We start from the raw sequence: 243,793 nt of genomic DNA, 5'->3' as shown, positions 1-243,793 counted from the left end.
CAACAAGGCAGGTACCTTTGGCTCTTCATCAGGTGCCAGGGTGGCAGCAGAGAGAAGATCAGTCCATTGAGAGTCCCAGCGAGGAAATGCTGGGGTGAAATGGCAGCTTGCCGAGTGTGATGGTCTGGGCACGCAGGGCAGCTGCTTCGCCCCAGGCTCTCGCAGAAACGGGAACAAATGCCCCTGCCCGGGGTGGCAGAAATAAGAAGGCAAAGAAGATGTCCAAACATTGATTTTCATATTTATTCTGTGATCGATGTCACAATTCACCGTAATAGTTGTACTATTTGTCATCTGTTTAGATGAAACCGCAATGTAATAAAAATGATAGTTTCGGCAAGTGAGGTTTTGCATATATTAAACCGCAGACTTTTACAACAGCGACGAAAATGTGCAAACCCCTCCCCAAAAGAACGAACAATATCTCCCCGAACCAATAAAAGAAAACCCTGACGCTGAGGTATTTAGTCATGCTCTCAATTGCCACCGAAGCCACCGGGAGTCACAACCTGGCTCCCGCGAGCCTCCGGGACCCTCCACGCCGGCTCCCCAGCATCCCGTTGGACCTCAAACCCCACCGTGGTGGCGATACCCTGGGGTCCGACCCCCTCGCGCCGCCCCCCACCTGGTACTGAGTCCTCCCGCCGGGGCCCGCGGCCAGGCAACCCGCCGAGAGGGCAGGATCTGACCTTCTGCTGCGGTTCGAGCCAGACGCGGTTAGTTTTTTTTCACGTCTTCCTCCGTTCCCGGCCAAACAAAATAAAAAAAATCTCTTTAGACCACCAAAACTGATAGCACATACCAACAAAGAGATGGTGAAATGTCAAGCTTTAAACATTTATTACTCAGATGATGCATTTTATAGCATACAGTGGGTCTGGATGTTCTATAAACAAGACTGAATTGCCACAAAGAGTTATTAGCTCCCTTGTTTTAACAGTCTCTGAAATGCTGAAAATGATGATTTTTTTTGTCTCTAGTATGAATATCTAGTCTTTATTCTCCCCAAAACCGTCTTCCTTTTTTTTTTTAAAGCGCTTAGTTTAACAAATATGATTAAATTAAAAATGTTGCTTTTTTCAAATGCAAATAAATACATTAAAAAAATGAATTGCTAGCGTTAACTCTGTGTTCTGCAGGACACCACAGCTCCCTTGGCTATTGACAGTGGACTTTGAAACCTTTAGTGTCATTCCTCCTGAAAAATGCTAGGAGTATCATCAGGACTGGCTAATAGCTAATACCAAGAAGAGCAAAATTAGTGTAAAGCCATAAAATACCCAGCAGGGAAATAAAAATCATATTTAAGATTTTGAGAGACTTCCAAGTGAGGGATGCTATAAAAATACGCATGAAAATAAATCATAAGTTATTCTGACAAGCTTTCCTTCTAAGCCATCAATCATGCCAAGAATAGATACCAATTAATCTCCTTTGGGAGAAGAGGGGAACCAAGCAGGATTGCTTACTTCACCATTTTTTCCCCCGTTTTCATTTCACCTCCATGCAAATGAGTCTTCTCCAAACAGGGGGTGCAATCCTTCATGGGGAAACGAGTGAGCCACTTTGCGGAAAGGTAAAACCTTCGGTTCAGAAATAATTTTGCTCAGAACAAGGTGAATTGGACACCGTATGGGTTCTGGCAGAGGACTAACCACCGCGCGGCTCAGCATACCATGAAGCTGCTCTTCGTCCGAGCGCTCCCATAAAGGGACACTGATTCACCCGCTCATGTCCAGCCCAACGTTTGGCCTGACACGTATTTGGCCCAAGGAGGATATTGTCCTCCTGGCTGATTTAGCTGTAGGGGGACAATGTCAGAAGCCCCCCAACCAGGTACACTGAGAAGCAAAGAGCGAATCTGGCTAATAACTAACAGGGAGACGTACATGGTGGCTTCATACCTTCAAAAATCCACTTGATGCACCTTACAGAATTACACTCTTTGGCAACCTTTTCTAAAGAATGCCAAAAAACAGAAGAAAGGACTCAATGATTTCTCTAGGTGCTCTCCCCAGGCATCATGAGAACAGCACCCAATTCCCAGACCTGCTCTACAGAGATAAGTGAGGTTCTCCCCATCCCACTGCACCAGAACATCTCTTCCGGGAGGCGCTGCCAACGCAGCATGCCTTCCCCAGCGGGTGATACCGGCACCAGCAAGTCACCAGTGATGTTCTCCCTTTCAGGTACAACCTTCAGACGTGGCCGCTTGATTCTGAAACCTGGAAACCAAACCCAAGGAGAAACCTCAGACCAGAGGCAATACTGGAGGGGAGTCACTTCTTCACTTGTTCGCAATGCTGCAGTGGTTAATGACACCGTACGTACGCTGGCTTGTCACTGATGGACTTAAAAAAGATATGATTGGCAGCACGGACTTTCACGAAAAAATACATTTTTGGTCAACATTTAGATTCTTACGTATTAATGGAGCAACTGAAGTACTCTGTTACGAAGCAGTTAATGTCTGAATGAACATGTGTTAATGAGATGGTGGAGATAAGTCACAGACATTATAAAAGACAGATTTCACATCAGAAGAAGTTCTTAGATGCTGCCCAAAGATTGGGAGAAATCCCAGCATTGAGGCATTACGGCCCAAATCCGGTCAGCTTGGGTTAGAGGACTGCACCTCAACAGCAACCTCTACTAAAGGAAAAAACTGAATAAACCCTCATGCCTGGCAGTGGGGACGCACTTAAGCAGAATTAGTGTCACGAGGCTTGCGCTTTGCCTCTGAATGCCTCCTAACGCAGTGCTGGGTGAAAATTCAGGTTTCAGAAACAAAATCTCCAGCTCTGCTCTGGGCTTTTTTTTTTTTTCTCCTTCTTTCACTACATTCAGAGATCAAATATGGGGGGAAGCGGAAGAGGGAAGCTGCAGAATCTGCAGTCCTGACTGCTCCACTGTTCAGGAAGAGGCGAACTGGGAACTGCCGGCAGATTTACTGCCCCAGCCAGTTGCCGGTAGGCTCTCTGGCACACATACCCATCAGGCTGTGCCCGCGTTACATGAGTTTTCTGCTCTTAAAAAAAAAATCAAGACAAAATTGTTTTTAAGGTCTTCTCCCAGGGTCTGAAAAAGTAGCAGCAGCTCAATAGATACAGCTACCTAATTAATGTTTTGGACTGGCTGTGTCTAATTTCCAGGAAAGCAGGAAAGGCCAAAAGCAAAGGATGCAATCCCGGTCCTTACAATACTGATGGGTTTTGCTGCTTTGATGAAGTTCAGCTTCCCAGAGACATTTACTATCAGCCATTCTTGCCTTTTGATGGCAGAACTAACAGAGCTGACCTAATGCAAGTAGTCGTCTTCACCATGCTAATCTCCCAGGCATCTCTGGTTGATGCTACAACCTAGAAATTAGTCCTTCCAGAGACGTCCAGCACATTAGATTATTTTACTGCTTTCTTGATAGACATCAAAATTGAAGTTTCTGTTCCCTGCAACATTTTCTCTGGCTTCATGTGTGGATTAGAAAAGGTATCAGCAGACAATCAGATGAAAAGTTCAAATAGTATTGAACCATAAAATACAGATTCTCTCCTCCTGCAGCATTTTCTCTGTCGAAGATTTCTGTCCCTCAAATTCTGCCATGTACTGAATGAAAGCTTCCTCCCCATCACAGACAGACCGGTATCTTCAAACAGCACCGTAGAACATACTGAACATTCAGGAAAACCCAGATGAAATCTTTGTTCTCTTCTATAAGCTGGCACAAATGCAACATCTCCGTTGGAAAAATGGGTTTGAGTTGTGGAGTTCAGATCCTGACTGTCTGGGGCTGAGCACCTGGCTCGGGTCTGTGTTCGGCCAAAGCCACGCTCCTCTTCTGCAGGGTGGAGAGAATTCCTTTCTTACCAATGGAAAGGAAAGTACATGGAATAATGGGAAGAAAAGGGAGAAAAAGAATCGGAGTATACTTCTCCAACCACACAGGTATGCGTTTCAAGCACTGATCCAACTACAAACTGCCTTTGCGAGCAGTTTTGTGTGTGTCTTGTAAACTCTGCAATTCCTAAGTGGTTTCCTAGACCTGTGGTGACACTGAAGTCAGGTAGGTGTCACATGTGGATCTTCGCTGCATGACCCCCTGAACCGGTGGTTGCTCAGACGGCAAGATGAGATGGCAGGGTTATGGTTTCCTTGGCTCGCCTTCCACCGCAAAAAAGGGAAACTCCCACCTCCTAGCTCTGCTAGACTTCATCAAAATAAGCACCAGAAGTGATTTAGTAAGTAAAAGCATCGATAAAGAAGCAAATAAGGAAATCACCAAGTCCTGACATTTCCTGGTCACTCTTCAGGAAGTGAAGTCATGGCTTGGCAAACCCCTCTTGACCAACAGAGAGCTGCCGAAACGAGCAACTTCAAAGCACGTCTCAAACACAGGGCTAGAGCGGATCTCCACATCCAGAAATAAACCCAAGTGAGTCAACAGGACTTCGAAATCTGGTTGAAGTTAGTCTGAGTGCAAGTGATAGGTATTGGGCTCTCATCCCTCCTGGAATGTATCGCTTGCCTCATGCTACACAAGAGGACCAGATCCTGCAACCTGCTGAACATCTGCGTCTCCTGTCAACACTCCCAGGATTTTAAGGCATCAGCACACTGTAGGCCTGGAGTCGTGGGAAGGGTTTGGAGGGCAGCTTTGCTCTTCTTGGGCCAGAACAGAGACTTCACAAACCAAACGTGTGGAAGCTGCCACTTTGCTGCCCAACCTGCACGTGCTTCAGGACTAGCGCTCATCTCCCCGGCCTCCTCTAGCCATCGCCCTCGCTCCACGCCATCGGCACTCCCTGCGCATCGCTCCCCTCTTAGCACGTACCCATGCCATGAGACTGGCTCCCTCCAGGACACGCTATCAGTAAGACTATGCAGACAGCTCCATGTTTGAGCTGTTCCCGCACAACGCAAGCCTAGAAACACCGGATAGAAAATTCAGCTAGTTAGTTAGAAGCCAGGCTTGAAACCTGCATTTTTGCCTTTTCTTTTCGCCATACGCTCCTCGTCTTCTCTTTACCGGTTTCCAAAGAAGAACATCAAGTCTTCATTTTTCCCTTGCCCTGTACATTATTCGGCCCAATTATAACAGGCCTGGTTTTAAATGTATAATTACAACCGTGACAGTAATTACAATAAAGCACTCTTTTGACAGAAACAAAAAAATTACAAAAAAATAAACAGATTATAGTTTAGTGGATGAGGGATGCCGCGACTTTAACAGCAAGAGCAAACAGCTGCAGGGCTCCTGTGTTTCTTGGAGTTACCAGCTCAGAGCACACATTTTTCAATTACTCTAATAGGTTACTGGCAAGACAACTGTGGCTACGGTACTTCTACAGTGGCTTTTGGACTTCTTTAAAATTCTCCTTCCACTTTTGCATCTTCATGTAAACCATTTCTGAGCTCACATGATAGTGTTACTTCCATGTTTCCGAGTCGATCGCAACTGTCCGTCCCAAATAAAATAAAATAAAATAAAAACGACCACGAAAAAGAAAACCCAGTGCAAATACAAATCCGTCCTACTCTCAGATCTGGTTTTGGAGGGGTGGAGAACAGAAGGAGCGGAGGTGGGGACAGAAAGTCGAAGACAAGAGCAGGGGAGAAGAAATAATGAGAGGCCCGCTCGACAAAAGCCGTCGATTGCCGGCGTCTGGCACACTGCGTGGCTTGCTTTGTCCGCCCGGGACATCTGCTGCGTGCTGTCTCCCGCCGGCCGGTGAGGGCAAGACGGCAGAACGGCGTGCAAACAATACGAGCCCACACTCCTCCTTGCTTTTCAGCTCCTCCGTGTCCTTTCTACGGCCAGACAATAACACGGCGGGACGCGCCGCTGCTTGAGCAATGATTTCATAAAAGAAACCCGAAGACAAAAACGCGGCAGGGAAGAGGGGTGGCACTCGGCGACACGGCTGAAAAGAAACATGCTTCTCCCTCCCCACCCCACGAACGTATTCTTAAGCATGCTGGGGGTTGTCTCCTTAGGTATGGAAATCGGAAAGGTCCTCACTTCCCGCTCTGCTGCGATCCCGTTGCCTTGTAAGGTGCATGTCTTCTGCTCGCCCCCCCGTCCGCCCGCCCTCGCCCGGCGCCTCAGGCCGTCAGTTTTTGGATGGTCTTGTTGTAGTACTGCGTGATGGTGGGCGTCAGCGGGTTCCAGGTGTTGGCGTGCAGCTCGATGACCTCCAGCAGCAGCGAGCGCGTCAGCATGGACTCCGAGGGGCACAGCATCTTGTCGCGGGTGATGGCCAGCAGCTCTGTCATCATCTCAGGCAGCTGCTCCTCCAGCAGCCGGCCGGTGCTCTGCAGCTGCCGGGAGAGATGGGGCGAGAGCCGCGCGTTAGCGTGCAAGTCGCCGTGCTGGCTTTTATTAGTGCTTAGTTTTACGCCTCTCCCGGGTGCGACTCAGGGTTCGGCTGGGGCTTGCCGTGTTTGGGATGGAGCGGGGGACGGGACAGGGATGGGTGACGGGAGTGGGACCCTTCGCCTCATGGGGACCCTCCTGGGTTATTAAAAGGGGAGGCGAGTGCTGAGCTGCACACGGGCATACGGCCCCGCTGAAAAAGCAACGCTGGCTTGAGAAAAGCGGGAGTGGAGCTACAGATGGTGCGGTGATTGCTGTCGGGTAACAGCTCGCCGGCTTGTGGATACCGCACCGAGCCGACTCCAGCAATAATGGGGAAATATTTACATAGCAGAGCTGTTTTCCCCCCCAAATCAGCCACTTTTTAATAGGGCCTTCAATTCCTCATCCACGTTCAACCTCTGGGACTGCAACGGGAGCGCCGGTGCCACCGGCTCATCCCACCCTGCCTTGCGCCCGCATCTTTAGCCCTGCTGCAGAAGGGTTAAGCGCAGTCGCGTCACGGCGTGACCCACATGTCGGGTCTAAGGGCGAGTGCGGAGAGTCGCCCGGATCGCCCGAGCAATGGCCTCTGTGTTACATTTCTATAACCGGTTCTCAGCAAAGCGCACCGGAGACGCGGCTGGATATGCGGACACGTGCGGGGAAGCGGGCAGGCGGGATCTGCCGCCCTGCCGTGTGCGAGCTCCCGCAGCCTCTGCTTAGCTCAGTTCAGGCGCTATTAAGACGCCGTCATTTCTGCAGAACAGCCTCCGTCGCAGCGTGTTCTCCCATGTATTGCCGAGAGCCGTGCATTAAGGGCGAGGTTTTCAAAAGCATTCACGCTGGGCCTCTCTCCGCTCCCGTAGGAGTGAATGGTTCAGCTCCCACTGACTTCAAAGGCAGCAGCGCTGGATGCTTTTGAAAAATCCCACCTAAAATCAAGCTATTGTCAAAACAAAGTGCAGGCTGTGATGTGGTATTCCTGCCTCTTACCTGTGCCTTCATTTGCTCGCTGATTCACAGCTGTCAGTGACTCCCAGTCATTAATCTGACTAAGCAGGGCTCTCCCGTATGCATAACAAATCCTGCCCTTTGCACAACGGGGCGATTTGCATTTCTACCTGTCGCACCTTTTCTTGGAGGGTAGCCAAGTGTTTTTAAAGCAATTACTCCTCAGAGTGCCTTAGTGGAGCAGGGTAAGGCTTAGACGGCTCCCCGCAGTGCAGGAAATCAAACTTGAGAGTGGACAGCAGTGGGTCCACCATCATATATGGCCTGTGGGGTGGCAGGGATTTGAAGGAAGATCTCCAAAATGTCCTAGCCTTAAAAATGCAAAAGCTTCTTTTCAGCTGCCTGTCATTTTGCTGAAGTTCTACCATTCAGGCTGCAATTTTGCCTCCTACTTCCACCACTCTAAGGAAAGCATCTATATCCCTGTGGGCCAATTGCTTCCAAAAAGCAAAGCTAATGAACCTGAGCAATTGCCTCTGTGTTATATTTCTATAACTGGTTCTCAGCAAAGCTGCTATTGAGCACAGCAAACCCGTCTTTGTGAGCTACTGCAACTGCATGGCAAAGGCAGGGTGACGGGGCGGCCTTTGTTCCAATACAAGTGTTTTTGTGTTTAAAAACCTGCAGGTGACATTTGAAGGAACCAGGATATTATTTTCCCATTTCACAGTCTAATGTCACTTCAGGAGCTGGGAGCCAGAGTTTGCTATGCAGGACGCTTATTCGGTATGGATGTATAAAAGAGTAATTCTAGCTGAACTGTGGGGCTCTTGAGTCTACTCCCTCGTCTTGTGCTCCTCACCCCACAAGAAGTCCTCCATAAACATGTAAGCCACCAGGCTAATTCTGGAATTAGCCTCCTGTACCTAACCTGTTTTGACTGTAGTTAACTTTGTGATGGGATCCCAGCTACCAAATATAGGTTGCATCCATTTAAAACAAGGGAAGAGAGAGGAGCTATGAAGTTAACATTCCTATTTAGAGAAAAAGTAGCCAAAAGAGGCCATAGGATTTTTGATGACCACAGGGAACTCAAGCACTTGGTTTTACAGCTCATCTGGATAAGGATCGGGTGACTTCTGGTGTTGCTATTTGCAATGGATCTATGGGAGAAATTTCATTTTCATTGCCATGTCTTCCAAATAAATGCCTGCTTCCCTACCTCCATGGAGCAGCAAAGGACAGCGTCTTCCTTCACGTCCTGAGATTGCAACAACTGTAAAAGAGAGAAGACAGAGGCGGTGACTGGACTTGTGTGACCTTTCCTCCTCCCTTATGACCCTTCTTCCATCTCTTAACCCAGCTTGACTTTTGTCACTTCCACAAGAAAGGGAAAGAAAATCAGAAAGAAAGGAAGAAAGAGGTTTATAAAAAAAATTTGTGACAAACTGACAAAATGTGGGGTAAGGGGTGTATCACTGACACGTCTGCTGCTGAGAGCGAGCAAGCAGAGCAGAACATCGGTAATTTAGATTAACAGCTTTCAGGGTAAATTTTATTCAGAACAATGTTTTTCTCCTGTGGTAGGCAACGAGCAAATGCACTCATTTCACATATACAGCCACTAATATGCCCTCAGATGACAATATTCAAGCAGTACAGCCTGGAGAAGCAACCGCTTCAAAGTGAGCCCTGGGAGGTGACCCCGCATTCCTGAACCTCTCATTCCCGGTGGGGACCTTCTTCTAACAGCCAGAAAACTACCCGACGGGAAAGCGTTACTTCCAGTGCACTGCAATTAATATGGTTCCTTCTTGACTGATTATATATTGCTGTAAGTGCAATGGTTCCAGTGAAACTATTATACCTTAGGTGCAAATTTTCTCTTGAAGCGTCACTGCATGCTGAAAGCACTGGCATGCGTTTTCCCTGGTCTCTTTCCCACAATTTCATCTTCCCAGTCTGAGGCCTCAATGCAGCAAAGGAGAATCTCTGTTCACACTCTGTCATTTTATTAACCACATTTTAGCCCATTTCCCACTCATACACTGTGAGCACCAACTCCAGGCCCTGCTCTGCTCTCCATAGGCTTATCCCAGAGATGAGCTTTGCTTCATAAGCCCCATGTTTGTAAGTACGAGCAACTTTTAACAGAAATGCAAAACTGCTGCAACTTCAGGCCACCCATGGTGTGGGACGGCGAGGGAAGACGCCTGCATCATTTCCAGGCAGGTTGTTCCACACCATGCTGAAGAGTCTCCTTTGTCAAGGCTGCTAACTCATCACGTTCCAAGTTCACTGTGAGGGGTCAATCGCTCTACTTGCCAATAGCAAAGTCTAGGGTGTCAGTATGTCTCACCCCACAAGCCCCAAAATCATGAATAAGAGTCCTCAAAGCTGGCTCAAAGATGAGCATTTTTTCATAAACTGTGTTTCTTTGTATTCACCTTTGTTTCATGGGTTTGTCATGCACACAAAGATATGCTTTCAAGCTTTTTGCTAAAACCACAAGAGATAAAGCATAGCTGTACTGGTTGTTTTTCTAGAAGATAAAAACGGCGATTCTCACTTAATCAGCCAACACAGTGAGCTGGAACATTATGAAAAACACTGTATCATGAGACCGCTGATAAAAATCACAGGTGCTGGCAACACTAAACACATGAAGTTACAGCCGCTTCCATTCCATCAGTCTTAGAAATTAGTTCAACTTTTGCACGCTCCTGAGCTGGACCTTTATAAAGCCAGTTCTCCATCACCCAGGAGAACGAGGGCTGTGAGACTCTGCGTAATGGGAAAACTATTTCCAAGCATGGGGGTCTGGAGTCTGAGGGCACCTAGGTCCAGAGGGGTTTTTAGAAGAGCCAGTATGTGTCCAGAAGCTGTATCGGCGCTGTCATGTACCACCGCACGCGAGCTGAACAAGCCCTGCTGGACAAGAGCCAATCCATACCTGTACTAGGGAGCTGAGCGTATGCACTAAAAATGGAGAAAACTGACTTCATCAGCATCTGAACTTCATCAGGGAAAGCTAAGCTTTGGAAAGCTGGTTGCACTAATTAAAATGTGGCCACATACAAAACTGCTCAGTGTAACTAAATTTGGTCTGAAGTCATACCTTTTAGTAAAAAAACAGTTCTGGTTCTCAGCCTTATCCTTTCTCGTTCCCACTTTCATTTTTTTCATCTTTCTTTTACTTTTCAAAGAAATGCCTGTTTGTTCACAAGGTCCCTAACTGCTGGGAAAAGCTAGGAAAAAAAAGGTAATTTAAGGAATTATCATTGCCTGCAAAGTTTTGTCTTCACTCTTTTCTGTTTTCAGCACACAGCAGTTTGTTAGCTTTGAAGATCATGTTTATAGCATCTGGAGGAGCATGCGGTCCATGGGTTTTATCTCACGTTAGCCAAAGGTTCAGCCAGGGTTTTGAATACATGCAGCAGTTCCCCCAAGTTTATCTTTCTGCAAGTTGTTTGGAAAATGTTAGCTAAGCCCAAGCTGCATGCTCTGAGATAAGTTCTCACAAACAGTTCACAGATTCTTCACAAAAAACCATGAGATTATTTTCAACCCAACAAAAAAATTTCAATTAAGGGCAAATATAAACAAGTAGTAGCCTAGAAATACACTCCTTGGATATTTAGCAGACTGGCTTGCTAGCATGGAATGAAACAGGGCTGTAAGTTAACATATATTGGTATCTCATATTTTTCCTATTCTTAAGTAAAGAACATAATATGAAATTTAAAGCAAGAAATGTGGGACGAAGGAACATTAACAGTGAAATGACTGCAGAAACTGGTACTCTCCTCCCATTGGTCTATACCAAACATGCTCAGCTAACAAACCGGAGGAAGACCTTGTAATTGCAGAGGCAATTAGGAAGGACCTGGGACATCTGGCTCACAGCTCTTTCTCTGCCACAGTCTCCTTGGGTGACGCTGGTTCTGTGCCTGTGATGTCTGGGCCAGGCTGCGAACTTCCCTTGCCCCTGCTCCCCATCTGTAGAGGCGGGGGGACACCCTTACTGCCTCTCCTCGGAAAGGTGGTGGCGAGGATGAATATGTCAAAGGCTATTTGCGACATGGGACAGCCCAGGAGAACTTTCCTCATGCTCCATGAGCGCATCAAGGCACTAAGAGATACCAGTCCTGCTGGGCCACAGCTGACGCTGTGCCTGTGATAGCTGGGTCAGAAGAAGATTGTGACCTGCTCTCCAAATCTGGGCTCATCCCTGCGCAGTAGACAAGGTCCCAGCTGGCAGATCTGCTGGAACTGAGCAGAGTGTGAGTCCCATGCCCAGAGATGGTTGCCAGCCACTTGCATCCTTGCAAGTGAAAAGATTCACATCCAGGAGGATCACAACTACATTTGCAGCATGATGGAGGGGTGGTCTCATGCTTCTTCATGGTGTAGGCACTAGGCATGTGCTGCTGCTACCCGGTCACTGGGACACGAGAAGAGCAAGAAGCCCATTTGTTCTCTCCAGCATGGCAGGAGCATGCACAAAGCTGGGGCAAGCTGTGCAACCTGTTTCAGCAAGGCTGTCTCTGATCCCTAAAACAGAAATGACCCTATGGAAGGGTGGGAAAGAGGAAGGAGGGTTGGAAAAACTGTCATCGAAGGCAGACAGAGCAAGGATGGCACTGGCCCTGCAATGAAAGGGCTACATGGGGCCCCTACCATCTCCTCAGCACACCAACATCATCTTGCATGCATTTTTCAAATGTTTTGTCTCTGTCCACCCACCCTGCTTAATTGCGCTGTAGCCATGGGAGCTCTGTTGAAAGCTGTTCCTGCCTGCGGCCGGGAGGCTGGCATGGGCAGGCAGGAAGCCACAGTCGTGGGTGGTAGGAGCAGGCAGAGCATGTGGGACTATGCCCAATGCACCAGGGGACTGACCTGCTGGGATGCCACTGCCAAGGTGGCCGAGCACTAGGCTGGGTTATGTGACCAGTGTCCTGCACGGTGGTCCAGCACCCACAGCCTTCACACCATTGTCTCAGGGCTGAAGGAGATCACTGGACCCCCCAGCTCACTATGCCCATGCCATCTTATGTTACAGATGGTCAAACATTTTGTTCCAACAGCTTTGGGATGACAGACTGAGAGCCCAGCACAAGGACAGCTCTTCTCTCCCCTCCTCCAAAGCCCTGGTCCTCAGCTCTGTGAAGACCTCTCCCATACTCACAGCAACCAGGGCAGCGGAGCCAGTTGGGGCTGTACGCACGTACCTTAGTGCGGAAACATCTCATGGCTTGTGAGAACGAGCACTCTTCAGCTAATGTGGAAATTGCAGTGTTGAAGCATCGGCCCTTGTGTGATCAAAATCTGAACCTGAATCAATTGCATTCATCGTTTGCAGGCTAATTTATATTTACTTAAAATATTTTAAAGTAAGCATTTTATACACCTGAAATTAGCACTCCCACATCAGAATTATTATTTATTTAACTATTTATAACTGCTCCTCCCTGCTGCATTTATCTGCAGAAATTCCACCACGGAAATCAGCCCGCCTTTCTCAAACAGGTTTCCACATCATTCAGACCAGCGAGTGAACGTGGACGAGGGAGTTGAAAAGGAGCGCGAGGCAGACGACAGCACAGGTGAGCTGAGACTCACACGCTTCTTGGTTTAACCTGTAATCATCCCCCGGAGGCTCAGGCTGTCTGAGCGAAAACTTCCCTTTGCTCTGGAGTCGGTTCCCTGTATCAAGCGTGGAATGAAAGAAGCAGTTCCTGCTGGAAAGCAGACAAAGAGTCTACTTGATTTCCTAAGAGCAGAGGCTGCATGCCAGAATCTGCCCGGCTGGTCATATAATACCCAAGCTTTGTTGCGAAAGGCTTCTCACTTTTGTTTCTGGTGCTGGACTAACAGCTTTGTAGACTGGCAGGAGACATCAGGAGCTTTCACTTCGATCTCTGCAAGGGAGGGCTCCCTCTTCCAAATTTCCCCGTCCCTCTGACAGATGCTGCACCTGGCAGCCTCCTTTGGAAGGCTGGCACGTCCCTGTTGGTCTCTGGGTGCTAAATGTTTTCATGGACAAACAAAAATAAACTTCAGGGTCTGTTCCTGGAAATGCTCTGGGGAGTGTGGTGGCAGTGTTTCGATGGGAGCTGCAATGCATTTTTCCCAGAATTCATTAATCCTCTAGGCTCCAGAAGGAAGCGGCCCACATCTCCTCCTAGTAGTCCCGGACAAAATGCCTTCCTCCAACACTTGTGAAGGCACTCAAGAATCAAACCCTGACACGTCCCTGAGATGAGCAGATGCGCTCACAACTTTCAACCACCTCCAGCATCACTGCCAATGCTCTTCATGCCCACTTGGGGCCCGAGCACCTTTCTAGCAAAAGCACGTTAAACTCACAGTGCAACTTCTCATCAGAGGAATCAAAAGGGAATTACAATCCAGCTGGAGGTCCACTATGTCCCTGAAAAGCAGGAGGGAAGCACTGGCTCTGCCTACCCCCATTAGCAGCGTCTGCTCCCAGGGGAGATCCCTGAGTCCCTTGGCCTGGGGTGCAGGGCGGCTCATGTCTGCATGCCGAGTGCAACGGGTTTACGTGGCACACCACTGGGCCCCATCTTCTGGGGGCCTCTGTGTCACCCTGGTGGCCCCAAAGATCTAACCTTTCTGTTGCTACCCTGGGGAGGCCAGTACTCAATGGTGTTGGGGGGGAGCAGGTAGCATCCGAGGGGTGTGCAATGGGCAGGGAGCCAAACTGGGCTGTTTCGCCCACACTGCTGCAGTGACTGGTCTCTCACCCCAGAACTGCCGCTGTGCTTCATCACGGAGAGAACCAGCTCATTTCCGCCAAAAGGCAATGGACTGACACATATACAGTGCAGACAGCGAGGGGACCAGGTCTGGGAGCAAACGGGAGAGTTAAGTTGACAGTGTTTTGGGTTTATTATCTGCTTTCTACAGAGAGAAACTGGGACGCAGAGAAGCTAAACTGCTTACTTGGTATTCTCAGGGATGCCAGCACCACCAGCAGTGCTGAAGAACCTGACTTGCAGTCCCTTTGCTTATCACTGCAGGTTTAATTGTCTTCTTTAGCTCCATTCTCACTGGGAAATGGAGTGGGAGCAGTCAAACGCATACATTACCCTTTATGAGTGCAACGATATTATACCTGTAAGGCATAGTACTAATTACTGTGTACGATATCGCTTGCAAAATGAAATAAGCAATGCTTGCCACAAAGTAGCTCTTAGCATGCAGTATTTTCTGATACTTTGGGAGTAAGAACACAGAAAGGTTTTCCACCTCCAGAAATATTCACCCAAATAGGCCCGATCCCATCTACCCCTTCCAGACAGGCATGAAAAGATTGGGACTTCTTTCAGATCAGCTGCACAGCAAAGGCCAAACTGCCTGCAGTCCTTGTGCCTCTTCCCCTGCTTCCCTGCTGGGTGCCCGCGCTTCGATCACAGGTTCTTCATCAAGGTGACAACATGCATGGACTCACAGACAACCTACGGCATGAAGCTCCAGCACTGCAGCTGCCTTGCAGTAACTGCCCACAGGTGCACGCTTAATCTAACTCAAAGGTCAATAAGGTGTCTACTCTTATTCCCCTTGGGGAGCGTAGACCATTACCACAGAAGATCATACATAATTCACTTGTAGTAAACTACTTGGTGGGACTCATTGCCACTGGTGGAAAAAGAGGCAGACAGATTTAGATTAGGAAGAAGGAGCAATGCACTTACTTATGCCATTCTGAGCTTAAACAGAATGAATATAACATACTTCAAAAGCTGCAGGAGAGATTGTGCTTTCCAATCCTGTTTTTAAGCAGAGGAGCCCTTGGGAAGGGCCATGATGGATTTTCTCGTAGCCAGACTGATCTGTTCCAGTTCAGTGGTTGGGACCATCTCATAGAACTGAAGCGCTATTAAGGCGAGGGATGTGCTGTGCTGCTAACATGGCTCTACGGACACTCTCGGTGCTCTAATGAACCCTAATAAATTCATGGAAGTCCCAAGGTCTGCTAGATGGGAAGCAAAAGCCAGTTTTGCTGCTCCTGTGAAGGAGGGGCTGCACTTCACAGGCTCTCTGCAGAAATACATTTACTTCTGCTCTTCCAGAGGCCCCTTATCCACCTACTGTTGCAAGTCTTTAAGGAAGATGCGGGCGATAAGATCCACGTGACTGCTGTGCTGCTTTGCAAAGGGAAAGTCACAGATTTCTCCGAGCTGAAGGTAATTGTTACAACTCCAGTTTTTTTACTGTCACAAGACAAGGGGTGATGAAAACAGCCAAGACTGGGGAAAATGCAAAGTACAAACTAGGGTGTGGGGGATGAGTAATTAGAAAACATTCTACCAGCAAGTCCAGTTTCAGCATTTCTACAATCTGCTCCCATTAGAAATATCAGCTCCCTGATCCAAGGAATCACAGGTCACCTGGGCTGATCCTGCACCCAGCAACAAACTGCACCCAGCAACAAACTGCACCCAGCACCACCTTCTCTAAAGGATATCAATTCCCACACAGGGCATACCCTGGCAGCTAAGGAAGTCAGATGGCTTGGTGAGTTTGAGTTGAGCTTTTTTCTTAAGAAAAAAAAAAAGCACCTGGAAATGGTGGACCTTTCGAAGCTCATAGTCATCCTGCCAAGGGGTATCTTCTCCAGTGTGACTTTCTGCACCAGGGCTGGATGGAGCTACTCCAAGAACCCACTGTTCCGGCAGCATGTGGCCTCCCAGCAAGCCTCATTTTGGTGAGGTCTGCATGAAGATGGGTAACAGGTCCCAGAGCACACTTCAGCGTAGCAGGCAGTGACCACCTTGCCACAGCTCAGGCCCAGGATGTCCACACCAGCCTCGAGGAGCACCAGCCTCAGGTCACCAGCACAGCTGACCTGTTTGTGCTGCACAGACAAGATCCTCTGTGTTACGGTGTGCAGCACACTCTGACCACCCCATCCAGACCGGTGTGAGGTGGTGACTTACATTAACCTTGAGATTTTGCAGTGCAGAGGGTGAGCTGATGTAGACTTGTGGTGGGCTCAAACCCTGCACTCAACTGCCAGTATGGATCTCTCTTTCTGACTATGCTGGGGAGCCTGTAGCATACCTGTAACCAGTGACACCAGCACTGCTTTCCCTGCTCTACACAGGGAACTAATGCAACAAGTCAACGCAGAAGGAGGGGGGGAAATTGGTAAAAGCACAAAAGGTATCTGAACCTTTGAGCAGCTGGTCTGAGACTCATCTCACCCAACCGTAGCCATCTATGATGTCTGCCTGTGAGTTTTCTAGACTCTTTATAGTTGACAGAGAGAGAGCAGCACTTCTAGGGCACAGTTCACTCGTTCTGGTATTGGTATGTACCCTGGGATGAGATGAATTGTGCTGTAACAGTGGGGACCATAATGGGCCTCCACTCCAAAAAGGTACTCCAGATATCCAGGACAGTTGTAGACCTCACAAGGTATGTGAGGTGAATTCCCACCCCTCCTTCAGACCATCAGAAAGACCCCAAATAGTCTTGATTCAGGTCCCTAAGGACAGGCACTTCAACTAGGGCAGTGTGAAATGCCATAGGAGCTCCAAGAGGTCTGCAGGAGGCTGGAAGACATGACACAGGAGCTGCAAGAGACATGTGCCCTTCCAGAGCAGTAGCTGGAGACAGCATGGGATATCAAAACATGTGGGTGACTAAAACAGCACTAGATGCCCCTGGGTGGGCAACTGAATTGAGCCCCGCATTATCATCACTAACAGCATTGTACATGGCCTGATTAATTGTAATTGCTGTGCTAAACCCTTTATCGGAGAGAGCATTTCTATTCAAAAACACATCTCAGCTGAAATGGCTATTGTATTGCTGAGATTTCAAAATTAAAGTAGGTTCACTGAGTGACAAAGCTCACTGCCACTTTGCTGGGCTCCAAAAACCCAACTTACCTGGGAGTCCAGCTGCATTGACACACAGCACCACTAGAAATATTCTTGCTCTGTGCATTGCCTTCTACTCACGCCTTCTGATGGATCTGTCTGGCAATGAAGTTTTCAAGCCCATTGAAAATGCACAAAATGCCTCCAGCCCACTCATGTTTTTAACACTGTCTCAGAAAATATTTGGGGTAAGAAGTAACAGAGCCCCTTCCTCCTGCCACCAAATGTATTACTGTCTCTAAAACTGGCAGAGCGGCCCCCGAGTACAAAGCATAGCATTGTCCTTGTAAGGTCAAAACCCGCACTACGTAAATTCATCTTCCTGTAGCAGGGCTTTAATTAAGATGGGTGAACAAGCCTTTCTGCTGGTAAAAACAGCTGCATGGGGCATGGTGATTCCCACAGCAATGCCTGCATAGGGAGGTCCTGCTCCCCGACTCCCTCTCCCCACACCTCAGCTGTGGTGGCCTGGTCTCAGCCCCCACGCTGAGAACGTGCTGACCACAAGTCAAACTGTCTCCATCAGGAAGAGGCCACCAGTATAAGTCACTGCCTGGCCCCACAAACAGCTGCACAGACGAGGTGGCACGGGGGAGAGAGGAGCTCTGAGCAGGAGCTACAGTGAGAGGCATGCGTGCAGCCATGGCCATAGGAGGTATTTTCCTTAACATATTCAAGATGACTTGAAACAGTTCACTCAGTGGCACCTACTCCTTTTACAGCAACATGCTGCTCTTAGCTGAGGAGGAGACTTCTGTTCTCCTATTACCCAACCAGGACACACTGGGAGGATGGTAAGAAGAGATTAGTTTGTTTACTGCATTGAATAAACCAAAAATGTTGGTTATCCTCCTTGTCAGGCTCCTGAGGAACTCAAATGAAAGACATTTAGAAGTAAATTGAATTAAGGCCAGAGGAACAAAATCCTGTACCCAGTCGTGGGAAACTCCTCCTATTCCTTTCCACTGCAGACAAGGAAAACCATAAAACAAGACTGTCTCCCCCCAGATCTGGAAGAGCAAAAGAGATTCCTGCTAGGATGGAAAACATTAAAAGGCAATTACTGGAGACAATGATGAAGAAAATCTGGTCACTCATCAAGCCAGACAGTGCAATCCACCAGTAGCCTGGTGGTTCCCATTAAGCACCCCAGGAAGAGGTGGAGGTTATCATCCCCATCGGCGGGATGGGAGTCACGATGGCTTTCGGAGAGGGGCTCAAGCGCGTGCACGCGGGGAAGGCAGAGGGAGCGAGCCACCCAGCCTGTGTGTGAGCGACAGAGCCACCCAGCCGGCAGACTTCATCCTGCCTGTCTGAAGACATAATAACCCTGGGAGCGGAGGATGTGATCTCACCCCAAGGGTCCAGGGAAATACAAAACATGGAAAGAAAAAGCAGCGAGACCATCGCGCTTGATTGCAGAGGGCTCCACCCTTGCCCGCCGGACATTCTCCGCTTTCCTGGCTCTTCTAAGAGAGCATGGCGGCAGACGCAAATAGTTATGTTTACATCCAATTGAAAGGGCTTTGGGAGCTAACAATGCCTGGTACGATGGGGCGAAAGGCAAAAACAAAGCCACGCGAGGAGGAGGGACCATCCTGTGAGATGATATCTAGCTCCGTTTCTTATCTGCCCTAATTACTTCCCCTGCCTTCTGAGCAGGTCGCTGAGAGCCGACCACGCTTGCCCAGCTTGCGCGCAGACGTGATGGCAGCCGGCTGCCCTGGTCCTCGCCTGGGCCCAAATCCTGCCGCTGCCACGCCGCTTGGAACTGCTGCACATTGGAGTAACCGCACCGAAAGCTTAGACGAAAGAGGACAAAACTCAGGGCCTCTGGGTCAGCAGCTAAATAAACGGGAGCACGTTTTCTCCTAGGAAACTATCTCTGGCACCAGAGCCCTCCCCTATTTAAAATATGTCATTGCCGTTGTAAAGCTCACTAGCTGGAACTAAACAAGTCCCGTAGCTTTCTAAGAATACGTGTTCCTGAACACAAAATACGAAACACAGCAGCTGGCTTCAAAAGCATCATGCAGCCCTCTCCATTTTGATCCGTTCTCAAATAATATCAGGTTTTCGAGGTGGGATGTTTCACAAGCTTCTGCCTCAAACGTTCTCTGCGGTGCCCCCATCCAAAATTAGGGAGCACACAGTGAATTGAATTGTCATTATCAAATTACGTGCACAGCTCTACACATTTATAAGGCAGAGACTCTTTGCCCTGGAGAGCTTGGGACGTAATGGTTTAAAAGTTGCTGGGGGACCTGTACCGGTAAAACTACACCGGTATCCCCTTCCCTGCAGCGGATATGCAGCTTGCTCTGACAAAAGAGCTCTTTTACCTTAAACCTGCCCTTTGAACAAAACAAACTACGCTGATTAAAGGCAATGTGTTTCGTCCGTACAAGTTGCCCTCGTGGGAGAGTTTTTGCCAACATCGCTCCGTGGGTTAGGCTTGTGTGCAATCTTTTCATAGGGCTAGCGTCATTCTGCTGACAAAATCTGAAGCCTAGGCCAAGCCTAAATAAAGCAACTGCTAAAAACAGGAGCGGGAGATGCTGCAGGAGACGGGCGCTCGCAGGCACCCGCACACCCCCACCAGCTGAGCTCTGAGCGCTGGCGAACGCCCGGGGGCTGTGGGGCAGCCCCACGGGTGATGGCCCTGCTCTCCACCCAGCTCCCCCACATCCACGTGAAGCCCTCAGAGATGTCTGAGCTGCCGGGATCTACCCCTGCAAATGTAATCCAGAGCTCCAGGACAGCTAGGCACCAGAGGAGGGAAGTTTCTGAACTGGGAGGGTTTTTGTCTGTGCTGAATAGGCCTCCTGTGAGCCAAGAAAGCCCTCCTGGGGGAATCTAACCACAGCAGCTACCAGCCATGTTCAGAGGTGTGGCTTGTGGTAGTTATGTCTCCGTAGATTACTATCAGCGTTAAACGCTAAGAAATAGCTCTCGGAGAGGACAGCCGTATAATAACCATGCGTGTGTGGGGAGAGCAGCGCCAGCTCCTCCCGTCTTTTCATCTGCCCGGCTGGGACCGCATGATGCCTCTCCCCTTGCTGCTGCCTGCAGCCTCCCCGGGCTTTCAAAGGCTCCTTTTTACGAGCTCTTTCAGGGAGACGAGGATGAGGCTAAAGGGATCTTCACAGCTTAATGGGATGTGGCATAACAGACGTTAAAATTTGAAGACATCCCTGCTAGGAGCTGGAGGGTGGCTCTCACGCAGAGGAGAAGCAACGGCTGCGCTGCTCCCAGCTCCAGGCGACCGAGTGGCCAACGGGGAACACCGGGGTGTGCGCTGCAAGGGCGACGACAGGGCAGCGGTCAGAGGGGATGCAAAGAGGTTTGGGCAGACAGGGAGGGCAGAGAGCAGAAGTTGCTTTGCTTGCTTGCTTTTTCATTCTGCAGACCAACACCAGCCCTTGGCTGTTCTTTTCAGACCCTTGTACATTCATGCTATCTTCTGCCACATGCCCGAAGGTCCAAGTCACCATGTGGATACATGTACCCTGCTTGCTCCAAGTCCCAACCTTTTCTTCCTGCTTTTCCAGGTCTTATATCCTCCCTCTCTCCTGGACTCCTCTATTGCATTTTCCCACTTGTTTGTTCTCCTCATATTTCTCCCTTCTTCTTCCTTCTCCTGTGTCCCTGACCCACAATCTGCTCTTTCTTTTTGCTTCCCTCGAGATCTCTTCCCTTCTGATCCACCCTCCGTGTAAGCCACCCACACCCACATCCTGTGCCAAGCGCGTTACCGCTTCCCTCTCATTCGTTCGCTGGCTCCTTCCTTTCCCCCAAGAAAGAACCTCCCATTTTGTCCCCCATGCCTTGCCGCCCGCTGTGCTTGCTCCCGGCACGAGGATGCCAGCGGCACCGCTCTGCAGTACCCAAGGGTTTCCCTAGCTCAAGGGCTTGAGCCAAGCACTAGACATGAGTGCAAAGTAGTCTCGGCACTAATGTGTCTCATATGGCATCCTTTGCCTCTTCCCGGTGAAGAGAATCAGGGGATTATACAGGCCTGGAGACAAAAACGCTGTTTTTTGTACAACCAGCTGGGGCGACAGGACTGGCAGACACCAAGGCGCTGACTTTCCCTGCACAAACCCAGTTAAGATCAATGCCCCTGGGAGACACCTCTTCAGGACTCTGGAGCGAGGTTCCTCCTCTTGGAGCTCAGCTCAGGGACTAGCCTACCTCTTGAGGCATGGTGATTAAAAATGTCTTTTTCCCCTTCTCCCCCCCACAATTCTTCTTCATATGAGGCTTATTTTCTCCCCACCGAAAGTCCTGTCTCCAGTGGTCAGTGCGCTAGCATCAGTCAGGTTTGGCCACATGCAATTACCTGGGCCGAAGAGTGGCCCAAGGTCAGAATCTGGCCTTCTCGGTGTCTTCACTTATATGATAAACAGAGGCAAACTCTGTCTCGTTCTCTGACTGGGAGCATCATCTTAAAATCTTAGCATCTTATTATACTGTCAAAGACCCTCTTTTGACTCAAAAGGCTGATGCTTTTTAAAAAGTGAGAACGATTAAAAAAAAAAAAAATCCTGCACGTTAAAAGATACAATTTTCTTTTCCAAACAGCACCACCCTCCAAGCTCCTCTGACTGCAGTTGGAAAGGTTTTTCCTCTCTCTTCCTCTAAAGGAGACAGAGAAAAGGCAGTGCCCTCTTGAAGTTCAGACGTTAATTACCGTGTTAGAATATTTTTCTAAATTACACAGTATGGCCCCAGGAGATAACAGGCACTAAGAGAAGGGAGGGGAGTGGATACCAGTCTACATGCTGCACCACAGACTCAGACGTGGGGGAAAGGCAATTAGACAGGGAGTATTTATCCTCCCTGCACCACCACCCGGAGGCTTTCAGTTAGCAGCATGTACCATAGGCAGGGAAGTGATGGGACCATGCCAGGATTTTAAACGATGCTGAAACGGGACCATCTCTGCCAACAAGACTGGAGGCAGGAGACACTCCTGCAGAGGAGCAACTGTCCTGCCCTCCGCCAGCTTGCCAGAGCTGCTCCCCATTGTCTCTGCGGGGCTGATTCATCCCTCCCGGCATCATTAGTCTCCAGGGTCGTTAATAAGAACATAAGAATGGCTATCTCAGGTCGGGTCAAAGGCCCACCTAGCCCAGTATGCTGGTCCCAGCCATGAGCGGAGCAGGAGACGCACAGTGCCACTCTCCCAAAGTACTCTGCAGCCCCCAGCAGTAATAGCCCTCCACCTCTCCTTCATGAATTAGTCTTGCTGGTTTCTGAGCCCTGGCAAACACTTTGCATCTACAGCCTCCTGCAGGAAGGAGTTTTGCAGTTTAATTATACTCTCTGTGAAGAACTACTTCCTCGTGTTTGCTTTAAGCCTGTGTCCTGACAGTCTTGCTTGGTGCAGCTGAGGGTGCCGAGAGCTGGCCGATGTTGTAGAGAGGCTGCTATCATCTCTGCAAAGTCACAGAGATCAGGGGAGATGTCTCACGACTGGAGAAAGGCAAATGTTATACACATCTTCAGAAGAGGCCATAAGTATGACCTGGGGAACTATATGCCCATAAGCCTCACTTCAGGCCCTGGGAAAAATCATGGAGCAAGTCCTCTTGGAACACGTTTCTGGGCATAAAAAGTAGAAGAAGGTGACTGGGAACAGGCAATATTTACCCAGGGTAAATCATGCCCAAGCAACCTGACCACCTTCTATGGTCTTGTGGATGAGAGGAGAGCAGCGGGTGCCATTCACCTTGACCTTACCAAGGCTTTCAACACTGTCTCCCACGATAGTCTTATATCCAAGCTAGGACATTATGGCAGATGGTGGACAACCAGTTGGTTTAAAAGACTGTTTGGATGGTTGGGCTCAGAGGGTTGTAGTTATTGGGTTGTACTCTCCTGGTACAGTAACAGGACCAGTAACAAGAAGAGAACCCAAGGGGTCTATCCTGGGACCTGTCCTGTTAAACATCCTTATGAACAACATGGAGGAGGTGAGGAGTGCACTCTCATCAAGTTTGCAGATGACATCCAACTGGAGGGAACCAGTCAATATGCTTGAGGACAGGGCTGCCACCCAGAGGAATGAATCAACAGGAACCTTAAGAAATTCAATGAGGACAAATGCCAAGTCCCGCATCTGAGAAGAAAGAACCCCTTGCAACCATCCAGGCTGAGCACTGCCTGGTTGGGGAGTAGCTCTGCTGAAAAGGCCCTGGCAGTCTTGTTGGACACAAACTGGGCTTGACCTAGCCCTGTACCCTGGCAGCAAAGGCAGCTAGCAGCATCATGGACTGTCTAAACAGTATCATATCCAATGGATCAAGGGAAGTGATTATCTCTCTCTTCTCAGGACTTGTTAGACCACATCTAGATACTGTGTCCAGTCTTGGGCCCCCCAGTACAAGAACAGATTCGTTAACTGTAGTGAATTCAGCAGAGGGACACTGAGATGACTGGGAGGATGGAGGACTTGCTCTTCAAGAAGGGGCTGAGGGAATGGGGCTTGTTTGGCCTGGAGAAGAGAAGGCTTCAGGGGGACCTAACAGCAGCCTTTCCATACCTCTGAGGAGGTTACAAAGATGGAGCCAGGCAGTTCACAGTGGTGCAGTATGGGAGGACTAGAGGCAATGGGCATAAACTGAACTGAGCAAGGTTCAGACTGGGTATGAGGAAAACCTTTTTTATCATGAGGAGAGTGAAGCAGATTTCCCAGAGAGGTTGTACCATTATTTCCTTTCCTTAGAGGTTTTCAAGACCCAATCAGATCAAGCCCTGAGCAGCCTGGGATCTGATTCCATAGCGGATCCTGCTTGGAGCAGGAGGTTGGACTAGGGACCTCCTGGGGTCCCTTTCAAGTTGAATCATCCTCTGATCTTATGTCTGCTCATTCTCCTACGAGGAGAAACCATAAAGCACTCCCTCTTCCCCTTCTTCACTCAGTGTTTGGAGAGTAACTAAAAGGTGAAGGACTCTGCAGTGGAGGCAAAAGTGAACTTTGCTGCCCCAAGAGCGAGAACAAAGGGACTTTTGGCAGTGTCAAAAGAGCAGGTCCCCTAGTACCTCCCTCCGGAGCAGCTTCCTGAGTGAACTATGGGAGTCTATTTCAGCCCAGTACGGCAGTGGCTCTAAGCTGGTTACAATTCTTCTTTTCCAGCAGACCTCAGCCATTGCCTGCCGTCACCAAGATCCGTGTCAAGTCCCTCAGGATCTAATGCTCCTCTTCCATGGAGGCTATCCACTAGCGCTGGGGGAATGAAGTGGGACAGATGGTGAGTTGGGCTGACCTACGCCAATACCGTTTATACAAACACAACGCAGGCAGTTGTAGGCAGCACAGAGCTAGTTAAAGAACAGTTAGCTCAAACCAAGCTTAGGGAAGAGCTAGGAAAACCAGGAACAGCGATAATCAGTGAATAATAGATGGCAAATAGTATTATTTATTATCTCTACTTCCATAGTAGCAGTGGGATACCTGTTACACCAGGCACAAGGCACTGGAGTGTACCTGCCCCACTGATGGTTCAACTGACATTTGCTGGTCCTCGATCTTAACCTATTTTCTACTCCTCTATTTGCTGGCTCTGCTGAAGGGCCACAAAAAAGAAGAAATATGGGTGTGCAGGAACAACTGAAGTCCCTTGCTTGCTCTCTTGTTTTCAACTGCTTTTTGAGGACATGCAAACTGAAGTATGTGGGCCAAGGATGAGCACTGATGATGAAAAGTCAGCTGAGTTTTACAGCATGACTGAACGTGGCCCTCAGCATTTGGTCACAGCACAGTGCCTTCAGAGCGGCAAGGATGTCAGCAAGTTAACGCCATTTCATCCCGGAGGGGGCCGGAGGAGATTTACAGGGACAAATTTGGCGTGGCTTTGTGAATTAAAATGAGGCCGCAGTTGAGCATACATGACTGTAGGGCTGGGAGAACACAATGGGACACCCCTCTTGCTTAGGCCATCAAGCAAGGGAGCCAGGACAATTTCCTAAAAACGCTGAAAGCCTTTTCATGGAGCCAGATAATAAGCTCAGAGACGACTGTGGTCCTGGAAGATCTCGCCAGTGGCGTGGACTGCAGTCCTGTGCAAGGGGAACCAGGCTGGAGCAGCTTCCTGGAACTGGACAGCCAAGGGCCAGGCCCGCTGTGCTCAGACTGAAAGGCCACACATCCCCGAGGAAAAGCCTTTCCTGAGGAACAATGCCCTTTTCCATGTCGCCCTGGATTCCCCGAAGCTTAAAGGGATGAATAGGAGGAAAGTTCTTTCTTTTTATTTATATTTAACTTTTCTGCTTTGTTATTCTTTTCCCAAACTCCCCAGATTTGAGGGTTGCAATAGTCCTCTGGTTCTCAACTGCAAAGGGGCTCTCTCCTCTGCTTTTTCAGTGCTGTCACTAAAAAGCTTTCCATATTCTTTCCATACCCCCAGCTGTCAGTAATAACAGTCTTTGAGTTGGGTCTGGGTGTCCCATTTTCCTTATCCAACTTAAACTACATATTCTTCCAAGCATCAAGTGTATTTCAACCCAAAGTGCTACCTAAATTCACTGTGCTGTGTAAAACCATTTTTAACCAGGGCTGAACCCACTTTCTACTTTTCTTGGCAAACCACATCTTTGCCTAAAACCCCACTTTTGACCCCCTTTACCTTTTTGTGAATACATCTCCCCATCCTGCCTACACACCTCACCCCAAAACCTCAGAAAGGTTCTGAAAATTAAATACTTTGACTCTTGGCCTCTGGTTCCCGCAGTTGGGGACTCTGAACTCAGGCCCCCTCCTGTGCCAGGTAGGGGCCACCTTTATGCAATGGGACATAGCCGTTCCCTTGGCTTTTGAAATGCTGCCCAAGCGCCCGAGTGAAGCTACAGTTCTGACCCAAATTTCCTTTGCTATGAGTAAAAATCCACTCCTGTGCCTGACACCAAAGCGCAACGGTCTGTCCGGTTCCCAAAGGATATGCTTCATTCAGCATGTGATGAATTCCCGTTTGGCTAACCAACAAACCTGAGCATTTATCACTCCAGTGTAGCCTGAAATGAACTTCTGTTTTGATTTTTCAGTCCGGCCACTGAGCCACAAAACCAATCCATCCACACCACTCTCTTTCCGAACAATAAATTACACCGGCCTTGCTGCCCAGCACCCCAGTCGCGTTCCCGGCGCCAGTCCCCACCTCGCTTCACCTTTCCCGAGGTCAGCTTCCCCCCTGAGTCCAAGCAAGACAGACAGAGCTGACACGCAGCAAAAACCATGGCTTACTCATCGCCTTCCCTTACACAGCAGCTTCCCTTGCTGCAAGGAAAGCCTCCGTGGTGACCTCCGAGTCCTCACTAGGCAACCGCGCGCCGGGTCCACCCAGCACCAACGGCTTCGTTGCCATCTTCGCTTCCTCCCCGTGGCCCACCCGAGCCCAGCTCTGGCAGTTACAGGAGGTGTTAATAAGCCTTTACAGGGGGAGGAGAGGAAAGGAGCCCGGCAGAGGAAGCCTCACTGGGGGAAGGGAAGAGACATTCCTGCCTCAGTCATCATGCAACTTTCCCCTTCCTCTTGCTCACTCCCTTGCTGACCTTTGGCCAAGTCTGCCAAAGCTATAAAGGAAAAGGAAAAAAAAAAAAAGAGACAGAGAAACTAAAAAGCAAGACAAGCTGAAAGGACAGGCAGAGACAGAGATGTTATCTCGCCTCTAATAATGATTTATTGTCAAAGGATGGGTGGATGGAGGCAGAGAGAGCTAAGCGTGCTCTTGGTAGGCAGCAGAGAGGATTTGCTGTGGGACATTCAAGGAGGAAAAGTTAGGAGAGGCAGAGACAGGCGCACACACACATGCTGAATAGCAGGAAGGAGAAAAAAAACTATGATGAGCGCTGCTAAACTATGCAAACCTGTCCTGAGGCAAGTGGAGGAATTCCCGTGGCTGCCGGTCATTCCCAAACTGGACAGGCCACGAGGACACATAGTCCTGCCCCGGCAGGCAGAGGAGGAGATACCAGCCCACCTCACACATTTCACAAAGCTCATCAAGGGTTTTAAATATGCGATGCGTGTCCAAATACACCAGTCAGCTCTGAAGATATCAGCCACAGTTCCTACAACACTATGCCAGGCTTTAACATCCCTGGAGGAAGAGAGAGAGACCTCGGGAGCTCATCTCATCTACCTCCCTGATCCCAGCAGCATCGTTTAAGCACGCACCACATGTATATTAAAGAGCTGCCTAGGCCCCAAATATGAGGTTTACGCAGCTAAATGAGACAAACGATGGGGATGGAGATGCTGTGCTCTAAATCATGGTGGTGTTCCTTGTCTGGACAGGAACAGTCTAATGGCTAAAAGGGGCAGTCCTGCTTCCCCTGCCTCCTCCCCCTTCTCCCAGCTGCCCGTTCCTCTCTTGCATTGGCTCTGGTACTTGGCCGATCTTCTGGTGAACCAGTCCACTGAAGGAGCAGAGCATTAATCCAGCGAGCTTCCTGTCCCTGCTGATTCAGTGAGGCTGAACAAGTTCCCGCCAGGCTGGAGAGGGGCCAGGAGAGGGGCCGTGCTGGGAGACAGGGAACGAAGGATGCAGAAGTGGGACCATCTCTTTCAACACTGAGTGATTAGAAAGTTTCCACTGTCTCGTGGAGCATCTGGTGGGGCTGAAGTGCAAAAACATCCCTGTCCTCTTGGGCACAGCTGGAAGAGCTCAAGGCCATCTCCTAGACTGTTCCTGCCAGCCACCTTTAACCCCAGAGGATTCAAGCTGTTGCTGCTCCTGATCCACAGGGAACTGTTAGACTCTGCCCCTGAAGACACCAGCCTGCCAGGAGTTCCTGACGTGGTGTGTGAGTTTATTTTGTGTGTAAAGAACCCACTACAGCTTGCACTAACTGTTGAATTTTCAAATATAAATCCAGATTATTGCTATTTTGTTGGCTCAGTTCTGTCAATCATCTTAGAATTTGTCACCTATCACCGATGACAAATAGCTGGTCTCATTCCCGTAGGTTGGCCCTGTGAGACAGGATTAGCTGACTGTAGTAAAAAACAGCACCAGTGCAAAAACCCAATCCAGAGCCATCGAATGGAAACAGCATGAGTCAAGGTCACAACCCTGCAGAGCAGGACAGTCAAGGATCAATCATCTAAGGGCAGAACTGCTGGAAGGGCTTGCCAACATCAGTTAAGCTATAGAGTCTTATTCTCTAAGAAACAAAACAATTTGGACAGAGTTGTCCTGCTTAGGAATGGAGATGTCCTTTTAAGAAGCAAATTCATGCACAACTTCTTGATGTAATTAGTAAAGTTTTTTTATGGGGCTTTCCTGTAGCAAAAAATATCACTGATATGAGAAATTCATTTGCTGCTGTCCACATGTCCTTCCATGTGTCTTCAGATTGCTATGCAGTCCCCATGTCCTAGCATGATGACATGGAAGGAACAGCATGTTGTGGAGGGCAGACAGGAGTGGGCAGAGAAAAACTGTGGGAGAACCAGGCCTGGATTTTGTCATGACTTTGATGGGAAGTCGAGGGGAATGGGGAGCCAAGGTCTTCCCAGTGAGGTGACACATACTGCTGTGGGTAGAGATTTTGGGGAAGTTATGCTATTCTTAGCCTCTCTTTCCTCTCCTGATATTTGTGCCTAGACAAGATTCCCAGAGACTTTTTCATCGTTACAGTCACTGTCTGTGAACTCTACTCACAGTATTACTGTGAAGACAAAATGTTTATAACGTGTTTGCGTTCAGATAAAACTTTCCATGTGCGTAAAAAGTCATTACTGGCAGTTCTTTCCCCTCTCCCTCTCCTTTCTCTGCCCAAGGTCTAGAGCAGAACTTATTTTGCTGCAGGCTATTTATGGCCCGACAGAAGCACTATTGACAATTTGAGATTCACAGCTCCATTCCTGGGCGACAAGACAGATTTTCTAAGAAAGTCTTCTACAGTCAGCAGCAGAAGACAAAATCATCTTTAAGACTGCATGGTGAAAATTTCTCTCTCGTTCTTCTGAACATTAACACTTGAGTTTCATTTTATATTTGTCCCCATCTAGGTTTCTACCACCAGCCTGAACCATGCTTACCATCAGCAGGAGTTCAGTCACTGAAATGCTCCCACCCCACTGCCAGGGCTGGGTTTCTACTGCACTAGGCTGGGAGAAATGCCATCTGGGACCTTTCCCCTTCTCCGTCTCTGAGCCAATGCATTTCATTTATTTCAGTCCGTTTTGTCTATTCAGACTGTAAATTCCTCAGGGTAGGGACCCTCTTTCCTGACAAACCGCACCATGTTAGTAGAGTGCCTAACATAAAAGATATCCATCCTTTTCTTCCTGGGCACCTCTTTCCTCTGCTTCCGGATGTTCAGTTGTCTTGGACAGTTTAGAAGTTCACTTCACCTGCTTTTAAGAATCATGATGCTCCCTCGGTAGGGATTTTTTGCAATGTTGGGATTTGCAAACACAACCTTGAACACAGGGGTCTTGGAACAAGTGTTTTTAACTAGTAGAATCACAACAGGCAGGAAAAGCCAACTTGTCCGTGCAGACATAGGTACTCTTATGGTGAGAAGCTTTCATATCCACAAAGCAAATATCAAGAAACCATTACTATAACTCAACGGCTTGGCCAACAGGTGGATAAGGAAAACCTTTGAAGGCATTACCTCCCTGAGGCAGGTATAAATGGGACAGACAAGGACTCGAAAGGGCTCTCCAGTGCTGCTCCTCATGGTGCCGAAGACTTCGCAGAGGAAGGTGATGAAGCCCAGCCAGCGTTCCACGTCCCGCTGCTGCAACTCCTCCCTCATGGTGAAATCCTTCTGCAAGAGGGACAGAGACAACAGGCTGCATCAGCAAAACCGCATTGCCACAGGAGAAGCAACGGCTGTCTAGAGAGAGACTTAAGAGGAAATTGAAACTCAGGGTGGGGGGAGGAAGAGAGACAGACTGACTCTTCAGTAACAAGCGGGGAGATTACTCAACGCAAGCAGAGTGGCTGGAATTTCAAAACTGCAAAGCCACCATAAAGCAGGTACTGCAGAAATAACATCAACCTCTGCAATAACTGTCACAGCCCGAGATAGAGATGACTTCCCCAGTGTCCCGTCTTCCTCCCCACCTCCTCGAACAGGCTTGAGGGCTCTTTTCCACATGCAAAAATAAAACTGAATAAAACCAACAACAAACAGCTGAAACGCAAGAGGAACACAATGAATGCAAGTGGCACAGCTGGGCTTGGTGGACACCAGCTCAGTCTGCCCGTGCCCTTCACTCCTTTATCTTCAGGAGAGGCAGCGCTGACCATGTGTCAGGCCTGGAGATTCCCAGTGCCCCTGGCTGCTCTCCCTGGGAGTCTCATAAGATTATAGCAGGAGACTGGCTCCCTGCCCAACCAGAAGAGGGTCAGGGGAGCACAGAGTTGGCATTAAAAGGTCACTTTGCTCCTGAGCTGCATGATTGCCATGACCAAGGATTATGAGAATGATGTGATCTATGGAGCAACATCAGGATGAAAAGTGCAGAGATGGTTGCCTCCCCACCAGTCTTCCAATCAGAGGGGAAAACAAAAAGGGGTTCACCCAAAAGCAGGATATAAAAACACGTCTGTATGGCAAAGACCAAGTGGAAACATAGAAAAGCAGATAAGAAGTCTTCTAGAGGGCAACACCACTGACTGTGATGATACAAGGGAGCATGTGCTGCACTCAGAGCTAAGAGCACCTCCCTGACCTCTCAGCGACGCTATAGGAGCTTCTAGCAAGACGCCTCACATGACCTTGCTTGTCTGTCTCCATAGTGACCTTTCCTTGTTGTTAAAAATTAGTAGGTATTATGTAGGGGAAAATTAAAGAACGAGACAAGTTCATGCTCAACAGCGTGTGTTCCCAGTGTGGGTTGCGCAACATGTTAAATCCACCAACTAAATAAATTATCTTGTATCTTTTTCATCTCAGTTTATTCTTACTGCCGGAGACAAAGACATTCCTGCTCCTAATGCCCCAACCTGCAGCTGCACTCTGCAGAGTCAGAGGGAGATAAAAGCCACCACACCAAGGATCGCGCTCATGCCCTGGACAACACACAGCAGATGCTTCTTTTGAAATAAAGGTAGGTAAAGCAGCTACTAAAGAAGGCGAGGCCAAAGCTCAATGATAATTTTCGTGACACAATTGTATGCATGGAAGATCCAAGAAAGAAGTTATTTATGTTTCACTACAAAAGGAAAAAAAGTATTTGCATATGCAGGAAAAAGACTTGTAAAATAACTGAGCCACTTATTAACCAAACAGCGATGACTAATTCCTCCCTACACCCATTTCTGTAAGGCAATTGCCCAACTGTGTCGGCGAATCTGAGACCAACCTGCAGCCAAATACTGCTGGGTCTTTTCACATTTTCTGGGGGAGGTTGCAAAGTTCTTCCTTTCCTTATTGAGCCAGTCCCAGGGTGGTGATGGAGGAGAGAGTGAGTTGCCAGCTCAGATTATCACCCCAGGGTTACTGAATTACCTGTTCTGCACTTTTCACTCAACTTTTAATGCAAAAAACCCAAACCAAACCAGCCAAACAAACAAAAAATGCTTGAAGAAAAATGTCCTTCTGACCATTGAGCAACTAAAAAACCCCAAATATCCAAGTGCTTAGACATGGGAAGGCCATCCTCCCCTTTCCAGCAGGTGAGCCCCAACCTCTTTGGATTTTCCCGCTCTCCATGTCGCAGCTCCATGGACACCGCACTTGCACCCTCCGTGGCCAAACCTCGCGCCCCGACGTCCCTCGCTCCAGGCCCACAATGCCCTGTGCCATCCTCTTCTCCACCTCCAGCGCTGAAGGCTCCCTTACAAACCCCAGTTTCCTGCCTGGAAACGTTTGCTGACGCACTGCTGTTTCCTGCAGGGGACCACATCAATCCACCCTGAAAGCCGTTTAATGTTTCGGGATTGCCGGAGCATGCTGGGAAATTCTTCGCTGCTCAGGATAACCACATGAACTCTGGCACTGTGCGTTACACAGAGAAGCCAAAAACAGCCTTGTGCAAGCAGGGAAGAAAAAAAAAACCCAAAACAACCCCCCCCCCCCCGGTGTATATATACATATCCCCTGTGGATTTGCTTGGAGAGATTCAGCAGGTAGACACACAAACTACGTTCTGTGTTTTTAAACTTCCTTAAGTAGGCAGTCCTTCTATCATCCCTAAAAGCTATCAGAAACCAGCCAGGCTGGAATACCTTGCCGTTTAAATATGAGATTTATGTTTTGATCATGTCCGGAGAGATGGGTTTGTTGCCAGCTCAAACACTTCAAATAGAAAATACACCTTTCCTTATTTACTGCTGGCAGAGTGCTGCCATCTGCAATAAGTAATTCATGGTCAATTACTGGGAAACTCAGGGGAAAAAATAAAAAAATGCAGAAAACTCTTCCTTTACTTTTCTCCTTCCAACACACTGCTCTGCTTCAGTCTTGCAAAGAAAATCCTCTGAAGCGTGTCGGAGAAATAAATACCTGCCCTGCTTTGAGATCCAATCTGCCTGTTGCTGTTCAGGTCTGAACCAAAGTATCTGCAACCATTGGCTAACTGCTTGGAATGGAAAAAAGCTTTTCTTTGTTATCAGGCATGCGCCATTTTTAACTGTGATCAGGGAGACCAAATTATGTGAGTCTTAGGAGAGCTATCCTTGATGGGATAACAGCTGTAAGGCAACAGGGTGGGAGACCTGGACACTGTTCTTCACCAACACTGAGCCTGGACCTCCCTCCCTGCCCGTCATAGCAGGAGAAAAGGCTTGAAAACACTGCAAGATGCCAAAGGCTTCCTCGGGCTGCATCAAGCCCGTCTGACATCTCTCGCCCTCGTTCATCAGCAGGAAAAGCCTTTCCCGGAGGACCCTGCTGCTCTGCAGTGATGGCATTTGATCCTGTCCTGCTGGACCTGCTCCACAACCTACTGGATCTTCTGGCATCAGAGGTGTCCCAAGCTCTTCCACAGGAGCTGGCTGACCTGGCACTAATGTTGAACATTTAGCGAAGCAGGAACTTATCCTAGGTTGCTGCAATCCCCCAGATGGTCCAAACCACTGCCTTTTCCAGTGCTTGTACAATTGTGACCTCTGAGCAGGTCCAGGGACAACCCTCAGGCCCACTTCTGCTGCTGTCTGTAACCAAGCTCTCTCCAGCTCTTTGCACTGTGGTGACTACAGTAGAAGACCACAAAATAACATGGGCTCCCATCCCAACCTTCACATGTCAGAGTGGTCCAAGCATCCCTTGCTGCAAGTGGGACAAGGAAGGGGAGGCCTGGTCTGGGATGGGATGGGCCGTAGATGGGAAGTGAGGCAGCACCTCAAGTCCAGGTTTCACCATACGTCACTGTGTGGGTGATGCTACCCAGCAGAGACCTAAAAAAGTACTCTGCTCCTAACTTCGGTGCTGAAAAAGGGCAAAACTCCAGCGAGGATGTGCTGAGAGAGTTTGGGAAATGGAGACAACCTTCTGGTGTTTGTAAATAGAAGATGGCACACCATGGCAGCTGCGCAGCAGACCGATGACCTGGGCTGAAAGGCAGCCCCATCCCCGGCGAGGCTGGCATCCCAGCCTGTTTTGACCCAGAACGGGAGACTGCTGTGAAAACCATCTTGCTTCATTTGTGGCCTCAGGTTGGGCCAAATTTCACTTGCACCCTTGGAGCAGAAGGAAAGAGTCTGCATTTACTTTTCAGCAACCAAGCCGAACTTGCCCTAGTCTCGCATGGGTGTGTCTGCATGGATGTTCCCACAGTGGTGGCAGCTCCCGTAGATGGATCCCAACCGGCTTTAAAGATGGCCCTCCCGTCTCTTTTTTGCAAGGTTAAAGACAGACACCTGCAACTTTTCCCATTTTGCTGTCCTTTCAGCACACCCCACCCCTTCTCTATCAATAACCAAGCTAGATTAACGGTACGCTAAGACGCATTTGTTACACTAACTGCTCATGCACACGTGCATGCAAGCACATACTTGTGCAATTTGTGAAATTACAGAAAGGAAAAAAGGTGCCCTTTCCTGCTTCAGTCCAGACAGAAATGTGCCCCTTCGTACTGTGCTTTTTGAAAACATCCACGCAACTTTAACATTAGCATTCCTAGCCTAAGAAAACTTTCTTGTTTCTTTTTGGTAATAACCCCTCATGCCCAATTCTGTCCCTTCTCATTTCTTCACAGCAACACAATGAATCCATACAAGAGTCCAGGTTTTGCTGAAGTCACCTTCCAGTTGTAAAAGCGGTATAGTCCTTTAACAGCTAGTTTCTGCTGCATTAAAAGAGGGCCTGGATGTCAGTGCATTGCACCCTTTCATCAGCAGCAGAGCAACAGAAGGTTTCTTGGCTCTGTTTGTGAAAAAAAGCACAGAAGATAGACTGCGACAAGATGTCCCAGCTCTGAGAACCCAGAGTCCTGGGACCTTCCCTGGCCCTGGAGTGAACCTGTTGACCCAGGGCTTTTGCCAAATGCCCTGCTGAGGATTATCTCTGGGTAGCAATGGCCACCCACCACCGGGGAGGAGAAACCTGTCCCAAATTCCATGAGTGCTAATTTACTTGAGTGCATTTATTTGTAGCAAATTATTTACTTGACTCCATCCACTGCCGAAGAAAGCATGCTTAGTATTTTAGTGACATGTCATGTCTGAACAACTTTATTCAATGCAGCAACATGCATCCACCCAGCGTCCCAGAACACTTTCCACCGCTAAATAATAAATAATGCCAGAGATGGAAATCTTGGCAGGGCAGACTGGAAAGCATTCTGCTGGCAGATCTGGGATGAAGGCAATCTCAAGGAGCAGCTACAGTGCAGGAAGACTATTTCAGGCTGCATTAGTACTACTCTCATGCTGCTGCTCTGGGTAAAAGTGGGGAAAAGCCTTGCTGTAAAAGCCATTAGCAGGCAGCCTCCACATCTGGTTAGACAACTGGGCTCTACTCTTGTCTCTGTCTGTATAAAAGTCACTGCACCCTTGTGCATGGTGCCCTGATGTCTCCCTCTGTTAAAGGGAGGTGATACCAGTTTCCTTGACCGAGTAGGAAAAGCACCATACAGCTATTACGTTTTTCGACCATGCTTGCCTACAGTCAAGAAACAACCCCTAGAGACCTGAACCTTGGGGAAAGCCAAACTTGCAGCGCCTGGTGTCTCTCTTCAAAGCATCCCAGAGACCTTCTGCTTCCACCCCACACAGGGTAGCGCTGAGGATGGTTTCATGGCAGGCAGGAGGGAAGTAGCATGGGGAGCTTCGTGCTTAAGTTTGGCCTTAAGGCAGTAGGATTCACTAGTACGACAGCACACAGAAGGGTGAGCCGACACAAACGTCACCCAGATAAGAGGCTGTCTCACCTCCCTTTGCGTGCCCACGTTGCAGACATTTCCGTCTGAGCAGTCTGACAAGACTGCCGTTGTAATCAGTGATCTAGTTGATTTGGTCAACGGAGTTAAGGATGTGATTCATCCGGCCAAACGTAGGCTGTGTGAGTCGAGATGGATTGTACCCTTGACTCTACTGACAGTACTCGCTAGCTCCCCATAGACTATTAAAAGAGTGACAAGGATGAACTGCAAACACCAACAGTTAGCTGGAGAATCCCACCAAGGAGAGAACAGCACTGGGCTAGGGTTTCAAAAACAATGACTCAGGGGGTTGCAGCCTAAACAACTGTATTACTATTATTTGGACTATAAGAACACTTCCAGCAAGAGTGGCGACCCAAAGGACTGGGCACAAAAAAAAGGTGCAGAACAATTCAATTGTTTCCCCAAAGAGTTCACAACCAAAACAAAGCCAAGGGGTAGGAGAGGTGAAGATCTGACAGCAAAGAGCGGGCCAGTGACAGACTGGAGAACAAAATCCCTGCCCTGACTCCCCCGCACAGCCACATCCGATAGAATCACATCCTGTAGGCTGTTGATCCTGTAGCTTGTGAGCCACGCTGGAAGAATGACCTGCAGATCTCTGGACCATGAACGCAAAGTGGAACAGAAGATTTCAAAAGGCTGAAGCACACAAAGAAACAAGATGTCATGGCCGCTGCCCTGCCCAATGAACTTTATTTGCTCTGGAAATGCCTCACGCAGTTATATAAAAATAACCTGTGGATTGGCTTGCCCCATGCTTAGGTTGTGATGTCAGTGCAGTAAGCAAATTATCTTTCATCAGTTTGACTGTATTTTTAAACACAAACTTTATTACTAATTCAGGGGTGCCCTAGCCCATAGATAATCTGAGCATGTTTATTGGATGACCTGCCTCCAGTGCTTGTAGTTTAAAATAAAATTTATTTATACCAGGTAGGAAGGTTGATCTCACTTCACTGCCTGGTTTGGGAGAAGAGTTCATTAGAAAACCATGCAGCAAGTGGTGGGGATGCTGATGGGATCTTCAGAGAGGTCTCAGACAGGACATGACAGGGCATAAACCAGAAGGTAGGATGCCAAGCACTTCTTCAGGCATTCATCATGCAGGGCTTCAGCGTATGGGTGTTCAAGGGGCTGAAAGGTAGAAGCAGAGACACCTCTCTTGCTCTCTAAAGCCTGTGCTAAGAGGTCACCTCAGCTCATGCTCTGGAAGAGAGCACCTTGTGTCTGTGTTAGGGATGGCCCATGCTCCTGTTCCCATGGTATGGATGAAGTCTGGGCACAGCTCAGCCCACCATGTGGCATGCCGAGTTTGACCCTTTCTAAGCTTAGCAAGGTCTTTTTGAGCTCAGGCTAGTGCTGAGCTTCTGCCAGCAACGGGAACAGAAAATGCCAGTGTTTTGAGGCTCTCCAGTCTTGCACTCTACTTGCAAACTCTACTCCTCATCTCCCAGTATAGATGCAACTCATGTAACATTTCTTGGCCCAGGCATGAGGTTTCTTAAACACCAGGATCAAACTATAAGAGCTGAGAGGACTGGCTACTCCACAGGAGAAGAAAAAAAATCCTTCTTTTCCTCTACCATTTTTTTTGGGCAGAGTCAAGCCAGAAGAGAAGGAATATTGCATTTTGACCATAGGATCTAAGTCCTTGCTCCAGCTCAGACAGCTGCAGCTGAAATTCATCCCCTGGGAGTTTGCCACTCTCTTTTTAAGACAACTCCCAAATAACTCTACCCCAGATCTGGGCCCACCAACTCACGGCTGACAGTGTCAGCAGCAAGTTAGAGGGCAAAAGTTTACAATGGCTTAAAAGTGAGGCTAATTTAAGCATCACCACCTTCTGATGGAGGAAAAAAATTACACATTTGAGCTTGTTGCTCTGTAAACACAGGGCTCTTCTGGCAGCTCTGCTGTTTACTCAGTCATTGTCAAGGAGGCAGGAATTACTGAGTCAGAAATACTGTGCAAAAAATATATATATAATGCTTAGATATCACAGAGATAGGCACTACATAAAAAGCTGAGAGAGGCTGTGCTAATTCCTTGATCTTACTGGCAAGTGCTACAAAAGGTTGGAGCCTTAAATGGCTCTTTGGAAAGGGCCTGCAATATATAAAACAGCTTAAGAGAGCTGCCTGGTACCAGCTGGGACAACATAGACCTATGTTGCTCTTCTTTCCTCCCAATTACACTTACAGACAGGCCTTCCAGAGCTTCTGCTCATGAAAACACCCTCCATCTGCTCCCTCACAAAATCCTCCCAGAAATGACTACGATAAATGACACTGTGTACTTAATATCACTGCCTTTACTATAGGGCTTGGATTATTTTTTAAATACTAGCACTTAGGTCCCAGCTTGGGTTGACTTCTGGAGCCAAGCCTTGCTTCATGGTGAATCTAATCCAGTTAGACAACTAGTTTCATGACCACCAGCTTGCAGATGATATTCAGGAGCTGCTTGAGAAACCTGTGGCAGCAGAAGGGATTGGTCAAGTGTCTCCTGAGCAATGGCTTATACTTGGGCAGGGCCTTAGTTAGGCGGATGATAAAGTGGCCATCAGACCACATCAGCTCCAGCCTCAAGGCAGGCCTGCTGCTCCTCACAGCCCCCCTGAGGGTCAAAACATGCTACATGCTGCTGCCCAGTATGCCACTGATCTCTGCAGACCAAGGATAGACTCAAGGTGGATCAAGGTGGTTGAATCCTGCTGGCTTTGGGGAGTTACCATGACCTGCAGAGCTTAGTGACAGATCCCGGTAACACGGCAGGCTGGAAGCTCATGGCATCTTTTGGGGCAAGGTCTACCCTCCTAACAGGAGTCAAGGCAAACGATGCCTTCACAGTGGAAGTACCCTTGCCATGACAGGGATGAGCTTTCAAATCTTGCCTCATTCACAGGGTTTTCTCATTCTCAGGTCAAAAGGAATTGCTGCCTATGTAACTGTGGCCACAAATCAACATGAAGATGGGCAACAGCAACAGTGGACCTCTCAGGTTTCTGGATCAAATCACAGAGCAGCTGAGGTTGGCAGGCACCTCTGGAGATCATCTGGTCCAAACTCATACTCAAGCAGGTTGCCCAGGACCATGTCCAGTTGGGTTTTGAATATCTCCAAGGTTGGAGATATCACAAAAGAGACTTTGGAGGGGACCACATGTAGCAATCCTGTCAGGACTGTTTGCCTGCCTGGGTCTCACTGAGCATCTTCAAAGCAGAGCTACCACCCAAGCTGACAGCTTCCACAGAAATGCCATATTCCACATGGACACAAATATAACAGCTCTTCTACTGTACTAATCTTCTGAATAACTCTGGATGTGGCTAAGGAGTAATAAAGCCTTAGGTTTCTTGTTTCTTTGAAACATCCCTCAAAACTTTCACATACCTGCCAGAAGGAGAGGAGGAAGAGGGAGGTGCCACTTACTTGGATGGGCAAGGACTGTGCTGACAGCCTCCCCACCCTTCACTGTCTGCCCTCACAGATTGTGAAATCCAGACATGGTAAGGGTCATGACATCATTTTGCTTAAGAGCAGGAGGGTTCATCAGGTGGAACCAGCTGTCCTTCCATGGGCCTCTGGCTCCAAGAGGGAACCTTCTGCTCCAAGGACAACCAGGCTCTCTGCCTGAATCTGTTGACACTCCAACTTGTACTCTGTGCGAGGACCACCACATTCCCTGTAGTGATCAGACAGCCTGATGATCGCATACCATGTTCCCCCTCGTGATCACCTCCCTGTGGGAGGTGGCCGTAACCTGCCAGGGAAGAGCGTACCCCCTCAGCTCCACGCTTTGAGTTAGCAAGAGAGAGAAGCTGAGACTGGAACAGTTTATTTGCAGACCCAGCTGTAACTCTTGCAACAGCAGATGGATTTTCTATCCTTAGTCTGGCAGGGGCTAAGAGTGCCCATGATGAGTCATATTGAAATCCCAGGCTCTCGACTCCACCACACCATCCCTTTCCATGCTAGTTCAGCACAGGGACAAAACAAAAAAAAGCAGAGTAAGATGATGATAGCAAAACTTTTTTGGTTAAATGACCAGGGGAGCTAACAGCTTCCAAGCAGAGGGAGCAGGACTAGGCAATACTAATATGGGAGACTGAGGACAGCTCTGGGAAGCAGAGATTTATTTTCAGCTTTGCGTGGGTTCATATCACCTCTGTACCCTGATTTCCCAGCTGGCAAATGGGAACAATTTACTCATCTTCCTTTGCAAAGTGCTTTGGGGTGTGTGACTGAGACATGCAAATCATAACAATTATTATTACTCCAACAAAGGAGCTATTGACATTTAAAACAGATAAGCCTTTTAAATTACAGATGACATTCTGTACGCAGCCTTGCAAAGGTCTGTGCTTCACCCAGCCACGAGGCATTTCACTCCCACAGATTTTCACCACTCTGTTTCCTCTAAGCTGTATCAACACCTATATGAGCATACACTGGCCTCTTTTCAGAGTGTTTTGACCACTTTGGCAAGAGCAGCAAATCCAATCAGTTGCCTTTGAGGTGGACCTTATTTCATCATCCTCACAGCTCTCCAAATCTGCCATGCCTTCCACACCAAGCTCTTCCCAAACATTTATCAGAGGTCTCCAAAGTGTGCTACATGAAGAAGATCTGGGTACAGGCCCTCACCTGACCTGCAGCCACCATCACACAGGCAGCTACCACCCATCAGCTGACAAGAGAAATAAGACCTGTTGTAATAAAAGACGCTGACTGATTCTACAACAACCCAAAGATCCTACAGTTGTCAGACAGAAACCACCTACAAGAAGGAAATATAGGTTTTGCCTGTTCTTACCAAGGAAATAGCGTTTCTTCCTCACAAAAGGATTTTGGCAGGAAGGGGAAATTAAGGTCAAAAAAACTCCTGACTCCTCCAAAGATTTGCTGGGAGATGCCGAGTAAACTGCCTAGGACCAGGAACACCCATGCATTTTAAATTCCTCACTTTTTCTGGCACCTCCTCTGCGGTAGCTGATTATCAGAGACATGCAGACTGGAGCCAACAGCAGCTACTGCTACTTCACATATCTGAAAATACGTTACCCAGGTTCCTCATCAGCTCTCATCTCTCTGACCCTCTCTCTCTGGCTCTAAATTTGGGATCAACAGCAACTACCCACCTGATGTGGGTGTCTGAAGACTCGAGTCTGCAATGCCTCTGAGGTCCTTGGGAGCTTCAGAGGCACTAGCAGTTAATTATTGATTCAGTCAAGTTTTACAACACCTGAATGGGAACAGAATAATGGATTTGCAAATATGAAAGTGTTGCTGTTAATCTAGCAGTTGCTAGAGGTGTTGGAGCTCTGTCTCAGTGGGTGCTCTGAGATGACTGAGAGGATGAAGCAGCATAATCTGGACAGCAAGAACAGCAAATACCATTTAGCAGTTGTTCTGGTGTAAAAACTTGCTTTAATGACCCTCTGAATAGATGTATGGTCTGCATGGAAAACACAGAGCATGGGCAGTCTGGAGTAAATCACACTGTCTCCTTATTGCCTCTTTCTTCTTCTCTCTTTTGGAAGAAAAAAAGAAAGAGAATTCAGATGTGGCCACATCCTAATAAGACAAGATGTCCCAAGGATCAGTAGAGTTTACAGCCAAGTTGTGCACCAGCAGAAAACCTCATTTTGACCAGAGCACAATATCATCTCTATTAAATTAGAGAGGCATATACCAAACTATTGCAGGGGTATTCCTTCAAAGAGTTTAAGTAGGGTAATGGGCAGAGCACAGACACTCTGCAAATAGATGGTTAGTCACCAAGAGGAGAGGGACACTTTCAGGGCTGTCAGGTTGCTTCATCAGACAGCTATTTGCCCACGCTTCCTCCAATACAACTTGGTACCTAGGTGACAGAGTTGTCTTCCTTGTTATTCAGTTTTTACTGTCACCCTTCCTTCCAAGCACCTTTCTGGGTTAATGCTGGAGTCACAAACATATGTGAGGGTGTTAGCCTTTGTCTTAGCTGGATAACAGCTATGCATCACCATCACTTAAAGCCCTTTTTCTCCCACAGGTACATGTTTTATGAAGGAGGACACAGGCTCTGTACAAACACACACAGCAAAGAGACAGCACCTCCCCCAACCAGACCTCGCAGTCTGGAGGACACATGGATATAGGGAATCAACAAAAGGCAGTGGCTGGAGCATGTCTGCATCCAAACCATTGCCACCTTCTTTGCCACCCTCCCTCAAAGAGGGACCTGCACAAAACCCTCCCAGACCACAAATATCCCTTAGACAAGGTAACACATGGAGGACATTAGGCTGGTGTCTTCAAAAGCCAGAAGCCAACCTCTAGATCCCAAGATCTAGATCTAGATGCCAGCTCTCTAGATGAGAGTGCCTGGCAGGGAGACAGGGGCCACCAAGGGCCTCAGGGTGCAGAGAGCACCAGGGGGTGAAAGCCAGCAGAGGGACACAGAGAGAGGCAGAGCATCCCCAAGGCACTGCAGCATGCCTGGTGCAGAGGGGGCAAGGAGGCACACATGAAAGGCAGGGGGAACAGAGCAACAGTAGCCAAGGTGTAAATAAATGCAAAGGTTGGCATGCCTACATGCAAACAAAAAACCAAAGTAAGCAGGGAAGACAAAAAGAGAAAACACCAGACAAGGAGGGACAGAAAAAGCTGGAGCAGAGGGCGAGGGTAAAAGGACCTCAGCTTCACAGCAAAATGCTGACTGCAAGCAAAGATACCATCTCTGGCTGATTCCTGCTGCATACAGGACTTTATAGTCTTTGTCAATGAGAGGGATCGTCTCCAGCAGCCACCTGCTTTCGCCATCATTTCCTTCAGCTGAGAGAAACAGCTGGCGTTACTGGGCATCTGGCTGCTTGTTAGAGTCGCTGCGACTCATATTGATTGTTTGATTTACTTAAAATCTCCTCACAATGCCAGTTCGTTCCTTCTCCGCTTTTGAACTAAAATATTACCAGGAATAAAAAAAAACCACAGTGGCTCTGTTCCACCCCAGAGATAGCTCTTTGCAGCTACAGGCGCAATTACTCAAAGAACACTTTGGCATGAGAAATGTTATTATGAAGGTGAGATATGATTAGCATAGCTGATCTTTCTAAGGAAAGTCTCGGTAAAGCCGAGGAATACAAATGTATACGAATTTCCTGCTCTCTTTCCTATAAGTGTTACTTTTATGGGTGCTCAGGTTAGCTGTGACCTATTTTGCGGTGCAAGGCTTGCAAGAACATGGAAATCACAGCAGCCTCTAGACTTGCATTTTGCAAAGTCCCCATTAAACATACCCCCACCTCTCCAAACCCCTGGTTAATGTGGGTTTGTGCCCAGCGGCACTAGCTGAACATCTCAAAAAGGTGTGTAAGACAAGCATGTGGGACAGCGGGAAAAGTCAGCCTGCTGCCCCCCGAGAAGAGGGAAGGGAAGCCCACCCTAATTATATGAGTCTAGCTCCTGGTGCTGCAAAGTGCCCTTCGACTTTGGAAGCGTGTGTGGGAAACCCTCCAGGTACCTTCGGCACGTTGAGAGACGCTGAGATGACAGATGGGGAGGCGCCGTCCCTTCGTTCCCGCGCACCTGGACTGCCTGCTTCCATCTCACCATTCCTCCTGCCCGTCATTGCTTCCCTCTGCCCGGCGAACCGCACGCTCCGGCAGAGGTGCAACCCCGGGGCCGAGTTCCCCGAAAGCACGAGATCGGCTCCGAACCGGGCTGTTTTGACGGCTACCTCCCATGCAATCACATAGGGATTGCTTTAAATTTGTACTTGGGTGTGGAGGCTTTGACGGTCAGTTTTCCAGCCCTTCTCTGCAGCCGGGAAAAGCCAGGGCTCTGTCCGTGGCAGCGCCGGCAGTGGATGGGTTCACCCCCCGGAGACGCCGCTCCTTGCCCTCCCGCGGCACGCGCACGAGGCTCAGTGCAGCGTGCTCAGCCCTCCCCACGGCTCCCCGGAGCGCACGCAGCTTTCCAAGGCTTATTTTCCCCATTTCCTGCCAGCCCCCCGTCGGAACGGGCTGTGCGACGCTCCCCCGTGCAATCGGAGGTGCCCAGGCGCGCAGACGGGCAGGCAACGCCGGGGACCAGCTGGGCTTTGCCAACAGGCTGCATTCTTATTTTAAGCTTCACACATGCAATGTGTCCTCTTTATAAGGCGGAGGTGCCAAGGAGTCTACGGGGACCGGCCAAGTTTGCAAAGGGAGATATAAGGGGAACGAAAGCCGAGGAGGGGGCAGGTGCGGGTGGGCGGCAGCGGCGGCGGCTCCTGCCCCCGCGCCGCCGCTATGTCTTGAAGGCACCGCGGGCCGAGAAACGCGGCTCGCATTCGAAACGAAGCTGCGCCCATTGAAATGTCAGCCTCCCCGCGCGAATGAATGAAATACGGCAGGGAAAAAAGCAAGCGGCTAATCCCGTTTGCCATCGGGAGTTTTTTCTGCACGAGCGCTCCTGATTTACGCCAGGCCTGGGAGGCGCTTTCGCAGCAAAGGAACACTTTCCGCGTTGAGCTGGTGGTCCTCGTTGTGAAGGACAGGCTGGAAAAAAAAGAAAACCCCCAAAGACGCTTTTTGTTCTGCCCGTTTCATTCCTAACAAATATATTTGTCACCAATGTGATCTCTACCCTGTTTGTGCCGAGACACAGAAGTCGTGATTCAGCCCCTAAAGCTGCCACACTGGACCGAGGTCGAGTAGTACCTGGGAAGGTCACACGCCCCAAAATCCCACGTGTTGCAGTCCCTCTTCTCCAGCCTTGCACCGAGTGGGATGGCCAGACAGCATCTGTCTCATCCTCCCGGCAAGCAAAGACTCCCGAACTGAACCGAACCGGGGGCTCCAGCCCGCTCTGGGCCCTCTGAGCCACCCCTCTGGGGATGAACAGCAGGTGCAGAGCTGGAGAAACCTATAACTATTGGGCTATGGGTGGTTTCGCCTTCTCGCATCTCCTTCTTCCGCTCACAGTGAGGACAAGTTGGCAGTGAAGACGAGCTGCCACAAGCTGCCTCATCAGGCAGCTCTGCTTCCTCCATGCTGGGCCATAACGGTGCCTTCCCTTTGGGGAAGCATCATCCCACCGAGGAAACAAGCACCCCGATCCCCACCACGGCTGGGAACCGACCTGAGGTCTGACCCATGCAGCCCCAGCAAGGGGTACAGCTGGAGGTGGACACGATGTGAGCCTGATGGTATCCACAGGTGAGTTTGCCAAGGAGGATGAAGCATCTGCAGCTCTGGAAAGAGCTGATGTAGGGAAGGGGAGCAGAGAAACCATTCCGTGCCCCTTCCATGCAAAGCAACATCTCGCGGGCTTGCTTTAGGTGAGAAAGATTTGGAAGCTTCTCCTACACGCTCAGGAACTGCTACTGGTTCCCGAAAGGACGTTTCCCTGCAGGCTGCAGGATGCTAAAATGACCCTTTACGACAAGTAAGCACATGGCAGCAGTTTACCGTAGTTGGTGAAAGACTATCCATCTGCCAAGGTGGCTTTGCACAGATGCCCAAAGCAAGAAACTGATGCTTGACCTCTGCTTCTCTGCAGTCCCCAGCCCTGGGACCACGGGGCATGGGGCGTTATGGCCAGAGATCCCGATTTTCTCCTTGAAAAGAGACTGCAAAAGGCTCCCTGGTTTCAGCAGTGAAGCAGAGATGCGAGAAAACAAGGTGCATGCGAGGGCACGACCTTATCTGCTTCTTGGGTTGCTGGCAGGTGAACGGCAGCGCAGGGTGCGAGGGAAGGGGAATCCCACGGCTTACGTTACGTCTTGGACTCTCCACCTCATGCACGTAGCAGAAACCTGAATTGCCCTTGTGGCTTCACCGTTTTGCAGTTATCAACTCAGAAACTGTTTCCGTAGACCTCTCTAAGCAGGTCTGGCCAGTGATCACCCAGCCAGTCTTTAGTCCAGTCTCCCAGTTGGAGATATTCACGGTGCCCAGAGTTGGTGAAACATTTCAGACCGGGGACTCTTCTAAATTCTTCTGGGCAGGGCAGAAAACACCGCAACTGTTGAGTCTGCAGGGAGGTGGTGGCTCTGGCCCAGCACTCGAACGTCGCTGAGCAAACGCGCGGGGAAGCAAGGCGGCTGGCGAGCCTCTTCTCCGCTCCGCGTGCTTTCCCCCCCCCCCCCCGATGCTGGGGCTGCGCATCCGGCCCCCTGACGGGCATCAACGCACGGGCATATTTTGTAATATACTGGTCTACAAATAGCATTTGGTAGAGCAACAAGAGTGTGGTCATGACTTTCTTATAAGATTGCTAGACACCAGTTACTGGAATATTAAAGAGATCTGGGGGGAAACACCTTATTCTTACGAGAGAAGCAAAAATTGAAAGGTTCCGCTTTTCAAGTCTGACATTTTTTCCTTACTCCGTGCACGGCGCCTGCTTGGGCAGGGGAGCCGCTCCACGCGGTTTTGCTCTCTCTGTATGCAGTTTCGCTTCCTGGTTCTCCGGTCCTAGAGGCGATATAGCTCTGTTGGGGTTGCCAGTGCTGCCAGAGAGCATTTTTCCAAATGCTCCTCCCACCTCCTCTTTATTAAAAAAAATATATATGCATAGCAGTAATAATAAAAGAGAAATAGAAGTGGAGCGACTTATCACTGGGAGGGGAAAAGGAAGCGCATGAAAATCTGATTACCCTCATTTCAGCCCGTCTGCGCATAAGAAGAGCGCGGGGGTGATCCCATTAATGGCAGCGTGCTGCACCCATTGATTAAACCGCAGGATGTGTCCTGATGCGGCAGCCTTATCAAGCCATGTTCTCTTTTCCTCTGCTCCCTCTGGAATTTCCCAGGTCCTCAGGATTCGGATGCCGCACGTCCGGCAGCTATCAGGCCTGGTTTGCCGGCCCAGCGCGGCACGGATAAATGAAACGTTTCTGCTGTATCTCATTCCTCACCTGAAGCCTTCCCTCCAGCTCCTCCGTTCCTGGGACTCTTCCTACCAGAGTTGTCCTATGCCGTGATTTTGCAATTGTTCGTTTAAATGTTGACAGCAGAAAAGAGATGAGACGGTGCAAAATTATATCCGCTGTGTGCGTGCAGGGCCCTGCAAGGCTGGCCGGACCCGGGCATCCCTGCATCGCAAGCACCACCTAGAGGGCTGCGAAGCCCTGGGTGCCCCATGGCACCCCGCTCCAACCTTCCCGGAAAGGGAATGGAGCCGCAGGCTGGGGAGGAAGGTAGGAGCACCCATCGCGACAGTGGGGTGAGGAAGGGGCCTCGCAGGGTACCGTTCGCAAGGAGAAGGGTTCGTGAGCTGCCTGGGGTGCTCCCCGGCCGCAAATAGCCCGGCACGCTGCGTCGCTCCCATCGCGAAAAAGGTACCTGCTGCAGCGTCATGGGTGGTGCCTACTGGGAGCTCTGCGACCTCCTCTGGAGGGTCTTATTTTGGGATAGCAATTCCAGGGTGCTGGGGGTTGGCATCAGAGATCCCCCTCCCTCCAGAGCAACCCTTGCCAGTGCCGAGAAAAAGCCCCAAATCTCTGCGGGAACAGCAATTCCCATGCATTGGGTGAAGTGCAATTCAACATAGAGGATGGAGCCCTTCACCTGGACCAGGCTGGAACTGTGTTATAGCTGCTGGCAAACAGCTTATTCGTTTATCTGCGTACCAGGGAGTGCCTAAACAAACCGCTCAGTGAAGCCAGGCCTGGACCAGGCACAAAATAGCCCATTTCATCGCGTCCCCAGAAACGAACGGCCCTCTCCAGCATCCTTCTCCCCAGTGGCTGGGCTGATGTTAGCCCCTACATCTGCTCTGTGCCCTTGGTTCATGAGGGCCTCGGTGATGTCCAAGGCGCCTGCTTTTCCTCCATGTTCACCGGGCCCATCGTTTCCCTACGAAATGGATGGTTCATCCCTGGGGAGGGCGCGAGGGCAAACCGGCTGGGGCAGTCATGGACAAACGCGCTAAGCTAACGCCGGTACCCAAGCAGGCAGTTCCCAGCTCCTCTCCTGCCAGCTCCATCCTTCCTGCCCCGTCCGCCAGCACGGGTGTCTGCACGGCCATGCGGCGCATCAGGGCCAGGCACTGATCTAGCAGCAAAAGAGCAGAAAAAGGGAAAAAAACATGCTGGGCTGGCAGGAAGAAGCGTGAGAGCCTCTTCTCCCGGGGGCAGAGTGGCTTGCACTGATTTAGCTGCGCTGCAGCCCGAGGGTTCGGGGGGGGGGGGTTGTCCCGGGGTCCTCGCTGCGGCCGGCTGTCTCGGGCGTGCTGGCGCAAGCCAGCGGCGAAAGCAACGGGGTGAGAGGGGACGGGCCGGGCTCACTTGGCTGCGGGAGCTGGCACGCCTCGACCGCGCCGTCCCCGCAGGCCGTCTGGGCTCGGCCAGACGTCTGACCTCGCTCGGAGCAAGCCCGTCTGCTTCGAGGCGCCGTCCACCCCGGCGGGGGCTCGCTGGGGCAGCGGGAGCCGAAGCGCTCGCCCGGTCCGGCGGGGATTTCGCGGATAAGCGTGTCATCCGCCGCCTCCGGGCAAAAGAGGCCCCCGCTCTCCGTGGAGAGCCGGCGCGTTTGCGAGCGATCGAACGGGAGCGGGGCCGTGCCGCCGCAGCCAGCCGAGCTCCCGGCTCCCTGCGGCACGGGAACGAAACGCTCCCAAAGCCCTTGGGAGCAGGCCGGCGTGTGCGCGTGGCTCCCCTGCGCCCACGGGCAGCCCTCGAGGGCTGCGGCCGTGCGAGAAATTGGCCCGCGCGTCCCCCGGCGATGCGAAGGCAAGGCGCTCGGGCGAGAGGAGGGCGGCAGCTCTCTCCGGCACGAGCCTGCTGGTGCCAGGAGCGGGGATTTCCCAGCCCTGCAGCCGTCAGCCTCAATAAAACCGCTCGACGCCGAGCGCTTCCAGCAGACCGAGGCGGATTTAAGCCGGAGCGCTCGGGAGCAGATGGCCTGACAGACCGATGCATCAGACGGGCTGAGTCCCTGAGCTGGCGGCGACGCGCTCCCTCGTCCGAGGGCAGGATTTGAGCCTTTCGGGAGAAAACGGATCCTCCGTGCGTCGGCGCCGCCAAAGCGATGCCGACGGTTTAAGACGCCAGCCGGGCTGGTCCGAGGCGTCTCAGCAGTCAAGCAACTGGCCCCGGGTAACGCGAGCAGAGCGATCCTGCGGGATTTCTTCTTCGCCCCTCCGCAAAGGGAAGGGGGACCCGGCATCGGAGCCGTTTCGTTGCCGCCTCGGCTCGCCAAACCCCCGGGGCGGGCAGCCAGCCAGCCGGATGGGGAGACATCGCCCCAAGCAGCGCCGGGGCTGCGTGGCCCAAAGCGACGGCTGGGGACTAGCCGCAGGTAGCGGCGCCGGGGCCAGCGAGCCCCCGCGCCCGGGCACGGCGCCGGCGGGGCGGCCGCTTCGGCGCCGGAGGGCTGCACGCAGTCCGCAGTCTCCACCTAGAGCCCGGCGGAGGGCTCTTCCGCGCCGTCCCTCCGGTCACGGCCGCGCTCCTCTCCCTCCGAGTTAGGCTGGGCTTTCCGGCCAGGCTGGTCTTGGGGGAAGAGGGGAGCCCCGGGGCATCGCTTTGGAGCAAAAAGTCCGGCCGAGGACTTTTTTTGGCAGACTGTCGAGCAGACGTGATGCCCTGCTAATCGAAAGGAAGCGTCTGTACAGCGAGGCAGCGGCCGTGCCCGCATCGGACGGACTCCAACCGCCCCCGGCATCACCTGGGATGCACTCCGGATATGCCTAGGGCCACCTCCGGTTGCTCTTCACCTCCCCACGAGGCAGCGAGCCAAGCAGCCTTATCCGCGTGGGACCCGGCGGGGAGCAGCTCCCGTGACGGTAACGGAGCCGGCGAAGCCGATCGAGCGTTAGCGCTGTCGGTAGATACGCAAAGCCGACGGCGTGGCCGCACCAGTGGGACACGGTGGCACGTTCCCAGCTATCCACCGCTAATTGATGTGCAACTTCACCTGCCGGCCCCGGCAGGCGGCCAGGACCGCTTCCCCGGCTCGCATTCCTCCCCGCTGGAATTCGGGCCGCTGCAGACACTTGGATAGGTTACGTTTGGCCCCCGGCGACTATGCAAAATATAATAAACACCCTGTCACAGAATTGTGACACATCTTCAAAGGCACAGTTAGAGGTACCGACCGTCAGGCCCGGCAGTTTGGGGCAAGCAAGACGGAACATGCCTCCTTCCCGCTCTTCCCTTTCCCGCGCTTTAAATGGGGAAGGATGCGCACAGCTCAGGATGCTCCTCCGAGCCATCCTCTTCCTCCTCCAAGCCCAGCGCCCGGATTCAGCTCTCTCTGCCACGGCTAATGTCACAGGAGCTATTGGTGGCAGAGGGACCAGCATGGTGAAGGCATGATGGACGCTGAGCCTACTGCGACTGTCTGTACAACGCGCACAAAAGTTGTGTGCGCGTGTATACACAGATAAATACAAACGTACATCTAATATGTATACAATACACGTGAATTTACAATTGCCTTCCAATCCCTTAGGTGTAAAGAAAAGAAATCCCATCCGCAAAGCCCTCAACTGCGACGTTCCCAGCAAGGCGTCCCCGCTCTCCGCAGCCCCAGTCCACACGGAAGAGCCGCGGGGATTAGTGTGTGTCTGCCGGAGCTGAGGAAGATTCCCCCCCTGAACCGCCACCGCACCTCGAGCGGAGCTTGTCAGACGCTTATGGAATATAAATTACAAGCCAGCGGAGTTTGGCTGACGCATAAATAGAGGAGAAGGAAGCGGCAGCGCTCCATGAAGCTAAGCTTACAACCCCTCCGTGAGGATGCTGTGATAGTCCATGAGACAGATACATTTCTAGCCTTGTGGTTTCTTCCAGGGACCTTGGGACTGTGACAAGTCCAAGGTCTGGATTTTTTCCCCCCCTTACATGCTATATATCTTTCAGTGAAGTAATCTCTCTCCCGGGCAATGGCTTCTCCTAGGCAAGTGTTACCATTGCGTCTTCTGCATATGAACTGGACAATCTGTAATTAAATCAAATTGAAAACAGCAATGGAAAGACGCCTCATTGGTTTTGCAGCCGGTGCTGGACATTGCTTACAGGTTAGATCCTTTCCAGTATCCCGTTCGGAGCTGCATTTGGACTCTCCTGTCTCCATTTCTGTCAAACCACAAACCATTCCTCGCTGAAGACCCAGACCACTTCCCCTCCAGATCATAATAATGTTAAGGGGGGAAAAAAAATCTGCCTTTCAGCATTAACTGTGTGTATTATTTACATGTCCCATTTACCACAGTATCCACTTACTTCACCATTATTTTCAGTGTCTTTATCCCTACAAACCCTACGGCCCAAAGAAGTGCTCCTATCACCGAGAGACTAAGTCGTTTGCCCAAATAAACAGGAACTCTGCGGGAAAGGAGGGATTTCAACTCATTCCTCCCAAATCCTAGTGCTCAGCAGTGGTCCACACTTCTCTTTGCACCCTGACTTACAGGAGATTGATTAACTCTCCAGTACCTAATGCCACATAATTTATATCCCAAGAAGGGATTAAATTTTACTCTTCTATCCTCTGGACTTGTAACAGCAGATTTAGTTTTACGGGCTTGGTTTATATCCCCCCAGACCGGTTATCTGAATGTTTCAAATCGAACAGAGCCCACTGACATACAAGCGGGACCAGCTACTGCAACCTGTGCAGAAAGCCACAGGATTTGAGTCGGGTTTTTTTAAAACGAGAGTGAAATACAGGACCAAACCGAGGAAGGAATATTTCTGGGGCAGCAAGAGATTCAAGTAAGACAACTATTCTGCGAATAAAGTCTGTGTTTGAAAAGGCATTAGGCTGATGAGCATAAAAGAAACCGTGGCCTCCGCAGAGCGACTGTGCCGTACCGGCAGGGGCAATCACCGTGCACCGCGGGAGCGAGCAAGCTCAAATCCTGACTTCAACCTTCCTCTCTTGGCTTTGTACCAGAGCTTCACCTTGACTCAAGGTGCTCCTAGACATCGATGTGGCTGAGGGCAATTACCACCACCATTCCCAATTTCCAGGAGGGGAAATGATGGCGCAGAAGAGAGAGGATTTACCGAGATTCAAATTACGATTCTTGGTGGAGTTACACCCCGTGTTATCATTAAAATGGTGCAAGAGAGAGGAGAGCCAAAGGTGAACCCAAGTCCACTGGCCCATCTTGCTAGTCTACGTGATGGACCCCAATTTTGGGAGTCAGTGCCACAAAAGGGAGTGGGTAGGGACACATCGGGCTGCCTTTGCCTCCCCACCAGCATCACTCACCTGCAGCCGAGCTGCTGGAAGAGCGGAGCAATAGCCAGACTCAGCCCAGGGGGTGGCAGGGAGAAGACTGAACCTCTCTGGCACCGCACGAGCGTAAATAATGACAAGGGGCCAAAGCAGGGATTAATGCGATCCGAAGCCTGGGGATGGGGTTAGAAGAGCAGCACCCATCTCCCAGGTCATAGTCACACATCCCCAGCGCGGCCCGTCCTTTCCGCCTCGCGGAGCCGAGGAGTTCCCTCCCATCTCCTCGCTCCACGCACCTTCTGCTCACCATGCCTTGCCGATGGACATTTGCTAGGAGCCATTTTAAAAATATCCAGGATATTTCATAAAAAAAAAACCCAAATCCATCTCCCTTCAGCTAACGCCTGCTAAGAGACAGCCTGGGTGCAAACAGTGGTTCAACTGACAAGATTTTGCGCTATGTAATAGAAATAGCCCTGCTGGACCCTGGCACCAATGTATTTCCAAATGCAGGGACATACCAGATTTTGACTCTGCCCGGATTCACGTATGAGCTCCGAAACAGGCCGTCTTGGTCTGTGTGTATAGATGTGCCCCTTTTTTTTTTTAAAAAAAAAGGTATCACCCTTCTGTTTGATGTGTTGTTGGGAACAGTTGCTAAGGGAAGCGGTGTACGGTTACAGCCGCAGTGATGTCCACTCTAAGAATACACTTTGCTATGCATAGTTCGGATGCAGACACATCTCTGCTATAAAGAGCACGGAGATTTCAACAGAGGAGCACTCCAACTTATGTTACACATGAAGGGTTTGTGACACATCGCTTAAAAACACCCCCCTGCCCCCCCCAACAACCCACCACAGGCAGCAGAAGGCAGCGATTAAAACTATGACAAGCAAAAATCTCTCGCAGGAGACTTCCCTTCGATTTATTAATCAAGAGGGTATTTATAGAGGGGCAAAGACACCATATGCGTGCACGCCAAGCCGGTTGTGCGTGAACCCTTCCCCTCAAACACTCCCTGGGCCCAACGCGGATGTGGCCCTCCTGGAGGCTCGTGCTAGGACCAGCCTCAGGCTCTGGACCTGCCCATCCAAGCCCACAACTTCATTCCCTCCTCGACAGCATGTTTAATGTTAATGGGAACGGGCTATAGTTAATGCTTCCTCTGGCCTGGACTCACCATAGTGGAGGAAAAGGAGCTTTTACTATGGAAAAAACAGCTCACTAGCCTGTTAAACTTATCAGTGGTGCTTCTTCTAGGAGAGGAGGATATTTGAACTTGGAAGGATACCTCCTGAGAGTAATAAAGGCAACGGAGGGTGAGCCTGGGCTCTTTCCTCTATGTCCCATTGCAGCCTCAGTGCATTTTAGATGCTAGGAATACCCCGTTCACAGAGAAAAGCCCTGCCCAGCTTCTCCACTGCACGTGCAACCATCCCCTGGGAGCTGAAGCTCACTCTGTGTGCCACTGGCGGTGGTATTAAGGACCTCTTTGGACCTCTGCGCTAAGGAAACACATTTTCTGCGTCGATCTGAGGAAACGGCAAGCGTTGGGAACTGCAGTCTGGGCAGAGAGTAAGGGGAGAAGGGCGGCATTGCCTCCCACCAAGGAGAGAATAAAGGCAACCGGTACCGTTTTGCACCAGTTTGTTGTGACTATCCGGCAAGCTACCGAGGCACTTGGCCGCTGGGCGATGTTGGGCGGCTCTGATCTAACTCGCCTGCATCCCCTCCAAACTGACCCGAATACGGAGGAGATCAGAACCAAACGTATTTCACACGGAGACAGCTGCGACAAGTCTTCTGCACTTCACGCACTGGTTCGTTTCCAGCCCGGGGCTATTAAGCCGGAAAGCGTATACGTCGGCCAAGAGAGACGCTCCTTAGAGGAGCTGTCTGCAGGGAGGGGGTGACACGGCGGCAGTCTCGTGCCACGGAGCTGGCATACGTTGCGGGCCCCCAGCAAGTCTCACGGTGCGAGCACCCCTCCGACGCGCGCGCTTTTGTCAACAGCTGCAAATATAAGAGGAGGCAGGTTAAAAGAGACCAGTTTCTTTGGCGAGCGGCGCTCCGGCGCTCGGTTGCATCGCCCCGGGTCCCCGCCAGGCTTTGGGGACGCGATCGGTACGGCTTTGCCCGGCGCTGGCCGGGCGGCTCAGCGGCTAAGCGCACGAAGCTGTTAGATGCTCCCGGCTCACGTCTGGGTACCGCGGGTCACACTGAGCCCCGGGGACCACGTCGCGCAGCCGGAGAGCAAGGCACAAACAAGTCCCCCCGGGCTCCTGCAAATCAGCAACATCTGCTGGCGGCATATGGGGGGCCGCGGGGGGGAGTGGCGGCGGCCGGCTCTGCCCGGGCTGCCGGCCGGCAGCAGTGCTCCGGGGATGAGCGGATCAGAGGAGAAGGGCATCTTTATCCCTATTTATCACACCCCGGGGATGGTAATTCCCGAGCTTGCCGGTGTCCAGCTAGCAGAGCTCCTTACGTTTTGGGAGGAGATTAGTCGGAAAGGTGCTAGAGAGACACAAATCCAGCTCTCCAGGGCGAGCGTTTTATTCAAGTTTTTAATTAACGGGAAATTATCGCAAAATGGCTGAAAAACATCTGCAAATGCCTGACTGCGGAGAGGTTAGGGCCAGAGCTGGGTAATGTTTTCGGCTGGCAGCCCTTGCCTGATGCTGCCAATGCCCTTACTTCACATCAAGACAGCTGCGACAACTCTTTTGCACTTTACACGCTGGTTCGTTTCCAGCCGGGGCTATCGAGTCTGAACGTGTTGCAAAAACTGCAGTTTTAGGGCTGACCAAAACATTTCATAAATTCGTGTGAATCCATCCAATTATTTTGGTTGGAAAAAGAAACAGCGGGTGTGGAGAAAGTCAAAATACTTTACTATCAGATACGGAATGTTAAATTATTTAATTTCAGATAACACTGTACTTTTGACCCGTACTGATCTGCGACCTTTCGCCATGTCAAGATATTTTTAAAAGAAAGACGAGCATTTTGGGGCTGAACAAATTCCTGTGCATTTTTCTGTGCTCTTGCACATAAAATCTGTTATCTGCACAGTCTGTTCACTCTCTGCAGCTGATTTCCTTGCACCTTTCCAAAACAGGCATCACGTTCCCTGCCTGTGCACGGAGCTCAGTCAGACCTGTTACATGTTTCCGAAGAGCACTATGGGATTCTCTGGAGAAATGATGAGTTATGCATCCTGCACTCATGCCACCACTATTTTCCACAGTGATTGCAACAAACCTTGTCTGCCTGTTTACACTCTGATGGAGCTGGACTCTAGTGAACGTGACCATAATTTATCTCATCCTGCTTTAGAATCGCTTTTAAAATAAACTGAGCAGAAGAAAATCGCTGTTTGGTAAAAGCGACCACCAGATTTGTGTTCTGTCTGGGAACACTCAAGGCTTCTGCATGGGAAAATGGTGAATCAGTGAGAGACGCAGGGAGAGAGGCTGGGTCGGATGCCAGCAGGGCTACAACAGCCCACCACTTCCAAGGCGATGAGAAAAGCAAAAACGGACCAGACGGTTTGCGAGCTTACCTTGGTTTACATTCAACATTGATTCTCATTATCTGATTTTGTGCCTTACTTGCCTCTTCCTCCTGCTGCTAAACACCGCCATTATCCGAGACCAAATAATTACACGGATTCGCCCGAGCCCAGTGGCTGTACCGACCGGCTGAGTGGCTCCTAGCTATGTTCCGACAACAACGAGAGGCAGAAGAAAACATGGAGACACCAATTCTCGCGTCTGCTCTGTGGCTTTTAGCACCTCTCTGTGGTTTTCTGCACCTCTTGGGTACGTATCTCCTTCCAGCCCTGTAGACGGTACGTTCCTTGGGGCAGCAGCGTTTTGGCCTTGTCTGCATACACCCTAGCAGGACAAAGTTCCCTGCTTGGCTGGGATTAATTGCAACGCAAATGCGCGCATCTCTCCTTCGATGCTCTCGACATGTTTTAACGTACAGGGGTAGTTTCTTTGGCCAGTGCATGCAAGTGCACTAAGCCCTATTGCAACGGTCCTGTTTATTCCCGAAGAACGGCTTTCAGACAGTTTTGAATCTTGTTGGATATTCCGTGTTTCCATCAATACATGTTATTCCCACATGAACATCGCAGAGTTTCACTGGATTTGTTACTCACTGCAACCCCAAACCAGTGGTCTCTTCTGCTTTTCTCTTTGTCCCTGCCTAAAACAAACTGGTTAGCGGCTAACCTGAGTTTTCTAGAGCGGTAAAATAAAACTCTGCAATGACAAACAAATTACAGGAAGAATTCACTCTGGTTTGGTAATTTTGCCTTTAGAGAAAACAAAAGCCTGAAAGAGCTTTCCTCTCCTGCCATGCATGTCTTCACTCAGCTGTGGTACAGACACTGGGATATTCCCTGGGAACCTATTTTTTAAAGCCTGTCTTTCCAGCAAAATTGTTTCTGCACCAGGGTGATTATGTGACTTATTCAAAGTTCCCCCCACGGTCAAACCGTCCGAGTCATGCAATCTATATACCAGCAGTGTACTCTTAAAAACCTCTAATCCTAGGAGACAGAAAATAACATAATATTAAACAATATTAATACGTAAAAAATGACAAGTGTATTAGCCAAACGGTTGTGTGGTGCCTAGCCATAAAATTAAACTTAATAACCCCTCCATCATGGTCATGGGAAATAAAAGAGATGGATGGCTTCCTAGAGCTTCTGCAGATCACGGAGTTCCCTTTCCAGAGACGCTCCCGTTGTCAAAGGAGACAGAGTGCGTCTTGCCAAGCTCTGCAAGGGGACACCATCGGGAGGTGTCCCCTCCAGCACCCACTAAAATCCATGGAAAGACTACAATTAATTCATGGGAGTTTGCAAGCCTAACACCAGGAACCCTAACGTCAACTATCTTCTTGTTCCTCTCCTGATGCTGCCCACAGTGATGAATGTCACGTGGAGGCTTCCTGAGTCACTGCCCTCCCCAGAGCACCTCGCTGCCAGATGGGAGACCTTCCATCGCTGCTGGCTGCCTGGGGTCAGCCTGACAGCAGCTCTCCTGGCAGGAGGAGAAGGCTTTCTGTGCTTGTCTTCTTCTCTTTGTGCTGTGGTGGGTCCACACGGTCACAGGAGAACCTGCCTGGAGACAGCTGGTGCCAGCTCCAGTTGCCTCCGACGGCCCTGCTCCAGGATCTTGCTCCCATGGGACTGCAGAGGCTGAGGAAACAAGCTCATGAATCCCACAAGGACTCCTTGTGACCGGAGGGGTGACAATTTAGGTGGTAAATCTGAGGAGTAGCGGGACTGGGAAGGACAGGGATGGGTAGAAGGGAGGCTAACGCTGCTCTCTGCAGTTCAACCCTCGGGGTCGTGCTTTGAAGCGGAGCACCCCTCTCTCCCTTCCTAGACTAACGGGACCTGAAGAAACCAGACACCTATGAAAGCCTGACCCCAAGGGTCAGCTAGTGTCTCAAGGGCTTGGCCACAAAGGACTGTCCAGCTTGCACCTCTGTCCAACAGCAGGAACCCCAAGTCCAAGCCACCTATCTATGGGACTGTTTGGTTTTCACTTTACACCCCAAAGACAGGGACACGGATCTCACAGAGAGGCTGTTTCTGCTCCTGGGGTTTGAACAGATGCAATACAGCAATGACCTGCTTTGTGGCCACCGTGAACTGGGTCAGCCCAAACTCCCACTCCTGCAGCTAAGGTCCAGGTAGGCTGGGAGACTTCACAAGAGGCTTCAGAAATGGTGTTCTTGCTGCCATGGTGATCATGCGGTCCACCAGCCATCAAGAGGAACACTGCCTTGTTCCAGGTCCTTATAGCTGTGTGTGTGAATGGATGGTGGTCGCAGGTTAGGCCTGGGACTAATTCAGTGGGTGCTCTCCTAATTTCTGAGCACAGAACCAACTCTTTGGGAGTAAAACCTATGCCAAGAACAGCATGCCTTGGCTGGATTCTTTCTTGCACCAAAGACTCATTCTTCTCCTTAAAAATAGCTTTCCTCCCCTTAAAAGGAGATAACAGCTTAATTTAAACCTAATGAAAATGGGAGGACCAGCGTGGTGACTTGCCTGCTCCCTCTCTTCCAAGATGCTTTGCAAGACACTTGGGACCAGATCAAAATGCTGTCAATCGAACATGCCAGCAGGGCTGTGCGCATGCTTGCTCTGCGGCAAATATGAGGTCACGCAATTTAGGCATAATTTGGCGAGCAATGTTTCAGCAGCTCTGACGGCCTAAGAAATGACACCACCCAACCCACTCCTCCTACGCTGTGCCAGCACACATGCTTAGGCTGCTGTGATGGGAACCAGACAGGGGAACTAATCCAGCTGGAGAAGAACCCCCCCCTCTCTTTTTTTCTGCTCAGTTATTTTTTAGCTGGATCCGTTCCTCAGTCTGATTCACTTCACAAAAGCCTTGGTCAGACCAGGGCAAAGACATAAGGGCAGGGGTGGAAGAACCAACTGGGGCAGACAGGAACAGCCTAACCTGGCTGATAGAAGAAGTTCTGCTGCCAAATGTCAAACCACAACTTCAGCATAGCTGGCAGGCTGAAGATTTGAATTACATCGGATGGAGAGAACCCCAAAGTATTACTGCTCCTAAGATGCCATGCAGAAATATCATTTTCTCAGCTTAGCCAACAGTAAAATTCCCACCAGCTTTGCAGGGCCAGGATTGCACTCTGGATCTCCCTGACAGCCCTGCAGTAAGCATTCCTCCCTGGACTGCTCGCTGGACATCTCTGCATCTCACTAGTCTTTGCTTCCAGCAGATTTCAGGCAGCATTTTAAATCCTTCCCAATTGCTTAAGATTGAAGAGTGTTCATGGGTGCCTCTCTTTCAGAGAAGCAGAGATTTCCCTCTCTTTCTTAGTCTTACATATAACCACACCTCAGCCCTTGCAAATTTTTGTGGAGAGCCTTGGATTTTGGTCTTTATGCAAAGATACAAGGCAAAGATGCAAGATCCTGTAGTTAAGGCAGTAGTCTGGCATTTGGGAGAATCTGAATTCAGACCTCACCCTGCTACAGATTACACATGTGGCCTTGTCCAAAGTGCTTAATCTCTCCGTGCCTTCACTTGCCTGTTGTAAAATGGAGAGAAAGCTATCAGTGCTTTTGGACTTTAATCTCCTCAGACCTATGCCCTGTGTAGATCTGGGTGGGATTTCTAAACCCTGCTGTTATCTTATGACTACACCCTGGTTTTCTCCAACCTCCGGAGAACTACCTCCCTGCTCTGGTGGCCTGCACAGTCATGCTTGTAGCCCTAGCAAAATGGCATCTTCCTGCTATGGCACCGCATTAAGTCACAGAGCCACTTCTCCTCACCATCACCCCTTCTCTCCTCACCTTCACCCCATCTAGCTGCAAGAGTAGCATAAACAAGAGCACAAACGCAAAAGAAAATATCAGGTGATTCAAGGAGAAACACCAGCTGGCCTCTGCTTCTTTGTTTTCCTAGCCATAGTCAATGGGTGTTAAAGGAAGCAAAACAAAACAATTCAACATGTTGGCCATAGGACCCAGCCAATGTTGAGCCTGCACCGAAGATTATCTAATACTATTCTCTCCAAAGCCTGGACAATGCCTTGTCTTCCATGGAGAGAATGTGGCATGCAGGTCTGAACAGGTCTGCTCATCAGGACTCCCGGGCTCCTTTCTCAGCCCTGCCTCCAGGTGCATCCCATGGAGCTAGACCTGTAACAGCACACGAGTGCTGCAGGCTGTTCCCTTCATCCAGCCTCGCACCGAGCTAGCAAACAAACTCCTTGACCATCACTTGGACACCGCGTATCTGACCTCCGCAATGGAACACATATGCATGCAAGGCAATGAACAACACTGCGGTTTAACACAGCTTGTGGCAGGTGACAGATTGATCTGTCCCCCACTCTTTCAGACTCCATCTCTCCGTGATCCTGTGCATCAGGGAGCCACTCTTAGCCACCGTGTTCGTCAGATGTGCCTGCTCGCTGCTGGGAAAGCAAAGCACTCTTTCAATGCAAACCTAGTGGATCGCGAGATGTGGAGTGTTGAGTAATGGAATTTCCCCATCGCTGCACTCGCTATTTTCCTCCATCTGTTAGCACCATCAGGAAATGAGATCGGAGACTCCTCGCGCAGCAGACCCGGCAGGTTAGCCCCTGCGTGTTTACCGTGTTACCACAAAAGGCATTTGTAACGCTGAGGACAACGGCTGAGGGCTACACGCAGCACACAAATGCTTCTTCTCACCGCTCCTGGGCCAACTACTTCCCTGCTGTAATTTCCTTTCTTCAGAGACACGGCGTATGCGAGATCAGCAAGTCCCTGAGGTCTCCCTGAGCGCAAGATGAACCAGACAGAGCAAAACAATCTAGTAAACACCTAATGTTGTTTTGCCCTTAATACTGCATCTTTTTCTGCATATCTCAGGAGGCTCTGTGTTAGCTCAGTCTCTCAGTAGTGCTTGGGGTATGTAAACAGGAATTAGCTCTTTCAAATAGAAACTGAGGCAGAGGAAGATGAAAAACCTATCCAAGGTCAAAGACTGATCACTAGCGCAGCAAACTTAAGAGCCCTGAATGTGGTAGATACCCAAACCTATCAGACTACTGGCTACTTACCAGCTTCCCTCTCATTTCCACATGAAAGTCCATTGCTGGAAACATTTTTCTTAAAGTATGTATTTCTAGGCCAAGTTTCCATTTGCCATTTTTTGGAAAAAATTCCCCATCCTAATATTCCCAGCAAGTGCTGCTATTCTGGATGCTTCTGGGAGGACAGAGACCTCTAGCAGCACCACAGCCATGTTGGCAGCAGCAGCTGCCAGGACACCAGGGACATCTGTGGCAAGGTCCCCTCCTTCTCTGACTGGTGGCTGCACCAAACTATTGTTCACAAAATGGAGGCAGGGATTGTCCCCAGGGAGCAATGTCTATGCTGGTGGCAGAACAAGGGAGCTTCTTCTCTCCCATGCCTTTAAACGAGTGACAGCTCTAAACACAAGAGAGAAGGTATCCAGCGAGCAGCAATAAACAGCAATCTCATTCCAACATTTCATCCATAGCAGGCTCAGAAGCACTGGTGACCACCATGTGCTGTTTGCCCAAACGAAGACTCAACCCACACAGTGCACACGCATCCAGGCACAACCTGGGAAATGAGTAACCAAAGTGATGAGCTCCAGCAAGAGCAACAGATGTTTCAAAACCGGAGGAGTTCGGGACACCGAACATGTGCACAAAACACATTCAGAGGTGAAATGAGAGCTACTTTATGTATGTGCTGCAGATGACTTTTGTGTGTGAGGGAACAGCCAAATGGAAGTATAAAATAAAGTAACAGGCCAGTGAACAGCATCACTGTTACAGCTCCTGGGCAATATGAGTTCAATCCTTGCTCCCCTGTGCCTGTGTCCAGGGGGCCTCCTTGTCATAACAGCACCAGATTGCTCCCATTTCCCTGGGAATGACCCTCCCCTTCCCTTGAAAGCAGCATGTGGCAGGTAGTGCCAGGAACAGGTGACATACACATCCAGCTCCCAGACCACCAGGGTACTAATGGTCTCGTGTCGGCCAAAGCCTTGCATGCTTTCAACAGCCCCAGGGACCTTGTGTCAACCGAAGTGTCCCAACGTCTGCACAGGACTCACAGGCGCGTGCAGAACAATACAGGCAGAGGGAGGACACTGATCCACTCAACACTAGTACCGACACAGCAGTGGCAGTCCAGATGTTTGAGTGGTTTGATCCTCCCTGCCCTCACAGCTTCCCCATCCAACATCAGCCTGGACTGTCCTAAAAAATTCTGGATCAGCCTCTACTTTAAGAAGCAAGTGAGACATACCATCACTTTCCCAGTGCCTTCTCGACAACCCAGCATGCTATTTCACCCACCATGGGTCTGAGAATGGCCTTGCATAGCCGACAGTATGCTGAACCTGAAACAGTATTAGCAGCTTTAGTCCCTACCAACCTTGACCAGGTTTGGACAGATCATTTCAAGTTGAAAAATAAAGGTACCATCAGTCCCATAAGTCTCCACACACAACTGATAAGCTGAGCTTAAGGACACAAATTCAAGGTTTCAGCTCCACATCTCTTGTCTCCAGGAAAGATGGAGGTGTACGTGCCACCTGCTGCTCCTCTGGAAGGGATCTCACGCCAAGACTCAACCAGAGGGACTGTGCGCCCTGCGCCGTCAGGAAATGAGGCGGATAAGTGAGGGAGGCAGAGAGGGTCTCTGAACCATGAGATACCCTTTCCAGAAAACAAACCCCACCTGCATAGCAGCAGTACAGTAACCATGTTCCCCCAGCAGATCACTGCCACATGAGGACAGCCCGATTTCCCCACCATACACCGTTACTGTGGGCTAGTTACCAGAGCCACTACTTTTTCTCCCCCTGCCTTTGCTGTCTCTGATGGTTTTAGAGCAGCACAACCAGCCGGCGCTGCATATACCAATAAACAAGTCACCCAGAAGAATCAGCAAACACACAAATTATGACTGTCTGGGTTGCAAGTGCAGCTGGTACAGCTGCGAGCCATGTGAGATGACGCCAGCAATTAGAAACCAGGAGCGAGCCATTCGGCCAGGCCATGCGGCCAACAGCCTACCATGAGTCAGGGACCATGACTTAATTTGATATCCCTGGTGTTGAGAGGCGTGGGGAAACAGCAAGAGAGATGGGTCTTAGCTGAGGAGAGCGGCAAGGACCCTCCACTGTAAGTGCTGCATTCTCCTCTCTCAATGCCATAGGGATGTTGCCACAAGGAACCTGCTCACCTTACAGATGGGCCCTCGTGTGAGACACCAGATTTCCACGTACAGCTCAAGAAATGGAAATGAACAGTAACTGGTTGATGCCTACAGTGTTACACTGTCTGTGATAACCATAAAAGATGTGCACAAACAAAACCGCAGAAACACTTCTGTTCTCCTCTAACAAACTGGGCACAAATGGAATTTAGTAAAAGCTCAGCTCTTATAATTTACGGTAAGATGAAGCTGGATGCAGCTGCAGGTATCTAATTAGCTAAATATCTCATTACCTGCAACATGTTGAGGAGCAGGCTCCGGAATTTGGTTCCTTCCACCATGAAGAGAGCCATTTTGTCACAGAGCTTGGCAGCTGTGGAAGCAAAGCTGCGGTCCGTCACTGCTTTCTGATAGATGGTCTTGACAATCTCGCCCAGCATCTCCTCCGAGTTGGTGGAGTTCTGGGCCTCCTCCATGAATGTGGTAAGCTTGGAGTCAACATCGCTGCTGTTGTTCCTCATGCTGTTGAGGATTTCAATTAATTTGTCCATTTTGTTCTTTTGGGGATTGGTGGTTTCCACCGTGACTTCGTCCTGGTCCGTGAAAAGGGAAAGACAAGGCGTCTGTTACACAAGGAAAAAACAGACAGATCAGCCCTTGTTCTTATAGAAACAACAAAAGGGGAAGGGGATTGGGGAGACATATAAACAGACATAGAAAATTCAAGTCATCTTCTAGAGGCATAATGGTCTCATCTCAGAATTGGAAGACAGTTAATGAGTCCTGACCTGGAAATGTTCTCTTCCCCCATTTCTCACAGTAGACAAACCCCTAGTCCTCACCCTCTGCTCAGGGAGAAGACTTGCTTGAGGCACTGAGCTGGGATGCCAAGGCCAGATCACCCCCAAGTGCCTTTGTAACCTCGGACAGGCTTCTGGGGGGTGCCTGCCTGTACCTCAGTTTCCCATCTGTAACATGGTAATAATGGACTTTTTCTTGCCTCCGTTTTGAAAGTAAGTTCATTAATGTCTGTGAAATGCTCAGATAAAAATTCTACAAAATATCTACATTTCAGTGTATATTTAATGATCTAACTTGGGATCAAAGATGTCACAAGATCCAGCCACTAGAAGAACTCTTAACCTTTGCATTTCTTTACTGTTACACGTTTCAGTTCATGCCATTATCATGCAATTTATTGCTTCTTTTTAAAATTTAACTATGCATTTGTCCCTTTCCCCCCCAAAGTAAGGCATGCATTCTGCTTGCTGTGGTCTGCTCTCTTCTCTTCCTCCAGTTCAATCTTAAAAATGTGCCATACAATACAAACCTTTAGCAATTTCTTGCTCAACTCCCATGCCAGTTGGCAGGAGCTATCAGGCCAATTGTGTTCACCACACACACTGAAGAGTGGTGCTTATGTGATGTGTTTCTTATAAGATTATAGATGTGTTTCTTATAAGATTATAAGTTCCCAGAGCATGCAACTATTAAGCCTGATCCTGCAAAACTCTTCTCACTTGGGCAGGCTCACAGAAGCTAAAGTGTAAGAAGCTATGAGTGAGGATGATTTTATGAAGAAGCTTTTGAAGGATCAGGTCCTACATTAGAACATGAGAAACTAATGAAAATGAACACTCTGAAAGTGTCTGATATACTCCCTTTGCTTTAAAGAATATGAAAATAACTAACAAAAGCTCTTCTTCCCCTCAAGTTGCATATAAATAGTAAATGAACATGTATTCAAAGGTATGCATTTCCAACATGCAGTCCCATGGAATTGTATGTGTTCAGGTTATTTTTGTTCATTGGAAATGCCCACACAAATGCATTTTCCAGTCTGAAAAAAGCATCTCGAGAGAAAGAATTCTGAGTGCCACAGGGGGCAAATGGAGATTTTATCTCAGAATTCCTCAGAAATCTGAGGCTGAACATTGTTTCCAGAAAGGATTTCTCCTCCGTCACTTGCATGCAATACTTTTGTTATTGTTGGGTAGTTGGAAGGAAGGGGGAAAGATAAGGGCGTTTCAATTCATTATCTAGATAAATGGATATCAGCTTTAAGTAGCTGACTCCAAATATTCAGCACTCAAAGTCTAAGCTTGGCATTTAGCTCTTTAATTGCCGAGAGACAAATTGCCTTTTTTAGACCTCTTTGGAAAGCAGATGAGCTCTTCAGACTGGGATTCAGTCAGCTGGGATCAGCCATCGGGGAGCGAGCGCCTGCGTCAGGGCTCGCACGTGCACCAGCCTTCTCAGAAGGCCTTCTGCAGGTGTCGGGGGAGGCTTCACAACCTTCTCAGGAAACTCAACCTGATGGCAACCTCAACCAAGGAGCCACGTGCAGGTGAGCTAAGAGCCTCAGCAGTGTGTCAATAAAAGGCCTCCTGGAGAAGCACAAAGACACTTCAAGGCAAGTGTTGACACTGGGAGATTAGAAGAGAAGCTGGGTGCGCTCATGGGAAGGTCCCCGGGAACCCAGCCCTCCCTTCATGTGGAGAATGGCCAATTGTCAGACTCCTGAAAAGGGGAAATGCAAAGGTCTTCTAAGACGTAGTACCTTTTCTTTTAGTCTCCTTCGCAGCCTGTCTTTGGAAGACTGAAGCAAATTGATCTTGGGTCTTTCCCCGATGCGCTCGTGAATACTGTCTTTCCGCTTGGTTTCTGACTCCTGGATGTATTGCTGAGACTGTTTCTCCACAGCCTCCGGGCCCCGGTGCGTCTCTAAAGGAATATGCACTGTGCAGACGGAGGTGTCCTCAATTTTCAAATTCTCAGTCTCTTTGGCGTTTCTGTGCGTTTCTTTGTCGTTGGGCGAGTGCTTCTGGTTGTGGTGCCATCTCCGGTTCTGGCTGTAGCCGTGGTGGCCAGTCCTGCCTGAGGAGTGAGGGGCCTGGCCTCCCTGGTAGAGTTTCTGGTGTTCCCTGTTGTGTTTGGTGCCACCTTGCTGATGATCTGCATGCTGCTGAGATTTGTTCCCACCAGGAAGTCTCTGCTGTCGCCTGGAAAGACAAAGAAAAATGTTAATATGTGCAGGCCCTTTACCTTTTTGCTGCTTGGATCTGTAGCAGAGGAGCAAAGAAGATGAGGAAGACCTTCTCTGAGAGGGTAGACTGAGGCACCATTAACCATATTTACTCACAAAAAAGCCTCATTCACATAGCGCCTGTAGCACCAGAGCCCTGATACCCTACAGCAAAGGCACATAATGGCCAGGTCATGCTTTTGGAGGCGACACTGAAGGAAAAAATTGCAGCCATGAAGCAGAATATATGATTTTTCTCCCTGCTTGTGACCAGCAGAGCCATGTGAGATGGAAACGACTTTAAAAATAATACCTAATGATTTCAGCCCTGCTGTATTCCTATAAATTATCCCAGCAGCCCAGTCTCATACCAGCTCATATGTTCCCAAACCCTGCTGAGCACCTACATCAAATGCAACCTTGATGAATAGAAGGAACCTAACCCCAGGCTCAAATTACATGATACTTGAAAAATCACGTGCTATTGTACGCCGCGTGAGGCTTTGCTCGGCACATCAGCGCTAAACCAGCTCATCCCATTTGGTCAACATATCTTCTGTCTCACCAAGCAGTCTGGCCCTTGGGGGGTAGACGCTGTGGTCCCCCCCACCACAGCAGGAGGGACAACTCCCTGGCATCCAGCATGACATAATATCTGACTCATGCCTCTAAATCTCCCTTCAAAACCAGGCATATTTCAGCCGAGGTTTTCAGGAGTAGTCAGATAACATTACTTTAGTCCCCAGGAATAGCTCTCCCCTGTTTTGGTGTTAGATGAAGCTTTGACACAAAAATGGGGAAGACTTGGCTAGTCCCATCTTGTCAACCGGAAGCCAGGCAGGGAAGAAATATCAGAAGCTATTTTTTCCCAAAGACAAAATAAGTTCCAAACCTTCCTGACCCGTCGTATTGTTCCAGTGACTGGCATCTCTGTTGTATCACCAGGACCTACTGCTGTTAGTTAACTGCTCAGTTTGCAATATGGTTTTAAAAGTGCATCAGGAATTTCTAAGAAAGAAAAATAAGCGAAAAAGCAGGCTACCAAATAACAGAGGTGCCTACACCAAATGTTTTCAGTTGCCCTTTCTCTCTGAGAAAGACACTGACAGCTGCTCCCCGCTACTCTTACAAAATATTCTCCGTTTCTAGGAACCCTTCTCCCCAAATGTCCCCATTTCTGGAAATCTCCTAGAGCCCTGTTTGCACAACAGAGCTTGCCAAACGCTGATGGCTCCCGGCGAGGGCCAGGGAAGGAACAGTCGGTGTTGCATTAAACACAAATGCCGTGGCCAGTATTTCCCTCCCTCCTTATGTGGTTGCAGATCTCAATGGTTCACTCCTCAGGGAAAAAAAGACCGAGGAAGGCATAGCCTGGACGGACAGAAGAGACCAGCTCTTGACTTGCTGCCACCGCTACCACTTGACTGCTACCACCACACCCATGTCGTTCATCATTGCCACGCTTGGAGAGGGAGAAGACGCATACAGAGACGAAGAAACTGAGGACTTGTTTTGGCAACCTGCTTGCAGTGGCTGCCTTTGCTGCCTATATACGGTGCTGCCCTTAAGTCACGTATAGGTGACCGGCTCGGACACCTCTCCCACTGACAGCGCAGGCAGCCAGCACTGGTAGCTCTGGATAGGAGATAGCATGAATATGGCTCTGAGCGAACAACACAGAAATTCAACAGGCACAAAGAGGAGTAATTGCCCACAAATGATTTGCTTGAGAGGATGCATCTACTCAGAAGGGGCGAGCAAACCCACCCGGGCTGGCTCCGAGCCCGTTGCTGCAAGCAGTAGCCTAGATTGCAGGTCCCCTAAAAACCGACAGTCGAATGAAGCAAATGCTTTGGCAGCATCTTTGCTTTTGCATCCAAAGCTTGTATTTTCTCTAGAAATATGTCTGGCGTGGCAGGGTTCCTCAGAAGCAGACACTGTTACACTAAACTGCAAAAAAAAAAAAAAGTTGAAGAGCGAGGAAATTTTCCTCTTGTTTCTTTCTACAGGAAGCCGGAGCTGGAGGAAATTCCTGCCAGCAGATGCAGCCAGAGAGTGTCTTGCATCCTCCAACTGAACTTGGACATTTCGGATTTCCAAATGGGCTGTCAAGATTATCAACGTCTGCAACACACACATACACACGCACAAAAATAACGAAGGAAGTTTAAAGGTCTCCTTCTTGCAGAAGGGCAAGACTTAGGGAATTGGAGGGCCCGCCTGGCTTTGCATTTCTTCAAAGTGAGTTTGCGCTGAGACAATATAGAATATATATGTGGAGTGTTGTGTTCAGCAAACGTCGCATGGTGTCCACCTCCTTCGGAGGTCATGCGCTTTTTATCAGGGTAATTCCTGGGCCCCTCGGAATCGACAGCCGAGTTCCTGGGGATGCAAACAGAAATGCTCTTTCTCTCCCAATGCATTTCCCCCTTTAAACTGGCTTCCCTCATCCAGCTAGGGGGCTGGGACGTGATCACTGGGTCCCCCCCCGGCACTGAAAAGCAAAGTCACCGATTCTGGAGCACAGCTTTACCGGGGGGAGAGAGCAGAGTTGCAGCACCTCTAATGAGGAGATTCTCCCGCGTCCACCGGTTTCGCCTGGGACTGCACAGGGTTAGCAACCAGCCCGGCGGCAGCTCCCTGCCTGCCTGTTGCCTTTTTAACACTTTCTCTTTGCTCCGAGAGCCTGCTGGATGCTTTAACGTTCAGCTCCTTACAAGGCCCTGGGGAACCGTGCTGGAGACTCGCAAGGGAATCTCTCCAGACTCGCGCAAAGTCAGAGACAAACAGGCGGACGCGCAAGAAGTAAAGACATGGAGCAACAAATGGCAGCACGACAGTAACCCCTACGACTTGGTGTCACTACTGGTTTTGTAGCCGCTATAATCCCCTCTCTGTGGCTCGGTCTCATCCCTTAACCCAAATTCCCATCTCTGTCCGGATAAATAGCATGGGGTATTTTAAACATTTCACATAGCAATTAATTTTATTTTCCTAGCAGAGATCTGCACGGCTCTGCTAAGCGTGCTTGGACGAAGGAAGTGGCCATTCACAAATACCCTTCAATGGTCAGCGGCTAAACGGCCTCCAACCTTGCCTGCCAAACCCATCTGCCCATCAAATCTGTATTCTTTGGCATCCGCATGAGTTAAAACCTACTTTCTGAGGCCAACTGGCTCCTAACCATAGAGACTGAGGGCTTATGCTTGGCCAGCTTAGGAAGAACAGGCTTGTTCTTGGTGGCAGTGGAAGGAATTTGTGTTTAGTCTCAGACCATCGAATCCGGGTTTCTGAGATATTCAACATGTTTTTTTGCAAGCTGAATGGCAGAGGAGAGAGAGAGAGAGAAAAAAAAAAAAGGAGACAGGGGAAGCTTTCCTGTTTGCGGGAGCTCACAACCATTTTATGAGCACAGATTCTCCACATAAAGTTTTCCTGGCATTTCTTTGTTTCCTCTCGGTAATGCAATCACACAAACTGCTTTGTAAAACGCAGAAAGAGCAATGCTCATGAAAAGAAGGACGTCAAAATAAAAGTTAGTTAAAACCCTTATCTAGCACTAAGGCGTCACACGCTTAAACTTGCAAGAGTTTGGCTGCTAGAACGTGGCGTTCACCCTCTGAGGTTTTGCTCTTCTCTCGTCTTGAGCATCTAAGTTTAACTGCTCAGCTTCGCTTTCAGTTTTGGGTTCGTACGCCTAGCACGCCGCTACTGCATTTGGGTTGCACGTACTGCACAGGGGTGATAAAAGCTACACATGGACACAGTTTCAAGTTAAGAAGAGGGAAGGCAATATGCGTTTCTGTATTTAGACAAAACCATAAAGCGGCATGGCACCCGAGACGGTTCTTCTTCTTAAAACGTTTCAGATATCTGGAAATCACAGAAATGACCTATGAAGCAATCTAGCCTGTTCCCACTGCCATAAATTGCTTGAAGGGACATTTTTTCTAAAGACACAATGATATTATAAAACAAATATTTTCTGCTTAAGGGCTGTGAAAGAAATGTAACATTAAAGCACTTAAGCGAAAGTGGACTATTAAAGATTACTCATTTGGGGGCTTTTTAATAAAACAGGGACAGGAAAGGCACCTCTGCTCATGGACAGGAGAGCTGAAAAGGCAACATTCACGTGGCAAGTAGCCGAACGAACACAAACGCAAACTGAAGCTCTACAGTCACTGCTCCAGGATGGAAAACACCAAGAGTTAAACTAGTTAGGAAAAAAACCACAAGAGAAAAAAAAGGCAAAGGAAGGAAAATGGCAAACAAGAAGCGATGTCCATGACTTGGCAGCAGGCACGGGTGTGGAAGATAATCCAGCATTCAGGCAAACACTCGTTTTTTGCTTTTATCCTCCCAACACCCCAGTGAAGCAAATGAAGCTCTACTTCATAGAAGAAAAGCCAAAGGAGAGAGAATGGGGCCCGTATTTTAAAACTCTTTAGATGTTTGCCTGTACAGCTCTCGCTGCAGATTAAACTGACAGAAATAATCTCGTGTTTGCTCAAGGGTAGGAGCGCGGACACAGCCCCGATGGCTCAGTTGACTCAGGATAACTCCCTTAGCTAACCTGGCGCCGTGGGAACCTGAAGTCACTTCCAAACCCAGGATTTTAGGCTTGCAATGCCAAATGCAAAAATAGCTTATGCTGTTAAAGATCTGGGCCTGAGTGATGCAGGGTCTCCTAAAACCATCTCTGAGAGGACAGAATTCACTCCTCAAAAGTGCCCGAGCTCCTGGCAGATCCTTCCTCTTTCCCCTTCTGGTCATCACTTAGCGCGAGGACACAGCGCCTTGCGGGGGACGCAGCAGCGTGCGTGGCCGTTGGCTGTTGAATCCATCTGCCGTCCCGTGCCAACCACTCGGCTCCAGCCCCAGGGAAACCATCCCTACCTGGTGTCCCATGCAGGGCTGCATACTCCATGGGAAGCAGCACTGGGAGACTAAGGTGGCTTTGAAAAGGGCCAAGTGAAAGGCAGGAGAAGGCACAACCCCCACCATCATTGCACTTCTGTCAGTTATTTCTGACAGCCGTTTTCAACCCATGATCTGAAGACCTTCGGGATCCACAGGTTATTCTGAAGGGCCCGCAAAAGGTAAAGTGGAAAAGCAACCCTAATGCTCGTGTGCTTCCACGCCTTTCAGGGGTCTCCAGTGGCAGAACTTGGGGAGACGACATACACTAATATCGTCCTTTCTTCTTTACAATAAGCTTGTGTGGGTACCGCACTGGAGAGCACCAGCTGGGTCCTGGAGCCACACTCCCCCTCCATCGCAGGCACCGCTTCATGCCGCCCCCTTCCCATCACGAAGCGCTGTGCAACTGCCAGGGAAGCCGTGATTTCCTAGGCTATGACGGTCCACACATTAATCCCACGCTACCCTCAGGAGAGAGGTTCAGCAATACCACCTTTCTTTCACTCTGTAGCACTGGGATTTGAGTAGTAAAAGCATTTTGCACAAACTGGGCTGAGTAGAGCAGAGTACTAGGTTGTGCGCCGGTGGCTTTGCCCAGGGCACGGGATGGCACCGTTCCACTGGAATGGACCCGGCCAAGGGATCCTCAGCATCTGCACTTTGTGAATCATGTTCAGGGTGCGTGTTCATTCTGCAGTGGCTGCATTGGGATAGACCAGCCTTGGTAGAAAAGTAATGCCCTCTTCCCTCAAGTATAATGTTTCATGGTGATGGGCATGTTCCTCAGCATCAGTCTCTTCCCAAGCAGATGATGATCTCCAAAAAAACCCCCAAAACTCAAAGTATCAGGCCCCAGGGAAAACCCATAAGCATCCAGAGATGCATTCACCCCCTCACTGTGCAAAGCCCCAGCATCTGCAAAATGCTGCTATCCAGAGAAACCACACTGCATTTGTTCTGCGGCACAAAATGGTCTTTTTGTGCCTTCATCAACAGTAATATTCCCTCCACGGCGTCTTCCCAGGGAGCAGGCGTGCCAGAGAAGAGGTTTTCTTTCAAGATAAACCAGCTCAAAGTGAACGCCAAAACCGGCCGCCGTCGCCCCACGCACTCCTGTGCTCTGCTTAAGAAAACACTTCTATTGCGCAAGGAGCAATCCTGCAACTACAGACAGAGCAGCTTGTTACAGTCACTCTAAACATCTAAAATCTCTGGATTTTATGGCACCTTGGAAAGGTAATCAGTGAGTGCAATCAGACTTCTTCAGCTATCTGGAGAAGATATCTGGAGAGTACAACGGTCTCTCTTACCTGTTCCCTTTGATGTTGAATAACTGTTTTCACTTCAAGGGTCAAACTCTGATTCAGCTCAAGCTACCGACAAAACTCCCACCGACTTCAACGGGACCAGGAATTTGGCCATCAGTCAATGCGGAAACTAAAGAGACATTCAGAGCTACAAAGAAACTGCAGAAATACTAAAAAGCAAGGGGAGACAGCCAGGGCTGCCAAGCTGGAAATAGGATGGCATCATTTGTGTTATCATTTCTCCACTGATTTTTTTTTTTTTAATTAACAAAACGAGATACCTTTCAACAGGCTTCGGATATGACAAATGTCTGCTCTGGTGGAGGAGCCTATGCAAACAAATCTAAGACTCCAGCTGTCTCAGTGATTACCAGCCTACGTGTTCGGAAATACGGGATTCCTGTAAGTTTTACTACATCGTTTGCTCCCAAGGAAAGGGGCTGGAAAGCACAAGGCTGGGGAAAATAACTCCAGACACGTGCACAGCTGCGGTCTAAAACACAGTTGCTCTGTCCCGTCAGCCCTGCTCATATCCCTTTAGCTAGACAAGTCTTCCGAAAGCTCGCACCATTTGTCTGGCATGTCGAAAGCCTGAGGACAATGCGGGCTTGCATTCTCCTGGCGGTTGCATGGAGATTTGGTTAGGCAATTCCTGTAAATATGGAGAGTTCAGCAGCTTGATCTCCAACAGCACCCGGAAAATTCACCCCACAATGTGGAGCAGCCTGTGTGCTTTGGGACCAGGTGCTCTGGGCATCCCACTGGAAATGCAGCATCAGATGATTTGCCTCTGGAAAAACTGCCTGAACATCATGCTTTCCCTCAGTTCGAGATAACTCTCCTATGGGACAAACCTTGCTGGACACGCCAAGCTTCTCGCAGGGGGGGACGATGTTTATGTCCTGCTTTTGTGCAGCGCCTAACGGTTGGGGGGCATGACCAGGGCCCCGCAGCAATTAACAATAAATATCTGCTCACAGTCACTTTGGCAAGAAGTTGAGACTTAACACTGGTGCTGTGCCCAAGGTCTAACCTTCTGCTTCCCGTTAATCTTTCTGGTGCTCGAATGAAAACATTCCTCATCACATTTCGCTTGCCGGCTCTCCCGTGCTCTACTGCATTTAGACAACTTCTGCAAGGCACTGGTCTCCAGAGAAAATCAGGTAAAGGTATCCAAACTGGAGAACAGACCACAGGGCACACAGAAAGTTTGTCTTTGTCTTTACTTCTGCACAAGCAATATGTCATCTTCGTACCAGGAGCAGGCCCAGGAACACAATGCTAAATCTTGAGAACATCTCATGACCAGCTTTGCTATTAACATGCCTGCGATTAATGAGGAATTGCCGATACTAGGGATTACGGTCTGGCACTGGAGCGGATTCTGAACCCAAAGGGGGTCCCTCAGGATATTCCACCCCCCAGGAAGATCCCACATATTTGGGGCACCCTCAAGGCTAGAAGAGCACAGCATCCCCAGTGCATAACGTTATTGCAGTTGTGAATGGAGGATTTGCTGGGTTAGATCGATCGGAGGAAAGGCCACCTCCCTCCCTTCCTCACTCCCATCTTCTTTTTGAAAATCCCCCAGTGATTTTCTGTTGAGAGCGAGAGAAATTAAATATAACTATCTGAGTCATCAGTGAAAGAGTTAAAAGTCTCGGAGACTCTGATACCAACGGCGAAAGCTAGTTTCTGCATTGTTTTTCTATTTAGTTGGCTGGATTGACTTAGCTTGAAAAGACAAAAAGGCAGGAAGAAGCAGAGCCCTCTTAAATATCCTCCTGAACAAACCGATTTTTCTGGGTCCAACCTTTCTGAATGAAGTGTTTCACCCAGCGTGAAACATGCAGGAACCCCATCCCTGGCACGGGAGGCAGCCTTGGACACCGGGCACAGCACGGCGTTCTCAGAGGCTGGCCCAACACAGCTCTCCGGAAGGGGAATCACCAGCCTCGCTGTCCCCTCCGCACTCAGGTCACCGCGTCCCTAGCCATGTCCCCTCTCCCCGGGGCTGAGCTTCACCCCGGACCAGGACACCCGCTGTCCCCGGCAGCAGTGGTGATCAAGCGGCGGTCTTGGACCTTGTGATTACCCTGATCCAGGGTGCATCAATCCGCAGGATTAAAGCCCAAATGCCTGGGAGCGCGCGTGGCATTTTAGCACATGCACAGGGATTGGCAGGATTGGTGCTTTGGGCAGTCTCCTCTCCCTCTACACCGTTTCATTTTGATCCATGAGAGGTGTCAATCGCTGTGCTCCCTGCTGATCCCTAAGCGAGCTAGGCACCATCTGAGCACACCCCGAGCCTGGGGGCTCCAGGGTGTCTACGCTGGGTAACACCAGACTTTGGGCAGAAGTTAGCTGCTTACATGCCTGTCCAAGATGTTTCTAGGATCTCATGCTTAGGGTGGAGCTTGATAATAATTTCTTTCAGCCACAGAGCTGATTTAAGGAAGCCACCACCTCTTCTGCTTGTCCCTAGCCTTGAATTCAACCGTCTGCAGGGCAGCGTGGTAAGCCACGCTGGGCAACTCGTCTGAATTAAACAAACTAGGGGAAAAAAAAAAAAGAAATATTCCAGCCAGACCAGCTGCCTAATCTTGTGTGCTGCGCAGCTCCACAAATAGCTGGACTGGCACCACCGAGCAGGCGCTGCTGGGCCAGCCATGGCGAGAGAGCTTTGCGCAAGGCAGCGCTGCTGCTGCTACTGCTGACAAAACCACCTGTTGGCACTGGTGTTAGATACCTAAGGAACATTGTGGCCCAAACTGGAAGGCCTGAAGGACCCTGGTTAAGACCTAGATGGAATTTTACAGCATCTAAAATTGGTCCTGAAGATCTACCCTGAGGGGCTACGGGGAATTTTGCTATTATTTTTATTAGGAAAAAAGCCTGAATTTCCATCCTAGAGGCCTGACTTCTCCCAAGAAGTGCTTTTCACCAAGCCTGCTTCCATCAAAGGCACTCTTGATGTTTTATGTACGTTTATGATGATAACTCAATGTCGTGTCAGTATAGAGAGCACTGTAGCCCAGCCATGGCTGTTTTCTATCTTTGCTGTGATTGAGAGTGGGAAACATTCAAATAAGCTTGACGGTTCCACACAATTTAATCAAAAACCTCAAAACCCCACAGAAAGCAACAACCACCAACTCCAAGCATGAAGAACACAGGACTTCTGTGTGTTTTTCCTTTGGCTTCCTCTCTCAAACTGGTTTCACTTGGCTCCAGTTTCATTTTTGTTTGCATTTTTCTCTGATGAGATAGGAACAAGATGTAACGTTCACTTCTGAAAACAAAAATGAAATTATTCACACTTCTTTTATGCCTTTTTGTCACTAAGGTTAAAATCTATACCAGTCACTAGAACCAGCCTGAGCATCCAAAAGGACATGGCGTTTTGGAAGGGTAGAAAATCCACCTGTCGGAATGGTGGTGATCAAGTTCTAAAATCATCATTGAACATTTGAGACATAACGTGTATTTTACATCTTACATGTATGCATCCTTGAATACATGCAACCAACTCTAGAGGACAAGAACAGCCAACAAAAATGAAATGAGGATAGAGATGTTTTTGATGAGACTCGCGGTGAAAGAATCTGGCCAATAGGAAAAGCATGAGGAAATCTTGAGATGAGTTTCCTGCCTGCAAACAACTCTCTTTATTGCCATGCTCTCTCAGAGTACACCCACAGTGGACAATCCTTCATTGGGCCTGGGCCTTTCTTTGTGTACTAGAAGTGATTTTGTTTGGCTTTTACAAAATAACTAAACTTAAAACAAAAGGCTAGTGTTAAAGGACTTCATGCAGAGACACCCAAAGAGCTCACACGATAGCTAAATACATCACAAAACTGGCGTAAGGCTGTGATGCAAAGCAAGGTCCATCATGGGAGGTGTTATCTTCTGTTATGGGATGCTGATTGTATCCACAACGAGCAAGGGTGTTTCCAAGCACAGAAATGAACCTCATTTCTCCCTCGTGCCTTTCTGCCTCATCTCTTCACACCTTTGAGCCCCAGCACGGCTCCCTTCATGGTGATGGACAGCCCGCTCGTAAAACCAGTACACGGAGCAGAGGAGCACATGGTCTGCAGGCTGGAGTGCACAGAGACGGTGCTGTTGGCTGAAAGGGCACTGCACTAAGTACACTGGAGCAGATTCAGCAAAATGCTGAAGAGCAAACTTGTCTTCCGCTGAAGTCAAATGAAACTCCTCGCATGCTGAAATGCTTGGCTGGATGGGCTGCCTGAGTCAGCTCTTTTCTTGTAAGCTTCATGGAAATGAATCTTCAGGAGGAATTTAAGTAGCTGTTTTGCAACACCAGCTTGGGAAAGACATCCCAAGTACAGATGGCATGCAAGATAGCTCCAAAACAGCTCTTTTAAATGCTTTGCTGGATCTCCCACAAATCATCAGGGATGTCCAGATGGAAGCCCTTGTTGCACAGACCAAGCAACCAGCTAAGAAGACACCCCCCCGGACTTCAAGGCTGATTGCCCAGACTGGTGTAGAAATCGTTGCAGTGATTTCATGTAGAAATTGCTTCAAAATGATTCTCTTCATAAATTACATTACTTGGAACTATGTTTTTGGATTCTTAGCTTACTGTAAATATAACACCAAAATTACATGAAAACCATACAAGAACACAGCGACAAGCAACTATATCCATTTTAGCTGAAATAGTTTCAACCTGAAATACGTAACTACAGTATGCAATGTTTCCCAAAAATCGGCTCAGTGCAAATACACATGGATCCTTGACTACTGGTAAGAATGCAAGTTGAATGAATATAGATTCATCTTTTACTACTTCGCAATAAAAGAGCTTATATCTCAGACTCTAGGCTCCTTCCTTTAAAAATACACCAAGACTGATCAGTTATCACAAGATCAGACAATCCTCCAACAGATATAATAAAATGTAAACCCATGCCAAGATGCACAGACTCCCAGACACAGCCCCGCACCATCCCTCCATGATCCTGTCCCTCACGATACATCCTAAATAGTATGTATAAAAACCCCACCTGCTGCCTTTTTGTTCAGCTGTTTTCATTTAGACCTCTGTGACTCTTTGACCTGCAGCAAGGAGACATCCTCGGTTTTTCCATATCCTATTTATACCAGTGCTTTCTAGTGAACAAATAAATGTCCTTCCTGTAGAAGCTCAAGCAAGATTTGACAGGATCTCCTAACAGCTGTCCAGACACATGAGCCGATCCAAAGTCCATGGCAAGCAGTTACTTCCGACACAGGGATCTGGTAAGACACCAACCCAAAAAGCAGAGATGCTTTGGACTTCTGTGTGGCTAGACCAGCAGCGTCCTGGCGCCGCTGCCCCAACCCCCTAACGCAGGGGGTCAAAGCATCGCTGCTTTGACATGGATCATGTCACGGAGAGGCTCAAAGCAAGGAAGAGCTGCACAGTCCCAGGTGGATTTTCCTACCCAGGGCCCGAAGGTGTTTTTACCGGTGTTACCCCAGTGCCACAATCAGAGAAGCGTGTCCAGATTCTTGCTCTGGGCAGCCCAAAGGCAGCGTTCGTGGTGCCTACCAGGAATGGGCAGAGAGCGATTTGCACCCCTCTGTCCTAACTGCCTTCCTTGCCCAGTGTCCTGCATCAACCCCTCAGCTGTGCATGGTGCTGGATCAGCAAACGGGTCAAGCTTAAAAAAAGAAAGCGTGAGGAGAGCAAAGACAGATTTCTGAAGAATCACCAGCCTGACCCAAATTGCTGCATGACACCACAAACAGCTTTGTCTCCCCAAAAAAGGGACTAGAAGGGAAAAGAGCAGAAAGGGATGGGAACTCCTAAAGAGCCAAAGCTCCCATGTCATCAAGCCATGACTGAACTGGAGTAAATCAGTTCACATCAGCACAGATATTTATGTCAGGCAAAACTTCTGCTGTGGGAGGTCATTCTTGTTTTTGCTTTTACCCTGCAGTGATAAGTAACAACAAAATTAATTAAAATTGGCTAGTTTAAACGAAGGAAAGAAGCCTACTGCCCACTCATATCCTGGAGGATGTCAGGCCAAAGAAAGACATTATCAGAGACAGAGTAGATATTCAACGCCTTCATGCCTGTTAATGACCTCAGAACCTTCCTAATCAATCTAAGGACTATCTTTCCCACAGATGGTCCCTTGGAGACAGACTGCTGAGACTTTAGTAGGAATAAACGGAATCAAAACAGTTAACAAATATCCAAAAATAGAGCATAGTTAACTTTTTTTTTTTTAATATGGAGATGAAAAATCCCTGGGTGATTTACGTGCCAGTAGAGATATTAGCTGCATATAATAGATGCAATATTTTTAATACTAATATTTTGGGCTGAGACAAGAGTGGGAATGGAAAGTATTTCCAGTGCCTTGACTTCTTTATTTTGCAAACATCAGTTGCTAACTGGGGTCAGACAGAAATATTGTTTCTGCAACAAGAGTCCAAACAACTTGAGCTGGCAGCTTCTTCACACACAAACCATGCCAGAAGGCACTGCAGAGATCCTGCACATTGCTGTTCCCAGGTCTCCGGGGCCAAAGTCCCCGCTCCGGCTTGCAAGGAGAAGGAGAGGGTTGTAAATGCTCTCCTCAAGAACGGGAAGCTGCTTTATAGGGTGCTTTGAGCAGGATGCAAATACCTATAACAGATTTTTTACAACCCTAGAGGCTGATATGAAGATCTCATACTGCATTAATAAAACCCATTTCACTATGTGACGCCTTTTCCATCTCGCTGTTAGCTGGAATAGCCTGGAAAAGGCATCATTCTTGTTAATTTGATGGGAATCCTTAGCTCCCTTCTCAGGAACATAACGCGAACCAGGGTTTCCACCACCTCCAGGCACAAACCTACGTTCTGGGGCTTAGTCCGCATTGATCTTACCCCAAGGGATGGTGAGGAGGGTGACAACTCACAATCCCAAATACTTTTTTTGACCTCATCTTCTTCCAGCCCTACATGAGGGAAAGGCACAGAAGGAGCCTGAGAACAGCCTTGATTTAGGGCCTACCCTGGCTGGGATACAAAATTATCAAATAAGCTTTGAGAGCAACCCAGTGATAAAAAACCCTTGACGATAATTACAAGGGATTTCCCGTGAAAGGGTCCAACCTGTTGCCAGGGATCCGCCGCTCTGATTTCATTCTGTGGAAAAGCAGAGGCATTCTCCATCCTTTCTATGGCAGCTTGTTACAGGTTACAAAAAAATCTCTGAGGTTTTATGCAAACCACATCCCCTTATACTACCATAAATTCACATTGCACCGAGCCATATACCTTCCCGAATGACGACCACAAGATTTAACCCAATCGAATGTCTGGGCTGAGAAAAGGAGGGGACGAAGCCACCAGAAAATGGTTCCTGAATCACCAGGATGCCGCACATTTATATTAAAGGATTAAAAGCGGGAAAAAGAAAATAACCGCGTATTCATTCTACTGACAATGCCTGCCATGAACTCACATTGAAAAACAACACGTAGATGGAGAAAACCATTTTCAGTGTTGAGGAGCTGTGCCGGAAACACTCCACCAAAGAGAAAACCATTTCAATAACAGATCGGTTTCCTAGTGGAGAGGAACCTGCTGCTATATTTCCTTCCCTCAATTCTGACAGGCTGAAATAGTAGCACGTAGACGTTTATATTTTGCACTACATGACACTAAAACGGCAGCCTTTAAGCACAGTCTCATGGGTGAAGGGATTAGTGCACAAGAGCAGGAATGCGGAGGCCACGGGTTCACCGCAAGGTCTGAGCTGGATGAACTGTGCAATCACCGTCACTTCACTCCCTTTTTGCCTCAGTTTCCTCACCCCTAAACGGGGGATGCTGACGCCAGCCCTTTGCCGAAAAGCACTTTGAGGTCTGTGAACAAACAACAGCCTCTAGTTATTTCATCTCTGACTGCAAAACGAAGCCCTGTGGCCTGCCCAGAAGCACGGCAGCCGCGTCGTTCTTGGGGACAGCTCTCTTAATTGCTCTCTTGTGACTTCTCCTCTGCCTGACTTTACCCGATCGCAACCTGTGCCGCTCTACGCAAAGCGGATTTTCCTGGTAGACACATACCAGCAAAACGCTCTTGGCAGTGTGAATGCTGTTGTAGCAGCGCAGCTCTGAGGACATCGGTATAGCTGAGTCCAGGTCCCTTGGCTGGTATGGAATATATCTGCCTGAGCACACCGTGACTTTGTTGTTTAAAAATAAATAAATCATAACTTCAACTAACAAAGCAATGCTGAGAGACCCGAACTGCCTGAGAGACACCTTGGGTGATAGAAGGTCCCAGCTCAGGCATTCCTGAGCTCTTCTGTCGATGATCTCTTTCCAAACGGCAAAACCTGTTTTAAAATGCTGACTCCCACTTTGTTGAGTCCAACTCCCTTAAACTGAACAGCAAATGTAAGTGCTCAGTGGGTTACTCCACTGTTGTGGAGATAGGACACATCCCAGTCCTCTGCAGGCCCAGCAGCACCAGCACATTGAAGAGCTAAGTCTCGTGACACCAAAAGGAGGAAGGCTGAGAAGAAGCAAAGGGGATCCAGCTCTCCTTTTGCTCTTACTGACCTCCTTGGGGAGATATCTACCTGCTGTCTTGTCTCCTGACGCTTCCCCCACCATCAGTGAAGGTAGAGAGGCTTTTCAGGAGGTCACCCGAGAAGGAGCCACCTCCTGGAGCCACCCCTCATGGCAATAGTCTGCACCACTGAGGCTGCAGTAGGGCTTCAACACACCACTGAATTAGTGCAGCTAATTGTGAATTATAAATTGCTACCCCTCTGCTGATGCACGCCAGCGTGCACACGCTTCACTCGTGGCAAACATCAGATGAGGCAAGTTATGGCAGACCTCAGCGATGCAGGCTCAGCTTAATGCACTCTGCATTAAAAACCAGCTAGGAGCGCGCGCACGCGGGCAATTACCACGGCCCAACTCATGTGCGGTAATTCATTAAGCCGCAGTAACGCAATCATTTAGCCGAGTCCTTTTAGGAGCAAACCGATGGAATGATATTGTACTCGGGGGAGCTGCAGTTCAGCAAATTAATTTAGTGTAATAACTTCAGCAATGTTGCGGACAACCAAAATGAAAGAAACAACGATCCCTCTCTAAATTGCCTGTAACTAACACTTCAGCTGATACAATATTCATCTGCAACCGCAGAGGCTGCTCTGCCAGGCCGCGCACTGTGAGCAGCCTCCGCGCAGCCTGTGCTTTCCAAGATGTATACGTCCAACAAGTGTCCATTGCTTACTTAGTGGTGTCTTAAGTATGAACACTTAATCCTCAAGAATTCTCATCTTGAAGAAGAAGCACTTCAAGAAGTAGCTCTTCGTTTTGTCCTCTGAGACATCAAGCTCCAGCCAGCACGGCTTGCCCCATGCATGGCACTCATTTCCAAAATGTAGCTTTGATGCAATTGCTGCTGAAAACGTGGCCTGTCCTTCACCAGTGGCTCAACGTTTCTAAGCCTTAAGCAGGTCAGCAACTATTATTTTAACAGCATCTCTGCAGCCAGTGGCTTTCAGTTGTTTAGAAGTGTTTTTACTGTAATTATTTGCACCTTTACACTAGCGAGATGCTGGTACTGCCACTCACTATTATAGCAGGCAAGTGCTTGAACAAAGACTTTTTAGTTAAACTCGACGAAATTTGATTCAAAATGCTACTAAGATGAAAAAGGGTGTTTCAACCTTTTTAATTCCTTCCCTTCCTCTCTTTTTCTTCTGTTTTAATACCATTTGTTGGGTTCAATAAAAATGCTACAAAACATTGTGCTTGAGGTTAGTTTTCAGCAAGTATGCAGTTCATCTGAAAACCTGCATTTTGTTCCAGCTACGAACAGAAACTCTGCACTGAAATAACGTCTTGATATTGTTGCTTTCTTTAATAAACATCCTCTCCACTCACTGCAAACCTCAATAAAGGGCTCTGAAAGAACAAAAGACATTTCTGTATTGTTTTAAGTTCTCTTCCTTTCTGAAAACCTCAATTAAAACGGTGAAAAAGCAAACGTGTCAGTACTACACGCTTTAATTATGAACTCATTTCTATTCACTCTCCCAGCAGGAGAGATTTGCCCTCTTGACCTTTGAGAATGGGTTTCTGAGGCTTTTCCAAAATTTCACAGCATTAAAAATGACACGTTAATGTCAGCTGTAAAACACGTTCACCTTCACATTCACCCAAAATAACTTGCAATCTTAAAATCTATGGTGAGTGACATTCCTATTACTATTTTTATTTGTGAAATGAGCACTAGCGCTGGGCCACGAATAGAATGGTATGGGAGCAGCTCTCGAAATAGTGCAACTTTAAAGACAGCAGGAAAATTGCAGGAATACGGACCTTCACGTCAGCTTATTGTAAAGGGTTTTGAAATAAATATCATGCTTGGCACACTCATAAAAGATGTTCAGGCTTTTCTTACCAATCTGATTAATCTTTCCAACACAAAAACTACCCATCTTGGAGAGGACATGTGTCACTGCAGCCTTAGCCTCGTGATTTGCCAATATGGTGCTTGCTGAAACAAGTTTTCTTTTGGTAAAGTCTACCCGAGAAAACACTTTGCAAGACAAAATGCTAAAATAACCCAGTTACATATGCACCTTTCAGCAGAGAGTGACAGATAAGGAGGGTAAGCAAGAGGAAAAAACATTATTTTTTAACCAAGGGATTTCATGAAATAGTGGATAAGAGGACAACGTATGTGAACTCAGAACCAGATCATAAGGAATGCACAACAGTAGATTCTCACATAAAAATAAATAATATTTTCCTTTAAACACAAGCTAGAAAATGGTTTTAAAATTCACATGCAGGACTACAAGCCACTCCAGTTTATGATCCATTACTAACTCTTCCATGATTTCAAGTGCAAACGACACAGACACCTATGTGTATATATTTGTTTCTATGAATATTTAGGATCCATTCCAAGGGAATATGCATACATCCCCAACACAGCTTCCTAGAACTGAGGATCCTACACCCAACAGAGCAATTCACAAAATCCTGTCTGATCCCATGGGTTTGGGGCGGCTCACATGCTTTGTCCAAAACATACGTGCCAAAAATTTCACTCCAATGCATGTCCCGAGATGCCACCATGTCCCAGATTCTAAATTCAGTCATCTCCTGACTTAGGACTTGCCAGATTCGTGAACTCAGTAGCCACCCCCCAAGATCCCAGCAGTCACAATCCTGTAGGAATGGTCCTTGCACACCGAGCTCACCACCAGGCACCGCAGTCGCACCTGTTCTCCTTAGCTGCTCTCTTTCCAAAAAGCATTGGGTGGCCCTGCAGCCACTTTTAGGAAAATAAATTTAGTAATTAAAAACATTGCTGGGGAAGAAGGGGATCTGCATCTTGGTCCCTCCTTGTCATGAAGAAACTCAGCCTAATATCTTCAGAGTCTCATGTACCTGGTTAAAAGAAAGGTTCAGGCTGGGGCAGCCTGTTGAAGTTGGCTCATTCTGTAGTCAAAAATAAAATGTTCCTGCAGAGGGGGAGTGGGAAGGCAGCTGAGCCCTTTCCTGCTGGTGCAGGCATCCTCCAGGGAAAGGGGACTCCCCACAGCAGATCTGGCTACCAGGCTGTTTACACATGTCTTACTAAAAGGCCCTCTGGAAAAAAACACAGAGCACAGAAAGACAGGCTCAGAGCTCCCCATCTGTGGAAAGAAAACCTCTAGAAAAAGGTGCTAACTGTTAATTGAAGTCAGACCAATCTAGAGGTGACAATGAGTTGCAGTTTTAAGGGGAGCAGGCCATGCATCTCAGTGGCTCAGGGCTCCTCCACTTGTGACACCAGCAGTTTGCTCTGTCAGCCCCTATTTAAAAAGAACTAAGGATGAAAAAGCCAACTATGCTTCATCCAGGCTGCTGAAAAGCCAGCAACTGGTATCAACTTCTGCTCATTAGCACTGCCCAGCTGGCCTTGGTGGTAGACCCAGCTGGAGGAGGACAGTTGATGGTGTAAGAAAGGCTTGTTCTTGCCAGTGAAGCCAGAGAGGAGTCAACAAGCCAGGATAGAGAGGGGTGAGCGAGGGAGCAGGGAGGCTGTGATGTAAACGTAGGTGAGGAATTTCATCAGCCATGTGCACCTTCTATGTGCAGATATATTTTCTTCAGACAACAGAAATATATATGGCAGACAAGCTCTGAAGTGGAGACTGCTGTCCCCAAAGCTTCACGGGAGTGCCAAGAAAGCAGAGGGAACCTGCTCTCTGCGATCATGAAATGACTTGGTGGAAAATCTTGCACATCAGGTTTCAGGTGGCTGAGAAGAAATTTCTCTTCCCTGAGACGAGATGCCCAGTCTGAAGTCTTTGTTCTCTTTGAAGAGAGCACAGAAACAAATCCCTGTCCCAATGCTTCCTCTCGTGTGAGGTGTTTGGGCTTAGCTTCTCCCAAATTTCTTTGTTTTTCATATTTCCTAGGTTCTGGTCAACATGGGAAGGTGAAATAAAGCAAGGAAACCTGTTCTTGCAAGATGGCCAGACTCATTTTTCATATTTAGGGGTTGGAAGATCTCTCAATGTGAAGCTTTTCAGAGTTCCCTGAGCATCTATGAATGCAACCTTTGGAAATTCCTGCTTTGGCCCATGGGAAGAGAAATTCTCCCTCCTCTCAGTGCATTACTGGAGGGTGGGTTACAAAATTCAGTCTTGTACAAGACCTTTATCAGAGTACCATGGTGGAGACCCTCAGGCCCTGCATGTATGTGCCTAGACTATAAAACACCTGCTCCCCCAAGAGCTTACAATGGCCAGAGAAAACGTCATTTAATGCATGGGGAAATAGCGGCACAGAAGAGGGAACTTCCACAGCTTCACACAAAGAGTGGGTTCAAATTGCCTAACTTTAGGTATCTGCAATGACATTGACTAAGTATGAGGTATCTGAATTCCCATTATAACCAGTGGCAGCTCAATCTGTATGGGGAGTGGAGGCTGGAGAGCGATTCACCTGGCCAAACACCTGCTTCAGGATGAGATGAACCATCCTCTGAACTCCACTGACTGTATGGATCACTTGGATCATCCCACTGACTATAATGGGAACTTAGATACCCAGTTCATAAACGGTCATCTTAGCTATAGACACATACGGTGGGATACAGCTGTCTGCATCACTGGAGACTCTCTGAGGCATCTTGCCTGGCCTCCACCCCATCTTGCTTCAGGTTTCACACAGGTCCAGTGTCTGCTAGCTTCATGCAGGTGTTTCACCATATCCTCTGGCATCTAAAATAGCACTAGACACCTGTGATTCTGCAAGTGAATCCCAGCAGTCACTGATAAAGTGAAAACTGAAATGTCCCATGTCCTACCCAGTGCCTTAGCTACAGGGATGAGCTGCTTTGCTAACGTCCATCCTAGCTGTGCAGCTGCGGTGTGCGTCCCTTCCCCTCCATCTGGAAAACAACTCTCACGAGAACAGGTAGCGGTAGAAAAGAAGTGAGGGAAGAACAGTCAGTGTTAACAAAGACGTGCTCCTCCGGCGCAGCCCCTGCTGTCACGCAGTACGGGGGTACCAAACAAATATTGAGTCTTGAGGAAATCAGCTGTCCCTCCACCTCAGACACACACAGTGCAAAAATTTCTCCTAGATGTTTTGCTGGACCAATTATTTTACTTTCTATGAAGTAACATCATAAAACCCTGAGCTTATCCAGCAGGCCATTATTTTTCTATTGAGGTTTCATAACAGTAGAATGTTTTGCCAGTGGTACGTAAGGCTCTCAGTCAGCTGCAGAGATGGAGAAAAACAACCTGCAGAAGCGTCCTGTTGCCATAAAGGCCACTGGCAGCCTGGCAATTCCAGTTAAATTTAGTCTGCAGGACAGGAGTCACTTCAGTCACCAAGATTATAAAAAAATCTAAAGAAAGAGCCCTGTGTTGTACAGTCCTTATGTAATGACAAAGTTGCTCTCAGCAGAGAGGTGGCAACCCTGCAGCTGGGAATGGACCCAGGTCTCTCCTGCCACTGACTCCTGGCATTAAAGAAAAGGGAACAATGAAAGGAAAGGATTAAATTTGCTTAGATGAATAACTTTTAACTCCTTCTGTACCACCCTTTTAGCTAACCATACAGGGAGGATGAACCAGATATGAAGAACAGTGGTGGATATACACGTCCCAAAGTCCTGTTCATGCAGAATACGTCCCCTTGAACTCTCAAAGGGTTTTTTCCTCTTTGCACCAGTCTTGAGTCAATTCTGCCACCACCTAAAGAACCCGAGTTCACAGAGTGCTCCAGTATTCACAGAAGTATATTTTCCTTGCATGAAAGACCAAATTCTGTCAGCTGTTGTTAGCGTCAGGAAAGGAGCTGTAAATATGGCATCTCCTTTCGTGGTGTGTTTTGTCAGCAGGCTTCCAGCCACACCATCTGCCTTTATAGGTGACTCATGGCTGGGCGCATTTGCGCTGACCTCTTCATTACATAAGGGCTTAGTCCTGATCAAAATGGCACAAACAGAGCAGCTGGGTGGAAAACCCCTACTCACCCCATTACTGTGTCACAGATTGAGACACAGGTGACAGTCAAAACAAACTCCCCAATAAATGCTAAATACCAGCTGCTGCACCTTACTATTACTGGCGTTTTAAATGGACCACCTCGGTAATGGCAAAACCCTAAGCACACAGCTTTGGGGACAGTGCCGGGGCATGCAAGTGGCTCTCAGAAGAGCCAGTCCAGAATTGATGCTGGATATAAACCCGGCTGAACTTAAGCTCTAGAGCCAAGAGGAACCGAGACGGCTTTACCAAGCCCTGCAGGATGTTCACCAGCTCAGTGCAGGGCCACATTTGGTTCTGGGAGAGATAAGAAGATGTGGTATAGGGCTGGCTGAGGCCAGTGGGGCTTGCGAGCTTAGATTTGCACTCAAGAGAAGCTGCAGTGCTTCCCAGCCGATGCCAGTCCTGGAGCAGTACAGTTGTATGGCACTGGCCGCTCCACCCATGGCATGAGTCACTTGTAGCCGGATACCCACGGGTCATCACAAGGTGGCTTTTTGATCATTCAGTGTTCCAGAAATGCTCCTTCAATGGGGATCCTGGTCTGGACTCTTTGTTCTCAGTTCCCTTCCCCTGGGAACCGGCTCCCAGTTTGGTGACCCTTGGCAGGAGCTTCCACTTGATGCCTGGAAGGAAGGGCAGCAAGGACTGTGCAGTGCCAGTGTGTCTGGCCAGCAGGGCTGGATAAGTAGGAAAGGACACTTGTTGACCTCTCTGATACCATCTCAGTCCTGGTCCATCACCGCCTTGCCCAAGCAGCAGCAAACATGCTAACCAGTCTGAAATGATGCCAGCTCTCCATATGTTCACAGCTGTATCTACCTGAAAGCCTCCTATGAGGGCAACGTATGGGAGTAACTATGAACACAAGGAGGAGGCTGGAAGGGCCCTTGTGTCACTGAGCGCAGTCCCCTGGCTCTGCACAGAAAACCATCCACAGAGAGCCAAACTATTCCAATTCCTTCCTTCTGTTATTCCCTTGATGGTAATCAAGCTAGACCTTCTAATTTCCAGTCTGCATGAGTGAATGGTCAGTTTTCATCCAGTGGGTTTTCGTGGCGACACTCTTCTTTAGCATAAATAGCCCTTCTTCCTCCATGATGTTTACCCCTGGGGTATTTAGAGAGCATCCACATCCGCTCCTAGCCTTTGCTTGGCAAGGCTGAACAAGCAGAGATGTGCAAAGAAGCATTTCCTTCTCTGTGCTTTTAAGTTTATTTTGTTGTTAACTTCCCTAGGTGACCCTGGATCCTTGTATTAACAGATAGCAAAAAAAAAAAAAAAAACCCACTCCAAAATCCAAAAAACCCTCTTGCTTTATCTCTCATCTCAAATCCCCCTGCCAAAGGCTCCACCTTGCTCCATCATCAAGCAGTTGTGCTACTCCCATCCTTGCTTATCTCCTCTGCTGCTTGCTCCCACTCTTCCTCTCTCCACCTGTCCTCTCTCAGCTTCCCCCTCTTGCCACCGGCTGCGAGCACGTGGAGACTTTGCCCGTGCAGGATCCTGTCGGGTAAAGAGGATTCCTGCAACGTTTATTACAGGGTAAAGTGGTAGGATACCCTTTATGGTGTTTTGAAAGGAAATTGTACAGGAACAATGTCCCGAGCCGGGTGTCTATTGAAAATTCTTCACAAAGGGACTTTGCCACAAGAGGAAAAGCAGCTTAATCAGTGGAGCTAATCACCGAAGGTGGCTGAGTGTCCCCGAGGGTCTGTAAAGTAAAATATAATGGGAAAAGAAATATATCACAGCTCGCCTACGCTCCTTGGCAAATCTTGGACGGTCCCAGCCTGGCCCCGAGCCCGCGGTGGCCGGCCGCCTTGGGCCGCGCCAGGCTGCGGCAGGACAACAGGACAGGCGTGATGGGGCCTTCAAACATGGAAATGGAGCCGTGGAAACTGCCCTGCTTTATTCACCCCAGATAACCTCACTCTCAATGCAGGCATGAGCAGAACGGGCCAGCGGCGCTTACACAACGCTCGGCTCTCAGGAAGAGGAAGCCGTCCCTGACAGGCACCCGAGGCTCTCCAGGGAAGAAGGATATTTCTGCCTCCCCCAGCTCTGAATCTAATTAAAAACAAAAACAACATGGAAAAAAGATCCAGACTGTTTTTTCCTGATCATTTAAGTGTAAAGCCAAGTTAACAGTAGGAAGCAAATTGGGACAGCACAAGAGAAAACTTGGGGACATTTCAGTAATCCTGTTATCAAAAGTAATAGGTATTCGGGGCACGCTGAGAAGAGGCAGGAAAACCACAAGAACCTCTTTGTCCCATGTTTTTACTTCATACAAGAGTGGGAAGGACCTGGGCGGTTTTCTGCTCCATCCCCTTATCCCTACACAAGAGCTTTACGATGGATGGTTTCCCAGTTGCAGAAATGCATCCCCTAAATCCACATCTGACAGGAGAAGGATCTCAACGGCAGCATGCTATGGATGAAAGTCCTTCCCCCATGGCCTGGCTTTGTCTCTGCCAGCGTGGCCGGGGACATACACGACTTGCTGCTCTGGTCACCCCAAACCCCACCAGGGACTCGGACAACACAGCAGCCCCCGCTCCCACGGCTGGAACGGGGCAGAAGCACTGGCCCTGGAGGAGCACAAAGGATCCATGCCTTTATATTGAAAAGAGGAATTTGGAAGACTTTTGGAGAGAGGGGACTGATTTATTCTTTAAACTTCATCCTCTCCTAGCCACAGGGCTGCACTTCCTCCTGTAATTCTCTCCTGCCTTTCCCTGCAGAACTACTACCAAAAGCCCTGTGAGCTACCAGCCCGTATCCACACACACATGAAGACTTCCTTTTGGTAAGAAAATCAATCTGATTTGACTTCTGAATTTAACACGATGCCAAAACAAGCAGAATCTGCATCAGAGAACTGATATTCTCCATTCAATGTCATCATCCCAAACAAAAAGTGTGAATCATTATTTAAACAGATACCACTGAGAGGGACAGCTATAAATATTTAAAAGGTAAAAGAACCCACAGAGGGTTTTACAGAGAGCAGCACAGGAATAAACAGTTAAATTAACTTATTGAGAAAACACATAGGACTACCGACAAAGGAACTAGTGAGATTATGACTGTGCAAACTTTTTAGGAATTCCCCAGCACACTTTTTTTGGTCCCTTAGTAAAACTCTCCCCCTCCCTAAGTGACACAGAACAATTTAAGTACTCCATTAATCAGGAGATCAAGAACTGGTGTAAATGTATCTGTCTTGAGCCTGCTTTGAGAAACCCACTGAAGATCCACCAAAGTCCATGCTTCCCACCTACCCATTTTCAAGCCATTTAAGAGGGGACTCCTTGAAAACCTTTTGTTTAGTCAAACCACTGCAATGATGGGCCAGAAGCGTGTGTGTAGAGGGGGAGAGTTAATGAAAGAGAAATCAAGCTAAATCTGATTCTTGCCATCTTGTGTCCTGGAGTCTAAAAGGGGACTCATGAGCTCGAGAGAGGACACTGCTGAGCTGAAATTCTAGCTACTCCCTTGGTTGCTGAAGAGCCTCTTTTAAAAAGGGAAAGAAAACAGATGCTACATGTTCTTTACACTGTCATCAGTATATGGGAATCACAGAAAATAGCAGGGATGGGAAGCTTGAGAAATCATCTAGTCTGTCTTATAATCTCCAAGACATGGTAACCGAATCTAAATCATGGCTTGTGAAAATCTCTTCTTAAAGACTTCCTGTGATGGAGATTCCATATATTCCCTGTGTATCCTACCTAGACTAGGCAACATTTCCTATCGCTTCCATAAGGCTGTCCAAGCAGCGTAACACAAACTTCTGCCAACAAGCCTTAAGGACATTGGGTTTGGCTGGCTGGATCCTTCGCTTCAGAATGCATCATCCCAGGATGACACAGAAGCCAAGAAACCCTGTGCAGCAACAAGCTGACTTGCATCATTTCAGTAGATACTTAACAAGTGTCATTTTCAGGAATTTTTTTGAAAAGCAATGGGCCAAATTCACAGCGCAGCTCCCCAGGGACACCATGGTTTGTGCTCAGCTAGCAGAGAAAGCTCAGTTAGGAAGGGCTAGAAGACAGCACCTGAGAAATGGATCCGCCGTGCATCTCCCGCACTGTTTCTTTTCTTTCGACTACTTGTGGGAGGGAAGGGCATGAGAGGTACTGCTGCTACCCAGGGATAATCCCTCCTTCCATAGCGGTGGTTGCCTCTGGGAGGTCAAACCAAATTCCCTTTGGTGATATCTAAGTAAGCTGGGTCTTTTGTGGCAGCAGACAGCAGATTAGCATTTGGTATTCAACCATTGCTCACACTGACAACTATGAAAATACTTTCCTCTGCTGTGCTTTTTCCATGATCCCATTAAGCAGCGATGCCCTTCCTCAGTATCATTACATAAAGAAGGCGAACAGTTACCCCTTGTGTGTCCAAACCTACAGACACAACACAGGGCATGGAGATTTCTGCAGTGTGAGGTGGGGAGTGTGATACCTCTCCCTGCTCTGCTTCCCTGATTATAAGCTTGTTGCAACAAGGACCTTGTCATCCCCTTTACAATACCTCACACAATTAAACCCCGAACCAGATGTGCTCTAACACTGACCTATGTTATAGAAAATCTGTCAAACAGACCCCCACTGACCGTTCTTTAAATGGGAAATTCAATGCCTGTTTTAATGTCACCTTTAATCTGCTCCCATGTGCAAGGGGAGAATTATAGTTGCATGTGCACAAACAAGGGCATAAAGACAGCACTTCTGAAGCTTGAATTTGAAAACTTAAAAAAAAAAATCTAATAGAAAAAAATCCCATGTAATCTTGAAACCTTTTTTTCCATTAGAAAATAAGATAGGGAGGTGGTAAAGACACTGAGTCGAAGGCAAGGGAAAAGGGTTCGATTTTTCATCCCACCTTTTGTTCTTCACTGGGAAGACAGGACAAGCTTCAGCAAAGGATGGATCATCCACAAATTTCCAGTGTTCTATCAAGTACTTTGGAACAACAACCATTTTTGAAGGAAACAGATTTGTTCCATGAAAAAAACCACAAGAGCTATCAGAAGCTTTGTTGATAACATGCTTTTGACAGCTGTGGTGCTCAGTTACTGATGCAACAGGCAGGATTCGTCCACATGAACGTAGATGCTGATACCCAGGACCTGCCTGTACCTGTCTCCCTGGGTAGGGTGCTACTGGGTGCCACCGCGACTGCAGGCCATGGAGAGAAAGAGACAGTTGGAGAGTGCAGCTCATGTCCTCGGGAAGGAAACCTCTGAATCACGCCAAGTGACTCAGGGCCTGGAAGGGTTTGCTTCTCCCCATCGCCAATGCAGAGAGTGAAAGGTAGAAATCTAATGCTAGGTGAGATGAATTCAAATGTAACTCAGTGATATCATTTCCAGAGGAAAGCTGACAGGAACAAAGCGGGGACTTCTACTGTTTATAACATGGCTGGACATGAATGTCATTTCACACGAAAAACAAAAGGTGCTTCACTAGACCAAGACTCAGCTTCTTCTGAGCTTCACAACTGTGCAGCAAACCAGGGTGGAAAATATTATAGTTTGTGAGGAGAACCAACATCTTTTAGAAGACCACCTGGAACAAAACAGGCAGACTTTTGGATATAAATTTGCTTTATCAGCTCTTTTATAATGGATATGTTATAAAAACTACCAGTAACCTGAAGGATAAATATAACCTGTTGGGTAAGGTAGGGTGAATCTGCAGATTGATCAAACTTGATTAGAGGTCAGTTTTGGACTTGCCTTCATAACTGCAAGTTGGATGACCATTTCCTACAGGCCATTCATCCACACGGCAGGAGAACTTCCAGCTAGCGCCTTGCAGTCGTGCAGGACGCGTTATTCCCGCACCGAGGAGGCAGGTTGTGGACAAGGAGAGCTGGGTGCACCCACCTTGGTTACACACCAAGGGCAAGGGGTGAACACGGGGCGTCTGCTCATGGTGTCCGTGGTGCTAGTTAGTGCTAAGTGTTCACTGCTTTCAGGAGAAAACTGCATAATTCAGGAAAAAAACCTGCATAATGAAAACCAGAGGCATTTGTGCCAGGGCTTTGGGGCCACACCTGCTTCTAACAAACAAACCAGGAAAACCGCTGGTTTTTGTGCAAGTCTGTTGTGTTTTAACCCTGCTCCCGCCCCTCGGCCAGTGACCCCGCTGCTACCAACCCTTTTCTACGAAACTGGCTCTTCTTCATTTTCATTCAGGCATTTACACTTGCTTCTCAAATACCATCCCAGCCCTCCTAGGCCTCATCCGCAAGGCTCTTAGTTCCTTGGTTTTATTTCTGGCTTTAGCAGCACAGCTCGTATGTCCCGGGGCAAATCCCACCTAATACACGACAGGCCCCAATGCACCCCAGAGACCCTGCTTCAGCGCCGGGGCGAGGAGCTGCCGGGTGTTTTACAGCGCTCTTAAAGTTTCGCTCACATAAAAACAATGGCAGAACGGGCACGACACATTTTTCTCAGCTAATCAGCTAACTTTCTCAAGCTGGATGCCGATGGTTCTGGCAGAGCACCCTGGGCTTGGTTTTGCAATTTTGTGTCTTTCCACATCCAGACGATGTCTAAAACAAAGGCCTATAACTCCCAACTGTTTCACTGGCAATAAAATCTCTCTTCTGCTGGTCCTACAGCAGAGGGATATTTATACCACCTGTGCGGCTCCACCAGCTATGAAATGAATCCTTTCTCCACTAACACAATGCCTGGGATATTAAGATAATAGCACTGCAATAAAGCACGAACAGCTTTGCAACCAGTTTGTGTTCCAGTACAATCTGGCATTTAAACTGCAAAACAGTTTCAGTCGGCGAGACTTTTTCTTCCCCCTATTCCCACTCTGCCACGTTTTTCACATAAAATAACCATTTCGAGACCTCACTTACTGCTAGAAATCAATTTTAAAGAGCGAGAGCTCTCCCGGGACATCTCAAGTGGCACTGGAGCGACAGGCAGCCCAAGTTCCCGTTCCATTCCCAAACACGCTGCGAAGCTGTGGGGATCCCGAGTGGTTGGGCTGCTTAGATTTAGTGCCATCCATCAAACCATATGGTGTGGGGGTTCCTGGGGTCTCCCAGCCGAGGTCTGGGGGATGGGACCGTGCCTTTTCCACGTGAATAATTGTTTAAAAGAATCTATTGTTTCGCTCCAGCTCCCTCTGCCCAGGGTTCTTAACTTTTTGTGGTTAAAGTGTTTTTCTTTCTACATGTTGACAGACAGCATTACCGAGGATGTCCACGTCTATAAAGGACTTGGGCAGGACTGCGCATGTTGGTCCCTCTATCAGGACGATCTCTGTTTTAAGGGGGGAAACTGAGGCAGAGAGCAGGGAAGTCTCCTCCCCGTGGTCACAGAGTAGTGGAGCTGGGCTGCTACCTGGAAAAGCAGAGTCACACTTATCCAAGCAGATTCCTATTATAAAACCTGCCTGACACCCACTGACAATCTCAGGAATCCAGAAGGCTCCTCCCAGTGAAAGGCAGGCATTTGGGTTGGAAATGATCTCCAAAAGATCTGGCTGCTGGCAGTTTATTGTGGTAATCTGAACAGACTGGGAAGAAAAAGAAATACATCTAGCGTGATCCTTACAGCTGTAAAGTGGACTCGTTTCTCAGCCGGGATAAAAGCGCTTATGTGCAATTGCCCACGTTTACATGAGTCGAGGCTCTGGCAAGACACGTGTCAGCACGGCTTGAGGAAGTCTGTGTTTCATGGGTTTCTTAGCACCTTTGTGACCTGCTGCAGCACTGTGTGAGCCTCACCTGGACAGCAGGTCCTCACCTCCACGGAGCCTTCATCACCCGCACCGCCACTACAACACACGGTTGGCAGAGACAGAGACCCGACGCCTGCGAAGGCCTGCGTGTCGGGTTGTACATGCACTACGGCAATGGCTGGGCTCGTGGGGATGGGGCCACCCGCCTGCATGCTGACAACGCATGACCCCATCGCTGACTTGGGTGCGGATGTCTGCGGGTGAAGCACCACGTCTGCATGTTGCAAGTCGGGCTGCAGCCAGTCATGATGGTCCTGCTGGATTTCAGCTTGCTCGGAGCATGAGACAGGAGATCCCACTGCTCTGCCCGCTTCTTCCTCTTGAGCTCAAAGACATACAGCCTTCGGATGGCAAAAAAAGATCCATTTTGAGCAGGGTGAGACAGGGTGGGAAGACTAAGGTCCAATCCACGTTGCAATTCCTGAAGCACTCCAGACTCAAGTACTGCAGCACAGTGCTCTGGTGAACCTAATCCAACCCCAGCTTGCAACACAGACAGAATGAAACTTGCTTTTAATCATGTTTCTGTGATCGCAGGGCTGCAACCCAGCTGAAACAAGAGTTTTGTTTGTTTTTTTCTAAATCACAAGACCAAATTGTGTTTTAAATTGGGTACAGGGAAAAAGAAAGGAGCCCAAAAGAGGAGTGGAAACGGAATTTGTCGCTGACTAACCACAAGGCCACAGACATATGATCAATAGCCAGCACCAGACCCGTCTGATTTTCTTCCTGGCTTGCCATCACCACTTCACAATAGCAGCGTAATAGCACCTTAGCGAGCGTATTCCGGAGGGGTTACTCAAATGCCTTCCATTTTTGGCACTTGGTCCTATTTATCCCCATGAGACTGTTAGACTTAAATCGAAGAAACTGTAAAACCCTCAAGGATGGTGACATGAAAGCAAGTGAAACCAGACAGAGACTTGTGATCAAGTACTACATCATAACCACCCAAATTATAGGAATGACACATTAAACTGAAAAACAGAGTTTTGCTCTAAGCCCGGGGGGAAATTTGCAGCGGGGACCAGCTTGCCATGCCTGGTCTCTGCCCACAGAAGAATGTTTCTTGAACGTCGGAGCAAACTTTTTTCAGCTGTTTTTCAGTTGCTCAGTGAAATTCAGGAAAACCAAACCAGAGTTAACCGTATCGTGGCTTTTTGAAAGCTGTTAGCGATTCAAGAAGTGACGGCTCTGTGACTTTGGGACGCAACCCGACGGTTACTGGGCAGCTCTCTGCAAGACTGCCCTGAAAAATCAGGCCCCAGTGAGGCATCAGAGCTCAGACACACAGTTTTCAGCTTATTCTTGAAGAAAACATTGGCTACTCTTTCTCTGGTTAAATAACATTAGCCCTGCAAGCTCCTGGTCTCAGAAAGGCTTTACTGTCTTGGCTTTGCAGCCTAAGCCGCAGCATAAGAACGTGCACACAGAAGAAAGCTGCATGTGCGATTGCCTCCCTGATTCCTCACTTATTTTCAAATTTAACCACAAGCACAATTCCTATGCAGGACTCTAGATGCCCTCATATAATTAAATACGCAATTTATCCAATTAAATACACAATTTGCACAATTAAATTAACTCAGTAGATTTAAAATCACCCATTCCACAGGAGATCAGCTGGCTGCTTACTTAACATGCGGACTCCTTCCCACGGAAAGGCGTCTGATGCTTACTGCCAACCCCTTGCAACCATACACATTTTGCAGCAGGCCCTGAAAGTCAGCAAATTCCACTTTTTAATCAAAAGAGAGGAAGTAGGTTCCTGGAACTCAAAGCCTTTATGGAAAATATCTTGCCAGCTACCTCTTCTAATGAAAGCAGGGAATCTGGTGTGAGGGCAGCTGAACTTTAGGGTTGCTCCAGGTTCCCCCAAGCTGGTGCGGCCCCAACCTGCACTGAAGGAGGGTCTCAGCTCTCAGGAGCAATATAGGACATTCCCAAGATTTTAAAGACCAACTCGTGGGATGGACAGACACTGCAGTTCCAGAGCGTTAATGTTCAAATAAAGGATTATGCATTTACACAACAGTGCCAGCTGATAAAGGTCAATATTATCCAAAGACATTCCGTGAGACAGATGTGCAGTGAGGAAGAGAAGATAAAAAAAAATACATTCAAGAGAGGTTTCACCTACCTCCGGTCATTTCTCCTCCTTCTGAACAGCTTTTTGGTGTGTGCGATTTCAGCTTCATGAGGCAATGGATGGTAACCCTGCTGTAAAACAGAGGAAAAGGCAATTATCAACTCTGTGCTACAGGAGGCATCACAGTGTAGGTGGTGAGGGTGAGATAGAGCTGGATGGCTAAAGTGTGGACCTGGTAAAAGAAAAATTTCCTGGCTAAGCATCTTTACAATGAACAGGGAATGAAGTTACCTGCAATTGCTGGGTAAGAGAAGCCACGTACAGCAGACAACTTCAACACGCACTGGTGCAACCCAAAGTACATGATTGTCAGGGAATTCACACACATCACACACAGTGCTTCATACCACTACACTTAAACTGCTGCTTCGTCCACTTTTGCTGGGCTGTTTTCCTACTTATTTATAGCAGCATTTCAGCAGCGCTGGAGGATAAGCTTGTAAGAAAGGCAGCATTGCTCAGCTAGCAGAGCATGCATGAGCCACAGCCCACGGGGTCTGTCGTGGCTGCACCGCTCGCCGTTAGCATGGCCAAGTCAATAAATGTGTTGTGGAGCACCTCATGGTGCCTTCCCAGTGCTAGTCATGAACCCCAGCCACCCCTTGGAGAAGGGGATGAGTGGGATCCCACCCCATGGACCAGAAACAACGGAGACAATGAGGACATGAGATGACTTGCCTGAGTCAAGTCAGTGGAAGGGCTGTGTTAACCCAAGCTGCTCTTTCCCTGTCTTGTCCTTGCTCCACTGAAGGTGCTAGGTTACCTCTCCTGAACTTGGTATGCTCAGCTGATAACGGGGATGCTGTATTTACCTTCCTACTATGGGCACTGGGAGACTTCGTTAATGTGAGCAAAGAGCTCAGAGGTTCCTGGATGAAAGGCACTACGTAAGTGCAAAGTATTATTTATTTTCCAGAGACTACAGAGCTGTCATAACCTTAATGATTTTTATTTATGTAGTATTGTACTTCCCAGACTGGCAATAAAAGCCCTATAAAAGTTGCTCCTTTTATTTCCATAACAATCTGTCTTATCCTCTAAGCTGCAGTCACTGCTGGTGAATCACCACGTGAGAGGGGCCATGAGGGAGCAGTGTGGATAAGGGCAAGGGGTGGGCAGGAACGTTTCTCATCAAGCAGCAGCCTTGTCACATCAGCATGACAATGCAACACACTGATGTCAAAAAAATCCCTCTCTTTGTGTGCAAAGATCCTTAAAAATTAGAGTTAACTTTAGTAGCGGTTACTGATATAATAATATTTTGAGTTTCTCTGGTGGAAGATGTAATAGGGTAGAAAGGTCTTTGTGAACGCTAATGAATTTAGGCTGGCAGTCCTCTGGAGTCCCGAGGAAGCCTCCCAGATATTGAGACTAGCAGGGCTTATTCTGACCATCCAGCCTGGCCACCTGCATACTGCGGTCTGGAGGACTGTGCCCATATAGTTACTGCAGCAAGCCTGCAGCTCCTGGGGAAGCTAGCCTCACCATTTAGATGTTCATTCTTTTCAAAGATTTCAAGCAATGAAGAATTCTCCAAGTCCATGGGTAAGTCATCTGCACCTTGCTTTGTTTGCAATCATAAAGAAAGAAGTTTGTTTCCTGGGAAGGCACAGACCACAGACAGTTCCTCTTTTAACTTTCTCCTTCATTTTTATACTTCCCAAGCAAACTGGATGTACAGAGATTGTATGGTTTAGCACGAACATTATAAAGCATGCTCAGGAGTAGAACCCAGCTCTCAGTGACCAAATCATCCCTCTCGCCTTGAAACATCTATTAAAACACCCTTAATACTCAGCAGTATCACTTCAACCACAGCACCCTACATTATCAGTCATAGCAGTGGTATAGAGGTCATCGTTAAATGATGTTGCACGAGCTTTCTCGCAAATCTACTTGTCCACTGAGGACCTGCTCAATGAAGCATGTTGTTCTGCAGTCATTTGCTTACACGCATTCACCCAGCATCAGAAAGAGCACTCTTCATGCTGCTTGGATCTTACCTCACTGGTCAAATATAGCACATCTTTGATTCACGAGAGGTAGTTTGGGAATAGTGAAAGTTGGAAGTTGGCTTTCCTGTTGCTGTGGTTGGGTTATCACTTATTTAGCAGGATTTGACTTGAGCTTTTCCTGCAGCTGAACACCTTATAGTTATTTTTGTGTAGAATCTTTGATGGCTAATAGCTTAAAAAAGCACGCTGAAGCTTTTTCATTACTGGGGGCTGCAACTGGAGTTTTTCTCATCTATTCGATCAACATATTTTCACTGAATGTACAGGCGAAGCTTTGTATCTCTGAGATCTCTAATCCTCTGAATATTTGCCTGAAATTGGCCAATGGGTTCCAAAGCTAATGGGAGAAGGAAGGGAGGGAGCAGCCACAGACAGCCCAATCACATAAGCTCTGCTAGTTTAGGAAACCAGGCTAAAAATAGTATAATACTCAGTGAGACTGTTTCCAAATGTCGTACTACTGCAGCATGCTAAAGCTTGGGGTATTTTTAAGAATTTAAGCTGCGTTGCAGAAACATGTGCAAATACAATTACCCGGAGCTTGAAAAATGAAACCATCTCTGCAGAATATATGGGCCGAAACCACCGATTTCCGTAGGAGCAAAGCCTTCGTTAAGTCCCTCTGGCTCTATTTCTGGTCATCCCAGCTAGGAAGCACATGCACAGCGGTGCATCACTGCATGTCTTCCTACTCGCAGAATGCCACTGCTCTTCCTCAGAGCTCTGCCAGCCAGCAGCAGGCACAAGTTAGCAACTCTTCTGGTTGCAAACATAGGTGTGAGACGTGATTTAATTACAGGGGCATAAACCTCCGAATCCAGAGAGCACATCTGGAAGCCTCACGTGCTGAAACAGAACAGAACTTAGTGTCCCCATTAGGAAAACCAAGACTCTCCCTTCTCCGACCGAGCAGTTCCCTTCCCTAGTCCTAGTCATGAGACAATGTTTTGGAAAAAAACAGTCACTGGTCCCTACTCTTGTCTATTTTGGTGCCTAAGCAGAGCTAAATTTGGAAGGAAGAAAAGTCGACTTTTTTTGTGCAGTACACTGATGTAAAAGGAAATATCAGCCACTTCCAAGAAGGGCGGGGTGCGCGGACAAGTCCGAGGGCGCTGCATGGGCGGGTGCGGGACAGAGTCCCAAGTGCAAGGTAAGTACATTTACGACACGGTTCTTTGATTTAGCTGGTAGCTGCTCCCCACCACAGGTCAGGCAACATGGCAATGAAATGCTTTTAATAAAGCTGACTTGCTGAGGACAATGCAGATCTGGCACGCAGCTCTTCCATTTTTCAGCAAACCAGGGCAGTAGATGATAGATGCTTTATGAAGCTGAAATCACTGAATGAAGCCAAAGGGATGTGTTTTGCAAGGCAGAAGAGAAATAGATGGGTAGATACTCACCACCCTCTGCTCTGCAGTGGGTTTACAAGAAGACCCACCCAAGAGGGTTGTTTCACTTTCCTGCCTGAGCCAGAAGACACTGGCGCGCCAAGGTGCCCAGGGTTTTCAGATGTGGGTTCGCAACTTGTCAGTGGGCAGTAAAATCACATTTGGTCTCTCTCCTACAATGGTTTTATTTTGATATTTATTCCCAGGTGGCTTGAAGAGAATGCAACAAACCCACTTCAAAGCCACTAGCTCTGGAAGCGAGAGGTGCAGGAATAGGAAAGAACAAGGAGCCCATGGTTTTAGGAAGTACCGCTAATAGGGGTCATTTTTAATTTTGGAGCAAAACATTCTGCAGTTTACATGGTGGTAAACTTCAAGCAGAACCTGAGAAGCCCATGGGACTTCTAATGTATTTACATGCATGTCAGCTTTAAATTGTAAACATGTACGCTGTAACTAGAAAGGAGAAGAGCTCTGTAAGAGAAGGGGTGTTGAGCAGCAGTCTGCTTTCTGGGCCAATCCCCTGGAGATCAGGTATGTTGTGATGTGTATATTCTTTTTTAGATGTTCTGGGGACAAAAGTTCTTGGAAAAGAGAGGGTGATGTCTTGCAAGTTTGGGTGGCTGTCATATGGCCGGTTAGCATATGCTAAGGGAAATCTGTAATTTACCTAAACTGGTGAAAACACACAGGGAAAATCAAAGTTTGACGCTGCTCCCAGGAAGATGGTGTGTAAAAATGGCTCGCAGAGAGCAATTCAGAGAAGTCCGAGCCCGATGAAGATTTCTGCAAAGGACGGGATGCTGCGGAAGGTTAGAAAGAGGCAGAAGCCACGCTAAAGGCCTGCTGTGATTTGTCAGCACTGAGCATGGTGGGTTTTTACCGGCACACGCACATACCCACGAACGTACCTGCACACACACGCACACACGCACTCTCATGGGTGCTCTTTCCAGTGTCTGCGCTTTAGCCACCCAAATGAACATGCCTGAACAATTCTTAACCCCGTCCACCCACCCATAAGAATCCAGCAAGACGACAGCTGCCTCGTTGTTGTCACAGCGCCATTTATATAAAAGTTTAATGAAAGAAAAACAACAACAAAAAAGCTTTCAAGATCTCATTGACATTCTTGCAGCAACCCAAGAGCCTCCTTCGCTCCCGCCTTCCCCTTCAACACCCGCCACCTCCTCAGCGAACTCCCTTTCGGGAGCCGTCCTACCACTCTCCTGAAGTCATTAATCTGCGGTTACCAGCCTGGAGAGAGACATGGTGAAGTGAGGCTAGAGACCAGAGGAGAGAAATGGTCACTTTTCAAGCTACCCTGCTCTGGGTTGAGGCTTGCTAGCGTTTTTCTCACACTTCCTTTGCAGTAGAATTAATTTAAGAAGTTGGAGGGAGGTACCAGCTTTCTTGGTTTTACTGATGCTGGTCAATCACAAGGAGATAAATAGAAATAAAGCATTTTTTCTGCTGCTGCTTCCGTGGCCACCCTCACTTAACAATTCCCAGGGATTTATCTGGAATGTCACAGCAATACCCTTGCAACACAAGCGCTGCTACTTCATCTGTACCTGACCGCTAGTCTGCACTCTCCCTCCTTCCCCTCAACTTCTAGAAGGCTCAAGTGCAAATGTAGACAGGGTTGGACAAATTCAATATGTCATGCGTTTCGCCAAGATCTGGCGAAAATCCAAGAGGCCAGGAAAGTTTGGAGTTCATTGTTTTGTCTCTGTGCTGCTCATGTCCGTCTGACTCAGTCTGACTTTCAGATCCGAAACTTCTCCCTACGAAGCAACCGTCTTCACTTTTACCTATTTATGCCCTGCTGTTGACGTTGCCCATGCAGAACAAACGTGTGCAGCCCTCCGACGCTAAGACACTGAAGCACACAGAGACGGCCTGAATTCGAAACAGCAGTTTTGAACAGTGAACAAAAAACATTGAGAGAAGCTACAGGACAGATGGAAAAAACAACACTGGGGTGATGAGACAAGGAAAAGAAATTATCTGGCGATATCAAGGTATCATTCCATATGAGCTTTATCTCGAGAGCCTTTTCTGCCCTCAAGAAACATCTCCGCCCCTGCTTATCTTAAACAAATGGTTTCAGAAGGCTTGAACTGAACAAACAGGTTATTAGGCCTCCAGTAGATGCTGGGAGTTTTGCTCCATTTTATTACACACAAAGTTCAGGGTGGGATGTTTTTTTCTGGGGAGGGGAGGTAGGAAGAGGAGGGTGGGGCTGGGTTTGCAGGAGCTCTGAAGACATTGCATCTGCTAGCACTAAAACAACAATAGAAACGTTGTGGCCAAAGGCAGCGCAGTAAAAAAAAGAAAAAAATTGCAGTTCCACAAATGATCTAAAAAAACCAACCCAGAAGCTTGTAATACACTGTGATAAAGAGGCTTTAATCTGTCTATGTGATGAATTATTCATGGCAGTCCTGGAAAGTCCGGGACAGCACACAGCCATAGACATATTTATTTAAATTTTACTGTGTCAGCACCACACTCTTGGTGCCTTATGGGACTGAATGTGCCAATGTTCAGTACAACCAACCCAAATGGGTAATGTCGTGGTGGGATCGCTGCAGGAAAGCAACTCACTGCGTGGCCTCTCCCTACCCAGCAGGTCCTGCAAACGTCCTGCTACCCCCTTACCCTTCCCTTCCAGAGGCATCAGAATAAGCGGAGAGATAGGAATGGACTGCAGAGCACAAACGCATGCGCTGTGAAATTGGACTACGTTACACTAGACTGCAAATCTCAATCACATGTGCAAAGAGTGACAAATACACTCTGTTGTGTATCACGACCCAGATGGTCCCCCCGCTGTGCACACTCATGCATGAGATCCGCGGAGCGGGCGGAGGTTGTGTGGATAAGGTGTGGACAGACCCTTTACCTCTGCTGCCAACGTGATCCCATGCTATCTTCCCACCTACCCGCTCAAAGCCAGCATTTTACAACACCACGAATAAGTATTGGAGGCATTTCAGGCAAAGCCAGCTCCTTGGAGAATACCTGCTATTCCTTCTCCCCATTCCAGGAATTTTCACAGAAACTGGCCTGCCATTCATTCTCCTGTGTTACATGAGGGGAATTTTCTACCTCATGAAAGAAGACGGCTGTGGCATGAACCAAAGCCTTGACCTGATTTGGAAGCCATGGAAGAATACCAAACAATGTCAGGAAGCGGCCTGTAAATGATTTCCTCTCCATTAAAATTTAAGTGATAAATTTGTTCCTTCAAACTGCAAACTATTCATTTTTCCTGGAAGGTGTTTATAATAATAGCTGCACTTCTGCATAAGGAATCAATCGGTGCTCCTTTTTCATCTGGACTCGATACCAATTGAAGAGAAAGTGCAACAGTTTTACAAGATACTCCTAGCCCAAGGCAGAAGGCAGCTAAATCAGAGCACTTCAGTGCAGTGGCTTTTCCTATCACTCAGCAGTCACAATGCAGGATACATGGCTTAGTCATTTCTTGGGAGATGTCCTGGTTTAGAGGATTTCCCGATCAACTGCATCTTTGTGGAGCATACCATAAACGTGCATTGGCCAGCAAAGGCTGAACGTTGAGCTGAAGTGAGCATGCTTTGGTGGTTAGCACTGAGGAGGAGATTCTTCTTCCAAAGAAGGGCCGGGGGCACAGAAGCGATCAGTGATGGTGGCATGACTGTGACAGCTAAACAACACTCTTTAGCTACTGTTAAAAATACCGGGGCTATTTTGTATATGGCTCTGCCCTCCCAGGTTGCCCCAAAGATGGAAACTCTTGGAATCCCATTTGCTGAGTGTTAATGACAGTTTATATAGCCCCTCTCACAAACTGTAGGCGTTTTAATGAATTACAGACCCTACACATGCCGTCCCAGATCCGAAGAAGCATCTTTTAGACTCTTATCTTCCCACTGCTTTTCCTCGGCATTTGCTCTCGCCTCCTGGCAGAGAGTGGACACTGAGCTAGATGGAAGATAGTGCAGACCTTGGCATCTGAACACTTTGTGGCAGCTAAGCTGCAGCACTTTGCCCCATTGCAGCCAGCTTGGGAATAAAACAAAAGCAGCTGAGAGAACGGTTACAACAGCCCCGTGTGAAACCGGGAGGGAAGGACAAATACATAATTAAAAACGTTAGAACAGTTAGGCTGGCACGCTTAAGTATCTCAAGTCAAAATTTACCTTGAATCTTCCCCAACGCCTGGTGCTGATCACCAACAGCAAGTTTTCTGGGGTCTATTTTTAAACCTCAGCCCCAGAGCTCTTGAATTATACATAATTCTGAGATAATAAAACTTTAAAATCCAGGACAAAGTCTCCTAGGAGGAACTGCCTCTGCAAACACATCCATATCCATAAATACAACGGCTGGCTGCCGCGGTCACCATGCTGGGCAGGGCCGAGCCAGAAACAGTACAATCAGTGCCGCCAAAGCCCGGCTAAGCGACGGAGATACGTACACACCGAAACGCTCCTGGAAATTGTATTGAAACAGGGTGCTCCAGACAGACTGAGACGGACACACTGTGCAATAGGAAGAGTATAAATAACAGACAAAAGAAATCCCCTTTGTTACAAGAATCCGCAAATCCAAAATCCGTTACAATCTGACTTAGGAAATAGAGTTTTTCCCATGTTGTAGCAAAATGGGAACAATACTTCATGAGTGGAAGTAACTCTAATTGTTTTAACTGATGTTATTTTAGTGTTGTTTAGGTTTATTGTTTATTTGTATGTATTTCCTCTAGCCGGGTCACACTTAAAAACAAACCTTGCTGTCAACAGTAGTGTCCCATCCACAAATATAGATACAACCACAGCAGTGCTTGGAGCCCTTAAATTCAGAATCTTTAAAGAATGCACATGAAAATAAATGGTAATGGTGACCTGCATTTGCTTTATGCTGAAAAACAGAGCTTTTTTCAACAACTGTCCTGGAATAAATGCTGCCCCCATCATGGGTGACCAGGAGTCACTACACCTGATATTTGTTTTGTGGTCTGTATTAGATGGAGTTTATGGTCTTTCAGTTCATATCAGGCAAATACAACATCAGCAAATCTGGCACTAGCCAAGGGGCTCAGATGTGAGATGCTGGATTAAGTGGGCCCTGAAGTCTGACCCCATTCCTGTTCCCTTCAAGTCCGGGGGTTTAAGGGAAGCTGTCACAGCAACGGTACTCTCCTCCACTTACCATCACTGCTGTCCTCATTGCTAAGCGGAAAACTCCGTTTTGGGACTTGTGTGAAGAGGAGTGTAAAGCTGCTCTGCTCCAGGATGGAGAGCCTAGGGCAGAGATTTGCTCCCAGGTAGCCTGAGTTTCTCCTGAGAAAGGGCTGCACTTGTCTGAAAAGACTTAGCTAGATTTTGCCTAGCTTGTTCTAATTTGGGGGTGAGGGAGGAATTGCTTTAGTTGGGAGTTATAATGTTACAACGTTGCTATGGGAATATTTGCAACTTAAGCTATTTCAGTCCTCTAGGGACCTAGCAGTTCTTTAAAGTACACTTTTCCTCTCTATTTTTCAAGTTTCTACAATCCACAGCTTACACACATCGATGTGCTACCTGATACTGTTTCCCGAGCTGAGATGAGGGGTGCAGATGAGACAGCAAGAGAGAACTTGCACTGGCCCCATCAACTGCACTGAAGATAGAAGCTCCACCACCCTCCGTCTGGCTCTTCTGACAGTTGCAAAGAAGTGATCAGCACACGCCTGGAAAATCCGCCAGTGCGTGGCTGGCTAACACAAATGCAGATATCATCTCGTTCTGGTTGCTTTAGAATGAAGAAGGAACATTACCCTTCATTCACTTTTCACACTGACACCTCTTCATCATGTATCATGCATTCTGGGTGGATGGTGTCATGGGGAGGAGAAGTTCTTCATCGGACAGGCCTCCCTGATAAAATTTTAAGGTGATCTATTAACAGATCCTATAGGACATCAAAGAGTTTGGGACTAGGGCCCAGGCCATTCTCTAAAATGAAGAAAGTTTATTGAACCCTTGGTAGGATTACCACCTTTGGGAGAGCACCTCCAAAAACAGCGGCTTCTACTGGGCGTGCTCACCTCAAACTTCGGCATTGCTCTCAACAGATGGTAGGGGCTGTATCCGAGTATATTTTCATTTCACCTTATTAATAAAAGATTGCACAAACACACATAAAAAACACCCCATTGCCCAGAAACAGGCCTCTGCAAACCTACTTGTCTCAGGTGGACCAGAGTTTCAGCTCGTAGGAGCTCCAGCTCATGGAAGCTCATAGAAGCTGGAACAGTCCAACAATGATGAAGTCCCTAGCAGACTGGTAACGACATCACCATAAAAACAATAGGTGGCTGCTCTTTCCTTTCAACGTGGGTAGATGCAGTGGCACTACAATAACTTTCTCACCATTCAACCCTTGGCACTGCTATGGCACTTCCCTCTGGAGACTATCCAAATGCATTAAAATTCATAACACCCTAAGAATGCAGACAATAGCTAATAAGTCAATAAGCATTTTTCTGCTCTGCTACCTGGTGGGGAGCCAGCAGGCCTCTACCTAAGAGGCTGGTCTGTGGTAGATCCTGAATTCATTATCCCAGATAGCTCCAGTGGAGAGATCTGCTGCATACTTATCTTGCCACAGAAAATCCATCTCCTCATATCACTATGTCCTACTGAAATCACTATGACTGAAGTCAGGGGGAATTTTGCCACCAGTTTCAATGGGGTCATGATTGGTGGGATCCCTTTTTGATCTACCAATCTCAGTTTTTCTTGCAGAATCAAATATGGCACCTTCATGGCTGATGTAAGCTGTGCAGAATATCACCGTCTTTTTCTTCTCTGGGCCCCTGATATCATGCTTCAAACACTTTCAAACCACAGATATTCCAGTTTTTAGACTCCTGTACTGAAGACACAGCCAACATGTAGCTCCTGGGACTACACCACACACACACACAAAAAAAAGTGTTTTGTCCTTTCTGAAATCTCTGACTAGTCTAGCTCAGTCCAGAGAGAGCAAGTGAGGATCCTGTGTCACAACCACCCTAGCTCAGAAAATAGCCTAATGCAAATGTCAATTTAATTCTAGAAAAAAACCTCATTCTTCCCTTTGAAAAGTCCAATTTCTTTGCAGGAGTATGAGCTGTGTGACACAAGACCCTGACTTTTCTACTTGGCAGAAAACTCCCACTTTGACGTTGGCTGAGAGTACTTATCAAAAACTTGGACAACTTTAGGCTCTCTTCAGAGCCTTCTTAATAAAGTTGTATCAACAGAAGCTGTGGTCACATTACCAGCAGTTTGTACACGGGTAGAAGAAACTGCTTCTTGAATATCTGTCTGTTTCTTCCCAAGATTTTCCTTTTATGCATCAAACACTAAAATTCCTCCTGCTATAATGGATTTTAATGCAGGAACAAGTACATAAAACATTATGCACTTGCCACAGAGTATCAATCATATCACATCATATATTAATTATGCTGGTGGTTTTTAACTTGTGCTTTACAGGCCTCTGGGAACCATGGACTACTTTGAACAGTCAAACAAGTATGAGTAAGAAGAGCAAGTTCCTATCTGCTTTACAGCAATTTCCAAATGTGACATTTCTAATCTCTATCTCTAAATGGATCTGCCACTTCCACAAAAAAACCTTTAACGGTTCACATTCAAAGAAGGCTGAAAAGCACCGAGGTGTACATGGCTTGTTAAAGCACCCCATCAGCAGCTCCAGCAGGTATCTGTGGAACCCCCCAGCTCCGAACCTACTCAGGCCAAGAATCAAACGACAGATCCTGAAAAACTGCTTTTTATCCAAAAGCTGCTACAGGACAGGCAGCAACACAGCAGTATCTGCTTTCCCACATCTTGCAAAAGATGAACGTCAGCCATGACAACTCCAAAGATACAGGGATAGCTCACGTTCTCCAGGCACCACTCAAACATTGGCCTCTGCCACTACAAGCATGCACTGCGATGGCTTTTGTGATGACTGTTGTGAACTGGGTGAAGCTCTTTCCATTCATTTCACACAGGAGAAGCGGAGGAGCCTTCAGGCTGTTCCTCATCAGAACCGAGTGGGAACAAAGAAAAGCCAGTGACCAGAGCAACAAAACATGATAAACAAAACCAACTGCTGGATATTTTCATGTGCCAAGTGACAGCACCACGGGCTTGGCTTATTGGGATTTCTCGGGCCACTTTACGTGTAAACAGTCTGATGAGCATTCACAGCCGTGAAGCCCCGAGAACGTTTATGGGCTGTTAGCAGTACGGAGTACTTGCGAGGATTTGTGATTTGAAAGGCATTTGCACTGCATGCTGTGCTGCCCCTCCTTGCCAGGGCTTTTCCAGCGCTGTCATTCAGTGAATGAGACCTTCTTTCTAGAAGGATCGAGCATGCATGACAGGCTCAACTCCAAAACTCAACTGTTGGGCTGGGAAAGGTCTGAGATAGACCATTACTTTACTGACAGATTCTTTGTTATTATGGCTCTGCTTAAAGCCTGCAGCTGATGTTTGCAGAGCTAGTTGGAGACCAAACCTGCCCATTTTCACCTCTGCTGTTTGAACTGTTCTGACCACCAAATGGGGAGCACAACCCTGCCATGAGGCTGAGCTATCCACCCGCAGAAATGGCTAGCAAATATCCAAAGTAAACATCTTGCACACAACCCACACACTGAAAGCCACGCAAAGAACAGCCTTCTGCTACTACATACTGCATTTATGTTCCCCAAGGCCAACCCTGTAGCAGGGGTCCCCTGGCCTCTAACGAGCCACCGATCACTGATAGATCATTATATATAGCTACACCAGCGCCCAAGAGGCTAAAAACACACACAGTCCTTCCTCCTGCCTGTACCTCCGTTAGGAACGAAGACAACCTGGCAAACCGGGACGGTTAAAGCCTGACCTTCGAGAAATCAATTCATCAGATGTCTGTGCGGGTGCTTGTGTCTCTGCACTTGGCAGCCTCCACCTTTCTCTCCTTATCGACGCCAAAAACATTCATTTAGCATCCATGGCCTTTTGCCAGGAAGAACGCCACACTAGGAGCATAACCGTCTCCTCCACTTCTCAAACAAACTGAAGCAACAAAAGCGAGGCTCTTCCTCAAATGAAAAAAAAAAAAATTGAAAAAAAAATTCCCACCAGCTAAGAAAAGCTGGAGGTTAATATAAATTCCATGGTTTTGAGGGGGAAATGGAGCTGCATTCAAAGACTCAATGGCTAACCACGCTTCCTTCGTCTGGCAACTGCAAGCTCCGTGAGTAGAGTTATTGAGGAAGTTAGATGAGCGCTATATTTGTTCCAGCTGCAGATTTCCCTTAACCCCTGGTAGTGGTGTTTTCAAAAAAACAGATTTTGTTTTCTGATGCTTGCTTTTCATTTTCATGCATGCCACGTTACAGCTATTAGCTTTAATTACTGTCATTCATAGATTAAAAATAATGAAAAAACCCTTGCCATTCTAAGAAATCCAGGCTGGATGAGCAAAGGGGGGATTAAAACAAGGCTTTCAGGAATTAACTTGGAACAGGAAAGAAGAATATAAAGCCATTATAAAAGCTTGTGCTAATACGGGAGTCCTTTTTGTTGTAAGTGTTAATGCAGCCATGCAAATTCTTATGAAGATTTATTAGTCAGGTCATATAATCTGTTCTCCTTCCTCTTATGATGATGAAGTCAAGGCTATTTTTCTCTACTAAAATGTTTTTCTCTCTCGGTTAAGACGAATTTTTTTCCCCAAGACTGTTTGTAGGATACACAAGGCTAACTTTGAAGCTGATCCCTTTATAACAGTGAAATACAGAGACACTGAAATTAAGATAACTGTTTAGAGACTAAACTGTTAGGATTCTCCCTATGAGGAGAGTATATGCAAGAGATTCTCAGTACTGTTCCTCTTCATGAACCCAGTACTGCTATAATATGATTCACTGTCCCAACACAGGTAGAGCATCTTACCTTTCTACTGATTTCCTCAATGGGACTTTAGCTCACTAAAGCGTTCACTTTATGTGAATCTGCTCCTAAGTCTACTATTTGCCTTGGCCCTCAGCCAGCAAAGCACTTAGGCACATGCTTAAAGTTAAGCACAAGAGTAAACAGATTGAAGTCAGTAGGACTTAAAATTAAGCACATATTTCAAGGATTTGCTGGATAAAGGCCTTAACCCTGGTGTGCCACGTTTAACTAGGATGACTCTCAGCTTCTTAGCTCCCCCCTTTCCCCAGCCTCCTCTCAATCAGACCAGGCAACAAACGGTTTCTGTTTTACTGATATGTTTTGCTACCACGCTAAAAGTTGGCTTTAAAGAAACCTTGTCTGGCCTATAGGCAAAGTATGTCTTTCTTTAATTATACCTGCCTGTGAAATACCTTCCAGAAATCTCCACCCAAACAAAGCCTCAGGAAAGGAAATAACGGAAATTCTTGATGGTTTCCATGGGGGAAACAATCCCAACCAGTGAGACAAGGCGCACGTAAGATGAGGCTGATGACTGTTCCTACTGTACATGATTCCCAATCCAGAGAGGTTCCTGAAACAACCAGGAGAAACCCCTAGGTATTACAGGCCTGATCTCTCAAGACAGAAACTTCTCTGAACCTGGCCACTGGATGTGGTTCTTAGCATGTCTCGAGTCCTGCCTTGCCACTCTGGAAGAGTGTCTTGGTGGACACATGGAAGAAGAAGAGACACGTGCCAACATGAAATCCATGAAACCACCATGCTTTTCCCCATTGAGAACTGCAGCACCCAGCAGCCAGTCTTCCAAGAGGCCACAAGGGGTGGAGGTGTCTCCCAACCACCTCCATAACTCTTCTTCGTCTGCCATGCTTCCTTTTGCAACGTGACCTGTAACTTTTCTGAGTTGCAGCTACACATTCCAGGACCTGGGGTCTGTCAGGGCTGCATGCACGTGTGCTCTTCCGGCAGAGTGAAAGCACTCCGGCGCAGAGAGGCAACCATCTAAACAGACAGCACAGGCAAAACACAGAAGAAATGGACAGAACACACAAGCAGAAGACTGGAAACTTAGACACAGAAGATGAAGATTTGCTGTTGATTTCTCCAGAAATAGGACTGCTCTCAGCCAGGACCAGCAACTTGCCCTGACTTGACAGGAGGCTTGTGGAACATCACCAAAGTCCAACTCCCATCCCTTACCCGTTCCCATCCAACTTGCTCTTAACCACCCTCTGCTGCACTTCCATCTGCTCTCAAACAGTCAATCCTTCCCACCAGGGTATGATCATCTGATTTGCCTGTGCACAGTAATGACAATAAATAATCAAGTAACTTTGGAAAAGCACCTGTGAAAGATGCCTGGCTTACTCCATCCAAACTGCAAACTGTTCTAGGTGAGCACTAGATCATTAATTTTCATTGCAGCATATGCAGAAAGATTTTATTGCTAAAACACCTCTTTCTCTTTTGTCCAACCTCATGTCAGGAAGGCTACCTCAGACCTCCCAGAACAGGGGCATGGTTGTCTTCTGCTGCACCGCAGCCTAGCCCTTCCTGAAGCCAACTTATTCTCAGAAATTGAGGACTGTCACAAGAAATTCAAGTATTGTCTTGTATGCAAATCATGGAATGAAAAGACATGGCAAGCACAAAGACAAACAAGCCAATCTGCTTACACTTCAGACAGGAATGGCAGGATGGTCAAGTAGTCAAGGAACTCTTACCTCTAATGCAGTATGTTCCCAGCCGGTTACACTCACAGCCCTACGAGCTACCGGTGATGTGAGGCAGAGCATACTGGTTACCCCCCTCCTTGTGTTTACACCTCCTGTTCACAAATGGACATGCACATCACACCAAGCACAGTTTTCAGGCACTGGCCAGGGGCCTCTGTGGACTATTTATTTCCTCTTCCAGGCAAGGAAGAGCAGCAAAGGAGCTCTGCCTTGGAAGCATGCATTTCTGCAGTGTCACACTTCACTTGCTCTCCACCAAGGTCAACGTAGCCCATGCTATTATCATTTATTATTGGTATTGCTATGCTGTTTGGAAATGCAACAGAAACCTGGGAACTAGATGCTCTACCCAGAGATCAGAAAGCTGCTCCAGGGTGTTTTGCCAAGGAGAAAGCAGTATAATACTGAAGCCCAAAGAACTGGCAGCTTACATTTACCTTCAAAAACAGGCACTTGTAAAAACTAGTTTAAATAAGTCTGTTTGTCTAAGCGTTTATAAATTGAACTAAGAATAGTTTTCCTGTCAAATAAAGGACCCTTGTAGTGTGTGTAGTCCCAACACTGTGGCACTGTAGGACGGGTGTGAGAACCTGAATTTCTCCCCGGCCCTGGGTTTTCCCACTGTGCCCTCAAGATTTCAGTATTCAGGCAAGATGTTGGGCAACTCCCCGTCATTTCCCCTGTCAGGGTTCCTGACCTCTTCCAGTTTTCTGTAGCCAGGTTTGGCTTCGCTTCAGCCCCAAGACACAGAGTTGCCTCTCTCAGCATCTGGAGAAGAAGAGCAGTTTCCAGGCGTGTGCACATAAACACACAGACACCCATCATCACACAGACTTGCAGACGAGGGAAGAGTGGAAAGAGGAGTCACTGTGGTACTCTTCAGATCATGTCAGGTCGCACGTACATTTGAAGTTGGCCACACAGTTCTCAGCAGCAAGGAGCAATCCTGTAACAGCTACTTCCTCCATCACTTGCAGAGCCAATCTTCAGGAAAGCTCTGTAGTGCGAGGAAATCCTGACCATCACCACCAAAGCATTATCGACACAACAAGGAGATAATAACGGCAGGAACTGCCTTGCAACAAAATCACCATCGTGATTCATGCTACTGATTGGTGCCAAAGTCCAACTAGCAGTCTACTCTGTAACAGAGCGAGAGGAGGTCACACATGCTATTAGCTGATGATTCTGCAGGAAAAGAGGTGGGTTACTACAACTTGAGGAGCATCGTACAATCCATTCCACCAGGAGGATGGATCTTCACTGCACAAGACAGTTTACTGTTTTTAACTCACCTTCTCATAGAAGGCCACAGAGCCCACCTTCTCCTCATGGAAGGTAGGTGCTATCTAACCTGGCAGACACCATGGCTGTCTGGTTGTCACCTGGAAAAAGTATCATCACTCAGGTTGGAACAGAACCTGGAGTGGTCTACAAGGGCACTCAGGGCTGTTTCTTGATTGCTCGGGATTCACAAGAAAATCATAGAAACCATAGAAGCACTGTGATCTGTGTATTACCCCCCACAACAAAGAGACGCAGGCTGCTTTGCAGAAAAAAACGGACCTGTGTGCACAGCTGTGGGACATGCCCTGTCAGCACTTCTCTCAAGATCTTTTACTCTAGGGGTTGCTGTCTTGGATCTTCACGGTTTGTGATTCATGTCCTAGGAGTAGCATTCAGGTAGTGAAGGGTGCTACCTTGAAAATTTGGGCACCAGCAGACACTGCTTAATCCCTGGAAGATGCTCAGTGTGGAAAGCAGCTGTGCCTCTTCCAACCCTATCCTTACTAGGGAGCCACACAGCAGCAGCATACAAGATTTGCACATGTCCTACGAGAGCAGAAGATTCCCACACCCTGGATAATCAGAGAAACAGTTCAACAAGAAGCTCCTGGAAGAGGTCAAGAACTGGGGAGACATGAGGGCTCACCTACCCTCTGCAGGGTTTTGGCAGCACACTGAGAAGGCACTGGGAAAGAAGCTGCCATGGAGCCTTGGAGAACCTATGCCAAAGACGGAGCATGGTAGGGCGATACTTGAGTGGTGGGTGCACTAGATCAGCTCTGAGAAATACCCCTCAGTACCTTCTCCAAGTGCTAATGCTGAACCATAAATAGAACACTCCAGAGACTTTGCTTTTTTTTTTTCTTTCTTTTTCCTTTTTTCTTTTTTTTGCAACTCAGGATTACTAAATTCGCAGAACTGTTCAAGAATCTTTCTTTAATGTCACATGTGTGGCTAAACTCCCTTAGGCCCCAGCAGAAGCAGCCTGGGATATTTGCACATACCCCGCACAATGGAAGGAAGAGGGTGTAGGAGGGAGGATCAGACTGCTGACCCCTTTATTGTTCTTGGGCCAGAAGAAAGCTTCCTCCTGGCTTAAGAACCACTGTGCTGAAAAAGTTTTCCAGCCAGACCGAGTCATATGGAGTCACTGGGGGTTTTTTTTTGTCTCTCTCCTTCCCCTGCCTCCCTCTTTGGTCAAGCGACGGGGAGTCACAGGGTTGTGCTCCATTCACAAAATACCTGCTGCACATCACGTAGTCCTTCCCCCCGACGGCGGGGAAAGGCGCTGTAACTCAAGCAAACGAAAATAAACCATTTTTCTCCACAGATTTGAAAAAAAGAAAGGAAGAAAGGACCCTGCTCCCAGACTGACGCCTCCAGCGTGCGCGCACCGGGGAAGGGGTAGGCGGGGGGAAGCGAGACAACGATATGAAAGAAAACAAAAACAGCAAATTCTGCTCAGAAAGGATTAAATGGAGGTTTTCCAAAAAAACACCCCGCCATTATATAATGAGGCTTAACTCAGAGTCACAGGGGTCACACGATGCAGCAGACTGGAAAAACCAAAGTGCAGTGTAGCCTTTTAATTGTTAAGCCAACCATAAAAAAAAAGAAAATAGAAAAATGATACTGTGATTGTACAACAAGGTGGCCACTCACACACTAATGCTCTAATTTTTTCCCCTTTGCTCTTTCTGGCTGGAATGCCCTTCAGCGAGAGTTCAACTTTTCCCCTTTCTGATTTTCTGGTCGGTGACCTATTTTGTCTAGACGCTTCTTGATTGAGCCGCGGCCTCCTCCCGATTTTGGCCGCGGGCAGCTGCGCCCAGGGAGCTCCCCATGCCGAGCACCCGTCAGCGATAGAGGCAAGGGCTGCTGCTGGGTGTTTTGCAGCACTGTTGTTAGAGGAGATGGGGAAGGCTCGGCTCCATTTTGGTAGCACCCAGGACTTGCACTAGTTCCTGAAGACTTAAGGCACACATAGTTGTCTCTCATTCAAGACAAAATAAAGAGGTCTTCTTGCTGGATGACAGCTAGTAAGCAGATGCTTCAAGTACAAATCTGCTCTTGGAAATGGTTCTTTCAACTTTGCACTGGTGATCCAGGTACCAAAATCCATGCTGCACACAGGAGCCCTCTTCCAGATCAAAATCTGTATGCAAGGAGATTATTTTTATCATGCCGGTTACATCCAAAAAACCTCAACTCTTATCAACAGTGGCAAAGCACCCAGCTAGCCCATGGTCCTCTCTGGTTCTCCATAAGCTTTAAAATGAGTCAATCGCCAAACCGCTGGAAACATCTCCTTGAAGTTCCCCCATCCTTGATGTGCCCTAACACCCGCAGAGCTGAGCAGCAGGGCTTCCTCATGGCTTCCTGCTGCACAAGGTTCATGGACTCATCAGTGTGGACGGGAAACGAGAGAAACTGGAAGAAAGCTTTAAAAGGGATGTCCTAGCTCTCTACTTTTTGTAAACAGCATGGGCAGAGTGACTGCAGCTGACCAGACGTCGCTATGAAACACTTGTGACACACCAGTGAGGCACTTGCCAGGGTCGATCCTGTCTCCAGTGCAACTTACAGCCTTCTGGGACTGAGTCCCTCACTCAGCACCTGCAGGGTGCCTGCACAAGACCAGATCTGCAGAACTGTTCAGCCCTAGTCTAGCTCTCTACACAGTCAAGTTCTGGGAGTTTTATTAGGGGAAAAAAATCACCACATTTTTAGTAAGTTTAAATATTCACTCTTCAAATACACCAAAAAAAGGGAGAGCTTAGCGTGATGAGGAACGACAACGTACAAAAACCCATTCCATATCCTCTCTTTCAGGGAGTAAGTTTCTTCTCTCCCATACGAGCTCTGTTTCTCTTGTCCAGCACACGGGCTCTTTCACGCGCCTCCAACTGCAACAGCAGAACTGGCGGGAACCAGCACCCACGAGGAATCCCCATTCCCTAGCAAACCTAGGGCAAAAAGAGACAACACCTTTTTCACACCCTATTGATCAGCAGCTTCCGTCAGGCTGGAAGTCTGGATGCCATCCTGGGCCCGCATTTGCTTTTAAATGGTAACAAATGAAAACCCACATTTCACCTTTGGTTTTTAAAAACTGGCTATCCTTGCCAAATACCCCTTAAATAACAGCAAAGAACATCTCATCTTTAAAGCTGCTGGTTCAAATAATACCCATGTAACTACCGACCACAAATCTTTTCATCCTTATCCAGTAACTATGAAGTAACGCAAACTTGAGGATCTAGATGCTTACGTTTTATTTATTTATTGGTAGCCCCAAGAGGAAGGCTGGCAAAAGTTAAGCATGTGCAGCCCACCAGATTTAATGAATAATGTCATTCATATGAGTGTGATTGAGCGAGTATTGGAGGTTTCTTGCCCAAGACCAGCAAACAGATGCAATCTATGTCTTGTACGATATCTGCTTGTTTTGCTCAGCCGAGCGGAAACAAACTGCTCCTGTAAGCATACATATTTTCTTTCCGTTTGGAGAGGGCGCCTCAAAAGAATATACAATGAGAAATGAAATAATCAAGCGGGCCACAAAAGCAGGAAGAAATGAAGCTTTATCATTCTCTAGTGGTTTCTCTGCTCATACATTACAGGAATAAAAATAAAAAAAAAAACAAAAACAAAACGAAACCCAACAATGAGCAGTTTCTTCGTGGCAGTACCAGCAGGTGAAAGGCCTGGCTGGCGGCTTTAGCCTGAGGCATGAACTAACAACCTTAATGAAGAAGCGCGACATTCCCAGGTCACGCTCAAGAGTAGAGGTACAGAATAAAGCAAGGGCTCCTGTCCTCTGCGGGATCCTTCCTGGCAGGCAGAGCAGGCAGCCGAGAACCTAGATGAACAACTCCAGAGCAAACAGGGATGCCGAAAACCTGGAGCAGAACAACTCTGCTCAGCTGGGGAAGCATCAGCCACGGGGTTCGCCTTGTGCAGCCAAGGGCTGGGAATCCAGAGTGGTCTCTGAGCTTTCCTGCAAACTCTTGGGGAGACCTTGAACACCTCATTTCTGCGCTCCCTGCCTCAGTTTCTCCATGCATACGTACAGAACAGCTACCATTTTGCTGCATTTTGCCACATCACGTGTACATTTGTATCCGTGTCCAAATACGGTCCAGCTAGACACAGGGGGAGCAAGTACACATTCCTTTTGCTATTTATATTAGCCCAGATTAAAGCCTTTAACCCCACAATTCAGTGCAGGAATTTCAAAGATGGCACGGACTTTCCTTTCATTGACTGTCTTACATTCTAACGCTCACATATCCGAGCGGCTGCTGCTTTTAGATCCAGCGGAAAAGTGCACGGGGTAGCTCAAAAAACAAACAAACTCCAAAGGTATTTTTAAAATTGTAATCTATAGACAAAAATTTAGGGACAACATGAACACAGGACTAGGAAGGACCTCTTGGGTACAGAGCTCAGTCCCGTGCTAGCACAGGCAAGTACATCCTATAATTCCCTTAACAAACAATCTTTATTTTCCCCGTGAAAGACACACAGGCGTCATGTGCAGCAATAAATTTCCTAGCTAAGGGGCAATCTTTGACCGAACTACCTTGTCTTGCAATAAACATCTATCTTGCTACTAAATAGCTATATTTACATCTATAGCTATATATATATATATATATATATATATGTGTATGTCTCCAAGCTGCATGGCACGTTCAACTGCAGCACGTAAGTGGATTTACTTACCTGCTGGCTACAAACAGGAAACTTGTGTTTTAAGAACCTCTGGTCTCATTTATTGTATCAGTTGCTATTTCCATAACATCAGAGGAAAGACTTTAGCAAAAGGAGGGAGCATCTTCTAGTTAAGAATTAGTTTTAAATGCTGCAGGAAACATTAACCTATTATTTTGTCAGACAACGGATGTCATATTAGCAGAATTTTTATGAAAAGCTATGTTTTTATGCTATATACGTTCCTCTGCCAATGGGAACATTAGCACGTCTCTATTCTTGGGTCCTTGGAATGTCTACTTTTTAGAAAGAAATTCCTTCCTTCCCTTTATTTTGTTAAAAAATTCAGGCCTTTCATGGTGAAAGGGGGAGCGGATTATGATGTGGAAATAGCCAAGCCATAAGAAGTATTTGACCGACCAAAGCGGTATTGGACTTGCATACGGGATCTTTAGAAACCTGAATTTTTCTCTGCTACTTTTATAACAACTTTTTAACTTAAGCACTACTCCCCAACTGGCTTCATGAAAATAGTCAGCAGAAATTCAATGGAGTGCTGAGAAAGACCTCTCAGATTTCTAATGAATCCTCCGGGAAAACAAAGGAGAAAAAGATATATCACTCTTTAGAAGTTAAAATAAAATTCAAGCAGCTTTGGGGGGGGGGGGAGTCTTTTTTTTTAATATAGTCTATAGAAAGGACAGAAAAGAACAAAATAAAACCTTTCAGGCTTTCTTTAGATATTATATAGGTGCAGAAAAGAAATCAACTTTTTTTTTTTTTTTTTTTTTTTTTTTTTTTTTAAAGTCAGCTACAAGCCTGAGAAAAGCCTGTGTTGTTCTTCAGTAAGTTTAAGCCAGAGTTTGATGCGGTGATATTTTAGAGCCTCAAACATCTACAGGATTGTTATTTATACGCCAATACTAGTCCCCAAATCCAAATCAGCTAATTCCCCAGAAGCCCGTGGTTCTCAGGTCTAAAACTATTTGTGCTCTCCTTAAAAGCAACATAAAGTTCTTCTTCATGCTGCCAGGAACAGTTCTTCCCATCCAGCTCTCAGATCCTCTTCTCTCATCTCCTCGTGGCCCCTGGCCATGAAGCTCCACTCCAGAGAGGGTGCACTCACACTCCCACTTCCCCTCAGCCCCACAACTCGGCTGCTTCACGTCTACCCCTCGGTCAACCAGGCCAAAGCACAAACTGTAAAGCAGCCCAAATTCCATCTATTCATTTTTTTTTTTCCGCAGAATTGGCACAAATTAGTGCCTGGCAAACTACAGCCTAAGGAAGAGAGGTGCTCCAGCACCAAGCACCACTGGGCAGGTATCCATCTCCCTCCTGCTGAGGTCTACACATCCTTCCATGTGGGATGGGGGCAACAGGTTGGATGAGGGACAGATGGAAAAAGTGGGAGCACAGATAAATGGCACTATATTCAATAGGTCAGGTTGTCCCCTGGGGAAGGGGATGGTGACAGTACTTGCAGCACTGGTCCTTGCGGTGAGCAACCTGCTTTGGGACTAAGCCCTGTCGTGGTCCTCCCACAGGACCAGAGTCTAGCATGGGATTTTCTAAAGACTTCCCAGAATGCTGGGGAGACGTGGCAACGCAAGGGAGGAAGGTCTCGGCTGCGTGGGTGTTGGAGAAATGTCCCGCTGGTTGCCTGGGCATCAGGTGCCGTCCGTGAAGGGGGGTGACAGCGCTGTCTCATGAAAGGCCGCGGGGCTCGGACGAGCCAAATGTGGGGGCTGCGCAGCCGCCCCAGGGCCGTCCTCTGCTCCGAGGCGGACATGTCTTTGCACCAAGCACTGATCAAGTTCAGCCCAAATTGCAGAAAAACACCTTTCCCTCTGTAATGCCGGCGCAGGGTCCCGTGTGTGCACCGCGGGCCGGGGGACGGACACGCACACGGGCCCTCGCGCCAGCCCGGGGCAAGCTGCGGAGGTTTCGGAGGGAAGGGAGAGCATGACCCCGGCGCGGGATGGATATAACCGTGGCCGCCGTGCACAGCGCGATTCGCTGCTTGGAAAAAGTGACAGCGGAGCCTGCCGCGCGGCTTCCTCTCCGCAGAGCTTTGTTTCGGGGCCGGAGGCCATGCTGCGAGGCTGGCCGGGGCCTGCACGGAAAGGCCGCAGTGCCCTCTAGCGCTGCACGGCGCCCGTCCCCTCTGCCACCAGTCCCTGTCCCCTCCGCTGCCACACGCCAGCGCCGGGGCCTGCGGCTCCCCGGCCCCTCGGCCATGGGTGCCCACGGCCTGCAGCTCCCCATCTGCCTGAATCTCGACTTCCTACAACCTTCAGGGGCTGCAAATAAGTCCCTCTCGCTCACTCTATCGATCCTTGCTCAGTAACTTCACGACCCCAAGGGCTCCCGTGTTATCGTTGAAACAAACTGCTTTTAGACCATGGCCCAAAAGAGAATTAAAAAAAATAAAAATAAAATCAGCTAGTCAACCCGAAGGAAGGTGATTCTGACTCACAGTGAGTTCATGAAATGCTATAACTCCTTGCAGGACTTTGTAACAGGTCTCCCACTCTTCAAACAGCAGAGTAGGTGTTGGGCCAGGATAACTGCATCGCTATCAGCTCCAGAAACTAGCTATTTCAACTAAAAATTAATTTCCTAGACCATCTGGCTGGGAAGAAACCCCTCCGAATTACGAGCCGAGTATAACTGATACCACTCTGTCTGCTTGCACTGGGTGACAGCCCGAAAAAAACAGCCTGAGAAGTGCAACTATTTCATTTCTTACAGTGTGAAACCAACTCTAAACTCTAATAATAATAATAACGGGAATGGCAAAGGTCTTGCTCACTTCCCTGGTGCTTCCTGAAACGACCATGTTCTGGAGCTCTGAATCCGCACAACCTCCTACACACAACCCTTTGTACAGTGTTATTGGACAGTCTATCATGTAGTATGGAAAACAACCATAATCTGAAACATCCACTGGAAGAGCTACCCCTTTTCTGCACCTCCAGTAAAAACCACTGGTATTATAACCTGATTGAGGCTCACAGAGCAACTGTGCTCTATTATGAGAGCCAGAGCTTGTCCCTTGAAAGAATATCCAAGCGGATGAACTGCATGGAAGACAAGCCAACCCTGGTCATGACTTCTCCTTTCCAACTCTTCGCAGACCATAACAGTCATCTGCCTTGCCCTGTTGATGACCTTAATGCTAACAAGGGAGTGACATTTGCACTGAAGGGGTGACCAAGTCAATCTGCTCACTCAGCCTGATCCTTTTCCCAAGGAGATGGTCATTGTTGGTTGAGTTAAATGCCGCACGAGATGGATCCCAGAAAGATAATACCTCATGGAAAGTCACAGCACGCACGCTTTTTCCCCAGCAGTGGAGATCCGACTTTCAATACATTGTGACCTATACTCAAGTAAACCTTGGCTTTTTGACAGGGACTTTCCACAGCAGTTTTAGTGGTTACAGTACTGGAAAGACCCTTGGGATACGGGAAGCTGGCTTAGTAGACTAAAAGTCTTCTCAAAAAACTGTGCCACGCTTGCATGCAACTGATTAAATTCAGCAGGATATGGGTGGGGAGGGAAGAAATCACTCCAGTTTGGGGCGCTCAGCAAGCTAGCATGACTTGGTCGTACACTACACTACGTGGATGCATAAAAAATGTCACGGTTACACATGATGAGTACAGGACTGGCAGGAGAGACATATTAGAAGAATTAGGGACACAGATGGGGCAAGAGCTCCATGCAGTACTCCCTTATTTCCAGTGGGAGAGGATGCCAGATATTCAGAGGTGAGGAAACCCCAGGTTTTGCAGTTACAGAATAACCTGCTCTGAGACGGCTACATGGTTTAGGCGGAGGAGGGCTTGTTTCAGGGTTTCTCCAGCAGTTGTTCACACTGACCCAGTCCAGCCTTGCCTTTTTCACCCCCCTTTGCAAATAAGGATGGCAATGGAGGCATGTGGACCCTGGCAGAAATGCACTTACAGTGTTTGAATCTTACACCTATGTGTGTCCCATCCCCACTGTTGAACACAACTGTCAGTTTTATGGATGGCGGTCACCTCCTCGCTCCGAGGAGAGCAGATTTGCAGCCCCTTGCCCTGGAAGGAGCGTGCACAGCGTGTGCATGCACAGGACCGGCCGCCCAGCACGGTAGCAGGCTCCCCTCTGCTGGCTGCTTCCAGCAATACCTCTCGGCAGCACGAATTACTCTTCTGGCTCCAGCAGAAAAGCAGAAAAGCTTTCTGATGCTGCCTAGCTCCCAGCCACAGTCCTCGTTTTGGTCTCTCAGATGACATCGGGCTGTGCCACTGGAGCTTGCAACACCTATAGACCCAGGCAGCTCTGGGAGCCAGGTGTGCAGGTCACATTTTGCTGCTGAGAAATAAAACCACCACACTCTGTCCTCCTGGCACCCAGGAAATCTCCGAGGCAATGTTGAGAGGGGTTTCCTATAGCAATTGCTGGCTAAACAGGGCGAAGCGTGTTTGTTAGCTTGCAAGGGAGTGCTGATGAGTGAGAAGTTGCTTAGCAACCTCAGAGAGCCAGGAGACATCATCTGAAAAAATCCAGCTCTGAAAGAGAAGGGATCTGGGCTGGTTAAAGGATTGGCTGCCTGGAGAACAAGGAGGAGGAAAGAACTGCCCAGAGGCATGACTAAGGCATCCTGGAATTCTTATGCTGTAGTAAAAACAGGACCAGGTAGCAAGAGGGGACAGGAAGAGGATGAGTATTGCGCTGAAGGGATTCTGAAGCTGCTGTATAGACGAGGTAGGTAAAACAACCCCACCAATGAACCATCCTGGAGCTCCACAGGGACCAGAGACCACTGTGCCACCCCAGCCATGGTCCACTCTAGGAACGTCAGGAATCTACACGGTCCAGGAGCAATCCCTCACACTAGCGCTGGACATCAAACTCTTCATCTTGAGCAGTAAGTCATGGAGAATGACAGCAGAGGAAATGCTTGCCCAGGATTCACTTTTCTCTCCTCAGATGCCTGGGTCAGCTTTATTGCTGTTTAGACATCTCAATGTCTAAATATGCCTACATCTGAGCTAGTCCCTCTGAGCTCCTTTTAGGGTTGACAGGTGTAGACACAGATATCCTTAGTTAGGAATCATCTGACCTTTTTTAGACACCTACATTAAGATGCAATGAAATGTTCCCAGAAGTGTCTATGTCTTTACTATAGCTGGAACCCAAAGTTACCGGCCCAAATATAGGCTCCTACCTTTACTCACATGAACTCTGCACTAAATTCTAATTTGACTTGAAAGTACTTGCCAATGAGAACAGGATCCCAAGGAGACTAAGCAGAAAAACCTATTAGGTGTCTAAATTTAGGTGGGATCCCAGCACAGTCAGGAATCATGATGCTTCTAAGCCTGCTTGGATGAAGCCTGGAATATAATGGTGACTACAACATTCATAGCATCTTCTCTACATTGCTCCTGCCATTCATTCAACTTCATCCTCCTTAGCAGCCGTAGAAGTTACAGAAAATATGTGAACGTAGACAAGGTCATAGCTGTTTTTTTAAATACCATACTACTGTTTTTATCAAAGCATTTACAACTTTATATCAAATAAGCTGGTCACCTCCGATGGACTGGACTCCAGATCACAATGGTTACCTCAAGCAGCAGTCACAGATTCGCATAATCACACAGCTCTGGAGTTGGCCCCTTCATTCTGCATTTAAGGAGGGCAAAAGTGAAAGAAAACTTTCAAACCTTTCAAAGGTTGTCCTTCTATGATGGTTCATATGTGCTAAAAGGAACACAATAAGCTACAGAGCCTCCCTTTTTCCTAAGAAGTTGCACCATTGCTTCTCATCCAACAAAAAGTTGAATGACAACTAGATCCATTAACTACGCAGAAGTGAAATGACCATTTATTATAACCCCAAATGCATCACAAAAATGGTCAAGAATCAGAAAGGAAACAGAAAGAGATGAGCTGCAAGCCAGCTAAGATGCCAAACCAAATGACATCAAAGCTGTGTCCATGCTTATCATAGAGAAACAAGCAAAGCAAAACACCCCTCTCAAGTGTATCACTTATTTCCTACATCTTAAAACACAAACCAACGAGAAGCTAGTCAATAAAGGCATGTCTGGACAGTCTGGGAGAGGGTAAGTCCAGCCTGGAGACATGAGTCTGGCAAATTGAAAGCAAAAAGCTGCAAGACGCCAGTTCAGCAACCCTCTCAAGCACTCGGCGTATTTGCCCCAAAACACTCTGCTTATGTCTACGAGTATTTACAGCATGTCCCTGTGACACACAGTCTCAGCTACCAGCTTCTCACCAGCTCTTTCTGCAAAAAGTAAAGATGCAGAGGCAAGAGTCAGATGTTTTCCTTGTAATTTGTATGGAGAAAGGAAATACATCGCTAAAGATCAGCAGAAACATATCATAACCCAGACAGGTTGGAAGCCACCAGCAACGTCTGCTGGTCTCTCTCAGCTAATGACACAAAAAGCCGGTCTGGTAGGCTTACAGAACTAGTACTCTGAGCTGCTCTCACATATGGACATCAAAGTACAACATTTGCACGTAGCCAACTGTATCACCACTATTCCAGCTTCTATTAACTGACAAATTGGATCCCTCTGCAACAGAAACAGACTGCTGGGCACCGGTTCTGACTGCAGTGAACTCTGCTTCATGATTACAGGCTTCCCCGATCCAGCCCAAGGGGGACAGTGCTGCTTCTCAGTCGTTTAAACAGGGAAAGTGCAGAACTTCTGCCTCTTCCTGCATTATGTGGTTAGTGGGAGACATTACGCAAGTCTGGATCATTTTGCCTGTTTAAATACAAGTGTAACGCTGCATTCAGTGACACAAATAAAACTCACTGCTGTCTGCTCAAAGCAAACACTTGCCAGGCCATGGGTGTTTGGAAAGGGGAGTTAGGTGCTTTGAGACACTCACATTTGGAAACTAAGGGAATTGGTAGAAGGGTGAGTGCCAGAAATGTCTTGACGAGACTCAGCCCCCTCACTGGTTGCTATAATGCTAGGTAAACCACCTACCCTGGTGTCACAGTTCCCGTGTGGAAAAGGGAAACATGATCCCAGCGAAGTACTGCCATACTTGCACACCACTTAAAGGTCGCACGGCCACATTACACGGGCCTTTCCTCCCACGTCCCAACACATTGAAATACAACTGTTCAAACATAACCGTTCCTGAAGATGACCGCTTTTCCCTTTAAATGCTCTCACTGTAAAGACTCATTCTTCTTCTTTAGTCTTTAGAAAACAAGTCAACAAGAAAGAAAGAAAAAAAAGGCAGGTAAAATACTGCATCCTATTTTTCTTGAGCTACAGCAGCCTCATGGGGAGGAAGGAGATCTTGTAGGCCATGGCCCCTTGGGTTGTTTTCTCAGGTAGGTGTAGAGTGTGCCAAGGGTTGACAGTCTACAGACTGTTTCCATCTAGGACCATGGCCTTCAGCTGTGACACTTCCAAGCCTGAAAACCTTCCCAAGCATTTGCCAAAGGAAGCAAAAGCAAAATGCACCGCGTAAGCTCTCCCCTACAGCTCCAAGTCATTCCTCCATGACACTGAGCCAGTTGCATGGTCTCCTCTGTCAAACTGGCTGACCAGCGAGGTGAAAACTGAGAGGCTGATGAAAACTGGAATGTGAATCTCAACTGTGCCTCTCCAAAGCAGACAATCAATCCTCCCTGGAGTGCAATAAAAAGCAGATGATATGAGTGGGGAATACCTATCTTCTAAAGATATTTTTTCCAAAGCCACATTTTGGCAGCACTTAGGCGAATTAGTGCCCAAGTCCCACTAGAGACCCCTGCGATTAAGGAGAGATGAAGAGGTTATGACTCATGAGCGGAGCCAAAATAATGACTTCACACGCACTCAGCCATCGCAAAAGCAAAGTAAAAAGCATTCGCTTAAGTCACATGCATTGTGTGAATGAGATCCTCCGAAAACAGTGGCCGTTGTTATCCTCAACTGACTGTTATTTACAAGAAAGCAGATGCCCACCGCATGCACAATCTGTTTTATAGCTGGTTTCCAGCCGTGTCAGTGTTATCCCAAGTATTGTGCTAGCACAAAGGAAGGCACAGGGCCACTCCCATCGTGTTGCAAACTCATTCATTCCCTGATTGGAACCACCGCGCTGGAAGCTTTCCAAACAAGGTCTACTTACTACCAAAAACACTCATGCCAGTCGAACCTTGAAAAGATGGGGCAGGAGGAAATTTAAACACAGAAATGGTCAACACCGTCAAGACGGAATTGGGAATGCGGCGATGCAGAGTACGGAAGCGGTGCTGGATTCGCCTGACTCTGCATGTCCACGAGATGGCAGAGCGTACCGTGCCACTTCGCAGTCCGCCAAGAGCATCTCTAAGGAGGGATACACACACACCCTCTAATGTCAAAACAATAGGCTGGGGACAACCTTTTTTTCCCTCAGACAGCTATGAAGAAAGAGAGTTTGGGGGAGGTTATTTTGCTTTTTATTTTTACGCCTTTAAATAATATCACCAAATCCCACAGGTTTTCCTTGCAACATTTTGTTAAAAACTATTGATAGATTCCAGTAACAAAACTCAAATTTACATCTTAATGTCCAGACATCCAGAGCAGTCTGCGTAACCCCTGGGAGGGGCCACTGGAAATACTAGCTGAGATACAGATACAGACTTGGGTGTATCCCAGAAATAAGGTCCAGTGTATGCTAGCATCAAAGGAAACCAAATTTCTAAAGCAACCAGTCAACAATGATACATCAGGATTAACCCAGCTGTCAGGAAGTATTTCACTTGTCAACACTGAACAAGATAAATCCTCAACAATAACTACGTGGCTCTTAGTTCCCACATGCACTACGACTGTACATGCCTAGGTAAGCCAGTCTCTGAAACAAGGTAGCATTTACTAACCTGCCCAGAAGCACAAACAAAACACCAAATCAAACATAAATTCCACCAGGTCTTCAAGGCAAGGCTTAGAGCTACCACACTAACAATTAAGATCTGCAAATAACACCGTACAACTTCGAGATGTGACTAGAACCACTTGACAGATACAGATTCTCCTTTTATAGTGGTATATAGCAGAATTAATTCACTGAATTCAATGAACTTAACCTGGTGTCACAACAGCATGAGAGGATAACTAGACCAGGAAGACCTGGCTTACTTAGGAGTTGTCAGTTATGAAAGAAGTTAAACTCTGCAGAAGAAGAATGTCAACTCCTGGCACAGAATACGAGAGTTTCTTCCCTGAAAGAAACTTCTAATAGTTTCTTCTAATCTTTCTTTCTTTTTAATAGTTTCTTCTAATAATGCAAGATGCTGTGAGTAAAAGCTCACTGCAGCCTGCCTGCTCAGCAAAGGACTTCAGAGTCCCTCTCCTGAAAGGAAATGGATCTGCACCCTGCTGCCTTGAGCCACAATTCACTTACCGGGCCATATCCTTATTCCTTGCCTGCCTTTTGCCTCCTGTCCATAAGAAGCGGTCTCCTGCGTAATTAAGAGAAAGTGTCATCCTGAAGGGAAAATGCCATCCTAAGATTCCGCACTTCTGTGTTCGGCTCACCCTGTGTGACCTCAAGTATTAAGTTCTCTAACTTCCCTCTGCAGACTGCATTCCTGTCTCCTACCCTCCCGAGGGCCAAGTTCATCTAATAAGAGTCCTTACAAGAAGAGGGCCAGGGTTCATCACCAAACAGCATTTTAAATAAACCTTGAAATATGCAGCACTGGGTACAGGCACAGACTGTGACCCTGAAAATGCAGTCCCAGGATGTCTGGAAACTCCCTTCAACTCTATAAGTAAAACATTTTCAATCATTCCCCAGGGAAAATAACTTCATTTTGCAGAATTACCGGGGTCTTTACTGTCAGCTAACCCTGATGTTTTCTGCCTGTGACCTAAAGTCCAGACATACTGAGTACATAAGAGACTAAGCAGAGAACAGCTGCATGCAGTGCTTCTCTGTGCCAAAGTCAGCAGTACTTCTCCACTCTTCTCACTACTTTATGTATTCATTGCCAGCTAGTTCACTCAAAAGAAATAGTAACACGGATCATCACATGACTTGAAGGATGAGCAAGGCTTTTTCTCACATGATGCATGAGCAAGAATCCCAGCAGGCTCTTGTTCAGAGCTGAAAACCGAAATACTACCACAGTACATGAGATGTCTCAGTCCTTCCCTCTGAAGGCAAAGAGGAGTCGTTCTTAAGACCTAAAGGTGACCTCAACAAGAAGCATGCTGAGCACCTTCAGAAAGGTACACAATCCAGGGTATTCAGCTCCTTTCAGGATTGGGGCACAGGAAAGAGAAAGGCCGTACGACACTGACCAACTGGCCTACTCAATGGGACTATTTAATTGAAGGCCTCATGCTACTACTCCCCAACATTCGAGTGCCAAAGGTCATTTAACCAGAGCTACCAAAACTGACCGAAGAGGACAGATCTGGAGGGAAAAAAAAAAAAGTCTAGAGGTAACTTATAAGTGAATAATCATTGCATACACACACACATGCACGCTTCAGGGTGGAATCATCTGAATCAGCACAGTCATTGATGTCTTCTTGACAGCAATTTATTTTGGAGCTGGCAGGAAGCTTGCTGCATTTCAGAATCTCCTTTCCTAAAATATGAACTCTGTGTGCATGTATGTGTGTGTATATATATATATGTGTGTGTGTGTGTGTGTAAGTATGAAAGCCATGTATAATACACTGTCCTAAATGTTCCACCTCACAACAAAGCCTAAACTATAACTGCCCTTGCCTAGGGGTGAGGTTTGAAGGAAGGCTCGCTGAAGCCACAAGCACGATTCCCTCTCACAAAACCTAGAGGACCATCGCTCAGGCTGTCCAGGGTGCTTAAGAAGTTAAGCCTCAGGGAAATCAACGGAGTAACAGTCTTCCAGGATCTCGGCCATAATTTCTTAGCTGGAAGTAGTGGTGGACCCAAAATTTTCATAGGACTTAGCCACCAAACGGCAGCGAAAGTCCCTTTTGCCCTCGGGCCACCGCTGCCAGCTTAGCCCACTCACCTGGCCCAGCAGCTTCCCCAGCCTCCGGGGACTGTTTTGTAAGGAAAGGTAGCAAAGGGAGCTGTTAGGGTACAAGCAGTACCGCGGACCGGCGACGTTTATGACACCTACCTGCCACACGGGAAGGACTTTCTCTATGTCGTTCAAGTTGATGCTGTCGCCATCCTCATATTTCCCTTTGCCAAGCCTATGGCAGGAAGAGAACAAACAAAAGCATGTGAAACATGCAGAGGACCCTCATGAAAATAAAGAGGCGCTCTGAAATGAATATGCCTCCAAAACGCTCCCACGTGGGCACAAAGCCATTCCTACCAAATGAACGCTGTTTGCAACCCCACCCACCAGCACCAACAGTCACCCATTTGTCAGAGCATTAAAGTGCTCTTACTGTGACCTGGTAGCATCTCCTGGGAGAAAACCTAAGGCAGTCTTGAGCACTAACGCTAGGTGATTCAAAGGGAGTGAATTCCCAGACCAAGTAAAACGAAAGCCACATCCCATCCCAATGAAAAAACGGGGAAGAAAAATGTAACTGTAAGTGTTTCTTTTGAACTGCTTCTCATTTACTAGACTCCCCCAAAGCTCCCGTTCTCCTGCTGAGAAAGATGGCAGCAAGCAAGCATAAATTTAAATCACAAACAGGCAAAAAGCAGTACACAACAATCAATACAAATATAAACATAAATTTTGAAACAAGAAAAATTGGTGAGAGAAACCAAGCTGTCAGGACAATTAGCAAGCTTTTATTAGGTCAAGAAATGAAAAAAAAAAATTTCTGAAGATACTATGGGCCTGCTAATAGTTGAACACAGAGAACCTGTTAATGATTCAGAAGAAGGAAAAATCATCAATATATATTGTCTTCTGCATTTATTAAGAATCAGAGCAATCAATTTCTATCCCGCAAGAATGATAAAGTATTTTTCAGTGACAAGATAATGTTAAACAAGATATACTAGACAGCAAATCAGAGACCAGCAGACTGAGGTAACCGGTGTCTGGGAGGTCAAGAACAACTGAGCTTGGTGGAATCACAGTAAATGGGGAGGTCATATATCTCTGGGGAGATCCAAAAAAATCCAGAAAAATGCCATGTGCTAAAGCACCAAACTTGAAAACTGGTAAGCTGAATGGAGGAATTTGTAGTTCAGCCAGCCAGACTGCAGTGCCTGTGAAACCATGGAGAAGTGATGTGGGACTCTACTGAGAGTAACAGAGGGCTGGAATTTAACTAACACCCTACTCTGTTGGAAACCAGGTGTGTTCAACAAGTGACTTTCCATCACAGGTGAAATAGTGACTTCAATTTACAAAGGTTACTGCAAAGATATAATTTATACTGACTGCTGTATGAATGATTAAAAAAATATCTATACTATGCAACTTCAATGACCTGACTAGCTGACAAACCCCGCAAAGTAATCGTCAATTGTCCTCTAATAGGGATGCTTCTATTGCAGTCTTGTTGGGCTCATGTAGCCGGCCAATGCTATTCAGCATTTTTGTCTGTGGTCTAGCAATACGTATAAATGTACGTATTTATACGTATACGGTCTAGCAATACGTATAAAACTGATGCAATTCAGTGAACACTGCGAGAGTGGCTAAAATGAGAACAAGACAATCATCCAGCAATCTTGAGACTGGTGGAACGGGCCTCATCAACACAACTAATTTTGAACCAAAATCAGGTCAAACATCTCGGGACAAAGAACAGCAGCTGCACGTACAGAATGGGAACCGTATTTTAGGAAAAGGCTGTTCTGGAAAGGACGGGTCGCACCGGACACTACCCCAGGGTGAACTTCTGAGGCCAGACTGTGGCATGAAGGCAGTAAATGGAGAGGCAGACGATGAGGAGGATGAAGGCAGCTTTTGTTTAGAGGCTGCACAGCTGAGACTGACACTACAGTACTGCAGATCGCTCCGGCAGTCACATTTCTAAAAGGGGTTTGAGAATTTGCAGAGAGAATGGGAAGAACAAAACTGATACAGTTACATGTCCTACCTTATGCACGGGATCAGCCTAAGGAACCAAATGATCCCTTCCGCACTTAGAGTGTAGAAAACATACTGAACACTGCCCGCTACACCTATTAAATACCGAGGGACATGTCCCTTTTTTTTATTTCCCATGCTATACCCTCTTCCTTTATTTTGGTTTTAATATTATCTTTCCCTGTTTTCTGTTAAATTTTTCATTTCACAGCTAATACGTTAAAAACCCCTACTCAAGCAAGAGGGAAAATGCCTAACTAGCAGCCTTTCTGGAGATTCAGTAAGCTCATTCAGCATGAGTTCAGTGTGGAAAGCTGATGAATGTCCAACAGAGCAAACTTAAAAAGAAAAAACAAAATCTTGTCTCTGTTTCTTCCATTCTAATTGGGGTAACTTATAACTTGTATTAACCACATCCTGAGAGATGAACTGTTTGTGCTGATGGCATATGTTTAACCTAGAAACTTAGAGTTACTCACATTGTTCCAAATATTCTGAAAATTGGTTTATTTACCTGCAGTAAGTCCTTAAAGTGCAGAAGAGCCTTACACAGTCATGTGCTTTGCTTCTTGTTACCTGGCACCGGAGTCTCCTGCACAGTTAAGAAGGTAGATGCCGAACCCTCGGCTGGGGAAGGATCGCAACCAGGAATGAGCCCTGCTAAGTGTATAGCAATCGCCCGCACTTTGGAAAAAACAACTTATTAACAGCTAAATTGCTCTGAGAGAGGATTTCTGTCACTACATATAATACAGTGGCACTGAAAAATCACTTGCAGTTTTCTCAGCCCCTCATTTTATAGCTGTTCTTATTTTTTCCTTCCTCTACAGACAAAAATGACTCGGAAAAAATGGAAAAAAATTTACTCCATTAAATGTAGCTGTGAAATAACTATATTCTTTCTTTAGCAGAGATCTTCAAGGAGTTACATCAAGAATGAGTTGAAACCTTGTGTCATAACTTGGGATAACAGAACAGGTAATACTATCCAGAAGAATAGTGCTGCCAGTGTGTTAAGCTCTAGGACTCGATGAAAAGAAGAGGGAAAAGAGACCTTCTGAACCGAACTAAGATCGCCTCTCAACTTGCAGAATCTGCAGAGAAACTGTGACCCCTCTCTAAGCAACACAGGCGAAGCATTCGGTATACATGGACACATGAACACCACGGTTCGGTGCACCTCAATTCCAGAATGAGACTGTGAAACCTGGGAAATCCAGAAAAGAACCACCAAGATGATAGAGACTGCAAGGACTGACATACAACACAAAAAGAAATGTCAGTGTGCATATACAGCTTGACCAAGCACCACCCAAAGAGGAATCTGGCAATAACATAAAAGCCCCCAGAGGTTTTAATCACCAGGGAAAGGAACCATTTAATGTTTTCACAGTTTTAGGGCTAGGAGATAGTGGGTGGAATTCTGGAAGAAGCACTTTGATCCACACAGATCATTTTGATGCTCTGTTCTTTGCTGAAGTTCTGCTGGAGAGAACAGAAGCTCCATTGCTTACAAAAGTTTTGTCTAGGATCAGCACTAAACCAGGATCTATCCCCCAATATTCAAAGATGTTTGAATCTACAAAATTTAGCTTGAACCCATCATGGTCTAAAACTGAACTCCACCAAGCAATACAAAATACAGTGAACAGTTCTGCTCCTGCCCAGAACTGGATGACAGAGTTAAAAAACCAGACACTTCCATTTCTGATTCAGGAGTTCCCAAAACCCACATGTGACCTAGCACCTCTTTTCCAAGTTCTCTGTATGATCCATGCCACCAAGTTAGTATGCCCACTGTAAGGGAAAAGTTATACATGTTACTGGAGAAATCAACCTCACTATTATTTCTGGGGCTGGAATCCCTCCACACACACAAAACACTCACCCTTCTCTGTCTATGTGAGGCAGCGGGTGTTTGGAGGTGTTTCGGAGCTTCCTGTGAAATTGGGTGAAGTCTAGTTTTTCAGGCTGTAAGTCCCACGTCGCACCACTAGGAGAGAAAAACAGAGAAAGACAAAGAAAGCACCCTACTAATTAAATACAACTGGGCTGAGGAGCAGATGGTACATCTGAGCCTCCAGAGGAGGGGCTGGTGCTTCTGGAGACACTGCTCTCTGCTCCAGAGTACGTGACACAGACCTCCAACCTTTACACTGCTGTGTTATGTTTCATTTTTCAGATTTTTGGAGACGTTGAGCTCCTGTTGCCTGTTCTAAACTTATACTTTCAATGGAGATGTATGATGTAGTTATATACCTTGACAGCTACACTCGCTCTTTAAATCAAGCGGCTTTTGCAACAGGTACTAGTCTAGTCCATGAAATGCAGAGGCTCTGTTCCCTTACGAGCTGCCTGCTGCAACATGCCCTTCATCGTCTGGGGCCTTGGAGCAAATCCCAGGGGAAACGCAACTCCTGCAGGCTCCATGCAGACTCCTGCTGTGCTTCAGGCATGGTGTAGGGAGATGCACACGACTGGATGGAAAGCATATTTCCCTGATTTGAGCTCTCATTGCTTCAGCGGGGCAGCACACTCATTTTTCCAGCGCTGAAACAGCAGCTGAAGAGCTCTTCTCAGCAGCTGCGAAGCAAAACGCACGAGCACACTGCCAATTAATGGAAGAAAAACATCCCCCAAATCTGGGAGCTGTAGCTCAGAGCTGCTTCAGTCTTGCCCATCCAGGCTATCAGACAGCTACAATTAATCATATCAGTAACTTATTCAGATGTCTGGATTGTACTCAGTGGCCTCTCCTAGCACCTGTGATGCTTGAAGCAGGTCGACCATGCTTAGTGCCACGGGCTAAATGGCGAGGAGGAGGAAGAGCAGCGACATGGGCCTGTGCCGCAGTGTTGCCCTGTGTGAGCACCTCCAGGACAACGTGCAGGCAAAGGCTAACGGAGGGCACAGCCCATCTTTTAAAAAACATTTGTTAAACAGCTTACCTGAAGGAGTCAAAGGTATTGGCTGCCCAGATATCTGTGCCCAGCATGTCAAGGGAGCTTTCCTTGTTGCCATTCTAAAAAGAAGGGGGAAAAGTGGTTACTTGTAGGAAGGTGTGAAGCTCTTTCTGGCCGCCGGCCCAGCTCCGCTCTTGCGCGCTAGCCAGGCTCGCCCCGCAGTGAGACAGGCAAGCGCTACAGCTCTGCGGGTGGGCCTCACCATCCCCATGGGGCTTCAGAGGCTCTTTGGGCTTTCTTGTTTTCACTGTCCACTTGAGGAGGGAGGTAACACAGACACATGAGTTTTCGTTAGAACGGTCATAGCCCATGAGCTGAAAGGTTGGCTCACCCGGGGCCACAGCGACATTAGAGTGGTCGGGTGGCTGCACGCAGTGACGTGGCAGATAAAAAGAGGTCTTGGGTGCATAACTATAGCAAGATGCTAGGCCACCCTCCCAGCAACCCAGAGTCCCCTCACTCCCTAAAACAGGGCATTTTGGAGGCAGGGAGTGACACAGTTTCAGCCTTATGGACAGACAGCTGTGGACAACAGAGTAGACAACATAGAGTTTCTGCTCCAACTCAGGCACCATCCTTCTACCCCACCTTCCACAGCCAATGTTGGGACACAAGGCCTACAAGACCCACCAGGGCCCAGCTTCACAGCTGGGCAGGTTTGACATCCTGGCCGTGAAGACACCCAACCTGAGCAAACCACAGAGCTGGTTCTCACCTACAAGGATACAGAAGACCAGTGACGCACGCGGCAGAGCTGCCCGAGGAACCTCTGAACCCCTCTGGAGTTTACCATCGTGCTAATTGCTTTTTCAAAGAGCCCCGGTAGCACGACTCCTCGTTGCTCAAACGAAATCTCACTGTGGGATATAGCAGTGTGTCAGAACTGACGTCGCCACAGCTGTAGCCTTTAAGATCGTAAGAGTCATTGCTAGAAAGCTGCTACACAAAACATTCAAAGGATGATGCTGAGCTTGCTGATACATCTTTTATCTCTTCCCCAGAGGCATTAGCTTTTTACAGGAAGTGTCGAGCTAACTGGAATTAATACTTTGCTTTATTGTCTCATTGCTTCTGCTTGGCCTGAGATCAGCGCGCAACCCCCGTCCAGCCTCCCCACTGAAACGCATCTTGCGAGGGCCTTGCGAGGAACGCTTCTGCCTCAAAGGCAAAATCGCCCTCCGTCCTGCAAAGCCGCTTCCACTGCGTGCATCTCGCATGCTGTTGACAGCCTTAACAGTCAGACAGCGGCACCTCCAGCAGCATCTGACCAACACGCGGAGGACGTGAGAGTCCCGGGCCTTACAAGCCGGCATGTGTCATTTCTGTAACATAAACTGCCAGAACCTCTTGCACTGCCAGCAAATAGGGAAATCTCACTGTTTTAAGGAAAGGAGGTCAAACTCGGCTCCTTTCCACCCCAAGAAACACATGTAGGACTGAGGGGTGTGTTGGATTGGGTTCTGGGGTCTTCATGGAAGTGTGGTCTTGACCAGTTTTCACTACCTTGCTGGTTGAAGGTCTAAGGCTGTACCCAAAGGTACAGTGTTAATTCCTCTGCTTTTCATGTGGATATTTTGGTACACACTAACAAGATGGTTCCTTCCCTGTAAAAACAACAGCACTACAGCATAATCAGATTGGGATTGTGAGAAGCCTCCAATAAACTGCATGCACCCTGAATTAGCATAAATTTTGTGAGGCACCTGCTTCTTTCAAAATTGGCAAACCTGAAGAAGAGCATCTAAAGCAAACACCTTCCCCTGCTTCTCCAGCTTTGCAGCACCTTTACAACCAGCAGCCTACCCAGAGCCGCCCCACAAAAGACATCCTGCCACTTGCACCCTTTGCAAGCAGAAGAGCGGCAAAGAGGTTAAGCATACTGGATTTTGCCAAGATCATTCAAGAAATCAGACCCCACTCAGACCTTTATGGGATGGACACATAAATGCATTAGGAATAAGGAATCCCATGACCCTGTTCCAGCTGCCCACAGCTTGGCCTTGGACTCTTGCATCTTGTACTTCTTCTGAAGATTTTTTTAAACATTTCAGCCCCAATGGTCCCATCAGGGAGAAATGGGGGCAGGAGAATGAGGCTTATGTACGCTCTAATTTCAGAGGGGCATTTCTCTGTGCACTGTCTGTGTAAAGCCTTCACCAGTCCAGGGCCACACAGCAAGATTCTCTGCAAAAGTAATTTTAGGCTGTTTTCAGCCATGGGCACTACCAAAAAAAGCAGGTCTGTCTACTTGCACACTCAACGCCTTAGCAGTGTGGGCCCAAGGAGCCTTTTACTGTCATGCACTGCTATGTTTGTGACAGTTGGTGTCTTTGAAGATCATCTAAGCAATTATAAGCATTAATCTACCGTACTATTGCCGATGGCTGTCCTGAAAGCTGCTGTTTCTAATGCATAAGATACATTTACTGAGTTCAGATATACATAAAATCATAATCATTATCAGCATGAAGATGTATCATCAGCAAAGATTAGTATGAAAAAATGTTCCTTAAGTCCACAAATAGCTTTCCTGAGAGACCACCAATTTTAAATACTACTAATAACTGAAAACTCATCAAAATTTGACCATTTCTTAGTGAAGTCCCATATCACAATTTGCACATGAACTGAGCAATGCTTTTCCAGAGAGAAGGATGTGCCTCTCCAGTGCATACTACAGATGGCCAGATTTGAGAGCTATTCCCAGGACATTAAACAATTTAGGCAACAGATGTTCAAAACACAGTTGCATTGCTCCTTTTTCATTTTGTTTTTTTTCTTTTTTTCTCCTACAAGTGGTCTATGGATTATGACTTTAACGTTCTCGGATCTGCAGGTCAACATATCTCTGTACAGAAACAAACTACCAGAAACACGTAAACCTCTCATGATTAGTTACTGAAGCAGAGCTTTTTAATTCAGGCAAATGTAAGCAAAATTTCTCTCACCAAGGAGAGAAATTCCTTTTCTAAATACTTAGAGGCATTCTCATGCAGTGTAATGAATACAGATGTGCTGGTCTTTAGAGTTATTACCCAAAGAGGAACTACCTCTTCTTGCAGACAGAAGCATTTCTTTGCACAGGGCCTTCCTATGGACATGGTGTATTTTAAGCACCTGTCAATGAGCTACCTACAGTAGGATTTCCCAAGAGGAAAGTATTTAGACTGAGGGAGAAAGTGCAGGACCATGTAACCAGCTACAATGAGGATGAGACAAACCAGCAACACATATATTGAAAAGCCAAGATTTTGGATAGTATGGGAATGGGTTCCTAATGAAACAGGTTGGGTCATAAAATTGTTGACCAATTCAGCTTGGTGCAGGGCTTCTGAGGAGCCTGTTCATAAACCCTCAGACAAATCATGCAGCAAGTAGCCTCCAACGCCCTGCTTTAAATATGTTCAAATCTGGCCTGAAAGCCTCAGGCACTGACACCTCCTAATCCGCAGCATAAGCAGGGGCGGTACAAGCTGTCCCTTGTAATTCCCCAGCGTCTCCTCTACCACAGCTCTAGGTCTGACCTTCACCACCCAACTACCCAGGTGAGCAGAAGCAATTCAGCCCCAGCAGCAATGCAGCCATGCTCTCCCTGCAGAGGCCAGCAAGTAGTGGAAACTGCAGTAATGTTCCCTGGGAAGTGGTATTGAATAATCTCTAAGAACCGGATGGAGACCACAGGAGCTCAGAAGATGGGTCTAAGCTTTTAGCTACTGTTGGATACTCCTACCTGAACTGGACTGCAACTCAACTGGTCTCCTAGACCATCCCTGTTACTTCTGGGAGACAATCAGAATATTAGTTTCACTGCATAAAAAAGGCATCTGGGACAAGTGATAATGCAATCTGTCATTAACATGTGCATCACTATGGTCATTTCAAGACAAATGTCTTCTCAGTCTTAAATGACCAGTCTTTATAATGTTTCTGTCTCAGTTCAGAGGGCATGGAGCGCACTTGCTGCAATGAGAACCAAAGAGAATGGGGCAGCACCTGCTCTTTAGGGCAGCAGCTCTACAGCAGGTACAGAGTACTAACTAGAAAGCTCTCAGTATGGTACTGAGATTTAATAATAATACTTACAAAAAAAGCCAATTCTCAAGTCCGGGGGGGGGGGGGGGAAGCACATATTTAAGAAAAGAAGTTACTTCTTGTCAGTTCCCCCAGGTCTGTAATTATAATAATAATCAGTTTTAACTTGAAGTTCCCAATGACCCAACCCACAGATTTAGATAATAATTTTAATTGAAAAGCGGTTAGGACTGTTGAAAATTAATTAAGCCACTAGGAATGATGATTGAGACACACACTGATGAAAATGTCATAAACACTCAGAAAAATCAGAGTTTCAGTAAAACAGGTCCTACACACACTATGCTTTAAATGCATTTTCATAACCTCAGTCCTCCAGATCCTGTGAGCACACATCCAGGTGAATAAAATCTACATTTACCATTGCTTAACCACTGTGATTGCACAAACAAACATAGGGATAGATGACCACGGCACCAGCGCGTGGACTCTGTACTTATGCATGCAGCTTCAGCAAATTCCCCACATAAAGTAGGCATTTACATGCACGCAGCAGCTTTTCGAAACCCCAGCTCAATGTAACACCAATTTCTCTCACCGTTCCTCATTACCATTCCCTAGCAAATCACGGCAAATGCAAAATCATGCTTTTCATTGCATGACTGCTGCAGCATGTCTAATCACCGAGCTTAGCATTAATATAAAATAACACCAAGGGGTCAGCTGAGTCTTAGCACTGGCCATGGTGTAAACGCAGGAATTACCCTGTGGGATGGGTTACTTTTTCGGTGCGTGTAAATTCTACATTTGCCAAGACTCCCCCACCTAACCTCCTTTGCAACTGCCTATGACCCCTGGCTGCACTTCGCTGGAAAATAGAAAAGAGCACACACAGGTAGAGCTGCCTAAAAAGGCTCTGATTCAAGGTTTTTTTTGTTGTTGAAAAATGCCAATTTATCAAAACTGAAAGCTTCCATGAGAAAAATTCAGCAGTTTTGGCAGGAGACATGGAAGAGGCCCCCAGTCTGAGTTCAAGCAGGGAACTGACCTCAAAACAGATCAAAAGCCAATTCTCCAATTCCCTTTTTCAGGGCAGGAAAGTAATTCCCCGCCTAGTCCCACCGACAGCTCCCATGGAAAGCAGCCAGCTTCAAGGGCACAGTTCAACACCGTGTCTGTGGTGTCCACTCTTCTTAGCTAGTCCCATATATCAGCTTCTAACGAAGACTTGCTGAAAAAAAAATAATTAAAGACATCTCTTAATTTCCCCGAATTAAAGCGCTCCAAGATTTCAAGAAAAAAAATACGAATTTCCTTTGCACTAAGCTAATTGGCTAGGGACTTCTCTCCCAATATTAAAAGCACTCGACACACCTAAGCAGACTCGCGCGTGACCGCCAGCTGCGTTCCTTAGTAGCCAAGTCACGGATGATGCACGAATTCAGTAGCCCTTGTAGGCGCAGTTCATAATTCACACGCACTCACGCCCTACACGTAGACACAGTCGCACACAAGTCACGCTCTTAAGAGGACACCTCCGATGAACAGCAAGCAAAGGACACGACTCCAGCACTCTTCCGCCAGCTCGCCCCACCGTCACTACCAGATATACCTTGGTCGAGCGACTCAACTGGCTGCTTCTCCCGCGGCTGCCAGACCTGGAGCCAGACCCATGCCTGGAGCCCGAGCTAGGCCGGGATCCTGAACTGCCACCGCTGCTGCGATCCCACTCTTCCTGGAAACGACAAACAGCTCGCTTTAGTCAACGCGCACGCAGCCCCGGCCCCGCGCCAGCCCCGGGGGCCGGGAGAGCCGCGGCTCCCGCGCAAGCGCCGGCAGAGCCCGGCCCAAGCCTCCTGGCCCGACGGGGACGGTTTTTGCTTTGCTGTCTTTGAGGCCTTCAGCGTCTCGAGGTCAAATTTTCTCATGTTTACCGACTGCCTAGGGATGATGTTGTGGGAGGCTTAAGGGAAGATAAGATTTGGCTCTTTGGCTTCAGTTTACCAGTCCATAAAGGGAAAATAATACTTACCTCCTTTATGTTCATGAGGATTAATTATGCTCATTCAGCAACCCCACATCTTCAAAAACTGCTTATATCCTTAATCCACCCCCAACCTAAATCAACTCCTCAGGCAGTTTTTCTCTCTGCTGAGACCACAGCTGGACTCCAGCACTTCATACACCTGAATATATTTGGACTTCACCAGCTAAAAGCATTAAACGAGTAACTATTTTAGTCCATCAAAGAGTCGTCCCTCACGTTCTGCCTTTCTTCTCATAGCGCGTGTTATCCTGTCAGAGAACTGGCAGGTTTCTTGTTCAGTCAGCTGCCCACGGGGCAAGAGGAGTCATCAGGAAACCAGAATTACTGATTCCACCAGACATATTTATCCAAACCACCCACACGGCGGCCGGGGAGGAAGGTGGGTTTTGCCAGGGTAAGCGCTTCAAAAGCTTTGCTCAGAGGCTCGGGATAGAGCTTTGAAGTGACCTAAGACGATTTTAGGAAACAGCAATCGCAAAGCACAGAATATTCAACTCTTTCACGTATTCTGAAAACTTGGAAAATAAAAAGGCGAGTATGTGGTTAAGGACTGGTGTAAGAGCTGACCACAATTATATGTATGCAAAGCTTGAGTTTCACAGCTTATTCTAACCCGACTTTCCCAGCTCAAGCCCGGAGATTGCATCAATTTTTATTTACTTAATTAAGCAGCACTTTGTATAAGTGAGACCACATTAGCGCATCTTCCCTGTGGTCTGCGCAGCAAGTGCAGTGCAGTAGAGACATGCACCAGCTGACTCTATCTAAGGTCACGTTACACAGTGGTCCAGCTATGGCAGCGGGCACCATAGCGCAAGTGAAATGTGAGTATTTACCCAGTGCCAGGGATTGAAGGTGAAATACATCAGTATCGAGTTCTCCACGCTCAAAACTAGCAAGCCTCAAGCAAGCTCATACATACTGTGATTGCCATAGCCCCAAATCAGCACTGACTCCGAAGGAGGAGGAGGTTAAGTGGTTTTAAAGTTGTGCACAGATGAAATACGAGGGGTTGTGGCTATTCCCAAGAGATATTACACCAACGGCTCTTCTTCCCCCCTTGCCACAGCGCAATCTAAATCTCCCAATGGCCGAAAAATAGCAAGCGACACAAAGTTAAGGGAACTGTTAAACTGGCATGGAGGAAAAAAATGGATTGGTGCCAATCGTGAGACACAGGGAGGTGGCAGCTTGGGACACCTTGGGGAACAGCATGCCTTGTAAGCATCCTGAGAAGTGAGAACAATTTCATTTGATGTGGGGAAGACACGAGCACATCCTGAAAAGGGGAGAAATGATTCTTCACCAACTAGCAGTTAGAAGGATCGATGATGAATTTACTGTATCGTACATGCTAAGGCCACAGAAAAGAGTATCTTGTCCATCAACGTCAGTGATGGGTAGGTGCAATACACAGGCTACAGAGCCAATCTGGGAGCCTTTCGAACCACCTCTAAAAAGATAGAATCAAATGTACCCGGAGTTGTACTTCTGACACTTCCGAGATAACATTTGGGGATGTATTTGGAAAGCCAGGAAGTACACAGAGGATTTCTTGGGAGTATTTGGAGGAAAAAAAACATTTGTTTTTAAAAGATGTTTCTGCTTCAAATGTGCCTTACACTTTAAAAGAGACATTGAAATTTGAAGGAACCCCACCACTATCACCATTTAAATGGTGGTCGCTTTGCAAAGCGAGCTGAAAAACAATAAATCAAGGGCGTAACATCCCTCAGGAGGCACCACAAAGACAGACCAGTCAAGTCACACACTGAATTTGAGACTCACACCTTGAAATTCTTCTCCACGCTTCTCAGGCATCACAGAATGACAGAAGGGTTGAAATTGGAAGTCACCTCTGGAGATCTCCAACTCCCCTGCTCAAGCAGGGTCACCTAAAGCACATTGCCAAGCCTCATACACACGGCAGCTCCCGGCAGTTTCAAACAGAGTTGGTTATATTTACAAGCATGACTTTTGCTCACGGTGGCATGCAGACTGCCGTGGGGATTCAGGGAGATGACGCTGGAGACCCCGGTCAGGCTAAATCCCTTCACCCTGACTCACACTGCCTGGGCTGCAACTTAGCATGTACCTGCGCAAATAGCAGAGATGCAGCTGGCCAAAATCATATCATGAGAAAGGGGGGGACTGGTTCCACCATACAGCAACATCTGAACTCACTGAGACAAGACAGCGCAAACACTGTGAACCAGTGAGATAAAAATCACAAATACTGCTTTTACTAAATCTGTTTGTCTTCTGGCTCTAATTCATGGTCTGTGGGTCTTTTCACTATTTTATTCCTTATCTTTTGTGTTTTCTATCCTTTCCGCTCTCTCCTAATATTTATATTTTTAAAAATTCCTCTAAAATAGTAATTAAATTAAAAAAAAAAAAAACAAAAACAACCTCCACCAGCATCACTACTACCACCAAAAAAACCTCCAATAAACCCTATGTCAGTCAGTAGCTGGGCTTAACATTAATCACAGGTTCCCTGGTGATCAGATGAAGCACTCTCACACCTCCAGCCAACAGCAAGATTACCTACCAGTCTCCCACATGTTATTTTTGTTAAATTAAGCCAGCAAAGTGAAGAAACAGATCTGATTCGTCTGCAGCTCTGAAAGTAGCTACAGAACTGGTTGTAATGGCAAAAAGTTCTCTGTTCCTTGTCCTTGCCTCACACCAACCCATTCCCCCCATATCCCAGTCCCACCATTCTCTGTTGAGGTGCTCCACAAAAGACCAAGACTCTTCCAGTCTCTTCCAATACCCAAAACAACCCTTAAACTCTTGTTCCCATCTGTTACCTGGGCTCCAGCTACCTTTCTAAATCTACCCTCTCCACCAGGCGGGGACCTCTAAGCCGCACACTGGGCCTCAGAGGGGAACATGGCCCCTCAAGAGAGTGATGGCAAACAGCCGCTTTCATCCATGCAAATCCTTTCGGCCAACTCTGCAACCCCTTGGGAACTGTGAGGCTTGTGCACATTAATGCTGCCAACCACACTCCTTTAGAAACTAGCTGTCAAATCTAACATTTACATTTTAATTAACAATAATAATATGTTTCACTTACATTGCAATTTTCATCTTCACAGTTCTTTGCAGCATGAACTAATTAAGCGTCTTTCCTTTCCCAGCCCAAGAGTTAATTCTTTCTGCTGCTTCAGCGCAGGTTTGAAAATCCCATTCATGGAAAAAGGGGATGATTTCCCCAGATGTTCAGAAATGGAAATACAGTGACCGCCTACGTGGTTGCCCTGACTGAGGGCAAGCACAAAGTTAGCTGTGCTGGGAGAAGTGTAGGCCAAGCACAGCAGTGCCACCAGCCTCAAGCAAGAGAAAGGAATGCTAGAGGACTTCTCAGGACACAAGAGCCTCAAGCTCTGGGTCTGAGATAGTCCCTAGCATTAACGACTGACCCATCATAGCACTTGCAAGGAGCTCCCCAAAATAAGCTGTGGGGAGTCCTCCAAAGGGTTCTGGCTTTCATGCTCACAGAGCAATGACACAAGCCTTCATGCTCCCTTGGATGCCCAGAAGCTGTACAGAAACGACTTCCAAGCCTTGAGCCTTAATCCTGTTAAGAACTGGAGAAGGTAGCTATCATGTAAAGGGTCCTTTTTTAGGTTTCTCCACAGCAGAAACTTTCATGCACCCACTTCCCGCTGCAGCTAAGGCTTCCAGTTATGCAAAATTTTGACACCAGACTCCAAGTATTTCTTTCAACAACTCCCTGCTCTTCTAGATCTATTCAAGAGCAGCTGTTCTTCCATTTTTTCCCACAGATAATAAATAATTGAGAAGACATCTTTCAAGAAAAAGAAGCAAGATTTACCCAAAACATTTTACTAGGGGCAAACTCCCAGCTTCTTTATTCTCAATGCATTACATAAAGTGATAAAAAACTTATAGAAAACTCGCCCACTATAAAAATTCCATGCAGAAGAACCAACCACATACAAAAGAACAAGCAGTTAAGCAAACAGTGCTGAAAAAAACAATTCAGTTTTCTAAGGATTTACGTCTCAAGGTTGAGTGCTTCTTGATGCCTTGAAGTCTAATAAAGGTGCACACACTGCTTCTCTCTCATAGAGGCATGTCTGGATGTGAGGCAAACTCAGCATAAGGCACGAGGATATTTTTCCTATTTATCTCCTTCCTCCCTCCACCTTTTCCCAGAGAAATACTAATGCATTCTCTCTTCCCCATTCTGCCAGCTTTTACAAAAAAAGCTGTGAGGATTTTGTAAACCAGAGCTGCCTATCAGCACCCAGCCTGGAGCCCACCCCACCATCTCCCAAAGCATGGGGTGTAGACGGAGGTCTTTGAGGAAGGGAAGGTGGCTAACTCGCATTTCTCTGTCTCTGGATGAGCTATAAAAATATCTTTTCCTAGACCAATTAGTTCAAATGGGAAAAGCAGACAAGCTTTTGACAAACAAAATCTGCGGGAGATCCCACATACCTGAAATCACGCTCATTTTCCCCAAATATATTATTGGCTAACTAAAGATATGGCCTTTAGCTATCAACTGTCTCATGCCTATGTCCATAGATCCACACGATTACAGCCACGCTCCCTCTGTTGCAAAGAAAACCTCCTCTTAGCCCTCTTTGTTTTGGTTCAGTCTCTGCTACAATTGGTTTTAAAGTTACCTTACTCCACCAGTCCCCTCATCCAGCCACCAGTTCCTGAAACCAGTTTAGAAACCACAACTCAGAGCAGTAAACTGTGTACAATTACATTAGCCCAGCGTTTTGTGGTCTACTCAGCCTCCACCTGATTTCCAGGTTAAAGAAGTTCATTTTGACCTATAAAGCCCTAACTGCTGTTTGCTGTCTGTCCGAATAACTCCTCCCATTAAATAATTCAATGGTGTTACTGCTCAGACCACCCCAAGAAACACTGAGTTTGAATGGGGGGATCAAAAGGCAGGACATTTTTAAGGAGAACTCTATAGTTTGGAAATTTGTGGGGTTTGGGCATTGCATTTGTGAGCACTTACTGCAAAATACATTTTATTCTTGCCCCTCCTGGCCAACAGGCAGGTGAATAAGGCAAAAGCTTATTCTGGAGATGGGAAAGGCCTTGCTAAAGATTGTCTTCTGGTGCTGGTTTGACATAGCTACACTGTTGTTGGTGTTAGCCTTTACCTGATAGATATCTTACATAGGGCCAAATTGTGCCCTTGAGAGACACAGCACAGATGGCACGAACCCTGTGGTTATTTACAAATGTTAATGCCAGAGTTTTTGGGGGGTGGGTGGGATTTTATTCTGCAGTGGAGAAGGTTTTCTTTGAAGGAAGACCCAATATTTTCATTATATGGTTAAAACAACTTAGGTGGGCCCAACAACCTAGTTGGTGCACTACCCACCTACAAATCAAGATAACTAAAATGGTTCTGGCCTGTTCTTGAAACAGGTTAAGACAGTGTGCAGTTGAAACCACAACCTGAAAGAAAACCATGTGGCTGGATTTAGTCCCAACTCATTTATCTCATGGGACTCAGAGTTAGGCTGGCTCTGACTCATTTTTCCAAGACATGCTTCAGAGGGACCTGGCCATCCCCCTTGCTGTGCTATGGAGACTGATCCATCAGGGAAGATGCCATGCATCTAACCCAGAGGCACCAGACGTCAAACAGAGTTTTACAGAAAGAGCTGAACTCCCTCTCTCGTTCTTTACCCAATTTCCCTACTCCTTCCCAACCTGCAGTCTGCTGTAGTACCTGCTCCTTGCTTCAATAACAGCAGAGCAAGAATTGACACAAAACACTTGGAGCACCTCTCCCAGCCTTGTGCAAACACTGCCCATCCTGGAAGCAGCCCAGTGTTCAGAGAAGAAATGCAAGGCTGCACAACCATGTCCCAGCGACCAGTGCCACTTCTACCTCAGCCAGTAGAGCATTGCAACTTCTGCATGGCAGAGATTCACATTTCACTGATGCTTTCTGCATCCATTGGACAGGGGAGAAGTGGGCACAAGAAAACTATAAGACCTGTGGATCTGCGGCTAAACACAATTACCCTTTTTACACAAAGGCCTTGCCATCAGGCACTGGATCCAGCACAGGTGCAGCGCTGTTGCCACTTCATCATCTCAAGGGATGGAGTGCCTTCTCCTTGGTCTCCAACCACAGCCCTGCTCTCTCACTGAGTGCCTGGGCTAATACAGCTCACACAGCCAAGGAGACCACATCATTCTGCCCATTTTACACAAAGGGAAACTGAGGGTGACAAGATCAAACCCTCTGCAGTAAGTCACTGGTGACACCACAGCTTCCTCCATCCTCTGTAAGCAGCAATAGTTCTTCTCAACAGGCAAAGTACTGAACATTTCTCTCCCTGCCTTTAAGACGCCTAAGCAGGACAAGGAGGAGCAGCTTTAAAGCTATGTACATCCACAGAACACCCCTGAAAGCTTCCATGCCTGAAGCAGTCTGAGACAACAACCTAAGAAGACAAAATTTCTTCAAAAGATAAGTAAATAATTCAATGTTCAGAAAGGGCAGAAGGCTGAGTGCCTTGAGAGCAAAGGTCCCCATAGCATTTATCCACCAGCCAAGGACAGCGTGGTGCAGACAGACACAAAAGCCACGAGTTACTTCCACACTCATTCCAGACCCCTCCAAAATCAACTCCTTTCTTTGCAAGCTGCTGCCAAACCTAATTTCAGCACACCCTAGTACACCGACAGCCTGAAACAAGCACAGAGCAAGGCTTTGGAGCAGGAGTTCACATGTGCCCATGCCAGATGGAGACACTGAGCCTGTAATCCACTGGTCATCTTCTACACTACTATCCTCCCTACTCACTATTCTCTATGTATCACCTACACAACATCACAGCAGGCACAGATGTGCCTGTTTTGGACAGCAAAGATCACCTTTAAAGCAATTATGGATGAAGAGTAGAACAAATCTCAGTACCAGGAGAAAGGTCATAAGAACTTAAGAAAAGCCAAGCTAGGACAGACCAAGGGTCCATCTAGCCTATTTCTACCAGTAGTCAGTAGCAGATGTGTATGGAAAGAGCATAAGACCAATGAAAATCATGGTGACCTTTCCGCAGTACACTCTCTTTTGATATATTCATGCCCTAGATTAATATTCACGTGCAGAAAACTAGACACTGTGACGGATCCTAGGGCTTCTGACTGACCAGTCAGCAGAAATCTAAGGACATTTTCTAGAAGAGTAAAGTTGCCATGGGCCACAGTTACTCACTGAGGGCAGTTATACCCTCAGTGTTTTCTCCATCTCCTCGTGTGTGTACATGCTGCTGCAGGTATGTTCTTTCCTTTCTGCAAAGTGGGGTATCTCAAATGAGGAGGAAGATGATTTCCCATATGCAGATCTCATTCGGCTGGGAAGGAGATGTGCGAATACTAATAACCACAGCCAGGAAAATTTCTGAAGATGACACAGATTTGCCAAAATCAAATGCTAGCGTACCATTCCAGACCTCTCCAGCCCTGATTCTAAGTTGCTGTCTGGAGAACATGCAGGACAACATTTCTTGCCTTCTGTGTTAAGGACTGTTTTTTTCTTATTTGGCTTCTGTAAAGGTAGTTATGAAGAGTATAAACCAATCACCAAACAATACAGGGTCCTTCTTAAAGGGTGGTGCTCCTTCAGGAGGTGTATCCCAAACAGGAGTCCCAGAGAAAATTAAATCTTAGCTAAACGATTTGATTTCTTTCTCCGCAGTTCTCTCAGACCATAATTTAACAGGGCAACATACACTACACAGAGAGAATGTTAGACAGGTTAGACGCAGACAGAAAACCAGTAAGCAGCAACTCTGGTTTTCACAGAGTTGCTGTTTGATTGCGGGCAAGTCACTTCACTTTACAAAGATCCACTTTTTTCCGCTGTAAGGCAGGGCTAGACCAACCTATGTTCACTGTCAAAGCCTCAAGGCATCTCCTTGTCTTTCGTTTTCTCTTTTTCTTTCAGATAGGAAAAGGAGGCAACTGCACCACATGTCAGCACCATCTTGTTCCAACAACTCCTAAACTCGGTGGCCAGTCTTGACCAAATCTGGTGGAAAAGTGCAAGTCTCAGAGGCTGAATCTATACTAAAAAAATCACACTTGGTGCTCCCTGTTCCTGAGGCCGACTGACACAGAACAGCTATCCGCAATACTAGTCTCTTACTCTCTGAAACAAGGTGACAACGTGCAATTGCCTGTATCCAAACTGGCCACCGGGCACGGTCCTGGGCTGGAGGAGCTTTTTGGAGAACGGCTATTTGTCTTGGGCTAACAGCATGACAGAAATCAATCTAACAATTTAATGGCACAGATGATCATATTCCAGTGCCTGCAAACATTCCCTGCCACTGCTCAGCTTAGTATTTAATCTAAAATAAATGTAGGCAAAAATATGTGAGCCCTATCTGGTTTCTGAAAGTATTTGGCTGGTTGAAGATGGAGACCCAGACAGTGACCCCCGCTGAGGGACAGGCAGCACGAGGAGCTCCACCGTGTTAGTAGGCGTAGCAGAACCAGAGAGAAGGCTGGCACAGAGAAGGGGAACCTCAAACTGCTACTTTTTGCTGAGCAAGCAAATAATTGCACTTCAGCTCCAAACCCAACAATTTAAACCATGTGGAGGCTGTTTAACCAGCATGGGGAAATGAATTAAATCATAAGTACGGAGACCTTGCCAGCCTCTTTACAGAGCCCACCCACTCTCTAAAGCTGATCTTGGAAGCCATGGATTTGGGGCATTACTCTGCCCGCTGATGTCAATGGATTTAAGCCAGTAAGCAGAAGACTTCACTGGGGACTTGAGTTTATGTTGCGGTGCTGCTGGTAACGGGAGTCTCAGCCTAACTTCAGCTGCTCAGCATACCACTGTGTGAGACAGAGATCCTGCCTGCCTCTGTAGTATCCGTTACAGAAAATTTCCTCACATTTGACCCAAGGCAGTTAACCGGCACTGATGTCTGCAATGAAAATCTCTGCGCTGCATGATCAAATAGGGATTGCGAGAGAAAGCTATCATTTGTCATCTCTCTCACTTATCATGTTAGAACCTAGAATACTAGGAATCCTAGGAAAATACTAGGATACTAGGAAAATACTAAGAAGTAGTGAATACTAGGAAAATAATACTAGGAAAATAATATTAAGTATTACTATATTACAGTATTTAATTATACTATAATATACAATATGACAGCACTGTAAAGTATAAAATAGTACTGCACAGAGTACTGCAAAGGACAGGATTGTGTTACCCAGAGGATGGCATCCGAAGTAAAGCAGCTTGCTCTGCGGTAGCCACCCAGATTTTATTGCTGAAACATTTCACTGGGGGCCAAAGAAAATCTGAACATCAATCTGTACCACCAATCTTCCCTCCCCAAAACCCACCAACTTTCCTCTATAACGTGAGAAATCTGCATTGATCCTGACTTGGGTTTTTTTGCACTTTCTGTAGAGTTAAGTTTCACTGCACATTGAAACCTGCTGCTCGCCAACAGAGACAGCCTTCACACATCACCCCATCCTGAGGCTGCTTCAGGACAACCTGGACGATGGTCATACTATTACCTCTGCTTTGGCAAAGTAGCAGCCTTTTCAGTCATGACTTCACGGGGTTGAAAGCCAACTGCTGATCACCGGGGGCGGGGGGGTTTGAAGCTCAGGTGAGTCACATAAGTGAGGGGACCTGAAAATTATAACTGGATCTGCTCTTATCCCACCCCACCCAAAGACGACTCCCCCAGGCTATGTCTCACAGATGCAGGCAGGCCAGATGTTCTCCGCCTACAGTCTGAGCTCACACAACGGGAAACACTTCCCATGAGGAAGTGTTTTGACACATTAGCACAGCACTATCTTTCCTTGAGTGATGGAGACATTGGGGATAAGGTTTTATGTAAGATTAATTTTGATTTTGCGAAGACGTGGAAACTTCTCACGCTTACATTATCAGCTGGGCTTGGGTGTATATTCAGATACCCTTTGTCAGGATGTGCCACGCATAGTCACAACGGCACACAATCCCTGCAAAGCACTCGAGGGCTCTGTCCCTGCTACTGAACAGCACAGGGAGTTTTCCCAAGCACCAAAACTTCGACATTTTATGCTGTTAATGCGTTAGGACTGTCCCTGGGATGCTTTTGGCCCAGGCTAGCTAGTCCTGGTCAGACAACACACAGTGGAGAACCAGCACAGGTGAGGGACTGCTCTCAAAAGGCAGTTTGCATGTGCTCACCCTATTCTGGATGCTAGGAGTGTTTAATAACATACGCGAGTGCTGTTCTGTGTCAGTTATCAAGGAAGAGTCCTAAACACATTTAACTTATCAGCACAGACATAGCCTAAGTGTTTGGGACAGACACTGTAGAGGCAAACCAGTTTAGGACCTAAGAAGTGCATTACAGGATGTCCTCTGCTGAGCTGGAAGGCAGGCCAGACCTTTTTTAACACTGAGTTCGTGATTTGTTTCCAATTTCATTTTATTTTATAAGTCTGTGTGCCACAAAAATAGGATCATCTTTCTTCTGCATCTCCAGTTCCCCCTCATTTCCCAGAAGCTATTTTTGGATTAGGGACAAATTCAAAAGTAAAATACTTGTTTGACCTTCTGTTTCCAGCATCAGATATTCTGGTCCAAGAGGATGGGGCTTTCTTTAACAAAATGCACCATGTTCTTTTCAACCCAAGAGAAAAAGTTTTAAAATCACCAACTTTGCCAATCCCAAGTCATCAGACTACTCAAGTCAGGTGCTTCTCCCCACTCTTCCTTACCCCCAATTATAATAAAATCATGAGACTTTGCTCCCTTACTGTGGTCTGTACATTCAAACTCCCAAGATCAACACAGTCTGCTCTTGCAAACAACGGAGAGGGAATATAAACACATCACAAATAAAGACTGAAAAGAGCCCTTTAAAAACTCTTCTAAAATACGTTTTCTGTGATGTGCAAACTATAGATTGGAGTGGTCTAATTAGCGACCTGAGGATACTTCCAGCTAGCCCAGGCAAGAACAAGGATGGCTATCTGAGCAGGGAAAACAGCCCAAAGAGTGGAAAGGTGCTATCTCTGCCTGCCACAGACATGCTGCTGTTTCTACTGCCTTAATGGGAAGGCAAACCAGGTCACCTCCTCCACCATCAGCCCCTCCAGAAGAACGGCAGAGGGGTGCCATCGGAGGCTATGAGGGACCTGGATAATCCGGTTGGTGCTCATGATGTGGTCCACATAACCCATTCGCTCCTTCACAGCTCACTACGAAGACAACGTGACCATCTGGAAAACCTCCTGAGGTCCCCAATCATGCAACAAGTCCTTGCTGCACATGGTGAGACAAAAGCACACCCATAAACAGTAAAATAAATTGCAGTCCCATTTATTCCCAAGGCAGCAGGCTTTCACTTGGTGATGATGGGTGACATCTGGCCAGGAAGGAGCAGTTTCAGTCCTCCCTCTCCTTCCACCTAGAGAAAAGGGACAAAACCCACAGAGCTGCTCTGCTTTTTGTTAATGCCCTTTCCATACAAAGGCCCTTGGATGAAGCTGCTGCCAGCCCTTTCGTGGATAAACAGCTCTGCTGGATCTCTGAAGACATACCATACCAGAAGCCTTTTACTTAATGAATTGCTCTCAAAAACATATCAAAGAGTTTCCTATTTGCAACAGCCTCACAAGGGGAATGCAAATAAAGTATTATATAAAATTTTCCCACTTTCCCGCTGGGTCTTTTTAGAAAAAAAAGATCCAAACATAAAAAGATTAAGAATGATTCCATTATCTAAACTTTCCTCCTTTATATTGGCATTATGGTGCACAGACAGTATCTTACACGCATCAATGGGAGCGGTTTTCACCCCAGAGGCTCACATCACACTAATACACTTTAAGGGGAGCGCTCAGCCCACCACTCAAATGCAGGGAGGCTTAGCAGAGCACAGCAATGTTATGCAGCAAACGAAAGACATTACTGCTCACACTGAGAAACAAGGAGAATTTCAGATGAGCAGAATGCAATTATATATGATTGGGATTTTCTCAGCAAACCGAGAGCTCATGAAATGTATGTCATGAGATCTTCCATGACCATAAGTAAGGCAGTTTGATCCTTTCTTCCCCACAAACCGCCTTTTACTAGTCGCCTGCCCACAAAACGGGAAAGATGAGAATAAAAGGTTTCCAGGGGAAGTTTTCTCCATTTATGAACAACTACTTTGCACAGGCTGCCCAAACTGCTGAGCGTTGCCCTATGGGCACTGACCCCAATACAGTCTCTCACAGTGGCTAATAGCAGATATCTAACCAAGGAGCGTAAGAAACGCGGCAAGTATGGGGTGATCTTTCCTGGAGACACCCTGAGAGCTACAGAAAAACAGCAATATAGCAACACCCTGGACTGGAGGTTGCATCAGGACATATTATTACCCATAAATGGGCACATTATCCTGGAACTCCTCTCATCCCCTTGTGAATCCGCTTGCACAACATCTTGTGGATGTTTATACACATACACATTATAAATATATATAAATACCTATATAAATACATAATGCACCTCTACACTGCTGGGAAAAGAAAAACTTTCCTTTCATTTGCCTTAACTAGGCAATTCCATGGCGTATGCCCCAATTCTTGTATTGCAAGAAACGACAGTCACTCCCTATTTCCCTTCTCCCTCAACATTCATGATTTCACGTGTCTCCATCCTAAATGGAAGGACTCTCACAGCTCTCCACAGAAGATGCCCTTCCCCATCTCCAGTGCGAGGAATATCATGGTCACTGCAGACAGAGATATGTAACCCATGTTTTCATAGTAGCTGAAGTCAGTAAAAATTTTACATCCAAGTATTTCTCAGCTAAACTGGTGCTTCTTGCGCAACTGGCAATATAGAAATTTCAACAGGAAATAAAATATGAAAACTGAAAATTCCTTTTTCCAACAAAACCTCCCAAAATCCATTAAAAATTGTGACAAAAAAACTTAATAACATCCCTTGGGAAATAACCCCCACCTTTTTTCCCTAGCAGGTTTGAACAGCGACTGATAATTTACATTTAAGACAAATACCTTATTAATGAATTATTTTTTATGTTTAAAGCTACCGGTTGAAAAGCAACGGCCAGAAACAATAATAAACGGAACCTAATTCTCCCCAGCAGTGTTTCAGTTATACATCAGTAAGAGAAAGCAAAGCGTTGACTGGGCAGAAGAACAATAGCTTGCAGCTCCTCTTTGGTGCCAAGGAAAATTTGTAACTCGCTGTTCAAGGAAGCCGAACATGGAGAGAGCTAATTATTAGCTCTGCTGCAGGCTGGGAGAGAACCCAAACGCTGGGAAAACAGATCAGAAAGCACAGCTTGGACATATGTGAATGTTATTTGTATATACAAAACAAGCTCCCCATTGGAGGAGATCAAAAAGGCTCAACAGCCAGGAAAAAAAAACAAAATGGAATAAAAAAAGACCAAGGCACAAGGCAGATGAAAGATGTCAGGGCTGCGCCGATCTGAGTCAGAAATGCATCACTGATGCTTGACCTCTGCCTCCTCCCGCGGCATAAATCCGCCGGGAGACCTTCGTGTCAGCACATCAGCTGAGCCCGGCAAGCCAATTGCCGCTTGGCTGCTTCGGACTCGGGAGACTAACCTGAGACATTCTTCAATAGGAAAAAAAACAATCCTGCTAATATCCTGAGCGACCCACGGAGGCTTAACGGAAACCACAAGTCTCCGATCTGAATTTCAAGCAGCCGGCTGAGTTAGCATGCAGGAGGCGACACGGACTGGGGGGAGGGAACCGCACTGAGGATTTGCTGCTGAATATTTCAGAGTGGCCGGAAGACGGCAGATCAAAGCCGTAATAAATTGAATCCGCAATTATGCTTGCCACCTTCGGAGGCTCATCTGAAGCAGCGTCTTTGTGCAACGTGCATCCTCCAAGGTGACAAGATCTCTGGGTTTTGTCTCCATTATGCAGAGGTGTTTGTATATAAAAATATATCTTCCTTTCCTGAGTGCTCTCAGCTCCCTTATATTAAGGTACATAGCATGGAAGAGAAATGTGAATTTCTGTCCCACAGGTGAGCAACTTTCAGTGCAGTTCGCTTGGACAGGAATCTGTTCTGCTCGGGAAAAGCTGTGCCTGGAACGGGGCATGGAAATTGGATACAGACTGTTCTGAAGCTGCATGTTCCCACACACCCAGGCTCTCTGCTTGCTCTTTGGGGAATGGCTCTCAGACTTTTTTGCATGAGATCCCATGCATGAGACCGAAAATTGGAGGAGAACAAGCAGGAAAAGAGTACGGAAATCACTTGCCTTAACCATCTTCCCTAGGAGATACACCCAGTGACTGCGGAAACTGCACCTGCAAACATTACTTTACATTCTCAGTGCAGCAAGAAATTTTAACGGGAACAAGTTCACTTTGTCCTTATTTACTCCTTTCTACAATCTCTCCCTTCCCCTCTCTCTGAACAGATTTACTAGTGCTCCCCACATGCTCTCACATCTCCTTGCTTTCTCTTTCATGACTGCAGTTCCTCCTTCAGTCTTCATCACACCCATCACTCAGCTGTGGCTTTCTTCCCACCTTCCTTGTCCTTGATGGAAGGGGCTTTGTTAGCGTCTCTGTGTTTCAGCTCATCCATGGTCACCTCCCTGGAGCAGGAAACAGAGCCCAGGAGCATCCCGGGACCAGACCTCAAGACTCACAAGCCAGGACACTCCAGTCCATACCACAGGACCCACCAGCTAATCCCTGACAGAGAAACAGCCCCACAATTAGGAATTAAGAAAGTTGGTCTTATCCTACAGGTTTTTACTCTCCTCGCTTGTTTTGTGACATGCTCTAGCTTAAATTCTTCAAGTCCTGCGATGCATCTCACACAGACAACCTGCTTTTCAGGTTCAGAGGCAGCAGCTGACGTGGACAGAGTGCAGTTAAGAGAAGGCAACAGAAATCCATCTCCAGTGATGCCAGGAGTGCTTGGTAGATACTCTTCATTGCTGTTTGCACTACATGCAATTACCAAAAACAATTCACACTTAAGCTTCCACTAGGGCTATCATTGCAAGCACAACACAGGCTCTCAGGATTTGCAATTTTGCATCTTCTCTCAGCTAGCCCTCTCAGCTATTTAATCCTCTTGCCTGCAACAACACCCTTGTGTTGCAGTTAATAACCCAGCAGGCACGTAACTTCGACGTGTAGCTACACAAAGCTCCCTTATCTCAGTTATGTCTCATGCTTCCAACTCAGCTTTGATGCTTCAAATTGCTCCCTCACACAGGTTGTAATAAGCAGCTCTTCAGGAATAAATGGAACACTCTGCATTTCCGTTCCTTTATTACAGAGAAATAAGCTTCTGGTCAAAGCGATGTGCATGCTGGGAAGTTCTTCATCTCCCATGGTTTCAGTGGGGGTGAGCTTTCCATGACAGACCGAAGGGACAAGGTCTCTTGCTGCGCACTTGCATCGGACTGCGACTCAAGAAGGGCAATGAAGCAGAACGTGAACTCAGGATGGACCTGCTCCTTGCGCCCCAGCTTCCCTTCGCACCAAGCAACGCTCCTCAGCTCTGAAATGGGTTTGGTAGCTCAGTAAATATTTCTCCTCTCTCTTTGCTAGCACTTGGAGCACTAGAAATCTAGAGAAGTTTCCTGTTGGGGCTTGATGAAATATTGATAAACAAAGGCTAAGTGGTACAAAACCACAAAAAAAAGGGTGCACAAAAGCAAAAAGATGAAAGCGCAGCCATGTCCAAGCCATTACAGCCCAAAAGTCCTGCTTCTCAAGAGGGCAAATCAAGAATTTCCACGCTTGTTTTTCACTAAGCCTAAATATCCCTGCTCAGCCTCCTTGAGAAGGAATCACTGCAATGCCCAGCAGGTCTCTGTCCCTGGGGGAGGGAATGCTGACAGCACAGAAAGCCTCCGTGCTCCTGGATGACACAGCAAGGAAACAAAAGCAAGGCTTTGGTGAGGAAGAGCTAAACACAACCCCTACCTGATTGTGTTCGTGAGACGACGAGCCCTTCCCTCTCGATGGGGAACAGCTGCCATCAAGCTGCTCACTACAGTCCGCCGTCCACTGCAAAAGGGATAGAAAGGCATTGTGTAAAATAATAGCTGGGTCGGGGAGACTGCTGAGTCAGTCCACAGCACACAGCAAACACCAGCCGGCCGCTCTCCGATGCCACGGGAATCACTGTACAGGGCCCCCACGGGAAAGGAGGGAGGACCTCAAAGGCTTTGGCCCCCAAATGGTCCAAATGGTGGTGAGAGGGAAGAGTCACGAACAATTGCAAGAAATTGAAAAAGAAGCTGTCACCATTGAAAACTTCCCATGTCAACACGGACACGTCTGGGGAGAAGCTGCCCAGCACGCCACCAACAATGGTGGGTCTTTTATGCCCGGAGGAGCAGACATCCTAAGGAAACTTTGTTATACAAACATCCCCGGCACTTCCTTGCAGACTCCAATAGTATTTTTAATATATTAGGGATGGCACGGCCAACTCGGTATGTCCCAGACCCAGCTTGACTTGATTACTGTTTCGCATGGAGTCCTGCACAGTTTCTCCTTCTCCCCACCCTGCTTAGTTTAATAACAGATATGAGTCCTGAGCTGCCATAGTATCAGTTCAATTCGACCACATAGGATCGTGCAGCAGAACAGGCAAGGGCGCACATCCTCCCCATCTCTACAGCTAAGCACCTACAGATAATTTTACTAAGGATAGAAAAGTCATTTCCACAGAAATGTTTTATTTTTTTAACAAAGCAAAAATCATAGCCCCAAACTGCACATTCTGCCCGTTTTGATTACATCTCTCCAGCTCACACTGGCTTTCCTTCACGATGAAGGAAGCGAACGTCGTGGGACTTTCTGGCTCTACAGGACCATAAGCTGTTGAGCCCCGCAGGGCAGCACAGCACATTGAAGAGGACAGCAACTGTGGAAAACAACCTACGACTTCTTCCAAAGTTTGATAGCAAGCTGCTTGCACCAAAATAACTCTGTTTGGGGTCATTTGGGGATTTTTTTCCAAAGAAAAGACGCAATACATCATGCTGAAAAAAAACCAACCAAGTCTTTTTCACAACACAAACATGAAAGATACCATCTAATCCAAAGTCAATTTTTTGTTCCCCCCAAAGCTGAGACTGAACATTTTCAACCAGTCCCTTTTCTGAGTCTTTTTGCCCCGGAACTGCTTGACTGAGTAAACGTTGCAGAGAGAGTCACTGCTTGGGCGACATTACAAAGGCCGAGGCGCCGAGAAAAAATGGAAAAATCGATTCCATATAAACAGCAACCAACTGAGAGCTTCTCCACAAACAGGAGCGGCTCACCCGTTACGTTAATAGCCCCCACTGCCGCACAGAATTGAGAGGAAAGTGTATTTTTCCTCCGACTTGACTCTCTCTTCTGATGGGAGCATGGTTCGAGATACCCATGTGATGGGAATGCCTGTACTTTACCTTCATTAGATTAGCTATAGACTTAATTTCCCTGCAAGTGGCTTGCAGTGTACAGGACTATTTAATATGCCCTTCCTTTCTCAGGGCAGCAGTTATTCCGGGATGCTGTACCGGCTGAGCATCGCGTATACAGGGTTGAGTGGATTTATCCTCTCTCAGACAGCGAAAGCATTATTATAGCCACAAGGAAGCGAGCCACAGAGAGATTAAGTAACTTGCCCAAAGTTAAAGATTAAGTTGCTGGCAGAACCTTGCAGTTAAAAACAATTTTCTTTGTCTCAGTCCAGTGCCTCAACCATAAAATCATCCTTCTTCCTCCAGCTCTCATTAAAAGCAAACGTGTTACCTTCAATCAGGCTGGCAAATCAATTCATGAGCCTGCGCCAGCTTCCGGCACAGCCATTCCAGCGAGCGGCAGGATACGTGCACGTTTATTTTTTGCTTTAATAAGAAGCGATCAGAAAAAGAAAACCAGAAATACATGATTTCTGATCATTTCTTATGCAAACTTGGGGTAAGAGGTAGGAACACAAGTATATATCCTTCTTAAGGCATCCCTTAAGACAACTTGATGAATGCAGACGACATATGTAACATCTCTGCCTCACTTCTTGCCCCATGTGCAGCCCTAAAATATATTAAATGCTGCATTTTGCTGGAGTTTCACATAAAATTCCCACTTCCAAGTAGACACCAACAATGTGGGGTATAACCACATTTAGCTGCTTAATTTGAGATGCCTTTACAAGTGGTTTAATTAAAAGGCTGGCTGTTCAGCTCTTTCATTATTAGTCTTTCTTTTTTTCCCTCCCAAGACACTCAGGTTTTATTTCAGAGACTCTGTCCCTAGAATTGATGTAAAGAAATCCAGCAGCTCCCTTTGAAAAGGCAAAGTTAAAATTCCATTTCCACAAACGGAAGGTGGATTTAGTTGTTGCAACCGGGGATCTTAATGGAAAAATTGTAAATGGGCTGTCATGAGAATTAACAGCTTTTGCCCCGGAGATACCGGAGGGAGCCCAGGGCTGGTGGCAGCGGTTTGGGCAGACTGCCCTTTGCTGACTGCACTCGGGTCAGCGGGATAAGTTTGCAGTGAACACCAGATTTCATTTATCCTTTCCTTAATGGAAAAGGGGAATCGGGATGAGTATTCTTGCACCATCCAGAATTAAGCCTCTTCTGAGCCGTGAAGTGGTTGTAAGACTTTGACTACTAATTTATTCCTAATTCAATAGCATTTCTAAACTTGGCACATTAAAGCAAGCGGTACTTGCCTGTTTGACCTGAAGCCCCTCCAAAGCATCACTTCAAACACAGTCATTTTCCAGCCTTAAGTTAAAAAATGCACTATGAAGTACTCCGAATCACTTGATTTTTAAACGTATTTTCTCCTGCTTCTAATGGCTTTGATCCTCAATTTGTAAAGACCTCTTTTCAGCAAACTCTATTCTTAAAAAAGGTTCCTTTTAGCGTTAATTTCTTCAGGCAGAGCTCATATTTAAAGGGTCCAAAGCTCTGGATCAGATCCTCAGCTATAGCAAACCTGCATAGCTCAGATAAATCAGATAAGTGCTACTTACATCAGATAAGGAGTGGATCCTTCATATCTCTCTCTCAAGCAAATTTCTCTCTGACAGACTACGGGACATTTGCTTTTATGATCTCCAGTGCAATCGCACTTGGAAATACGGTGCGGTGAAAGGGAGAATCGAACCCTTCCTGGAGTTCACGGAAAAGAGGCTTTCACTCACTATGCCGACCGCTGCTCCCAATTTACAGGTGAAACAGCGGCAGCCAATCAATAGACCGGAGCGTGAAATGAGAAAGAAAACCTGCAACAACAAAAAAACCCAAGAAACCGGAATTCTGCGCTTCCTGCTGCACAATGCTACATGTTTTTCACAAACTGCAAGCGCCGCCTTCGTACCGTGAAGTTTTCAGCTGGCTTGCAGCCTGTATGGAAAGAGCATGGATTTTTGGCATCATTCATCACCCAGAAATTTCAGAAACAAGCTAGGAAGGTCTATGCAAAAAAACGAAGCCGTCCAGCCATTGCCCTGATGGGGTTTACCCAGCTCTGCTCCCATCGCCAACACGAACCGCTGGCTTCGCAACAGAGCCGATCCATCTTGAGGGATCCTAGCACTGCACCGACGAAGCCATGGCAACGAGGTGATAAGTACTGATTGGGTGTAAAAGCTCTCTGCTAAGGTTTTCTTGCTGGGTTACCTGCGGCTGGGCAGGCTTGCTGCAGGGATGCCCAGCGATCGCGCTGCCCCGGCTTTGGGCTAGCGGAGGTCTCGCCCGGCCCTCGCAGCGGCATAAAGGCAGCCGAAACTCTGCTTTGCGAGTTGAGGCTGATCGGATGGGGACGTGACTGCGCGTCCGTGCTCGGCCCAGGTCGCACGCGATCGCCAAAGGAGCTACGGAGGCAGCGCAGATGACTCTGGAGCAACGGCCCAAGGAATACCGGCATGCCAAGGCCACAGATCCCATGTGCGGCCACTGCATTCACAAGTCCGGCTTGGGAACGGCTCCCAGGGCAGCTCCGCTCTCCTCCTGCAGACCGGCTCCTTCTCCCCATCTCCTTCCCCCCACCTCGCGAGCTGCTTACAGACCAGGCTTTGCCGCCACAGCCTAATTAGCCAGCCAGCATTTGATGATTAAAAAGTGTTACAAAGCCCCAGCCTGAGCCCCCTCTGGACCGAATCCCTGGGCAAAGGGAAATGATTCACTTCTCCCCCAGGAACTGGTATCCCATCCATTATTAAAAACCTCCCGTGCTTTTTCAGAAGCACTGACAAGGCTTAATGGATATTGCTTCATTAGCCAAGTGCCACAGAGAGGGAGGGAGGGACTCGGCAGCACTGATCCGCCGTTACTCAGCCTGTGTCGAGGCCGGCAGGGACTCGGGGCCTTTGGGACCCAAGCACATGTTTTCCACATACCTTCAGCCCGCGTTGGCCAGGAAACAGCCCTGTGAACCCGTGTGACGCCCGCGTCCCTGGACAGCTTCCCCCAGGGCCCGCCGTACCTGTCCAAGGACCCAGGTTTGAGACGTGACAGCTGAGCATCGTCCACATCCCAGCCATGGTCAGGGCTTGGGAAGCCCCCAGGAAAGGGTTCCCTTGCAGGGGATCAGTCTTTCACCGGTGCTTGTGAAGGACCTGACACGACACAGTCCCTGCTCCACTGCCGAGGTTACAGCAGTGCCTGGTGCAGCTCAGATGCATTTCCAGTTTCAGATACCTAGTGATGGCCATACCCTTGGTCTTACGATCTTTCAGGCAAAGGCCTTTTTTATTATTATTTGGTCCCCATAACCAGTGTGCCAGTGTTCTGTAATCTGAGTATTTTACTCTACCAAGACTCCTGCAAGGTAGGAAAGCACCTCTGTTAGCCTCACGCTATAACGGGAAGGTCAAGGCAGCCTAAGGTCAGGCTCCAAATCTATGAAACGGCATGGACTGGCGCTCACAGCTCGCCCTGGACAGACTTCCTTCTCTAGGCTTCAGTTTGACAGTTCGCATCTTTGGCAAGTGTCTGGCACCCATGGCACCAGATTCCCAGGATTTCCCTCAGACCAACAACAGTTCAGCAGATTAAATCTCTCCTTGCATTGGACCTCAAATGCCCGTTTTAAAAATGACATGATCCCAGCTGGATCTGCTTCTAATGACAGCACCAAACCACATCTTCCCTAAGCGATCCCTCTGTTTGCTTGGTATTCACATCCTCCGCAACAGAGCAATTTTCTCCTCTGACATAACAATTATGAAGTAAGCAAACAGGTTATTATACATATCGAAACGCGCAGCAGTTAAACTCTGTTAGGGAGCATTTGGGGCTTTTGACTGCTTTTACTCATTCAGTCTTTTCATTAAAATCCCTGAAGACCTCTGCGTATGGATGGAAGCAGTACAGGCATCTAGGACTGCAGAAGCACTTCTCGGTACTGAATATTCCTCGGGAGAGTCCCTGCAACTCATCCCGAGCCAGGCAAAACAGTCTTCCGGCATTTTTCTGGTGAAGCACTGGATTGACCAGAGGCAAAGAGAGGGGTTCTGCTCTCTTGGCCCCCCTCCTGCATCCGATGGCACTTGCACATGCACTCCTGGCCGTTACCATGCACCCTTGGGAGGAAAGCGTGGGACAGCCATGCATTACAGCCACGCAGTATTTTCCTTTATTTGAAACAGGAATCCCGGAGAAGTCAAAACTTCAGCGCACATCTTTAGACTACTTAACGGAAAAATCAAATGCGGCTGGCAGGAGGTCTTTACTAACCACTTGGAGTCCTCATATTTGGCTGAACAAGAAAGCTGCCCAAAATCCAATATGCTATTCTGCCCTGCTTCATGCAAAGTTGCTTTAGCTGAACCTGCTTCCCTAACAGGGGCAACAAGCTGTTTGCACAAATCACCGGCTTCCCTATAACCCCAGTCCCCTCGTTTTGCACCCTGTTTTAAATTGCATCCTTCACTAACCTGTGAGACGTTGGACTGCGTCTTCTCGCTCTCTCCGTCCCCCTCCGTTTTATCGGTCAGCAAGCCTTGGACTTGGTACTCCAGGACGTAGCTGTCAATGAACCTCTCCAGCTCCTCAATTTCCTGAGAACGGCTACTCCCTGCCTCGGAGGAGGCAGATGCCACGGACGAGTTTTCCATCACTCCAGGTAAGAAACTGAGAACGGAGGGGGCCTGAGAAAGAAAAAAAAGACAGAAATTAATTCCTCATCCTCTAAAATGTCAAGTCTCCAGAGCAACGCCTCTCTCTCACACACCCACACAGACACCCCAGTCTTCCTTAAGGGATAATCACGAGCATCTATTTTTACTTTCTACAAATCCACTAAGTATAAAAAGATGCCAGGTTAGAAAAAGAGCAGCCAAAGTCTATCGGTTACTGCTGGCAGGATGCTTTTTGCTGTGCTCCTGTGTTTCCAACAACACTTCAAACAAATGACCGGAATACAAGCGCTGTATCTTGCAATAACTATGAGGGCATTTCCTTTGCAATACCTTATGGTGAGAATAACATAAGAACATAGGACCAGGCTCTAAGAGCGACTCCATTCAGAAACTGCTGCGTGTAGCCCTGGACCAACACGAAACAAGGATTTTTTGACCACAGCTGACGTATGCTCCAGTGCCATCTCTCCTGTCTCAGATTGGCAGAACGACCTTGTCACACCTTTGCAGAGTGACCATCCATACTGACTGTACAATATTGATTGCATTTGAGCTCCATGAAGAATGCACATGAGCATAAAAAGGTCCATTACAATGGTAACACTCTTCCGTCTACGGACTTTGCTTATCCTCCTCCTTAAAACCAAAGCTACTGAAAGCACAAGAGAAAAAAACTAATACAGCATATATTTGCCCATGAGATCAGCTGCCCCCAAAGCAGCAGGGTTATAAGTTTCAGGTTGAGGCTGGGGAGGACAGATGGGATGTGAGGAAGAGGATAATAACTGAAAGGCATCTCTAGGACCACTGCAGTAAACAAGATGTTGAGTCAACACCGTGAATGTTAGGGTTCAGGGAGGAGGTTTGCATGTGGAGTGGAACCAGGGATCACACCAGAATCTATTTTTAAAACCTCTGGTTGTTAAAAACGTATTAGAAAGAGAGAAAAAGAGAAAAACCCTGCAAAGCAACAAAACATTTTCTATGTCGGCCAGTTGGCTGGAAACCGTGGAAGAAACCACGCATGTCTGAATCATGGTATTCTCAGGCTGACCTTAATGCCTAGCAGAGACCTTGAGGCCCATCGCAGTAACAGTATCTCTGCAAGGAAAGGAAGTACAAATCCCTTACATACAACCTGCCACTTTCGTTGGTGGCAACAGCTTTGTCCGCAGGCTCAGCCAGAGCAGGGCAGGCCCCCCTGCACCTGGAGACACCACCCTGCCGTTGCAAAGGGCACAAATCCAGGTTTGTTTCGACCAGACTTTGGCACTTCTGCTCCCAGATCACATCCGTGTCTGCTGAGCTGCCTCTCCGCAGAGAGCTGTGGATCGAGCAGCTCCTTCGTTTCCCCAGTCTCCCTGCTGCCAGAGCAAACCAAACAGGACTGGCCTGGAGGCTCACACCACCTTCCCACCTAACCTCAGGCGTCCACCCAACCACAAGGGTGCTTCTTGGTGGATAAAACCCTTGACGACCTCATTAGCAAGCTAGCGCAAGATCTAAAGGTGAAATGCTCTACAGAAGACATCGGGACTTTATGATGGTTTTAACATAAGGTATCCTCAGGAAGTGAAAATCTTCCATGACTTATTCTAGGAATCTCATGGATACCTCAGCCAAGATGCTGAACCTTTAGATAGAGACCACGAGTGAATCACTAAATGTTCTGTATGCGGATTTAAAACATATTCTTGACTGCTATAGCCAAAATACAGAGCAGAGAAAGGAAAGAAGGCTGTGCAAATACAAACAGATGCAGATACCAAATTAGATCATCAGGTCTCAGGGCTTCATTCAGCTACCTAATCATCTAGAGAGCCCAGGGTATACAGGGCCTCCAGTTTCTAGTCCAGGAGCACAGCTATCTCAGATGACCCAGCGTGTGCACTGCAAGTCACAGGCTGGGGAGATTTCCAAAGGTCGTGCAGGTTATTCCCTACCCTTAATTCTGCAGTTTTCTAAGGAGTTTTCTCAGCAACTGATCTGCCTGACACTGGTCATGTAACAGCTCCATGGGGCTGACATCTGTAAACACAAAGATACCAACTCTGGCTTAGGAAGACTGAGTCCTGGAAGCAGGGCTAATATATTGGGGAAATATTGCTATATAAAATAGGACATACATTATATAGATAGATAGGATTCTTGGTCTGACCCAGGTCACTCTTTTGTTCTTCCAGTACACCGAAGACCCCCACACCAGACACTTGCCCATCCCGTGCACCCCATGAGTAGGGACGTACTCGAGTTGTACTCAGATGTAGCGTGGAACCAGCTTTTGCACCTGAAGTGGGAATGAGGCATATTTGAGCTCCTCACCTGCATGGATCCTATCCGAAACACAATTTAGATAATGATAACCATTAGATATCTGTTCTGGAAGCTGAAACAGTTGGTCCTCTGGTGCTATTTAGACAGGAAGGGTTAAATATGTACATGTAGATTATTGCTAGCAGAGTAAGAAGCCATTATCCAGGGGCTTATGTTACAAACCCTATTAGGATAGTCTTATTCAGTGTGCAGATCATCACGGAATTAAGAGTTCTGCTGCAAAACAAAACCAGACCCTATCTACATGCCTACCAATAATCCCATCCTCTCTTCCCAAGGCCAACCCATGTGAACACAGCCCCCCCCAAACACACACACTCTTATACTTGACTTTAAGTGAGATAAGAGACTGAACTCAAACCATTTTCATCTCTTCTGATCTGAACAGGCAATGAGAGTCTTTAGCAAATCCTGCAGTTGTCCTTTAACTAGTGAATAAACACATAAGGAATTCAACAGTTGCCATCCAAATCAATTGAAAATTGTGCCTCTAAATGAAGAAAAGCTGATGAAACCTCAAATGCAGTATTATTAGTAAGGGCAGCTCTAATGATGTTCAAGCTGATGCTCCTATATGCACCACTAGTGCACCGATCCCAGAATACCATAAAGCTCCTTTGCAAAGGCAGTCAACTTTGCTCCCTACCAACATATAGGACATTCCCTGAATGTCACTGAAACATCACTTCTCCGGCACGGAACAGGGCAGCTGCTTACCAAACCATGCCTTTACTAGGGAAAGAAATAAAAGGCATGTTCCATAGGTACAGAAAAGGCACGGAAAGATACTCATGCAGTCTCCTGAAGACACCTTCACACCTCACGAACCTCATGACACCAAGACACCTTCACCCTTGTGAAAATGGCCATGGATGTTTTTCTAAGCAAGACATGGGTTTACACAAATTTCAAAGCACAAGGCCAAGCTACTTTCTGCCTGAGGACTTACTGTACAAATGCTGAATCACTGCTCAGTGCTCATACAATAAACCTGAGGCTCTCGGGATGCACCAGATTTCATGTGCGTGCTCAAATCAAGCGCACAGAACCATTGCAGCTGCTATGACAGGCAGGTTGCTGGAGGGAGGAGAGCTTCACGTTGAGCACATGTTATCGCTGCCAGCACTCAGGATTTCCTGGGAGGTCTCTTAAAGAGCTACTGACCACAGCACAAGTCGCTCGGTTTGCAAACGCTGGCTGGAATCACAGCATAAGCTCATATAGCTGCAAGCTCCTTGCTAGTCATACGGCATGTTCTGTGCCTCTCGGCTCCAAGGCTCTGGGCAGCCTTCACAAATTAAAAACGGAAACAGCACGAGGAGAGGCGACAATTCCTACAGATCACTACATGCTGCAAAATACACATGACAACCCCAGAACACAAATCTCTTCACAGCAAGCACGTTTAGTTCCCCCAAACACCACAACCCCAGCAGCAGGCACAGAACTTCCTGGCTGGCGGGTAGTCAAGACTGTAAAAACGGCAGGGATCTTTGGACAACACAGCCCTCAACTCCCCTGGCTAAGGGGGAAGGTGGGCAGTGAAACCAAAAGACAAGAAAGGCCATCAAAATTACTATTTTCTATATGGTATAAAGCCTCTGCCACAAGAAATCAGAGAGCTTAGAATCTCACCAGGATCCTGAAAAGGAATAAACACAGAAAACATCCCATTTATCCCTGGGAGAAGAAATGGGAGTTCCTACCACGTTGCAGGCCATGAAGGTTTCATCCCTCGCCCTCTTCACTGGAAACTGGTGTTTACAGTCTGTTTTGAGACAAGTAGAAAATCATCAAGCAAATCCTAAATGAGTCACGTATCATCCGGAAAGGAAGAAGAAAAATCTGTTCCCAACTCATGTAATTTCCAGCTCCTGAACTATTGCTCATCTGTCACTTCTGAACAATTGAGGCTACATTTGGAAGCAGCTTAGAACGAGCAGTTCTGGCCTAAGGATTTCATATGCTCGCAGAATTATTCCCAAATGTGCCCAGACTGTCAAAAAGGCTCATTATGTAGATCAATATCACACATTAGCTCCTGAACAAAATTGTGTGGCATGTTAAAAAGAAAGGAAAAAAAAGAAAGGTAGAAAAAAAGAAAGAAAGAAAGAAAGAAAGGACCCCCAGAGATCATGCCCTAGGGGAGGGCATGCTTCTCACCCTCTGGCTAATTAGTGCCAATTATGGAACGGAAAGCACCAATTATTAAATAGAAAGTGCTTTTAAAAAAAATAGAGTTGAACCCTCAGCTGGGAAAATAGGTGGCCAGAACATGTGTCCTCAAGGGCATGAAATTGTGCGGAGATGATAAATCGGTGGCAACATGCAGGAGGGAACAGCTGATACAGGTGCTGTGATATAACGGCATCGTTTCCGAGCCAAGCCATAGCTTGCGGTGGGGGCTCGGCAGGCCCAGCTGGAGGGTATCTTCCACCCTCTGGGGCCACATGAATGCCAGAGGGTTTTTCGCCTTGCGTAAATGACACTGGTGGAAATGAAGCCAAGGGAAGATCTCGATATGTGACTGAGACATAAAATACACGAACTATGTAGAATAAAGCAGAGCAAGAGCTAACATATAGCACCCCACTCTTTGGTGGGGGGGGGATCAGCCCCATGACATGCCAGCACTTTGCTGACCAGCAACATGACAGACTGCGGCTTGAAAGGGAAGACAAGCTAATGTGGGAATTCGTTTGTCCAAAGTCATGAAATTCAGCAAACGCAAATCACAAGTTTGGGATGTTTCTAGGTCCTTAGGAAGATACTCTTTCGGCCAAAAACCAAGTCAAGTTCCAGTACCTTCATCTGTCTCTGAAGGAAACTGGAAAAAAACACTTAGCAGAAAGAAAATTACCCCATGCTTAAGGAGTGATGAGTTATCACATCCGCGTGGTACAGGATTGTCATTTTACACAAACACCCTTAGAGCAGATGAATGGACACTGACAGCAGAAAGCCTGGGTAGTAAGTTGGTTGACAACTAGCTCTCATAATAAGATAAAAGACTAGCATCTCGCAGCATGTAATCTCTTTTATATGCTTAGTCTGCACAGAGTCAGTGTGAATCATGTAATGACACAGAGACCAACAACCCAACGTGGTTATTCCAGTGATAGCTCTGTAACCTACTTACGATACTGGATCCACAACTGATACGTCACTGCCACCAAATCTAGTGCTTCAACAGAGAGAGAACAAGCACAGAATCGGCTTGAGATGCTGAGATTTCCCCCTCAACCCTTGTGCATTGCCTGGGGGACTGAAAAACTCAAACTGGAAGACCAACGTGTCTATGCAAGTACTGCCAAACATACACCCTTCTGAATTCACATTCTGATGGCACTCTCTTCCTACAGCTGGGTTACTTGGTTAGGACCACACCTGCCTGACCACTACAGATAAGGGGTAATATCCGGATTCAGTGTCAACCTGGTTTTGAGCAAGGAGCTGGACTAGAGATCTCCTAAAGTCTCTTCCAACCTGAATAGTTTTATGATTCTAGGAGATGTTCAAGCACTTTATCACAGCCCACAAGCCTCATCCGCTCTCTTAGTCTACTTTTTCCATTTTCAGCTTCATACTTCATTCTGAGCAGTGTCTCCCTGTTAGAAGAGTCTCTCACAGTTATTGTGCAACTGTCTTCCCCACTTCCACCAACCTGTCCAAAGATGCCCCAGCACTTCCAGAAACATGCTCAGGCGAGGGTTGCTTTGGTCACCAATCTCCATCCTCTAGCACCTTTGCAAAGTAGGGCCTTTTCAGCTGATACCTATTGATTTCTGTGCTTTGCCTCATTCTACCAAGTGTGAAATGCATGCACCCTAAATATGCTTGACATCCCAAAAGGAAAACCAGAACAGTCACAGGTTTACACAGGTGCATTTGCTGGTTCCCTGATCCAGGGCATTATGGGTTTCACTTGTGCCAGCAGCAGCACCTCCATGCTTGAAGAAAAACTCTCTGGGAAATAGGCTTCACAGTGCAAGGCCAGAATTCCCAAATTCACCTGCTGAGTCACACAAACTGTCTGTCCCTTCAAAGGAGAAAGATTTTGGAGTTCAAGCTGTGGTTCTTCTTCCTTAGTAAGAGACAAAATCAAGGGCAGGCCTGCTCTACTATGAGGGGAAGCAGCTAGCTATATCTAGAACAATTTGAGTCCACCAGCATAGATTTACTCTCCACACTGATGTCTGACTAATGCTAAACCTTTTCTCCCTTTCCAAAATTGACGTTCACTATCCGCTGACCCAGAGAACTGTTATCTCACTGTTTGCTTTATATCTTGTTTTCTTCTAACAGCCACCAGGAGAACGTCTCAACCTAACCACAGGTAAGAAACATACCTATGCAAACAGCTGGTAACAGTCTTCCTTACGGCTCTATGGCCAGCAGCGTGTCTACACCTGTGACTGCCCCGAATCACTGCTTCATCTAATGACATGACACTGCACAGAGCCCGAAGCTCAGATGAGGACAAGGTGGATCACACTTGCCAGTCCAAGGGTTATGACTCCAGCCCTGAATCAGGTGCCTTTGGGTCAAGCCTGTATGCACAGCAGAGCTGGGTCACTTCAACCAGCCTCCCATGAAAACATATGTTCTTGTGAGCTCTTTGGAGAGCGTTGAATTTGAGTTAGCATAGGGCTTACTGCCAAGGATTCCCAGACCTCAGGTATGGTCCTATAAGGAAATTAATAGAGGTCCACATCCAACCTCTATTTTTCTCCCTCTGCTCCTCCCTGCTCCGTCTTCCGCCAAAGAAAACCCGCCTACTTTGTCAAAGCACAAAGGCTATACGCTTCAGGAGGCTGAAAACCACCTTACAAATCTTTTCTACGAAGCCCATGTCACACTCATTAGTATGACCACATAACACGGAATCAGCAGCAGAAAAAGTTTATAGATGTGCAAACTGTTTATCATTACCTATTAATTGCTGACATTATTGCAATAGATAATTATTGTTAATAGCTGCTATTTTAAAAAGTGATCTAAATGGGGTTCTTCCTTTAGTCCTCTAATGATACAGTTTTACCTTTAATCAGCAAATGAGCTCAGTAAGAATGGGCATTTTTATGACATTTGTATGTTTGGTAACACTCCACTTGCTTCATCCAGTAGACAGAGGGTGGAAACAGCATCTACAGAACAGCCTGGTCTATTTTGCAGCCCTAGGCCACCGTGCAGGACGCCAAGCCCAAAACATCCCCCACCTCCAAAAAGTCCTCCACATTTGTATCAAACTGGAGGAACAACCTGATAAGTCCCCTAGAACAACCCTTCCCTTAAGTGAAGGGCAGGGTCTTTTGGTCCAGAAACTGCTGACATGGCAACTCTGTCAGCAAGACTGCTGCCCACACTGAGATCTTCCTGACACCAATTCTTGCTCCATCTCAGCAAGAAAAACTGACACCCCAACCTACCCTTAAAGCAACAACTGCACACTTCCTTGCTGTATCCAAGGCCCAGCCTGGTAGGGTATCAGCCATCGTGACAGCTGATAGTGCTAATGCTGTCATCAGCTTCCACCGAGTACACAAAAGGCAAGCTAACTGCATCCAGTGTGGCACCATGAGAACAAAAATACCAATTTCTTATCAACTAGTGGCACGTGACCAAATACAGTTACACAACCCAATGCCAACTTTGTTTTTCATATAGAAATGCCAAGGTCAGGGAATATACTGAGCAGCTGCTGCTCCCAAGCATGCCTTGAGAATACATGAAGCTCACCTAGCTGGGGTAAAGCTCGGGGATTTGTGCTAGACAGCCTCTCGAGGGCAGAGCAGTTGCCCACACTCACACCAGCACTCACGGGCTTGTCTTGACCCAAAGTTTCCTTGAATTATGATGCCGGTGTTGGGCCTAGCTTAAGTTTGGACCCATACTCAAGATATTCACTTCTAATGTTGTGTTCACCAAAGCTGACTCACTTAAGAAGTGGTAAAAGAGAGGGCTCAGGAAAGCAAGTGTTAACATGACCACTCTGCAGCGAGGGCGCAGGCTAACATCTCTGGGATGCCTGCAATTCTCCAGTGCCTTCCTGTAACTCACCATCATTTGCCTAGAAAAGAAGAAAATGTTCTGCAGCAATTCGCTATGAAAGACTTTAAACAGGGTTAACTTTGAGCAGAGCTAAGAAAACACAGAATGTTCCCCCAGAAGTCTTAGCCCTAGTGTGGACACAGTAACCTCACATTCATTCGCAGTAGGGCTGCTCTTACTTGGGCTAGGTGAATTCAACAGCAGAACCAGGACTGCAGGCTGCATTCAAGACATAGTGAAGATCACCAGCTAAGTGCCAAAACATCCCAAGAAGGTCAGTAAGTACTGTTACTGCTTTGGCAGAGAAGGAAACTAGAAAAAGAGATTGCTTTTGACATTTTTTTTTGCTTCCATAGGATGCATGCTGAAAGCCTAAAATGCTTTCTCACACATGGCATGTCTCTTAGAGAACTCTGGGATAGATAAGAGAACCAGGAGCATCATGCTGTTTGCACATACTCACATAGTGCAATTGGGAAAAGGATTTTTCCCCCCAGCTACACTGCCAGGAGTTGATACTTACTTAACGTTAATGTTTAAGTAAGACAGCTGGAAAAGATCTGTGTTAAATACAGAGTCCAGGCAAAATTTCCTAATATAGCTACTTAGAATCAAACATCTCAAGATTTAAGTACCTGTATCAAAGTTCAATTATTAAAAGGATCAACTACCACCAAATCCCAACATAATGGCAAGTGTCCAGCCCATCTTTCCAATCACTTTGCTGCAGATGTTTAGAAATGGGTTTAAACGACTCACTCGAAACATCCCAGCTTGAAAATCTAGGCCTCTTCAGTCCATATCCTTCAGTTAAGTGCTGAAAAAGTTCCCATGTTAATTTGCTGTTCCTCCATTATCAAAATGCAGGGCAGAAGGAACAAAGAGCAGTCAAGCACTTTTTAACGTATTTGCAGAAGCCTTACACAGGGTGCATTTTCTCCCTGCCAGTTGCACTTCCCCGAAATACTACATAAAACCTCAGGCCAGCCAGGCGCTGCACCGAGTTGTTTAGAGGCAAGCTCTGACAGACCCCAGAACTACTCTGACAGATCACTAAAAACATTTCTGCCATATGGGATTTATCATGCCATGTTTTGCTAAGAAAAAGAGATGCTTCCTATAAAAGGAAGCTGCAGTGCAAACTCCTCTTGTATCAACACGGCCACCTCCTTCTCTGCCGTGGGGTGGTAATCGTGATTCACGGCTCAAGCGCTCGCCCAGGGAAGGCCATGCATCTCGTGGCAGCACCCCACCATTAAAGCTCTAGGTGGGCTGTCTACGTATTTATTCCTCCCTTGCTTCCAAGTGCTGTCTTCTCTGGCTTGACTTCATCTCCTCTGCAAGAGGATCCTTCTGTTTGCCTGTGTCAAACGTTAGGCACGCGTTGTGCAGCCGCATCTCAGAGCCACGTGATCAGTACACATCTCATCCCAACGATGGAAACTTGCACTCAGCAAAGCAAACGTTCTCAAGAGAACAACCCCAAGACTTCCAGGGGAGCATGCTAAGGCCTCAAAGTCAACGTTATTGCCCCACAACCCGACCTTCTCCTGTGGCAGGTACATAGCATCACTGTTTCCTCATGGAAGTTATCCAGGGCATCAGAGTCATTGAGAAAAAGTCCCGGTTTAAGCTAAGTAGATAGGAACAAAGCCTGAGCTTGTGATACCAGATGTACTTAAAGTCAGTCTTAGAAGTGCAGTCTGGTCCATATGCGACTGGCCACACAGAGCATATCAGGCAGAAGAAACAAAATGCCACAATGCCCCACTGCAGCAAGCCGGGGGGGAAAGCAGGGCAAAGACACCCCAGAAGGTCTCTCCACACCTGCGACCTCCTGTAATCCAACAAGCTGCATCCACTTCAAGCCCCCCTGGGGTGGACACACAGCCCCAGCATGAACTGAGACTACTATCGTATCAGCCCACTCCATTTAAAGCTAAGCTAATCAGTCAGTGTAGTGCATTTACACTATGACCAGCAGAAAAAAAGGGGAGTTATTTACCTGTGACCGCACGGGATCAGAGTATAACAAAGTAAGCCCACTCCAAGGAATGCTTCGGAGAGGTCAGGAGAGAGGCTCCAGCCCAGACCAAGCCGGTAGACACTGTGTTCTGTCCACAAGCCGCCAACGTGAGTTTTTATGTCTCTTGCCTCACTTCTGATTCTCACCCCATTGCTCTCTGTTCTCTACTGCAAACCACTGTGGGACCTTACCAACCAGCGAGATGACACCCTGCCCTGCTCACTCCCTCGCTTTGGGGAGCGGTGGAAAGCAAAGAGGCACCCAGGCAAAGTCGCCCTCGCCCTGCTCTGCCTGTTGCGTTGTCCAAGCTGTATTTCAGCTCTTTCAGGGCACAGGGTTCTGGCTATTGTTTGGCTAAAAGCCCTAAATTACCTACTTTCAATTTAATATCTGGCTCCAAGCAGGCTGAGTGTTCACGTCAAGCAGTAAAAGCAGTCCCTTCCCTCTCTGTTGCCTGCTCCTACTGCTCACAAGGAGGATATAAATTAGCCAAGAGTTAAAAATCTAAGTCATAAAGGGTTCTTCTTCCTAGGTACTGCCTGGGCCATAGACACACGCAGAGGTTACTGCAGGTTGAGCTCGGCTGTGATTTTACAACACAGCAGCCTTTCCGAGGGAGCTGCCCACGTGCACAATCCTTCTGCAGCAAGACAGGTAATTTCACATCCCTACCTAGAAGGTAAGACGTGTTGCTCTGACTGCATGGTGAGAACATCCACCAGGGCAGCAGAGCATGGCAGCTCTCCTATTCCAAGGCACACGACCTACCTGATATAAATTACTAGCCTTTGCAGGTCCATGATATATAACCGCTAAGAAATGCTCTGCTATTTCTACAATGAGCAGCTGTTGTTTTACTGCGCAGCGTGAAGGAAGGGTACACCAAGAACATGCTTACATCTTCACCAACACAGCGAGCCACGAACTGGACACCAGAGCCCTGCAATATTGCACAATTTTAGGGTCACACTGGTTAGCTCGGCTCTTGCTGAACCAGTATAGGTAGAGTTTCCCCTCCGGGGTGGACTGGGATCCACAGAGATTCGCAGACAATCTTTCTGACTCATTCCCAGAGCGTTTTGCATTCTGGCAGCCCAGCTCCATTCCCAGCAGTGCTGTCAGTCTCCCAATAAAACACCATACAAAGATGCACCAAGCACATTGCAGATGCATGGGCCTCTTCCTACTTCTGCTGAAGTCGATCCCAACCTTATCAGGGCCTTCAGGTAGAATGAAGCCCTTCATACACTTTGATTTCACAAACTGTTGGCTGTTGGTGAATGTCCTCGCAGTGGTAAGTGCAGAACAACCTTTGGCTGCCTGTGCACTTGGGGGTCTGAACTATCGCCTATCACCATGGTACCTGAGCTTGACTGTCGGGCAGCCGGCTCGCTTCCCAGAATCTCCTTTTAATGAGCTCCTTTCACAGCAATATTTTCTCTCCTCTAATCCAGCAGATTTCCAACAACAAGCAATTAGCAATGTGTCTGTCTAAAATGGTGCGAGCGTCCTGGTGAATGAAATGAGCAGTTATCTTCATTGCCAAAGGCTAACTTTCATCTCGAGCAAACTGCAGAAACAGTCACTACGGAAAATGAAGATAATCAAGACGAACCATTATGCCCTGCATCCAGGTATTATCATATCTCTGCAAGAACAGATGAAGCATCATGTGTACGGTTTGGATTTGCTGCTTCTTAGCCAAAATGTTTTGAGTTGAGCATAACAACAGAAGTTATTGCATTCTGGATCTGACCCCTTTCTAATTAAACTCTAAACACCTTTGAAAACTATATTGAATGACTGCTGCTGCATCTAGCCTTGGGCTTCTCAGATATTTATGTATCCATGGCTGGCTGAGCATTTCATATATCTCCTCATCCTTCCAGTCTCGGATCTGGTTTCTGCTACCTGGCGATGCGGAAAAGCTCACATGATGTGCCAGAAGCCAAACAGCTGTCACACTGCAGTGACATCTAGGAGCCTGGCAGGCCACAAAATGCAGAGCAGGCAAAAACCACAGCAAATCAAAACAAAGCCACTCATTAAAAACAAAAAAAAAATCCCACAGAACTCAACAAGGAGGAGGAGACAGCTTCATTTTCTGGCGGTGCCTGAAGCTTATCTCCACGGGGAAGTTTTCTTGGCGGCAGCCGTGCAGGCATCCTTCTATGGAGCAAACGATCCCAGCAAGGTGCGTTCACATTGCGCTGCTCTCGTCTTGCTGCGAATGGCATCACCAAGAGGCAGGACAGGCGATTTGGAGGGTGTCCTCAGCCATCCCAGCACCCTGCCTTGCATGTGACTTTTCTACTTGCCATGAGCAAGGTACGTCTGCTTACACTGATGCAATCAAAAGCTGCAGACCTTGATAATAGCAAGCAAAAGCCAAAGGACTCAGTTTCTTTAGTGCAAAAGGCCACAAAATCTGATCTAACACGGCCCTCTCAATCCAGTGATCTACCAAGAAAGGATAGGAAGCCCAGGAACAACCCGAAAGCAAAAATTCCTCATTCCTCAGCCAACAATTTACTATCTAGCTTGCTTCACTGTGATAAGAAATCTTTCGGGGTTGGGAGGTAGATTTTTTTCCTCTTTTAACAAAATCAAAATCTCTGAACCTTTAGAAACAAAAAGTCTTTTACTATGTCAAATCTGCATAGCAGATTGGAGCACTTTCCTAGAGACAGGGCTGCCTAAGGGCCGGAGAGGAGATGCTACCTTTTGTTTGCCATGGATATTGTCAAGAAGAAGAAATAAAAAAAAATCCACAAGACCAGAACACAGCTAAGAAAACCACTGCCCCAGCTTCAGGAGGCGAGCAGGGGAAGAAGCAACGCCATCGTTTACGGATGTTATTCTGTCTAGACTGACTGCCTATTCTAAGGTAGTGCTGTGCTCTCCTCTGCAAGAAGAACCAGACGAACTAACCACTTTCTGACTGGATACGCTCAAACAGTAGAACAGGAAACTGCTAAATCCCTCCTTTCTACCACCTCAAGCAGACTGCTCAAGTTACGGGAAATTGCTTATGGGCCATAGGATGGAAATGGCGGTCTGCCCACACAGTGGGATGTCCCAGAACATGGGATCACCGGACAGGCATGTCCTCTGGCACGTTCCCCTGGCTGCCGCATGACAGCGAGGCATGCGCTCTGTCCTCTGATTTGAGGCCCTGTATGGTTTAAAAAAAAAAAAAAAGCAGCAGCAGCATGGAAATATATCAGCAGTTCTGGAATTAACATTTGAAATGGGCCATTAAAAAAAAAATAAAAAAATCCAAAGTAAGAACAGCCTGAGTTTTGAAACTGTGACTTATTTATACATTGACTGATACTACAAGTATCTTAGTCAGACATTATCTGTTTTCGTGTTCCTTTGCTTCCGCTAAGACCTAATAAAACAAAAGCCCACATTACAACTCATTTCTTGCAATTTTTCACCTTTTCCAAAGGAAACGCGTCACCAAAAAGCCCAATCTGAACAGGCGGCAAAACTGCAGATTTCTCACGTGCTCCAGGAGCTCCCCGTTGGAGCTGCAGCGCTTCTCCCCCGAGAGCTGAAAACTGCTGCTGGCACACCGCATTCAAACCAGCACGCTGCTAACGCCTTACGGCTTGAAGAATTAAAGTACAAGACACCTACTCAGAAATGGAAATGAAAGATGTCCTGCACGCAAAAGGCAGCCGGGGAGCGTGCGTTCGCACATGGGCACCATGCACGCACACGCGACGAGGGCGGCAGGTAGCAAGTTCTTCGGCTGCCAACGCGAGCGGTTTCCCAAGGGCCGCCAAGAGCCCGTGGCAGTTCCACTTTGCCGACGGAGCTCCTTTGCAGTCGGGGATTACGAGCGCAATCACGTTTAAGGAGCGTGCGCAGCACCCGACTCCTCACGCAGCAGAGACCATACTCCACGCCCCAGTATTGCCCCGTTATCAAAGCACGTACAGTGCGCGCAATACATGCCCCAGCGATAAGAGCTGATCCGTGCAATCGCGCTTTCCAACCATGCGCTTATGCATCAGCTCCGAAGAGCCCGCACTGTCTTTTGCAAATAAACGAAGGGAGACCGTTATCAGAAACGAAAGCTTTTCTTTTCAGGCACTGAGGCAACATAACAGCCACTTGTGCCGCCAAAAGCCCTGTAATCCTAAAAGACACATCCAACTCAAGTTGAGATGTCAACTCGCTGAAGTAATCCATACAGCAAGTCACGGACGGAGGGGAGGGACGGGGCGGGCATGGCATCCCAAGGCCGGCAGCAAGGCAATTGCGGAGGGCGCTTAATCCCTTTAAACCGTGCCTGCAGTGTGCTGGCAGGGAGAATTTTTGTGCCTGCACGCAGGCTTTCTAGCAGCGTTCGGAGCACGTACCTCGGCTGTGAGCCAAAGCGCCTGGGCTGCCACCCAGCCCCTCTCTCCCTCTCGCTGTCACACAAACACGCAATTAAGGGTCACATCAGCGACAACCCCAAAGATGACCCCGTTACAAAGATGAACGCCCTGAAACTTTGGACAGGGAAATGCAGAACTGGGCTTATAAGCACCTCCTGTGTGGAGCTCCCTCATTTCAGGGAGTTTAAGCTAGAAGGGACTGGTAGACGGTGGATCATCTCCTCCTGGGAATCCCATGCCACTGCACTCTGCCTATATACTCTTAAATCAAAGCAATTGCTTCAGTTAATCATGACCTTTCTGTTCTTCAGAAACAAAGCTGGTTTGTGCTCCAGGCGGAAGGTGGGAGAGCCTGAGGTGCTCCTGCTGCTCAAGGTCCTTGAAATACAGAATGGAAACAAGTAAGCAGGATACATCCCCGTGTTTTTTGCTGATGGTCCAGAAGAAGGCTGATGCTGCAATGGAGGGGAAAAAACAAACCAATCCTAGGTTTCTGCTGCTCTGACCAAGGGGAACATTCCTTCCTGACCTCAAATCTGGTGATGTCTGAACTTGAGCAAGACGACCAGCAGACATCTCGGAGAGAGAGCTCCCTACACCCCACCTCAGTGTGGTTCTCTCATATGGGATCTCTGTGCCTTCTTCCTACTACAAGGTGCTTAAGTGGAAAGTGGGGGGGAACCTTCCAGTATACATCTGCCATTTTGGAGAAGGAAGGGGGGGGGGAAAAGGGGGGGGGGAAGAAAACCATAACGTGCATCTCTCAGAGACAGCTCAGCTCATCTGAAAGACTCCAAGCACGGACGAGTGCATCCTCTGCTCTGCCCCCAGGACGTTCTCAATCTTTCATCACCTTCACTGTTTAAAAAACAGAACAAGATTTTGCAAATGTTCTAGGGGAAAAGAACAGGAATTGGGGAACGCGGCAACTCTGCACATGCAGAACAAAAAACGGTCTCTTCCTCAAAACACTTCTAGTCTAACAATAAAAAAAGGGGCAGGGAAATAAGCAAAGACGTGGGGAAGCCCAAGAAGACAAGGAACAAAGCCATATTCAGGCCATTCCAGCGTTTAGCTACTGAGTCATGTGTAGCCATGCGAGGAGGCCCCAAGTGGCACGCAGCTGGCCAAGGAACAGGGAGGTTAGTGCCATGGGAGCAGAGCCCTATGGGACCGGTGTCCCCACTTTGGGCTTCCACCACATTTAAACATACCATGAGCCAGGAGCTACAGCTATTTGCAAAGACAGGAAAAAACGGGGCCGAAAAGGGCTAAAACCAGTGTCCTCCTCAGTCTCCTGTACCTGATCCTTGCCACGTGGACTGGATATGGCCCAGACAGTGGGTTTCAATCTCAAAAAGCGACTGCTTTTCACAGTGGTAGAAGCAGCGATTCTCATTCCAACCAGACAGATCATCTCAATACATCAAGCTCTCAGATTCCCTTGGACAAAAAGGCAACTAAAACATAACGTTTTATTATTGCAGCAGACTGCTGGCAGCCAAAAGTAGGTCTGTCCTTTCACTTAGGGAGCAATCACTGTCCCACCCTTTGCAATAAATTCTCTCCGTGATTTAATAAGGAACTGATGGCTTGATTTACCAGGACCACTCAGAGAAAGTTCATTATTTTCTCCATCACTATATACGAGAGGGATTCTGCAACCCAGAAGAGGAGCCAGGAGGGCTCCCATCAGTCACGCCGGCACCTGGCTGCCAGTCGCCAGGCTGAGACATCGCTTTGTTTCCCGCAGACAATAAATGACCATCTGGCAGGAACGACTTCCATTCGCAACCGATCCAAACAGATTGGAGCTGGCAACCGAGCAACGCTGAACTATCAGAATGCCGCATGGGGTATAAAGCTTGCGGTAATGCCCCCCCACCACCTCGGGCTCCGGTAAGGCTCCCCACTGCGGCCGGCTAACGGAGACGGGATGGGATGCAGTTCATGCAGCCGCCAAGGTGTTCCTGCAGACCCTCACTCAACACAGGACCCACCTCCTGGTCTCCCACCTAGTTTCCATGAGGAATTCAGAGAGCATGTCTGGCACTCACTGGGACCCAGGTTCTGCATCGGGTTCCCGGCGGCTGTGCTGATAACTGATCCGATTCAGCGCTAACCACCGGCGGGCAGCGCAGCAGCTGAGGACGCCAGTGCCGAGCCGAGGATCTGCCGTACGCCGATGGGGCAGAGTCGTCTCATCGCTTCCCTCCCCGGCATCACGCTGCTCTTAGTCACGGCGCTGCGGCGTCACGTGAGAGCACGAGAGAACAAGAGACGCCAACAGCTGGCTGCCTTCATTTTGTCACCCACTCAGTCGTAGCTGTTGTCTGCACCGGGAAAATGTGTCAGAGTTTTACAAGCCTATGCAGCGCGAAAGGAGGAGTGTCAGCAGGCAGCCGGCATCTCAGCCTCGCCACAGGAGGCTTCGACCGTGCAGAGGTGCAACACAGCCGGCCGCAAGTACTTCCAAGCTGGAGACATCCAGATGAGTAACAGCTCTCCTCTACTTTTGTTTCGCCAGAAGAGACCGTCCAGCCCCGGGGGAAGGAGGTGCATGTGATGGAGCCACACATGCCACTTCGGCCAAGGGAACGAGGCCTGTTAATACCTCCCGGGGGATGTCAAGCACGGCGCCTGCACACCGTGAACGACAAAATCCCGCTTCTCCGGTCCTGCGAGGCCAGCTGTGCCAGCCGGGCACAACCATGATGACAGGCCACTAGTGGCACAGAGGTGAGCGCAGCGGGACACGGATCTCGCCAAATTTCCACCAGTGACACCTACCCGCAAGGAACTGCTGCCCAGAAGTGAGGCACTACGGCAGCAGCGTTGCTCCGCAGAGCTCCCTGCTTTTCAGGGCAGCGTCCCAAAGCACGGCCCTCGGCCGGATACGGGTTTTATTACTCAGCTGGACAGAATCCACCAAATAGTTCTGGCGATACTTTCGGAAGAGGCTGCAGCTCTAACGAAAGCTGGGGACGGCAGGGAAATTGCAGGCGATTCGCCCCACGGCGGGTCACCTCTCAGCCACCCGCGTGGGAGGGCTGCGCTTGGAACCGAGCCCTGTGCAGATCTACCACCTCTCACACCACACGCAGGGCCAAAACAGCCCAGATAAGAGCTTATCTCCAGCACAGCTTATGGAAACATCAACCCTCGACGTTCCTGCAGTGCTTTGCACCGATGATTAGCTCCACGAGGGCGGTAGCAAGAGGCTATGAGGATCAAAGCGGCTCTCTGCTGAGCGCTAGAAGACAGTCTGCTCCCGCTCCGCCTAATTCAGGCGGCACACGAGCAATGGGAAGAGCCGTCTGGAGGAGATGAGGGAGGAACGTGCACAGCCAGCGATGCCACGCTGTTTATCCATTTAAAGAGTAACCATCATTTGCAAGGTAACGACACACAGAACAAACGACCTCTCGCCCGGGTCAGTGCTTGCAGTCTTGGCTGCCTGCTGGTCATAAGTTTGCAGAAGTGGAAATGGGAGTGTTTGAAGGAGAGCTGAACTGTGATTTGGGGGCACCCAAGGGTGCGCATTTGCAGCCAAACCTGGGTCACGGAGGAAAACGTCAGCAGGAGAAGGTCAGAAAGCCACCACTGGGAGCTGGCATTGCAGAGATGGAAAGACAAGAAAAGGCACCATGGAAGCAACTATTCCCATCTGTCCAAAACGCTGGGTGCAGTGCTCCAACCCGCTCTGATAACACTCCACTGAGAGTTAAGTGGTCTGCCCTGGCCTTTCCACACCTCACTGAAAGCAGAATCAGGCCACTGTTCATCCTTCAGGCCGCTCAGAGACAGGCACACGTATTGCATCCCTCATCCTTCCACCTGCCTCCCCTTCACCGCACTTCCACCTTCGCACCTATCCGCAAACTGTCCTCTCCAAAGGGGTCGCTCCGTATCTCAGCACGGGAGACAACTCCAGCCCACGGGGCCTGGATGGACAGGGAAAAGGTCTGCAGTAGATGCACTGAGCTCCGTTCTTCCTAAGTCTCATTCTTCCCCAACTACAAGTAGGCTGAGCAGCAAGCGGCATGGACAGAGCCCACGGGCCATAGAGCACAGCGTGTTTAAACCTGCTCTCAAATCTGCCCCCAGCTTTTAATGGCTGGGTCATGAGCCACGGAAAGGAGTTAAAAACAATTCACCAGGATAACATGTCCCTTAACGAACCAGCCCCACAAATAGCAAGCAAAGAAACTCCTCAGACAGGAATTTTAATGTGTTATTGGCCAGCCAACAGCCTCGATTTTGAGGCCTTAAGTGCATTTTTGTGCAATCGTTTCCAGACTAGCACTCTCCCCACCGGACAAGTGCTGCTCTGCACCGGCAGGACAGGATGGAAGGAGCCCGTTAGGCACCGCGTGTCCCCCAGAAAGGCCATTTGGCCCTGCCGCCCTGTTCACACGTGCCAGGTCAGCAGCTGCCCTGCTTGCAATGAAGTGAAGCTGGCGACAAGGAGTTAGCAAGGAAGAGCTGAACGAGGAGCAGCCTGCTGAATCCCAGGAGGTAAAGAAGCTGCAAGCAGCTACATTTAGCGCCCGAGGGGTTGCCAGTTTTGATTAATAAAAAGTAAATGAGGCAGCTCAACTGGATAAGCCCTAGTGGATGGGAGAAGGACAGAGAGGCTTTTGGTAATGTAAAGCAAATGTAAATGACAAAGCTTTAGCGCGCTTTACTTGCCAATGTCATTATTTCAGCTAACTGGTTAGGGCACACTTTACAGAATCATCTATAAAACAGGTGTTTTGTGTCGATTTGTACATCCCCTGCCATCTCTGGCTCCTGGAAAGACCCACAAGCAGCCAGAGCTCATCACCGAGCAGGATGAAGAGGAAGGCTGCACACTATTTTATGGAGTCCTTTGGGAGGATAATGCAAACACATCAGAGGTGGGAAAATCTGGAAACAGGGAAACCAGGCTATAGCAGCACCCCTTTCTCTGCATCACCTTTCAAAAGAGCAGACAAACTGCTCAGCCTTCACACCGCAAGCTGCAACAGCCGCTGTAAAACCACACTGCCCTTGGGAGAAACAGCCTGCAGCACAGCTACGATTTACAAGCCCCATGTGAAAAACAGGACGTGACACTTGCAGTCAGAGTTGCCTACGCTCTTGGGATGGGCTCATCCCACCCAGCTAGGAAAGACACGGACATGCCAGGTAGCCCACAGAGAGAAAGGTATTCCGGGACACGATTCAGCTGACCTATTTTAGAGATGAGCATGAGATCAGCTGAGCTTTGGAAGTGTCTATTTACCTCCACCAGTGGTAATGATAGTCTAGACAGCTGGCCCAGATACAGACAGCTAATGTTCAGTTACACGAACCTCCACCCTTACCACCTTAACATGACTTAATGTCAAAGTATCCTTGACATTAGTCTCTTCTGCAAACCGTAGCTCTTGGATACACCAGCTTAGCTTCCATGTTTCTGCTGGTGCTGTGGTGGTAGCGAGGAATTACAGAACCACAGTTCAGGTCTGTGGTTGCCTAGAACCCAGATCTACTTAGGGTTGGTGAATTCTGTTAAAAACTCCAATTTCACCACTTTGGCCCGTGTCTAGGCTCAAGGAAGGGAGCCTGCTGGCAGATCCTTGCTACAAAACCCCACGGATGCCCAGACTGGGCAGACATGCAAAGCTGTGTTGATTACTCAGAAGATCACGTGGAAGTAGCAGCCAGCCTGGCTGTGATATCTCCCCAGATCAGCCAGCGCTCTTGGACAAAAACACAGCAGCATCCCCCAAACCTGGTGACAGAAACAGCATTACAGCTTCCTAAAAATGGTAAATCAGTGCTGTTTGTGAAAGTGACTCCCTTCCTAAACTGACAACAAAAAATAGGAGCCTAAGTCCACTGTTCAGAGTCAGAGTTTCCTGCCAGGATGTTACTCTTGGCCTACGGACCCATATTCCCTTGCAGGTGTCCCCTGACAAGAGGCTGGAACTACCAAACCTGAATGTCAGAAGTCAAGAGGCTGACAGGGAGCAAAGGGGACAGGGGCTCTGCAACTAAAGCCATGGGGTTTACTTGGGTTTACCAAGAGAAGTTTGACAGAAGATATGAACTGGTAGATTTTTTGGCTTCAAACTCATACATGCACACACAAAGTTTCACAGTGAGCAATGAACTGGCACAACTGTCACCATGACCTGGCACCGCACTGTTTGTTCACTAAAGTCAAAGCCATGTCTGAAAGACTGGGGTGGAAACAGCTTTGATTATCTCAAAGTAAACTTAAACTCTTGACTAGAAAAGGGAACATTTGGGGAAAAGGCTAAGCCACATGCAGGGATCACCTTAACACGGATGACATCTGTGATGGACACTGAAAACCAACGTGGAAGTTACCCTTTGCGCTCTCCAAGACGTACACATGCACTTCAGAGCAAGGACGGGAAAGCGTTTACCTGCCTTATCTGGAGAATGCCAAAAGATAACCTCAAAGTGCTGGCCTCCCTGCTCAGTATGTTAGTTTTTAGGCATTTTAAGCTGTATGTGTCAGGACAAGAACCTTGAACTTGTCTCTTACTGAGGACAGATGAGCTCCGTCTCAAAACATCCTGAGCTGACCTCCTTGCAAACCAGCACTTCCTTCGATGCAGATCCCAGCACGGCCATGCACACGTGCACTGTACGCCAAACTCTTCATTTCAAATTAAAAAAGGAATATCGATTTCAGTGCTTTCAATCCATGTGTTCTACCTACGGCACAGGGAAATGCCGTCAGTGCCTGCAGTTTGACAGGAACTTCTTAAAACCACCAGAGTCGGGAACAACGTAGGATCCCGCTCTGTGCCGCTGTTTGGCTCGCACATGCTGAGAGGCTTTGACAGGATAGATAAAACTACAAATACTCAAATATTTGAGCTGGCACAACAGGGCAAACACTCACCTGAAACAAAGACAAAAGTGTATCAACTTATTGACTTACTGTGCTGAAGATACATGCATACAGGTATACTTAAAACAGGCTTATCTCAGAGACCTAATTAGAAAATATAGTAACATTCAGTAAATAGACCTAGAGGGAATTCATGATCTAGTAGGTGGAACAACTGTTCTACAGACCCTCTGCATATATGGGGTGAGACTGCCTGTCCCTTCTGCGTCTCCTCCTACCCAAAGATTTAGAGATTCTCCATAAGAATTAATACTAGAAGTTTAGCCTTAATTTTTAGATTGCCTCTGGGTAACCATGTTGGGTAAGCGTACAGCAGCTCAGGAAAACCACACCAAGAATGCGCTACGCTGTTTCTCCACAAACACTTACAGGCTGCTCAGGGATAGTGCCAGAAATACTTTTTTTGGTAAGTTTGCCTCCCAACCCAAAAGGATACACAGTTCCTACAGAACTGGATGAGGACTGGAAGACCCAGGACCACCCAAGGACATCCAAGACCAATGAGATCCATCCTTCAGGAGAGCTGCATCCACCCGGAGACTCCCAACCAGACACCATGTGTGGCAATGAGACCCACCAGCCCTGCCCACCGATTGCTCCCCACGGAGCGGCTGGGGGACCTGCGGGTAGGAAGACGATTCAGATACACATCCATGAACTAGTTTTGAATAGTTTTTGTTGTGGCACAGAGCTCAAAACAGAATGCAAGATCTGCCACAAGAAATATGCTGACGTTTAGCATTATACCACCCTGCCACCTTCAACAGCTATTTTAAAACTTTTGCAAGCATGTCTGCATGACCAGCAGTGATGGCAGGGGAAACTCGGAGCTTGCACTGCCCTACACGCCTTGCTCCCACAGTGAATACAGAGCCTCAAGGATTCACAGCTGCGTGGTGACCCTACTCACACAGGCTCCTCCAGAGCAGAGGAACAAGTCCGGGGCCATAGGGACATAGAAGGCTCAGAGCTGCTCTGAGAGTGGGAGACTTATAAAAATCCCAAATAAAGAGAGAAATCAGGAGGCATTTTGCCAGCAATCGAGATGGGAACAGGGGTATGGTTTGAAATGTTAGCTAGCATGGACACACCGCTAGCACCAAGACACCTTCCTCCACCGTATGTCAGCCCCAAACACCACAGCAGGGATCAAAAGAGCTTATGCGAGGCTCTACCACCATCTGAGAAAGTTCCCTCCCAAACCTCACTGCATTGGCCAACCTCTAATTACACAAGGGATTAACATCCCTGAAGTTAATTAGAATGAGAATGCGAAGGGAGGATTTTAATTGCAGCAAAAGGAAGAATCGCCTTGCAATTGCAGCACAAACTTTGTGGCAGGGAGCCTGCTCTTCGTATACCTTCAACCACAGAAAGAGAGAGCTCAAACTATTTAGCTTCTCAAAGAAAAGAAAAAAAGCACAAGCAGAAACTTGATTAATCAAGAAGCATTATATACACAGACAATATCTTACATTAAAGGGTCTTTTAGAGCAGCAGGTGGAAGTACAGCATTACCCAACAGCCAGAAAAGGAAGCTAGAAAACAACAAGTAGAAACGGGACAAGGGTAAATAATGATGTGAACGTATAGCAAGGAAGATGGTAATTTTATCATCTCCAAAACTGTTCTAAACAAGGACAGGCTGCCAGTGTGAAACACGTCCTTGATCGGCCAAAAGTGATTGGGGTTGAGCATATTCAAAAGACCAGCTCTGAGCACGGCCCAAGTCACCGGATGAAGCTCCATCACTGTGTTACGCAGGTCAGATTAGACCATTTGAGGGATCTTTACAATCCATGAATTAAGTAGCAGAGCTTAACAAGGACCTTGAAAAGGAACTTCTAGAACAAATTATACAATATGAATGGTCAAAGAAAATAAACCCCAAACCTAGCCCCCAGTTATTGTAGGTGCTTTGACACTTCGCAGTAAAAATGCGACTAATGCTTACATAAATGGTTTTACTGATTTAGTGCCCGGTGTGTTGGAAGGCATACAAATTGCCAGGGCTTACTGAAGGGTTTCCCCTTGTCCATTAGACAGTTTTCAGGGCTTCCAAAGCCAGCAAACAAAACGCAAAATGTTTTCTCAAGTGATCCTTCCCTCATATTCTTCCTGGAAACAGTCCTAAGAATCCCATGACAGGGGTCTAAACGTTACCCCCATTGCCCTGCAAGCACACAGAGCTTGAGGCACATTCCCAAGCCCAATTGTTTAATCATCTGAGATGATGACAAGCCCCAAAAGTTCTCCTGATGTTCCTCCAGCTGAACGGGAAGTTAATTTTCCTTTCTTTTCCTTTTTCGACATATGCTTTCTTTCCCTTCCTGGCAGCCTTGTGAACTTGAAGAACTGCTGTGTTTGCTTAGGATTCCCCATCCAGGGAAAGCACCACCACTGATGAACAGTCCCTGCACAGCATGTGCTATACGCTGAGCACAAGAGCGGGGAAGGACACTGGAGCCATATATAGCAATGCCAGCATGCACGAAGCATCTCCACAGCGTGCTGAAGAGGTCCAGCAATTTCCAGGACCACAACCTGCTGCATCGGAAAATAGAGAGGACACCTAGCACTGAGCTAAACTGGCATTGAATAATCTTCCAAATACTAAGAGAACTAGGATGCGCATGGGGTGAGCACCCATGGCCAACTGTGCTCGCACGAGCCAACCCTCTCTGAAACTGCACAGTCCTTTCCCACAGCATAGGGCAAGATGCACTTATCCGCAATCTCTTGAGGAACCGAATCCACTTGTGCAGAAGTAAAATGCCAAACGTGTTAAGTTAGCTTAACCCCTTCTCCACAAGTCAGCGCTTGGAAGAGACGCAACCTTTCATGGTCACATTGTAATAGTCACAAAGAAATTAATGTCACAGAGCCAAGGAAATAAAAATCCAATCGCTTATTTGCCAGCAACCCAGAATTGGCTTGGTGTATTGTAAATAGTTTTGGTCAAGCCATTTCAGCCAAAATCCTGGGAAGAAAATGCTGGAAAGAATTCCTTCTTATTTTAGGGTCTGATATTTTTAACAAAGTATTTCTACTTTTATTTCACAGTGATGTACATAAAATTTCCACTTCTCCAGCTAATGGCGTAGAATACACAAAAACATCATATTTCATTTTGGATCGAATAAAACATCTTCAACCTGACATTATTTTCTTTGCTGTTTTAATGGGACTAAAAAGAAAACTATTCTGATTGACCCCAGTTGAAAATCCTCTTTCGGAGCAGTAAAATCAACCCTTTTCGGAGCGGTGCTCCAGAACAGAACAAGTAATTTAAAGTGCAGCTGTCATTTTTAAATATACGTTATCAGTTAGAAACTTAAAGGAACCTCAGGAGAGTGTCACATAAGCCACTTTTTCTTAAAAAAGAAAACACAAGAAGAGCAAAATGGGCAAAACACACATACCCCCCCCCCCCAAGAGAGCGCGAAGCGTTGCACGCAGCAGCCCCAAGTCCGAGGACAGCGTGAGGCACGAGACCCACCCCAGCGTCAGCCCTTTCGGGCCCTCTGCTCCCGGGAATGTATTTGGCTTGGCTTGTTAACAGCTCCTACAAGGACTGTTCTGCCCGACTGGAAAATATTTACTCCGCAGAAGCTCGCAGACCTTATCCAGGATAACGCCAACGGCTGCAGAAACCCCAACAGCGATAAAGCACAGACTGATAGAGCCTCGCTGCTCCGAAAGCCGGCAGCTCCCCTCTGCTGTCCACTTCTACCCTAGTGCCAATGTCCTCTCCTGCCTCCTCCTTCAGGCCAAATTGGGCTCAGCTGGATATTCTGCAGGACACAGGGAAAAAACAGGCATTTCAGAGAGTGATGCTGAGTTGTTTTTTGACCCCTCTGATAGGAAACCGCTGCGCTGCTAGCAGCCTCCTCTGATCCCGGCAGGTGGTTTAGCACGGGAGCCTAGCAGCAAGCCCTACTGCCGCAAGGAGGCCAGGAGTTACAATTACCCACGGGTGACTACGCTCTGCAAGATGGGCTCTGCAGAGGCTTTGAGACAGCACAGGGACAATATCCAGCTTTCTCAGTTCTCACAAAGAGACCAAGAAGTTTATGAATGGAGAACTCACCTCCAAGATGTAGTGTTTTGTTGGGGTTTGAGGGGGGGTAGGCTTTTTTCCCCCTTTTCTTGGGTTGATTTTACTTATTTATTTATTTAAAAGTAACTGTCAAATCCTGTTACTGTGCTGTAAATCCCTGTCTTGCTGGAAAAGAATTTGGCACCTTTGAAGGTAACCAACCTGTATCTGTACCCGAGGGACCTGCCTGCCACCTCCAAGAGACACTGGAAGAGGGATTTCTGTATTGGGGGATTTTCTATTTGTTTAACTAGAGGGAGGGCGCTCCACTTTGCCCCTCTCCTCTCCCGAATAAACCCTTGCGGAAGGGAAAGCAGACAGGTAGGGGACACAAGCTGGTCCCAGCACCGAGCTCAGGGCAGCAGGAGGGAGCAGAAGACCAAGAGGGGTCTTGCAGAAGGAAGAAAAACCAGGACAGGGAACAACCCTCGATCCATGAGGAGGGCGCAGAGTGATAATTTGTTGTTTCCACCCAGGTCTCCACAACTAAGGCAGGAGGAGGATTTTCCACAATCTGGCGGTGCTCAGAGCACACTTTGGGCTCCAGGGCTAACCCAGCCAGGCAGCAAAGCAGCTGAATCACAGCGGGAGGACCAACAGGAATGGGAAAGGCAGTTTGCAAATATTTCGCTGTATCTTGCTACAAATCTTATTTTCTGGCTTAGATAACATGAGTGAATGAACATTATTATTAAAAGAAAGAAAGAGAGAAATCAAACAGCAGCTCAGAAAAACCGGGGAAGCCTCCTAAGACCCGGGAAACCTGCACCATCTAGGGAGGAGTCAGTCATCTAATCAGGTCAGCCGGCGATAAGCCTTCTCAAAAGCACGCATGCATACGAAGTGCTCCCGCGTTTCTAGAAAGCGGCAATATCCCCAACAGGCCAAAAATCCCAAATGTGACGTGCCGATGTGCAGGGCAGAAGAGCACAAGAGGCAAGAATGAGAACTGTAGCGCAAAGCTTTCTCCAGCAGTAAAGACCGGCAGTCCCTTATCTCACGTGCTCTGAGGATCGCTAGCTGCAGCGCAGCAAACTCTGATGGTATATAAGAAAAATTTTTCATTGTGAGAGTGGTTCAGCACCACGACAGATGACCGGAGAGGGTGTGCAGTCTCCATCCTTGCAAACGCATCCTCAAAAATCAACTGGATGAGGCCCTGAGGAGCCCGATCTGACTTTGAAGCTAGGTCTTATCTCTAGCTTAATCAAAAATCAAAAGAAACTTTTTCCCAGCAGCAAGTGGCCTGGAAGTCAGGAACACCAGCAGGTGAAACAACAGCAAGGCTGACCTTTAGGAGAGGCAACACGTGTCAATGCGAAGCTCAAACACGACAGCGACGGCCATGCCAAGCTGGTGCTTCTGTTTCAGAAGGCAAGGAGCAAAGAGGATGTTCGAACGCAGCGAGCACTGTAAGGGTACGCATGTACTTTGCCCTGCAAAAAGGAAGCCGGAGGCTTTATGTTACCAGGCTGCTCCTTCTGGGGTGGTTTGATATCGCTTCTACTCATCTCAGCAGCCTCGAGACGTGGCCTAAGCGGCCAACAGAGGCCCCGGCTATAGCCTCAGAGCGGGAATTTTGACTCAGTTCACATCCAGATGTTTGACACAGGACCAAGCAAACAGGAAGGGCAGACCAAAGGGGAGGATGTGCTCGCTGCGGCTGGTCCTACCCCCTCCCGTTCTTTCTTCCTCTCTGTTCACACCAGGCAAGGACGATCATCTGTCTCCAATTTAGCAGCCCAGCACTGGGGGCCAAACCTCCAATCCCCAACGACTCTTGAGGAAGTGAACATGTTATTGCAGGAACAGGCCCTAAACGTTTTACAGTTCGGATCCACTAAAAATATCTAAGCTCCGCTTATGCCACCAGGGCCGGATGCTATTATTATAGGAGCAAAAAATGCTATTCTCCAGGGTTTATTTGGGCGCAAAATCCAGAACAAACACTTGCGTGAAGCAGTGCAGGACACGAGCCGAGAACCTGGCTTTCTGTCACCTTGCTGCACCATTTATGCTGCTCTCGAGCCTAATGCCATCACTCTTTCCTATACCATCCTCTGCACGGCTGGGGCCAGAGCAGAGAACGGAGACTAAGCGCAAACAGCAGAAAGTGCCTTATGCCGACGACCCAACAGGCAGAAACAGTGTTTGCTCCTTTCCCATACCACCGCGTAACACTGACATAGCAAAGAGTGGAGCTGGCCACTCTTGCAGGGAAGTGAAACTGCAGATGCTGCTCTATTAAAAACAACAGCATGGATGAAGATAAAAACAAGTCCAACTACTCACTAGTTTTAAGGGTCTCACTTTGGACAATGACTTGCATCAAACTACCAGCTTCCAAAAGCCACTTGATTTTTAGAAGGAGATGGGTTGTTTGTCTCCTTTACTGATCCCTCTGCAATTTTTTCAAAGCTCCTTCAGTAGTTGCACCTCCGACATGCTCAGGGGAACGGAGATGCAGATCAAAGGTCCGAGATACCGTTGTGAAGCCTCTCGCTTCCCTGCAGTGGCTACAAACCCCCTCCTGGTGCTGAGCCACACAGCTGATGCCCGTGATGCACAGGAGTTACTCATGGGCTCGGTTGGATCGCAGATGACTCTGGTGCACAGAGGTAAATCAGCTTGGAAACACAACCGAAAACCAGGCTGTGCAGCTGAAAGCAGACAGGTAGCAATTTGCCTTCTCTCTTGCCTCATTAAATCCAGCCTTTCCATCAGTCACTCTGGGGTGACTATTCCAGAATAACAGCAGAGACAGGCCAATGTCAGGCAGCAGCTACAGGCAGAACCAAAAGTGCTTTCAGCCAGCGTGTCACAGCACTTTCAGCAGGAAGGAAAACAACAGCTGGCGGTGCGGACACTGGGGAGCCTGCTGCCTCCCCTGAAGGCCACGGACACAGGGATCGCAGACACGGTGGTGGTGAAACCGGGAGGGATCCCTGCATCTCATGCTGCTTCACCCAGCAGTCCTCGCACCCAGCCCGTAGCACCGAGCTGCACGGGAGCGCTGGGTTTTTCCTCCCTGCGTGCACACCGCACACCTATGTGCCGAGAAGGGAAAGCATAGGTGAAGCTCAGACCGAAAGCAAGCTGCACACCGCAACGCCAGCAAGCATTTGCCAGATGGCAACGCTTCCCAGGCACTGCTCAGGCCTCGCTGCGTCGGTGCCGCACAAGCAGGGGCCAAGCACGGAGGTGGCGCCGTCTCGCTCAGGGGACAGGCAGCAAGGGTGGCACAAGGACACAGTGAAACATCACGGCCTCCTGCGCGCCAGAGTCTGATCTTGGTCAGCAAACCCCTCTGCTCCACACCTGGGATAATCCTCCCCCGATGCTCTGCAGGCAGGGAGGTACGAACAGGCTGGTCACCGTACCTGACAGCCTGCTTTCGGTGCAGGTCCAGACCTCAGGTGCACTGAATTGCTCTCCTGCAACATCTCTCTGTCTCCAGCAACTGTGGAGGGAACAGAGGGGAGGGATACTCCTAACCTCACCACCTCCATTAGCTGGGATGAATCCAGATTGCCTAGCAAAGGCCTTACAAAAGGGAGCAGCATATCTGCCTATGCAAACCTCTCTCTTCACTGCCCAGGCCTTCCCTTCCACGGCTCTGGCCATTCAAATACCCCTTTTAGCAGTCACAGCTGTTAGGGCAGTTTCAGGGCTTCCTTGTAAGACCATCCCTCAACCAAGGTGTGTCGAGATCAGCTTTTCCCAATAGTCAGGTGCCAAATACTCCACTGATTCACTAAGTCCTTTGGTTAAGTACTTCACTGACGGATTGCTACAAGTTAAACCCAGTGCTCAGGCTTCAGATAAGAAGAGCATCCTACAGACTTAAATGTGCTGCGTCTGTTTTACCCAACCATTCAGTTCCTGCAGTCGCTATGGTCTGCTGACCAAAAAGCTGCAGACACCAGATAGCCCCTCCTTAAATACGCACAAATATTTTTCCGTATTACTGTGTCACGCAGAAGATCTCGTGCAGCACATTCGTCCTTAGCCTCCTCTCTTCGTCCTTAGCAGGCTCCTCTCTTCAGGCCGCCTCTCATTTCGTTCGGTTCTCTGGCCTCCCTGCAGCACACGGGAAATAATCGGCTACAGGTCCTTATGTATTTTGAATCAAAGTTCACCGCTTTTTTTTGCTGAAATAATTGGCTAATCAAACACACTGCTTCTCAGCTGACATTCCTCCTAATGTTTTAATCAATAGATATACTCAGAAGAGACCTAATATGTTCTGGGCTTAGTTTAAGTAGCGGGAGGACAAGGCTATGGCTTTTCATTCATATTGCTTGACGGTGTGGAACCTGATAAAAGAAAAGCTGGATGGATGTGTGTAAAGTGGATAAAACAACAGAATTAAGTAAATAAGTGGAAAATTTTAGCCAGAGTTATTAGCCTGTGGAAAGGAAGAGAGAAAGGCTTTACTGGCTGGCGTTTCCTATCAAACTGAGTGTAACGCTTGTAGACAACACACAAAAGGTCTGAAATGTTAAGGGATGGAGCAGAGGACTCGCTAGCAAATCTGCCTCCTGACATCCAATTAAGACAGATCCGAGATTCACACCACCACAAATGCCAAACAGTTATGCTTTACAACAACTATAAACTGCCCAACTAATGGCCTCTGACAGGTTCATGATTTGGTTGGACTGCTTAAAAGAAAAGCAAAAAAAAAAGATCCACTCTGACCAGCAGCAAGCAAAACGCAAGCAGGGTTACAAAACCATTTCCAGTTGATTACCAGCTTCAGGCTTCTCAGCATACCTCACCACCTCCACGCAAATATTTACCTTCACTGCTAAATTTCCATGACACTCTGATTAAAGAGTTTTTTCACCATACCAACTGTCGCCTTATCACCAAGCAAGTCTAAAGCACTTCCCATAAAACTTTAATGACTATAGGGTCTCACAGTTTAGTGGCCAGAACTGGACCAAAAAGACAACGCAATGTCTCTGGGCAGCGAAGCTCCAACCTGCTGCTGCTGCTGGCTGGCTGAGGGAAGGGGCAAGAAACTTAAGGAAGGAGAAGGAATGTGATTTGACCTAGGTTTTGTAAGTAGTAATAGGTTTCATTTTCTGGGGTTTCTTGTAAAAATACCTGGAAATTCTCAGTGTTTGTTTCTACCACACCTTCTTCAGAAATATCTGGTGTTGCTCTGACCAAACTAGATAGGTCTGATTCAACAGAGATCCCTATAAAGATCAGACGTAACTTGTAAATCCTGGGGGTTTTGTTCTTACTGCAGGATCTCGGGCTAGTTAAGACCCGATTTCCCAGGAGCTGAATGTGCATGCTCCCACCATCAGCAAATGGGAAGTGCAGGAGGTAGCACCACTGCACAGCACCGAAGCACGGCAGCACCAGCAGTTCAATGCGATGACTCCCAGGTAGCCTCTACGCACTTCGAGGCAGCATATTAGCACGCTCCTGAATTTGGTCTAGTCCGGCTGAGCGAGTGTGATGTTATTACCAAGCTGTTCAGAGCTAGCTCTGCTCCCGTGACATGAGACCACTGCCCATCAGGCTAAGAGTCCTGGCTTTTCAGCTCCTCTCCCTTTCCCTTAGATTTACTCACTTCTGAGTTCATGTTTTTGCATAGCACGTCGCACAGTGGGGTCATGATGAAGATACAAATTGATAACTACAACCCTTGGCGCCTAATGAGGTGTTAATATACAACAAAAAAAGCTCAAGTCTGGTGACCCTCAGAGAAGTACTTGCTCACAGCACATTAGCTTCAACCAGGCTGTATGCAGTGAGCATCTGGAGTTACTGACGTTCTAGCAAAGGCTTGGGAAACCCTTCAAATCACCGCTCAGACTCGACGTTCAGCATTGTCAAGCCAAATGCCTGCTATCATTTAGAGTGGTAGGTGATTCGGTGACTCTTCTGCTGAGCAGCAGTTTCTGAAAGTCCTGTAGAGGGCAAGTGACACTTCCTCCTCAGCATTTAGCCATCAGTTCAACTCTGCCATAAGAGGCAAGTTAGCAGTAGCCCTCCACGGAGCGAGTGTCATCATCCATCCATCATCCACACAGACCTTTCACATCGGTGCCCAAGGGAGCATGGCATCCTTCAGTGGTGCTGACAGCGTGACCACCGTCACCTTAGCACTCCCTCCCTGGTGACTCCATGCCTCTCTGCTCCATCTCCTTTAGCACAACGAGAGTACCTGTATCCCTCCCAGGAGCTACTTGCTCCTAAGCTGTAGGAAATTTAACCCTGTTCTCTAAGGACGGCATGATTCTTCTGGCTGAGGAACAGCAAGCAAAGCAGCAGTCTGGTTCATCGGAGAGAAGGGCTGTTTGGGGGCTTGGAGTTCAGATTACAGCTTTCCTAAGAGTGGAAATGTCTGACAGAGGTCATCTCTCCCAGAACAACGCATGGCTCAGCATCTTCTTCTTATTGGCAATTCAGACACCCAAAAGCACTGCTCCCACCATGTAGCCTGGACCACGTGCACGTTCAGTGTGGTGGATGGTGCTGATTCCCAGTCTCCTGCCACTCAACCTCACTTACAAAAACCAGCAGTGCTCAGGGGCTTTGCTGAGTTTTGCTCCTTGCTCTGTCCTCAGACCTGTCCTGCCTCTGCCTCCACCTCATGCCCATCCCAGGATTGTCACCACCAATTCCCTCACCCTTCCCCTGCTCCCAGCCCTCCACGCTGCTATTCTGTGCCCTGCTTCTCCTTTGCTGGTGTTATGCCAGCCCTCAAAATGAGCTACGTTGGCCAAACCTGCCTGCTTCTCCCCAGATGCCTGTGCTCATCACTTCTAGTGCCGGGGACCGGTCACACGGAGCTGTCGCCGGTCTCGCGGAGCTCCGAGACCGCGTCCACTCCTCTCTAGGCAAGCGCTCGCGCTGGCTGGGAAGCACCGCGTTACTACGCTCCTCGCACGTGAACACTCCTGCCTGCAGACTGTCCTCCCCCACCGTGCCTTTCCCTGCCACGACGGGTGGTGACGAGGCAGACAGACTGCTGCTGAATGAAGCGGTAGTAGCTGGAGGTGCACAACAGAAACCTCAGCAAATCCAGCAAGGGATGACGGTGCAAACAGCCAAAGAGGAAAGGCTGAGTCACTTCCTCCTCCACAGTCCTAAATACAGAAGAAGATAAGAAAAATAATTCTTCCAGCTCACAAAAAAAGGAACAGAATCCCCAGCTAAAAAGGAAAAATAAAAAAAGGGGAAGGCAGTGATGGCAGAAAGTGAAGAGACAGAAAATGCAGCCTTGTGTGATACAGCGGCCTGCAGCTGTAACGAGAAAGGCCATTAAAAGCGGAGGGGGGCAGAGCATCGCATCCCAGCTCTTTTGGAAACAGGGTGCTGACGAATCACCTCCAACAGAGGCTCGGACTGCCCAAGCCCTATGTCCAGATGAGCTCACATACCCTCATACCCGAGAATATTTATGTCTCGTATATATTACGAGAGCAAGCTGCTCTCAGCTCTGCATAAGGCACCTGAAGGCTGGAGTACAGAACCATGGTATCTCTGTGCATTAACTAAACAGGGCGTCCTTCTCCATGCTGTTTTGCATACCAACAGTTGTATACGGTTATCACATTTCCAGCGCCCAGTGGTTTTTGAGCCAAGTTATAAGTACTTAATGCCACGGAAATAGGTTCGGAAAGCAGACTTTTCCAGAACGCTGTTGGTTTTGCTGCTCTTCTCCGGATGGCTTGGTGCTCCGGCCGGGCCCAGGCCCCAAGCTCCATGGCACAGCATCTCCCTGCCTGCAGCCTTCGGCTGCCCTGGCGGGTCCCTCCGTACCGTCATAAGCATATTCCTCCTGCCTGGCACTGCAGTTCCTCACTGCTTTACAACCAAACCTTTTTTGCAAAGATGCTGTATCAGCTTCTGCTATTCTTAAGGGCTATCTCTTTCCCAGGGCTTTATGTCCTTATTTTTGACTTTACAGGGATTCCTCCTCATCTAGCATTTTTCTGCCCTCTCCCTCTGCTTTCTGCTTCATCCTGAATTCCCAGGACGCTGCAGTTGCAGTCTGAACCATATACGGGGGATGCTTCCACCCTTCACAAGCACCTCTGCAGCTGCAAACTGCAGTCCAGGAAAGCACCCTTAGATGTATTTCTGCAACTTAAAATCCCTTTGCGCGTCTGTATCAACTTCTGCTCTGTGAAGTGCCAATCACAGCACCTTCCTACTGCTCACCACCGAAGCGCAATCCTTAAATGCCAGGTAAAGCACAGAGGGGTAGACAAAAAGGTTCCTACTGAATTCAGAGATTTGGGGCCATCTCCACGTCTCTAAATTCTTTGGAGTGGATTTTTTATTAGGTTCAGTGCCCCAAAGTGCTCCCGTAACAGAGAAGGCCATACTCAGCTGTCCTATATTGCACTGGAAGGCCCTGCTCTGAGCTGATGGAGGGAACTGGGCATCTCTAAAGGCTTTGAATTTCTTCACAATCTCTGTAAAACACTGAGAGCCTCCCACAATTGCCCAAAAGGAAATACCAGGCCTCGGGACTTAGGCAGGATCTATGCCACCTGGGCTCAGCCCAAAGAGTATTCCGAGTAGTTTGGGAACCGTAGGAACATCGCAGCACATTATACCCTCCCTGGCAGCATCCCTGCAGCCACTCCTCTTTCCCAGCATTCAAGATTTGAATTATTTGCCTAAAGGAAGATTTTTGTGAGGCCCATTACTAAATCCATGTCTGAAAGCCAACACCCAGCCCAGCCCGTTACAGCTCTGTAGTTTTAGGCCATCCAAGAGAAATGTAAACATCCACAAGCAGCCAAACAACTGAAGCCCAGTTTCCTATAGATTTGTGACCAACATGCCCTACACTCCCCTATGTCCCCCATAATTTCCCCACACAGACCTGCTCTTCCTTCTCCCAGGATCCGGAGCTCCCTCTGGGATCTCTAAACACCATCAAGGCAAGAAGTAACATCTATTTTGGTTGGTTCCCAGTGACACAAATTCCCATTCCCCAGTAGGCAGAAGCGTGTTAACCAACCCACTCGCACCCAGATAGATAATATTTGCGCTCACAATTGCTGTAGCCTCTCCTCGTAGGCAGGAGATTATCTGGATTTGCCTCCTTCAGCGTTCTTAAAGCCTGTAGGATATTATCTTTGAGACCTAAACTCTTCTGTCAAATTTGGCTGAAACTGGTCCCTGGGTTAAAAAAGTTTCTGGAGGAATAACAACTGACAGCTAGCCAGTCTGACTGCAAAAGCCTTATTTCTGTAAGAAACCAGATTAAAAGGAAAAAAATGAGCATGAAAACATAGAAAAGAAACTTCAATTCAAGGTAGCTGTTGCCAGTCAATAAATAATTCTTTCACCCCACGTCATGCAACTAAAAAAAAACCAAAACAACAACAACAACAAAAACACCCTGCAAAGATCCTCCTTCAGATCTCTGCAGCTGGGAAGGAGCCGATTCCTAGAAGGATTGTGTGTGCTAGGACTCCCCAGAAACCCAGCAAACAGAGAGGAAGGGAGGGGAACCAGTACCCTGTGGTTGTAATAAAGCCATATATTATTGGCCTATTGCAGGATTTACGATTCCAATTAAATGGTTATGCTTGGACAGGCTACTATCCAGCTGTCCGAGACGGTGCACATTTCAACCAGCCTCCCCCCCTTTCAGCGTACAGATTTATACCATCTCCTAAAATCCTCGGACAGCCCAGCGCAGAATTAGCATCACGCCCGGAGCCTGCGGCGCTGGGTGAATTGCAGAGGTCCCGCTCGGGGTTTTCAAGCCGGTCTGCAAAACAAAGCCATCGCGGAGGGGCTCGGCGAGCCAGCCCCCGCGGCGGGGAAAGGTCTTCCTCACCCACCAGGCCAGCGGGGGAAGAGGCATCTCCTCCCGCTCCGTGCTACTGAGCTCCGTGCGTGCTTTGGCTGCCGTTCGCGGCTCACGGCGCGGAGGGGAGGGATGCCGGGGCTACCGCCAGCGCGCACGCCAAGGGGAAGGGGGAGGACGCGCCGCAGCCGAGTCCTTCCCCGCGTATCGCCTAGCACGGCAAACAAAACTACGCGGCCGGCTCCCGGGACCCGCCCTGTTCTCGCTGTGCCCAAAATCCACCGTCCAATCCCTCGCCTGCCCCACGATGGATTTTTACCTGCTCCCTTCCCAACAGTCGCTTGCTTTCTTTTAACGTTATCACCGAGATCTCCTTGAGCATTTTCCAGCCGCGGCTCCCGAGGCAGGAAACAAAGGAGGAAAATCCTTCCCGCTTAGCGATGAGAAAATCAAGGCACTGAACGCCGCGGAAATATTACCCGAAGTCCCGCACGGAGCTGCCCGCAGATGGGGAGTAACCCCCCAAGCCTCGAGGGACCCTCGGGGAGGTGCTCCACCAGGGATGGGCACTGCCTACGATGCAACCTCCTCCTTAAGCTGTGGCTCTCGTGGCAGAAATGCTCTTCTCTGCATCCCTGCCAGCACGCTGCCTGCCGAGGATGCTACTCGGAGCACCCAGAGACAGAAAAAAAGGCTTCACTGCCTACACCAGACCAGCACAGGGACGGACGGAGCAGGGATGCAGGGGAAGGATGGAAAGCTCGCCAGGCAGCAAAAGAGCTTTCCAACAACGTGCGTTTAATTTAAGAGCTGCCATCAGGAGCTAAGAAAGTGCTGGCCCCCAAATAAGGCGAGGGCAGCTGCATCGCACATAAACACCCATCCGCGTGGCTCCGGCTCGGCCCCTGACGTGCCCTGTGGCACAGACGTAATCATGTTTGTGCGGTTAACTGCAAAGGCTGCCTCGCTTCCAGGGCTGCTCCTGCTCGGGCATAATCATTTCCCTGAATTTGGTGGATCTGGCAGCCCAGATGCTGCTAATGGTCTTTTCAGTGACAGGCCAAATCCTTCTCAAGGTCACCCTCCCCTGTTGAATTAAAGCAGAGAGAGGCAGGAGCAAAGTGCCAAGCACAGATGATGACTGCAGCATTCGATCAGGCGCTTCGGTTGCAGCTGCCCTGAGCAGTGGGCAAGCTCGAAGGAAGGTCTTGGTGGGGACGGGGCTCATCTTCACCGCATGGTTAGCTGGAAGGTGCCTCCAAGCCTTGCCAGGTTCCCATGCCATGCTCTTTGCAGTGAGGCCTGTCTTAAATCCGTTCGCAGGGTTGTGCTGCTGCCCCTCTCCCATCCGTCAGCCTGATTTGAGACCTCCCAGCTGGCCAGGCTGCTCCAGGGAACCACCACAGGGACATGGTGGACTCTCAGGACACCTGGGAACTCCTTCCTGGGGAGCTACTGTCCCAGGCTAAGTATTTCCAGCAACCACAGCACTTCCCTGAGCCGACACCACGTGTAGGCGATGACTGGATTTTCAGATCTGAAGCGGCGAGACCAAAACTAAACACATCAGCTTCAATTTAAACGATGCAGCAATCGGGGATGCCTTGAGGCCCAACCTGCAGCAAACAGGAGGTGTCTAACTGCAGAGACGAAGCCTATGTCATGCCAATACCAGTGCACGCCACGCTTCTCCTTGTTACTCCCCATTTACTGAAGCCCTTCAACACCATGAAGAAGTCACAGCCTACTGGGTTGCAGGAAACAAAAACCAGGACAGGGAAAGGAAGTAGGATGATGGAGATGGGTTATCCATCACTGGAGAGAGCCCCTGCACAGTTACGCCTTGCCAAGGGATGGAAAACAACCCTCCAAGCCAGCTTCCACCTTCAAGAGCCGGAGGGACGGAGTGCAGTGACAGTCCCCGGCAGCGTCAAAGACCTGCCGCATCCAACGCACACAACTTCTCTGCTCCCCGTAGCCAACCCTCTGCACCCCAGCCTTCTCCTTGACAAACGCATCAGCAGAGTTTCCAAAGGGGGCACTCGCCTTTCACACATGCCTTCGCGGAGCCGGGGAATACCCAAGCGCTAACATTTACTGTCCCATCTTCAGTATCTGAGTCAGCACCGACTGAAATTAAATGAGCTTGCAGCAGTTACACCCCAAACATGCCTCCATGGCTCTTCTGCAAGTACTAGCGCTTGCACCCTTCGCTCTCCTTCTCCCCTCTGCTCCAAAAGAAATAGCAGAGTTCCTGGATAACAACTGTCCCATCCACATCCAGGGAGCACACTTGCACCCTGCAAACTCTTCAAATCAAGCCCTAAAAACAAACAGGAGAGCAAAGCCTGGTTACTACTAACTAGTTTCCACATGACCACAGTGCTAGAACCTGTGTACTTTAGTAACTGCTCAAATAAGTGACGTGCAATTCACACATGCCGCTGCCATCTCTGCAGGATAAAGGAGTGTGACTGATTGATAACATCACATCAAATAAAATCAGAATGATTGTATCAAAGGTAAAATAAAGTCAGTAAAGCATCTTTAAAGACATAAGTTGTCCCAGAAGAGTGGTTTCCAAGATTTCAGAGTCTTCAGGATGACAAAATACGTCTCAGAATTTGCATCTAGCTTTTTATTGCAATGATTCTGTCTACTAGCAGCTCGTGTCTCATCCCCAGGGAGAGAGCAGATACTGTGGACAAAGAGACTGGCCAAGGAAGGCTCTGACCATGAGCCTGTTCTTCACCTCACAGTGCCGGGAGCGCAATCCTGCCAGCCTCCCTCCCTCACCTGTTTTCCACCCACATGGCTGGCTGTAACCCACCTGCAGGCAGGACCAAAGCATCCACACCGTGCTTGCAAAAATCGGAGCTCCTGAAACCAGCTGATGGGCTGGGCTGCAGCATGCTCTGCCTCCCACATGCCTGATGCATGCAGGAGATGGACACCAGGGAGCTTAGATCTGCACTAGCACCACGGGTAGCCTGGGCTCTCCTCACTCCAGGAGGTCCGAAAGCTCAAGCAGCGGTGGCCCCTCGGCAGGTTGCGAGGTGGCTGGCAGGTGTTCTAGTCTTGAGGTTGGGCTTGAACCTTGGATTGTGCAGACACAGCCTTAGCAGCCAGGATTTCAAGTCAAGAAGCACTTATTTCCTTGATACGGAGGAGACTTTAAATACATCCTCTCCTGAAGATTCACAGTGGTGGGAGAGCACTTATAACACCACCAACCAAGCAGGACACCTTTCCAGTCTCCTCCAGGAGATTATCTCATAGTGCCCATACCCAGACACAGACTCATCGGTGGGCTATGGGAGCTACGTGCCTTCCCTCCCCATTAGCGCTGGGTGGTACTGAGCATCCTCCCTGGGCGGTCACCTCCAGGTCTGCATGGAGATGCTCTGTCCCTCCTGCACCACTCCATGTCTATGTGGGGATGCGTCTGCTCTTGGGGAAAGAAAACAATTTTCAATCTGTAACTTTGGCTTTCCAGCCAGCTGTATAATGTGGTGAAAGCTCAAAGCAAAAGGCTCAAGCCTCTTCCAAAACTCTTCCTACTGGCAGCAGAAACCAAAACAAAATAAAAATTCCAGCCGTGGGCTGAAAGCTTGGAGCAGTGGAGTGGGAGTCTAGCAGTGAGCTCTGCTCTTGGAAAGCGTCGATGGGCCAGCACAGAGGAAACACCACCACAAAGCAAAAATTCAGCAATGCGATCACCGCAGCCGAGCCGCTGGTGGGCCAAAACGGCTGCTTACCAGACTAACCCACACCATCTTACTGGTTCCTGGGGTTTCTCCCACCAGCCAGAGCCATGCTTTCCAAGACCAAGATTTTAAGTTCTCTGAAGCAGGATCCATCCCTGTGTTTTGTATTTGTGCACGGCCAGCCCACTGCCGGGTAGCAGGCCAGAGCTGAGGTTCCTACACGCTGCCATAGTACAGATAATATCGGTCAGCCAAATGTAAATAAATCCTAAGGGTACACTAGCAATGCTGCCAGCTTAGAAAAACAAAAAACCAAGCACACCTGCTTGAAATGCCTATAAAACATGCTCTTCTGACAGCTCAGCCTGTTAGAGGAGAAAGATCCTGGAAAAAAATAAAAGCTCTCTATCACTTCATTGCAACAGCCCTGAGAGGCTCCAGTACAGAACCAGGCTCTTAGCTGGACTTCCCACAGCCCTTCAGTGTCATGACTCCGTGAGCACGGCAGGGCTGTGCCCCTTGCAGAGACGGGCCTCTTCATGCATTTTAGTAGACTCGCCCTTCTTCCAAAGGCCAGCAGTGATCAGATTATGGATTCGTAGCTGCCATGACGAAACATCACAGTCAACTAATCCCAGGTCCAACATCTACTCCGAGTGGCCTGCCAAAGTGCAGTTTTACAGTCATATTTTGAAAGAAGATAAAGTGGTTGCGTATGAAAAGACGATACAAGAAGAGAGAGACTCCTAGACAAAATTTAGAGAAACTGAATGTGCATGAGGTCTTCTCACCACGTATAAAACAAACTGAGGAATTAATGACCTAAACTTTTGCCATGCTCCTGCAAAAAAAATTTTCATCTGTATTGGGCTTGGAGAAAGGAGAAGGAGAGGGGAAAAAAAAAAAAAAAAAACAGACTGTCCCTTTACATGAATTCACTCCTCCTGCAGCTGCAGATCTCCAACACACTGACCACTCCTTATCTTAAAGGCAAGAAAGGGAGATCCTGTTTGCCACACTTTCAAAACAAACCATTTTCAACCAACTTACAACCCCCTGAAAACTGAACCTAACTAACTGATTTACTAGCACGCAATAATGAAAAGTGCACGTGGCTAAAAAGTAATTTCAAAAAGCATCACAAGCCTCCAGGTACAACTGTAACTCTTCCAGGGGCAAAAACGTTGCAACTTTATTGACACAAGTTACAAGACCGATAGCCCAGCTTCCCAAGTCAGAGGAGAACTTCATCAAATGTCTGTCTCCAAGTCGATCATCCAGCTAGGAGAAAGTACCTCTTGGATTACCTGTACATACTTATGAGTCTTTCTAAGTGGATATAGCTCCTGTGGACACAGCCCTTCAGCCCCAACCTCTTCTTACCATACAAAGCAAACAAACATGTTAAACACAAAACATTTTTCTATTATTAGACATCAACCAAACCACAACAAGTTCCTGCTTGCTTTTTCTCTCTTGCACAAACACCAAAGATGGTGTTTATAATGGCAACATTGGCAAGCTATTAAAATCCTCTTCCAGCTACAGAGGGATGCCGTCTTCCTGCTTCATCACTGTCAGGATATAGAGCCCAGGAATCCTCTGGCTCGTGGTGGGAATTTGCTTCTGGCCAAATGACACATGGAGACGCCCGCACCCAAAGGCAAAACACCCATCACAGACTGACTCCAGAAAAGCAACTTACTTCTCCGAGGCTTGGCTCGCAACGTGGGCACAACCCGTGGGGCCTTGACCACAGTGTTGACACCAGCACGGCCCTCCCCATTCTCCGGGACACTTCTCCAGGGCTGCCACCACCAGCCCAGACTACTGCTTTCAAGCCAGCTTGGTGGCATCTACACTATACCACGGTCCCAATGGTGACCAGAGCTCACACTGCTCTGCAGGACAATTCATCTCCTTTGCAACTCATTGAAAACCTGAGGCAAATATTTACCTTGCTGCCACCAATTTTAGCCTGGGGAAAAGAACATTCTTCCCCCATTTCAGTCTTGGAAAAAGCAACACAAATCTGTTCTCAGTCCCTCCCCAGTACGTAGCCAACGGGACGTATGAACAGTGGTGTGGGAAACGACAGGCTGTTCCTCAGCAGGATGGTTAGATCAAAGGCTCTGCAGCAACTTGGCCAGCCTGCGGAGGTGTGCCCAGCGAAAGCCGGCTTGCAGAGATGCACTGTCCAGGCCCCTGGTTCTCTCTCAGCATCAGCTATGGCAATCTCAGATAGTAGACAGCAGTGGGTAACAAGAGGGGAAAAAAGGTCTGGAGCCAGCAAAAACCTTTAAAATTTATTCTAAGGTTATTCCCGCAAGATACCCCATTAGCCATGCCCTAAAATGTGTTTTCACAGACCAGAACACTCTTCAAAACAGTCTGAAGATGCTGCTAGTCCCGAAACAAAGATCTCCCTGCAGTGCTGACGGCCTGGTTCATGGCCAAAACACAGTTTGTAGCTAGTGCTGTGGGAGAACAGAGCTCTGCAAAGCAACACCCGAGTCCAGATTTCACACAACACCGTAACTCCCTGCTTCACCCTCGGAGCTGCAGAGGACATGGGCTTTGCAACAAGCTCGTTGCAGCGTCTTAGGTAAGTTGCAGCCATCCTGCCTCGGTTTCCCAACCTGTAGCACAGGGCCAATGATACTTTCCTCAGCACAGTACTCGGGTTTCACAAGCGAGGAATGCACACTCGGTGATCATGGCACCCAAGACTTGAGAAATCTCTCTGATGTATTTTTGTTCCAGTTCAAAAGCATTACAAAGCTACCATGATTAAATACTACACGTCCATCTTGGCAAACACAAAAGATGCAGAACACGGAGAGTCATACCTACCTCTTTGCACAAGCTGTTTGCAGTGTAAACTCCCCACCTTCCCCAGAACTTCTCCTAACCTTTTACTATTAACTTGGGGACTGCTCAGGGGACCCAACCATCATCCTTGCGGCATTGCAAGACACAGCTGATCACAGAGAGCCCAGCTTCCCCTGGACGGATGCAGCTGAGCAGCCACACATCTGAGATGACATGAAGTGCGTCTGCTCCACAGCTTCCCAGGCTGCCCCTCAAATGCCAACCCAACTTCTCGCTTCCCTGCGCCAGCTGCCACCACTTTCGCAGTGACACAATGGCCCCAAATACGACTGCTAATGAAGGGAGGCACATCACCGCTCCAACTTGGCTTTGAATGTCAGCTTCTCCCAGGCATTTAACAACCTGAAGCAAACAGGCACACAGCAGAACGTAACACCTGCCACTGCAGAAGCTATTTTTCCTCCATGGGTCTGGCACACACAACCATGAAGCAAATGTGTGTCCAGGTGTTAGCCAAAAACCTGCTCTTGCCAAGAGGGCAGCGGCACTGAGGTCTCAGTGAAAACAGGCTAAGCGAAACCATCCTTGAAGCGCCTCCAGGATTTTATAAGTTCTAAAGCATTTTTTAAAATTAATTACAAACCGAAGCAATCTCAGCGAACAGTTCCCAGTCACAGGCAAGCTGATGGCAACCATGCGCGTCTCCCTGCAGGTCCTGCTTTGATTCGGGGACGGCAGCTCCTGCAGCAGCTAAGCTTTCCCAGGGCAAGTGCAGGCTGTATAAACCAGTCCTAGGGAGCTGTGTTCACAGCAAGCTCCATAAAGAGAGGGATTTGGGTTTTTTTTTTGTCCTACGACCAATTAAAATAGTTGGCAAGAAGTGACAAGCTTGTGGGCACCCGAGTCCTTCCTCGGCTAAGCTGGGCAGGACGTGACACGAAGGGAAAGGCCAGCACCTCCCAGGCATGAGCTCCTTGGCTTTCCCACTCGCCATGGTGAACAGCGAGCCGGGACGCCCAGCTCCGAGTCCTGGCTCAGCCACAGACATGCCAAGACACCACGGACCAGTCATCCCACTTGCAACCCTTTTGGTCCTGCCGTCTGTTCCCGGCAGATGATAACGTTTACAAACACTGGGAGAGACGGCAAGGCTGGATTAACACTTGTGGTCCATAGAGGAGACGCCCTCTCTAAATTACCATGTTATTAAGCGCTTTGTGACAGACTCTTCTCCATACGCTATCCATGCTGCACCAAAGCCTGTCCCACCTGTCAGAGAAGCGCAACTGTGTCACCACAGCTTCTCCTACCATACAGGAAACTGGGGTTTTCTCTCCTTTACCATGACTGCTACGTGCTTTCCTACCGGGTGAAAAAGGAGGCTAACGGTTGCCTCTGTAAGGAAGAAACAGAAGTTAGGTAATGTTAGTATGTACTGAAGCAAGTATGAGACTACGGCTGTCCAGCCTGTGGTCCCTGAAGCTTTGGAGGTCCATGGCCTACTCCAAAGGAACCTCTCAAAGTTAACTCAGGAAAGCAAAGAGCTCAAATTCATTACAGAGACATTATCCCCATTACTGGCCACTTTTCAGAGATCTCTACATTGGTGAAGGTTGACAACGACTATGCAGGATTCCAGCCCAGCGAGCCAAGAGCAACCGTGGGCTAGCCCAAGGCAGGTGTGGAAGAAACAACGCTTTTATTTTCAGAAGGAAAGCTGACAGTTAAATGCACACAGGTTTGGGAACATCCAATCTTAATGTTACCCCCGTTTTCAGTCAGAATTGCCCAAAAAGCATATTTCTCTTAGAATCATAAGGAAGATATGTTGTGAATGACTATATATGTTTATAAATACATATATGTATATTTATATATTTAAAATAGTCAGTCTCCTAAAGGAACAAAAAATTATTATTTAGCTCCACTAGCCTTTTACTTCTGATGAGTCAGGAAAACACTGTAATTATACTCAAGTGGCAGAGCTGTACCTTCTACAAGGTGTGTCACAGAGACATCCCAAAGTAGCTTATGGAGATTATCTGTCCATAAGCCTCAACAGTTCCACAGATTTTCTAGACAGAAACAGTTTTCCTTTCCCCAAGCTGATGAAGAGCATGAGCTACTCCAATCACATCAGCAGACTGTTAACTCTGGAACTTAACAATGTCATGTAAATATCTGAATGTTTCTGCTAAACTGAACAACAATGAAATGATTAGCAATATCTCACTGCTCCGCATTTTGGCAAAAATATTCAGACAATATGCTAAGTGTGCCCAAAGCAGCTCCTGAAATAGCTAATCTGCTGCACCCAGCTTCCATAGAAACCATAGGGTCGTAGTGTACTTTTAGGTATAGCTTGTCACAGATACACAGAGCCTTGCCAAGGACTCACTTGAGCAGCAAGAGCATGAAATTAAATAAGGTTCAGGAGGGTCTCCCTTCCACTCTTCAGAGACTTAAGGGCAAAAATTAAACTGGCAGTAACTACACTGATTTCAAACTGTTCCTGCTGGGAACAGATTGAGCAGCCCCAAGAACAGCAGCTAGGAGTAACAGGAGAGAGACACCCAAAATGAGAGAGAAGGAGAGAGTCAGAGCAGCAAAATTTGTCTTCAGCTGCCAAGAGACAACAGCAGAACAAAAACAACGGAGCGCTTCTCCCAGAAACAAACTGCAATGCTCAAAGAGCAAAAAAAGGGTATTTTTCTCTTCCTAAAACAAGCGCTAAAGGAAGGACAACTGGAGAAAAAGCTCAGAACCTCATCATCTTCCCTTCCCCAACTTGGATCAAGGGCTAACAGCCATTAAGCATATTTGAACATCATTTTTTACAGTACTTAGGAACCTTCCATAGGCGATTCCCATCCAATTTGCAGCACCCTAGCCCAACTCAGCTACAAGAATAAACTTGTAAAAGCAAGGCAGGCATCTCGGCTATCTCGCTCCTCTTACAGAGCTCCCTGCAAACGTGGAGCTCCCAGGCCAGACAGCAGAGGCGGAAGGAAGACTGCGATTCAATTTGCCTCCTTGAACAACTCCTCGAACAACTCTTCCAGACCCCTGGAGCCCCATCGCGGCCCAGGGGGCTCCCACGTGCTCAGCTCTACCCTCCCGTTCACCTGCGGGCTCATGCAAGGCAAATCGCTTTCCCATCTCATCCCCTACCTGCAACGTTCAACCATTCTCCCCCTGCTTTCCTTTAAAAGCATTTTGAGATCTTCTGATAAAAAAAGTTTCCTAAGAGCGGGACAACACTATTACTCCCAAAGTACTTTAAAAATGACACAGTAAATTCACAGAGCCCTCCAGGACAGTATCTGCATAGGAAGGAGGGCTTGGACTCCCTAGAGTTCAAAGAGCTTTAAATTCAAACACAGCCTGTGCTTCCCAAAACAGAAGACATTCATATCTCTGCCAAAGATAACACACAACATGGTGAAACTGCAGTCTACAAATCTTACTCAAGGCTTGAGGGAATAAAATTTGCTGCAAAGTTTTGCACCTTGCACCTCAGGACCAGGAAGAAGAGATGCTCGCAGGGCAAAGCCTTTATAGTCCTTATGGGGAAAAATAACGTGCATCACCACAATAAAATGTTTTCTTCCACCCACTGGAGACGAAGTGTGAATATTTGCTTGTGAAGGCCACAAAAGCTGTAACCAGGGAGGGATACTTCCCCTTCCATCATGCATGGCATCGTCTGCTGTGCTGCTCAGGGCTGGGTTCTCAGGTGACTTCCACCACCAAAAAGTCCTCCCTGGTCTGATTCTGGTAACCCAGTACCTTTGAGTTGAAAGAAATAACCTGGGAGCTCAACGTATCTTCTGTTTCCTTCCATATCTCTTGTTGCTAAAGAAGCCTTTCACTACAGTAGCCTCAGCTTGTGTACTGAAGTGGGGATACTCAGCCTACAGCACATGGCTATCCACAGCCGCTCTCCCGAAAGCTCCTCCAGTACAGGCAGGCAACAGGCTACAGCACCGACGAACCTTTTGGAGGTTGCTGCTTCCTCCCAGCCTCCAAGTTTTCAAGCTGTTGCTCCAAAAGGAGCAGCGATTCGCAATAATCCTGACAGATCCAAGCCAACCGTCACGCGTGTGGGCAGCGGCACAGTGTGGCAGGGAGGAATGACAGCAAACGTCCCTATTTTGCCACGAGAATAACTAATGATACCCTGCCAGCTGGTGAGGTTGCACAGCTGTTTCAGGAGAACGGAGTGTGCCGAGAACGGGCAACTATTCTACGTCTATCACACGAAAATCCTGAACGAGCCCTCCGGCTCACGCAGGGGAAATCCTTCACCAGCCGAGCCACGATTCTGGCGAGTTACCCGGTGTTCTCCTGCGGGGAGGCTAGACTCAGACCCGTCCCAGCTCTGGGCTCCCAGGACTCCTGTGGGCTGACTGAGATTTTGAGTTTGAGTTTATACCCATTCGAGTGAAGGAGGAAGAGTATCATTTACGAACAGCAAATCACTTCCCTCACACTGTCTTTGCAGCAAAAGTAGGGAAGGGAGGTACAGACAGACATGCACACATGGAAACAACCAATTCCAGAGGAGCAATGATTTCCACAGAAGGACACAAGACACAACATCCCCTGTTCCTAGGGCTCAACCTCTGGGAAATGGTACCTGACTCTTTCTAATATAAGTTGTCTGAGGAAAAGCTGTATGTGCAAAGCCACCCGTGGGAACAGAATTGCAGCCCTAGATTTGCACCATTCCTGTCTGGAAGCTCCCAGCCTAGTCATCGCATCAAATTACAGGCCAAAACAACAACAGCTGCCTCCACGAGGCGGTAACGCAACAGTAAACATCTCGTCTGGATTGAGCGAGAGACACTTTCCCATGGCTGGAGTAAGTTTAGATGCAAGAGGAAGGAAAAGGAATTCACGCCGCATTCCTTCTTTGCGGCACTGTCTCTCAAGAGCTCCGGCAGAGGGACGATTCGGATGGACACTGTAGCCCAGCGGTCCTCCCAGGTGAACAGGCCACATTTTGTAGGGAAAAAAAAAAATCCTTGTGAAGTTAACTGCTAGATCATGTGAGTCTCTGCAGCTGTACCCTCTGCAGCTCAGGAGTGCACTCAGTGACACCTCGGGGTGGCAGGGCACAGCCGTGTCCCCTGCCCGGCCTAAAGGAGCTAGAATACACTGAATACATTCAGCATGCCTGAGTACATTCAGGAGCACAGCAGGACATGGAGGAGGATGTCTTTCACAGAATAGCTGGGGTTGGAAGGGACCCCTGGAGATCATCTGGTCCAACCCCCAGGCTCAAGCAGGGTCACCTAGAGCACGTTGCCCAGGATCGTGTCCAGTCGGGTTTTGGATATCTCCAAGGATGGAGACTCTACAACCTCTCTGGGCAACCTGCTCCAGTGCTCAGTCACCCTCAAACTCAAAGAAGTGTTTTCTTATGTTCAGATGGAACATAAGCGTTTCAGGTTGTGCCCATTGCCTCTTGTCCTGTCACTGGACACCACTGGGAAGGGTCTGGCCCTGTCCTCTTGACATCCTCCCATCAGATATTCATACACATTGGTAAGACCTTCTCTTCCCCAGCCGGAACAGTCCCAGCTCTCTCAATCTCTCCTCCTATGAGAGATGCTCCAGCCCCTTTACCATCTGTGTGGCCCTTCTCTGGACTCGCTCCTATCTTCTATTCTGCAAGGGCAGAAGTGGGGAAGAGGACAGGAAGCCTGATTTCCTCTGGAGAATTCACTCCTGGGGAATTTCCTGCTGGGGCAGGAGTGAGCTGGTTACATTGGAAAACAACCATGTTGACACTTCCACTTCGCCCAGAGTGAGACCACACTTTCCAAAAGCCCTGTGAGACAAGTCTTAGTCTCATTTTACAAAATACAGCTCAAAGGGCTGGTTTTTGAGACAATGGGATGCTAGGGCTATCTAGCAACTGTGCCTCCGGACATTCAGCATTTCTTGGGCCTAGCTACATCAAGAAAATACAGGCACTCGAACCTGTCTAGGCCCCAGAGATGTGTGGTCCGGCAGAGTTGGAGAATAGCACCCTGTGGCTTCTGACTGCCAGCCTCACCCCGGCCACTAACAGACACGGCGCCCATGTGAACAGGTTGTCCCATACTGTCATTCGCACCAGGCTGGGACTGCACGCATCCACAGTGCCTCTGCGGGAAAATGAAAACAGTCTCTGGTCAGTCCTTGTCCGCTACACCCAAGCCTTGCCCTATGTTAAGAACGTCAAAGCGCTTTTCAAGAGACAGGAGACCCTCACTTCTGTCACAGCTCTAAAGCAAACAGCAATTCTTCCAAGGAGTCAAACTGATATCTCAGTAGAAAGGCTTACTGGTTAAGCAATTTTTAACTGACATAGTGATTTTTCAGCCAGGGGACCAAGGAACCCCAGAGTCCTTCAATGAACTATAAGAGATCAGCAAAAGCAAAGAGGACTATCACCAGCAAGCTGAAATTCACCACATCATGGGCCAGAAAGAAGAATTTTCAGGCCTATACATCTAAGAACACTGAAAAATCATTGACCTAATGCTGAGGCCTGGAACAGAAAATTAAGTTCTACATTTCTGCTTTTTGAACTGCCATTGATTTAATATTTTTGCCCCAACGCTTTGCTATGTACATAGAACTTACTTTCAATTTGGCTGCAAATGAGGTAATAACGAACTACAATAATTGTTACACGGACTGAGCGCTTATGTCTGACAGGTTTATCTATCCTTTCCCTCCTGCTTTCAAATCAAAGCAGCTTGTGTCTGGAAAGCTTGACTTCTGCCTTTTAAATGATCAAGAAAGAGATTCAGCGAAAAGGCCAGCCCTGCTCTTAGCAATTCATCCATTTAGAAAGCGGTAGAGGAAAAATCTAGAAGTTCAGAGAGCCGTGCAGAAGTTCAGACTCAAACCTCTCTATTACAGTCATTACTACTGCTCCTAATTATAGCGTTAGGAATCAGAACACGTATTTCAGCAGCGAGGGAAAAATATTATGGCATTCCACTTTTACATGCAAATTGTGAGTAAAGGGGGGGGGGGGAGAAGACAACACAGGCTGAGGCTGTCCTACAGTACGGTTATAGAAATCAAACAGTCAGGAGACCAAACTTGTGTCTGAGGAGCCTGGATACATTTAACTTCATTAGGTCTCTTCCTCGCTCGCCGTAAAAACGCAAACAAAGAAAACGATGCATCTGGCGAGCTGAAACAAGCGGTGCTTTGGAAGCGCAGATCTGGCCTCCAAGCTTTGAGCTAAGGTTTGCTGGAGACAAAAGAGGAGGTGTCCCCGTAGGTCATGCACGGGACCGGGACCGGGACCGGGGGGGGGGGGGGTGTCCTCAGCTCGGTGTCGCGGCCAAGCCGTTAACCCCACCTGCCAAAGGGGAATTCTGCAGCGGTGCAGAGCAGGGCACCGCACGGCACGCAGCGTGCAATAGCTGGCGTTATTCTTCTCCCGAACGCGCCCAGCCTTTGCCGAGGGTAGGAAGCAACTTCTCGGCGGCAGCCTGAGCAACCGCCGTCCTTCCCCTTCCCCCCGCCGCCAGCCGCAGCGAACGGCACAAATGTTGTGCCAGGCCGCGGCGGGCGGGCGAGCGGGCTTTGACAGCTCCCCAGCACCTGCGCCGGCAACCCGAGCACGGCGGACCGGCAGAGGCGGCGAGGACGCGGGGCCCGAGGCGAAGGGGACGCGGCAGAGGCAGGAAGCAAGCGCCGCCGCCCCGCGCGCGGCTGCTGCCCGCCGCCCGCCGCCCTCAGCCGCGAGCCGCGAGCGGCGCCGGGCGCTGCGGCGAGAGCGGCGCGCAGGCAGCTGCTGTGTCATTTCCAGCAGCGCCGGTGCCGCCCGCCCGCCCGCGCCGGGGGTCGGCAGCGCGCTCCGCCGCCTCGATCCCCGCCCGCCGCGGGGACAGCGCGGCCCGCGGCGCTCGAGGGGGGCAGCTGGCGGCCGGGGAGCCCGGCCCGGCGCCGCCGCCGCCCGGCTTCGCCTCCCCTGCCCCGCGGGAGAGCGGGCTTCGCGGAATAACACCCCCCCTTCCCTCCCCTCCCCTCCCCTCCCCCGCCGCCCCTCAGCGCCGGCAGCGCCGCGGGGAGGCTGCCCGCCGCCGCCACGGCCCCGCCGTCGGGAGCCGGAGCCGGGCCCCGCCGCGCGGCCCCTCAGCCCGCCCGGGCGCCGCGACACAAATCACGGCGCCGCCGCCGCCGCCGTCCCCCCCCCCCCCGCTCCGCTCCGCTCCGCTCGCCGCCCGCCCTTACCGTGCTGCGCTGCGAGGCCCCGCGGCCGGGCAGGGGACGGGCCGGGGCGGCGGTGTCAGATGCCCGCCGGGAGGCTCATGGGTGCCGGCGGCGGGGCGGGGGGGGGGGGGAAGGGGCGCCGCCTGCCCGGGAGGAGACACCCGGCTCCGGCGGAGGCGGAGGCACAAGCACGGCAGGAGGCCGACGCGCCGCCTCCGCCCCGCCCGCCGCCGGGCCCTGCTGGGAGATGTAGTCCGGGCCCGGCCCTTCTCGCCGCCGCCGTTAGCGCCGGCCGTTACCGCCGCCGCGGCCGTTAGCGGCGACCGTTAGCGCCGCGGCGACCGTTACGGCCCGCGGAGGTTCACGCCGTTCGAGAGCTTTCCAGGCCGCCTTCTCGAATACCCCGAGCAGGGGGGCTTTATCTAAGAATAGGGTGAATTACTGCGCTTTTGGGTCCCCGCAAGCCGCTGGCCTGCTCTGTGGTTACAGCTCCCGCCGCGCGGAGGTGAGGTGTGGCGGGCGATGCCTGCGATGCCGCCAGGTCTCGGCCCCGCGTGACCTCAGCAGGATCCCGTACCGAAATGTGGGGATCTCAGACCAACCTCCTCACGCCTCAGCTTTTCCCCCCCCCCCAGATTTAACACGCTAATTCCCTTTTTCCCACCGCCATCACCTCACCCGGCTCCCCAGGCAGCCAGCTCGTGAGGCTGTGTGTTGTTTGAGTTTCAGACCAAGGAACCGGTTCCCCTTCTGTTCCTTGGCCAAGACCTGGATTCCCAAATAATCCCAGGTCCCTAAGGCAAGGAAGCAAAATGAAACCACAGGGCTCCGCTTCCCGTTGGCCAATACTTCTTCCAGTTTCACCTGCTGTTTATCACCTTTATTTCTAATTTCTGAAACTGTTTCTTCATTTATTTTAAGGCAGGAGGAGATCAGCTTTGCCTACCGCTCATAAATACACAACAGTTTGGCATCACATGGGACATCCCGAAGTTCAGTTCAGCTCCGCGCCTGGCCGGTGACGATTTTGTTCCTGCGCAGGTCGAATATCTAGTCATTCCGTCTGAGTTCAGCCAAATTTGGGGAGTTCTCATTCACACAAAGCATAACTTGCACAGCCAGCCCGGTGCCCTTTAACTGCGTGCTGCTGCTTCCCAGGCGTTTGGCTACAGTTACAGGGCTCCAGGCTCTACTGGGGCCTCCAGGCAGAGCCTTCAATAAATAATGACCCGGTTAACAATATTGATCTGGGGTTTAAGCACGTTGGTTCTGAGCAGAGTTTAAAACAAGGCAACTGCAAAAGTTTCCGTGTAAACACGCAAAATTCAAATTCAAGAAATAAAAATAAAAAATAGAGTTGCCACCTTTTAAATACTCTTGTAGCCAACTGGATCAATTTAGCCCCTTCACATCCACTCAAAGTAATTTATAAGTGTTTCTACGAGCAGTTTAAAATATCTTTTTCTTCCTTCCTCTTGCCCCCGACTTTGTCCAGGCCTGCTCTGTGCCATCAGGTTCTCAAAACTGCCAGCTTGTCTAATCAGTCATTTGTTGTTAAAGTTATATTCAAGATGTAACTTTTTCTAGCCGTGAATTTTGTTGCTCTCTTGCCTTTCCTTACAGCTTCGCTGTACCATTCACCTGTATAACTTGATTGTGCTAATGAACATAAAAGTCTTATTGTGCAAGAACCACAACCATAGATTAACCAGAAGAGCTGGCCTGTAAGAAAAGCTTAATTTTACTTTGACGGCAAAATTGGATTCAAAAGATCTCTCCCTGCTGTGCTTTATTTTTGGCCATATCATTTGCTGGGCAGGTTGCCATGACAACCCTATGTTCACTGGAGGGTGTCTATAATTGGGAGAGCACATCGGTAATTTCGAGCCAGATTTTTTATTTTTTTGTTCTGTCATATTTTAGGCGAGGGGAACTGCCTGGATTTTAATATTTTTATCTAAGATCATACTACAGTTTAGTGAGCAAAGCAGGCAGCAGTAGCATCGCTGTGCTGGCGGCTGAGCTGCCGTTTGGGCCTCGCAGGCAGCGCTCGCTGGGGCGGGCGACAGCCGTGTCCACGGCCCAAATCACCACCCCGTGTCTAGCCAAAGCGCCGGCCGCTGCCCAGCGTGCTGGCACCCTAAGCCAAAAGCACCCAGAGCAAGACTTTCCCAGCGAGGCTCCTGGTTTATGGGAGAGCTAAGCGGGCACAACTGGGCTGGGAAAAAGAAAGGTATGATCTGAGCTTGCATTAATGAGTGTTTTTTGAAATGCCAGCGTGATTGGGATTTTAAACTCCGAGCTGACAGGAGTTCACCTCAGCTAGTTCATAACAATAAATTACCTGCTTTTGAAAATGCTGGCCTGGGTGAGCGGTGTTAATCGTGCGAACACGCTGACATGCGTAAAGGCCCATTGCTGTGGGCTTCTCAGCGGCTGTAGCCGAGCTGGTGAAGGGAACGGCACGTGGCGGGGGTTGAGCCTGGATGACAACAGGCCAACGCAGGGAAAACCCGGGGAACGTGGCGTGCGTGGTGTGTGTGCAGGGCGCCATTAGTTAGCGACAGGGCAGAGTACACGCCGGGCGCCTGGCAGCATCCGTGGCCGTGAAGGCCGCGGCACTTGGGGTGAGCGGGCTGGAAAAGGGCCGTTCTCTGCTACGCTGGTAGTCATTCCTTCATGTGAATTTGAAGCTCGGGATCCGGGCTGGCTGTGACACGCTCTGTTAACAACCCGTCGCAGCGAGGAGACGGCTCGCAGCTTTACGGGAACTGTTGACTTCCTGGCACTGCTCCAGGTTCAAAGAGCAAAGCGGAGCTGCCTGTCCCGCGTCTCGCCGGAGCTCAGCCCGGCTGCCTTCCAGCCCGGCCCCTATGACGGGCACGCTCAGCCCCACAGCCTCTGCTTTCGTCCTAACCTGGCCATAGCCAGACACAAAGCGGTCACAGCTTAGACAGGAGGGAAACAGGGAAAGGCGAGAGCTGCCACCTAGAAGGAAAAAGAAAAGGGCAGTTGTGAAAAGGCAGAGATGGAGGAGGAAATCTTAACATCCTTCTTCCAAAGAAAAGACGCCGTGGCTGCTGTTGCAGGTACCGCAGGCCAGGTAATAACACCCGATGACTCAGTGCTTGTGAAACTTAATTGGCTCTTTATTAAAAGCAACTATTTAGGGAGGCAGTGAGGCGTCGGGGAAGTTTCCCAATAGCCATAACCGAGGGAATTGAGGTAGGCTGGCTGGTGGCTTCTGCTGCTGAGAGCAGAGGCCACCGGATGCTGGGAACCAGGTGGGCAGCCCGGTTGCTGCCTCTCCTGCCACCTCCCCACACTTCAGGCCAGGCCATGTGCTGCCCGGGCTGCTCCCAGGAAGGTGCTGAGCACCTCTGGGAAGACAGTAAGGTCCTCCAAGATCTCTGCAAATTCAGTGGGAATTGGAGGATCTCAGCAGCTCCGGGAAGTACTCCAGCCTAAAGATTTTATCCCAAAAGTCAGCGATCCTGTGGCCATAGACCCAGCCTGATCAGACCTCTCAGAGTACCTGTTACTCAGCTGCGATCAGAGCTGCTGTTCCGGTAATTCTAGAAGACCAAGGGCTGAAAAACTCGCTTCCGAAGCAATGGGCTCTGACCGTGTCCAGGACAGGCTGACTGTGCAAACCGAAGCTCCTGAGAGAAGTGCTGGGGTCAGCACAGCCGCTGCAAAGGAAAGGGAGACTGCAGACAGGAAAACATTTGAGAGTACAAACTTCCAAACCAAAAAAATGCTGCGCCAAACTGTGCTCTCCCCCTGGCAACAGCCTTTAAAATTGCTCAGCGATGATGGGAAATTGCAGCTTTGAAGGGAAAATATAGAATACTTACAAAATAACTTGATCGTAGCTGTGATGTGCTGGTAGCTTGTCCCTCCTTTGGTAGCTCTGAGTAAACATTTTGCTTTACAGAATGTAGCTGAAGGCAAAATTCAGCATATTGTGTTCTGCTCAAATTTTATGTCCCTGTGCAGAAAGTTCAGTTATAAATTCAGGTAGGTACTGAAAAAAGAAACTAAAGAAGAAGGAAATTCCTCTACTCTCCCCCACATAATACTTCTGGGATATCTTGGAGAGCTGGGATATCTCCCATGATGGAGATACAGTGATCCTCTCTGCAGGTTTCTAAGAAGTGACCAGCAAAATGCTACCGTGGCCACCAAGTGCTTAGATGCTCCATCAGATATTCCTGCAGGAAAAAGAAACCTCTTTAAATGGTTGGGTCAACAATCGTCCAGCCAGAGTCAGAGTGGTCATTATTCCAGCGGCACAGTTGGGTTGAAAGCAAATAGACCTCCTGTAAAAAACAAATAATAGCCCCACTGTGAGGAGCGATGGCTGGAGACAGACGAGTTCTTTATTCGAGTCCCGCTCTCCGCTGACACAGAGCCTCAGTGAGCGGCTCTGCCCTCGTCCCTGAGAGCAGAGCTGCCGAGACGTTTGCCCGTGCCGCGGAGGACGGTGACGTTTTACATGAGGGCTGAACGTTTCCTCCAGTAACTCTCAGCGCAAGCCCTGCCGGGTGAGTTACCTTGCTGCGAGGCAGGAGAGAAACTGAGGCAGAGAGGCGATGGGACTTGCACGTGGCTGCGCAGGACGTTTGTGGCAAGAGACAGAGACAGCGCATAGCTGTCAAGACTCTTATATCGAAGTCAAAATTCAGAGCAGGGTACCCCCAGGTTAACAAGTGCTGTGCAAGGGGAAGAGATGTTTCTGACATGCGGAGAGTGGGGATGGGCTCCCCTGCACACTTCTCAGTTATTTTTAGAAGGGCATTTGCATCCAGTGCAGCAATCGGTGCCAAGGCTATTTTCAAGTCAATGCTAAATTCACCGCTGTTCAGCGAGGCCTCAAACACGATGGGTCCCGGCTCCCGAAGAGCCGGGGTTGCACAGACCGCTTTGCCGCAGACGGTTTGAAATTGTGCTCCGATGGGGCTGGCTTTTAGAAATCCTTGCTCATGTTCGCTCGGGAGTCAAGCTCATCAGCTTCAGCACAAATCCCTTCGTTTCCCTCAGCTGTAGCCTTAAGCGGTGTGTTAAAAGCACCTAGTTTGTTCTTCAGCAGCTCCCGTGGCGTGAGACCACACATTGGCAGGGCGCTTTCTTCCTCTTCCTCTGGAGATCTCAGCATGGAGGCTCCCAACAGCTGATTTTTTCTCACCTTGGGAAGTACAGGTGCTCAAGAGAAAAGCTGCAAAAGCAAAAGAGCACGAGAATTTCAACTCAATGCAAGCCAGTGTCCCAGATCTACTCTAGGAAACTGTCTCATAAGCTGCCATCAGATAAACTGCTTTTACGGCAGCTGGTTTGGGGTAGGAGGTTACCCTTCAGCTCACCCTTCGCTCAACCTCCCCCCCCCGGAAGTTATTCCATAGCAGGGATGTGACTAACGATCCCGCAGCCCACGCGCTCTGTTGGCGACTAAGATAATTCTCCCATCTCCTTCCTTCCCTTTGGTCTCTGCAGGGAAAGGCTCTCCCATCGGGTGCCAGCCATTCCCTCTGCATTTCAGTCCCGGCCAGTACCGGGAGCCCCAGCACCTCGTTTTGGGCTGAGGTGCAGTCACTAGCCCAACGCCCAAGCGCCTCTGATGTGTCGTCACCCGCCAAAAGACTTCTTCCTCCCTCCCTTTCTGCTTATTTCACAGGCAACAAAAGTCTCTGCTTCTGTCCTAGAGACTCTGCCCCAGTCCCTCCCAGTCTAACCAGTTCCCTAAGCCTTTTCATACTTCAAATGACAAGAAAAGTCAGAAAATGTGCATTCTCTCCTTGACTTGCTTAAAGTAACATCCCTCGTTTCCTGGTGTTTCACATAATTCAGCTGCATAATGGGGCTACCTGGACATAATTCATGACTTTCCTACCCTGATTTAATTCTCAGCTACATCTTTGGATTAAAGAGACCATAGAAATGCAAAGTATGATTATACAGGTAGAGACCAAATTAACATTTTAAAGGGTCCCACTGTTACAGCCCTCAGGAAACACATGGGTATTTGCAAAGGTCAGGCTGCTCAGCTGCTGAGGAGGCCAAGCCGAGAGCGGGCAGAGGCGTCGCCCTGCAAGAACCTGTGACCGCCGATGAAGGATCTCCTTCCAGGCTGGGCAAGGCAGATCCCCTCAGCAGCCTGTGCAGGGTGACAGAAAGTGTCTTTGACGGTGACATCAGTAACTCCAGCTTTGCTGCAGAATGGATTCAGATTAACCATTGACGACGAACGAGCTTTTTGCTTAGCTGGGCGCCCGGCAGCCCGCAGCACTGTGTGCTTTGCAGAGGCACCGCTGATGGCATCAGACAGACAACCAGGACCCGCCGCCGCAGTGCCGCGGGGCATCGCTCTGGGTTATAGCTCCGCGTCGGTGTAAGCCTCGCTGCCGGCTGCGATAACCCAGGGAGTACGTGCCTCTTCCTCCGGTTTCGATTTTGACTTTTTTCCACACTCCCTTATTGCGGTTATTAATTGCATCAGAGGATCGCAATGCTGTTTAGAAGGGCGGAGAGAGGTGCAGCAGGAGGCACAAAGCCTGACAGCGTGGAGGGGGTTGTTAATCAATGAGGTGGGAGAAGAAGCAGCCGGGGAATTTCACTGGCGTGCAAGGGCGAGGGGTGTAGAAAGACCTCTCCACCCAGGGCCGTGGCCTGGAGGGCTGCGGCAACGCGCTCTTCCCGATTTACAAAGGACGAACGATTTGACTTGGCAGTGCCGGGTCCCTTTTATCTCACGCTATTGTATTACCTACAGGCAGTTTTATTGAGACCGTTGCCTTTTAAGCAAACTATACCCCCCAAAAGACTACCTGGAATGAAGGAGTAGCAAGAGGGAGAATAAAACTGCAAAGCTTTGGAGGAAAGCTATGTTTCTGGTGAGCAGCTAAGGAGAGCTGGAGAGATGCTGGGATACTTTTGGTAGGAATATCAGGGGCTCAGCCTGAAGCTTGGTGAAGGAAACCTGTGCTAGACGTGGGAAAGAGCCCTGAGAGGCAACAGCTCCCTAGCCAGCAGGAGCAAAAACGGGGGGAATTTTAAAACCAGAGGGTCATATTCTCCGCAGTTGAGTATCCATGTTGTGTATTTCAAGGTACACAGCAAGGCACGAAACCATGTCCAGATACCAGAATGAGCGCTCTGGTCCTGGGAATGCTTGTTCCTTAGAAACAAGGCAAAGCAGTCCAGACTGGGCACCACACTAAGACAGATGTAATGGTTGCAATACGTGACTTGGCTCTTTCAGAGCGAGGGCAGCTGCCGCGTGGGGCCTGCTAGCCCAGCGCTTGGCTGGATTAGTGTGATTCAACAGGCAAAGTGTTAGCCCAGCACGCAGGTGACCTGAGCTCTGCCGCTGGTGGACTGGCGATGTTAGATGAAAGCCTTCAGTTCTCTGTTTCAGTTTCCCTGCCCTGAAACGGGTACTTATCCTATTTGTAAAGCGCTTCGTGACTCAGATTTTTACCAGGTATAAATCAGTGTAGTGTTTGTAGAGCTGCCAACAGCCCTGGGTTAGCAAGGACAGGGAAAGACTTTTTAAACATCTGCCTCTGGTCCTCAGGACAAAATCCCAGGACAAAGTCTTCCTCTCCTCCATTCCTTCAAACTGAAAGAATTACACATTTACCCAGAGCTGCAATGTTCAACCGGAGCGTGGAAGTGTTGCTGTTAGTCCTGTTGTTCTTACTGTTCATTTTGAGCACATCTATGCTATGAAATGATATTCCTTAGCCACATAATAAAATCCTACTCTGCACAAGGCAGCCTGTGGTTTTTACATGTTGCCAGGTCAAGATGAACAATGGAAAGAGCCCAGGATTTATCCTGGTTCTGCTAATAAACGTGAAACCACAAACAAGCTTATCTTTACATGCGATTTGCTTCTTATCACATTGCACTTGGTAAAACTACGCTATTTGGCATAGTGACAACAGGGGCTGAAGGGCTTCGTCTACCTTCCCCAGCAGCACAGAGTGGCTTCTGCTGGCTGCTACCCCAGTTCAGAGCTCTTTGCGCTCCCAGGAAGGTGAACGGGGATGAAAGGGAAATGCTATTATTCCCTGCTTGCTGCAAAGCCTTTTGAAAGAAAAGGGCTTGGCAAGTATCCTTTAGATAGGGGGAAAAGAGATAAGAGCATCCAGCCCCCAGCATGCTAGGCAGTATTTTAGCGTGCTGCAGCCTTCCTGAATCAGAGCGGGGCAGCAGTATATTAACCGTTCCTGGACATTTCTGCTGCCTTCATTGTCCCCACAGAAATACCTATATAGATGCTATAGGCATCCTCATATATACGCACAAGATAGTATCAGCACACAAGACAGAAATTTACAGCTGCCAAATAACTGAGAGTCTGAATGTATCTACTGACCTGAACAACAGGAATTACTTTGCTACACCCTTTTCTCATCAATGTATTTGCAATACCTGTAGATGAAACTGTTTCAGTCCTTACCGAATTCACAGTCTTCAGGAACAATTATGCTCCCGCCGTTCTCAGCAAGGATCTCTGTACCGTTATGGACCTGCTGTGCTCGGTACATAGGTGGCCTTTTCCTCTAGGGTACGTACTGATTAAAGAGATTTAAAAACAGCTGTTTGAGAGCAAAAGTATTATTTACTGACCCCAAAATGCATAATGCTCAAAGTTTAAAATAACAAAAAGCCTTTTCACCTGGGTGCAATGTACACTCTTCTTCCCGTGTGAGTTGGAGTAAGTCCCTTAGCTCAGGCCATGGAAGGACCAGAGAGGCCTGGGGAAACCGCCTGGACCCCCGTCACCTCTGGTCGCTGCTGGTTATGCACCACTTCCTCTCCAGATGAATGGTTTAGCAGCACTCTGCCCTCGGGCTCTCTTGCACATATTAATTTGTTTTCCCAACAAGGGACCACTTCCTATCAAGCAGCTTCTTCTTCCCCCTAGTGTCCTTCAGTGTTCTCCACAGAGGTATCTTACTTGTTGTGTTTCCTTTTTCCTGTCTGTTCCCCCCACCCCAATAGCCTCATATAGCCTTAATATAGCCTTAACAGCCTTAACGCCGTGCAGCCAGCCAGCCTAATACCCAAAAGGAAACGGAGGTGTTCACCATAGTCATTAGAGAGCAGCATTTGGTGCTCTCTCATTCTCCAGGGTGATGGGTCCCTTTTGCCCCAGAGCCTCAGAAGTTCGTGTTTGCTAGGCGTCAAAAACATACCACTCTGCTGCACACCGAATGCTCTTTAGCTAAACCTGGCTGCTTTGCCCAAGTCTCTTCAACCATCCAGCTGGAGTTGACTGGAGGAGAGACAGGAGGAGGGACTCTGTCTTAGGGATGAGATGTGTCTCCTTTGCTCCCTGCAGCGTATCCAACCTCAGCATGTCCCTCCATCCGATTATTCCCCTCGCCTTCTGCTGCCTCTTCTTCATCCGAGCGTCTCCCCATCTGCAAGTGTGCCGATCACCCGAGGAAAGCCAACGAGGTCCCCGTGCCCACCTGCAGCTCCACCAGCCTCGAGGTTCTCCCACCCTGAGATTTAAGTCCATGGAGTCCCATTCACACCGGGAGTGACGGGCACGCATCCCAAGGGGAGGCACACAGTCCTTCTCCCCTTCCTGCCTCTCCCTCCATTGCCAGCACCTCGGAGTTGCCTACGGCCAAGTCTCCGGCAAGGAAAAGGCAGCTGAGGGAAAACAAGCATAAGAGAGCTCATGGTCTCTCAGCAAAACGGACCCTTGCGCCAGGGATGGGACCAAATGAGATGTTTTGGGGCAGCCCTGTGCAGTCTGGGGGCCAGAGGTGAGGGATGAGTAGGAATAACAGCAATATCTGAGTGAAGAGATTCCTTTTGTTTCAGAAATGAGAGTAAAGTCTGGGGAGACGTTGAGCTCCTCTCCTTCTCAGAGGAGCCACAAGGCTGGATCCCCGAATGCTTTGCTCCCGCGAATAAATACGCGTAGGTCTTTGGAGCTAGACCAAGGATGAACAGACACTCCCTTGCAGCCAGCAGTTATTCCGGTGTCCCCTCTTTTTCCACAGCTGAAATAATAAAATGTTTGATTTAATTTAATTTCTAAATTATCCTAATTAAAAAGGGCTAGTAACACAATTAAATGCAATCCACGCAGAGACACTGCTTTCCTGAAAGGAAAGTAATCATGAAAGTACCTGCTTTTGGACTCCAGATAATATAATTTCCAGCAGATAATGTTTAATTTCTGTATAATAAACCCATGTTCCCCAGCTGGGCTTCATTCACATGGGCTGAAGCACAGACAGTCATAATAATATTACAGCCAAACTTTGGTTAGTAACTTCCAAGTCCTAGAGGAGAGAAAAACCTTATCGTTTTGAAGTCCGTGATGTTGTCCTTCAGACCCAACTTCTTGCTGGAACAGTACTGCTTGGTGGCTCACCTCTGTGCCCTACGTGGTGGCTCCGCGCTGTTAAGGCCACGCCGCTCCTTTCGCGGCTGCGTTTCAGTGCCAAAGAAAGTCGCTCCCATGACAAGCCGCAATACCATCATTGCCAAAGCTGCAGGGTTTTTTTCCCGTCAATACCCGCAATTCTGCAAATGCTGAACTTTGTGGAGCCAGAAACTCTGGGCTGGTCTCCCTCCGGGAAAGAGGGAGGGAAATCTCGCAAGGTATTTTTAGCCATTTTCAAAGTGTGGCATACACGAATCCAAGCGCTTCGAAATCCTCAGCATCTTCTGAAACAATGAGGTTTTAGGTTCCCTTTCTTGATTGCATTTACAGGGCACTTAGCAGTCATACAGGCTAAACCCCTTTTTTTAATGATATGTTTGATCCAGCTCTGGATTATAGCAGGTGAGGGATGTGAGAAAAGGCACCATGTATTGCAAGAGTAGTGCTACAGCTCACAGGAGAGCATGGTGATGGGAAATGATTTCTCCAGTCTGAAAGACTAAAAAGCCTGGCTGCCTCTTCCAAGTGACCCGCTCTCCTGAGCCGGATTACGCTTCAGGAAGGGCTGGACTTTGCCGCTTCCACCACACCACAAACACAGACCTGAGTAAACAGTGGTGGCATCACTGGATCCAAAGCCAACAGGTTCAAGCTACATTTATGACTGGAGTATTTAGGGCCTGAGATCCTCAGCAAGCAAATCCTCAGCATGTAACAGAAGGAATGTCATTAAAACGGTAACGGTGTCCCGGGGTTAAACCCTCCTGCGCCAAGTGTGAGCGCTCAGGATGGGATGTTGGAGCTGGGCTCTGCCCCGGCTCCTGTTGCAGCAGGTCCTCATCTCGCGCTTGTGCTCCCGCACCAGTGTGTCGGGATGATGTTTCCTGCTCGTGCAGGGTCCTCTGTGCTGCGGCACCGCCAGGCACCGGCCAGGGCCAGCGGGAAGCCGGGGGATGTTGCCGCAAACGTGCAAAACTGCTGTTTTCCTAATTATGGCTCAATATTCCTAAAAATACTTCCAAAAAACACTATTCAGAATGCAAACACTCCTACACCCCCCCTCCCTTTACTACTCCCAGTGCAAGTCCTAAAGAAAAGAAATGGGCAAACCTGGTAGTGCATCGCCACTTTTGAAACCATCCCTTAAAAAATAAAAATAGTGAGGAAATCATTACAGCCAAGATGCTGAAATGATCTTTTCTGCTATAGTAAAAGACAGAATAATCTCATTCTAGTAATCCCCTCCAAGGTATGGGAACCGTGATTGACAAGTAGCCAGTGAAAAATGATGTTATGATTAATATATATATATAAAGATATACTGGGATCGCATGACAGGACATGAAAGTCAGGCAAATTCAGCAGTCTGCAGTAGCTGCAGACATTTAACAGCACAGGTAATTAAGGGTGTGGGACCTGGGGCTGTGGTGGATTACTTGTCATCTGGAGTCTTTAATCAAAGTTATTTCTCTTTTTAAGTATTTAATAAAGGCTTCTAAAATAGCATGTTGGAGCTGCAACGAAACGGTGGGAATTACCGGGCACAGTCCTTCGGGCGAAGGGCACCGGACGGGCCAGTCCCATCTGCGGGACTCTCCCCGCTCGCCCATGAAACACCTGCACGCGGACGTTGCCTCCGAACCCCTGGGGACGACATTCGGGTGCACTGTGATGCAAAGGGAGGGAAAATTTAACAGCAACTGGGTCTCAGTCACTGGGAGCGCAAACATCCCTCCCGGTGCTGCAAGCCTGAAGACGAGCTAACATATACGATGGCATCAAGGAGCTAAAACACTTCCTCCGCATATAAAGAGGTTTCCGTTTCTGGTCTTCAGCATTAAATTATTGTTCATGCCTGCCTTTGCTTTCCGCTGCCTCCCTCCCATGGGGTCAGAGGCTTTCGCAGAAGTGTTAATATACCCCATGCACGTCAAGTGCTGCAGGGATCACGGGAGGACATCTCCGAGCTGCAGAGGTCCAGTATCCCACTCGGAGGACGCAGCATCCACCAAGGACCACACTGAGAAGCTTTTCCTCGCGCTTTGCCACACGGTGCTCCTTAACCAGCTCCACGCCACAGCCAGATCCTTTCCCTTCTCTTTTCCCATCCCTCCTCTTAATGTCGCAATGTATTTGAGGCAACAGCAGGGAAATCGCTGCCTTTCTTCCTGCACCGACGGCGCCTGGCTTTCACCCGACAACGCTGGTGCAGACAGGGCCAGCGCCTGCCTTTGAAACAGCCGCCCTGGGCTCCCTTCGCAGCCCGTGGAAGGTGAAACTTGGCATTAAAGTTTACGACAAATGTAGTCAAACAGAGAGGGGTTTCTGAGTCTGAGCTGTTGATTGAAGAAGTAGATATTTTGTTGATTTTCTGTGGGTTTCATGCAGCAGTTAGTCACATGAAGAACATGTTCTAGGAACGCTTGTGACCGCGGTGAAAATCAGTTCTCACCACTTGAACCGGATGCACCAGTAACCTTCTCTTTCTGTCCTTTCTCCCACATCCGAGCGCTAACCGGCAACAGCTCGAGCTTACAAACCCCAGAGCACCGTGAGTCAGGCCCTGAACGAACGCTGAGAGGCGACAAAGCGTCTGGCAGGTGTCGTCTGACTCAGTCGAAATAACCTGCTTTAAAACCGGTCGTAACGTACAACTTGTTCCAGCCTTGAGCGCTCGCTGCTTGTGAGACGGCGGTGCTCGGTGACCGCGCTTAGCTGCGTTCGCAGCCCGGCCCGACAACAGCCAGACAGAAATACGATTCCTGTTGTACTCGCCTGGAATTTCAAAAACCTAACCTGGAGCTGTGTTTCTCCATGAGCACTACTAAGACATACATCCTCTTAGAACAGCTATTAGACCATTTCTGTATCAGACCATTTCTCTTAACCCTATCTGACCATTTCTCTTATACAATCCCACCATCGTTATCCTCATCCCTGGAAAGGCAGCTCCTTCCGGATGGGCAGAGCTATCGCAGGACAGTTGCTCTAGAGGCTGTGGCCATCTCTGGGTCCACGACCGGCACCATTTGCTCCACCTGCAGCATTTGGAACAGATGGGTTGGAAATAGGGTGGTGTCTGCTGCTGCTGCAACTTGGTGCTCTGATCCTGGTACCCCCGATCCCGGTACGTCCATCCTGCTACTCCTGATCCCAATGCCCTCAATCCCAGAGCCCCAATCCTGGCACCCCTATACTGGTACACCTATCTCAGTGTTCCCCATCCTGGTACTCCTGATCCCAGCGCCTCCATCCCGGCATGCCCAGTCCTGGCACCCCCTTCCCAATACTTCCATCCTGGTGCTCACATCCTGGCACCCCCATCCCAATGTCTGTGTCCCGGTACCACCACCTCGACCCCCCCATCTTGCCACCCCCATCCCAGCACCCTCCATCGTGGTACCCCCGATCCCAGCCTCCCATCCTGACACTGCATCCCAGAGGCCCCATCCCAGTATCCCGTCCTGGTCCCCCATCCTGATGCCCCCATCCCAGTACCCATGTCTCAATCCCCCATCCTGACACCGCATCCCAGCGCCCCCATCCTGGTCTACCCATCCCAACCCCCCCCATCCCGCTACCCATGTCCTGGTCCCCCGTCCCAACACTGCATCCCGGCGCCCCCATCCTGACCCCCCCATCCCAGTACCCACGTCTCGATCCCCCATCCCGACCCCCATCCCGACCCCCATCCCGACCCCGCATCCCGGTGCTCCGGCCCCGCCCGGCCGCGGCGGGCGGCGTCGCAGCGGCGCCCCCTGGCGGCTCCGCGCGTGGCAGCGGGGCGCGGCGAGCCCCGGGGGTGGCCGGAGCTCAGCCGGCCCCCGGCCCCCTGCCCGCACCCTGCCTGCACCCTACCAGCCCCCCGGCACCCTGCCTCTGCCTGCACCCTACCAGCCCCCCAGCACCCTGCCTGCACCCTGCCTGCACCCTGCCTCTGCCTGCACCCTGCCAGCCCCCCAGCACCCTGCCTGCACCCTGCCCGCACCCTGCCTCTGCCTGCACCCTACCAGCCCCCCAGCACCCTGCCCGCACCCTGCCTCTGCCTGCACCCTACCAGCCCCCCAGCACCCTGCCTGCACCCTGCCTGCAGCCCTCTGGCACCCTTGCCTGCATGCCTGCCTGCACCCCTGCCTGCACCGCTCGGGTGTACCACCCCTCTGCACCCTGGGATGCATCCCCGCCGGCACCCCCCACCCGTGCCCCCGGCCTGCACCGCCAGCCGTCCCGGGGCGCCACGCAGCCCCTTCCAGGCGGGTTTAACGCGCCGGCGGGTGCATTGCGGGTCTGTGACGCGTTGCCCATCACCCACGGGAGCCAGCCTCACCCTGCGTGCCCAGGGCTCCCACTGTCCCCTGCAGCACCACGGGGGAAGGCGCGGGAGCGCCTGGCAGCGATACTGTGATATGGAGCATCCCGCCTAAAGAAAAGCACGGCATCTTCCTAGAGGAGGACGTGCTGGCCCCCTCCAGGAGTCAGTGTGGGAAACCACGCTCCACGTTGGCTTTGCCTGAACTTCTGCTCCTCCGGCCCTGGCCGTCTCTGCGGCGGGCACGCCAGCGGGTGCCCCGCGAGCAGCTGCGAGGGACCATCTGGGACGGGCTGTCTCACTGCATTTCGTTATTCCCCGCGCCGCTGGCTGTGCGCAGCCCCCCCCCCCGGGCTCGGCAGCTGTCCCGCTTGCAAGCCAGACGCACGAAATCCTCTTTCTTCAGGTCGTCCGGCTTGCCTGGCCCACGCTCTCGCACAAGACAGTGTTTTCCCTTGCGCTGCGAGGAGGAACGGCGCATTCCCAGCCATCCCCAAGATCCGCAGCAGGCGCAGGGAGGGCGTCCCTTGCCCCAGTGACCACCGCGGGGCCCCGTGGCGGTGAGTCCCTTTGCTCCCTCAGCGCCAGGCCGTCCCAGCAGGGTACACATGTAAACTAAGGAAAGGTTTAAGACTGCTCCTTATAGGAGGAGCTTCACCGGGCAGCTCTACTTTGGGGAAAAGCTTGGGAAAGGAAATGGGCTGGTGGGAAAAAGCCCTGGAGCTGTGTGCGAGGAGGTTAGTTCACCGACCCCTTTCCTTCCCTGTTTGGAGGGGACTTTAGACAAGCATCAGCTCCCCGTGCTGATGGGCATTAGTAGCACATCTCCTCAGCACGAGCCCCCAGCGATACTTGGGTGCCTGGTTCCTGCTGTGTGAGGAAGATATCTAAATCCCTGCAAGGATTTAAGACCCAGCTTCTCAGGCCAAGCCCTGACAGCACAGACACCCGTCTCACCCGCTGCCTCAGAAGAGTAGAGCGTTGCCTGTTACCTACTCACTGCACGCAGAGAGAGGAGCAGGCTGCTTTCTCCAGCCAGGCATTTGCCTAGTGTTTCTGCGCCAGAAGTCCTGCCCTGTAGTCAAACCCTCAGGTAAAGCCTTGCCAGGTCCCCATCATCTGATGATGATGGAGATGGAGAGATCAGAAACGCCCACAGCGCCTCGTCCCGTTGCAGCTGCCGTGCAGGGGGAGCTGGATTTACGTAGGACGGCGGCCCTGCAAAGCCGTTTTTGGCTGGGGCTTGTACGCGCTGACTGCGAGGGCTGCTCCCGTTGGTGCAGGGACCCCATGCTGTGGCACACGCAAGCTCACGGTTGAGGTTTCAGGGGCACAGGCAGGGACCTGAGCCTCACTCCTTGCCCAGCTGGAGCCTGTTGGCAGGTGCTGGCCCTGCCCAAAGGTTTCCTGAGACTGAAGACGTCCTTATGAGATCCCTCCAGTGCAACTGTGGCGGGACCCACACCAAACACTGGGGTCTGAACCACAGTGGGGCGTCAGCCTGGCTGCGACGGAGGCCGCAGAGCTCAGTGCGGCGGAGCAAGCTTGCCCGCATGCTCTGCCCCTGCAGCAGGACACACGTATGATGTGCGAGACCGTTACAACGCTATAGGCCATCTTTGGGGAGGGAGGCTGCTTATGGAAATGCTACCAGGAACAGCACAGTGACAAGTGACCCAGTTCCTAGCAGCCAGGAGTTACAGGTGAGACGCAGCTCCCAGCTCGGTCTCCTCCGTGATTATAGCTAGGTGCCTGCCTGAAGCCCGGGCTGAAGATGGACAGGCACAAGCATCCTGCAGCAGTGAGTCCCATAGCTACCTCTCTGCAAAAAGATACTTTGGGGTCTGTTTTAACTGGCTGCTTGACATTTTTTGGATGCTATCTTGTTCTTCCCCTGTAAGCAACGAGCATTTTGTTCTCTAGAGGCCAGCTCCACACCCCTATCTTCTCTGCTCTCCATATTAAGACTTAGCGGGCATGGCATGAGACCCATTCCTCTTCCCCTGAACTTCATTTGCTTTGGGAAAGCGCTACAAGAGGTAATTGGGGCTGCAGCCTATTTTGAGCAATGACAATTTTAAAGTGCAGGACTCCGCCAGAAAGAAATGGATTCAGACGTGAATGAATTGAAGGTTTTGTGGCATACGAGGAAGCAGTTGTGCACAGGAGGAAGCCTGGGACTGCGTCTGCATGCCGTGGCTTAGGAGCACGGGTGAGCATTCACAGTGCAGACCATGGGCAGCCTGGCCTGGCGAGCAGGCTCAGGGCAGCACTGTGCTGAGCGCAGGCACCTCTGGACCTGCTGCCGGGCAAGCGAAGGGAAGGCCATGAGCAGAAAAGGGGCAGAGGAGATCTCCTCCTCATGGTGAGATTAGTGCTGACCACGCCAGAGGGATGGACAGGGACACGGAAGGGGAACTCTACCCCACAGCCAAGGCTTGTGCTGGCTCCGTCACCGCAGCACAGCTCTTCCCCGTGCCCTGTGGCCGAAGGAGAGAGCTGATGCAAGCGTCTCTGTCTGAAGGTCGGCTGGCTTGGCTCGGGTTGCCACAGAGCTGGCCTCCCTGCTGAGGAGCTGGCTGTGTCCCAGCAATGCAGCTCTGCATCAGGCAGGATCTGGCCCAGGACCTCTCTCCTGGATTCCTTCACCCGGCAACCCAAACACAAAGGGCTTTGATTTTAAGATCAGGACCTTGCCCTACCTTCAGGGACACTCTCTGCCAGTGACTGGTTAAGCTTGCTAACGAACCAAGCGAGCAAGCGGTGTGCAGCTAGGAGCTCGCCGGGTGCTAACAGGATGGGAGATACAGAGGCTGATTTGCGGCCGCTTGGCCCAGACGCCTTCTCAGTGGCCGCAGTGCCACGTCGAGGGTAGCGTTTGGTGGCACTGAAGTGACACTGAGCTCACAGGGCTTTTCTATAGGACTGCTCTGCCTTATATCCACGAAGTCTGCTTGGAAGAGACAGGCAGCAGGGGAAGGGAACGGCTTGCAGCACTGCCAACCTGCAAAACCTCTCTGGCTTCTTCTCCTGGTCAGACCCAGAAGTCAGCTTCTACAGCAACTGTGTCAAGGAAGAGGTAGTGACCTGTGGGGAAATTTGGCTAAATACGTCCCATAGTTTCTTTACAGCGTTATGAGGCAGGAGCAGCACAGCAGCCCTTGCCTGGGTCCAGGCTTGCAGGGGCAGGAGAGCGAAGGCTGCGGACTCTGCCAGGCAAGCGCGGGGCTGCGCCGGGCAGACAGACCGAGTCCCGCTCCAAGGGGGAGAATGGGGCTTCAGCTCCGACAAACCCCGCGGTGCCAGCACAGCACCTCACCCGCCACACCGGGACGGGGACGGACACTGCTTGTCCGCACCACAGGTGCTGCACCGTTGTTCCTCGGAGAACCCTGTTTTCATGAGTCTGCTCCTTCAGTGGGATCGGCTTGTCACAGCTCCCTTTGCTCCCTCCGATCCCTATTCCGTGCACACTTACCCTGCTCCACAGCACACAAATAGTCTCTCCGGAGGATGAACGAACCCCACCTCAGGTGCCTCCAAGGCATGGAGGCCTTCTCCCCGACGTGCAACCAGGCCGCAGCGCAGAGAGCTGGTGCCACAGTGGAAGCGTCGCCTGCCCTCACCCAGCCCCTGACCTGACCACCAGGCTTCAGGAGACCTTTGCAGGCTGCCAGCTCCCAGCAAGAGCCCTGCCAAGCCCCCCTTGCCCCCAACCCCTCGCCTGGCTGAGAACCAGTGCTCCAGGGATCCCCACGTGCACGCAGAGACCTGCTGCCCACATGTGGCACTAGCGGACATGCCACATGCCCACTGCATCCCCGCACGTGGCCCAGGAGGACCTTGGGTTTGCAGGAGCCAACCCTGCCCCGGCTGTGGCCTAGGGCATGCCCATAGGCACTGCTGCTGTTCCCTCCCTGAATGACATTGGATAGCGTCCCAGGACTGAGGCCGCGACTCAAATCCTGCTCCATTTCCCACCTGGCAAGATGGGCCCTGTGGGAACCATTAGCAGCTGGAGCAGCAGAGCTGCCTTGAGGCTGCTCTAACCTACGCTGGAGGCAGAACCGGCCTCAGGCAGTGCCGGCGGACACGGATAAAGAGCAGACGGGCCCTCCGCCTTCCCAGTCTGCATCCTGCGCCAAGCACTTGCCCAGAGCTGAAACCAGCACCGCGTGTGGGATGGGCTGCGCGATCAGGACCCTGGCAGGACGTATCTCAACCCTGAACATCACTGCCTCCCACTGGGCGATGCAGAAGGAGGACGGGCTGGTGATTAAGCCAAAGAACAAGAAACTAAGAAATCAGGGCCCTGCTTCCAACACGGACAGATTTACGGGGTGGATCTAATCTCTCCGAGAGCTTCCTGGCAGCCACCCCTTGCCCCGGCAGCCTGAGTAACCCGAGCAACCTCAGCACGACTTTGGAGCAGCCCTGTCTGCAGGCAGGGGGTTCACATGACAGCGAGGAAAGGCCCTGGTGCAGCTCCGGTCTGCACAGCGACCTGAGGGCCGTGCACCGCTGCCGTGCCGCTGTGCAGAGCACGACGGTGGCTGCAGGCTCACCGGTGGTGTGGGGACACAGCGGGCAGCGAGCTAGGCTGGCACTTAGAAGAACCGGGTTTCTGTGCCTCGGTTTCTCTGCCTGTGTGTATGCTTTTGCTGAACCCCCCTGAGATGTACCAGCAGGAAAGTGCTATGCAAAAGCTGGTTACTCGGGGAGAGACCTCAGAGGACATGTCAACTATTGATCTGCTCAAGAGACACGAAGCGGGGGAGAAAATGAGGTTGGGGAAAACTGTCTTCTTGAGCTCCCTGGGAAAGGAAATAATTAGATTAGAGTAGCTTTAGAAACAAAAGTAATGAGAGGGCCTGGGATAGCTCTGGGTACACTACGAGAAAGCCTGGGGGAGGAACGGGCTTAAATACTAGTCTGGGTGAATACTGAAGCCAGAGGCCAAATGAATGTAGCTGGGACTGAAAGTTGCCTCCCAGCAGTGCAGGCACCACGGGAGCCGGCTTTCGCTCGCCTGCCGATAACAGTTGGCAAAAGGGTCCTGGGGCCGGGAGCACGGGACTGAGAGGGGTCTCCGTCCGTGTGGTGCTACCTGCCCCGGGGACCCTCCTTTGACAGGAGCGGGGCCATCGGCCCTCTGCCACGCGGCTCTGCCCGGCTGCGCTCCCCGACGCCCGTACGGTCGTGGGCAGGCGGTGCTCAGCACTGCACTTGTGTTTCGGACTTACCAGCCATTTAACCAAGGAAGTAATTAAACTACCACTTCCAAGTCAGGGCGTGAGGGGGTTAAAACCCAGCTAACAGCATAGCTGTCCCGCTGCCCATAGCTTTCTGCTGTTTAAGTCAGATGTCAGCCATCATCACAAGTCCTCTGCATAGATGCAGTTTATCTCTCTGCTAATAGCAGTAAATCAGCATAAGAAAGGCTCGTTTTCTTGCTCTGCTGTCGCAGCTGTAGGAAGAGAGCAGACAGGGTGGCACCCTGGCTGTGCCCGAGCTCTGAAACCCAAAGGCCTGCTCCCTTCCTTCGCATTTTGCTCCAGACACCTACATCAGCAAGGACCTCCTGGAACCGCACGGAAACGCAGAGCACCCGGACAAGAGGGCTCCATCCTTCCCAGAGATCTCCCAGCTCTACAGGGCAGGATTTAACCTCGCCTTTACTTGGGCACCTGCTCCCTTCGGGAAGGCTTCCCTCGTCTTCCTCGCTGGCCAGGCAGCCGCTCCGGGGGGAAAAGCTCCGGGCGCTCGCTGGGCTGGCTGTGATTGCGCAGCCGGCCGCAAAGGGGTGCCAGAGACTGAGGCAGGCTGCAGCAGCGCTTCAGCGCCTGAAGTCATCCCTCTGCTAGCAGGCGCCAAACCCAAAGCAAACAGCTCTTTCCTACCGGCGCATCCTAACAAACTGTCCTTTCAGGAGCATGATCTGGCAGCAGGAAGCATCCTGCACTCCGCAAACCCTTCTGGCCTTGCAGTCCGCGAAAGCCAAGCGCGGAACACTGTTTGCAACGTGACGTGTTGCAGGCTACTGCGACAGCATCACCAACTGTTTACAGCCCAGAGCAGGGCATGGGGGACCACCAGGACTCTGCCCCTGGAATAGCAAAAGATCAGTCCTTCAGTAATCCAGATATAAGAAAAGAGAAACAATAGTGCCGAACGCTGTTTGCCTCAATTCTGTCCCCGTGGGGTAACATTTCCCTACTGTGCTATCAGCAGGTAGTAAATATTTGCAGTAAAGAGACTCTAATAAGGTTTGGAGAAGGTTGTAGAGAACAGCCAGCAGCTCTGATGAAATCCGCAGCCACAAACCTTGATCTCCAGGGTGGCCTGGGGAAGAAAAGAACTTTTTGGGGTTTTTTTGCCTTCTGAGAGGAGTCAAAACCCTCTTCATCAGGTCCCCCAAAAAGAAGGGTAAACCAATGCCTGGGATGAAGCTGGTTTTAAAGGGTGTGTTGCAAATGTAGGCTGGAGATCCCACAGCTGCAAGCATGCTGGATCTCATGCACCAGAGAAGCTCTGCGGGATTCAGTAAACTATGTGCTCTGCTTGTTACACGCGTGTGCTGCATCTTGGCAGATGCAGCTTCTTTTCTTTGAGTTATTTGCTTGAAAGAACTTGCTGAATACTTCTTGGGCTCTGCTCATACTGACTTGTCTTCCTCTCGTCTTCATTTCGCCTGAAAGTTCCAGAGGAAGAGTACGTTTCCTGGACCGTGTTTATTAAAACATACCAACTTTAATGAGAATTCAGGATGCCCGGTTGCGGTTACAGTGATCTTGTAGACGTCCAAATGTGTGTTTGAGCAGAGGCATTGCATAAGGCGCCCTGAAAAGAAAGGAAGAGCAGACACAGCCCGGTATGGGAGGACAGCTGTAACAGCTGGATGAACAAGGAGGGCTCTCTCGGAGGCAAAGACAGGGCTGTTTTTTATAAGCTAAACAGGCATCCACAAATCACAAAACTACTGCCAGCACCTTGACCTCTTCTGTTACTGACAAGGCAGGACCTGCAGGCAATTAAATAAGGAGCCAGCCTGAAGCACTGCCAGATTTCACAAACCTATCATAAGTCGCATAACAATGTTACTTGGAGCCCTGTGCCAGGGATTTAGAGCATCGCATCTCCATTTTCCTCTTGGAAATACCCCCCCCCCCCAAACAACAGCTAAGTTTCTAGCCTTCCTACAAGGGGAGGGGGGAGAGGTAGGGAGAAACCTGGAAAATATGAACCACGTTTAACCTCACAGCTCAGAAAAACCCAGAAAGGAAAGGAAACTTAGAGGAGTCGGGAGGGGGGACGGGGGGGCTGACTCATGGTATTTGAATGCTTGGGGTTGGCAATGCTGCCTGTGGCATTTCTCTTTGAGTCCAGCCCATGAAATCCTGGAAGTTTTGCAAGACACTGTTAGATGATTTCTAGACCAAAACTATGCTTTAGTTTGGAAAGTCTGCCCAGCCCTGCTTTTGCTGTAGCTTGTGACACTGATTTTCAACCTCTCTTCAGGGACCAAGTTGAAGGAAGCTCTGCAGGATAACAGAGAAGCCAGTCAGCTGCAAGTTTCAACTTACTTCACAGACACCTCAGTCAGGAAATTTTAGGGGCCCTGCAAACCCAGGAGGTCTGAAAAGCACAGGTCTGCAGCAACTGCTCCTCCCAGAGCACTGCATTTGATGACAGCTGTCCACTAGAGGGACATCCCTGCCATCGCCTGAGTCCTCCTAACTAATTTGTTGGCGTTTCAGAGGAAAGCCGGTGGTTTCTTTACAGTGACAAGGGCAGGGAGAGCCAGGCTCCTCCGGCCTGGACCGTGAGGTGTGCAGGGGTGAGATGCAGACACCCTGGCTGCGGCACACACCTCTGTCCCAGTGGTCAGCTGTTAGCCCATCTGCAAGGCGTCGGGCTAAGTCCAATGTTGTGCCAAGACCGGACCCTGAGTGCCGAGTGTGGAGATCTCTGCACTGTGTGCTGCGGAGATGCCAGCACTGTGCTGTTGGGGCAGGTACCAAAGCCACCGGCCATCAGCAAGAGGTGGATGCACCAGTCAGTGGGAGCAAGATGTGCTGGGGAGAAGAGAGAAATTACTGAGCACGGGCCAGCTGTGTGCATAGGGGATAGCTCAGAGCCAGTCAGCTAGATCCGAAGCTGTAGGTCTCATATTGCTACTATCCGAGTTGCATTACTGACCCAAAACAGCTGAAAATAAAGGCAAGGAGACAAAACACTGCCTGGACAAAGCACATTATTAACCAAGGGCAGCCTTAGAGAACCAGGCCGGGGGAAGCCTCCCAAAAAGACCAGATATCAGTGTGCACTGGGAGAGAGGGCTTCCCTCCACCGCGTTCAGATGGACTTCCAGCGCCAGCAGTGCAGGCACGGGGCACGATGGCACAGCCCCCGTTTGGCACCCGTGCCTTTAGAGAGGTGCTGCGTTGCCTGTCTGGCTCAGCAGCTGTCATCAGGGGCCAACAGCAGGTCTGAGGGACCTGCCAGTGCTTCCCTGGGTGCTCCAGTGCAGCTGCTACGGGAACCAGCAGTGGTGAAGACGCCGTAACGTGGCACCTATTTCCATCCCTGTGGGAGACGGAGGAGAACCAGCCTCCCATCTGAGTGATTGCTCCCCTCTGATAATGCAAGAGGCAGGCGCTTTAGCAAACCTGCGGCTCTCCTGCCTATCAGCCAATGCACAGGAAAGGACGAGGAGGAGATGAATGCGAGATGAAGCACTGGGCCAGAAAGGCCGACGCTGATAGACAAGGTCAGTGTGCTACCTGGGGGAATCGGACAACGTCTGCACGTTGCACTGTTGACAAGACACCAGCTTGAGCTTGCCCGGGTGCTGCTCAGAGCTGGAGAAGCCCCCCATGAGCAGTGCCACGCTCCATGTGACTGCGCTGGGTTGCTCTTGTAGGTGTATCTGAACTACATACCCAGGAGAGAAGAGGCAGGTGTGAAGAGGATTTTGAAGTGATCTGGCCACTTCACAGGAATGAAGAGACAAGGAAAATATTAGCGGCACATAACCTCCCAGCAAGGAGCCGTTAGCCTGGGACGCAGAACACATTAGGTACAATCAATCTAGGGGAGGCAGGAAAAGTAACACAAGCAAATACTGCTGTTTACAACAGGTTTAGTAGCCCCTTTGCACCATGTGAGGAAGCACAGGTCACACCGCTGTTTCACGTTGCAAAGTGATTTTTCCTCCGCTTGCAGACTCCTCTTTAGCCTCCTAACTACTTATTCCTCCCACCACGCACACACCTAACTGCGAGCAACAGGTTTGTGTTGCACAGACAGATTCTCTGCAGCTTTCCAAGGTACAAAACTTGCCTGATGCTCTCCCTGTGGTCAGGGATTTCCCTAACACTGTTCTGCCCTTATCGATGTTTTGGGGGACCTCACCTGACAGCTTTTTTCTCTGGGGCACTGAAAAGGTCTTCCTCTTCTTCCCAGCTCCTCATTTCCACATGAGGCATCAGTGCATCTTTGGGACTTATAAGCCCTTTGCCAGACTGAAATACACCCAATAGCTTTAGAGGGGGAGACAGGCAGAAGATGTAGTTTCTTTAAGAAAGTAAGCTCAAACCCCCCTGCCTCACCATAAATGAATAATCATGGGAACACAGCGCAGGAGACCACTGCAGAGCACCAGAATCCTTTCCAGCACCACATTTATCAGGCTCAAGCAATTCTCCTCCCTGGGAGATCCCAGCACAGCTCTCAGCCACTGCGCCTAGCGAGACGGAGAGATAATTTACAGCAACCCACTCCTTTTTCCCACAGACTTTGCCCTTCGCCTGTTCTATAGGGAACAGCAGGGATCTCCACTGCATTGCTGCAGAAATGGGAAGTTGCCACAGGCATCGGGGGCCTCTGTACGCTGCTGAAAACCGACAGGAATAAAACCTTCATTGGTTTGCCTCTGCCTTTTGCTGAGGTCTTCAGCTGGCATCTCACTGCTGAGCCTTGTCCTCTGCCGGAGCAGCTTGCCTCTTTTTCTTACTGCATCTCCTCTTTATTTCTCTCTCTTTTTGCTACGGCTGGGCCTCCACAGCCAGCCACTGCTGAGCCTCCTTCTCCAGCCCAGAGCGGTGATAAAAAGTCCAGGTCTTTTCCATTTCCCATGGAAGTAGTCACATATGTATCCTGCCAGAGGGGGATTTTAAATATTCGTCTGTGATGTGTCTTACCTTGAGTCCACGGCCTTGGCTAAACTTTTCAAATCCTTTCTTGTGGCTAAGATGAGAGCTGTTCTTAGGATGTATCATCAAGAGGCTTTGGTAAATCTGGAATGCAGCTGCTGTTTCCACCAGTGTGTTTCCCTGGAGCATTTGGCTGCCTCCTAATGGGAAAACTGTCTGCTAGGGTGAGTCCAAGGGCTCAAAGGTCTCAGGGCTTTGACAACCATTATGTCTGCGTACAGTAGACTCAGGCAGGTAAGCAACACTTTTTTGCAGAAAAATAAACTGAGCTACAGAGATCCTTAGCCACACAGTATATCCATAGCAAAACGTTAGACCTCCCAGGATTCTTTTTTCCATCTTCCATTTCTATTTCTTTCTGTTGCACTATAGAAACGTTGTATGCAGCTGGAATACAGCTCCCATGAATGATGCTGTGTACAATACTTTGCATTGCACTGCACACCAGCACTCGCCAATGTGACCTTGGTTAAAATTGGAACCCATCCCAGATCTTTCTCCTTCACTAATATATTTAGAAGCCTTTGCTGAGGCTGGCAGGCCAGCACTAACCTGCACACTCACAGGGTGTCAGAATAAATGTGCTGTGATATATAGCTTAGGAATCACAAGGCTACAGTAGAGCAGCAGGTGTGGAATTGAACTGGGCAAAAGGATCCAAGAGTCATCTTTGGACCTTGGGTAAAGGCTCAGTGAGAAACAAATGATATACTGCCTGTCCTACACGCTGGCCCAGGATGTGTACGCTGGGTTTGAGAGAGTCTAATGTACTCTGCTGGTGGCGACCGCTCAAAGACACCTTTCTGAGTTGTACATGCTGATGCTCACGTTTTTGAAGCCTTGCTGAGATGAATGCCAGGATCAGCCTCTCTTGCGTGCTTTCCAAATCTCTTTGCCATTAGACTGCAATGTCTTGGCAGGCTGATTTGCTGAGGGACCAGCCACATCCTTCAGGAGTGTGAGAGCTGGGAGCAGTAAGTAGGGGGCTTCCCGCGTCTTGCCCACCTGGCAATTCTGGAAGTGCCTGGTGATAATAATTACATGAGTGACACTTTAGGCTATCAGGACTCGATGGAAACCTTCAGGTGACAGATACACAAGGACTGTCATCACCCCCTACCAAGACAGAGGAAGCCATGCATCCCCATCCTAACCCTTGCTCAGGGTGCCATCTGAAGAGAGAATAGCTTCCCTTACCCATTTTTCCAGTCCTTCCTGGTAACAAACAGGGTTGGACACAGCACAGTGTGCAGCTGAGCTGGTTGGGGGTGTAGGTGCCCCCATTCCTTGAACGAGGCCCTTTCTGCTCACCTGCCATCCCTGCCATTGCAATCACCCTTTAAACAGGAACGAAAGGAAGGGCAGAGCCTGGAGAAACAACGCCCTGGGCAGCACTCCCTGCCCACCCTGTTTGCGAGAAAGGTACGACATGCAGAGCCACACAGCGTAACTACATTTAAAATAAGGAAGACAAGAGCTGAGCAGAGTAGTTCAGCGATACCCCACCCCACCTGAGCAGCAGTATCTGTCCTCACGCACGAAATAAGCCCACAACAAGTGTCGGGGAATTCAACCTACTAACTAACAGCCACCAACAGAACTATAGGCGTAGAGCTTATAAATAGAAATTACAGCTCAGCTGGTGAATGGGAACTTGTGTGTCTTGACTCCCAATCCTTTTGACTCTCAGAGATGTGCAAGCTTAAAATCACGCAGGGGGGCTGTGTCCCTGGACAGCTTCACCGATTCCTGCAAGCTAAAACTGTATGTGTAGGTGATAAAATTACTTACTGGCATGTTTGGAGGACTTGTCCATGAAGGGGGCCTAGCTGGGTAACTGGGGATGACTGAGACAAATAAATTTCTAGCCCATATGAAATAAATTTGCAAGGGCTTTTTGTACATGGTGATTTACTGGTGATGAAAGGTACCAACTCGGTCCAGACTACATGGTGTTTTATTCACTGTATTTACACATTGTGTGTGTTTGTGCTGATAACAGCGCGGAGCGCCTCCTCAGTGCTTACACACTAGGTCGCAAAGGACAGGTATTCAGGGGCAATGCAGACTTCTGCACACCACCAAGCAATCAGACTTGAAGAGCCACCTCAAAACTCGAGGGAGAAGTTCAGTTTCCATGTCACTGTTGTCCCTCAGCCTTTTTTCTAGGAACACCAAATGTATTATCTCCAGACTCAAACCACTTAGGACATATATTAGTCTGTGCCTGCCTGGATTTGAACTAGTTGCCTAAGCCTCTCAAGCACCTGGCAATCGGTACAAACATCCAGGCAATTCCCCATGCTCATCTAGTTGCTGCTGTCCACTGACCGTTTTTGTCTGGTCTCCTGCTTGTATCTTTTTATCCGTATCCAACAGAAAACTTCCAGACCTGTTTGTACAGCACCAGGCAGATCCCCGGCTGAGATCTGCATGCACTGCAGTAATGCTACATGTAACTGCAGTGAAGCAGTAGTGAGAAAGTGACACCAGCAATAATGTGCTTTACAATGAGTCATTAATAAAGAGAAAAGCGCTCAGAGGTGACAAAGTTCCTATTAAGCTTAACAGCATTACGCCTGTTTTGTTAAGTTTAAGAGATAATTGCTATAGTGACACATTCACATTTCTAAAGTGCAAAAACAATACTTTCATTTTGCAAATGTTAAGACATTACTTTTAGAAAAGAGAGGGAGAAAGGAATGAATGAATATCAGCTTGAGGAAATGAAGCCACGTGCATCACTGAAGAGAAAAACTCCTAAGGGTTTTAGCTGGAAGCACATTTGAAAATAGAAATGGAAGAAAACCAGAAATTTCCCTGCAAGAAGCTGTGTTGCTGCTGGAAGAAAGGGCAGTCTGCTTACAGTCAGCCCTGCTTGGGAATGATTTGGTGCCTCTACTACAGAAATGACTCTCCTGAGCATGTTATCAGGCCTTGGAGAAGCTCCAAGGTTACAGGCTGCAGCCCAGGCACCGTGCTAATGCCCGGCAATGACCTTGAAGGACCATTTTATGGCAGCTTAAACCGGTCCCACCCTTGGACCTACGCCATTCAGAGATGACCTGTCACGTGGCAAGTTGGGAGCTGAGCTGGTCAAAAAGGAATCACCTACAACCTTCATGCCAAGCCAACACACCAAACACTTCATTCACGGTTGTCCTAGCAAACTATTTTCTTGGGCCCACATTTTTTCCCACTCTCTGTCCCTCCTAGGACAGCTCCTGTGTGTCCTGGCATCAGGTGGCCCAGATATTTCACTGGCCTGAGGAAGGGCTTGTGTGCCTGAAAGCGTGTCTAGTTTTTCTGACTCTACCAGTTGGCCTAATAAAAGATAGTATCTCTGCACACACACCATTCACTTCAAGGAGACCCAGTATGTGGCCAGCTCTGCCCAAGATAACGTGTCACTCCTCCGGCTTTGTGCTTATCTGTGGGAACAGGGTGTGTGTGGCAGGAACCCTGCCTGGGTCTCTGGGTTTCCCTCCCTCTTCTGCACCTGAATGCGCTCATTGTTTTTACGCCTTTGTCTGTTAAAGGGAAAGAAGGAGGCCTTAAATGGATTGGGTTAGACAAGTTTTTCAGCTGCATGCAGGTTACAAGAGGCCACAAGAAAAGAACCACAGCCCTTTGAAGTAAGGCTGCTCCTTTTCTTTTCATGGGCTGCTTTTTTTTTTTAATTCTGACAGTGAGTGATACTTTCTCAGATTGAGATCAGTTCACCAAACACAAGAACAAAGGCTCTCTAAATACACCACTATCTAAGGGCACACATTGCAATGACATATCACTGATAGAAAACCAGAAGGCTGCTCCAGCTAAATCAGGTTTATAATAAGGGCAAACCTTTCCTCCAGGACCTTTCATGCTAAAAATGCAGAAACTGGGCAAAAATTAGGATACCCCTTCATTCCTAAGAAGGGAATCTGCCATCAACAGACATTAGTAACCTGGAAGAAAATGAATGAACTGTTCCAACCGAGGTGGGCTAGTGACATGCCTTCCACTCTCTGGCCATTTGCTTGGCCATTGAGAAATACAACAAGAAACCCAGCGCTCCTGCAGGACGGAGCTGCATTTGTTCCTCACCTGATCACATCCAGTTGAAATCACTGGGATTCTTTCTATCAGCTACCATTGCATTTTGCTCTGCATCTCAAGTTGCTGTTCCAGAGGACAGAGACAATGCCAGTCTGGCTCCTGCAAGAGACAGCGTAGCCAAGGCGTGACAGGTAAAGATAGCCACCAGCAGTGATGCTTCTTTCTGTCAGAACCCAGGTGGGTGTGGAGGTCTTGTCTCAGGAAAGCAACCCCTGGTCCCTCACTTTTCTGCCTCAAGGGGATAATCTGCTAGGTCTTATCTGCTAAGTCTTAGTAAGGGAAACTAAAATTGGAAACTAAAATCTTCCTTTTAGTTTTAATCAGCTGTATTTAGATATTGAAGCTGCAGGTGCTTTAGCAATGCCTGGCCATGTTGATGACACTTAATCCATGAAAAGTCTTAGGGTCCTAGGTCCACAACTGAAATACGTGTTCTCAAGGCTTCACTGATTCCTGGGCAGTGACATTAAAGAGGCCCTTGTTGACCTGGAAACTCCATACTCATCTCTCCACATTAGCCTTGTTTAACTTCATGCTTTCCTTTGGATACAAAGAAGGTCCTTGGGCAGACTCCCTGGAGCTATGCACAGACTTCTGTCTAACTTAAACAATCTTAAGAGCAGGGACTGGGTCTTCCCCTTCTAGATAAACACCTAGGCAATGAGCTATAAGCTCATATGTTCTGTCTCTTTCTCTCTGTCAGTTAATTATTTTATACAAAACAGAGGAGAAAGAAGCTGAACAAGCCCCACTCCAGAATAACTTGCCAGGTGGCTAATCTCCTCCCAGCTGGGAAAGGGTCTTCAAGGTCTCCTCAAGCACTTCCAGACAGGTGCTCTAACCTAGGGGTTATTGAGTGAAAACACATAACTTCCCTGTGGCAGTATTTTGCAAGAAAGGACTAGCTTGTACATTAATCTCCAAGAGACAGTTTAGCACAGACTCCCCGAAGGAAGACTACACCTCTGCGTAGCCTGTTAGTCACCTGTTGCCCCTGGTCTCATCATCTTCTCCCAGCCAGCTGAGGCAACTCACCTGAGCAACTCACCTCAGGTCATGACTACATGATCAGTTAAGCAAACATCCAGACCTGGTCTCAAGATTACATTTGCCCATTCTTTTTGCTGCAAACTCTCAAGCTCAGACCGAGATGGCATCAGGCTGATTTCTGAAGCTCTTCCCCTCACGGTGCAGATGCAGCCCAGCTTCCCTCCCGCAGGCTGCCTCACTCAAGACTGGGGTCACCTACAAATGTGGAGCTCTTGCCCTGAGATGCCAGGATGCTATTTTAAAACACTTTCATGTATACAAATGAGGCTCTGCAGTCATATTGACACAGGCTGAAGAGCAGCATCACAAAAGTAGGATTTCTTCCAAATTGCCACTGGGCCTCCCTGTGGACATTTTGGAAATGCCAGAGCTCTTCCTTGGGATTTTTAAAGAGCCCTTCTGAGATGAATAACAGAATCTGCAGAAAGGTTAGCATCAAAATAGCTGTGCAGCATGATCATCTGTATGGGATGTGTGGCCAGGGGTTCAGCTTCACAGACTCTGTGCAGCTGTCCTATGGCTAATGTAAAAGATTGTATTCTGAAAAGGTCAAAAAGGCAATTAAAGAGACAAAAGACCAGTTCTTTCCCATATTGAAGCAGGTGCTCAGCCAAAACATTTGCCTGTAAGATTGTATTTCCTTAAGGTTTATTAGCCATTAAGTGTTTTTAGGGATGGGATCATAAAGATAATGAACTGAACTGCAAGTATAGTCAGGATTCCTTCACAAATTATTCCCATTGGGTTAGACAAATGTTTGAAAAGCAACATGCTTCATTATGATTTTACGACAGGAGACCCCAGGCTTGTCCCTGGCAGTTCGTACCCACTTCAGCTCGCTGGTTAAGCCAGGTAACCTGCTGCGTTCAGTAGGGAAGCTGAGCAAAGCAACGGCGTTGAGCCAGCAGCAGGAGGGTTCGCAAGGACTCTTTCCCCTGCAGCAATGCCGGCTCAAAGAATTTCTGCTCTCCTCACCCTCTGACTGCTCGCTCCATCACCGTGTGCTCTTCTGTTGTGCTGGCACTAAGCCAGATCAGCAAAGTAATCCCGGTTAAAAAAAAATAGTGAGGGTTTTTGGAGGGGGCGATTTTTATCTTGGATCTGTTCACTGATCCGGTTTACCACACAGCGCAGTTATTCCAGCACGAGTGAGTGGGGACACATCCTGGAAGTCCTTAAACTGGAAGTGTGGCTCAGAAAATAGAATGTGGAATAACACCGAGTCTGGCACCAAGAACAGTTTAAATCAAATTACCTAAATTTTCAAATGTAGTCATGTTTGAAATCATTATTTTTAATCTTGTTTTGTGGAGTTCTTTTTTTTTTTTCCTTAGAACAATTACTGGTAACTATTAAAATATGTTGACTTCCGACTAAATATAGCATTTTGCTAAATTTTTGTTACTAGGAGGATATTGCATCAAAATGGAGACAGTGGAATATCTATCACTGGAGATCAGTAGCATCATGTAAGATAAAAAAAGGTCCAGAAATCACTGCTAACCTTGACTTGGATGTAGGGAATGGATGAACTGAACCCTTGAGGTCCCTCCAAACTCTAATTTGCTTTGACTGCAGGACAGAAATAGACAGCCATATAGTATACGTATAGTATAGATAGTCATGAGTATAAAAATACTCATTTTTCAGATTCATAATGCCTAGATGTTTTACATTAAAGAACAATGGATGTTGCACACTTATTTACTCATTATTTGTACCAAGTC

The 243,793-nt window shown here is 48.5% G+C and overlaps 1 protein-coding gene across 1 annotated transcript; it reads right to left on the bottom strand.

The window, feature by feature from the left end:
• Positions 1 to 4,956: 4,956 nt before the first annotated feature.
• CTIF (cap binding complex dependent translation initiation factor) lies at positions 4,957 to 212,037 on the bottom strand. Its single transcript, XM_067316080.1, has 12 exons — positions 212,000 to 212,037; positions 161,391 to 161,603; positions 155,426 to 155,509; positions 133,318 to 133,391; positions 132,258 to 132,362; positions 128,483 to 128,558; positions 96,206 to 96,285; positions 65,042 to 65,483; positions 62,775 to 63,104; positions 29,842 to 29,997; positions 8,526 to 8,579; positions 4,957 to 6,315 (listed from the first exon to the last, which is right to left on the bottom strand). Exons 2-12 carry the CDS (start codon positions 161,568 to 161,570, stop codon positions 6,100 to 6,102), a joined length of 1,797 nt encoding a protein of 598 aa, XP_067172181.1. The 5' UTR covers positions 161,571 to 161,603; positions 212,000 to 212,037; the 3' UTR covers positions 4,957 to 6,099.
• Positions 212,038 to 243,793: the final 31,756 nt, after the last annotated feature.

Source organism: Apteryx mantelli, chromosome Z, assembly GCF_036417845.1.
Source record: "Apteryx mantelli isolate bAptMan1 chromosome Z, bAptMan1.hap1, whole genome shotgun sequence".
Taxonomy (NCBI): Eukaryota; Metazoa; Chordata; class Aves; order Apterygiformes; family Apterygidae; genus Apteryx; species Apteryx mantelli.
This window is presented reverse-complemented; position numbering and strand designations above follow the sequence as displayed.

Coding starts and splice junctions, on each gene's coding strand:
- CTIF (XM_067316080.1), bottom strand. CDS start 161,570: ATGGAAAACTCGTCCGTGGCATCTGCCTCCTCCGAGGCAGGGAGTAGC. Junction 29,998..62,774: donor TGCTCCTCAACATGTTGCAG/GTAATGAGATAT, acceptor TCCCTCTTGCAG/AAGGATTTCACCATGAGGGA. Junction 8,580..29,841: donor TTTATACCTGCCTCAGGGAG/GTAATGCCTTCA, acceptor TCTCTTTTACAG/TTGTTGCAATCTCAGGACGT.